The sequence below is a fragment of the Aedes albopictus genome, chromosome 1 (assembly GCF_035046485.1).
Source record: "Aedes albopictus strain Foshan chromosome 1, AalbF5, whole genome shotgun sequence".
In the NCBI taxonomy this organism is placed as follows: domain Eukaryota; kingdom Metazoa; phylum Arthropoda; class Insecta; order Diptera; family Culicidae; genus Aedes; species Aedes albopictus.
In genome coordinates this window covers 79,032,670-79,321,027 of record NC_085136.1, presented here as the reverse complement: position 1 = coordinate 79,321,027, position 288,358 = coordinate 79,032,670, and the positions used below count along the sequence as shown (strand labels likewise).

The window sequence follows — 288,358 nt, the reverse complement described above, 5'->3', positions numbered from 1 at the left end:
GGAGTTGGTACTACATTCATACGTTTTTGGTTCTATCCTTGATCTGTCTTAAGTGATCTAGATCAGTTTTATCTTACTCTAGAGCTCTGGATATGCATCTTCGAGGGTTGCAGTCTTCATAAAAGTGCTTTATATTGGTTGTTACTACATTTTCACGTCTTCGTTGTTGGTAAGAACAACTACTGCTTAGTTTCACGAAGACGTGAAAATGTAGTAACAACCAATATAAAGCACTTTTATGAAGACTGCAACCCTCGAAGATGCATATCCAGAGCTCTAGAGTAAGATAAAACTGATCTAGATCACTTAAGACAGATCAAGGATAGAACCAAAAACGTATGAATGTAGTACCAACTCCCGAAGCACTTTAACAAATAGGGTATTGGTTCCCTTCTTAAGCATGTGGCTCCCATTTTCATCCTACGAAAAACAATGGATTGAAGCGCTGTTTGTTTTGTTTCTTATTTTTGTATTTTTTGTTAGAAGTGAGCATCCATGAAAACAAAAAGAACGGAATCAATCGGTGCCGTAATCGCTTGTTTTCGAATAGGATGAATATGGGAGCGTGAGATTAATGATGGAACACATACCCTACTACCCCGATAACAAGATGCATATCTAGAGCTCTGGATCAGTTACAGCAGATCTATACCAAAACCAATGATGTAAAATGTAGCAACTATCAACCTAAAGCACTTTGTCCAAGACTGTAACCTTCTAGGACGCAAGTTCTAGTGTTGTGGAGTGACATGCAAAAAAAAACAAAATGTCTAGAGCAGCTTCAGCAAATCAAGATCAAAACCAACGACATAAAAGTGTTGCATGTGGTAATGTGCAATGAAAACCAATAAATCCAAGACACTTATTCAAAAACTTCAACCCTTGAATAAGCATATCTAGAACACTACATAATCATATCAAAAAATACCACTGATATAGATCATTCAATGTAGATCTAGAGCAACACCGAAGACGTGAGAATGTAGTCCCAACCAATCCAAAGCACTTTGCCGAAGACTTTAACCCTCTAGGATGCATATCCCTTTCGTGACGGACCATAAAAGAATGATTATCTCAAATTTTCTCTTATAAACTTAACGTCCTCTAGAATAAAACTTTCTTTACTTCGGCTACTTTATCCACCTATGCACTTTTTGAGCATGAGCATGAGCATGATTGACCGCCCGCGGTTGCTCCTCTGTTATTGCAAGGACATCAGCATTTACACAAAGAACCAACAGATGATGCTTGGGACTAGCCTCCTCTTCATTGTGTAAATGCCGACATCCCAATACTTTTCAATGTGCAATACCAGCGCCGACCGCGTCCGAATGCAGGTCAATTGAGGATAGGGAAAGAAGTGATGACGTGATTCTCGCTTAGGCCAATAACCGAGGAATTCTCTGCGTTACTGCGAGAAACCACTAGGAGTTTGGATATGGGAGGGAAACGTTAAGATTTTTGTCTTTGTAAACAAATTGCTACAATCACCTTGTTATGCTATGAACGATGCACTCGCGAAAAGTCACTTTCGAAACTCGACGAAAATCGAATTATTGCATCTTCCGGAAGTATAACAGCTTGACAATCCCAACAGATCGCACAAACTAAAGTTAAAGTACTTAAACATAATTACGCAACAAAATAGTGTGGCCAACACCGTAAGGTGGCAGACTGTACAAAAATATAGCTAAATTGTATCAAAATAAAATAGGAATACTAAAAGTTTGGGCCGACACTAGAAGTGACGAAATTTGCAGATCTTGTTTTGTAAATATATAAAGAAGACCGAACGTCACAGAGTGTAATTTTTCGCCACCTACACGTAATACAAAGTCACAATATTTTCCGGCACTGATTTCGGATTTCACGGTGGTGCCTCGATCAGCCCATTGCGAAATACGAAGCGAACGCGCGACACTTATTCCGGATTTCATACTCCAACAAGAAACAATGTAGTACTAAAAACTAAAATATCCGCGTATCTTTTGTATTCGTTTCCGCGTGAGAACAATGACAAACGCGATTGATTATACTACGATACTCACCTTGCATGAGCGATGTATTTTTTTTTTTGTAGAATGAGAAAATCTGCAACAGATACCCAAGAGGTGGTTCCTCGGGTGATGTGAGGATCGACCCACTAAAAACTCATTCTCTCTCTTCCTTACCTTCGCGGTACGCCCGTTAGGGATGACTTCGAGAAGGGGGGACCGTACATGAGTCCACTCTAATAGTAAGCGTTCCACCAGCTACCGCCTTAAGTTGTTCACTCTCCCCTGGAGGCTCGGGTCCTGGCTAGTACTTAGACTACCCGTTGAACTCAAGCTCCTGGATGGGGAAGGGGGGCCAACTCAACTAGCTGTTGTTCGGCTCGCCATTTACTCTGTAGTTCAAGTACGATTCGAGAAACCGTGGAAGTAACGGAGTCCCACTTGTCCGCCCCCATACACATCCTTTCAACAATGTTGTCAGGCGTGATATCTCTACCGCATACCTCCTGCATACTCGACCTTTACTCCACGAAACGTGGACATTCAAAGAGCACATGCTCCACGGTCTCGTCGCAGTCTGCACACTCTGGACATGCGGGGGAGCCTGCGTGTCCGAATCTGTGCAGATACCACCTAAAGCACCCATGGCCTGACAGAAATTGAGTCAAGTGAAAATTCACCTCGCCATGGGGCCTGCTCGTCCACTTGGACACGCTCGGTATGAGCCTGTGTGTCCATCTACCCTTGCTGGAGGAATCCCATTCGCTCTGCCACTTCAGCATAGACGAGGTTCTGGCGATACGCCTCGCGCCTCTTATGCCGCGTCGCTCGAAGCATTCTTCATCCTCTGCCACCACTAAAGCTATGGGCATCATGCCCGCTAGCACACATACCGCGTCCTTTGAAACCGTGCGGTATGCGCTCACCACCCTAAGGCACATCAGCCTGTGGGTACTCTCAAGTCGCTTCACGTTTCGGTTTACCACTAGCGCCTTCGACCATGCTGCGGCGCCATACCGTAGTATGGAGACCGCTACTGCCGCGAGCAGCTTACGCTTACTCGAGACTATTGCCGAGCTGTTTGACATTATCTTTGACAATGCCATTATCGCCATGCTTGCCCTTTTGCAGGCATATTCTACGTGGCTTCCGAATTTCAGCTTATCGTCGATCATGACCCCCAATTGCTTCAGTGAGCGCTTAGAGTTGATCGTGCATCCACCTGTGGTGACCACTACTGCCTGCTGTTTAGACTTGTGGTTGTTTACCACCACCACCTCCGTTTTGTGGTGCGTGAGTGCCAAATGTCTCGACCTCATCCAATCCTCCACTATGCCAATTGCGTGAGTTGCTGTCAGTTCCACTTCCTCTATCGAATCGCCGTATACCACGAGGGTAATATCATCGGCGAAGCCAACCAGCTTTACGCCCGGTGGAAGTTTGAGCCTCAATACGCCATCATACGCCGCGTTCCATAGTACCGGGCCCAAGATGGACTCCTGCGGTACCCCTGCGGTGATTTTGTAGCTCCTCTCGCCTTCCTCGGTGTCATAGATTAGCACTCTATTCTGGAAGTAGCTCTCCAATATCCGGCATAGGCTAACCGGGACTCCTAGGTGGTGTATTGCGCACTCAATGGCGGTCCAGCTGACGCTGTTGAACGCATTCTTAACGTCCAGCGTGACGACCGCGCAATAGCGGATTCCTGTTCGCTTCTTTTGGAGCGCTATCTCGGCCGTTTTGGTTACAGCCCTAATAGCGTCCACCGTCGATCGACCCTTCCGGAAGCCGAACTGGTTATCCGAGAGACCAGAGTCATCGGGTTTCTCGGTATAGACCATCAGCCTCGACAGAATGATCCGTTCCAACAGTTTTCCGGCGGTGTCCAGCAGGTAGATAGGTCTGTATGCCGACGGGTCGCCAGGTAGAAGATCCCGGGTTTGGGCAGTAGAACCAATCTTTGCCTTTTCCACCTCTCCGGAAATTCGCCTCTGTCTAGGCACATCTGCATAGCCATTCTGAACATGTCAGGCTTAGCCTCGATGGCCGTCTTGATGGCTAATGTCGGGATACTGTCCGGACCCGGAGCCTTGTTCAACTTAAGCGACTTCGCTATTGCAATGAGTTCGTCGTTCGTCACCGGGGCTACCTCGCTATGGCCGGTTTGGCTATAGGGAACGGGGGCCCATGGTCTTGTATCGTGGCGCGGGAACAGCGTTTCCACGATCTTCTGCAGCATCTCTGGGGAGCGTTCTGGGGGTGCTGACGCGCCCTTCGTTTTGGCCATGACTATTCTGTAGGCATCACCCCATGGGGTCGTGTTGGCTGCCTGGCAGAGATTTTCGAAGCACGCCCGCTTACGAGTCTTGAGCGATGTATGCACAGCAAGAAACAACAAATACCTACTCGCTTCGTCTTCAAAGCGCCAGACGAGTTTACAGAGCCCTCGTAAATCTTCAGAAAATGGTCTTCAACGGCTACGCTTCCAAACGGATCCAAAAAGGAATACTCTTACTGGGATGAAGTTCTTGCACGGAGAAGGAGAGGGAGGGCTGGGCGTTCAGCCGAAATTTCCGATTGACTCCAGAGAAAACGTCCACGGCAAAGCTTTCTCCCCCGAACAACGTTTCAAATCACAGCCAAACGATCGACCAGTTTCAACCGCTACACTAGCCCCCAGGAGCGAACCAAACGTAGTTGCAAGTTTTCTTCCGACTTCAAATCCGCAATCCTCGAAAAATTTTCACTCTGAAAGGGGAAAAAAATGTCAGACGCGGACAAAAATCAACCTTTCCAGGTCAAGGCCTGCTACAGACTTCATCAAAAGAAGGAGAAATCTTTGATGAAAAAGTCAGTATATGCTACACCCAATGAAATCATTAAACGTGAAAGAACAACATATTTTTTAAAGACGAAAAATTATCTAAAAAGTCAGCAGCTTCAACATCTAAACATAGTGAAATTGAGAAAGTCGAAAAAGAGAAATCTTCGATTAAAAGTCAGAAGCCCTAACAACGTCAACGAAAACTATAGATACGAAACAAGCTACAAGCCTAAGATCGATCAAATTGCTTTTCGACTAAATGTCACTCGGCCAAACGACATTCAACCAAATGTCCTAAAGTGGTTTTTATTGGAAACTAGCTGTCCCGGCAAACGTTGTACTGCCTGCTTACTGTGTTTTTTTTTTATATGCAGCTTTGTAGAAAAATGTCCTTTGTAGAAAAATGTCCTGAAAATTTGTTCCACAAATTTTGGCTCTGGGGAGTTTTAACCCTCTCCCTTTTCAAAGCGTAATGGTATTTATGAACGTTCCCCTTTCAGAAATACCTCCTTAGCAAAGTAATGCAAGGGTTCTTTCAGGAATTCCTCCTTCACAAATTTTGTAAGGGATTCTTCAATAAATTTCTTCAAGGCTTTCTTCAACCATATCTTTAAGAATATCTTCATATTGTTTATCAAGAATTCCTTTTTCCATGGAATTTATCAACGACTCGGCCAGATATTATACCAGAACATCTTATAGAGGTTTTTCGAAAAACCTCCAGAGATTCATTCAAAAATTTTTCCAGGGATACCTTTTTCAAAATCTCATTTTATTTGTGAATTCTAACTTATTGCCTATTATTCACACTTCCAAGGATATCTTCAGATATATCTCAAGGGGTTTCTTCAGCATTTCCTAGAAACTCTACAGAAATTCTTTTGGAAATTTCTCATTAGAGTTGTCTTGGAATCTTTACAGAAGTTAAAGTGTTTCTCCAGACATTCCCCCAGGAATTCCTCTGAAAATACCCTCACGAATTCCTCCGGGAAGAGTTTCAGAATATCCTCCATGAATTTAAATAAGGGTTTTCTTCAGGAATTTTCCTCAATATTTAATAATAAATTCTTGTAGGAATTCCACTAACGGTTTTTTCAGGTATTCCTCCAGAAAATTCTTCAGTCGTTCTGAAATTTTCCTGGGGTTCGTACAGATATTCCTTGAGAGGGATTTTAAAAATATCCCAAGGGATTACAACACTAATTAGACAGAAGATTTATCAAAATATTCATCTAATGATATTTTCAAAAATTCCTGGATCCTTTCTAAAACTTTCTTCGAAATTCGGAATTTCTTCGGAAATATCTCCTAAGACACTTTCAGTAGTTTATGGATTCCACCATGAATGGCAGCAAGGGATTTCTTCAGAATTTTTTCCATGGTTTTTTTTTCTGGAACTCATCTAGTTTTTTTACAAACCAATTTCAACAATTCTTTCGGAAATTCTTCCAAGAGTTCCTCCAGGAATTCCATGGTAATTGAAATATCTCCTGAGATTCCCTCGATGATTCCTCCAGAATGGATTTAGGTATTTCTTCACGGATTTTTACAGAAGCATTTTATGAAATCACAAAAAAACGATCCTGGAGAAAGGGTTCCTTGAAGGAATATCGAAAAAAAAAACCCTGGAGATACATGTGGAGATTCCGAGAAGAAATTTATGAATTTTCCGAAGGAATCCATAAAAAAGTTTCTACAGCAATTTGAGCAGAAATTACAGTAAAAGCGCAGACAAACAGACGTAACACTTACGAAATTTCCATCGACTACGCTTTTAACGATAAATTTAAATTTCACAACCAAAGGCGCGCGCATCGTTCTTCTTCGCGTTTGACGTTTCACACTAGCGCCTTCATTTGACAATATTGCACAACTCAGTGTATCGTGAAACATTTCCACCAGGAGCTGGGCGATGAAAATTGTTCTAGGTGTTACGTCTGTTTGTCTGCGATTAAAGATTCTGGAGGAATTATCGAGAAAGGCACTGCAGAACTTCTGGGGTACTATCGGAGGAATTTTTGAAAGAATGTCTTGCAAAATGGCTGAAAGGCGCATATAAGTACGGCCAAGTTCCGGATTAAGGATTGTGGGGGCCCGGGGCCGGAGCGAATGTGGAGGCCCCTCGGAGGTACAAATGCGATGGGCAAATAAGTTTTTCTTTCTTTTTTCAACAGTACTTGAGCAAAATGAAAAAAAAGTTAATGTTTAGCAAGCAAAACTGGTTTTTGCGGGAGCCCTAAAATGTGGGTGCCCGGGGCCCAGGCTACCCCCCCCCTTAGATTCGGCCCTGAGTACGGCTAATCTTCATTTAATGACTTGCTGTAAAGTCGCATTTCACCTGCTTATTAGTTAACTGGGTAGTAATCACTTTCTTTGCATTATTCGACCAAAAACCAAATACTGTTCCAAAGGGCACATCCCTGTACTTCTGCAAACTGTATTATTTGTTACCATACTTGACTTGCGTAGCCTAAGCAAAAATCTAGAAATTTACATTTCTAGGCTGCTACGGTCACACTACCGTATTAGGTAGGCCGAGGACCGACCCGTCGAGAGTCCGACGGCATACTAATTGTCATACCGATAAGTCATCGGATAGACAGTGCCGTGCGATTGGGTTATGATGAATCTTTTTTCACCTGTCACTGTAGTTAGAAGTAGTGAATGACGTGAAAGAAATATATTTGCTTCTGATTTTGATGTCCTCCTCTTTTGGTGCTACCGAAACCGATTATCCTTCTTTTATCACATTTCCACTACATGGTCACCCTAGGCTGCGGTGAGGGGGATGATTGTGCTTCGTCCGCGATCCGGACGATGCCACACGATATGATGGTGGTAGAGTAGAGGATAGTGCAAAGCATTCAGAGGCGCGCAGTCGCGTGACGGCGGGCGACAACAGATGAACTCCTATACATATTTATGATTATCAAAAACATAGAGCACGATTTTTATCCACAGCAGATTGGCGACGAAGAAGAGAGCATTCCAAACACCATCCACAGTGCAGTGACGGACAGTCAGTCGTGTGTGAGCTTCCTGAGGTAGTGATAATACAGTGATTTGAGTTTTTTCAGGACCAGGGATAGCAGCTTTGTGATCACAGGTGCTGGAAAATCTGTTTTTGTGAAACTTACGGGCAAAGGTGCAATTGCCTGGAAAAACAGGCAAATCAGTGAATGAAAATGTCTTGAAAATGTGGTTTAGTGAATAAAAACGTGAATCTAACACGTAGCAGCAGTGACGGAGTGACAAAGGAAAGAAAACGGCAAAAAACAGGGGCGACGTTCTGTCTATCCTGTTTAGGAGGAAATCGAATTACCAAAAGGGGGAAGGAAAACCACACCGAACGGGCGCCGCAGTCAATACGGCTCGGTTATAGAGCTGTGGCTGGCTGGCAGGCAGCAGACTGCCAGAATTGGGATAGGCTTCGGCTCAACACAAGCAGAGCGCTCGAGGGAAAACAGCCAACGGTGCAGCAAAACAAAACATGGCTGGTAAGTATAATGAACTTTTATCACCTTCTGCTGCTCACATGAATAGGAACCGAAATTACTTCGAATTGGGTAAGGTGTAAATTGCTCACTGCTGTTCGAGATGTTCTCAACCCAGATACCTTTAATGGGAAAAACAGTTACATAAGTTAAAGTGCTAATTATTCACCAATCAATCACATACTTCAATATGTGCTGGAAACGCCGAAAAAAATGGGGCTCGCGTGAAGATAACCGAGCTACCGAGCCTGTCGGAAGGAAATGCTATACCTAGCTATCTATGGATGAGAAAAACGAACCCCGGTCCCGTTTTAAACCTAACAATATTGAAATGCATTTTACTTAGTGAGGCATACGATCACCTGAAGTATGGTATTCAGGTGTCGGATACCTTCAGTCAGTCTGTATCCATATTTGCATTCCAACAAGGCGAGGCGTATCAATTGACCATGCCTTGTTGCTACAGTGGTGTTCAAATATAAATTGACATAAAAAACACTACTTCATACCACGATCATTTTGTTTATTACTTGGTTTATTATTTTTTGTAGACTCAAATTGGCAAAAAATAAGAAAATGTAACTCAATATTCCTTACGAGTAAGCAATCAACAAGTACTTAGCATTTTCAGTTTCGTTAGTCTGCTAAAATATCAATTTTGTGCTCTTGAAAATTGGAATTAATGGTAAGGAGGCCATTGTGGCGGCCTTATTTGGATTCTAAGAACCGTGAATTTTCGACTAAAATATTGAAGAAACGAATTGGCAATTGTCCTGTGAAATATATTGCAAATGACATATATTTCTTTTTAGATTCACTTAGCTTCAGTTATCAATACATCCACCTACTAGTTCTGCAGTGTCAATGCTCCAAAAATAAAAATTGTCTTACGACCTCATCTGTCAGAGGTGTGTTTCTAAAAATCCCTTCTCCATGGTTTCTAACTTCCTCAAAAAGGGTCTTTAGTAGGGACCAAAAATATTTAATACAAGAGTCATTCATGATGGAGCGAAATTAACAAAAAAAATCATACGGAACTAACCAGGAAGTACATTAAAATACTTCATAGTGTCCTCCATTTAAGGTCAGCTAACATTTTTTTTTTCAAGAATACTGTGAAAAATTAACTAATTAATTTCAGTAAGACTCACTCATCGATTTGCTATACATACATCCCATGCTTTCGACAACCAATAACCAACAACCGCTATAAACAACCAAACAGAATGTGTACTCATCATGACCAGTTATGCTCTTTTCGGAAATTTTTAGTTCGATGGCGCAAAAGTTATTCTCAATCCCATTTTGCCTGTTTCCCAATTCCATCTCTCTTTTGGCTTAGAAAAGGGGAGATTTCGTGGAGTGAGCTCGGAGTCAGTTTGACTTCCTATTACTATTTGTCCAGGAATTCCTTCAGTGATTACTCCAGGAGTTCCTTTTGATCAGGTTCGAATTTAAGGGGAAGCCAGAAGGTCCCTAAAAATGTTTGGGCCTTCAGAAAATTTCACATAAAAACAAATCCAAGGCAAAAACTAATTTTACATAAGAACATATTTTGAATTGGATGTTCGAAATACCATTTTTGCCCAGTTATTGATTTGTCAAGTTCATTGGAAGGCGGTCTGGTATATTCACTAATGCTTGTTGTGGAGTCACGGGTTTTCTTTTCAAAACTAAAAAAAAAGGTAATATTGCGCCGAACCACATGTGCAGTGGCTGCTTTTCCGCTACAACTCAGTCAACAATTGACTTGAATGTTCACAAACCACCAGATACTACAGAAACTCAACGTACAAACCGCGTAGATGCGATTCAAATTCGAATGAAATTTTGTTGAGCTTCTATCTGGAAATGTCTTTTGTGTTATTTCATTTTTTATGCAATATTCTTCATATAGTTTTTGAAAAAAGGGTATACAAAAAAAACTTAATTTAGTAAAAAAAAAAAAGAACAAGATAACATGTTTTTACCTTCATTAACGAGGTTTTTAACGCGAGACTAGTTCATCTCGGAACCCACGGCTTTACTTCCCTTCTGAAGGAAGAACACATCGGTACCGGAAGTGGGATTCTATTCAAGGTCCTCGGCGTGATAGTCATGTTTTCTAATCAACCCACCAGGTTCACTCCAAACTCCAAAACGGTCAGTCTTCGAAAATATTTCAGAATATTTGAAGGACTTATAGATGAAAAAAAAAACACTGAGGGTTATATTCGTCGTGGAACTGTGTTAGATGTCATATTATTTAAATAATGTTTAGCCTTATTTTATTATTTTTGAAAAAAAAAACAAGGAGAATGAAACAATTTTTGATACTTCAAATAGATTCTACATTCAATTGCCAATGAAAACACTATACATAGGGTATCGGGATGCTTCGTTGGCATAGTCTCCTTGTTAGGCCCATCTTAACGTAAACCAAACACTCAAACAAACACGCATAACTGGAGATCGGAAAAGCTATGCGCCAAACAACTGTAACATTTCGTTTCAATTTTAGCACTTTGAAGCAGTCTTGTTAGATATCACAGTCATTTGAACCTTTTCGTCGATATTCGACCTCCTTTGTTTTCGACATTCGCAACACAGGCAATCAAACTACTGTTCGAAACTAAAATGTCAAACGAATGCACTTCACCACGATAGCGCCTTCGGGAGACGGTTCGGCTTTTGTTATTCCTGTCTTCTTCCATAATAAGAGCTATGTTGCCCATCTGTGTGTCGTATTCAATACAACATGCAAGAATAAACTAATATTGACATTCATAATCGGAATAAGCTGAAAATCTATGCATAAAGCTAGAATTAAGCAAATGTCATCGTGTCAGACGACATTTATTTTGCCCTTTCTTATGTTTATTGATCTTCGTTCTACCGCTCGTGTTGTGTGTAAGAGGTAACGGTAGCACACGAATGTAACAAAGCAAGCTGACACCCGACTGCGGCAACGAAATGAAGGTAGTGAAAAGTGTCGAATGTTTACAAGACTGCTTTGGAGCATTTAAATGGAATGAAAATGTCACTTTGTTTAGCTTTTGTAGACGCCATGAGTCTTCGGCTTAGTGGGCAGTCTATACACATGATCATAAATGGCATGATTCTGGAACATTTTGAATTGACTTTTCGATAACTGAACATATAATGCGACGGTCAAAGACACTATTTTGAACTTGCTTATTTGTATTCAACTAATTTGAGAAATTATGTGTGGGCCGTATATTGAGGACATTTTTTCACTATGTACCCAAATCTTGGCCCATCCGTAAAGTGACGTCAACAACACCGATAAAATGACGTCAACAACATTGTTTGTGTATGAACCAAAAAGAACGAATAGGAAGAAATATTTTGTGTGCGATGACACAATAATGTTGTTGCGCTTTTTTGTTGCTAAATTAAGAAAAAACTTAAGTTTAAAAGATTTATTTATAGGTTTGTAAAAATTTGGCTCCAAAACGTAGTTTGAAAGTAAGATTGGTGAATAAACAGTGAAAATACGTCAGCACAAATATTGAATAAAATAGAAAATAAGTGGTTCTAGCGCTTGGAAAGTAATAGGCCAACGTTGTATCCACTAATAGGCCAATTTTGTACCAACGTTGCATACCATCGCATTAAATCTTTTCAACGTAATTAAGTAAGTTCTTGAATATTTACGTTAGTTTACAATTGGTGAAACAAACATTGCCTAGAGTGCGTAATAGGGTCAACATATTATTTCTAGTGCTATTAATTCATGAGTTATGGCTAAAATTGTCAAGGTGGCTTGCATATTATGCCAAGGAATGGTACACATACCCTACCCAAGTAACCACAAGCATTATATCATTACATTAATTCAATCGTATTATAGTTTAGCTAATGCGAGATAACTTTTATTCTACACCTGTCAAGTAATAAAGCGTTTTCTCTACATTATGAAAGCATTGAAGCATTATAGAATTTTGACAGTTCGGTATAGTTCTATAGCGACGTTGTTTAATGCTTCATTGCATTACCATGTTAAAAGCTTTATGGCAATCAATAATGCAAGGATTTATTACTTTATATATGCCTTTACTAATGCTTTCATCGTTGTAAACAGAAAAAACCCTCAGTTCGAAAAAATCTGTAAAACATTTTTAGAAACACAACCATTCAAAAGAAAAGAAAAACAAACCCAAATTTTCATGGATTGCTGTGAAGGACTTGGATTATTATGCTCAGATGTTGCTGTTTGAAAATTTATATTGCGTATGTTTTTTTTTGGTTTCTGCTTGGGACTTGAAGATAATCAGATGCTGAGGGAACAAACATTATGTGGGGTTGATATATTGGTTTCCTTATTTAACATAGTGCCCCGATTTCATAAAAGAAATTATAGAAGTGAGCACGTATGTAAACAATAAGAACAGAATCAACACAAACTAATTTAAATCTTTATATTATCTTCGTTCGTGGAATCAATCGGTTCTGTAGTCGCTTGTTTTCGAATGGATTATGGGAGAGTAAGATAACTGATGGCATTCAGATCCTAGCACAACTTTATAGAGCTGCTGAAAACACAACTCAATAAAACACGAGCTGAGTATACGCTACTTTATGTTGCACATTTTTCCAGGTGCAAAATACATGGTAGTCGTAGCACAGCGTTAGCGCGTTCGAGTTTCATCGCGGTCCAGTTTCAGCAGTCTAGGTTCAATTCCCGAAATAGAATAAAAAACATCAGCGTGAGAGTATCGGAACAGGTATGAGAAGATAAAAATAGACTGAAAAATGAAAAAAATACTTTTTTTCTTTTGTTGACATGATGCCTTAAGTATGCATTCCATACTATTTCATTGCATTAGCTATATGGTACAAGCATTTTATATGCTTTAGCAATCGCCACAGTAAAGCTTGCTTTAAATCAACAATAGTAGCGCCACTTTCGACTTTAAACCTACTTTAATGGTACCTATATGACAAAACAACTTTATATCGCATGTCATATAATATACTATGAAGCGAAATTAATGCTCTATATACAGCGTGATGGTTACTTGGGTATGTTCAACTACACTCAACCGTTCATCAAAAACAGCGAATTCAAAAAAAAAAAAACAAAAATATTAAGAAACTTTATATATTTGCCTTTTTCGTACACAAGGCAATATGTTTGCTCCAAAAATTACTTTTTGATAGAAGGTCCGAAAGAGGTCTAGTCACATATATCAATTAGCTCAACGAATTGAAGTGATGTCTGTGTATTAGACTGGGTCAACAAAGCCGATTTTTTGGAACAAGGCTTTTTCGATTCCATTTAGCGTCCAAAACAACTGTGCGAAATTTGAAAGCGATTGGTTGCGTCCCCGTATTCCGAATTGCGATTGAAATTTGTATGGAATTTAGTATGGAAAAACGTGCTTTTTAGCATTTTTTCCCTAAATTGTTTTTTTTTATCTAAAACGATCTAGCTAATGACGTTGAAGTATAACCTAGGATATGCCAAAAAACTATGCCGAAGGCCGCAAAGTGATCCGACACTTATGAAAAAAGTTATAACGTACAGATTTCCCGGTGGTGTTTAACATTTAACATGTAAAGGAATAACACCAATAATAAAATCTCAATTATTGGCCTAAGTTACCAAGTGAATAACTTTTTTCGCAAGCGTCGAATCACTTTGCAATTTTCGACAAAGTTTTTCGGCATATCCTAGAGAGCATCCATGAAGTACGTCACGCTAAAATCGGTAATATCCGACCTCCCCTCCCCCCTTCGTACGGGTTTTTCCTATACTTAATACATTGCTTGTCACACTTTCACTAACCCCCCCTCCACCCTAGGACCGTGACGTACCTAATGGATGGCCCCCTAGGCTATACTTTAACGTAATTAGTTACATGGTATTAGACAAAAGAATGCAACTTATGAGTAAAATGCAAAAAAGTACGTTTTCCCATACTAACTTCCATACAAATTTCAATTGCAATGCGGAATACGGGGACGCAACCAATCGCTTTCAAATTTTGCACAGTTGTTTTGGACGTTAAGGCTCAAGCATTCGTCATCATTTTTCGGAAAATAAAAAGCAGTTTTCTCGCTGCAAATTAAAACAAGGCTCATGAAAATATATTCACTGCATTATATTCCTCATGTGGAATACAGTGAATATATTTTCATAGCAAAAACTTTTGTTTTGAACGAAAAAACTGCTTTCAAATGTTTGATGATGACGATGATTTCGATGACGAAAAGTTCAACGTTAATATAGATTGAAAAAGCTTTGTTTCGGGTTGATGCGATCAAATTAAAATTTTCTCCATACAACGCTGGCCCACTCTACTGTGTATGTACATGTATATATATATATATGTGTGTATGTATGCGTACAAACAACTCACGTCGCCTTTTGACAGTAAATCTCAACCGATTTTAATGACCGACGGGTTCATTCGACGTGGAATCTGGTCCTATTGTTTCTTATTGAAAATGGTACGGATCGGTCCAGCCGTTCCGGAGTTATTATCATTTAGGTATTCCAGAGCAGTACCGCAAGAAGGGGCCAGATATGAAAATGCAACAAACCCAACAATGCGACACACCAAACTACGGCCTTTTTTATAACCTAATGAACGATAAGCAAGAAAATATTCCCATACCATGTCTGAACCGGTAGTGCTTTGGAATCGGTTCCGGATGCCCGCTGGAAGTGGCCAAATATAAAAGTGAACTCAACCCATGCATGTGACACATCAAATCGCGGCGTTTTAATAACCTGCCGAACAGTTATCAAGAAAATAACCTCAAATCACATTAGAAACTACTGGTAATGATCTGAAACTGTTCCCGGGTGTCTCGCCCATTTGGTCAAATATTAATTCATGTATGTAACACATCAATACGCGGCTTTTTAGGAAACCTGATGAACAGTTAGCAAGAAAATAGTCTCAGACCATATTTGGAACAACCGGTAGTGTCATAGAATCGGCTCCGGGTGTCCCACCTGAAGTGATAAAAAACCAAACTCATAGATGCGACACACCAAATTGTGACTTCTTGATAACCTGATAAAGAGCTTTGGCGCTTTGGGTGTTACGCTGGAATTATGAAAATACACAAAATCAATGCAAGCAATAAACTAAATCGTGGCTTTTTGATAGCCTGATAAACGATGTGTAAGATTAGTAGTGAAGAAGTGGTTGAAGTCTTCATATATCAATCTTGACAAAACCATGGCGATCTCATTAAATCACACCATTTCAGATTACTGAGGTGTAAATATACCGTAGGATGGATCAACGTAATATGAGAAAATTATAATTTGTTCGCATCAACACCGAACAAAGTTTTTTTCATTCCCATAGTATTGCGATTAAAACTTCTGCGTAAAATTTGGGTGCGACTAGCTGCGCCCTCACGCTCTGCAATGCGATCGAAATTCGAATGGGACTTAGTATGTGAAATTTTATTTTTTGTATTTTTCTCACGAGTATTCTCAGGATTCAGGAATATTTCGACTAACGTCGATGGAAAAATCGTGAATACATACATATTCGACGAGAAAGGCACTATCACCACAATCCACCTAACCTTTGGCTTTCTCAAGAAAATTATTAAACTGTGTGTCGTTGTCATCAAGAATATGAAACTACAGCCCTCTTGATTAGACCTGCAAAGATACTCATCAAAACGCATTCGATTGATTGATTTGGCACAACTTTACATAGCCAGAATACAATCATTTTTTTTTCAACCTTCCGGAACTCGCGCGTGAAATTTATGTTCAGGAATGCTAAACTACTGATGCGAAGCATAGAAGTAGTGAGTGAATACGGTACTTATTCCACAAGAGAGTTCTATATAGCAAATAAATTCAATTGATAGTCGAGAGGAAATAACACAATCAATGTGAAACAAACCCAAGAATGTCTCTGGCAGCTAGCTTATACACTAGGCGATAGCTAGATAAAGGAGGAGGACATCTAACTAACAACCCGTCGCTTGCAAATCAATGATCAATTCCCTTGATTGACATCACCGATTCTCAAATCCCCATCATTATGGCACTAATCCAATTCATAATATGCCAAAGTGTCACTCATCCACTCAAATGTCCACCCCATTTTTTTTCTGTCCACTCCATATAATGTCGCCAAAGCGTCAATCAACCATATGATTCCGCTGCGCTGGACTTTGTTTTCCGTAATTTAAGCCGTCGTACCTTCTCGGGCGGCTTTACCTATCCACACCGTATTGGATCATCTATCAGCGTGACTAGAGACTAGACTATACGCACGAACGGTGATGATTTCGCCGGGGTGTGCCGATCTATCCCCCTTAAGCCGGCACCATACTGTCAGCATACTGTTACCCGATCAGCGTCACCATCATCAGGTGGCATGTTTGTAGTACAGTGTCGATCCAAAACTTTGTGAATTTTCTACAAAAGTGGGACGTACTGGAAAGTAGTTGGAAATAATAAAAATAATAGGGTGTCCCAGAAAATATGGGCTTTACAGCACTGCCATGAAGGAATGAATGCATGAATAATAGGTTCATTCATTGATTTAGTTCAGCATCAAACTCATGATAACACTGAATCTAGCATTTGCCTATATAATACTCGATTTGCAGCTGCAGCTCTCCAACGTCGGTTCGCCCATCGTGTTCCGCTTGTACCAACCGGATGGTTAGCAAACACCAACTTTGCAGGGTTGTTGTACAGCATTCTTGCAACATGCCCTTCCCGTCGTATCCTTCCGGCTTTGACCACCTTCTGGATGTTGGGTTCGTCGTAAAGAGCAGCGAGCTCGTGGTTCGAAGATCGTCCTTAACACGCGTCGCTCGAAATCTTCGAGTGCTTGCAGGTCCTCCTCAAGCATGATCCATGTCTAGTGTCCGTAGAGGATTTAGTGCGGGGGTGAATGTTATTTGACCGCAGTTTCTTCTAGAGCTTGTAGTTGGCACGACTACCACCGATGATGCGCCTACATATTTCACGGTTTACGTTATTGTCAGCCGTTATAGCAAGGAACCATAGCTCTGTGCGGTCTATACTTTCGTATGCCACCTTGAAGTCGATAAACAGGTGATGCGTTGGCACCTGGTATTCACGGCGCATTTCTGAAGGATTTGCCGTACGGTGAAGATCTGGTCCATTATCGATCGGCCGTCGATGAAACCAGCTTGATAGCTTCCCACGAACTCATTTACTTTAGTTGAAAGGTCACGGAAGATGATCTGGGATAGCACTTTGTAGGTGGCATTCAAAATGGCGATCGCTCGAAAGTTCTCACACATTATGTCGCCTTTCTTGTAGATGAGACAGATTATCCCTTCCTTCCAGTCCTCCGGTAGCTGTTCGGTTTCCCAGGTTCTGACTATCAACCGTTGCAGAGAGGCCAACTTTTCTGGGCCCATCTTGATGAGTTCAGCTGCGATACCATCCTTACCAGCTGCTTTGTTGGTTTTGAGCTGATGAATGGCACCCTTTAACTTCCCTCAGCGTGGGAGTTTGTTCATTTTCGTCCTCCGTTACACAGGCGTCGTAGTTTCCTCCGTTCCCGTGGTCTCCCGTGACTACGTTCTCTACGCCATTCAGGTGCTGATCGAAGTGCTGCTTCCACCTTTCGATCACCTCACGTCCGTCCATCAAAAGGCCTCCGTCCTCATCCCTGCACATTTCGGCTCGGTGCACAAAGCCGTTGCGGGATGCGTTGAGCTTCTGGAAGAACTTCCGTGTTTCTTGGGAACGGCACAGCAGTTTCATTTCTTCGCACTCCGCTTCTTCCAAGTGGCGCTTTTTCTCCCGAAAGAGGCGGGTCTGCTGTTTTCGCTTCTGTTTGTAACGTTCCACGTTCTGTCGAGTACCTTGCTGCAGCATTACCGCCCTCGTTGCGTTCTTCTCCTCCAAAACCGTTCTGCACTCTTCGTCGAACCATTCGTTCCGTCGATTCCGTTCCACGTACCCGATAGTGCTCTCGGCTGCGTTTTTGATGGCTGCTTTCACTGTACTCCAGCAGTCCTCTAGAGGGGCCTCATCGAGCTCGCCCTCATCTGGTAACGCGGCCTCGAGATTCTGCGCGTATGCTGAGGCGACATCCGGCTGCTTCAGTCGCTCTAGGTTGTACCGTGGCGGTCGTCGGTACCGTACATTGTTGATGACGGAGAGTTTTGGGCGCAGTTTGACCATCACCAGATAGTGGTCGGAGTCGATGTTGGCGCCACGATAGGTCCTGACGTCGATAATGTCGGAGAAATGTCGTCCGTCAATCAGAACGAGTCGATTTGAGATTCCGTCTGCTGTGGTGATCTCCAGGTGTAATGATAAGAGAGGCTGTGTTGGGAAAAGGTGCTACGTATGGCAATATTTTTGGAGGCGGCGAAATCAATGAGTCGTAGGCCGTTTTCGTTCGTCAGCCTACCTGAGCGTTTAAATCTCCTATGATGATCAGGACGTCATGGTTTGGGCAGCGATCGTACTCGCGTTCGAGCTGCGCGTAAAATGCGTTCTTGTCATCATCAGTACTTCCGGAGTGTGGGCTGTGCACGTTTATTATGCTCAAGTTGAAGAATCGGCTCTTGATCCTCTACCTGTACATTCTTTCGTCGATCGGCCACCAACCGATCACGCGCCTCTGCATATCACCCATCACGATGAAAGCTGTTCCCAGCTCGCGTGTGTTGCCGAAGCTCTGGTAGATGGTATGATTACCTCAAACGTTCGCACCATGGATCCTGTCCAACTCACCTCCTGCAGCGCTACGATGCCGAATCCTCGGTCCTTTAGTAGATCGGCGAGTATGCGGGGCGTTCTCCCAATGAAGTTGAGAGATCAGCAGTTCCACGTACCGACTTTCCTATCGTAAGTCCTTTTTGTTTGCTGGGGTCGTTGCCGTTGGTCTCAGTTCGTATTATTCTGTTGCTGATTTTTTCGTTTCAATGTTTTTTGACGGCCGGCTCGTAGGGCCTGGCACCAACTCCCTACTTTCCGGAGGACCATAGTTTGACCATAGTGGACAGTTGAGCTTAGAGTCCTTCCCCGGGACTAGGACGTTGCTCAGCAGCCCCTAACATGGGGATCAGACGCTGTTGTGAGCCACCCCTCCTGGAGAACCAGACCCCCCTCCCTCCCCCTTCCGTGTCGGCCTACAACCCAAGTTCCCACCGGGGTTGGTTACCCGATCTTCACTAAGGTTTCTCGTGGTTCCCAGCCGGTACTACGCGAAGGTAAGGATAGGAGTTGCTGGCAAGAGTCTACCTAAGTAACAATGAATGCTGAACAGTGAGAGTATTAGCTGAACAGTAGCTGGTTAATGGTGTCAGTGGTTGAACACAATAACAGCTGAACATTGGTCTGAAGTATGGCTTGTTCAACCTCTTTAACCGTTATGTGTCCGACAAACTTTTTGCTTTTTTCTACACCGTGCTTTTTAAATGGACGCTGGATACCCGGGTACCCTATCGGCCACATAAGGGTTAATCAGTAATACATAGATGGCTGAATATCAAGTTGAATAGAATATTCTTCATCTGTGTAACCAGCTTTAAAGCATACACCAACATGCAGAATTAATCATCTGTTGTTCAACCTTCAATCAAATATTTTTGACAGCTGACCCAAGCATGTTTTCGTTAAGTTCACATCGCTTGTTCAGTCTTAATACAGGCTTAGTTCAACTTACGTTCTTGATTATTCAAACACAACAAGTAATGCTCATGATTTCGAGCATACGTATACAATTGTGTGTGGTGTTTATGCTAAGGTGAGTGACTATATATCAGGAGGTCCGAGTTCAACTCCCAATAGTCGAGTCAAGTACAAGACACTGAAGACGACCTTTCAAAATACGTATCTGTCAAAGGATGCATATTCTTAGTGGAATTCCAAGGAACAGTACTTACCACGATTTTCTTTTTACTTTCAATTCCCAGTTTTCGCACAGTTTAATTTACACATTCCGAAACTTCTCTTCTGGCAATAGAAGAAGCTAATGGTAAGAATAGGCCCACGAAAGTGTGATTTCTACCCAATTGATAAATTTATTTGAATACTGATTAAGCGCATATTCCGACTAGAAGATTCTAACAAAAAATTAACATAATTATAACAAACCATGATATGTATAACTCATTGTGATATAATCATGTTTAACTTCATTGGTGTTTAAAAATATTATAACTCAATTGTATCATATTATGTTATAAATGTTGTTTAATAACTCATTGTGAAATAATTGAGTTTTGATTCTTTGTCATTCAGAACAACATTTTACACAATTGTATCAAAATATGATAGAAACTAGTTTTCATGAAGCTAAAATTTATATCATATTGTGTTATAATTTTGTTCTGAATATAACAAAATAGGTTGTTATTTTGATTAGACCGGTGTACTTTTTGTTACAGTTTTAGTTATTTTAACATCATCCTGCATCTAGATTTTAACAAAATAAGTTATAGAAAAATATCATATCATCATAACACAATGTGTTATAAACTTGATATATTTTTCTAGTAGGGTTTATCTGGTAGACTTACGTTCAAACAAAAATTAGAAAATTTGTATGGAGCGTAGATTTGGGCCTGGCAAATCCCTCGTTTTAAAACGGCAACTTGTAGGCTCTTGAAGGCCTGCTTCTCAGCTCAGTGTTCTATGAGCACTTCTACATCTATGAATGCTACTTCTATATCGACTATGATTTTCTCCGATTACAGATACATTCTATTTACAACATTCAAATTTTCGAAAAACTTTCCTATTTTTCGTCCCGATGTTATGTTTATATTCAGTTTCAATAATGTGTCCATCTTTCCCTTTATGACTCCTTCCAGCTGAGCGGGACTACATCGGTTTCGCGACCCTAGCCGAACAGGTGCACCGCAAATCGGTCAAGCGTGGTTTCGAGTTCACGCTGATGGTTTGCGGCGAGAGCGGGCTCGGCAAGTCCACGCTGATCAACAGCCTGTTCCTGACGGACCTGTACCAGAACCGGACGGTCTCGCAGGTCGAGGAACGGACGGAGAAAACGACCAAAATCGACAAGAAGACGCTCGATATCGAGGAGAAGGGTGTGAAGCTGCGGTTGACCATCGTGGACACACCCGGGTTCGGCGACTCGATCAACTGCGAAGACAGCTGGCGGGTGTGTACGCAGTACATTGACGAACAGTTCCGGCAGTACTTCACCGACGAAAGCGGCCTGAACCGGCGGAACATTCAGGATAATCGTGTTCATTGTTTGCTCTACTTTGTGCCACCTTGGGGACATGGGTAAGTGCCGTCTGTTGCAGGGCTGGTAGCAAAACCTGATGGTCAAAATAGTTAATTTAGTGACCAATTTCTCGAAAATAGTGATTAAATAGTGACTTAAGGAAAGAAAAAAAGTGACTAAATAGTGACTTTTCGCACAAAAAAATAGTGATTACAATTTTTTGAACGGGCTTGATTTAGAAAGATCTGTAGTACCGCATAATAACCATTTTCAAGACAAGACTCAAGCTTATTCCAAAAATTGTTTAAAATTGCATGTATATTCATTTTTCCAATTTTAGAAACCCTTTGGGACACATTGATGGAATTTCTTGGAAAATTCTTGACGAAGAGGAAAATTCTTGACGAAGAGGAAACGGATGTTCTTGAGTGTTTTTTTTTTTTGGCAAAACCCTAGTTGATAAAGAAATACTTGGCGATTTAATCTGAGGAATCAAAGAAAAAACCTCTGAGTTTCTTATTAAACGAGTTTCTATGAACATAATTGCTGGTAGGGTCTGGGACCATTTGGGCAGGAGCACCTATTTTGGGCACTTGCTGCTATAACTCAGTCAATTTTCAACCGATTGACTTGATTTTTGAGACACGGTCAGCTAGGCACAGTATCTAGCCATGAACAAAAATTCAACTCAATCGATTTGAAATTGACTGAGTTCTAGCAGCAAGTGCCCAAAATAGGTGCTCCTGCCCAAATGGTCCCAGACCCTATTTGCTTCGTCATTGTAGACAGATGTCAGGAGAACATCTTGGAGGGGTTTAAAATATCTGGAGAAAATTCTGTCTAGAATGAAAATAACAATATTGCAATTTTCATATTAACAATAATATTTACGTGATTATGTCCATCACCATTTCATGCTTTGAATGTGGGATTTCTTAAAAAAAAATCAAAAACCTGGTTGGTTGGTTTTGAGTGAAATTCATGTAGAAAACATACAGGGGATAGACAAAATGATCGGGACAGGCAAAATTTTCCCTTCTCAAAAAAATTTCAAATAGCTGTAACTTTTCGATAAGTGCATCAAATATTCTCAAATTTTTACTGTAAGTCGATCAATTATTTGTGTATCAGTGAACAAAATTCGAAAAAGGTTGAACGATTCTGCACGAAGTTATAAAGATTCTAAAAAAAAGGTAAAATTATCCGATAGACAACTTTGAGCTGTTATAACTCCGGATTCTATGAACCGAATGCAATGAAATTTTGACCATTTATGACTTATATAATGAGCTTTGGAAAACTTTTGGCATAACTAAAAATTCTTAACACGGAAGAAAATTATAACGATTAGATTATTTTTCCAATAAAACACCAAATTTTCTTAGATTTCAACATCGTTTAAAAATTCAAGATGCTAATTATAGTTCATTTAAATTCCCTCTGATTCTCTTGAATACAGATATGTTTTGAAAGAAAGTAACAACATAGGCGGCGATTCATTGAAAAAGTAATGGGATGCATATTAAAAATAGACCAATTTACTAAAAATCATAAAATTAATGAAATCGCTATAACTTTTTCTTTCGTTAATAACTTCAAGTTGTGTGAAACGTTTTTCAGAGCTCATTATATAAGTCAAAGATGGACAAAGTTTCATTGCATTCGGTTCATTGAATCCGGAGATATAACAGCTCAAAGTTGACTACCGGATAATTCAACCTTTTTCTAAAATGCTCATAACTTCGTGCAGAATAGCCCGATCTTTTCCAAATTGTGTCCACTAATACACAGCTAGTTGATCAACTTACAGTGAATATTTTAGAATATTTGATGCACTTATCGAAAAGTTACAGCTAATTGGATATTTTTTGAAAAGTGGAAATTTTGCCTGTGCCGATCATTTTGTCTATCCCCTGTATGCATAGAAAATGTGTGAGTAAATTTGAGTCAGAATTTCTCAAGTATGATTTTTTGAATATGTTTGCAGGAATCCTCTCAAAAAATTGATGAAACCAATAACTGAAAGTAGTAACGTAATTTTGATCGGATTCCTGAAGTATTTCTTTCTGGGTGTACCCTCTGAAAATTTCTGAAGAGCTACAGGGGGAAAACCAACTATCATTCTATCATTCTGAATATACAAAGCAATGTTAGATTAACTTGCAGAAGAATTCCATTTTCTTTAAAATATCTCATTTTAGGGAGTCTTTGATGAGATTCCCAAAATATTTACGGGCGTGATGTCTCATTTATTTTCTGGCGTATTCTTCGTGGCATTAAGGGAGAAGTTGCCGAGTTTTCTGTTGACTAGATTATCTGGAATGTTTAGGTTTAGATCTTCTTTAGAGAACTATTGTTACTAGCTTTCGTTTTTAATAAGCTTCATAAATGTACAATCTGTCAGCATGAAATTAAAACATTAATATTAAAAGCTTATGTTTCCTTTTCTCAAATCTGGACGGATGCAAGAGGAAATATATTGGTTCGATTGCATCTGCAACAGCACAGCCGTGTTCTCGACTGATTATTAGGTTTATCCTAGCAAAAACTGTAGAGTAACTTGACTTGACTTTCTCAATTATTCTCTGAGGGAAGCCATGGAGAGCCTTCCAAATAAATGAATAAGTAAAAAAAGCCAGTCAAATAGTATTTTACGGTACCCCTGAAATAACTCTTGCAAAAGCACATATTTTTTCAGATTTTTGGGAGATATCATTCCGGAGGTTTCTCAAGAAATTATGTTATAAATCATTCAAGACTTCTACAAAAGCACACTGAATGACTTTCATCATTTGTTTTCGGAATGTAGAGTACTCTTTTCAAAGTTGTTTTTTGCAGACAATATTTGAGAAGTACTATAAAAAATATTCTAGACATTCTAAAGGATTATACCACATTTTTTCAAGATTGCATTTACCCCAAGTAACCATGGTGCTGAAGCCTTATTGCATGCTGATATAAGGTATATTTAGAGCAATCATTACTTTACATACAAACTAGAAATCAAATTACGATTCTACCGGTATAATCTTGAATCAGTCGCATAATTGCCATTTCCACTTTAAATCGACCTTAAGGTGAAGGTTGCTCGAGATCATAATAATAAGCTTGGCTCCCGCTCTAATAACCCTCTCAACCACCCACTCAAAACAAACAAATCAGACGGCGCACAGTGTAGTGTGACTTGGTCAAATAAACTAACAAAAACGTTCCAAATGAGCTATATTAAAATAGCAGTTGTACCTTTGAATTTTGGCACACATATGATTTATTGCATATGCCCACCAACACAATTTGTTCTTATAAAATATTTTTAAATTTATTTAAATCCTTACTTTGCCCAATATTTCCACCAATTATCCCATTGTGCACCACTTTATTTATGTTTTTGTTGACAACTCTCTCCTCTCTTCTCTCGTACTTTTTCTCTCTGACCGTAGAAAACTACCGTGTTATGGGGTGACATTAATTGATGTAATTTCAACTCATAAACAGCGAACGATTGTTCTGTTATCTATTGAAATCACATTGGAAGTATGATATTCAAAATAGTTAAAAAGATTAACAAAATAACAGCCTTGTTTCGTGATAAACATGAACTGCGGTTTTATCAATTTCACCGTACGTTGAACAATACCACTCAGTTTGACGGTACGCTTTTCCGTTTTAGCGAACCGCGATGTAAATTAATCCGGGTTTTCGGCCACGAAAGTGGGAAACGCGTAAGTTTTTCGCGATAAACGGTAGATCAGGCGAAAGTGCGGACAATTTCACGTAATCGATCAACTTATTACAGTGCTGTGTTGTGTGGAAGACTGTTAAAAAGTGATTTGAAAATAAGGGTGACGCGCTTGTCGAAGAAAAAAAAGTGCAGTGTGTGCTACATTTTGGCACGAAATTGTGCAAATATTGTGAAAATTGCAAAGCAGTACTTCCTGACGGATGAAAAATATAGTTGTCTACCACAAGTAGCAACCTGAGTGCAATTTGAGAAGGTAAGCAAGTATAATTTTGAGAAATTGTTCGCTAACTTCCGCGCTTCTCGATGACTATGGTGAGGGGAGGGAGGTATAAGCGAGAGAGTGGCGGCCATACTCGCTGCCATTTTGTAACCCCTGCAACTATGTCCTTAAGGAGTGATCATGCAAAGTAATGATTGCTCTAAATACACCATATATCTGCATGCAATAAGCAATAAAGCTTCAGCACCGTGGTTATTTGGGACTAGACATTACTTAAAGAATTTTATCAGGTCCTCGAATTTCCTTCTATGAACTGCACCAGAACATCATACTGCACCAGAAATTCACACAGAAATGATTACATATATTACAAAAACACAAGGATTTCAACATGCTCACTGAAAATTTTAACGAAATTCCGCCAAGAGTTTCAGCAAAAGTTCTAAAAATATTCTGTTTTAAATATAGTCACATGAATCATGTGCTAAAACGAACAACATTTTTTGTCTCCAGTAACACAAAATTAGGTTTTCACTATTTTAAATATCAATTCTTGTTTTACTCCTTGACTAGATTTCAGGAGATTGAAAATAGTTGAAAATAGTGACTTTTTAACAGAAAAAGTGACTTTAGTTGAAGTCTTGAAAATAGTGACTTTATAGTGACTTACACGAAAATAGTGACCAAGTCACTAAATAGTGACTCGCTACCAGGCCTGCTGTTGGCTAGTAGATGATCACGTGAGTAATTTTTTTTTCTGTTTCTTCTAGTCTCCGACAGATGGACATCGACTTGATGCGACGGATGCACAAGAAGGTCAACATCGTGATAGTGATCGGCAAGGCGGACACGCTGACGACGACGGAAGTGCAACGGTTGAAGACCCGCGTCCTCGAAGATATCGAATCAAACGGCCTGCAGATCTACCAGTTTCCCGAGTGCGATTCGGACGAAGACGAGGAGTTCAAACAGCAGGACCGTGAACTGAAAGCCAGCATTCCTTTTGCCGTGGTGGGGAGCAATGTCGTGCTCGAGGTGGCCGGCAAGAAGATTCGGGGTCGTCAGTACCCTTGGGGGGTTGTGGATGGTGAGTACGGCAGGGACTTCGAAGTAAGAACAACCCTAACGACCCATTACGAAATTTCAGCGGAAAACCCCCAGCACAGTGACCTCATCAAGCTGCGTACGATGCTCATCTCGACGCACATGCAGGACCTGAAGGACACCACCCGCGACGTACACTACGAGAACTTCCGGGCCCAGTGCATTTCGCAGATTTCTCAGCACGCGCTGCGGGAGCGCAACAAGCTGAAACGGGAATCGATCGCTTCCAGTCACGAATCCAGTAGTTTTAACGACACCGATCGGTTGCTGCAGCAGAAGGAAGAGGAAGTGAGTGTTGTGGCCTGTTTCCTGTCTCAGTTTCCCACGGTTTGGCTTTAGTTGTGTATAGACAGACAGACAGACAGACAGAAAGAAGCGTCAGCGCGATTGTCGCTGAATTATCATTTACGAATTGCAGCATGACAAAATAGTGTAAGGATTTTGGGAGCATTAAGCCCAAGAACAATTTTATGGGTTCCGGATGTTTGCGAGCACCAGTTCAACAAGTAGAATGCACTATTTTCATATTGGTCTCATGGCTATATCCTTGTTTCGGTGCTTGGCAGATCAGTTGTTGGAAGATGGTTTGTGGTCTCGTTGAAATTAAAAAAAAACAAACTTTGGTAGTCAAAAGACTATCACTTCCGTCTTTAATGCAGAACGCCATGAACTCTGTAGTAGGTCATCTTCCTCATGTTTTCTTTAACTATGTAATAATCATCTTCCATCATTTTTTTAGTAGAAGGCTTAACAACAGTTCTTTCAATCACTCGATCTTAAACATATGGTATATATTGCGTAGGTCGTTTGACTATTATATTGATCTTCTCACTAACACGATTTCCGATAATCGATTTATCAATATGGGAGGGTCGAAAATTTTAATGTTTTTAAGGGCTTTAAAGAGTTGTTCCAACAAGATAATTCAATGGGTACCGAGATCTCCATGAGCCCAAGTGTATTTCATGAAGTTTTTCGCTACGGACATAATTTCTTTAAAAATTAAGGTCTTCTATAGCACGTTTATGCTCAATAGAACACCCTGGACAAAGAATCTGTAATAATTGAGTCCCTAAGGAAGGTTCTAAGCGTGACCGAAACGTCAGACAAGCTTAAACAGCCGTATTTTTTTTTTTCAAGGCTGAATAGGCCATTTATATCACAGTCGAAACCGAAAACTGCCAACCCACCATTTTCTCTGCAGTTCAAGCCAAATTCGGTAGACCGTGGAAGATACGGAATTGTACTTGTCCGCCCCGTACCACTTCCGTTTTGTGTAGAGCGAGTGTCAGCTGTCTTGATCTCATCCAGCCCTCCACTATGCCGATCACATGCGTCCTATAGCACAAGTCTAATGTGCCGCGGCACAGCTAACCAGTTTTCCGCGATGGTAGTGTGAGCCTCAGTACCCCGTCATACGCCACGGGATTGACGCCTTAGGTACCTCCGCCGTGATGTTGTAACTGCTGTAACTGTTCTTTCTCGGTGTCGTGGAGAAGCACCCTGTTCTGGAAGTAGCTCTGCAGTATCCGACACAGGCTATCCGAGACTCCATTCCAGGGTAGGGTTCTCCTTGGCATTGCGGAGTTGCATACATGCCTTAGGGCTCTGCCTAGATCGCTGGACAGATTATGAGGAATCGCTCCAGAAATTTCGGCTTTTCGAAGCGCGAGGTCAGCCATCCCCGATGACTTCCAATGACCCTCGGCTACGAGCCCACGCGTTAGTCTAGCGTTTACACCACTGCGTTGAAGTCTCCACCGATGACCAAAGAACTCAATCCCACTAGTGCGTTTGATAGCGAAGCTACCGGTTGGTGTCCGGCCATTTGGCCGAATGCCGTTTGGCCGAATGCCGTTTGGCCGAATGTCGTTTGGCCGAACGCCATTTGGCCGAAAGGGTCGTTTGGCCGAATTATTATCAAAAGGTTTTGGAGGCGTGGGCAAACTCTGGATAACATTCTAGCTGCCAATATGATCATCAGAAATATTTCCTTCTTTTAATCATAGGCTATTCTTTCAAGTTTTACCATCAAGGGATTAGTTGGCGTTGAAACTGGGACTATTTTTGTCAGATTTTTCCTTCTTTGAATCAAAGGCTGTTCTTTCGAGCTGTACTGATATAGGCAACAGTGGCAAGATCACTTAAGTTCATCATCCTTTTTCGGCCAAATGGCATTCGGCCAAATGGCGTTCGGCCAAATGACACTTTCGGCCAAATGGCGTTCGGCCAAACGGCATTCGGCCAAATGGCGTTCGGCCAAATGACCCGGAACCCTACCGGTTGTACAGATCCCCACTAGCCTTATACGCTACCCAGCTCCCGTTGTCGGGAGGGATGCAGTAAAGGTCCTCCACGCGTGGATATTTAGGCCCACCCGTCGTGACCCTGCAGTCGCTTTGTTCACCTCTCCTACAGGGAGTGTGATCGTGTCGATCTGTGTGCCTGTCGGGCCTTTTCGCAGGCATTTGGTGCATCTACCTCATACTGCTGCTTGAGGGTGGCTGCGAACTCCTCTGCGTCGGTAATCTCGTCCGGGTTTTTACACTGGAGGAGTCACCTCCGCCGTCAGGGCTTTCACCTGCACCTTCTCGCCCAGTACCTCTTGGCCTCGTAGGAGGTGCCCTTCTAGGACACCTCCTTTTTCAGTACTAGCATCATCTCTCCGGCTCTGGTGCGCCAAATGCTTTCTACATCCGCGCCCTGCGGTGAGACGATTTAGCCTCCGACACCTCGACGTACGTATCCGCCTCGGTTTTGGCGACCAGCGCATTGCTCCTTTCGCGCTTGCGGGCCGGTTACGCCCTCTCGTTTTCCCCTACCTTAGTTCCCAACTGTGATCCAAGGGTCCTTCCCTTGGTTCTGTTGACCCCTAGTTTTCTTGAAGTTGGCCTCGTGGGGATTGGTTTCCCTGCCCTTTGTGCTTTTTGCTGGTTGCTCGCACTGGCCGATCCCTTTCCCTTCGACGATTCACTCACTTCTGCCGTGCGCTTCTCACCCCTCGGGGGCCACGCCTCTTCGCCTGATTTCGGCCATGCAGCTTGAGCCGTGGCGTGACCGCGCTCCGCTCTTCGGACATAAGGTTGTACTCCTTCTTGACTAGGACCACCATTGGAGATGAACCAGCCGCGGGTTGAAAATCTCCTTAATAAAGCTGATAATAATAACAATAGGGCCACCGACTTGCGAATAAGCTTCAGCAGTCCTTACTTGAGATTCTGGCTGATGTTGCTTCGCCCGCTCGTGTAACCGATCAGCTCATCGAGCTGCTCAGCGACTACTAAAATTTTTGGTAGCCCGTTCCTATTGCGGTTCAGCGCCCTTGTGAGGTCTACGCATCCTCAGGCGACACTGTACCGCCTCGTGTATCTCAAACTTACTCTCTGGGGGTACACCGGCTTCCACTCTCATCCTTCGTAGTGGAGATTTCGCCAGTCCTCCTCTCACAAACAGGCTTACCATCGACCCCACTTCCTAACCGCTTACGCTCTTATTGTTGAATTTATGTCTGTTGGATTCCCCTTAGTGCCACTATATCTCTCTATCAATGAAGTAGTCGCCAATGATCCTGGTGGTTATCTATGCAAGCAGGAGGCCACCCAAGGTTTGGCACAACCCCTTATGTGGAGTGGGCTCATGAGACCTTGCTACGGTTTATGGAATGGAAAACGGCATCGCCGTTTTTGGTCAGTGTCACCCGACCTTACTAAGAGGATATAATACCGTCGCTACCTGGTCCCCTGTGCATGATTACCTAAGCGTATATCCATCGCCACACTTTTCAAAACGGTGCAATGTCACTTGTACATAGTTACTTCCGGATGTGCAGTATTACCGAAGAGGCTCAGCAGGGCCCACTGCTTAGCCTTAGTCATGCCTAGGCCTATTCTGCTTGAGCTACCTGTGCAGTGTGTACCCAGAATTCGGTAACCTCCCAGGGGAAGCACCACAGAACATAAGTCCACACTACCAGTGTGTAAACAAGATTCGTTTTGGGAAAGAATCCTAGGCTCCCACCTAAGATCCCTGTGTTTCGACTGAAGCGTCCGGTAGTGTATGCGCAATGTTCCAGGCAGTCGACAACGAGCTAGGCCGATTGAGACGTGCGAAGATCATCACACCGGTAGATATTTCGGAGCGGCCAGCTCCGATTGGGGAGTTTCGTAAGGTAAATGGGAAATAAGAGTCTGTGGAGACTACTCGACGGGACTGAATAAAGCACTGAAGAGGGCAGTATCCGTTACCTTTGCCACAGGATGTCTTCACCAATCCAGTTAACTACACTGTTTTCAGCCTGACGAATGCGTTTCCTACAAGTGGAGGCGGATGAATGCCCTAGCAACCTCCTGAAGATTAAGACGCGCCGAGAACTATACGTACATCTACAACCATCTTCCACCTTGAACCAAGTCTGCGCCCGGAGCATTTCAAACAGCTGATCAACACGATGTCGGTCGGATTGAAACAAGTGAGCGGCTACCTGGACAACATAGTTGTTGGCGGATTCGACATAAAAGACCACAAAAGGAATCTTCGTGCGGTGCTGTGCAGCACATTCAGAAGTTCGGATTCACCATCCGAGCGGAAAAGTACAGTTTATCTGGGACATCTAAGTGAAATCAATACAGTTAAACCACAGATAAACAGACGTAACACATGCGAAATTTCCATCGACCACGCTTTTAACGATCATTTTAAATTTTCATAGTTGTGGCTTTCACAATCAGAGGCGCGCGCATAGTTTTGCTATGCGTTTGACGTTTCACATTAGCGCCTTCTGTTAACGATATTGCACAACACAGTGATTCGTGCAACTTTTTCACCAGGTGATGGTAGTGTGAACTGGGCGTTGGATTTTCATGAAAATCGTTCAAGGTGTTACGTCTGTTTGTCTGTGGTTGAACCCTGTAAAATTTGAGCTATTCAGAGGATGCCTGCAGCGAAGAATGCCAGAGTCTGTCATTTCGTGAGTGCTTTTAACTATTACGGGAAGTTCGTAATCGAGGGTATTCCAGAAAACACGGCGAACCGTCTACAGGGCTAAGTACTGACGCTCAGGTATCAGTAGGTCGGCTCCAGAGGCATGTCGTCATCAACAAGTACGTTTAGACCAAGAAGTTCGGCAATGCCGATGATCTGCCGAGGTTAGTTAACAATCACGCTGAGCTTGACGAGAACGATGTGATTGCGAGCTCAAGAATCATGCTCGCAATCCATACAACTCATGGAGGATTTGCAATATGTGGCAGACGACGCAGTAAGCTTTCTTTCGCTCAGTTTCAAGTCGGTGGAAAAGGATACCCAATTTGACGAACAGTTGTGTCCAACCAAAGTGTACCGATACCTTTGAAAAGGTTAGTCGAAAGAGACGAAGATTTTCTGTACACTGTTGGAAAGTGTATAATGGTCAGAGAACGCTTGATGATTTCCGAGAAGCATCTATAACAGTTTGTGTGGCAGTTGCACCGGAGACACCACAGGATCCCACGGAAGAAGGTGCTAGCAGGTAACTACGTATATTGGCAGTTGATAGATGAAGATATCGCTCAGTCCGGTCTCATTGACGGAGTTCATTCTTAACTAGCACTCGACGCGCATTGAAAGTAGCTTGAAGTAGTACCAACGTAACGGATAACTTCCATGGCCGCGCAGTCCACGAGCATAATGTTCTAGCAGTTCAGCAGTGACAGTGTGGTATCGATTACGTCACAACAGCACCTTCTTATTCGCATCCGAACGGTTGGGTGGACAGGTTCGTGGAAACGTTCTACAGAGAGCGCTAGAAAATATTCATGAAGAGAAGGTCGGCGTTTGAAGATTTCCTACTAACCTTCTCCACAACTCTGAATGGAGAGGCCCACAAAGGCAGATATCAGTAGATCCGCTCCAGAGGCACGGAACGACGAACGCAAGTCCCCGGGCGGTGCATCAGAAGTCTGGGCCTGCTTTTCGCTCCGCCAGAGAACGGAAGAATAACGACACGGAAGAGAATCAGAGGATCTGCATACGATGCGGTCTATGCAAAGGTGTACGTACAGAAACAAGAAGGGCTGGAACAGTGGGTGAGAAGATCGCCAAGACCTAGATTGACGATCAACGGATGGTCCTAGGGCATGTCAACCAAAAGCGCAGTTGTGGCGGTAACAGGAACCTGCAGACCGCAGTCAACACTACCTCTAGATGTTCTTCTGGATACGAGGAGCATTCCAAGAGCTGCGCCGCAAGGTTCAACTCCATCTTTGTTGCCGACGGACACAGAGGACTCGTCTAGCAAGTTCCCACCGTTGACACCTGGGCCGATCACGTCCACGTCCTCGTCAGTGTATACATCCTTGTTGTCGTCATCATCGTCATCTGTGTCTGCTAACATTCCCAGAGTTCGCAAAGACAGACAGAGAACCAGTGTACTCTAGACTAGTACAGTTTCCAGTAGGTCTTTTATAGCTCGTAGGCTTCAGCATCTATAAAAAATATTCAGCAATTCTTTCCGATATTTCTCCATGAATTCTTCCTACCAAGTTTCATTTTATAATTCATTCTTAGGCGCCTATCCCAGGATTTCTCCTACAACTCCTCCCGGTATTCCACTCAGGATTCTTCCTGGTAAACGTACAGGTAGTCATCTATCGAATTTCTGCTCCAGGGATATTTGTAGGTGATTCTTCCGGTATTCCCAAAGGGATTCCTCTTGAGTATCTTTCAGGGATTGCTCCAGAATTCTTTCAGGGATTCCTTCCAGTATTTAGAGGATTCCTTTCGGGATTTTTCGACGGATTCCACCCAGGATTCTATCATTGATTTCTCACGAGATTTCACAAGGGATGTCTGCAGGGGCCTCTTTAAATATGTTTTCTAGGTTTCCGTCAAGAATTCCTTCAGGGATATCAGCATGGATCTTGATTTCTCCCGGGATTCTTTCAGGGGTTTCTTCCAGCGTTTTTCTCAAGATTCTTTCAGCGATATTTCCCCCGGGACTCCTTTCGGAGTTCTTTCCGGGATTCCTCCATTCATTCTTCTCGAGGGTCCGTTACGGATTTCTCCTGGGATTCTGTGATTCCTCCAGGACTCTGTTAAGGATTCCTCCATTTTTTTTTTTGTTTTCTAGAATTCAGTTAGGAACTCCTCCCAGCATACTTTCATCAATTCCTCTTTGGGTTCCTTTAAGGAATTCTCTCGGGATTCCTTCAGGTGCATTTCCGACATTCCATCAGGGGTTTCTCCCAGGAATCTTTCATGGATTCCTTCAGGGATTCATCCCAGGATGCCTTTCGGGTTCTTCCACAGATTATTCCTGAGATTCCATCAACGGTTCCTCCAGGATTCTTCCAGGGTTTTATCTCGGACTTCTTTCGGGATTCCTTCCAGGATTCCTTCATTAGCAGGGACGTGGAACTATCTCGGCACTTTTCTGCTATAACTCAGCCAGACTTAAGCACAATTTTTGGAACGCGGTGAGATACGTATAGTATCCAGCCGTGTACAAAATTTCAAGTCAATTGATTTGGAATTGACAGAGTTATAGCATAAAGTGCCCAAAATACCGGTCACTGCCCAAGTAGCTCGCCACCCTACCTCTCAGAATTTTTCCATTGAGTTATCACTCACAGGTTCATTTTAGAAAATTCTTCAAGGATGCATTCAGGGATGGTATCAGTGATTCTTCCCAGGATTTGTTTAGAGATTTATTCAGGGATTTCTTCCAACATGCCTTCATTGACGTCTTCCAGGATTTCTTAGGAGATTTCTCCCAGGAGGCCATCCGGCATTCTTTAAGGAATTCATCCTGGATTTTTACAGGAATTTCTTCGGGATTCTTTCGGATCTCATCAGGGATGTTTCCCGGGTTTATCTAGAAATTTTTTTAGAAGATCACTCCAGGGATTTCTCCCTGGATTACTTCAGATTCCTCCCCCGGATTCCTCCATTGGTTTCTCCTGAGATTGTTTTATGGAGCTCTTTTGGTATTTTTCTTGGAACTTCTTTAGTGGTTTCCCTGGTTACGTACAAAAAGCTGAAATCCAACTTTTTTCTAATGGTATTTCTCCTTGTATTCCTCCAGGATTTTGTCAAGGATTCCTTCAAGAATTCATTCTGGTATTTCGTTAGGAGTTCCTCCAGGGATTTCTTCATTGATTTATCTAGGGATTACCTAAAAGATTTCTCTCGGGACCCCTTTCCGGGCGTTTTTCACGGATTATTTCCAAGAGTGCATTAGGGAAACCTCCTGGATTTTTCCTGGGTTTTCTCCTGGAATTCCATCAGGGATTTCTCCCAAGCTTCTTTCAGGGACTCCTTCGGGTATCCTCCGTGAATTCTACCCAAAATTGCTTCATTGAATTCTCAATTTCCTAATTGATTTTTCAGAGGTTTTCTTTAGAGATTTCTCCAGAGATTCTTTTAATAAATGCTTTAAGTAACATTCCAAGGATTATTCCCCGGTTTCAATAAGGGCATTCTTGTGGAATTCCTCCAGAGACCCGTTCCGGGATACTTCTAGGGATTCCTTCGATGATTTCTCTTGGAATTCCTTCAAGGATTGCTCCGGAATCATTTCAGAGATTTCTCCTTCTTCTTCTTCTTGGCGTAACGTCCTCATTGGGACAAAGCCTGCTTCTCAGCTTAGTGTTCTATGAGCACTTCCACAGTTATTAACTGAGAGCTTCCTCTACCAATGACCATTTTGCATGCGTATATCGTGTGGCAGGCACGAAGATACTCTATGCCCAAGGAAGTCAAGGAAATTTCCTTTACGAAAAGATCCTGGACCGACCGGGAATCGAACCCGTCACCCTCAGCATGGTCATGCTCAATATCCGTGCGTTTACCGCCTCGGCTATATGGGCCCTCATTTCTCCTATGATTCTGTTAGAGATTTCTCCAAGGCATTCAAAGGGACTCCTTTTGAGATTCTGTCATGGATTATTTCAAGATTATGGTTTCGTGGATTCCTTCCGGGATTCGATTCTTCATGGAATTCCTTCGGGATATCTTCCAGGGTTTTCTCACGGGATTTCGTGTAGATATGCCTCCCGATATTTATTCAAGGATTTTTTAAAGTTTCCCCGTGAATTAATTTGGAGATTTCTTCCGGTATTCTTCCAGGTATTCCTCCGGAGATTAGAAGTTTTACGAACCGCCATAAAATCTAATACCTTTAATTTTGGTTTTATGAAGGTGTCAAGAAACTCTTCTAGTCTATTTGACTATAAAATGTTACTTAGGTTTGGGGTTTCCTCTGGGGATTCCTTCTGGATCCTTTCAGGGGTTTCTTCAGAAATGTCTCTCGTGGTTCCTTTCTTGATTCTCCCGGGTTTGCTTTTGGCGATTCCTCCCGAGATTCTCTTAAAGATTCCTTCAAGGATTTCTCACCGGTTTTCTTGTTTTCCTTAGGGAATTCTTGTACGAATTCTTCAGAGATTCCTTCCGGGATTTCATCAGGGATTGCTCCAGAATTCTTTCGGAGATCTCTACCATGATTCTTTCAGACATTCCTCTAGGACATTCAGAGGGATTCCTTTTGAGATTCTTTCGGGGATTACTTCACGATTACTTCATTTTATGAATTCTTTCAGGGATTTCTGCCGGAATTCCTTCAGAATTCATCCTGAGTTTTCTCCTGGGATTCCTTTAGGGATTTCTCCAGGGTTTCATTCATGGATTCCTCCAGAAATCATCCCAGGATTTCTCTCTCAAGATTTCTCTAATGATTTCAGAGATTCCTCTAGTAGTTCCTTCCAATATTGTGCTTAGAATTTGCCCAGGATTTTTTCCTGAGAAATTTATCTTATTGATAATTTATAATAAAATCTTATAAGTCAAACCTAAGGGTGTTCATCAGAAGTAGAGATAACCTATAGAAGTTGATAGCTGAAACATTGTAAATACAACTAATTAACAACAACCCTTCTACCCATTTCAGATTCGACGAATGCAGGACATGCTTGCTCAGATGCAGGAGAAGCTGAAATGCACTCAAGTAAACGACACCGTAATCGACGTCTAGATGATGATGATGATGCATCCAAACGCCATCGAATCCCCCACTTTTGATGATAAACACGCGCAATTTTTAGGTGGAATTTTTCGTTATAGATTAGGGCCTGTCTCGCACCCAATGACGATACACCACATACAGATACAACAATCAGGAATTTAAGAAAACGAATGAATTTTGGTTTCGTTCTGGTTTATTTTGACACTTCGATCTGTCAAACGTGACAGATTGAATGTCAAACAGCGCAATAAAAACAAAAAAAATGCAAATTTGAGCCCAATCACAAATAACTCCTCAAAAAATAGGAAACAAAAATTCCTATCAAGTTTGTTAACGGTATAGAAGCTTCATCTCCTTCCCTTAACTTACATACCATCCCTCTTATCATCAACAAACAACCATAACACTTAATCGATGTCTAATTGTAATTGTAGCGAAAATGTACTCAATTTCCACACAACAAATAGAATCTTATATAGACCTAATCAAAATGATAAAAAAACTAGAATAATAATCGAACATGACCAAAGAACACAATCAACCACGAACAATAGGCACAGTCGGAAACCACCAAAAAAAAGAACACGTTGACCTACTGAAACAGATACAAAATAAAGAAAAATCGTGCAATAAGGAAGACAGGAAGCGGACAGAGCGAAATTTAGTCAGTCGCGAGAGTTGACGATCATTGGAGAGAACAAGTGAAAAAAGAAGTTGTTTCAAACAATCGGTTTAAGCTGTTATACTTTTGTAGTACCTAGTGTACGGTAAGTCGAGGAACGTCCGCTCTATTTTCTAACCCAGTAGTGTTTATAGGAAGCGACGGAACCCAACAACCATCAGCAGTGAAATTCAAGAAGCTATATTTATAATTGTTTGCTCTTACAAATGTTTATTTCTACAAACTACCATCTAGGTTTAATTATTCAGAACAAGAATATTTATTTTCCATCAAGTGGATCAAACTCGAATCAGTTCGCGCTAGCTTATGATCTGTAACTACTATTTATTTAATCTGAGAACAAGAAATCGACGACCGAATTTGTTTGCACTACCGCAAGGTTCGAACAAGGACAAACTTATTAATCCGATGGAGTAGTAGTACATAGTGTTCGATATGCGTTCCGCCACACCGTAAGAGTGCGTTATCTCTTACGCGCCGGACATTAGTGAATCCAGTTTGTAAAAGGACAAATTACAGTGCAACCACCTTACAAGTATTGCTAGAATGTCTATAGATATTTCAATAAAGTTTAATTTTAAAACATTGAAGGTACGTGCGTTTGCCAAACGTGTTTCATTAATAGCCTTATTGAATGCATATCACAAACAATAATTGAATAATTTCGGAACGAAGATGCAGAATAGTTGCTTATTTACAGTGACTCAGGATGGACAAATCGTTATTTCGGCAACCGCTGTTACTAGAGACTGATTATACTATTTTATGATTATAAAAGTCATAAAATCATGACGCTTCATGATAACATGACTACATGCATGACTACAACTCTTATTATCATGACGATAATGACGAATATCATAAATATTTTCTCAATTTTTTATTTAAAAAATGTCATGGATGCCAAAGACGTTACGACAAACCTATTCTTGTTGACCGTTATGAAGCATTATGACGCTGAGTTATAGAACCATGCCGCTGAGTCATAAAACTATAAAACAGCGGCATGAAGGAATGCAACAAAACAAACGGGTACGAGTTTTGCACTCGTTACACAAACCTGTGAAGCCATTTGTTTTTTCATCCCAATCCGATTCGCAGGTTTTTGTGGAAGACAAAACATTCCTAAAATTTTGAAAATTGTAATTATCTTATTACTCTAACTAATTATGAAAAATATGCCTGTAGTTTTAAGTTTTTCAGCACAGTAGAGTGAAGTGAGGTTGAGGATTGTCTGCAGCAGGAGGTAAGTGCTTGTTTTGCATACAGAATTTACGCTTCCCAGAAAAGATATTATTTCTTCAGCATATATGGCGGCTAAATCACTAAAATGTGAATAATAATTTCTTTCGCCCCATTCAACATAAATTACCTAGCAGGAACAAATAACTGCCACATAGCTGCAGCATACCAAAGCCAGGTATCATACCAAGACTAGGTATTGGCCTATTATCCTGGTATTGAAAATAACTTACTTTGGTATTTTGAAGGTATTGATAATGGATTATGGAAAAATCGATATTTGTTTGAAAAAATAGCCGATTATTATTTAGGTATTGCCATATTTGATGGCATTGTTCACGTGTTATGCACAGAATACACACCAGTTATTATTTTAGGTATTTTACCTCTTAGGCAGGGCTTCTTAATACTTCATTCAAGGTTGTAGGTATTCAGTTTCCCATACCTGAGTTTGTTATTCTTCAGCTATTTTTTCCTGCTCAGATTGAGTTAAAAGTCACCAAAAAGGGATTAGAATTAGAAGCGATTACGGTACAACATAATTCAAAAATCATAATTGATCACACGGATTGGCGTATCGAAAAAAAATCACTTTGCGTGAAACACAATAATTAAGTTTAACATAAGAAGCTAGTTTCCATTAGATTGAAAGCGGTTTTGATTTGGATCCGACTCTAAGCAAAATGCATAATATAGGCAAGATATAGTAAACATTTTTGCAAGAAATGGAGCAGAAACAATGCAGTAACAGTTAAGCCGTTGCAGAACCCATAACGGAAGAGCGCTTGCCAGCTATCCTCAAAACCAAAATCATAAATGACAAGTACCATTATCATAAAAAAGGCTCATAGATTCATAAATTTTCGTCATGGTTCCGGACTACATGCGTCATGTTATTAGGACACAGTTTAAAACTTTTTGCCGAAGGAACCAAAATCATAAACGATAAGTAATAGTTTTATGAATAAAGCTTATTGATTCATAAATTTACGTCATGATTCTGGACTATATGCGGCAGGTTATTATGACACAGATTACCACTTTTGCCGATAAAACCCAAATTATAAAAGAAAAGCACGAGTTCATGAATAAGGCTTGATTTTATAAATGTTCGTCATGATTTAGAGTATATGGTTTCATGCCGCAACTTTTTTTAGCAATAAATATAGAAAATGTAACGTCGAAGCTACGTTACGGCAAAACTCTTCATGATATCATGCCGATTTTAAAAGGTGTATTTTTATAGCATAAAAACACACATTTATCGCCCAATCACAACGCACATTGCCATTTTTGGGTTTCGGATTTTTACCTGTGTGCATTTCCAATTATTTATTTATTTATTTATTTATTTCTCATATAATGGGGTAGCGTAAGGAATATCCTTTTATAATGCTACAAACGTTAAATTCACGGAATCAAAATTACAAAATTCACCCGAAACTGACGCTATATTGATCGACGGTTTACAAACTAACCTAACTTATTGCTGATGCTGACTGTTGAACAAGGCGACACACAGCTGTCGAAATCAAAATGTAAGTGGGTTACTCTTGAGAATCTATTGAGATTATGAGACCGAAGATGTTACTTCTGTCGGGGTCTCTACAGTCCCGCGAATTGTGCCCCGGTTCAAGACACCTGAAGCAAGCCCCCGGTGAGTCATGTATGTCCAGCCAACATTTTTGTTTTCTTTTATAAAAGTGGCTTTTCGCCCGAGACGAGTTCGACACTATGCTGTTGATATTTATACATTTTTTTTTTTTTAAACTTGTTTCCAATACAATAATGCTTTGCTGAGTTTCGAGCCATTAACCGTGTGAATCGTTTTCTTCCCGTACGAGTTAGAGAAGTTCGGGCTCCTTTTAGATCGCACTGTACAGGCCCGCTTCCCTAAGGAAACTTAGGAGGACCGTTTCGCTGTCTCGTTGATTCTGTAGAGCTGTTCTGATACGGATGATTCCATATTGTTGTCTCAGGTGTTTGGAGGATGGGCAGTTGCAGATAAAGTGTGGTACAGAATTGTGAACTCTACAGATGTCGCACTGCTTTCGGAAGCCGCTACCGCCACCTTTGAAATTGTGCGAGACGGTTCTAACTCTTGAGAGTATGCGTTGGTCCCGCCTGTTCGGCAGGTCCATCCAGCTACTCCAGGGTACTCCGTGTAAATAAGCGGCCGCTACAACCCACATCGGCTAACCGGTCTGCTTCTTCATTACCTGGAATCCCTTTATGACGTGGAATCCACATGAAGGTTATGGGCTCACCTTTGGAGACCAGTTTCTGCGTAGCCTGGATCCAAGGATGGGCGTCACAAGTTCCTTGAAGTGCTGATACTGCGCTGGCCGAGTCCGTTACAATCAGCAACGGAGCCTCGCAAGGTCGAGGTACAGCTAGGGAGATTGCCGCTGCTTCTGCTGAAAACACAGAGCAGATTTCGGGGATACTGCGAGCTTCTTCGTAGGAGGATGAGTAGATTCCGAGTCCCACCCTCGTACTGTTGGATCCAAGTTTCTTTGAGCCATCTTGTACACCGGAGGGAGTACGATGTTGGCTACGGAGTGAAGTATTCGGTTTGCTTGGTTGGAGATAAAATCTGCTGATCCTCGGCTTCTTGTCCGTTCGAGGAAGCTGACGGTTTTCGTACTAATTGCAATGTCCGCCTTGTACTTAGATGGAAGTGCCCCAGCTTCGGCACATGCTGACTTGGCAGGAGTAGAAGGGAGTAAGCCAGAAATTGCGCGAATAGTATTATTGTAAACAGGCCCCAGTTTGAGGGCGAGACGCGACAGGTTATTTCCGCTCCATAAAACAGCCGGCTTCCAATTACTGCATCAGCCACCCGCAGTTGAACTTTCCTGTCACTTCTGGTCCGCTTGTTCGTAATACTCTTCAACAAGTTTATCCGGTTTCTACTATTTTCTTTCACTAAGACGAAGTGCTGTTTAAAGTTTAGGTGTCGGTCGAAGGTCACGCCTAGAACCTTTACTGATTTCTTCGTAGGGATGGCTTTCCCATCAATCATGATTGGCTTTCGAAGCACTGGATGGTGTCCTGAACAGACATGTGTCCTGATGCATTTTTTCAGTCGAAAGTTCAAACGTTTTCGTCCAACGCCCAACGGCATTCATTGCTGTTTGAAGTTTTCTCCTTATGGCAGCAGGATGTTTACCGATCACCACGAGCAGGATGTCGTCTGCATATACAGTCGAGTCTCTTACTAAACGAATTCCTATTAAACGGACTCAAACGGCGCAGTATCATAACGTCCGAGGCCATAAAGTCCCAGGACTTTATGGCGCATTTTTTCGGGGCATAACGTCCGAACTTGCAGATACGCCACGAAGTCCAAGGAAAGAAGGCACATAGGATATAATGACGCATCCAAACTTTTGGACGCTATTTCGCAAAAAAACGCGACTTAATGCCCGGGACTGTATGGCCTCGGACGTTGTGATCCGGCCCCCTACTAAACGGACTTCTACTAGACAGGGGTGAGCGTTATAGGAGACTAGACTCGATCGTATTGATGACGAGCACGTCACCATTTTCATGCTTGGTTTTATATCCTTCAAACAGGCTTGATAATCCTCCTCGAAATCAAAAGAGTTTTGCAACATGCTCTAGAGCGGTGTTTTGCTTTTGCCTCGTCGCGAGGGAGCGAACGAACCCCAAACAGAGAGGCAATAAAAACTGAGCGAGGAAGAGGGGAACAAAAAAAGAGCCGATGATTATTTCGGGTTTTTGAGTGCGATTTTCGCCTCGAGAGTCTTTCTTTGTATGGGAGTGGGACTCGCGAGAGCTTTTTGAGTGTGAGTGGACGTGAGAAACACAACAAGCAATTATGAGTGTTGGACAAACTCCTCGCTGCGCGGCAAGCTCGCGCTCGGTGCTGTTGAGGCAATGAGAGTATAATGGAGGTGTGGTTGAGATGCTTTGTGTGCGTGAGATCCGTGTTTGGTGCAAAACATGTCACTACTACAAGCAAAGCGAGCTCCCATAAGAACGCGTGTCAAATAGTGACGTCACTATTTGTGTTTACATTTTTCTTTGCTTACTAATACATAGCCATCTCTTCTTCTTCCTCACCTGTAATATACTCTCATTGCTGTTGAGGATTTGCGTTGTGATTTCTGAGTTTTATTTTAACTCCTCAGAAAAACGCCAAAATCGCTTCCTCATTTTCTCGCGAGTGAGTTTCTGTCAAGCCTGCCTTCAAATGAAGAATAATCAAGATGTTGAAAAGTCTAACACTTGTGCAGTCTCTGCTGTGTAGTCCAATGATCATCAGTATTTATACTACCTTAGGTAGACATAATGGATCATACCTAGACATTTAGATACTGTCATGAATAGTATTCCATGTAGGTAGATATTCAGGCTTATTCTGCGCGGCGTGTGACGTGAGACGGACGGTTTCGTCTCACGTGACGTGAGACGACTAATGTAAATCAAATGGGGCGAGTCGACTTTTGTCACCTCATTCGACTCGTCTCACCTCACACGCCGCGCAGAATAAGCCTGATTATATGCACACAACCATTAGGTGACACTACACTTGGTACCTACGTTTCTACCTTTTCTTGGCTTGGTGCCCCTGCACTCATGTTTCTCTATCTTTTTTATGTCCTTTTTCTCCCTGTTCACGCGGATCTAGGCGCGTCCTCACTTGAATACTCGAACTTGTGATGGCTGAGGATTTATCAATGTTCACAACCCCCTGCTTCCGTCGATCCGGGACGGGCCAGTCTTTTCAGTCCTACCATAGACTAATTTCAAGACCTCGATGTACCAAAGAAAACCATTAAATTTTCTGTGTCCAGTCCGGTACCCAATAAATATTCATTACCGTGTATTTTTTCCGCGTAAATTTCCTTTTGTGTAAATTGTGTTTAGCGTTACACGGAGAAACGAAACTACCCAAAAGTGAGTTCTTTCCACCCAACTTCGGGGTTGCGTGCGTCAAGCCAATTTTGAGTTGATGGAATCGATGTTTTTGTTAGGTTGTTCCCGCTTGCTTCCATGTTAAAAAAATACCTAATTTTAAGTTTTTTCCACTCAACCGAAATTTTGACTAGGTTGTATTCACTCAAATTTGAGTACTGTGCTAGAAACTCAGTTTTGGCTTGACGCACGGAACTGCAAAAGTTGGGCTGTTTCTCTCTTCATTCTCTGACAACAACAGAAAGAGCGCATGAAAAGGGAGATGAAAAAGAACTCAAAATTGAGTTTAAAAGTACCTAATTTTGAGTTTTTCAGTTTCTCCGTGTACACCGATCTGACAGTAAGGGACTAAACATAAATTACGTAAGTGGGTACCGAGGATTATTCACAATCTGCGAACTTGATCGCGACCATGACGCCGCTGGCCCTACTCTTCCTAGCTTTCCGGGACGCCTGGCCGGGATCAGACTTACCGGTATTGCTGGCCTTCACTTTCGGGGTTAACAATCTACGGACCTTGCGAGCGCCGTCTAATAGTTTCACACCTGACGACTGCCTTGCACGCTTCTACGATTACTTGTCGTAAGCAACAACTACCCTTCAGGCTACCGCGGGTTCTGCAGCTGCCGCAGTTGGGCATGGTCCTGCTTGGCCGCCATTGCTGACTTACGAAGTTTTAACAAGGCCTGCTCCTGTCGTTTTTGCTGATGTTCAACATCGAGGACGCCAATCTGCCTCTGGTCTCCTTAGAGGATACCTGGCTAACCCGCACATCGCGATGGGGCAACTGTATTTGATTGATCCCTTCTAGAAGACTTCTGAGGTACAGTAAAAGCAGCCATCAACGACGCAGCCAGGAGCACCATCGGATACGTGTAAAGAAGTCAACGGAACGAATGGTTCGAACGTGGAAAGATAAAAATTGAAGCGGAAACGGCAGGGAGGAAGCAAGAGAAGTCTCGTCGTAAAAGTGGAAAAGGTAAGGATGGACAGAAAAATCGACAGCGAGAACCAACGAAAGCACAGAAGTCCGCTTGGCAATTCCTGTCCAGAAAGTTGATAACGTTTTTTAGTCGATGTTCATCAGCTACGAGACGACGTCGAAGACATACGGCTTTTCCGACGTGGAAAATCTGGTACGGCAGGAGTGCCTGAAAGGAGATGCCCTAGAGGCGGTGAGGATCAGACTACTTCTACCGAAAACCATCCCTAACATTGTGAAGACACTGCACATGCTGTACACGGATGGCATGCCCGAGCAACTTCTCAACATGCTGATGTCAAACGTTCGAAACGCAGCACTCTCGAAAGCATATCGGCAACCGAATTTTATTAGCTTCGGAGTGCTTATTCAACAGCTGGGCGATCACCTGGAAGCAATCAGGCCAACTGTTTGGAAGTTAGGTAGCGTTGAACGCTCGAACTCGAGCGTCGAACCTTCAGGTACGAGCTTGGAGTATTGTTGGTAGGTAGAATTGTTTGAGCGATGTCGTAGGTATATTGCTATAGAAAAATAATGTTGAATTGTATATACCTGAATGGAATAAAGAGTGTGGCGGTTGCTGATTGAGGTATCAGTCGGCAGCCGTCTAGTTTGATGGAAGGTGTCTAGCGTTTTATTTTCATTGTAATTTAGAAACAGGCATCTCAAGATGACAAGAAGAATCTACTGTGGCAGGACGACAACACCGAGTTTCGCGACAACTACCTTTTGGTGGTGAAGAGGCTGATGTGTCTAAAGAAGCACCGGAGGAGCTGTACGCCAAAGTTCGTTCCATGAGCGCCGACTGTCTCGTCAAAGGCTTCGCACACGAAGCGTCTAAGTCGGACCTGCTATCGAGTGGTATGTTTCATTGAATATCATCTACCAGGGAAAGAAGAAGTTTCGCCTGGTGTGGGACGCCAGAGTGGAATTCAGAGGAGTTTCGAAGTAGCAGAAGGGGTTGCACCATGCCGATGGTAATATGCAAGTTTCGAGAGCGGGAAGCCGGTTTCGGTGCAGATATAGAGGAGATGTACCGCCGGATGCGGATTCAAGAAGACGACAAGCGCAAAGGTTCCTATTTTGGGACGACTTGTCGACGAACAGTTCCAAACCGCGGCGATAGCCATCCTTGAAAACGATTACGTTGATGAGTATATCGATAGTGCTGTAGACACGATCGAGGAAACTATGAAACGGACGAAGGAGGTACGATACGTCCTCTGAAGAGGCAGTTATTTAGCTCCAAAACAGGGTCACGAACTCTGAGGAGTTCCTTGAGGTCATGAGAGAGCGAAAAAATGATCAGTGTGTACTGTTCAGCGAGGACAAGGAATCCGGATCCGAACAAGTACTGGGGATCGTGTGCCCAGCAAGTTACGGATTCTCGTTCCCCACCAACATCATACGATCTGACGCCGTTCCTGTCCAGCAAGAAGCGGACCAAAAGGATCCTGCTGCACTGCGTGATGAGCTTTTTCGATCCGTTAGGACTGTTGTCTGTTTTCACGTTCTATGTTCTATGTGAACAAAGAGAGCCTCTCAAATGCAGATAGGACCTATTGAAATGTTTGGCCTGATTTCAGTTCTTTTCAACGTAAGTGTTGCGACGGTATTTTGGTGAAACTGGCAACTGTATATAGTCCAATAAGAAATAATGAATTAGAAGACTTAGTGTTAAGTTGTGCGTCGAGTGATAGAGTCCGTTAGAGATTAAGAAACTATCATGTAAGTAATTTTAAGTTAAAACACATTGTTAAAGTATTGAAATTAATTATTTTTAATATAGCATTGAAGCTGCCGTGAAATACGCTGCTCTCAGTATGTGGTTCATTAATCTGGAAGAAACTCGCGCCAACAAACTTCAATGATGATAACTCATCAAAACAAAGAGGTCGGCATGGCTACCCGACTGGACACCATCAGAAAGCAACTCGAAGAGTTGGAAGAACGGAAGGCGCTTTGGCGAAAACAGTGCCAGGATGAAGAAAGACGCATGGCACTGGTTTTCGAGCGCGAACTTGCGCAAATGGATAAAAAGTTCTCCGATGCTATGGAGAAAATTGAATTGGAGTACACGGCGAAGAAAGAGGCACTAATGTGCAAATATAGTGGGAAAAGTGTTCCAGTACAATCGGCAGCAGAAAAGTCCGAATCGTGCGACGACCAAGCCCAGTTACAGTTTGCCTGCTCCAATGCTCCAGATCCAACCACAACGACATCCCAAATTAATTTCGTTGCTCCGCGAACGCAACTTCCCCAGCCGCTTTCAGCGGTATCTAATGAAAACAATGGCATCCCGCACACGGTCCCCATCGTATCGACGACAATCCATTCTAATCAGAATCAATCAGCACGCAGTATGCAGCTTGCTTCTGATCCGATAGAGATGGAAGTGAAACAATCGACGGTGAATATGAGAGAAGAATGTGCACTAGTGAAGAAGGCCCCCGTCGTCGTCGTCAGTGTTGAACGCAACGCTGTTTCTAGATGTGTTGTTTTCGACCCGGGTGGAGCTGCTTTGTATAAGATCACCGCACACTCAGCGAAGTGAACTACCGAAATTCATTAAAATACCTTATGAAATTTAGCCATAACTGTAAAGTATGGATGCCATAAGAATACCTTATGAAAATTGAACATGCTTATTATGACCTAATTACATAAGATAAACTTATGAAAAGAGCAGAAAAATCACAAAATGATGCAGACTGGAATCGATCCATGAACGTCGAGATCACTGAGCTAGTGCCCAACCCACGTGGCTATCGACGCTTGAGAATATCGTGTTGCTAAATGTGTATAAAAGCCAAACTGTGAGTCGATTCTGCGTCATAGACCGACCTTATGAAAATCGTTCTAGCCGTTATGAATTGTTTAAAGGCCATTTCATAAGTTAGACCTTATGATAATCTTAGGTTTATTTGCCTGAGTGCACCGATTGTACTGCACGGTGGTACAGGAAGGTGTGATTGAGGAAATTTAATGCAAGAATTAAAATGTATATAGATTCGAAAAGTGATGAAATAGTTAGTTACCAGTCTCACGGGGGGGAGAATGTTGCGACGGTATTTTGGTGAAACTGGCAACTGTATATAGTCCAATAAGAAATAATGAATTAGAAGACTTAGTGTTAAGTTGTGCGTCGAGTGATAGAGTCCGTTAGAGATTAAGAAACTATCATGTAAGTAATTTTAAGTTAAAACACATTGTTAAAGTATTGAAATTAATTATTTTAAATATAGCATTGAAGCTGCCGTGAAATACGCTGCTCTCAGTATGTGGTTCCTTAATCTGGAAGAAACTCGCGCCAACAGTAAGACTTCACAAATAAATAGTAAATCTGTTAAGGAACTATTTTTATTTCAACCCATGAGGATAACTATGCCATTAATTAAGACGTCAAAGTTTGTCATTATTTTTTTGTCGAAAAAACAGCTTTTCGTGAAAACTTTTTTTGACAAAAACATTGAATTTGTATGCGCATACTTAATGTAATGCCTTTAGATAGAGAACAACATGTGAAATCATGATTTACAATCAAAAACATTCAAAAAACTTCAGTTATGATGCTCTACAGACACCATGGGCGGGAAAGGGTTAAGGATGGACGATATTTGACGGTGTGCAGGTGAACAGTGTGTGGCGGCAAAGAATGAACTACGAGCTCGTCGCATTCTACGGCGAACCCAATATCCAGAAGGTCGTGAAAACCTGAAGGATACAGTGAGAAGAGCATGTTACAGGAATGCTGGATAGAAAGTGTGCAAAGATTGTGTTCGCAAGCAATGCGGGTGCTACAAAACGACGTGGAACACAGCGGACAAGGTGGACTGTGACCAGCTCGAGAGTGTTTTGGCGACTATATAGGACGTTCCAGAGGCTGGAGAGAAGCATCAGCGAACCGAAATGTGTAGCATAGAATTGTGGACTCAGTCTTATCTTATTAAATGAATGCAGTGTTTGGACGAAAAAGTGATCAGTGAACCACTCGGCAGTTTTTCTTCCCTTCTGTTGGTTCTGTTTCAATTACCAAGCGGTGTATGTTCTCTCGTCGAGTCGCATGGTTCACGAAGGAACACAAAGAGGATACTCCGATATAAACAAGCTGCGGCGATGAGCGGGCATCGCTAAGTGTAACACTTACCGATGATCGCTCATCGTTGGCTTGGGGCAACTGTGAATAATCGTTATTTTCATCAGTATTTAATGCGTTTTCGCTTTAAAAACGTGAAATACTATTTAATTTAACTGTATTCATGACGTTGCAGGTTGTGTAGTCACAATAAAAAAATAATTATGGCAATAAAATATTCTTACCGAATGCATCGCTTTCATTAGCGTCATCGAGCATCTTCTCTCTTGATTGCGCTCTCGTATCGAACCGGGCAAGAGAATGAACAGCATTTCGGGGAGCGTTCCCGAGCATGTTGGTTCATGAAATGTTACAATCGCGAATGTATCACTTGCTGAGCATGGACCATTCAATGGTTCGCGATAAAAATCCACACACTGAATGAATGCCTTGTTTCAATGTGTGCTTTAAAGTTACAAGTATGGTTCCGACGTGAGTACATTACTCTGATTACGTATAGGTACGATTATGGAATCACAAATCGAATTCGAAGTATACATCAAAGGCTAATCGTTGACAATGCCACTCTATTCTTCCGTTGATTAGCACTTGTACTTTACAAACTACTGCGCTCAAAATGCTCGATTTGATAAGATATTTAGGTACTACCGGGAAAGAACTGATAAGAAAACCTTCACCACCTCAACATCTGGTCAAAGCGACGAGCGCTTCATTGTGGTAAAATTATCTATCGCTTGAGGTGATAAGATAGCGCAAATGATTCATTGTCGTAGGCATGAACTTAGTTTTTTGACTCCTAAAAAATCACCAAATTCTCGCATGATTCACCACATCCCGGAAACCGTTCGGATCCAAATAAACGAAACGTTCGACAGCTTCTTTTTTCCCTACTCTGATTATATCACCTATTAGTAGTCAAATTTAAACTTTATTACCTTTGTCACAACTATTTACCGTGCGCTATTAGCTATTATCCAATATAATAGGTACTCTCTACAATTCGTCCATGCCGAAAGCTTGTTGCTGTTGCTGCTGGGGAGGCGTCGTCTGATCGCTAACATTAGTAACATTAGTGGGAATATTCTCACAAATACTGCTTACCTTTCTAAGGAGATCGGTGACCGTGTGCAAAACCTGCTGCCATTTGATCATTTCCTTGGCGTGTTTGGTTTCCTGCTCGTGCAGCAGGGCCAGCCAGTCGGCGTGCGTCTGCGGCGGGTTCTTCAGAATCTTCTGATCGACGGCGGAGGAAGCCGGGTCCGCCGAACGGAACAGGCTCTCGTTTTCCCCCTCCAGGTTCCAAAGTTTAACGTAGAGTGCAACATTTATCGATAGTAAGATCACAAGTAAAATCACAACGAACCAGGAGAAGAAGGTTTGCGGGGCGGACGTGGCCGACTTGGCGGAAGCACTGGCCGCGGACGCCGCCGCCGGGATGAGGGGAGCGCTGCGCAGCACGGCCGGTTCGTCCGGGGCTTTGGCATGCTGCGCGAGCGCAGGTTTTCGAGATCGACGGCTTTTGCTCTTGGCCGGTGGAATGCAGTACTCGCTCTGGAGGCTCCGCAGCAGCGCATTGTAGAAATCCTCCAGCCCGACCCAGGTGTTCTTCTCGATAAAGCCACGCACGAAGCCGAAAATGTTCTTCTTGTAGTGGATTTGAGCGTGCACGGAGAGAACTGTGTGGTCGTCCTTGGTGCGCGACATGCAGTAGTGCTGGGTCACGTAGAAACTGTCGGCGTACGGGATGCCGCCCTGGACGGCACTGACGTCGATCGAGTACAGCTGGCCGGGTTTGCTGCAGTCGCGCATGACTTGGGTTTCCGTAACCTGCGAAGGAGAGAAAAACGGTTAGTAGTGAATATAATTTACAAATTTCGCTGCGCTTTATCCACAGTTGCGTAAAATCTCCGCATATCGTTTAGGTCAATGCTTTCTTGTCTTTGAACTACACCATCACGCACTCTTTGTGTTGTTTTCAATTATTTCTGATGAATCACGTATCAAAATATGTCTTCAGGTAAACCTGGAGTAATTCTTGGGTGCATTCTTGGAAAACATAATGGGAGAATTTCTGGAATTTCTGCTGGAACCCCTGAATAATTTTATTGAAGTGATCCCGAGCAGAATTCCTGGAGATCACTAGAGGATTTTCTTAAAGTATACCTGACGGAATTTCTGAAAGAATTCATGGAGCAATCCCTGGAAGAACTCCTGAAGGAATTAGTAGAGGAATTCCTGGAGGAATCCCTGAAGAAATTTTGGAAGAAATCTCGTGAGGAATTCCTCGAAGAAATCCTAGAGGAATTTCAGGAGGACTTCCTGGAGGTATTTCTGGAGTAATTCCTGAAAAATTCCTTAAGAAATCCATGGAGGATATAATGGAGGAATTTTGAAGTAATTCCTGGAGGAATCTCTGGAGGAAATCCTGGAGGAATGCCTGGAAGATCTTTTGGACATATACAGCATCCGCTCGATAACTGACTGCTCTTTAACTGGACTGCTTTTTAACTGGGCGCTCGATAACTGGGGCAAAGTCGAGTTAAAAATCAGTTATCTGTCAAAAATAAGCGGAATATAACCTCACATTTCACAAATCGGTAAACAAAACAAAATATAACAATAGCCTCCGGCTCCGGAAGCTCAGTCCAGTTATCGAGCGGCGCTCGCTTACTGGACTGTCGACAAAGCCCAGTTATCGAGCGGAAGCTGTACCTGGAGGAATCCCTGTCAAAATTCATGGTACAATTCCTGAAAGAATTCCTGCAGGAATCCCTGTCAAAATTCCTGGATAAATTACTGGAAAAATTCCTGGAATAATTTCAGGAGGAATTATGGGAGAAATTGCTGGAGGAATTCATATAAGAGTTCTGGAAGGAATCCCAGGATAAATTTCGGAAGAAATTGCTAAAGAAATTCTTGGAGGAATTCTTAGAGAGATTTCTGGTGGAATTGCTGGTGGAATTATTGGAGTAATTTCTAATGGAATTCCTGAAGGAATCCTTGGGGGAAATCCTGAAGAAATCCCTGGATAAATTCATGGGGATGTTCCTGAAAGAACCCCTGGAGCAATTCCTGTTGGAATCTCTGGAGGAATTGCTGGATAAATTCCTGGAAGAATTTCTAGGTGAATTTCTGGAGGCATTCCTGGAGGAATCCCTGAAGCAATTCTGGAAGAATGCCTAGAGGCAACCTTAGAGGAGTCCTTGGAAGAATCGCAGACGAAATCCCAAGGGGAATCCCTAGATCAATACCTGGAGGAATTCTTGGAGTAGAATTTTTTCGATAAATACTTCCAGGAATCTCTGGAAAAGATTGTGGTGGAATTCCTGGATAAATTCTTGGAAAAAAATCCGAAGGAATCCCTGGAGGATTTTTGGAGAAATTCCTGGAGGAATTACGAAATTTCTGGAGTAATTCCTGGAGGAATTTTTGGAAGAATTCTTGGAGGAGTCTATGGAATAATTCCTGGAGAAATGCCTAGACAAATTCCTGGAGGAATTCTTGAAGGAATCCCTGGAGCAATTTCTGGAGATATTTCAGGAGCAATTCCTGTAGGAATTCCTGGAGAAGTCCCTAGAAGATCTCCTGGAGGAATCTCTATTGGAATTCCTAGAAGAAAACTCTAGAGGAATTTCGGTAGGAATCCCTGCAGAAATTCCTGGAAGAATCTCAAAGGAATCCCCAGGGAAATAACTCCCAAGAGAATCTATGGAGGATTCCCTTGATGAATTCCTAGAGGAATCCCTGAATGAAGAATCCCTAGGCATCCCTAGGAAGAATTTCTGGAGAAATCGCAGGAAGAACTGAAGAAATCGCAGAAAGAATTCCTGGGGAAATCCTGAAGGAATCTTAAAACGAGGTCGTGGAGGAACACCTGGAGGAATCCCTGTAGTAGTTCCTGAAGGAATCTCTGGGGAAACCTCAGGAGGAATCCGGGAAGCAATGCCAAGAGGAATTCCTAATGTAATCCCTAAACAATTCTTGGAGAAAGTCTAGGATTAATTCTTGGAGGAGTTTTTGAAAGAATTACTGAAGGAATTCCTGAAGAAATTCCAAGAAGAGTTCCTGAAGGAATCCTTGGAGGAAGTTTTTAAATAACCTCTAGAATAGTTCCTGAAAGTATCTCAGAAGGAATAACAGGAGGAATTCTTGAAGAAACCCCTCCGAGGAATCCCGGAAACAATCCCATGAGGAATTCTTTCGGAAATTCCAGGAGAGCTGTTTTAACGAACTCCTGGATAAATTTCTATAGGGATCCCTGGAAAAAGTCAGAAAAAATCCATGTCTGCAGTAATTTCTGGGCAAATTATTAGAAGAATCCTTGGATGGACTCATAAAGGATTTTAAGTACAAAATTTAAGGAATTCGTGGATTAATTTTTGAATAATTTCTAGTAAAAATTTCTGAAAGAATTCCTTTAAGATATTCCAAAAGAAACACTTCGAATAATTCCAGATCGAATTATTGGAGCAATTTCTAGCAGAGTTTGTGAAGGAATACATAGTGAAATTCCTGAAGAAATCTCTGAAAGAATACATTTGCAAATATCTAAAAGAATTTCTTGTCAAATTTATATTTAAATCCTTTACGAAATTCCTGAAGGAATCGTCGAAGAAAACACCGGAACAATCACTGGAGGAACCTCTAAAGATACACCATGAGAAATTCCCGGAGAAATGTCTAGAGTAATTTTCGAAGGAATCATGAACTGAAATTACAGAAGCATTTGTAAAATTTGCTGAATGAAATTAATTGTGAGAGGAATTCCTGTAGTATTTCATGGAACAAACCCTGAAACAATTACTATCGGAACCCCGCTAACGTCCGTGGGGCAATTTGCAAAGGAGATTATTTTTGAAGAAGTCCCTTGAGGAATTCCTGAAGCTTGTTATTTGATAAAATTCTATGATAAAATTGAAGTGGTGCCCCTAGAGAAATACTTGGCGAAATTTCTGGGAGCGGGACATTTGACATAAAGTCATTTGGCATAAATACATTTGGCATAATGGACATTTGGCATACTCGAAATGCACCCTTCAAGAATTCCTCGAGAATTTCTTCAAGCAGTTCCTCGGAATTCCTCTGGAGCTCCTTTAGAATTCCTCTACAAGTTCCTCCGGAATTCCTTTAAGGGTTCCTCAGTTAATCCTCCAAGAGTTACTCGAAAATTCTCCCAGAAGTTTATCAGGAATTCCACTAGGAGTTCCTCGGGAATTCCTCCAGCAGTTCCTCAGCAATCCATTCTGGAGTTCCAAGGGAAATTCCTCTAAGAGTTTACCGAATTTTGTTTTTTTTTCAGGAGAGCCTCGGGAATTCCTTCAGAAATTGCTCGAGAATTCTTTTAGGAATTCCGCGGGAAATTCTCCAGGAGTTCCTCGGTAATTCTTCCAGGAGTTCCTCAAAAAAATTCCAGGAGTTCCTCGAGAAATCCTACAAAAATTCCTCCAGCAGTTTCTCAGGAATCCATCCAGGAGTTCCCAGAAAATGTATTCATGTATTCCTATATTCCTCGGGAATTTCTCCTGGAGTTTTTTGGGATTTCTCCAGGACTTACTCGGAAATTCTTCCAGAGTTCATCGGGAATTTCTCCACGAGTTCCTCGGGAATACCTCCAGAAGCTCTCCGAAAATTCCTTCAAGGAGTTCTTCGGGAATTCCTCTACAAGTTCCTCGGGAATTCCTTTCCTCCAAGAGTTCCTCCAAATTCTCCCAGGAGTTTCTCAAAGGTGTTTTTTCTTTGGGAATTTCTCTAGGAGCTCCTTGAAAATTCCTCCAGAAGTTTATCGAGAATTCCCCTCTCGGGAATTCTTTCAGAAGATTCAAAGGAAATGTTTCAGGAGTTTATCAGATATTCATCTGGATATACCTATGAATACCTCCAGGAAATCGTCGGGAGTTCCCAGGAAACTCCTGGAGTAGGTTTTCTGGGGACCAAAAGGAATTCCCGAGGAAGTGTCGGAAAAGAACCTCGAGAAACTATGAAGAACTGCTCGTGGAATTCTTGGAGGAATTGCCGAGAAACATATAACTCCTCGGAGAATTTCCGAGGAATCCCAAGAGGTATTCCCGAGGAATCCCAAGAGGAATTTCCAAGAAATTCCTGGAGGTTTTCCCGAGAAACTTTTTAAGGAATTCCTGAAGAAATTCTCGATAAACTTCTGGAGGAATTCCCGAGGAACTCCTGCAAGAATTCCCGAAGAACTCTTGGAAGGAATTTACCCAGGAACAGCTGTAGAAATTCCGGAGGATCTCTTGATGGAATTCCTGAAATTCTTGGATGATTTCTAAGAGAACTCCTGGAGGAATTGTAGAGGATCTTTTGCAGAAATTCTCGTCGATTTCCTGAAGGATCTCCATGGCTCTTCTGAGCGAATTTTCGAGAAACTCCTGGAGGATTTTTCGATGATCATCTGAAGGAGTTCTCGAGGATCTCCTGGAGAAATTTTCGTGGAACTCCTGGAAGAATTACTGAGGAGCTCCGGGAGTAATTTCCGAGGAGCTCCTGGAGTAATTCCCAAGCAACTCCTGGAGGAATTTACGAGAATCTCCTGGAGGAATTCCCGAGGTTCTCCTGCAGGAATTCTCGAAACTCCCTTCAAGAACTTTCTGAGAACTCCTGCAGGAATTTCTGACGATCTGCTAGAGGAATTCCCGATGAAGTGCTAGTGGAATTCCCGAGAAACTCCTGTAGGGATTTCCGAGGAACTCCTAGAAGAATTGCCAAGGAATCCCTGGAGGAATTTCAGGGAAACTTTTGGAAAAAATGTCGAGGAGCTCCTGAAAGAATTCTCGGGGAGCTTCTGAAGGAATTATTGTCAAATTTATAGAGGAAATCCCGAGGAACTCTTGGAGGGACTCCCAAGGATCTTCAGGAGGAATTCTGTAGGAATTCCCGAAGATTGCCTGGAGGGATTTCCGATGAATTCCTGGAGGAGTTCCTGAGGATCTACAGGAGGATTTCCCGACAAACTTTTCAAGGAATTCTTGAAGGGATTCCCGATGAGATTCTGAAGGAATTCCCGATAAACTTCCGGAATAAATCCCAAGGAACTTCTGTAAGAATTGCCGAGGACTTCCTGGAGGATCTCCAAGGTTCTCTTGGATGAGTTCTCGAGAAACTCCTAACGGATTTTTTCAGGAAGTTTTGGAGATAGAATTCTACATGAACTCCTTGAAGAATTTCTTCGGGACATCCAGGAGTTTCACCAGGGGTTCCACCTGGAGTTTATTCATGGACTCCCCTAGAAGCTTCTTCAGAAATTCCTTTTGGGATTCCTCCAGAACTTCCAGCAAAGATTGATTCAGGAGGTCCATCAAAGGTTTCTACTGGAATTCATACAAGCATTTCTCTAGGAGCTCTCGAACTTATGGACTTCTCGGGGAGTTTCTTCCGGGATTCCTTTAAAAACCCCTTGAGGAATTCTCTAGGAATTCCTTTATTGATTTCTAAAGAAATATCTTTAGGGATTCCGCCAGAAATTCTTCCATGGATTTACATATTTAGAAACTATGGGTTCCTTCAGTATTTCCTACATGCGACTACTACAGGGATTCCACCATTAATTTGTACAGGGGTTTCTCCAGCAAATTCAACAATGTTTTCTCCAAGAATTTCTTCCACTAATTCTTCAGCAACTTCTCCAAGAATTTCTTTAGGAATTCCTCCTAGATATCATTCAGGGGTTTCTCTAAAAGTTTCTTCGTGGATTTTACCAGCACTTGCTTCAGAGATTCCTTCAACCATTTATTCAGGAATTCCTCAAGTGATTCCTAAACAAGTTACTTCGCAAATTTCACTAGTAGTTTCTTCTGGAATTCCTCCAGGAAAGTTTTATTGGATCCCTCTTGAAATTCCATCAAGATATTATTTCAAGGATTTCTCAGATTTTTTTTTCAGAAATTCCACAAGGAGCCTTTGCAGATATCTCTCAGGGAATTTCTTCAGGGACTTATTTCAGGGATCCCTCTATTTTTTCGGTGATTGATCAAAAATCTTCTTGAAGGATTTCTCCAAGACTTTCTTCAGATATTTCTGCAGGAATTTCTCCACAACTTCTATCAGCTCAGGGCTACCCCCAGAAGATTCTTCTGAGATTAAATCAAGAGTTCCATCAGGGCTCCTCCTGGAGTGGATTCAAGGAATCCTTTATGGATTATTCAAGGAGTTTTTTTTTAAAGGAATTCTTCAAGAACCTCTTCAGAAACTTCTTGCGGAATTTCTTATGGATTTTTTTCAGGAATTCTTACAATTTCATCAGGGCTTCCTCGTTGAATTTATTAGAATTTGCTCCAGGAATTTCTTCATAGATTCTTTCAGGAAGATCTTCAAGGATCTCTCAAGAAAACTTTTTCAGGTATTACTCCAGGAAATTTTTCGACGATTCCTAAATTAATGGACTTTTTTAGAGATTTTCCCAAGAGTTTGTACAAGAATTCCTCCAAGAGTTTCTTCAGAAATTCATCCAGGAGTTCCTCCTGAAGTTTATCTATGAATTCCTCTGGAAATTCCGTCAGTGATTCATTCAGGATTCCTTTCGGAGTTTATTCTTGGAAGTCCTTCAGTGATTCCTCCAGCAGCTTGTGCATGGATTTTTTTAAGGATCCCTGGAATTACATAAGGGATATCTCAAGTAATTACTGCAAGAATTTGTCCAAGAGTTTTGTCAGAAATTGCCCCAAAAATTGTTCAGGAATTGCTCAAGGAACTTCTGCAGGGATGCTTCAGGGAATTTCTTGATGAGTATCTCACGAAATTTCTTCAAGGATTACTAAATGCAGGGCTGTTACAAAACTGTCGATTTGAAAACCGCAAAATCCGCGTCTAGCCATTTGAAACCGCGCCTAGGTCATCAAATCCGCGCCAGTATAAAACATATGGCTTTGATGACTCAAACTTACTACATAAAACCCAATTTTTTAAAGAGAAAATCAATTCACCAATTAATAAATTGATTTTAAATTACTAATCCATGACTTTGTATAACCACTTCTACTTCAAACAAGACTTTAAACATGTTTTTTTCTAATTGCAATAATATGTTTTGGATCAATAGTTCTTCGATTGCTTATCAATCAGTGCTTACTATTTTACGAGAAAAAGGCAGCAGTTTGACGAAACTTTTGAAATAATTTATAATTAACCTTATGGTAGAAATCCTGAAATCCCAAAAGATCATTTGAGAATTTTCAGAAACTTTTTGAGAAATTCAAGGATTACTTTTTGCAGAAACAAACGGAGTAATACTAGTGAATTTTTTGACTGAATCACCACTAAATTTTATTCCTTAGGGGGATATTTATAAAATGTTCTGAACATTAAGCAAAAAAAGTGAAAAAGTGTAAATTCATTAGATCATTTATGATAAGAGTTTCTGGTCACACCACACCCTTGGAAATTAGGATTGGATGGATATTCTACCAAAATGTACTTATTCTAAGGATTTCAAAAGCTTCAACATTTTTTTCAAGTATTTTGCAAAAAAAAAAATACCAAGAAACCCTTTAATCACTGTGCCCCTCACAACGGGTGCTCTGATCGGAAATCATAGTTGTAGCAAAACAAATTGTTTCACAAGTAGTAATAACTGATTCAGGAATTTCGTCAATTCCGTCATTCTGAAACTCATCCATAATGAATAAAGAAACTCTTGCATGTTTAAAAAATCGCTAGAAATTTCTAATGAATAATATTCTATCCAGAGTTTTTAAAGTGTTTTCCATGGAATTATCTAAGAATGCAATCATTAAAAGCTCCAGGACGTCTTAGCTGTATCTTTTTTATTTTGATTTCTTACGACACACACAGTCTATCAAACCAATGATTTTCTTTACAAGATTCTGTTAAATTTGACTACAAAATTCAACCAAATGTTTCTCTGAAACTTCCGGTAGACATCTCTTTACAAATTCCATAAAAAAGATTTCAGAATCATCAAGAAACAACTATTTCAGAAATCTTGCCATTTTATCCAAAATGTTAGCCGAAAATTGATTTCGGGGATAAGACAGAAATAACTTCAATAGTTTGACTAAGAAATCCGAAAGAGGATCTTCTCAGTTTAACAAATGCGTATAGTGCAGTGTAACTTTAACACTCCAAGGTAGGGAATATTAACATTGATTTTAATTAAGCACAACATTCCATAACACTACTTTAAAAACGTTCTTTTTCTGGTTTCGTTGAGCTACTTGTCTAAATGTTGAATGTAAGTGCATTTGAAAACCATTTCCGCAAAATCCGCGCCGAAATTTTCAAAAACGCGCGAAATCCGCGCGAAACGCAAAAACCGCGAAAAACGCAAAATCCGCGCCATTTGTAACAGCCCTGTAAATGAATCTCTTCAGGGATTTTCCCAGGAGGAATTCTTCTAAATTTTTTGGAGGTTCCTCAAACAACTTCTTTAAGGATTTCTCCAGGAGTTTCTTCAGATACTTCTCCAGGAATTCTTCAGGAATTTCTCCACAACTTCTTTCAGGACTACCTCCAGAATTTCCTTCCAGGAGCTAGTTCATGGACTTTTTTTTAGGAATCCCCGCAGAAATTCCATAAGGAATAAACCAAGCAAGAATTTGTCTAAGAATTTTGATAGGAATTGCCTCAAAAATTTGTTCAAGAATTGCTCAAGGAACTTCTGTAGGGGTGCTCCAGGGAATTTCTTGAAGAGTTCCTCAAGATTTTTTTTCAAGGATTTCTAGATGAATTACTTCAGGGATTCTCCCAGGAAGGACTCATGATTCCTAAATACATTTCTTCAGGGATTCTCCCAGGAGGGATTCCTTTAAATTTTTCGGGGGTTCCTCAAACAACTTCTTTAAGGATTTCTCCAGGAGTTTTTTCAAATACTTCTCCAGGAATTCTTCAGGAATTTCTCCACAACTTTTTCAGGGCTACCTCCGGAAGTTGCTTCTGAGATTAATTCAGAGTTGCGTCAGGGTTTCTCTTGGTGGGGGATTTGAGAATTTCTTTAGAATTTCCTCCATGGATTCTTCAAGCATTCCTTCAAGGATCCCTCCAGAAATTCCTACGGGATTTCTTATGGAATTTGTTCAAGGATTCCTCTGGGAGTTTTTTCATTAATTCCTCCAGAAATTTCTTCGAGGATCCTTGAATGAATTTCTTCAGGGATTTTCTCAGGAGTTTGCACAGAAATTCCTACAAAAGTTTCTTCAGAGATTCTTTCAGGAGTCCCTACAGGGATTCATCCAGAAGTTCCTTCAGAAATTCATCCGGAAGTTCTTCCTGGAGTTCATTTATGAATTCTTCCAGAAGTTCCGTCAGTGATTCATCCAGGATTTCCTTCGGAGTTTGTTGTAGGAAGTCCTACAGTGATTCCTCCAGGAGCTAATTCATGGATTTTTTAAGGATCCCCGCAGAAATTCCATAAGGGATGCCTCAAGCAATTACGTCAAGAATTTCTCCAAGAGTTTTGCCAGGAATTGCTCCATAAATTTGTTCAGCAATTGCTCAAGGAACTTCTGCCTGCAGGGATGCTCCAAGGAATTTCTTGAGGAGTTTCTTAAGAAATTTCATCAAGGATTCTCCCAGGAGGAATTCCTCTAAATTTTTAGGGGGTTCCTCAAACAACTTCTTTAAGGATTTCTCCAAGAGTTTCTTCAAATATTTCTACAGGAATACTTTAGGAATTTCTCCACAACTTCTTTCAGAGCTACCTCCGGAAGTTCCTTCCAGGAGCTAGTTCATGGATTTTTTAGGAATCCCCGCAGAAATTCCATAAGGGATGACCCAAGTAATTACTTCAAGAATTTGCCCAAGAATTTTGACAGGAATTGCCCCAAAAATTTGTTCAGGAATTTCTCAAGGAACTTCTGCAGGGATGCTCCAGGGAATTTCTTGAGGAGTTCCTCAAGAAATTTCTTCAAGGATTCCTAAATGAATTTCTTCAGGGATTCTTCCAGGAAGGATTCCTCTAAATTTTTTGAGGGTTCCTCAGAAAACTTCTTAAAGATTTCTCCAGGAGTTTCTTCAGATATTTCTTAAGGATTTCCTTAGGAATTGCACCATAACTTCTTTCAGGGCTACCTCCGGAAGTTCCTTCTGAGATTAATTGAAGAGTTCCGTCAGGGTTTCTCCTGGTGGGGGATTTGAGAATTTCTCTAGCATTTCCTCCATGGATTCTTCAAGCATTCCTTCAAGGATCCCTCCAGAAATTCTTGCGGGATTTCTTATGGAATTTCTTCAAGGATTCCTCTGGGAGTTTTTTTTCAGGAATTCCTCCGTAATTATTTTAGAATTTCCTCCAGAAATTTCTTCGAGGATTCCTTAAATGAATTTCTTCAGGGATTTTCCCAGGAGTTGGTACAGAAATTCTTCCAAGACTTTCTTCAGAAATTCTTTCAGGAGTTCCTTCAGAAATTCATCCAGAAGTTCCTCCTGGAGTTCATTTATGAATTCTTCTAGAAGTTCCGTCAGTGATTCATCCAGGATTGCCTTCGGGGTTTGTTTTGGGATATCGATAAGTGATTCCTCCAGGAACTAGTTCATAGACTTGTTTTTGGGGATCCCCGCAGAAATTCCATAAGAGATGACCCAAACAATTACTTGAAGAATTTCTCCAAGAGTTTTGTCAGGGATAAGTTAGCACCACACCAGCCAGCACAGCAGTTAGCGCCAACACCAGCCACTACAGCAGCACCCATTCCAGCTAAATTAAACAACAAAAGAAAGACTAAACACACAAATGGAATTCAAAACATGATAAATCAATAAAAGGGCAGAGGCTCGCCCGACACTGATTAGTCAGTGTTAGGTAGTTAATTAATTGAAGAGGTTGGTTGGTTATCCGAACGTCATTAGGTTTTTGTAGTTCTTTTGATGTAGGTTTTTGTAGTTTTTTTTTAAAAACCTATTTTAAGCTAAAAATTTATTAACTGATAGTCCCAAACATTTGTTCAGGAATTCATCAAGGAATTTCTGCAGGGATGCACCAGGGTATTTCTTGAGAGATTCCTCCAGAAATTTCTTCAAGGATTCCTAAATGAATTTCTTCAGGGATTCTCCCAGGAAGGATTCCTCTAAATTTTTCGGGGGGTTCCCCAAACAACTTCTTTAAGGATTTCTCCAGGAGTTTTTTCAGGAATTTCTCCACAACTTCTTTCAGGGCGATCTTCTGAAGTTCCTTCTGACATTAATTCAGAGTTCTATCATGGTTCCCTTTGGAGTGGGTATGAGGATTCCTTTAGAATTTCTTCCATGGCTTCTTCAAGCGTCCCTTCAAGGATCCTTCCAGAAATTCCTTGCAGGATTTCTTGTCGAATTTCTTCAAGGGATTCCTTCGGAAATTTTCTCAGGAATTCCTGCAAGAATTCTTCCAGGGATTCCTTCGAGATTTTTTTTAGAATTTCTTCCAGGAATTTCTTCAAACATTGCTTTAGGAACATGTTGGGGGATTCCTCAAACAAATTTCTCCGGGAATTTCTCCAGAGATATCTTCGAGGATTCCTAAAATGAATTTCCCAAGAGTTTGTACAGGAATTCCTCCAAGAGTTTCTTCAAAAATTCTTCCAGGAGTTCCTTCAGGGATTCCTCCAGAAGTTCCTTCAGGATCATCCAGGAGTTATTGTTGTGGTTCATTTATGAATTCCTCTAGAAGTTCCGTCAGTGATTCATCCAGGTTTTCCTTCTGAGTTTGTTCTAGGAAGTGCTTCAGTGATTCCTCCAGGAGCTAGTTCATGGACTTTTTTAGGGATCCCCGCGGAAATTTCATAGAAGATGACCCAAGCAATTACTTCATGAATTTCCCCAAGACTTTCGTCAAGAATTGCACTAAAATTTGGTTCAGGAATTCCTCAAGGAACTTCTGTAGGGATGCTCCAGGGATTTTTTGAGGAGTTCCTCAAGAAATTTCTTCAAGGATTTCTCCAGGAGATAATTCAGGCATTCCTCCAGGAATTTCTGCAAGGGTTCCAAAATGATTTTTTTGTAGAAATTCTCCCAGCAGTTTGTTCAAGAATTTCTCCACGAGCTTCTTCAAGATCAAGAGCATCAGAGCAATTAACATTGAGAGGATTGTGAACAACCCCAAGCAGAAACTTCTCAATGCCAGACTATTACTACAATTACTAATAAACACAATGAGCAATTGAATGACAATATTAATGCCTTACCTGCGCACTCCTCGGCCCGATGGTCTGCGTGATGGCAATGGTCAAACAAACCACCCGCTCCTTCAGCCCATCCTTGTTCACCTTCCACTCGCCATGAATCATGTCCGTAGTTTTCCGACTATTATGGAACTCGGTCAAAAATTTAGATTTGGAAAACAGCAGCTCAAACAGAATGTCCACATTGATGGGCAAGATGGTGTGCACCAGCTGCCGTCCGGAATGTAGCGAATTGCACTCGACGCCCACTCCGATGAATTCCTCTTCCGGGGCGGAATCGGTCGAGTCGGACATGTCCGTGGGAAGCAGCTCGGAGGGGGTGGAAATGTTGCTCTCTGTGGGGAAGCCGCCGGCTTTGGCGTGGGCCGCCTTCTTGGAAATTTTGCTTTCCTTTGCTACCATGATGATGGTCGTCGGTTCGTCCGATAATTCAACGACGTCCTTGATGAGGGCGAGATCCTCGACGATGGAATCGTCTGCAATGATCACCGGGCAGCGGTCGTCCTCCGTATTCTTATCGTACGGATCGATGTAGTCTTCGTCGTCGCTGGTCAGCCCGAGCTGATCGCCGTAACAGGTGTGTACCCACTGCCAAAGTTCCTGCGGGTTTATCGGTTTTTCCATCAACGCATTCTGCCACACCCGGAAGAGCATAAGATAGGTCTTGTCGCGCGAAGTGAACGAGGTGAGAAAGTGCTTCTCACTGTCCGTGCAGACCGATATCGCATTCGGAATCACGCGTGCGGTTTTTTCTTTGGTAATTGACGTAACGTCCTTCCAGCGGATCGAGAGACGCGTCTCCCACACAATTATGTTCGCGTGAAAGCACAGATAGTTCTGAGTGACGTACAGCCGGCCGTGGACCAGGATGTCCTTCTGGATTGCACACGAATAGTCCACAATCAGCCGCTCGTCGTCGGACACTTCCTTGAACAGTTTCTTGAAATCTTCCGTCCGGGACTTGTACGACGGGTAAATCGCATTATACCAGGGGGTTTTCTTCGCCCGCTCCGTAAGATTCTTCTGAGATTTCGAATTCTTATCGTTTGCTTTTTCTGACGTCGGTTTGCCAGCACCACCGTCTACTGCGGAGGCCAAAGTGCCACTATCGCTCGACTTGCTGCCACCAGTGTCCACATTGTTGTCGTTATCGGACTTATCAGTAATGTTGGACGTGGCGGAGCTACTTCGGAGGACGGCTGGGGGCTCGATGGCAGAGGTGGTGCTAGAGGTGACAACACCCGAAACTCCCCCAGCAGACGAGGAGCTATCGGATGTGCTTGTGGCGGCGGTGAAGAAGGTGGTTGTGCTACCACTGCTGCTGCTTCCAGTACTCGAGGGCACCGAATTATTATTACCTGTCGTCGTCGTCGTCGTAATCGTAGCTGTTGGATTGGTGCTGCTGCTACTATTGGAAGTCATTGCATCCTCCTCCTGATGATGATGGTGGGCATCGTCTCCCATGAATACACATAATTCCACCTGGGGCACCGCGCACTCTACTAATGCACCACTACACCATTCTTTTCCGACGCACTGCACTACAGAGGAGATTCACTTTTTCTACACTAGAGATTCCAAAATTACATTCACTTCCTGGTACCAGCGATTATGATATCGCAAAATTTTCAGTGATAGCCATCGCTCGCTCCAGTCCAACACAACACGCAACGCAATCTGTCAAAACTGAAGTTTTACTTCGTTTTCTGCTGGACACAGTGGACACGGGGCTCCGCGATATGGGACGACGCGACGTTTGTGCCCACGATGCCCATCGATCACGAACGACGTGAAACATTTCATGACGTTTCTCTCATGGCGCAATTTTTGTTGTCCTTCTGTGCGTTGTTGTTTTCATGGTTCGCCGCTGGGTCCCAGGTTCGCCGCGGTGTTTTCGAATCGTGTCGTTTTCTCGCGAGATAAAAACTATTATAAATATTTTATTGCAGTGCTAAATTTAATAAATTACATATATTGCTACAATTTACGGCTGAGAATGTCCCACCAAAAATCGATATTGTAAGTATACCACCTTGTATCTGAAGTAAATGGTTTGATTTTGAATTTTTTTGCAGATCATTTTTCTCCAAAACCAACGTCAAGAAAGCAGATGACGAAGCCGCCACCGGTCAACAGAGCAAGAGCGGTGCGACGAACGGCAAGGAGAAACGCCGATCCGATGAAGCGGACAATAACAATGCGGTTAGGTAAGTCGCTTGTGGCTTTATTATAGATGTGACGAAGTGCGCGTGTGTAATATTGCGGGAATCGACGCCGTCGAACCACCCATAGAAATTATGCTGCGTACGGCTGTGATCTCCGTTATAAATGCCGCGACGCAGTGCCCCGTTCGTGGCCAGCGAATGGTGCATTTGGCGACGCGGGTCTACCCACAGTGTTGGCTAGATAGTAATTGTTATCCGTTGTATTGTTCCGTTCGTTTCTATGCCGGCGGTGCCAAACGTAGCAAGAAAGCGGCAACGACGCCGGTCAAATCCGGAGATGAGGACAGCCCGGTGAAGCGTTCCGGAGGAGCCGGAAGGAAGTCAACCGCCGCAGCATTGTTCGATTCGTCTCCGTCGCCGTCGCCGGAGAAGAAGCCCGTAGGGGATTCGAAGGAAACTTCATTGAGCGTTCCCAAGCGGCGTCGCATAGCTTCATCGTCCAGTGAGGAGGGGGAGAGTTCGCCGAAGAAGGAAAGGTGAGTCACTATTGGAAGAGAGTATATTTAAAACATGTTTGATGAAAGCTCCATGAATTGTGTCACATTTTTGAATAGGTCGTCATACTTTGCAAAACGCTCCCTCCACCTTAAAACGGGGCGTAATTTATGGAGGTTTTCTACGTATCATGTATCAGTCGGCTCCAGAGGCACGTTCTCCTCCATTTGGGAAATTTGTGCCATCGCCATGAACACGAGCCTATTAATCATTTACCTGAGGGAGAAGAGAAGGGAAAAATGATGGGACAGGGGAAAGGACAGGTAAGGGAATAGGATCGTCACACACGCACAAGCGTATCACAATGGGTTCAAACAATGCCCTGAAAAGAACACTGTGATAACGCATTAAGCCTAAAGAGAGCCTATAGCTCTTTACCACAGCGGGTCAAGAAGAACAGAACGTCCTGAAGATTCAGAGATTACCGAGTACGTGGAAACGCAGTTGCGCAAAAACTGGACAGTTACATATCAATCAAATGATACGAAGTTCCATAATCGGATTCACAGCTATCACAGGCAAATGAAACAGCTTGCTGAATATTCGCCATGTGATAACTGAATCGGCAGTGGCCAGTCAATGCTTTGACCAGCATGCTGCAATTCTGCTTTGACAGATTTGTTAGATACTTTGCCACCCCTAGAGATGGCTTGTTTGGCGACATGACTCCAAACTATTCCAGTATTGTCTGGTGCTGAGTGGCAGCCCAGGTGTCAATCTGAAGCTTTACCTAACACTTGGATACCAGAATAGCTGGCTCAGGGCCAATGAAGTCATGTGATGCTTCAGTGCGAGCTAACTCATCAGCCAATTCATTTCCAGCGATGGAAGAATGGCCAGTAGGCCTGTCCACCTTTTTAAAAATGTTCTCTGATTCTCAAGTCCACCCCCATATTTTGATTGGCATCCTAAAAGATGTTAACTGGTCAAAATTTCAGCATCAAATCAATTTTGTGTTTTTCGACTATTTTCGAGCTTCAAAAAATCATTACTACAGTCAGGTCTTTTTTTACGCGGTTTTCATTTACGCGGCCGCGTAAATGAAAACTCCATATAAAAAAAAAATTCATCGTCTTATTTTTGCATGATTCGTCGAGAAATGGTGAGACTTTTTTTACGCGGTTTTTCGAATTTTGAACTGAGTTTTTTTTTACGCGGTACGTATCCCCCGCGTAAAAAAAAACCTGACTACACTGAACTACACTGAAACTACTTACACTGAAACACTACAGTACAGTACACTGAAACTTATTAAAAATTATTTTTTTGCTGCACAAATTGAAAGATATACTTGTTTGCTACAAGTTTTCCAAACATCGTATGCCAATAAAATTAAATGAAACTTATGTAATTATCGCATTTGTAATCAAAAAATCTTAAAAAGTTAATTTTTTGATAGATTTTGTTCTGGAACACCCTAAGGTACGTAACAAGTTGGATGTTTTAAAACGGCATAATATTCTCTAATAATATGTGATTATTTGCTTCTTTGACATCAATGCCGTAGGAGTTAGGCAAAAATTATTAAAATTCGCGAAAGCCAAGTGTGTCCCAAAAACTAGGTTTTCGGGGGCAATTGGGTTGTTTAGTGAATAAAACATTGCTATTTTCTATAGCCTAATCGAAAGAGCTTATTTTTCTGAGTATAACGTGATTTTATTGGATTTCCATACCTTTGTTTTGATGGGTAAATTAACAAAACAGTTTTAATTTTCGTGGATAGAATGACAGTTCAATCGATAAAGTGACAGTTCGACCCGAACAAAAAAATTTCCCCATACAAACTTTAAATGCATTTTAAAAATAGTTCCCGGACTCCAAAAATTATGAAATTTTGGATTTCAGCAAATTTTTGGGCGGAGAATCAGAATATGAAATAATCAGGATACACCTAAAGAACCCAATTACGCATTGGCGCGCAGAAAGTTGAATCGCGTCAACACTGATATTGATGGCCAACACGACCTTGTTTGTTGACATCCGCGATATGGTTAGCCAAGGCAAACTAGGTACAAGAAAACAAAGCTACTACGTTGAGTACAATTTCGCGCAACAGCGCGATTGCCCCCGAAAAGCTAATTTTTTGGACGTTTTTGGCTTTTCCGAATTTTAATATTTTTTGCTTAATTCCTACTGCATTGATGTTGAAGAAGCAAATTACCACAAACCATTCGAGAATGTGATGCCGTTTTAAAATGTTCAGCTTATTACGTGTATTAGTGTTTTTTTTTATTTGATTCAGGATTTAACTATACAGTCATTCATCCTATTACTAAATTAGAGAAAAAGTATCAAATTTTAGATAATAAACCAGAACGTCTAAGAAATTTTACAACTTTGTCTTCTTCTTTTTCAAAGCTAAGGATTTCACATTAATTATCTTTAAGATAGCATTGACTTCTTTGTAATTCATACTTTCTGCAATCCACAAGTATGTGCCGCACTGTCAATACTTCATTACACGTTTCACATATATTTGAGTTTCTACTAAATAGATGTCTCTATGGGTTATGTTCGTGTGCCCTATCCTTAATCTACTTAATGCTCTCTGTTCCGCTGCAGACGACCGATCTATCCATGGTCAAGTGGAGACTTTCACTTGCCGAAGAAAGTTGGAGCATCGGTACCATTCATTTTCCCATTTTTAACGGATAGCTGCTTTACAACTTCGTATGGCATCTTCTCCCGGGATGAGAATTTCCATTATTTCCGCTGCTGTTCCTTGCTTTGCTAGGTTGTCTGCTCTAACGTTTCCTGTAATTCCGACATGTCCTGGTATCCAGCATAGTACAACTCGTTTTGTTAATAGTTCCTTCTCCAACTGTTGAATCCAAGGATGTCTAGATTGTCCCTTTTGAAGCGCTTCCAGTGTGCTTGCTGAGTCCGAAATGATAACCGTTTGTTCGTTTTCATTGACGAGGTTTTGTACAGTGTAGAGCACAGCCATTGCTTCAGCGGAAAAAAAAACTGAGCACTCCTTGGGTAGTCCAATCGAGATATTGATATTATCTGAAGCTCTTCCAAAACCAACGTTTCCAGAGTCTACAGAGCCATCAGTGAAAAATTTTCGGTACTGTTGGTATGAATTGTTGAGCAAATGCCGTTAAATCTGGTTTGCTTTGATTGGTGGTTGCCCAACCTTATAATTATGTTTAACAATCCAATCGATATTAGGTTTCCTATCGTACCAAGATCTTCCAGTTATGCAAGGTAGATGGGCGATACAGGGAATTCGATTGCCAGTAAGGTTTTCATAGGCAAGTCTGGCCCTTCGTATTGAAGGGTAGTTGCGCATGATGTGTGCGGCATCATCATCTTCTTGTTGGTTAGATTCTTGTCTAGGTATCACATAGAAGATTCTCCTTTTCTAGTAGGGGGTTGTGGGGCAAGATGGCCACCCTGTGTTTTAAGCATAAATTCGCAACACAAAAATATTTTCTGCATGGGTTGTGATTATAAACAATGCTTCATGTTTATAATGTGCGAAAAAGTTACTATTTGTTTGAAAAATCTACTATAAAATAGTGTTTGAAGTTTGAGTGTTCAAAAACAGTGTTTTCTTATAGTATCAGATCATCTGATTTTAAGGATTAGTAATGAAATAACATCGTTTTAAAAATTATTTTTAATTTTTAATAGTGTCTATATGTGACTGTTGTTGATCCTGAACAATAAAATTTCAAAGTTTTGAATTGATTATGCCATATAAGAAATGATAAACGTATCGTAATCATTCGGGGCAAGATGGCCACCTGTGGTAAGGCCTATGTCGCCATCCAAAAATCAATCTAAAGCAGCCTCAAAACTGTTATTGATGTTTAAAGATACTGCAAAACCACAGAAAATTGCTTTTTCATATTAGTTGGGGCTGTTAAAATTAACTACGATGTAGATGATACCTAAGAAAAACTTTGAAGTTATTTGCTCTTGAACGGTGATTGGTTTCATTGAATATTTTGGTACAGAGATGGAAAATCGTAGCTAAAACCGCCATAAGAGGGTTCGTTACAAGACGTTGAATTACAGTATAATGCGTGAAAAGAGTAGTAATGTATCTGCAGATAAATCGTTTCGAGAGAAACAAGTTTGAAGAAAAAAATATACCAAATCATAGAACATTTCCAAAGAAATTTCTATCTATTTTATTTCGATCGATCGATCACGATCGATCAATCGATCGATCAATTCTGACTATACATGTCAATGGTTGCTCCTCCGTGATTGATCTGAACTGGTACCAATTGCACTGAGATCCAACTGAATAAGGGGCTGGGACATTCCACTTATTCTCAAAGTGCAATTTTAGCAGCTCATGCATATTTGATCAATAATGGCGCCGGCCAGGTCCTTATAGTCAAGCTGGGAAGGGAAAGGAATGTTAGAGTGTACTGGTTGTTGCTACTAGAGACCGAGAGCACTCTGCGTCCCCACAACCCGCACGGACTGGGGTATTTGTTAGACGGAAAGGATGGGAGATCTGGGAGTCACCGTTGGGTCGGTGATACGATCCATGGATAGGGGTTATTTATAGTGTTCGTGATAGATTGTGTGGTGAATAAGGTGAATAAGGTCAAGCGGCACAGCACGCTTTGGTTGCATAACTTATAGGCGTTATATATACAATGTGCTATGTGTGGAACTTGGAAGGGAGGGAAACGATTTTTTTTTTCAATTCGTTTCTGGTTCTAGCGATGGCTATGAACATATGAATATACATGAGTTGTATATGTAGAGAAGAGAGAGCGAGAGAAAGTAGATAGAAAGATACAAAGTAGGATGAAAAGGACGGGCCAGGGATTGAACCCATGACCTTCTGCATACGAATCAGAAGCGGTAGCCACTAGACCACCAAGCCCGGCGAATTTCTATCAATTTTATTTCAAACATTATCATAAAGATAATGTTGGCAAATACCACACCATCTGTAGGCAAAGCGTTGCGGATGATTCGACCTTGGTTTATTGACCGTTGATTAGGGATTAAAGCACACTAATTGTGAAAATTTAGCTCTGTGGCCGTCTTGCTCCGATGGGGTGGCCATCTTGCCCCATATGGCAAAAATTCTATGTCGAAAGTAACATTTTTCAAATGAATTTATTTTGCATTCGTAGTGCAAAATAAAATGCTTTTTTGTGTTAATAAGATAGAAAAGACATGAAACAAAGGGGGTCAATGTTAAACAGCCATATTTTAATGAAAGTATATGCTTCCAAAGCGCCTAAGCTTAGGGTGGCCATCTTGTCCCTGAACCCCCTAAACGAATAGATTTCGATGCAGTCTGCTGGATTACTAAATAAGAAAAAGGTAATTGTCCAGATTCTGCCATTATAGATTCGATTGGACTTGAGCGAAATACCCCACATGCTTCACGTACTCCGGCGTTATATAGAGGTTGTAGCATTTTCATATTGGTTGAACTGCCCCTATTAACCAATGCTATTCCAAATAGTAGCTTTGGAAGAAGGACAGTGTTGTTGATTTGTAATAGTGTTTTTCTGGTTCCTCCACCCATACGGTTTCCTATTGCTTTAAGAAAATTTATTGATGTTTGTTTCGTACTTCAGCTACATGTCTCTTAAAATTCAAGCGACTGTCGAAAAATACTCCAAGAATTCTAGCATATTTTACTTCAGTGATGGATTCATGATTCATGATCAAATCAGGTGTTTTCGTTTTTTTTTGCAGATATGCATGAATCTGTTTTTTTCGCTGGATATGGTTAAACCGATTCGTGCGCTCCATTTTTCAAGCGCTTTGGCAGCTTTTCGCAGTCTTTTCCTAACTGCTCTAGGTGTATGTCCTTTTACGACTACTATAACACCGTCAGCATATACAAACATTCTTGGAGCAGAAATAAATGGTGACTAGACGAGTCGGAGGTTTCAACAAAACTATATTTAACTCTAACAATATTTGCATGGCATACTTATACTAGTGATCGTACTTGCTTCAATGCTTGCTTCTCGAACACTCCTCCTCAAGTGCGATATATTGTATACCAAGAGATTCCCTCAGCATTCCGTGTTTGATGCGCGCCAAGGGTTTTGTCAGGATATCAGCTTTCATAAATTCGGTTGGGCAGTACTTTACCTTCAATGTTCCATTGTTGCAAATGTCACGAATGAAGTTGAATTTCGTATCAATATGCTTCGTACGTTGGGATTCTCCTTCAGCTTGCAGCAGACTAATATAACTCTGGTTGTCTTCCTTGATCGTAACCGGTTTTTGAATCTTCTCACCCAAGTCCGCCAAAAGTTTCAACAGCCACATCAGCTCCTTGCTCGCTTCAGAAATCGCCACATACTCGGCTTCTGTCGAAGATAGTGTCACGCATTGTTGTTTACGAGCTGTCCACGATATCGATCCTTTCCCAAGTTGAAACACGAAGCCGGTGTTGGATTTACGGTCGGTCTTATCTCCTGCCCAATCCGCGTCAGCGTATCCTATCAGGTCTCCAGCTCCTCCGAGTGTCAACTTCATGTCAGCAGTCGAATACAAATATCGCAACGTACGTTTCGCTTCTGTCCAGTCCGCTTTGGTTGGTTTGCTAACCTTTCGTCCAAGAATTGACGCACTTATAGCGATGTCGGGTCTGCAACTTGTGGTATCCTGATGTGAGTGTGTGAGAGTGACGAGTCAGTCGCCAAATAAAGCAAAGCTCCGATCAAACTCATGTACTTCTCTCTCGTCGGTAGTATCTCCTCCTCGATAATAAATGGTGACTAGACGAGTCGGAGGTTTCAACAAAACTATATTTAACTCTAACAATATTTGCATGGCATACTTAAATACTAGTGATCGTACTTGCTTCAATGCTTGCTTCTCGAACAAACATTTCAATTTCTTTGGGTGCGTCATTGAAAATCGTCTCCATTAATACGAGAAATAGTGTCACTGATAATGTAGATCCCTGCGGCACTCCTGTCTGTTGAACACGCTTGGATGACAAGGTGTCCCCAACCGCAACACGAAAGCACCGGTCAGTCAAAAAGCTTCGTACGAAATTTAGCATTCTTCCTCGGATTCCCTAGCCATCCAATATTGATATAATTTTATCCCTATTAGCTGTATCATACGCCTTTGTGATATCGATCATGAGAATTTCGCAGTGATCCTTACCTTGCTATCCACTACGTTTCGTATCGATTCTTCTAATGCTGCCAAATATAGATCGACCCCTCGACCCTTACGGAAGGCGAATTGGTGTTTATTCAACCGTTGGTGTTTTTCCAGAGCTTCCACGAGTCGTCTATTTACCATGCGCTCGACAGTCTTGCCTAAGCAACCGAGCAAAGTTATTGGACGCTGATTTCTCAGGACTTTTGGGTCCTTGCCTAACTTGGGAATCGGTATGACAATTCTTTCTTTCCAAATCTGTGGTATTTCACCTGTTCTCCAAATACAGTTGATCGTGTCGAGTAGTTGCATTTTAACTCGTATAGGTAGATGACATAGCATTGGATAGCTAATGTTGTCAATTCCTACAGATTTACTACCAGCTTTACTGCCCCCACTCGCATAAAAGTCCCATATGAATAGGAAACCCAGCAAAGATGGGACTGTTATGCGAGTGGGGGCAGTTTATCTAACGCCCATAATAACTCATCAATTGTGAAGTCTTCGTTGAAGCCATTAATCGTTGTTTTGTCACCTGAATGATTCGATTGACTTTCGATTGTTTCCTCGGTTTCCTCGGATAAGCTGGAAACTTGCTGAAAGAAATCGGCTAGTTGGTCTGCAATACTCCCTGGTTCAGTGACTGTTTCATCGCCGATTTTCAAAACGCGGTTGTGGCTTCGTCGTTTACTGCAGAAGGCATTAAAGCGTTGCCACATTTCGTTGCTGGATGTTTGGGGTTAAAACTGGCTGCAAACGATTCCCATGAGGTCTTTTTCGCGCATTCAACTATTTTTCTTGATTCATGTCGGGCTAGTTTGAAGTCTGTTAAAGCTGCTGCTTTTCGTGGATTATCATTCTTCAAGCGTCTTAGCACAGAGTGTCTGTGTTCAAAATTAGCTATCGGAGTTCAAAATTAGCTATCGGATAATTTTGATTTTTTTCCAGAATCTTTCTAATTTCATGTAGAACAGCCCGATCTTTCCCAAAATTGGATCATTGATACACAACTAGTTTATCAACTTACAGTGAAATTTTTAGATTTTTCGATAGACTTTTCAAAAAGTTACAGCTATTTGACCATTTTTTGAAAAGTGAATATTTTACATGTCCCGATCATTTTGTCTATCCCCCGTACATGGGAGTCATAGGGAAATCCGTGGGATCGTTTTGCTCAAAGTTGCTCAACGTCAACCGTTTCGGTGGTGGGCTCCAGATCTGCTGGACACATTCTTTGGATTTCAGGAGCTGTTTGTTTAGAGTTGTTTCCGTGATTCTGCCGTTTGGGATAACCGTTGTGTTTTCCTGTTTCTGTTGTCTGGTCCATCTCAATTGGATCTGTTTGTTTCGGTTGTTTCGTCTTCTGAAGTGATTCGGGTTGGTTGCGAACCTTTTTAGCGAGCATTGCTATGTATGTTTTCATGCTGTCCATCTTCTTCGACATGTTTTGGATCTCTTGTGATTTTTCATTAACGCTGGCAATCAGCTCTTTAATCTGCCTGTTCTCAATGGATTCCATCAATGCGTTATATCTGGATGCACTCATTGAGGGTTGAGCTGCAGCTTCTGCATAACTGTTGCCGTTTTGAAGTCTTCTACGAGCTCACTCAAATGCCCGAATCGATAGCATACATAACATTGTAGTGGGTTTGGGTAGAACGGTTTCGTGGCGACGCAAGTTAGTCCAACTTCCACATGCTCAGGATACGTCGTGCTGTTGAACGACAGGATTAACGCTGGAGTACTCACTTTTATCCTATCAACGATTCGAGTGATGCGATTAACCCCAATTACTCCCTGAGGCGTCAGAGCATCTTGAATATCCTGTTCTGTAATATGCAACAATTCTGTTGTTGATAGATACACATGCTCTAATTCAATTTGGGATGCAGCGCGATGCAGATTGGCCTTCCGTCGGATAGTTCAGTGAGACCAATGAGTTTTTCAGCGTGAACTGGATTACGTACTTCGATCGTGTATTGCGTTCTTTGTACATCGCTGCGTGCTGATTCAACAGACCCTCCAATAACAGCTTCAACAACAAAAGTAACAAAAACAGCTTCAGCTAGGGTAGAAGCTTCAGTTTTGGCCAGTCCGGAGTTTTGGCCATAGTGCGGTATTGAGCCTGTTGCGATCTAAATCGGCGTAAATTAATTTTTACCTAGTAGATCCTAATACAATATGATGATTACAGCTGTGAAAACCACACATTTTGATTAAAAACTGGAAGAAAAAAATATATTTCTTAAAAAAATCAGCTCCTATATATCTATTTTGGCCAGGGTGCTTCTAATTTGGCCACTCCCATAAGAAATACACGTGATTGGCCAAAATAGAAACCAAACTTAAGAATATGGCCAAAACTGCGGCAGAGCTTCTATTTTGGCCAGTGCCACTTTTAATACAAAAATCAAGTATTGATTTCTGCATTTTTCCTTCAAAACATAGATTGAAATCTTTCATTTGACTCATTGGTTGTTTTCATAGGATTATTGGTTATTTTTATAAAAATGATTTCCCTTAGACTGACCAAAACCGGCGCCCACACCCTACTGCTTTTTTACCCGATCTGCAGTCCGATTTGGGATAGGAATCGTCTAGATTCGGCTTCGAGATGGTCAGTGGGTGCAGAAGCAGCTTTCGAATCTATGGAAGACCCGGAAATTTGTAAAAAGTGTGTGCTGGCAAAGGTGCCGAAAAGTAGCACTTTTCGGTACACTTGCATTAGTGGTGAAAAGTAGGCCATTTCAGCACACTTCAGACAATTGAAAAGTGGATCTTTTTATAACGTAATTACAAAAAAGTGATTTCTACGATTATACGATTATCTAACGAAAAATTTAGATATATAGTTGATGTGTCACACATTAACTGAGATTTCAAACTGTATGACCTTTCAATACTCTAATATCACAGCTGACTAGTATATCTGAGAGTCGTGGTAGAAAACAGAGAAATGCGATTTATATTCAGAAAGTTATAGGGACCCATCCTGCCCCCACTTACCATATATTCTTCCCTATCCAAGGCCTAGTATAGAGGTTTCAGCGACCGGCTGGTAACTTCTTAAAAAGAAAAAAAAATGCTTTAATATAGTATTTAAACTTTTTCATACATTTTATTTTATTTCCAGTCCGGCAAAACCGAAAGAGGAAAAACCCGTCAAGCAGGAAAAGACTAGTCCGGAAACCAAAACCAAGCCGGAATCGAAGTCCAAGAAAACGGTAGAGGATAAGAAGTCTCCCAAGACATCGTCCAAAAAAAGTTCTCCTAAAGACAAGAAACCTCCCAAACAGGAAAAATCACCCAGCAGCAAAGATGTTGAAACGACGAAGGAAGTCAAAAAGGAAAGCGAATCACCGAAAAAGGTGGAATCGAAACCGGTCGACGTGAAGGACAAAACTACGAACGTGATGAGTTTCTTCACCAGTGCCAGTGGTAAAAAAGACGCCAGTTCCGGTGGCAGCAGCGGTTCCAAAGTCGATGGCGCCGACTACAATCCGGGCAAGAAGAACTACCACCCGATCAACGACGCCTTCTGGAAGAAGGGAGAAAAGGTGCCGTACTTGGCCCTGGCCAGGACATTCCAGATCATAGAAGAAACCAGCGGTCGGCTGCGGATGATGGAGATCTTGAGCAACTACTTTCGGTCGGTGATTTTGCTCAGCCCGAACGACTTGCTGGCGAGCGTTTATCTAAGTCTGAACCAGCTGGCTCCGGCCTATGAGGGCGTTGAGCTGGGAATTGCCGAGCACACGCTGATGAAGGCCATTGCCCAGAGCACGGGGCGGAGTTTGGCGCAGATAAAGACTGATGCGCAGAATACGGGCGATTTGGGGCTGGTGGCAGAGCAGTCCAAGAGCAGCCAGCGGATGATGTTCCGTCCGGCGCCGCATTCGGTGGATGGGGTATTTGGAAAGCTGAAGGAGATTGCCAAGATGACGGGGACCGCTTCGATGGCCAAGAAGATGGACAAGATCCAGTCGATGTTTGTGGCGTGTCGGCACTCGGAAGCTCGGTTTATCATTCGGTCGCTGGCGGGGAAATTGCGGATAGGTTTGGCGGAGCAATCGTTGCTTCAGGCTTTGGCGCAAGCGTGTGCCATGACTCCGCCGCATCAGGGCGATAGTAAGGAACCGATCGTGAACGCGTTGAGCAAGTGCAGTGAAGCCACGGCCAAGGCCAAAGTGGACGATATTGCCATGATTTTGAAAACGGTCTACTGCCAGTGCCCGAACTACAACCAAATTGTGCCGGTTCTGCTGGAACATGGTATAGATCATCTGCTGGAGAAGTGTCCGATGATGCCGGGAACTCCGCTGAAGCCTATGTTGGCGCATCCCACGAAGGGAGTCCAGGAAGTGCTGGAGCGATTTGACGGAATTGATTTTACCTGCGAGTGGAAGTACGATGGGGAACGAGCTCAAATCCACCTGCTGGAGGATGGCAGTGTTAATATCTACAGCCGGAACCAGGAGAACAACACCAGTAAGTATCCGGATATTATTGCACGGTTAGATCGCACTCGCAAGGAATCAGTGACCAGCGCTATCTTGGATTGTGAAGCTGTTGCTTGGGATCAGGACAAAAAGCAGATCCTACCCTTCCAGATCCTTAGTACCCGAAAGCGGAAGGATGCCAACGAAGCTGATATTAAGGTGCAGGTGTGCGTCTACATGTTTGATCTGCTCTATCTAAACGGAAAGCCTCTCGTGGAGCGGCCATTCATAGAACGGCGAGAACTGATGTACAAGAACTTCAACGAGTTTGAAGGCGAATGGAAGTACGCCACCCGTCTGGATACCGGCGACATCGATGAGCTCCAGCGCTTCCTGGACGAAGCTATTAAAGGCAACTGTGAAGGCCTCATGGTCAAGACCCTCCAGAAGGAAGCCACCTACGAAATCGCCAAACGTTCGCGAAACTGGCTCAAGCTCAAGAAGGATTACCTCTCGGGTGTCGGAGATTCTCTGGACCTAGTCGTGATCGGCGGCTACAAGGGCAGGGGCAAGCGAACCGGAACCTACGGTGGTTTCCTCCTCGCTTGCTACGACGAAGAAAACGAAGAATACCAGAGCATCTGCAAGATCGGAACCGGATTCTCCGACGAGGACCTCCAGACGCACACGGACTTCTTCAAGGACAAAATCATTCCCCGGGCCAAGAACTACTACCGCTACGATTCATCACACGAGCCGGACGACTGGTTCGAACCGGCCCAGGTCTGGGAGGTGCTCTGTGCCGATCTTTCGCTCAGTCCGGTGCACCGGGCGGCCCAGGGTATCATCGACCCGGAGAAGGGCATTTCGTTGCGATTCCCGAGGTTCATCAAGATCCGGGACGATAAGGGAACCACGGACGCCACCTCGGCCAAACAGGTTGCCGATATGTACTCGAATCAGGACCAGATCAAGAACCAGCAGCAGAACAACCAGCGGGACCCCGAGGAGGACTTCTACTAGAAACTCTAAGGTTAGATGTTACGTTTACTATGCATAACTTTTCGTTTGTTTTTGAACCGTTACAATTGAACAATTGTGAAATTATACAATAACTTCTTTGAGACGTAGATTGATACTCTTATACTTATTGGGCTACAGTTTGAAGAATCCTTCGCCATTTGACCCGGTCCTGGTCCAATCGCCTCGACTCTCGAGCACCTTTGGACGTCACGAAGTCGTGTCCCAACTACATCATGAATTCAATAAGACCACCCGAACCAGGGAAAATTTTCTATAAGTTTTCTAAGACAGTAAATTATATAACAACACGATATTCAGGATTATTCCTCTTTTATTTCCTAAATCTACCAAATCTATGCGACTCGTGAATCCACAATTTACAATATTATTTACTTAACCTACAAAAGCCAATCAAAATGGCGCGTACCCTCCATTAGCATTGGTACAAATGGGAAATGTTCGCCCAGATAAAGTTGGAATTATCCTCCTGGCTGGTGTTCTCCGGTCCCCAGCAGTCCGGACGCGGGTACGGATTGCGCCGATCCAGATAGTAGCTGCTCGGTGCGTGCATGACAAACTCCATGCAGCTCAACTTGCGCGGTATGTCCTCCTCCAGTCCGATCAGATACGTCGCAGGATCAAAGCGCTGCTTCGGCGGCGGACTCGACGTCGTCGGAATTAACCAGGTGATATACGCCGACTTCTCGCAGTACGAATCGATCTGCAGTCCGTGGATCTGGGCGTAATACACGTTATCCTTGGCGTCCATCAGCGACACGATGTCCCCGATCTGATAGTAAATGTTATTGTGGAACAACGTCTCCACGGTGCGGGTCGTCACCGTAATCGCCGGGGCCTTCATCGGGTTTTTCTTAAAGATGAACCTTCGCGATCTTCCACCTTTTCCGCCGTTGCCCCCTGAACCACCTCCTCCTCCCTTCCGCGCACTTCGCACATTCTTCCGCAGCTTCCGCGGACTCATCGATGGCAACGGACGCTCCTTCACATCCGCATTGGAATCCTTATCGTCCTTCTCATCCGGTTCCTCCTTGGTCTCATCGACGTCCTTCTTTTCCTCCTTCACCTCTTCCTTCCCCGGTTCCTCACCGGGCGCTTGACCCTGCAAAACCGTTTCCACCCCCTCCGGTTTGATCACCGGCGTTTGCACCGGTGGCGGTACCGGAGGTTTCGCCTGTATCTCCTTCAGTTCCCGCTCGAGTTCGAGCTGTTCCTTTTCCTGGCGTTCGTGGCACGGGATGCACAACGTGACGCCTTTTTCCACCGTGTGCCACTTCTCCGATGTGCCAATTTGGCAGTGGGAACACTTGGGGGCCAATTTGGGACCCATGGCAGCGAGATTACTACGAAGAAGCTTTCCACAAATTGAAAACTGCACTCCGCGACGGAAATTGAACCACCAATCATCAAACGTAAATATAAACATCGCCCAGGTAAAAGGACGCCAAAACAACCCGGTAAACAAAACAGTCAAAAGGCGATACAAGATTTTTATAGCACGAGGAAACACGGAAAATCAATGGCTAGGGTAACGGGCCACTTGGGCAGTGGCCGGTATTTTGGGCACTTTTCGACATTGTGGATTTACCGGCTACTTGTGTTCCACCGGTCACTTAAGTCAGGCCAAATATGTCTAAAGGACCTATCTGCAGAAGAGAGGCTTTCTTTGGTTTCCCTCTCTTTCGTTAATATTCTCAATTTAGTTGAAAATCGGAGTTTTTGACTAGCGAAGTTGGATTTTTCTCCAAATCCATGCGTCGGACCTAACTTCGGAAGTGGTGCGCTGTATGGTAAACCCACCGACGAACCGACGTGCCAGCTAGTGCAAAGGTTCATGAAATTCTCGTCCAAAATTTTAAAATAAAAACCGTTGAAAACCAGCGCCATCTGTTGATTTTGGTTCAGAACTATTTTGGCCGAAATATTTCGAACACTCTTAAATAATGCCACCCATAGGTGTGCTGGAAATAACAGATTTTTCAAACATTGGATAATGCTGTTTATTTCATAATAATTACTAAAATTTCTCATGATAAACTAAGAAAAGATAGGATTCACGAACTATGTTCAAAACAAAACTTTTTAGGAGCGTAAAAGACTCAATAATCTTACAGAATTTCATGTTTTATTTGGTTTAAACGTAGAGTGTTTGTTTGTATTCCGCGGCGTCGCCGTCGTCGGTGGTCATGCCTTCGTCATACCGCAGCCACTCTGCTGATTTTTATCAGAACACAATTTCATATCTTTATTTCCCGAAAGCACAATTTATTATTAGGCCTAATTCATATAAGTATTGACTTTTGTGGGAGATTTTCTTTTTTTTTAATAAAAGTTGAAATAGTAGTCAGCCCAGTCAGCAACACTAAAACGGCAGCAGGAGCAGCATCATCGTCTCGACGCTTACATAAACCGATGGCAATGTAGTGTGCTGATGGTAACAGCCACCAATGTTAAATTCTTAAGTATCCCGTACTTGCCGTAATGCTCCATTCTGAGGCAACGCGAAGCTACTTCTTCTTTTTTCTGGCCAACTAGCACCGTTCGGCGCCAGTTGTGTTTTACGTCGGCTGGGTCTAGGAGCTAAGCCTTAAATTCCGACGCCCAGGGAAACAGCCACCACACCTGAGGACCCTACATATCGAACCCATCAACACATGGGCCGGGACCTACGGCTTTACTTCCTATCCGAGGGAAGGCGTGATCACGGATTTTATGTCTCAGAAAATCCCATCGGCGTCGACGGGAATTGAACCCCGACCGACTGGGGTGAGAGGTAACCACGCTTACCACTACACCACCGACGCCGACAACGCGAAGCTACAGATTGACAATGAGCCATTTTACGAAGTGACAACAATGTTGATGATGATATTGGTTTTCACGGGTTATTGGACACAACCTCCTGTCAAAATTCATTCATAAAATCGGCTCGTAAAATAGACTACTGGCCATCACGTGTTTTTGTTTACACAGCGTTTGATCAAGGCGCCGCGACGCCGGCTGTATAAATGTCATGACGGGCTAAACGTCACTTTCAATTTGACACTAGCGATCACTGCAATTTGAATTTACCGTGTAATGTTTTCGGTCAAGTCTCGGAATCGAGTGGCACGTCGGTTTAGTCGGTGGTAAACCTGCTCCGCTATACAGCGCACCACTTCCAAAGTTAGGTCTGACGCACGGATTTGGAGAAAAATCCAACTTCGCTAGTCGAAAATTCCGGGATTCAACTGCACGGACAATATCTCAGCTGTTTATTTGTATTATGTTTGTCTCCTTGCATTGAACGATGGTCAAAACAATCGTCTTTTGATTTGAAACTGGAAAAATAGTTGAAAAGTGTACCATTAAAATGCAATAATTGAAAGAGAAAGTGAACAAAGATGCAGATAGGGCCTATTGAAATGTTTGGCCTGAAGTAGTCGTTCCATAGCCGTTTTCATATTAAAGTTAACTTAATTGTAAAAAATGAATGTTAGGGTTCGTTCAAATATTACGTAACGCTAAGGGGGGAGGGTGGGGGTCTAGCGGTGTGTTACGCTTCATACAAAATTTAAAAAATTCCCATACAAAAGTTGTTACGTGGGTGAGGGAGGGGGTCTAAATTTGTAAAATTTTGCGTTACGTAATATTTGAATGAACCCTTATTGAGTGGCTATAGTGGCAACGAGGAATAGCGCATTTAAAAATGTTTAAGCTCATTTTTAAGTTACTCTTTTTATAAAACGGCTACTTTGGAGGCCATACTGAAGTGACCGGTAGAATACAAGTAACCGGCAAATCCACAATATAACTCAGTCAATTCCAAGCCAATTAACTTGTAATTTTGTACTCGGCTAGATACTACACGTATCTCATGGCGTTCAAAAATTGTGTCAATTGCCGAGATGGTTCCACTTTCCTATTTTTAATTCCGCAAAGTTTGAAATCAAAATCCAACGAACTTCAAAATTTGTCAAAACTTTCATCAAAACTTTGACAAGAAAATGACACTATCAGATGATTGGGATGATTGTTCTCGACTATACTGTACTCGACTACATCGCTAGCAGTTGAGGACGTCTTCTTTATTAAATCTAGGTAAATCCAGATTACAATTTGCCACAACATTGACCCTAACCTCTTTGTGCTCTTACCGACATGTTCGGGTACGTGTGGCGATGGTCAATTATGTTTGTATTTATTTATACCTACGGCTAGACCCACGGTTGCACTTCCACTCAAAATAGTGTTCTGAGGGTGGAGTGCTAGAGTAGGTATAATAAATACATCATTCACCATCGTCACATGCTTGATCACATGTACCGAACATGTCGGTAAGAGCACAAAGAGATCAGGGCAAGGATCAGGGAGTTCCTTGGGGTATCTAGATTGTTTCATAATCGGAATCTACATCCAAACATTAGTCGAAATCCAAAATTTCATAATGTTTGGTGACCGCGACCGGGAACTATTTTTAAAATGCATACAAAGTTTGCATGGCGAAAACTTTTAGTTGGGGTCAACTGTCATTTTATCGACTGAACTGCCACTCTACCAACGAAAATTAAAACTGTTTTGTTTATTTAACAATCAAAACAAGTAAATTGAAAGGCAATAAAATCACATTAGGTAATATGAATAAAGTTGAGTAAATACTCTTTACTTAATCTATGTGAAGCCGTGGAGCAAATCTCTGTGAATCTTCACAGAGATTTGAGTAAAGCTTAGCTTAGCTTAGCTTAGACTGACTGCACATATCTATGGTTGCTACTCCGTGATTGACCCGAACCAATGACAGTTGCACAATGAATCAACTGAATAATTGACTGGGAGTGGTCAACATTCTCACTGTGCACGCTTCAGAGGCTCTCTTTAACAGTACAATAACGGCGCCTGCCACGTCCTTGCAGTCAGGTTGGAAGAGTGAAGGAATGTTAATAGCATCCTTTGTTATGTGAAAGGCTGCAGGAAGGAGTGATTGTTAGTAGGGCAGGTATCGTTGGGTCAGGATTCACTTTGATAAGTAATATGACCTTTTGAAGTTGCAGTATGTCGTACAGACTGCAGTGATGTTGTTCGCTTCACGCGTAAAGCAAACAACCAACCACCCTCGTCAGGTGGTTGCTCAATATTTACTACAAATGAAGCAACAAAATATGCAGACGGAAGTGCTATTGTTCTCATCACGCGGAAAGCAAACAATCGACCACCCACGTCAGGTGATCGCTTAATATTTACTATTAAAGACGCGACAACATATACAAATTTAAGCGCTATTGATCACTCCGCGCGGAAAGCAAACAGTCACCCGCGTCAGGTGGACACTCAAGATTTACAACAAAAGACGTGACAAAACATGCAATCTGATACGCTATTGCTCGCTTCACGCGGAAAGCAAACAATCGACCACTCACGTAAGGTGATCGCTCAATATTTATTCATAAAAATATTGTTCGTGAAGTTAAAATCGGAATTTTTGACACGCGAAAATCGATGTTTCTCCTAAACCGTGTGTCGGACGTACGTCGGGCACAGTGCGCTGGATAGAGGGCCAGATCCGCTGTCCTGCGCACTACGTCCGACGTTAGGTTTCACGTATGAATTTTGAGAAAATGTGATTGTCGGGTGTGGGGAAACTTCGGGTTTCAACCGCGACGACAATACATACAACAATTATACATGGACAGATACATAGAAAAACAGTATGTCGTTAAGAGATTGCACAAAAAAATGAAATTTAATAAAAAGAAGAGATAATTTGTAAGATGCCATCTCAAACAGTGAATTGTAAAGAGGACATTATAAATATATGGTATAAAATTGAATTAAATAATAATTCATGTAGAATCTATAGAAAGAGAATAACAAGGAACAAACTCACCGGATAATCGCCTGCCATCAATCGAACTAAAAATGCGAAACGAAAAAATAAATCGGAGCACCGAAAGCAACGCCCGCGCGAATCCCGCCTCCAGCTGCCGAGCCGTCACTACACACACTGACTCTCTTCACAGAGATTTGAGTAAAGAGTATTTACTCAGCTTTATTCATATGGCCTATTATACTCAAAAAATAGGCTCTTTCGATTTGGTTATAGAAAATAGCAATACTTTATTTACTAAACAACCCAATTGTATGTACTATGAATTTACCTTGATTAATACAATGTTGTTCGCTAGCGACTTATTAGATGGGCTGTCCCGGTGGTTGGAAGTTTGCTCGTTGGAGCAAAATTTAACTAAAAAATCTCAATCAATACGGATTTCCTACTATGCTACACATCTACCAATGTGACGCTTGCTTCTGTGTGCGAAAAATCAGTAAATAGTGAATTGCCAAAATATTGTATAACGAATAGCTGCTATCCACTTATCCACGAGCGGTGGGCATATCCAACCGGTTCTCATTTTGACGTTTCTTGGGGGAAAGTCAAACAGTTGCATTCTCCTCCTCACCCCTTCACCCACCGTTCGGTGGGGCCAACCGTTTGCCATCTCCAAGAAACGTCAAAATTCGAATCGGTTTTCTGTGCCCGCCGCGGCCATTACCGCTCGTGGATAAGTGGATAGGCGAACTTCTCACAGCGGAACACATCATTCGAAAAGATATTCGGTAGCAGTTGTGCACAATGATGACCGCTTTGGAGCCTACCAAATATTTTTTTTTTCGGGAAAAGCTTTTTATTTCAAGAAATTCGAGTTTAGATGCTTTTCACCATACAAAAAAATGATTTTACTTCTGCTGACAACTGTGAACGCGCTCCATGCAGATAAACCATTCCATTCGAACGAAAAAAAAAACACGGGAATATCGTACCGATAAAAAAACAAAGCTGTATCCACTTATCCGCGAGCGGTAATGGCGGCGGCGGGCATAAATAACCGATTCGAATTTTGACGTTTCTTGGGGATCGCAATCGGTTGGCGCCACCGAACGGTGGGTGAAGGGGTGAGGAGGAGAATGAAACTGTTTTGACTTTCCCCCAAGAAACGTCAAAATCCGAACCGGTTGGTTATGCCCGCCGCTGCCATTGCCGCTCGTGGATAAGTGGATTAGGTGCTGCGCTACGATAAAAATCTGTACGATAGTCTCCTCCTCAACAGTGCTGAAAATTTCATTTCGTCATATCTAAATTCAACCACCTACAGCTCACTTTAGAAGCTGAACCTGAGAATATGGTGTAGTGTGATGAATCGGCAAAGTTAAATAAACGTCCACGCGGATGTTTATATCATAACAATCAAACAGGCTATGCACTTTGTGTGGCCTGCTTAATCGTGCAACTAAGCACAACAGAATAAACCATACGCCACCGAGCGTTGGTCGGTTGCCACGAAAAGCAAATTGAATAAATCATTCTGGTTCCGAGCCCAACAGCTAACGGGTGTACACTTTACTCTGAAGAGAACTCCAAATTAGTACGTGGCTACCTAAGACAGGTTTTGCCTTCTCCGCAGCAAAAGTGTGAAAGTGATACAGTTCGGTAAAGTGTATTCCAATCACATTTGAAAATGGGTTGGTTTTCAAGTGACGAGATCGTCACTACGAATCAAATGGGACCCAGTGAAGAACACCATCAAACCCAAGCGGTGGCGCTTTGCATTTTAACAGTTATCGCGGGTGCGTACGTGCTAATAAAACTACTACTGAAGTTGCACAAATCACACACGGAACGGCTGGCAGAAAGAGCCGCTCGACGAGCCGCTGCCCATCCAATCTAACAGTTATAAGGAAGTGTCGAACTTTACTGTACTGTGTGGAGTAGTTGAAATAAATAATAACATTTTTATTGGAAACATTAAGTGCAAGTGACTAAGTAACTATACAATGACGGAACACAAGATAAACAGTTTAGTGTTCACATTGTGTTACACACAAATCAGCAGCAGCAGCGATCTCCAACGGAATGCAAACGAACACCAGGAGTTCGATTGTGGAACTTCGAGATGACATAGTGGACATACTCATGTGGAAAATCGAACACTACTAGAGGCAGTGCAGACGAAGAAACAACATAACAAACGGGTCATCCGGCAACATGGAGCCGACCCCAACAAGGGCGCAACATGGAGCGACCCCAACGTAGCTTCGTCGTTGCTGCTGAGACTTGCAGATGATATACTAGCGTGAGTGATGATTTAATTTAATAGTTAAAAATAAATAAGTACCGAAACATTTTAGTTAAAATGGTGTATTCAAGTGGTGTTTGACATTGTAATATTCAAAAATGTGTGACTTACTGAAAGATCTTGTTTGAAAGTAAATTACCAAATCTCATAAATCCTGTACGAGAATTAATTATCCGGAAGCCTAACAGTGACCTCATCCGATTTTAAAAAGAAGAGAGTTAAATGGAAAAAAATGTTGTCAAAAATATAGAACAACTTGCACTTACTTTGAGAAATCTGAGGAAGGCACCAAACAGGAAATTTTTGAGGAAAACACTAGTAGACAAGTTAGTAAAGGCTCGTAATCTTTATGAAGCAAATTTATACCTCTTAGACGAATTCGAATGTTCTAATCAAAAAATCCTCTTAAGAAAATCCAGAGATATTTTTAGTGAAATTAAAATTTTTATCGACGTGCGACTTGATAAGGCCAAACATCTCATACGTTTTAAAACAATTGTAAAACTTATCATTATTGTCGAAAAATTATACCGCAATAACAAGATGACAACTCCGAAGGTGGACCTTAAACTTGGAACCGCAGTGGTCCAAGTTTATGATGGAAGCCAAGAAGGCCTGAGTCCATTTATTGACTCAGTTGGCTTATTCGTAGACACGGTCAAAGCGGAATTTGTAACGGCAACAGCAGCTCAAAAAACAGCCGCAGATGTTACCGTTAAAAAATTCGTGATGACCAGACTAATTGGAAAAGCGAGATCGGCCGTAGGCGAGAACCCGGCAGATCTCGATGAAATATTAAACCACTTAAAAAATAGATGCGGTCTGGCAACGTCTTCAGACGTATATGTTTCGAAATTAGGAGCATTGAAACAATCTGGTGATGTCAACAAATTCACCACGGAGGTCGAAAATTTGACCTTCCTTTCACGGAGCAAATTCCGGTTGATGTGGCGAACAAAATGGCAATAAAGCAAGGAGTGAAGGCTCTTAGTACCGGCGTTCGTAACCCCGATACGAGGCTCATTCTAAAAGCCGGACAATTTGCAACATTGTCCGCAGCAATAGAGAAAACACTGAGCAACGAGGCTACAACAGCAACACCTAATACTAACGCGATAATGTTCGCTTCACGCCGCGGACATAACAATCGCGGCAGAAATAATTTCAATATGAATCACTACGGACAACGCCACAACGATTATCGTGGAGGCAGAGGAGGATTCCATAGTGGTCGTGGAAGACGACCCTATGGATCTCCATCTCAGCGTGGAAGAGCATCTCACAGAGGCTTCCACCGCGGAAATATGCAACCACGCATATTTTACGCAGATGTTGGACACATGGTTCCACCTCAACAACAAAACTTGACAAACTCAGGACGCATATGTCCTAACCAGCAGCAAATGCAACCACAGTACCAACCACAGGTACAGCAACCGCAACAGCCGCAGCAACATTTTTTAGGCCAACTACACAACTTTTAACCATCAACGCGTCAGCATCGAATTTCATAAAGGCACATGTCGAAATGACAAATTCGGTGTGTACCTTTATGATAGATTCAGGAGCTGACGTATCGGTGTTCAAAGCTAACAAAATTCTTGGAAGTCACCAAATCGATGTAAATAGAAAATGCAGTATCTCCGGAATTTCCGGTGAAAAAATTGAAACACTGGCAACAACAGTTACGGCATTGACATTTTCAAATACCCTCACATTGCATCACGAATTCCATTTAGTAGGAGACGAATTCCCAATATTCACCGATGGAATATTGGGAAGAGACTTTCTATCCTTGTATAAATGCACAATAAACTACGAATATTGGATTTTAAGTTTTAATTTTAACAATGCAGAAGTAAATGTAATGATTGAAGACAATTTCAATGAAGGTATAATAGTTCCGGAAAGATGCGAAGTAATTCGCAGAATTCCGAATGTACAGGTAGCCGAGGATTCTGTAGTGTGTTCACAGGAAATCCAAAATGGAGTTTTCTGTGGGAACACTTTAGTATCACCTAATGCTACATACGTTAAATTTATTAACACAACGAGTAAACCTGTGTTAATCCATAATTTTAAACCAGTAATTAAACCCCTCAATCAGTTTATAATAGCCAGCATCCAAAAAGGGGAAAACGACACAAATAAACGTATTGATAAGATTAAAAATAAAATTAAAATATCTGAAATTCCTTCATTTGTCAGGACCAAATTTGAAAAGGTCCTGGAGGAATTTAATGACATATTTGCACTAGATACAGACAACCTCACAACTAACAATTTCTACGAACAAAGCATCAACCTAACCGATAACGTGCCTGTGTATACTCCTAACTACAGAAGCATACACGCACAGAACGATGAAATTGAATCACAAGTTAAAAAACTTTTGGAAAACAATATAATCGAAAACTCTGTGTCGGCGTATAACTCACCAATATTATTGGTGCCGAAAAAGTCAAACACATCAGATAAGAAGTGGAGACTTGTAGTGGATTTCAGACAGTTAAACAAAAAGATTCTAGCTGACAGATTTCCATTACCCAGAATAGACACGATTCTAGACCAATTAGGCAGGGCCAAATATTTTAGTACATTGGATTTGATGGCAGGTTTCCATCAAATTCCTTTGAGCCCAGAGTCCCGCAAGTATACAGCGTTCTCTACACCTTCAGGGCACTATGCCTTCACCCGTTTACCATTTGGACTTAATATGAGTCCAAATAGTTTTCAACGGATGATGACAATTGCTATGGCAGGTTTAACACCTGAGTGCGCGTTCGTGTACATAGACGATATTGTCGTAATAGGATGTTCAGCAGAGCATCACATCAAAAATTTGATAAATGTCTTTAAAAGATTGAGGCATTACAATCTAAAATTAAACCCCGAAAAATGTCAATTCTTCAAAACAGAAGTAACATATTTAGGACACAAAATTACAGATCAGGGAATTCTTCCTGATGACACAAAATTCGAAGTAATCAAAAACTACCCAATACCAACAAACGCGGATGAAACTCGCCGCTTCGTCGCGTTTTGTAACTATTACCGTAAGTTCGTACCGGATTTTGCTAGATTAGCCAAACCGTTAAATGACTTACTTAAAAAAAATTCAACTTTTGAATGGACAGATAACTGTCAATCAGCTTTCGAACAACTCCGTAATCACCTACTCTCACCACCTATATTAAGTTACCCTGACTTTTCGAAGAAATTCTATCTAACCACAGACGCCTCAAACGTAGGCTGTGGTGCAATACTATCACAAGTAATTGATGGACAAGACCTACCAATAGCTTACGCAAGTAAAGCTTTTAACTCGGCAGATTCCAAAAAACCTACGATTATGCAGGAAATGATCGCTATCCATTGGGCTATCGATTATTTCAAGCCATATTTGTATGGACGGAAGTTTATAGTACGAACAGATCACAGACCACTGGTGTTCCTTTTTGGTATGAAAGAGCCAACCAAAAAACTAACACAAATGCGTCTGGATCTCGAAGACTATGACTTTGAAATAGAACATATTAAAGGAACAAATAACGTAGGCGCCGATGCATTATCTAGATTAATGTCATCTGACGACCTAAAAAATAGAACAATACTCATGGTTAACACCAGATCCATGACTAAAAAGAAATCAGCTAAAGCCAAGGATGACGTTTCCACATACACGAAGCCTGATCAACTTCTAGTTAGCGAAGCTGTCATTTTAAAGGAAGCTCGAAATTCTTTTAAATTAACAACAAATCTCAGTAACAATATAATGGAATTCCAAATAAAAAGCGAGAATTATAAAAAGACGCATGCAGCAATACAATTCAATTACAAAAATGAAAGTCAGACACTCGAGTCTGCTCTTTCAAAATTGAATGAAGTTATGACAAATTTAAAGATAAAACAAATCGCCTTATCATTGAGCGATCCATTATTCTCGCAAATCACAGTAGAACAATTTAAATCAATTGCTACAAAAATTATAAATAGTTTTGAAATTTTACTCTTCAAACCTCCAAGACAAATAGAGTCAAAAATGGAAGTCGAAAAAATATTGCATGATTTTCATAATAGCTCAACTGGAGGCCACATAGGACAGCATAGATTGTACCTAAAACTACGAGATCTATTCCAATGGAGAGGAATGAAAGGTTCTATCGCAAAATTCATAAAGGCCTGTGAATTTTGCAGAAAGAACAAAGTCAGTAAAAGAACAAAAGAAGCATCTATTATCACATCTACACCTCAGAAACCATTCGATGTGATCTCTATCGATACGGTCGGACCGTTACCCAAAACAAGCAGGAATAATCGTTACTGTATCACTTTACAATGTGACTTATCGAAATTCGTTATAATAATCCCTATACAGAATAAAGAATCTAATACTATTGCTCGTGCATTAGTAGAAGATTTTATCCTTAAATATGGTAACTTCTTGGAGCTAAGATCTGATAGAGGAACCGAATATTGCAACGAAGTTCTTCAGCAGATCAGCAAAATTTTAAATTTCAAACAAACCTTTTCAGCCGCCTATCATCCAGAGACGATCGGTGCATTGGAGAGAAATCACAGATGCCTAAACGAGTATCTGCGATCATTCTCAAATGAACACCATGACGACTGGGATGATTGGGTTGGTTTCTACACTTTTGTATACAATACAACCCCGCATACAGATTCTAATCTTACACCGTTCGAATTAGTCTATGGAAGGAAACCAAATTTACCGCAAGATCTGATGAACAACAGAACTATAGAACCAGTTTATAATATTGAGCAATACATGAATGAATTGAAATTTAAATTACAAAAAAGTCAAACTGTAGCAAGGGAACATATGATCAAAGAGAAAATTCAAAGAACTGCTGACCTAAATATCAATCTAAACCCAATCGACGTCTCATTAGGAGATTTAGTCTACATAACCAAGGAAAACAGGAAAAAATTAGACTCGTTTTATACAGGACCATATAAAGTTATAGAAACTAAAAATAGCAACTGCGTCATAGAAGATCTTGCAAAAACAAAAAAAATAGAAGTTCATAAAAATAGATTAATAAAGATGTAAAAAAAAAAAAAAAAAAAAAAATGGGAAGACAGCCAACTTATATTATAATTGTTTAAATAATTCCAGTACATCAAATATAAAATAACAGAACATTGTCAAACTATAAATTAATCATATTTTGTCAATTCAATTATAGTCATACGAAGAAATTCATTGTAACCAATAATCTAAGCAAGCAACCGAACAACGCTCAAGGTCATGAAAATTCCAAATCCATTTTTTTCCAAATTAATACGAGTGTCTGAATCCTCACGCCACTCTTTTCCAAAAGGGGGAAGGTGTAGTGTGATGAATCGGCAAAGTTAAATAAACGTCCACGCGGATGTTTATATCATAACAATCAAACAGGCTATGCACTTTGTGTGGCCTGCTTAATCGTGCAACTAAGCACAACAGAATAAACCATACGCCACCGAGCGTTGGTCGGTTGCCACGAAAAGCAAATTGAATAAATCATTCTGGTTCCGAGCCCAACAGCTAACGGGTGTACACTTTACTCTGAAGAGAACTCCAAATTAGTACAATGGTATATGAAAAACTTGTGCGGCTAGACCAGTTCTTCAAGAAAGTCACGGAAAAACCGCTATTTTTCGAATATTTAAGGTAAATGTCACGGACTACCTTTGAAAAATGCCAAATGATATTCACCTGGTCTAGCCGCACAAGTTTTTCATATACCATATTCTCAGGTTCAGCTTCTAAAATGAGCTGTAGGTGATTGAATTTAGATATGACGAAATGAATTTTTCAACACTGCTCCTCAAACAAAGCTCTCTTGTATCCTTCCACATGTCTCCTCCCTTCAATGTTAAGTTTAATACACAGACCGGCAAATATTATGCTTCTGGTTGAAATCCAAAGTTACCAGGGGTGCAAAAATTGAGCTTTTACCTTGGCTTTTACCCAGTTTCATGTGTCACAACTCGATTCGGATGAGTGCATATTGTAACTCTTAGGCTCTGTCTCAATTGAGATATTAAAAATAATTTTAATCAAATTTGACAGTTCGAAAATTATTTCAAAGCTCGAAAATCATTGTGCTGTCAAATTTAATTTTTTTCTGGCCCAATTTAAACACGTCAATGTTGATCGATGTTGACAATGTTGCCTTACCAAAAATAATTCCGCTCAGAAATGAAAACTTGTCGGAAAATTTAAAAACAAAATATTATTTTGCCTTGAAATTTCTTCGATGCTTTCCTCATTTATTCCTCCAAGTTGCCTCTCACTAGAAATTCTCACTGATGGTTCTTCCGTAGCACAATTTCTCCAGCATGTGACTCTTTAGGGAGATTCCTGGAGAAACTTCCGGAAGAATATAGAAGAAATTTGTGAGGAATTCCTGACAAAATTTAAGGAATTGTTCCAGGGTGTCTTGAAAATTATGAGGGAACTTCCGGAGGAGTTCCTAACAAAACCCTAGAGAAGTTAATAAAAAACTTCCAGAGAAATTCAGAAACTCCTGGAGCAATTGCGGGAAGAATTTCTGTGTAAGTACTGCAAATGAGAAATTCCTTGAGGAATTGTTCCATTTATTTCTAATCCCTGGAGGAACTTGAGGAGGGATTCCTGAACGAAATATTGGAGAAGTTTTAGGATAAATATTTATAAGAGGTGCGCAGAAGAAAATCCTTTGTTGCACTTCCTTATGTTGACTTCACATACACAAAAAGGGAATCAAGAGGTAGCGTGAATACGTTCGATCGTTTACGACCACTTCACTTCCTATCTTTAAATATAAATCTATATAAAAATTAGTTTGAAGTCCCTTCGAGGCAGCAAAACTCACGAACGGCTAAACCGATCAGCATGACTCTTGCACGGTTCGACCCGTATTCTTGGTGGCAGTGTTTATATGTGGAAAAAGCTATCAAAATTATTAAGAAAAATATGAAAATAGTGAAGTTAATGTTTTTCAATGAGCTGGGAAGAAATTCACCATGATCGAAATAAAACTAATCTAGAGGGCGGTCAACAGTTGTAAAAGTTAGCCGAGGCAGCTAGTAAATATAAAAATGTGTTTGAATCCCCTTTGAGGGAAAATAGCTTAAAATAATACTGATTTTTTATGAGCAGGGAAGAAAATCAACACGATCGAAATATTTATCTAATGCCGACTTCTTGAACAATATTCAACGGAAAACACTTCGCTATCCGTCGCCAATCAAGCTACGGACTTCAGCAGGATAAAGTACAATTAAGCAAAATTTCATCCATACCAAATCCATACACATATTTCTATGATAAAAATGATTACATTATATTTATTACGGACGCATAGACGGGCCCACCTCAAAATCGAAGCAAGAGAGAAACAGAGAGAAAAGCGCAAGCCGATATGTAAACAAACACCAGTGGACAAGCGTGCGCATGCGCGAGCCGGTGAGGACGAAAATTATCGTTCTGTCAAACATAAGTCTGCTCTGGAGCAGAATTATTTTTGACAGTTCGAAAATCAAGGAAAAATAATTTTCGAACTGTCAAATTTAATTAAAATTATTTTCAATATCCCAATTGAGACAGACCCTGAGTGTACTGTTTACAATCTTTTGCTGTCAAAATGGGGTTCAACGCACAATGGGGGTCAGAGATGTTGGCTCGCTTTTTTACCACAGAGAACAGACATCCAGGCAAGAACAAATTTCATTCGGAAAGTTGTGTAAGGATTTGAATCTTCACTTGAGTAAGGTTGCAAACCAATACACGATGACAACACTAACGCCACCAAACACCATATTGCCACAGTCAGTGGTGAATTGAAACATTTCAAGTGGTGAATTAAATTAGTATGGGAAATTAACCGATTGCAGCGCCACGCAATTGCCACTTGTGTTGCCGATTTCAAATGGTCGTTAAATTCCTTACACAGTTTTGGAACTGGACTTGGATGTCTGTTCTCTGTGTTTTTACTGTGGGGTAGTATTCGGATGACAAGTGGCTGCTCATTGGTGACTACGAAGGTTGATGAGCCGGGAAACACTCTTTCTTCCTACGGGGTTTCTTATGGGAGTATGAGTGAAAAAAAAGCAAAAAATCTTCCCTCCTTCACTTTCTCACAGAAAACCGTAAACAAAATCATCACCTTCGTAGTCCCCAATAGCAAAGTGGTGAACAAAATGCGCAAAAAGTTCACCCTTATCACAGAGAACAGACATCCAGGCTAGAACAAATTTCATTCGGAAAGTTGGGTAAGGATTTGATTCTTTACTTGAGTAAGGTTGCAAACCAATACACGATGACAACACTAACGCCACCAAACACCATATTTCCACAGTCAGTGGTGAATTGAAACATTTCAAGTGGTGAATTAAATTAGTATGGGAAATTAACCGATTGCAGCGCCACGCTATTGCCACTTGTGTTGCCGATTTCAAATGACCGTTAAATTCCTTACACAGTTTCGGAACTGCACTTGGATGTCTGTTCTCTGTGCCCTTAGGGCTCATTCACAAATGTCATAACGCCAAAATTGGCCTTTTTTGACACCCACCCACCCCTTCGTAACATTGTTTATATGGGAAGAAATTTTTTTTGTTCGAGCTGTAACACCATGAAGTATACCCACCCACCCCCTCCAGCGTTATGACATTTGTGAACAAGCCCTTATTGTTTTTGTGCATATCAGAGGCATCTGCAGCATGATCCCAAAGGTATGTGCTATAATTTTTGAAAACTCGAAATATTTCACAAGCACCTTTTGCTATAAAAAAGTCGGATTAACGAAAATGCACTGTCGTTTGTTGTGTTTATTTCTTATCTGTCACAACAAAACACCAAACGGCATCTCGTCTCGTTTTCTTCAAAAATCAATTTTACTTCATTAAATTCTATTAAAAATGTCTAAAATTGAGTGTGATATCCTGGAAAAACCGTTAGATAGTAAAAATATGGTAAGTAAATATGGTAAGCTCCATTTCATAGTGATTTGAATTAGACAAACCTCAATATTCCCCCCAGCAGATCGAATATGTTCTCCCGGAGTACACCCCTACACGAAGGCAGACGCTGCTAAAATACTTCCGCATCAATCCGGGTTTCCTCGCGAACCCGGTCAACTACCCGCGCACCCTCAATCTCATCGCCAACGACCTGGCGGAACCGAACTTCCAGCCGTCCTTCCCGGAAATACTCGAAGCCATCGAACGCTGGAAGGCTTGGGTGGCGCTACAGCAGACGGAACCCACTCGGCCACCGGATCGGGAACTGAAACGGCTGCTGGAGGCGCTCGAGTCGCGCCTAACGCATAGTCAAATCACGCTGATGCTGCAACACATGGAAGTGGTGGGGGGCGATGCGGACGGACTGTGGGCCACCATTGCGGTGGAGATGCGCGCTTTGAAGTATCCTCCCCGACCGGAGATTTATTGGCGGCGGGGGTTCGAGGAGTGGTGCCAGGAAGCGCGGGATCGCTTCCGGGAGGATCCGGATGCGCTGACGGCACTGCAGCAGCGGTATATTGACTATGCGAGGGAGCGAGGCGAGCTGGATGAGGAAGTGGCTTGGATAGAGGTGGACGCCTTGGAGCTGGTGCTGAACCACTGCCGGACGTGTTTGGGAATGCTGAGGGCGGCCGACCCGAAGGCGTATCTGTTTGAACCGGGCGGAATGGGCACGACACTGGCCGATAAGATCAATGTTTGCTTCGGGACGGGGATCGATCTGGAGGAACGACTGCCGAAGTACGTTTGCCGGAAGTGTGTGGAGAAGGTGGAGGAAGCTTATGCGTTGAAGATGCAGATCGATCGCACCGATGAGGAGCTGAAGAGTTTGATTGGGGAGTACCAGAAGCGGGAAACGGCGCGTAGTAATGTGAAGAATGAACATCGGGAAGCAGACACGACGGAAACGACCGTCCAGACGCTGCAGGATGCAAGTCCGCTGGAAGTGATACAGGAAAAAGAACAACAGTTAAGTGAACAGTTGGAAGTCCCAGAAGAGGAAGTCGAACATTTGGAAGGAGTCGTTGACGCGGAGCACGATGTTAAATATAGCTGGCAAGTGATAAGTGATTCGGAACAGATGATTGTTGAGCAGGTGGAGGAGCACGAGGAAGAGCATATTGATGTCAGCGAAGCAGTACAAGAAGAAGTGGAGTCTTACGACGACGTGATGGTGGCAACGGAAGCAGATTACCTGGAAGACGACATAGAGGAACAGTACGTTGAAGAGGAAACGGAACAAAAGTAAGTGATGTATAGTTTTAATACCCTTATTGATATTCTGGAGAAATTCTAGGTGTAATTTTAAGAGAGCTTTTTTGAATACCTACCTATAGAGTAGTAGAAGCCAAGGCTAGAGAAGCATAACTACAAGAAAAGACATCAGGTTCAACCTAATGGGTAGTACGCAGATCGCAAGAAATTTTTTGGCCTATCTCGATGCGTAGGAAATTCAGGCAAGAAATCGCTCAAGAAATTAGAAAGCGTCGCTTTATTCCGGAGCTTTCCGGAGCTGAAACGAAACGTCAAATCAAATGGGATTTGCTGTGTTAAATTTCTTGACCATTCCGGTTACGGAAAAATAATGCACTGAACGAAAATTACTTGAGCGATTCCGTTTGAAGTGCATACCTCCCTCGCATAAGATCAAGATGTAATATCCACACATCCGTAAATGTGTAAGGGGAAGAAAGTGATGATTGCAATCATTTGTATCCACCACAGAGAACAGACATCCAAGTCCAATTCCGAAACTGTGTAAGGAATTTAACGGCCATTTGAAATCGGCAACACAAGTGGCAATAGCGTTGCGCTGCAATCGGTTAATTTCTCATACTTATTCAATTCACCACTTGAAATATTTCAATTCACCACTGATTGTGGCAATGGTGTTTGGCGGCGTTAGTGCTTTCATCGTGTATTGGTTTGCAACCTTACTCAAGTGAAGATTCAAATCCTTACACAACTTTCTGAATGAAATTTGTTCTAGCCTGGATGTCTGTTCTCTGTGTATCCACATCAGACCGAATACAGAGAAAATAGGTAGAGAAGCGAAGAGTGAACAGCCGCCAGAACGGCAACACTTTTTCTGTTTTGATTTCATCGCTCGGATGCTGGCAACCGCAGCAAAGTAGATTAATCCACCCATCGAAGGTAGTGCCTATCTCGCATACCGCATTTGAAAACTATTCATACTGTTGTTTTATTTACTAGGCATTATCAAACTGATGTTCCAAAATGGAACAATTTTCATTAATTCAAGGAATCAATGTTATTTATACTGTTATTCATGATATTTAAAAACTTTGGTAAAAATATGTTTCAAATGATTGCAATACTTATCTTCACTTATGCGGTAATCGTCAAGGTTTGTTGATTTTGCTCGATAGGATACCAGTTTGACGGTTCGATAAGGTATTTTTGGCTTCACACTCTTCGCTTCTCTACCTATTTTCTCTGACCGAATATATCTCTGCGTCTGCACAAATTCATGCAGATGTCGGAGTGTTGGTAGGATATGGGTGGCAGAGGGTTCACACATTGGTGCGTTGATGCCAGGCATAAGGTGATAGAATAGGCACAGAGAACAGACATCCAGGCTAGAACAAATTTCATTCAGAAAGTTGTGTAAGGATCTTCACTTGAGTAAGGTTGCAAACCAATACACGATGAAAGCACTAACGCCGCCAAGCACCATATCGCCACAATCAATGGTGAATTGAAATATTTCAAGTGGTGAATTGAATAAGTATGAGAAATTAATCGATTGCAGCGCCACGCTATTGCCACTTGTGTTGCCGATTTCAAATGGCCGTTAAATTCCTTACAGTTTCGGAATTGGACTTGGATGTTTTTTTTTTAATTTTTATTAATGTGTATTTTAACTTAAATGCTAATTCTACACTCGGACTTGGATGTCTGTTCTCTGTGGAATAGGGTAAAAGCTGTTTACTTTTCCATTGAATGCTTCCATTTGGCGCCAGCAGCGAAAAGTGTAGACAAGAACATTTATTCATATCGAGCGAACGTTACTTATTTGATTATTTTCGCGCTTTCATCTCGTATGCTCCTATTGTGTCCAAATGATCTTATTCGAACCGAGTTTCATTCTTTCTTGCCAACTGGATTTTACTTTCTAGGTTTAGAATCTCTGAACAAGTGTCACAGATCGATAGAACCGAAAGCAAAACCGAACAACATTTAACAGATCACAACCACGATCTTTTTGCCTGTCTAGGGCTAGTAGTCATCATCAAACTACTAGTACCTAGCCGTTCAACACGAGGACGTTAGGCAAAGGGGTCGTCGTTGTGGTTGTGTTGTTCAATTATGGCCCTCTTTTAATTTTCAACTTCTATTCAATTTCTCTCGTCACACACTTGCGATTCTATCCACCGTTCTTTCATTACTTTCGTTACTCCCTCTTTCTTTAAGTAGTATTAAGTTCACCGAGAAAAGCCAATAAAATTCAATTATCATCGTGGTTTCTCCAGAAATTTATTTCTGGATTGTTCTAGGAGTTCCTTCTGCGATTCCTTAGGGAGCTTCATCTGAGGTTCTTCTCGGGGCTCCTTCTCCTGCACTTCCGGGAATCCTCCTAGAATTCCTTCAGTTTCCTAATAGTTTCTTTTGGAATGTCTTGTTTCTGTGATTTCCTAAAGGAATTCCTGGAATTTGAAGAATGGATTTATGGAAAGAAAACCATGGGAGGAAAACTAGAAGGAATTCCGGTCGGAATGCCTTGATGCAAGAATTTCTTAAGAAATTGCTTGAAGAATTCCTCAAGCAATTCTGTAGGAACTGCAGTAATTCCAACTTCTGTAGGAACTGCAGTAATTCCATAAGGAATTCCATTAAAACCTCTGTAGAAATTTCCTAAAATACTCCTGGAGGAAATTACCTTAAAAACTTCTGGAGGATTTCCATTAGGAACATCTTGGAGTGTCGCCACGTCGATGGTTTGGTCAAAGTCTCATTTATCTATTGTAAGCACAATATATTCGACGCTCACTCTTCACTTGATTATAGTAATGGCAAGAGAAGTGCCACACAAATATTCCTATTATACTGATTTATAATAATAAGGAACATAAAAATTGTAAAAATAACGTTTGATGAATCGCGTTGGTCACAAATTCATGTAGACCGGTGTAAATTCCAATGTGCAAAAATCAATCTGAATCGATTGGAAACGAGCCAACGTTCCACCAAACGTTATCACCATTATGCTTTGATCGCGTAGCGTTATGGAAGGGACTGTTTTGGATAAACACATGATCCAGCGCGGAACAAATCGCGCGTAGTAAACGATTAGTCCAGAGCACATATTTATAAACAAATCATTTGCTTTCCACTTCCCTGATGCTACTACGGTTATGCTTGGCAATGGAACTCTAGCGCAAGATCAATGTCAATGTCAATTATTAAGCGTATGATACGCAGATCGCATACATTCAGAATATTATAGGGAATGAATGATCAAGTTATATTGAATGAAAACGTTTTCATATTCAGGATCAATCATGATCTTTACTACGCGTTTTCATATTCAGGTTCATTCATGATCCATATGATGCAAGAATTCTAGATGTGTGGTAGTACAGAAATTAGATCGATTCATGTAGGTTTCTCCGGTAATACGCATGCGTGAGATGAATTATGCGATCGAATTTGATATTGCGCACTCAGATAAAGACTTGCCACTTATACATAAGCACTATGATTAAGCAATATTGTGAAACCCTATTAAACCAGGCAAGCACCGCTAGGATTACAATTGTATGCAACTATCCATGCTCACCACTAAGAGTTAATTCAGGAAAACTCTAATCTATTGCAGAGGCTTAATTGCTGAAAAGATTCTCAACTCGGCTAAATTAATTGTAAGCAAGATTTGCTTGGAAGGTTTATAGCAAGATTATATGTATGCAAGTTAGAAACTCGATCGATCATGGCAAATTAATGATGTGAAAAGGATGAGCATACTTTCTGGACGGCACATATACAAATGGAATAGTTTTCCACAGGATCAGGAAAAAACATGTTAAAAAGAGGGTGCGAAAATGTCTGGACAGGTCTGGACGAGGGTATATAAGGGGACCCCGTTTCATGAATAAAGCATTCGCGGTAGATTCTAGTACGAGTCAAGTCAGACTCTTTGTTTTGAAATATCCGAAACCACCTAATTCTCTTCGGGTAACCAGTCCCTTTTGGAGGAGAATTTGTTTTAGAACTAGCCACAGAGTGGATCTCTTCGGGTAACCAGTCCCTTTTGGAAGAGAAGTTCAACCTTAATCCTCTTCGGGTAGCCAGTCCCTTTTGGAGGAGGCCACTGACCTTGATGGTTATTGTCGTGAGAGTTTTTGAGGTACGGAAATTCTGTATCTGCTCGACGGCAATAAAGAGGAAATCCTTCGCTTCCTCTAGGTTGAACACTCCCTCACATGGAGAATGAGAGAATGAACTTCCGGAGGAATTCCAGAAGCAACTTTTGGAGGAATCCAGAAAAAAGTTTCTAGAAGAATTGTGAAAGGAGTTTATGAAGAAATCCTAGAAGCAGTTTCTCATAGAATCCTGGATGGAGTTCTCGGAGGAATTTCGAAAGGACCCCTGAAGCACTCTCGGAAAGAAATTCTGGAGGAATTCCGGAGGAAGATATTGGAGGAAACCTGGAAGGAGTTCCCAGAGGAATTCCGAAAAGAATCCCAATAGAATTCAGAAAGAAATTTATAGGGAAAGGAGCTGAAGAAATCCTGAAAGCAGTTCCTCTAAGAAAACCGGAAGAAGTTCCCGGAGAAATTCCGGAAGGAATTCTCGGGACTCTCGGAAATAGTTTCTGTAGAAACCTCAGTAGAGGTTTTTGTAGGAATCCTGGAAGGAGTTCACGTAAGAATTCCCGCAGAAATCATGGAAAGAGTTATTGAAACCGTCCAGGGAGTATTGATGTGTGCATTCAGGATGAAAATCTTGCTCAAATGCGCTTTAGACGCGGTGAAACAGTGTAACCAAAGACCATTAAGAAACCATTATCAGTATCATCGCCAACTAGTGTCCCTGCATTTGATATTTGCGTTTTTGATGCACACATCTGAAGGAATACCGGGAGAAGTTCTTGAAGAAATCCGGAAGAAGTTCATGAAGAAACACCGGAAAAAGCTCTCTGGGGATTAACTTGATGAATCTCAGAAAGAATTCGTGGAGGAAACTCACATTTAAGGCGAAACTGGAAGCATTTCCTCACTTTTTGGTTTTTGATTTTTTTTATTAAATAACGAAGCAATATTTTCAAAATCGGTTTTCGTACACATGTAGAGTATGGGTCAAGGTATCTACTGAATTTTTTTGTGGTGAAAAAAGCTTATCGTTTTTGCAGAAACCATTTTTGAACAAAAATTCACAAAAAAATGGTTTCTACAAAAATGGAAAACATTTTCCACCACAAAAAAATTCAGAAGATACCTTGATCCATACTCTACATGTGTACGAAAACCGTTCTTGAAAATATTGCTTCGTTATTTAATAAAAAATCAAAAACCAAAAAAATGAGGAAATGCTTCCAGTTTTACCTTAATTGCTGGAGGAATCCGAAAAGAAATCCCTGAAGAAATTTCGGAGGAAGTTCCTGAAGGAATTTGAGGAATCTCAGAATAAAATTTTCGAGGAGTTCCAGAAGGATCTTTGGAAAGAACCTGTAAAAGAGCACCTATAGAAATCCCAGAAGGATTTTTTCTATGGGAATCCCTATTAACATGGGACAACTTGTTGGAGTAGACGAAATAAGAGTAGTGGCAGCTCCTTTGATGAACAGAAGCACCATGAGTTGGGAACCTCTGATTGATGACAGATGACTATGAGTGTTTGAGTATATGAGTGTGTGAGAGACGAAGCATAAGTTGCTGATTATAACTGTGGTATTGTACATTAATTAATAAGCAAAGAACTTAGTATCAAACAATTATCGGATGAATATTTTATTGGATATCAGGAAAGTGACAATACGTATCAGAGCCTGTGCGTGTGTCCACAAGTGAAGTTTCTGTCAGGCTGCCTGCTTCCTTCAACTATCGACTTACTAAGTCTATTCGGAATCACCACAACTCCATTTTTCTATGTCTTGCTGTATATACTTAATGTTGAATATCGAGTTCGGTATTTTTTGACGATATGAGAACTGCTGAATTCACCGTGTATGAGTAGAGTACACCCGATTCTTTTTTTTTGCACGGGGGATGCGTACCGTGCAAAAAAAGTTTTTGGTTCAAAATTCGAAAAACTGTGCAAAAAAAGTAATTGATTTCTCGACGAATTATGCAAAAATAAGAGTTAGATTTTTTTTTGTATGGAATTTTTTCCGTGCAAATTAAGAATCGGGTGTATAAACTTTTAAAGCTGCTCCAAATGTTCATAAAAGAGCTCCATTCGAACTGCTACTAAAAATCTTGCAAATGCTGAATTTGACATCGAATGTCCTGAATTTTTAAATTCAGTTAGAAAATTCTCGTTTACGTATTTCTGTATGCATTCCGCTAGGAAGTCTACTCAACAGTTTTTTTTTGTAAGAAAATCGTCTAGGGCTGTAATTAACAAGGATTTCCTCACTCGGAGTCACCTTCCATCAAACTTCCTATCACAAAAAATCAAATGGGAATAACATAGAATAACAGCGCCCTCTACGCTATCCTTAGAAAATGAATTTAGCCATCCCTAAAATAAATAGTAACGCTTTTCAAAATTCACACCACTTAGCCAAACATTAATGTATAAAACATATTTTTCAGAGCTTTCACCCCTCATCAAAAACTCTCACTGGATGTGAAAGTGAAACGCCAAATTGTCCCCGACCTCAGCCACAATTTCTACCAATGTCCCGAGTGTCGAATAGTACTGCGATCGCACGAGCTCTGGGAGACACACACAGCACGCCATGCTTCGGAAAAACGATACACGTGCGAGGTGTGCTCCAAGCAGTTCCGTTCTTCGTCAACGTTGAGAATTCACCAGCGAACCCATACCAACGAGCGACCCTACGTTTGCGAGGTACGTATGTCTTTCCGGATCTATAGACTTTGCCGTACTCTGTGTCCTTGTGCCGTTGCTTGTAAGCCTGGATATATGTTTGTTTTTCATTTTCTCTACAGATCTGTAACAAAAGCTTTGTTCAAAGTACAAACCTAGTCTATCACATGAATGTCCACCAGAACATTCGAAATTACCCGTGCGATCAGTGTTCGTACAAAGCTCGCAACAAGAACGACCTGAATCTCCACAAGCGCACTCATTCGGGTGCTCGTCCGTACATTTGCGAGTACTGTGAATGTACCTTCACCACCTCTAGCAATCTGAGCAAGCACATCAAGCGACGGCACATAGGCGAGAAAAACTTTAAGGTCAGTACCAATCGCTAATCCATAGTTCTCTGAATAGGTGTGCAGCAAGGCGTTCCGAACGCACAGCCAAATTAAGGCTCACGGTTTCGTGCACGACCGGAACAATCGCCCGATGAAGTGCGAACGGTGTCCCTATCGGACCAGCACCAAGTCGTCACTGTCCATCCATATGAAGTCGCACGTGACCACCCGGCCGTACGTCTGTCCGCACTGCAAGATGGGCTTCCGCACGTCCAGCAATATGCACAAACACGTTCGAAACACACACGAAGGGCAGCGGCCTTTCAAGGTATCTTGGAATTTCTGTGCGGTTTCCCCGAGGGGTACACCGCGATGGGCGTTGTTACCCCGAGGGGTACACACCAAATATGATAATCTGTATTGAGTAATTGTTGATATTTTTTCATATTTCTCCACATCCAACAGTGCCCCGAGTGCAGCAAGACGTTCTCCACCAAGGAAACCGTTCAGAAGCACATGGTGACCCATACAGGATCGAAACCTTATGCCTGCCCGGAATGCACGTCCACCTACAGCTGGTACAACGGTCTGCAGAAGCACATGAAGGTCATGCATCCGGGGGCGCCCATTCCAACGGAGAAAACCATGATGGTGGCATCGTTGGCGGCGGGCATGGGCATGGGCGAGGAGGTTTACAATTAGGACGCGTAGGTAAGTGAATAAATTTGACGAGACTGCTAAGGTAAGATGACATTTTTCCTTGATCTAAAGCTACCGAATTCATTGAGGCGTTCTTGATACCGATACTTACTTCAATATCTAGCGATACTTAGCTTGAATATCTACATTTTACAATTTGTAGGATATTTCTCACAATTTGCTATCGATTTATTTACATTTCCAGAGAAAAACATTGCTCAATTGCTCTGTAAACTAGTCACATCGCTACCTTCTGAGTATAATGTTTTTCACGTACCAATACTCACATTCGCGCAAACGTTACGTAACTTACTGGATTAATCTCTTGTCTGATGTTTCAGCAGATTAAAGTTTAATCACTTGGCTTTGGCCTCCTCCTGTATGCTGGTTTCGCTGTAGAGGACAGCGAGCTCGTGGTTCACCCTTCGTTTCCTCACACCGTCTCATATACACTGCCGAAGATTGTCCTTAGCACGCGTCACTCGAGAACTCCGAGATCCGCCTCGTGCCGCCTCGCCAGAACTAGGGGTCTTGTAAGCATTGTTTGGTATACGATCTAAGAGCAGAATGGTTCTTATCAAAATCGATTCTAGTACCTCGAGCCCATCAGTAGTTCCTCTAGAAAGCAATTTGGTCCCTCTGCTGTACTTCTGTTCTTCAACGATGTGATGCTTAGGGTAGGACGGGGCAAGATGAGCACCCCACTGTTTTACTACTTTTATGATAAATTTTCCCCAAACAACTTCATAATACGTTAGAATAATGTTCATCCTGTTTGTACCTAAACCTAATAAAAAGTACTTGATAATGAACGAATTAAAAAAATAAAAAATGTCGTCAAATTAGTCAATAGCATGGATTTTCAGCATTTTCTTATAAGAAATCATCAGAATAAAATAAGGTTTTTATGTCAGAATCAAATTTTTACCATAATTCTGGTTATCAGCCAACATTACTAGCTTACTGCAAAGCATTTTAATTTACACTAGAAAATATTAAAATGTATTCAATTTTACTTATTTACCTCTAGTGGGGCAAGATGAGCAGTGCTCATTGAGCACCCCTGATGGGAATATAGAAAATATTTTGAAATTATTGTAATCCACTCAATAGTGCCGAACATAGGTTTTCATAACCTCTGCAACTATTTTGTTGCGTAAATTCCTAAAAATAAGCAACTTAATAATTGTTTATTGTTTTTCGGGTCATTTCGTACAAAGTATTATAAAACCGCATTTTTTTTAATAATCGAAAAAAAATGATAATTTTAGAACGTGATACCAAAACTATAAACAAGGTTCACTATATCAATTTCAATTTATTGTTAAAATATTGAGGTTTTAATGAAGTGCTCTTTTTGCCCCGTAGAGGTGCTCTCTTGCGCCGTAGCATGTTCGAACTGACCATAAAACATATTTTTTGTTTAGTCAAATAAATCATCCTTATTGTGAATTTTGAACCCTCCCATGTTTATGGGTGATAGAAAAGAACTACTGAGAGGTACTTTGAAAAATTGTGTTAACTTTCAATAAACTCAACGTGATCCTTAGGGTGCTCATCTTGCCCCGCCCTACCCTATCCTGGGATCCGGCTGTAGGCTTGCAGAGCTGAAGGCTTCTCCTTTGTAACAATCGCTTTTGACATTTTCGTTGACTACACGGGTAGAGCTTAATGGCAAAAGAATGGCAAATTTTACCATTAAAACAGAATGTTTGAATGGCAAAATGTGTTATTTGTTTGTTTGAAATAAGAGTTAAAATAACAAAAATAATAACAAAATTTTGGTAGCAGAAAAACTTAAAAATAACTTATTTTGCCATTGTAATAACAAAGTAATGGTAAAGCATGCGGATTAAATTGAAGAACAAAATAAGTTATTATTGAGATATTGATAACAAAATAAGACCCAAATTAACTGTTATCGGTAAATAACAAAATATGACATTCTTGAGTTATTGATAACAGAATACGAACAAATTTAGCTGTTTATGTGGCAATCAAAATAATGGTAGGTTTAGTTGTTCAAATTCAATTTTAAAATAATGGTAGATTCAGTTATTATTTCAAAGTAGCAGAAGAAAGGTAAAATGAGCTGTTTCTTTTTTTTCTTCAATAAAATTTTAGTTCATCAATCTATGTGAAAACAGTTTTATTTTATGGAAATTAAAAACTCAAAACGAAAAAATCCAGATTTGTTTACTTTTGCGAAATACGTCGAATTGAAAAGTTATGCTTGAAATATATGTACAATATAATAGTTAATGGTATATTAAGAGTAAAGTATGTTATGGTGCCTAATGTTTATAAATAATTTCTCACAATATCAAAATTATGGCAAATTTAGCTAGGAATGTAAATTATGTTATTGTTATGATATTTTATACAATTCATTATAAAAGGTGCTAAATTGCAAGTTTTACCATGATAGTAATTTTTGTTATTGATGTGTTATTTAACATTATTCATGAATAACATATCAATGACAAGATTTCCTATGATTGTATATTTTGCTATTGATTTGCCATTTTAAGTTTTTCATAATAACAGAAGAATGGCAAAACGAGATATGATGTCAAAACCAGTTATTATTTTGTCCTTTGTTTGCCATTAGCCTCTACCCGGGTAGTGACATCGAATATTGTGCCACAGTACAGAACCTCAAGAATCCGAGCGAGTAGTGGCGCTTAAGCCTAGGTATTAGGATCAGGACACGGAGTAAATACCTGTGTTCCATCCCAGGAAGGACCAAGGAGTGGCATTCTTAGCATCGTCACCCCCACCGATTTTCACCGTATTTTGCCTTAAGAAATTTCCATAAACTGAGCGGTTGGTACGAGATATCCCCACTCATTGTCTTAATTGCTGAATTAAAAATGCTGCACAGTAGGCCTGGCCGCTTTAATGCTTGTAATGCATCTATGATGTACTGCAATCAATAATAATGTGTATGTATAGACTAGACTAGACTAGACAGTACAGAACCACAAGAATCCTCAGTTGCGGCGGCTGTTGTCGTGACGCCGGAATTACGGACGCTCACTGCAAGGAGACGGTGAAATTCGCACACGCACCAGCACACAAAAACCCTCTGTGGATGAAACTTTTCGAGAACAGAATTGCCACATTGCGGACCATGGTTGGTCAATTAACACAGTACAAGAAGCGAAATTAGCCGGGGCCCGTGGCGTAGTGGCTACACGTTTGCTTCGTAAGCAGATGGTCATGGGTTCGAACCCAGCCCCGGCACTTTCGTCGGTTGCTCTTTCCCCCTGAGAGCAGCTGACACTGACCCTCTTCTGAGCCTATGGCTCAAATGAACCCGGATATTTGGACATCGGCGAACGGCAACCCATAATGGACCCTCAATCGGACTGGAAACAGGAACAACCAACAGCCACACATCAACATCCTCGTGCTCATCATTCTACCATGATAGGGTAGAGAGTGAAAGTAGCGCAACGCAACCAGTTCGATGTAGTACAATTAGAAATAGAATAAATTTAGGCGCTGTACAAAGTGTATGTACAGCTTCCAATTGGAATCGCTCACGCAGTGCCCAAGTGGACAACAGAGCTGTAAATTAGGTTAAGTGATTGAAGAATAAAAAAGAAGCGAAATCGACCAACGAAGCTAGTTCGTTATGTTGCGAAAATTGTCATGCCCGTAGAACTCCGAGATCTCACAGAAGTTAACATTGCGGGGATCCTCGACCTGACACATATGTACAGTGGGTGAGTGCTCTTGCGAAACATTTGCGGCGTTGTGGAGAATGCTCGAAGCGGAAGGAACAACATCGGATGTTCAACATAAACGAAAGGGATTTTTACAACCGCATTCCAAACGACAAGCCTGATTTTGGAGAAGGTCTTTCGGAGTTTGGCGATGTTACTCAGTTGTTTTGTTGGCCAGTTTATGGGAGAGCCTTGTTCAGCACAGTGACGATGGGATGTGGTTGGCAGGAGAAGAGTGACAGTGTAATGGAGTTGAAGACAGTCCGCGATCGTGATGACCGCTCAGAATTGAACAGCGTTTTGTCGAACCATCCCCGGAATTTTGGATTGGAAAACACCGTGAAGAATCTGAAGAAGCTGTTTGAACGCCAGAAGTCCCTCTTCAACGCTCGCTACCAGTGTACGCTTCATTACGTGAAGAACGAGGCCGATGATTTTTCGTCATATGCCGTGTCAGTCAACAAGCACGATGAAGCGTTCCAGATGGAAAATCTGTCCAGGGACAAATTCAAAACTCAGGTTTGTATGCAGTCTCCAGTCACCTAACGATTCGGACATCCGGACCAAGCTGATGGGAAAGTTGGAATCCTTTGTTGGTTCTGTGAGGATCTAAGTACACTACGTCAAGGAGTGTCTATACCAGTCGCATACCTGTACGAAGTGCAAGGGAAACGACCACAAGGAAGGCTACTGCGCCTCATCCGATAAGAAGTCTTCAAAACAGGTCGACAAGCCGAAACCGAAAGACGTCGTCAAGTCCAAAAGTATCTCCACAGAGAAACAGACGTAACACTTAGAAAAAATTTCAATTAAAAACATCGTCACGAAAACGTAATCGCCCAATGCTAAATGTAGGTACTGTGTTTGGCCGGGCCGCCGCTGGATGGCGGTAGTGAGCAAACGTCAAACAGGAGCAAAAACGATACCAGCGCCGCGAGTGGTCAATCGACCTACTACTGAATATTCGAATCAACCGTTAAAAAGGTGATCGATGGGAAGCGATGAGAGTGTGACGTGCCTCGGGCTGAAAATCTCATTAATAAAGACATAAAAAAAAAAAAGAGTGTGACGTCTGTTTCTCTGTGGTATCTCGGTTAAGTGAGTTGACCTCACGAAAAAGCGAAAGTACGTCAAGATCGAAATCAACGTTCAATCAATGTTGCAGCTCTCAACATTGCGCTACTGGCATTTACATTGCGCACTTGGACATCAGTTAACAAGCCTGTCATCAATCCACCGGAAGTTGACGCTGTAAGTGCCTCCGGTGACAGCATCGGGATCCTAGGTAAGTTCAACGCCGAGACCACCCTTCAAGACGTGACAAAATCTGGCCGCATTTTCGTCACGAGCAATCCGGATCTCAACGTACTCGGAATCGAAACAATCGATCAGTTCGATCTCGGGTCGGTTGGTCAACAACATCCAGCAAAACTCGAACGCAACGATGCAGAAGCTTCAAGCTAAGTTCCCTGAAGTATTCCAGTCCACGCTCGGATGCTGCTGTGTACTGCCCCAAGAGACCGGCAGCCTATACTACCCTCCGGAAGGTTGATGCTGAGTTGCAAAGATTCCAATATAAAGGCATCATTTCGCCAGTCCAGTTCTCCGATTGGGCTGTACCTATAGTCGTGGTTCGCAAATCCGATGTCTCCGTACGTATCTGTGTCTCGGGTCTCAACGACAACCTTGAGTCGGATCACCATCCGCTGTCACATCCGGACGACATTTTTGCTGAACTAGCCGGCTGTCGTTTCTTCTCTTGCATCGACCTATCGGACGCCTATCTCCAGGTCAAAGTAGAGAAATCATCACGAAGAATGCTCGCGATAAACACACATCAGCGAGCTCCATGCTCCAGATGTCCGACAATTCTACTCGCGAAGAGAAGATCTTCAAGTTATCCAGGACTGCATCATGTTCGGCGATCGAGTTGTGGTTCCTGAACGGTTCTGCCAACTCCACCGTGGACACCCCGGGATCGATCGGATGAAATCACTCGCAAGACGTTTCATGTGCTGGCCGAACATCGACGATGACGTTGAATCGTTCGTTTGTGCACCAGTGTCGTTCCAGTGCTGCTATTTCAAAATTGCCCCGCAAGACTACCCTTTCGTGGCTCTACCTGGACTACTATTTGTGGCCGATACCGATGAAACCATGGGAAAGGATCCAAATGATACGACGATCTGGTGTACGCGCAAGTGTATCGCCGTAACAAAACCGAATGGATTTGTGGACAGGTTATCGAACGCAAAGGATCAGTGGACTACACCGTATTGCTCGAAAATGGACGCCTTATTCGAGCACATACGAACCAGCTACGCCACCGGTTCTCGGATGGAAGTGATACCGATTTTACACCCAACAACTAGCTCCTTTTTGTACTTCTGCTCGATGAATTTCAAATGCAAATTCCAACACCAGTGGTTCCACAAAGGCCGCTAGATGAACTGATAACGCGACAATTCCTGCTGATGAAGACGATGAAAATCAGGACACGATGACGGATGATGGGCCCGATGTTTCTAACAGTATTGGTCCGTCAGAACCAGTTCGACAAGGAAGATATCGCAGGCTAGCAGCATGGCTTGAGCCCTACGATCTCTTTTAACCTTCCTATCGCGTTGGCAGCAGCTCGTTGACGTAGTGTACGGTTTGGGTCAAAAATGACCCTTATGCCAAAGAAGGATCGAGAGGTGGTAGCAGCACTACGACGAACACCCGAATGGTGCAGGAAGTGCAGACATGGAGGATAAAGACAGCGGGAGAAATTACTACGTCAGTACAGCAGGGACCAACAACGAGCCAACACCCACGTTGAGGGAAGTTATGGAAGCTATACACCAGCTCAATAAGAATAGGTCAGCTGTTAAGGATGGTATCGGTGCTGAACTCATCTAGATAGGCCCGGAAAAGTTGGCCACCTGTCTGCACTGGTTGATGGTCAGGATCTGGGAAACCGAACAGCTACCGAAACCGAACAGCTATTTCTCATTCACTCTTCTAAACAAGCACGAGAAAGAGTGGGATGCAAGAGGGAGCCTGTGAGAACTTCAGAGTGATCACTATTTTGAACGCTGCCTACAAAGCGCTATCCCAGATCATCTTCCGTCGTCTGTCACCTAAAACGAATGAGTTCATGGGAAGTTATCAAGTCGGCTTCATCGAAAGCCGGTCGACAACGGACCACTTCTTCACTGTACGGCAAATGCTACAGAAATGCCGTGAATACCAAATCATAACGCATTACCAGTTCATCGACTTCAAAGCGGCGTATGACAGTATTGACCGCAGAGAATTGTGGAAAATCATGGACGAGAACGGCTTCTCCGGGAAGCTCATTAGATTGATCAAAACGATCATGGACGGTGCGAGAAACTGCGTAAGGGTTTTGGGCGATCTGTTTAGTTCGTCCGAATCTCGCCGGGGACTACGACAAGGACTCTCATGCCAGCCTGGAAAGTGATATGCGACGAGTCACGATTTTCACGAAATCCGGCCAATTTGGCTGTTTTACGGCACTTTTGAGGTTGGGGAGGACTTCGTCTATCTCGGGTCCTTATTAACGGCAGACAACTACGTTAGCCGCGAAATTCGAAGGCGCATCATCAGTGGAAGTCGGGCCTACTACAGGCTTCACAAGAATTTGCGGTCGAAAATGATACACCATCGCACCAAATGTACCATGTATAAAAGGCTGATAAGACCAGTGGTTCTCTACGGGAACGAGACCTGGACTATGCTCGAGGAGGACATGCAAGCACTCGGAAGTGTTCGAGCAGCGTGTTACCGTGTATTAGGTACGACTTCAATTTCATCGGTCCGGATTTCTTATCTCAGCAACATCCAGACGCCCGTTGTTTTTCCAGCGGATTAGGGTGTAATTTTAAGGTATTTATTCAATTCGCTTTCCCACCCATTTTGCATCATGTACTGCACCATGCACACTTTACTTAGGGCAATGCGCAAAAGTTTATCCCAGTTCAACAAATGAAGCACGCTTCATGTCAAGTGTTTTGATTGGCCTTTGCAAACTACTTCCGAGTTGCTGGCAGGTCGAGGACCCGGGATGAAGTGAAAACAAATAAATCCCATTACCTTCAATGCATCCCGAAGCAGTTCGGTTTTCACACAAATTTCCCAACGTCTAAACTACTAGTAGTGTCGAATGACAAAGCAATGAAAACCTGCTGACAAGAGTCAATTACCCTAACAAAAAAAACCGCTGCCTTTGTCGATTCAGTTTTTTTTTTGTACGTACAGTCGAACCTCTATGAGTCGATGTTCCTTGACTCGATATCGACTCATGGAGGTAAATTTTTCCATACTGAAAAATAATTTCTGGGTTACTGGGATGGTCCCCCCAAAAAGCTTCCCAAAGGATTTTGTTCCACTACTCGATATTTCCTTGAGTCGATGGTCCCTTCAATATCGACTCATGGAGGTTTTACTGTATATGTTATGCGAACAAATCAGTACTCCCCTCTGTTTTAAATTCTTACAGCTTTCACGCGTGAAACCTTCTTTCCAACTACCCAGTACAGCGGAGAGGCAATAGATCCCTCCAGGCGTGGAAACGGTTGCACGTGTCTGACCCACAATTGAACGACGCGGGATTGTATTTAATGAACCTGAAACGAAATGTAGAAAACGGAAGTACTTTTTTGGATTAGGCATTAGATGGAGTTTTATTTTTGGTCAGATTTCATACAGGTTTACTCTACTGGATAGATTTGACATTGGAATTGGATTGATTCCAGTGGAGACGGTGCACGTGGCTCGACGACGTTCCTTGAGGGGGTGCAGAATTAATTGGAGCATTTTGTGCAACATTTGATTGATGCTTGTAAAAAATGCAATTCATCAAACATTTTACATTTCCGACTGTTTACGGGTGTTGACTTTGTACTCTCATGAAAATAACCGTTCCAGGAATACAGTTATAATGATGATGCTTGCGATGCACAATACGTCTAAAAGACCTTCTTCGCAAATAGGTTTAGGCGAGCATAATCTTAAGTGTTTAGAATCACCTTCGACAATATGTGTACTTACTGCTTACTTTCAGTCCTGAGCACCCATGGTGGTGCAAAGGGCCGAATTGAAAGATCTCCATTCTGGGCGATTGCCCGCCATCGCCTTGACCAGTAGGCAGGTCAAGTTTCTGAAGACTTGCTTTTCTTCCGTTGTTGAGGCTGTTCCGCCATGAGCCTCTGGGCCTGCCTCTGTAAGAATTCAAATCTAACGCTTGCTTGTAGATTCCGTTTCTGCGTAGAGTGTGGCCGACCCACCTTCACTTTTACTATCGGATTCCTGTCGCTATCGGCTCTGGATGACATCGACGATAGAGCTCCACGTCGGAGATCCAATTGTGAGGCCACTATGCACGAATTATATACAGCAGACGTCTATTAATGAAGACCTGCATCCGTTGAGTGTTCTGCACTGATACACACCAAGTTTCACTGGTGTACAGCATCACAGATTTAATTCGGATTTTGGTGCGGATTTCCTAAACTCGCAAAAGCAGCCCTCGCCTGCATAATCAGTGCACCTATGTCAATTTTGGAGCCGCCATCGGCCGCCATTTGGCTACCAAGATATTGAAAGCTTTCAACATTCTCCACTGATTACCCGGCTACCGTAATGCTGGAAGGATTGACCGTGTTTACATCCAACGATTTGGTCTTGTTGACGACCTGCCGCTGAGGAGCGATTGGCAAGATCATCGAGCTTGCTCTGCATATCAGAGCACCGTTGAGCAAGGAGAGCAACATCATCAGCCAGTTGGAAGTCATTTAGGTGCTCCATGGTAATGGGCTGCCACAGTAATCCACAATTTAGTTCACGATCAATCGTACCTAGCAGGATCTCGTCGATTACGATGAGGAACAGTAGCGGTGATAGTGCCTGACTCCAGAAACGATCGGTTGGGTTCGGACAAGACACTGTGCGTGTAGTTACTCTACACGAAAATGCCTCGTACTGTGCTTCAATGAGGCCGATGATTTGCCCAAGGACACCTTTGTGCCGCGGCATGGGCGCTCGATAGGGTAGTGGACGTATTTTGGCCCAGGGCATGTATTTTGGCCCAGGGCATGTATTTTGGCCCACTCCAGGATTTTTATTACATTTATCACATAATCTCTACCAAATCTTGGCAAATGATTATCGGAAGTTCCAATAATCATTTGCCAAGATTTTGTAGAGATTACATGATAAATGTAATCAAAATCCCAGGATGGGCCAAAATACATGCCCCGGGCCAAAATACGTCCACTACCCTATGTAAATCTGCAAATCGGCATTGAAATTTTGAGGAATCAAAATGGTTGTTTTAGATTTATTTCTAGTTTCGTAAACTATATGAGTATGAATAATTCCTCCAGGAATTTTTCCATAGCTTGTTGCAGTGATTGCATCATGAATTTCTCCAGAGATTCCTTTTAGAAATCATCTAGAGATTCCACTAGACATTTCTTTATGGATTAGTCCTGGAATATCTTTAGGGGTTCTTCCAGTGATTGTTCAAGTGCTGTTTTCGAGGTTTCTTTCAGGCGTTTCTCCAGAGATCCTCTGTAAGTATTCCTTCAGTGATTTCTTCAGAGATTTCTCCGTATATTCCTTCCAGAATTCGGCTGCAGATTGCTCCAATAATTCCATCTGAACTAATTCGAAGTGTTTCTGCAGGAATGTCTTCCAGAAATTCTTTTAGAAAATTTTAATTGAAATTCTTAAAAAAAAATCTAGGAATTTCTTTAAAAAAAATTGTGCAAAAAATCCTTAGAAGTCCATCCAAGTATTCCTTCAATAAAATTCGCCCAGAAATTACTGCAGGCATGGATTCCTTCAGATTTCTCATCGAGGGATCTCTGCAGAAATTTCTTCCTGAAATTCCCTAAGGAATTGCTCAAAGGATGGCTTCCGGGATTCATCATGGCGTTTCTTTACAAATGCCTCCAGAGATTCACCCTTCTGTGATTCTTTCAGAAACAACTTCCAGAATTATTTTAAAAGTGCCTCCAAGAATTCTTCTTGGGATTCCTTCAAAAGAGCCTCCTGGAGGTTTTTAAAACCTCTTCAAGGCTAATTGGCCATAACAATGTTACTTGGAAGTTTGCTCTAGGAACTGTTTAGAGATTCACTTAAGAATTCCTCTTGAGATTGCTTTTGAGTTTCCTCCTGGGGTTTCTTCAGGAACTCCTCAAGGGATTCCTGCAAGAGTTCCTCAACGTACACCTTTTAGTATTTCTTCAGGATTTCCTCGGGAATTTTAGCGATTTTGTCAGTTCTTCTCCTGGGATTTCTTCACAAACTACCCCTAGAATTCGCTCAGAAATGGATCCTTGGATTTCTTCAGGAATTCTTCCTGGGATTCCTCCTAGAATTCCTCCAGGGATTCTACCAGGATTCCTCCGGGAATTCCTGCATGGATTCGTCCGGAAACTCCTCTAGGAGTTCCTCTTGAGATTCCTCTAGGAATTCCTCTAGAGATTACTACAGGTATTCCTCCTGAAAGTGCTCCTGTGGTTCTTCAAGGAAATTCTCCAGGAAATCTTCCAGGAACTTCCAGGGATTCCTCATGGAATTTATGCAGAGAGTCCTCCAGGAGTTCCTTTCTCAAGGAATTTTTCTAGATATTCCTCCAGAAATTCCTACAGACATGTCTCCAGGAATTCCTCCAGTGGATCCTTCAGGCATACCTCCAGGGGATCCTCCAGTCATTGCTCTAGGGATTGCTCTAGAAATTCCTCCAGGGATTCCTTTAGGAATGCCTCCAGGCATTATTTCAGGACCTCCTCCAGGAATTTCTATAGGGATTCCTTCAGGCATTCCTCCAGGATTTAATTCAGGACTCCTACAGGAATACCTTTAAGAATTCCACCAGGAATTCCTTCAGAAATTCCTCCAGGAATTCTTCCAGGAATAGCTTAAGAAACAATTTCTTCAAAAATTGCTCCAGGAAATCCTCTAGGGATTTTTTTTTTAGAAATTTCCCCAGGAATTCCTCCCGAAGTTTATCTTTGAATTATTTCAAGAATACCTCCAGGAATTCCTTCGAGGAATTTCTTCAGGATTCCTCCAGGGTTTTTTCCGGGGTTTCCTCCGGGAATTATTCCAGGAATTTCTGCTCCGAAGATTCCTTCAGGCATTCCTGTGGGATTCCTCTAAGAAATTTCTCCAGGGATTCCTCAAAGGATTCTTCCAGAGATTCCTCCGGGTATACCGATGATTCCTCCAGAAATTTCTCCAAAAATTCCTCCTAAAATTCCTCTGGGAATTCCTCTAGGAATTTATCTAGGATTTTTTTCAGAAATTTCCCTAGGGATTCCTCTTAGAATTCTTGCTGATGTTCCTCCAGGAATTCCTCGGATGATTCCTCTAGAAATTCATTCAGAAATTACTCTGGGAATTTCTTTAGAAATTTCTTCAGAAATTTCTCTAGGGATTCCTTCCTGAATTACTCTAGAGATTCTTCCGAGAATTCATTCAGGGATTCCACCAGGAATTCTCCAAGGATTTCTCCAAGAATTTCTGTAGGAATATCTCCAGGAGAATTTCTGCAGGAATTTCTCCAGGAATTTGTCCAGAACTTCCTCCAGGCATTCAAAGATTTCTTCAGAAATTGCTTTAGGGAGTCCTCCAGGAATTTATCCTGAAATTTCTCCAGGGATTCCTCTAGGGATTGCTCTGGAAATTCCTCCAGGAATTTCTTTAGGGATGCCTCCAGGCATTACTCCAGGAGCTCCCCAGGGATTTCTATAGGGATTCCTTCAGGCATTCCTCCAGGATTTAATTCATGACTCCTACAGGAATACCTTTAAGAATTCCTTCAGAAATTCCTCCAGGAATTCTACCAGGAATTTCTTAAGAAATTATTACGACAATTTCTCCAGAACTTTCTCCAGGAAATCCATTAGGGATTCTTTCAGACATTTCCCCAGGAACTCCTCCCGAAGTTAATCTTGGAATTATTTCAAGAATTCCTCCAGGGATTCCTGCATGAATTCCTCCCGAGATTCCTCTAGGAATTCCTTCAAGGATTTCTTCGGGAATCCTTCAGGAATTTATCCAGGAAGTATTCCAGGTATTCTTTCAGGCATTCCTCCAGGAATTTCTCCAGGGACTCCTCCAGAAATTCCACCAAGAATTCCTCCAGGAGTTACCTCAGGTATTTTTTCGGAAATTCCTCCAGGAATTCCTTTAGAAATTCCTACAGGAATTCAGGCATTCTTTCTTGGAATTTCTTCAGAATTTCTCTAGGATTTTTTCCAGGGTTCCCTTCGGGAATTCTTCCTCTAAGGATTCTTTCAGAGATTCCTCCAAAAATTCCTCCAGAAATTTTTCCAAGAATTTGTCCTGGAATTCCTCCAAAAATTCTATGGAAATTCTTCTAGGAATTCATCCAGGATTTTCTTCAGAAATTTCACCAGGAGTTCCTCTTAGGATTCTTCCAGATATTCCTCCAAGAATACCTCCGATGATTCCTTCAGAAATTTCTCTGTGAATTCCTCTAGAAATTTCTTCAGAAATTTCTCCAGGAATTCCTCACAGAATTCTTTTAGAGGTTCCTCCAGGAATTCATTCAGGGATACCATCAGCAATTCTTCAAAAGTTCCTGTAGGAATTTGTCCAGGAATTCCCCCTGGGATTTCACCAGGATTTTGTCCGGAAGTTCCTCCAAGCATTCCTCTTGAGATTCCTTCAGAGATTTTTCCAAGAATTCCCCCAGGAATTCTTCCAAGTATTTCACCGAAAATTTCTCTGAGGAGTCCTCCAGGGCTTCCTTAAGAGGTTTCTTCAAAAATTTCTCCAAGGATACCTCCCAGAGTTCCTCTTGGGAATCCTCCAGAAATTCATCCAGTGATTCCTTCTGGATTTCTTCCAGGGTTTAATTATACAGGAATTAATCCTAGAATGTATTCAGGGAGTCCTCCAGAAATTTGTCCTGGATTTTTTCCAGAGATTCTACAAGCATTCGTTCAGTAATTTCTCCGAGGATGCCTCCAGGAAATCTTCAAATTATTCCTTAGGAAATTCCACCAGGGATTCCTCCAAGAATTCCTCTAGTGATTTCTCCAGGAATTCCTCCAGGTATACTTTCCACCAAGAATTTGTCCAGAAGTTCCTCCAGGCATTTCTCCTGAGATTCATACATAAATTTCTCTAAGGATTCCTCCAGACATTCCTCAAGAAGTTTCTACAGATTTTTTCCTGGGATTCCTCCCAGATTTCCTCTACGGAATCCTCCAGGAATTCATTGAGGGATTCCTTCAGGATTTCTTCCAGGGTTTGCTCCATGAATTCATCCAGAAATTTCTCCTTCCTTTAGGAATTCCTCCAGAGGTTTGTAAGAATAATAACGTTTGTAAGAATAATAAGTGTTGTGTCTGTCTCGCGTCGCGTGTTATAAGTGTTGTCAAGGTTCTTACGTTAGCGCAAACCCAAGAAGTGAAGTCCTTCAGGATTTCTTCCAGGGTTTGCTCCATGAATTCATCCAGAAATTTCTTCAGGGAGTCCTCCAAGAATTTCTCCTTCCTTTAGGAATTTCTCCAGAGGTTTCTCTAGGAATTCATCTAGGGATTGCTCCGAAAATTCTACCAGAATTCCTCTAGAGATTTCACCAGGAATTCATCTAGGGGTTGCTCCATACATTCGCCCAAGAATTTCTCCGAGGATGCCTCCAGGAAATCCTCCAATTATTTGTTTAGAAATTCCTCCAGGAAATTCTCCAAGATTTCCTCCAGAAATTCCTCCAGGTATACTTTCCTAGAGAAGTTCCTCCAGGAATTTCTCCAGGGATTCCACCAAGAATTTGTCCAGAAGCTCCTGTAGGATTTCCTCCAGCGATTCCTCTAGGAGTTGCTTCAGGGATTTCTCCAGGAATTCATTTTGGGATTCCGCCAGGAATTTGTCCAGAAATTCCTCCAGGCATTTCTCCTGAGATTCCTACAGAAATTTCTCTAAGGATTCCTCCAGACATTCCTCAAGAGGTTTCTACAGATTTTACAGATTTTTTTTTTCCAGGGATTCCTCCCAGATTTCCTCTAGGGAATCCTCCAGGAATTCATTAAGGGATTCCTTCTGGATTTCTTTCAGGGTTTGCTCCATGCATTCATCCAGAAATTTCTTCAGGGATTCCTCCAAGAATTTCTCCTTCCTTTAGGAATCCCTCCACGAATTTATCCAGGAATTCCTCCAGAGGTTACTCTAGGAATTCATCTAGGAATTGCTCCGGGAATTCTACCAGAGGTCCCTCCCAGAATTCCTCTAGAGATTTCACCAGGAATTCATCTAGAAATTTATCCAGGGACTGCTCTATACGACCAAGACGACAAAGAACTTCTCCGAGGATGCCTCCAGGAAATCCTCAAATTATTCCTTCAAAAATTCCTCCAGGAAGATCTCCAAGACTTCCTCTAGCGATTTCTCCAGGTATACTTTCCTAGAGAAGTTCCTCCAGGATTCCACCAAGATTTTGTCCAGAAGTTCCTCTAGGATTTCCTCCAGCGATTCCTCCAGGAATTCATTCGGAGATAGTTCCACGGAATTTCTCCAAGAATTCCTCTAGGGGTTTCTCCAAAAAATCCTTCTGGGATTCTTCCATTAATTTGTCCAAAAGTTCTTCCGCATTCCTCTTGAGATTCCGCCAGAAATTTCTTCAAAGATTTCTTCAGGAATTCCTCCATAGGTTTCTCCAAGAATTTCTCCAGAAATTTATCTAAGAATTCCTCCAAACATTCCTGAAGAGGTTTCTTCATAAATTTCTCAGGGGATTCCTCCCAGATTTCCTCTAGGAAATCCTCCAGAAATTCATCCAGGGATTCCTTCAGGATTTCTCCCAGGGTTTGCTCCTACAGAAATTCCTTTCGGAATTCCTCCACGAATTTATCCAGAGATTTCTCTAGGAATTCATCTAGGGATTGCTCCGGGAATGCTACTAAAGGTCCCTCCCAGAATTTCTCTAGAGATTCCACCAGGAATTTATCCAGGAGTTGCTCCAGGAATTTCTCCAAGGATGTCTCCAGGATATCCTCAAATTGTTGCTTCAGAAATTCCCCCAGATATACTTCCAGAATTTCCTCCAGTGATACCTCTAGGAGTTGCTTCAGGGATTTCTCCAGGAATTTCTCCAAGAATTCCTCTAGTAATTGCTCCAGGAATTCGTCCAGAAACTCCTCCAACGATTCGTCCAGAAATTTGTCTAGGAGCTCTTTCAGGGATTCCTGAAGCAATTTCTTCTGAAATTTCTCCAGGGATTGCGCCCATAATTGCTCTAAGGATGCATCCAGGAATTAATGCAGAGATTCCTCCATGTATACTTTCAGAAATTTCCAACAAGGTTTACTCCAGACATAAATACTTGCAGGAATTCCTACTGCAAAAAAAAAACAATAATTTATTCAGGGGTTGTGTCTGAAATTTCAGAATTCCGTCCATCCTATTTTTAAAGGATTCACCCATGATTTTTTCCAGGATTACCTGATTTTTTTTTGAATCACTTGAAGGATTTCTAGTAGAGGAATTCTTCCAGTGATTTGTATTGGCATTCTTTAAGATAATTTTAGTGGGATATTAGTAGGGTAGTGGACGTATTTTGGCCCGGGCATGTATTTTGGCCCACCCTGGGATTTTTTATTACATTTATCATATAGTCTCTACAAAATCTTGGCAAATGATTAGGCCGATGCAAATATTTAATTTGTTTTATGTCACCCCCCCCCCCTTCAAAAATCCCAAAATATTGAAGGGGCGAAAAAAAAACATGGCGTCCCATGACTCCATTTTCAATAAAAATTTTTTTTACAAGCAACTATTTTTCAATAGTTGAAAAATATTTTTTCAATAGTTGGTAAAATTTGTAATTTTTCAATAGTTTTTTTTTTTCGTTTGTTCCTTATTTATTTTTGTCCCCCCCCTCGTACCCGAAGAGAGGTCTCGGACTAAAAGAAAAATAATATTTGTTTCGGCCTTATTTCAAATAAATATAAATAATAATAAATAATCATTCACTCACAATCATTCACTCACGCCAGTATATGTAAAGTCTAGCTTTTGGAATAAAGTAAAACTTCCATTCGGCTGGTTAAGCCGCAAAAATCGATAATTAATTAATTTAATTATAAATAATCATTTGCCAAGATTTGGTAGATATTACATGATAAATGCGATAAAAAAAACCCCAGGGTGGGCCAAAATACATACGCTGGGTCAAAATACGTCCACTACCCTACTTACATGTTAGAAGCGCTTTCAGACATTTCTTCACGAAATCTTTCAGGAATTCACCCAGAAAAGACTCTTTCGGAATTCTCCCAGGGTTTACTCCCGGAATTTCTCTAGAAAATGCACCACGGATTCCTCTAGGAATATCTTCTTAAATTCCTCCAGACATTTATTTTTGAATACATTACAGCTATTCGTTCAGAAATTTCTTCAGGTGAATTCCAGGTTTTTTTCCAAGAACTCCATCCTTTGAGAGTTTTCTGGAAATACCTCCAAGAAATTATTCAAGAATTTCGTCAGAGATTCCCTTCAAAAATTCTTACAGGGACACCTCGAGGGTTTCCTCTAGTGATAGTTTCAAGGCTTTTACGAGAATACCTTGAAAAATACTTCCAACGATTCTTCCGGGAATACGTTTGACATTTCTATAAGATTATGTTCTGAGATGAGAAGGCAAGGTTGTACTCAGAATAATACAACTGAAGGTTTATTTTTCGAGGAATTGAGATCCAGGATATTTCAAGATTGCTAATAAGCATAGACAAAAAATCATCATAATAGTTGGTAGTTAAAATAGTTTTTATAAGAACTCCTACAATGTTTAAAAATGTTTTATTTTCTATTATCATTACTTTAGCACATAGGTTCCCAAACTTTCAGGTCGCGTGACCCCCTTTTGCCACCAGACGTAGTTTTCGCGACCCCCCATAGAAATTCCCTCATTTGTTGTCTGTTACAGTAAAATATTTTATTGTCCCTCGCGACAAAAGATATTATAGTACTATAATATCTTTTCTCGCGACCCCCTGGATGAAGACTGGCGACCCCCCTGGGGGGTCGCGACCCACAGTTTGGGAAACCATGCTTTAGCAAAAATTAAGAACCTTCAAGTTTTTCTTTATAAAATTGCTTATCGGTTTGTTCATAAGTCCTGAAATCAAATGAAAGCAAACAAAATTTTCAAATTTCTCTTTTCAAATTATCTATGTTTTGGACTACGTTTGCATATTTTAAAGCCTGAGTAATTCACTAATAAAAGATTTACCCAACCTCAGCTCTCGTATAACATTTTATGACTCAACTTTCAATTTCAATTTTCTAGCACCCTAAATAAATCCTGTTTTGCATAATAATACCGCCAAACAAACACATTCTTCCATTCAATTTATGCACCTAATTCCATCCGCATCATACTTTGGCTTTCGCTAACGATGTTTGTCCAGCGCACCGCCATATTGTTCGGGTACCTTTCCTCCAGTTCACTACCTGACTTATTTTGCCTTCCCATGACAGCCGCTAAAAGAAAAGAACATTGTTACATCCCAGTTAGCGAAAAAAAAAAAGAATCAACAAACTATTGACATTGAATCTTCCCTTCTTAATCGATTCAATATGTCACCGTTAACACCGTTCCATGCCCGAAACCTGACTCACCTGGCGATTGTTGCAATAAGGGTGCTTTGGTGGGTTGCCGTACTGTTTCGGATTGGGATGCATTCGGAAGAGACAGAGAGTTCTCTGGATTCACCCTCTTGTTTTTGGAAAACCGAACCACACCGGTCGCCATTTTTATTCCGAATCTGGTTGATACAGTTGCATACTGTGACACTCACGCAGGTCGAGAATGGCGAGAAAGAGCGAGAGCGCTCGGTTGCGATTGGTCGACGCGATTATAGCAAGCGGTGGTGGAAAGGGCGTGGCCAACGATGTTGTTGCGCTCTATTCATTCGCTCTTGCTTGTGGGTACAGTTTGGTGAGTCGGTTTTATAGCAAACCTTGTTCTTTCCATCTGTTCTTTTATGCTATTCAAGATTGAAGAGTTCAATTACAAGTTTTGAAGGTATGCATGGTTGTTATTGTAATGCAATGCTCATGCAAAGAAGGATATAGTAATTGCCAGTGAAGAGGGTCTTATAGAATATTTACTGTATCTTCTTCACATGTTAAATTAATCAACAATCAACATCCTTCTAATGACAGTGTCACACAGCATTCTTCAGATTTTGTTCGTTGCTTGGCAACTCTTGATATTTTGTAAGTTCACGACATAGTCAGTACAAAATTGTTGCATTTTCATGGAACTTCTGATATGTCATGAACATCCTCAATGCTTCTTGAAAATTGCATCCATTTCCGGTATTTAACATCGTAAATTGAAATATGCAAACCATGATCATTTTGTTTAGATTCTGTGGTTGTTTCCTCTCGGAACTGTTTACGAACTCTCAGATTTTGACAGTGGAAGTGGGGAGCAACAACAACGCCACTCTAGAGTCATAAAAGAGAACGGAACGTGCGCTCCCATAAGCATAATTTTATGATTGTGTGCAGAAATACTGGGATTTTTCTTCCCTGCACAGAATGCACGCTATCATATGATAATTTTACTACACCTCTGAAAAGTCATACGTTTGTGCTGGTGTTCAGCGTTATTGTTATTGCTAGAACCTTAGACATGGGTTTGCGCCGCGTGCTGTTTTGGCAGATGCATGTGACGCTGTCCCTACTATGTATCTCTTTCCGTTTCGGACGAACGCCGGTGCTTCTGTGTGTCGCTGACCGAATACGAAACAACGAAACTCGATCATCCTGAACTGCTTGGTTGCCTGCATGTTGTACGATACAAACTGGTTACAGCACCAGTCCCTGGTACGGTTCACTTCGCTCGTCAACGTCTGTTGCACAGTGGGATTTTTGTCCGATTTTCTGGTAAATGTGATAAATTTTAAGACCCAGATAGCTGCAGAGGTAAATGCTTGGATATTCAGCAAGACCATGCTGAGGGTGACGGGTTCCATTCCCGGGTGGTTCAGGGACTTTTCGTAATTCAAAAATGCATCTCGTATGCTTGTCTAGAATTCGTAGAAGTTTTTGAGTTTGTTCCTGCATATCGTTTTGGTTTCCAAACGTTTCCTATGGACTTGACCCCTCCACTAATAACACCCAAATTCCCGTTGCACCTAGACCTGAGAGAACGTAGAGGTCTCTACATAGCTTTCTGAGGTGTCCAAAACTAATCTTCTTTTCCAATACCTCAGCTGTCGCAAGGACGTGGCCAAGACAGCATATGACCGTTGAAGGATTGCTTCAATCTGGTCTTAGAATCAGTGATTAGGCCCAGATCTCTGTGCTTTGGTAACGGACGGAAAGGAGGCAACCCTCATAACAGCGGTCTAGGAGTGACGAATTTGTGCGACTTGACTCGGCTCGACAGACTTGCTTGATGCCATTGCTATGCTGTGAAGAGGTGAGCTCGTTTTATACTATTATTGTACTCTAAATAACATCTCTGTTTTTGGTAGACTAAAAAAAATACTTGTAAACCGACGTACAACTTGTCTGCAAAGATGAATATTTTAGTTGCTTGAACTGGCAACTAGTACAGAAAATTTCGTTTGCATTTGTTTTCCGTGCATGATTCTACGACAATAGAAAAATGTCCAGTGGACGTGTAGATCCAGCCACTTTTTAAACTTTCCATTGAATTTGAATTCCTTTCTATTCCATTTTCTTGAAGAAAATAGAACATTTGTATCGAAAGACTTGTGGCTTCAAAGGGGTTTAGCGATGTTTCAGAGGAGTTTCAAAACGTAGCCTAACTTTAGGATTTTTCAAGGTGTTTTCTGGGAGGGGATGGGGTTGGTTGGTTTCCAGGGGGACTCCGGAGGTTTTAGTGGACTTTCAAAGAAGCTTCAGGGGATTTTTAGAGAAGTTTCATGGCGTTTAAGGGTTTCAGATAGTATTAGGGAAATAACTCCTGAAATGTTTCTGAAACCGCTTGAAGTCGCATGTAACGCTCCTGAAACCCCTTGAGACATCTCTGGAACGATCTGAAATCCCGTGGAACGCCTCTGAATCCCCCTGAAATCCCTTGAAACACTCCCGGAACACCCAAGAGACCCCCTGAAACACCATAAAATTCTCTAGAGCGCTCTTAACTCCTTGGAACAACCCGCTGAAGCCCCGTAAAATCCCATGAAACTCCCCTAAGACCCCTTGAAACCTCCCTAAGCATCATGAAACTGTTTGAAAATCTCTGGAACGTTCCTGAAACCCCTTGAAACACCCCAGGAACGATCCTGAAACCCCTGAAACGCCATTGAAACCCCTTGAAATCCTGCGAGACCCCCTGGTACGTACATGAAACCTCCTGTTACCTGGTACAGTATTTTTTTAGATCCCGAACTCACTGACTGGAGACTCGCGGACTGACCTTCGATTTTTAGTGGATGGAAAACGGCAGCGGCAGACACTGGGAGACCAACACACGCGGGTTTGAACTGGGTTTTCGGATCACTTGTTTAGAAATACGACGTGCACGATGTTCACTGGGTTACAGGTTGAAGAAGTCTAACTGTATTCATGAAATGGGGGTCCGGTTTTATAGGGTAGCAAACTCTAGTGTTAGTGATTAGGCTTAAGTTAGTGTTAGGCTAGTACATAGAGTTGTATATAAGGTTTTTTTTTGTCTTTATTAAAGAGATTTTCAGCCCTAGGCTGGTTCATCTCTGAATATATAACGTATTTTACAATAGAGTATAGTTTCTCAAAGCCAAAGTGGCTTTCTAATTTCAAAGGCTACATGATTTTACCGTTAGGTGATGAACAATGTCTCCAGTTAGCCTAGTGGTTAAGGCTATGGATCGCCAATCCGGGGACTGCGGATTCGATTCCCGTTCCGGTCGGGAAGATTTTCCCGACTCCCTGGGCCCTTGTGCTTGCCTCACAAGATGCAATTGCACGCAATGGCTGGCAAAGAAAGCCCTCCAATTAATAACTGTGGAAGTGCTCAAAGAACACTAAGTTGGAGAGAGGCAGGCCAAGTTTCAGTGGGAACGTATAGTCATCCAGAAGTAGAAGAAGAAGTGACGAACAATACAATATTTTTATTATGCTACTGTAGAATGGAGTCATTTTGAACTATTTGATATTCAACACCCCCTATAACGCCCCTGTGGCCCACTGAAAGTTTCTTAAAAGTCCTGAAATCCCCTGAAACTACCTGGAACACCCCTAGAAGAAGGCCTTCCCAAAACGCCATGCAATGCCCATGAAATCCTCTAGAACACCCCTGGAACGCCCTTAAAACTCTCAAGAATTCCATTGATCGCCCACGAAGTCCCCTGAGACCCCCTGGAACACCCATGAAACGCTTTTAAAATCCCTTGATAACACCTGGAACGCTTCTGGAACTCTCCGGAACACTCCTAGTATGCCTTTGAAACCTCCTGAAAATCTTTGAAACGTCAATGAAACACCCTGAGATTCCCTGGAACACTGATGGAAACATCTGAAACTCCCTATAACCCCATGGAACGCCTGTAGCGCGTTGTTGCAGCATCATCAATCAAAGACTCTAGTTCGTAGTTGCTACCCAGTGATTGACCGGTATCATCGAAATGGCACAAAGAACCAATATGAATAAAACTGAGTAAGTACTCTTTACTCAGATCTCTGTGAAGATTCACTGAGATTAACTTCGAGGCTCTATAGGCCTATAGGCCTATAGAGCAAGGATGGAAATCTAGTGATCATGATCAGATTTCGAATGTGTCGCGGTCGAACGGCATCGCACGATCATAGCAACAACGATAACATTTTGTCGTCAAGCATCATAACGAACTTCGGTCCGAGAAGAATGATTCGCTCGGCATGTGCGGGCGCGATGCGATCGTTATCATGAAGTCGAAATGATAAATTAGTGATTTCATTCACTTTTTGAGCATTCTTGGTGATTTAACTTCCTGATATGCTTATGAACGTATCATTTCGAATCATGAATGCGGCTTACGGGTGCATAAGTGGCAAACAATGTGATGAATACAATTTATCATGACTTGTAACATGATCCGATAATGGGTCATCACGCGATAAAGCGTGCATCAGATGCTTTAATTGTTCTGTGATACGAGCACGGTGTGAGGCGTCGGCATCATGCTACTGCAAGAACAAGGCTATCTTGGATTATTCGTATCCTGTATCATTTATCGCTTGAAGTGATTTTCTGCCATCCTTGCTATAGAGTATTTACTTAGTTTTATGCATATGGTTTGATTTAATTTAATATGTGGGGTTCGCGAACGTAGGAATGTGTGCTGATTTATGACTTGATAACGGCACTGTTGCACCCCTCCAGGAGGTCCTTCTGGGGTTTCACAGAAGTTCCATCTGGGATTCCCCCAAGAAACCCTTCGCAGTTTCTCCACAAATTTGTTCCAGGACTTCTCCAGGAGTTTTATGTGGGATGATCAGGGAGTTCTTGGTGAATACCTGGGGACCTTCCAGGAGTTTCTTCTGAGATTCCGTCTGTGATTTCGTCAAGACCTTCTGCCAGGATTCCTCCAAGAAGTACTCTCCAGATTCTTCCAGAGGTTGTTTCAGAGATTTCTAAAGGAATACCTTCTGAGAATACTTCAGGAATTCCTAGATTCCTTCATCTTCCAGAAATTCCATCCTAGATTCTCCTAAAAGTTACTTTTGGAATGCCTTCAGACATTTTTTTTTACTACCAGAAGTTATTCGTGGGAATTTTAACAATTTTACCTGTGATTTCTTTCGGGATTCCTCCAAGAGTTCTCTCAAGGATTGCTTCAGAAATTCGTTTCGAGATTCCTTTAAAAAATTCTTCCAAAATTCTGTCGGGGATTCCTTTCCTAAACTTTCCTACAAGAACTTCTTTCAGTATTTCACCAAAAACTGCTTCGGGATTTTTCCTAGAGCTCCTTCCGGGATTCTTTCAGGAACTACTTCTGAGATTGTTTCAAGAATTCCTTCCGTTATTCCTACGATAATTATACCAAGAACTTCTTCCAGGATTCTTTCGGAAACTCCTTCCGGGATTCCTTTGGGAACTTCATCAGGGATTTCCCCGGGAACTTTTCCTAGGCTTCTGTCAGGAATTGCCTCTGGAATTCCTTCGTAGACTTCTTCGGAAACTTCTTCCGGGATTCATTTTGAAACTCGTTTTGGGTTTAATCTTTATTTCGGAGAGATCCTTCTGAAACTGCTTCCAGGATTTCTTCAGAAACTCTTTCCAGGATTCATCCAGGAACTCTTTTCTGGTTCCCTCCAAGAGTTCCGTTTGGAATTTCTGCAGACCCTTCTGGAGTTCCTTTGGAAGTTTATTCTGGAATTCTTTCCGATGTTTTTGATGGAAGTCCTTGAAGAATTTATTAGGGAGTATTTTGAGTAATTCTTCCCGCAGTTTTTGCTTATAGAATTCCTCATGAAGTTCCTACAGGATTTCCTTGAGAAAATACTCCAGCAATTTCCTTCTGGGTTTCCTCTGAAGCTATTTGGAGAATTTCAAATGGAATTCCTAGAGGGTTCCGGGACATGAGAAATCACTTGAAGACCCCGAAGGAATCTCAAAAGTAATCCCGAAAGAAGTTCCTGAGATGGAACCTGTTAGGAATTGCAGATAAAACTCCTGGAAGGACCTCGGAGGGAACTTTAGAAGCAACATCAAAAAGAATCTCAGATTTTTATCTTGCTGAGGAATCACAGAAAGAAATCCTAAAGGTTTCAAAGAAAAAAAATGTGCAGAAACCACAGAAAGAATTTCTGGAAGAATTTCAGGGAAAATTGCTGGGGTAATCTTGGAAAGAGTAATCAGTGAGGTATCTCAGAATTAAAGAGAAAATTTAGAGGTAATTACCAAAAAATACAGAAACTCATAAAATAATCTCAGAAGGTATTCCTAAAGCAAACCAGGAAAGAAACTCTGGAAGAATCCTTTTAGTCCCGGATGAATCCTGGTAAGAGCTCTTGAATGAATCCCAGACAATAATTATTTTAGTAATATGGAACAAACTCACCGATATCCATCCCTGTATAACGCAGCATTTTGCCACTGACTGACATCCCCACCGAAAAATAATCAGATTTCAACCACTGTTGACTCAAAACCCTGAATTTAGAACGCGCATGTAATGCTGAATGGTAATTTAAACTGACAATTAATTATTTGAATAGTGCCACGTAGAGTTGAGAATAACGTGACGTCGCTCAAAATTACAATCCTCGACACTGAAGAAGTCGCTGATGAAATAGGCCTATCTGTCCGTGTGTAAACACTAGCAGTGGATTTTAAAGGAAATTTCTTGTCTTTATTATTTTTTTTAACTCATTATTTTTTTAATTTATATTTTGCAAAAAGTGAAGTGAGTCGAAGTGTTGGTACTTCAATTATGCCTGAGCCATCTCTTTTCTGCTAGAAATCCTCTACATAGAGATGAGCGGGAGTTACATACGTCGATTCGGCAACGCTGTTTGTTTTGTTTACAACAGCTGCCAACACTTGCTACAAAGCTAGATGTTCAAACTTGTGCGTGACTTCGTTGTGGTTCAAGTTGTTTTGTTTACATATTCTAATTATGATAAAAAAATTTTTTCAAAATTTTGTTGAAATAGCGGAGCAATCGAAGAAATCTGAAATTCATTGCAAACGTGTTACGCTAATCATATCGGCAGAAGTAAAGCAAGAAGCAGCAATGGAAGTTTTTTCGATAAGTGCAGCAACAAAAGTGTCGTCATAAGCATGAGCTTTTGAAAGTAGAATTAATTTTTTTTTTTATCTTTTTACTAAACATACATATGCCGCCAATATCTCGATATTAAAAATAAATAATTTTAATTTATTTAGTTCCGATTGCAATACCGCTCAAACGACGCCTTCCTACGAACGATAAGCATGTTCATTTGGCTCACACTTTGACAGTTCTCTTTGCACGATTGGCTCACAATGGCCGCCTCCGCAGATCTCTATAATGTAGGATTACTATTTTCTGCCCAAACCTGGGTCCAAACTCTCAGTTTTTTTAACCCTTTTCAGACTCTATTAGCATAGTTGATTTGGCTTCATGATTCCCCAAATTGACCGCATCAGTTGGCTTGGCTGGTTCAGTATTCTGCCAGAACACCCCGAGTAAAGCGAAACAAATCATTCGTATTTATTTTCGGTTGTAAAACTGACCCATTTCCCATTGTGCCCATCACCATAATAATGGATCGTCATAATTTTCTGGAGCTCCAGCCCCTCCACATCCTGCCTGCTCAACCATTCGTATAATCATAAACCCAACACTCGCTCTTTCTATACTCATAACAATCCATTCGCCCATCCGCAGCTTCGCCCCATGCACAGCATCCAATCCATCCCATCATCTCGTCGTAGCAGCAGCAGCATCATCATCAAACCAGGAAAAGAGAAAGAGAACGCGCGCGCACATCTCTTCGCGCGTCGAGTCGAGAGTGTTGATGGTTCGTTCTTCTGGTTGTGTTTGCTTTTACGAACGTACGTACGTACGGGATGAATGGCGTTGATTTTCGGCTGGCTGCTGGCTGCACATCGCCGTCCTCCTCCTGCTCTGAAAATAGGGGGAATCTGATGAAATGCGCTATTGGGATAAAAGAATATATCTGCATCCCATTAATCCATTTTATTTATTTAATTCAACATCTGTAAATAGTTAAGACAGGATCTCCAGTTAGCCTAGTGGTTAAGGCTAGCGGATCGTCAATCCGGAGACGGCGGGTTCGATTCCCGTTCCGGTTGGGAAGTTTTTTTTTCGACTCCCTGGGCATAGTGTATCAAGATGAAGACATAGATAAGACACTACTTACTTACTTTCAGTCCTGAGCACCCACGGTGGTGCAGAGGGTCGAATTGAAAGAACTCCATCCTGGGCGATTGCCCGCCATCGCATCGCCTTGACCTGTGCCCAAATTTCTGTCGACTTGCTCTATTTCGTTGCTGGGGATGCGCCGCAATGGGCCTCTGGCTCTGCCTCTGCTGGGATGTCCTGCTGGGTTCCAATCTAACGCTTGCTTGCAGATTTCGTTTCCACCTCTGCGTAGATTTTGGCCGACCCACTTCCAGGGATGGGAACACTCACTTGCAACGAGTTACATCCACTTGATGTTTTCTCAGCTCAGAAGCGTGCAATCAAGAAGCGATGTATGGGCGACTTTTGCCTTGTGATTTCGTCTAAAACTTTTCCGAACAGAGTAGGGGTCGCACACGAATCCCAAGGTCGTGACAGAGCTGTGAAAGCGACTCTCCACGAGGTGAGTGTAATTTACATTCACCTCGTGGAGAGTTGCCTTCGCAGCTCCCTCACGACTTCGTTATGCGTGTGCGACCCCTACTCTATTTGGAAAAGTTTTAGACGAATTCACAAGGTAAAAGTCGTCCATACATCGTTTCTCGATTGCACGCTTCTGACTGGAGAAAACTGCAAGTGAGTATAACCCTTTCCACGTGACTGTTCCCATGCTTGCCCACCTCCACTTCCGCTCCGGAATATTTTTCGCTATCGGCTCTTGATTACATCGACGATCTTGCCGCATCACTAGCTTATAGTGAATCCCCAATCCCAAGTATCCTACTCCTTGACACTTATGGGGGTGCTGGTGAGTCGCTGACCTCTTCTAAAGTAGGTGTCATATCATCACATCCTTTCCTATCCTCATAACGGAGAAGATGTGCGTGGCCGGCAATGGAAGTTTTCATGTCTTTTTTACTTCAACCTCTGATTGGATACCTGTTCCTTCCCAAATAGCATTCCAAAAGCAATTAGAATAGGAGTATTAAAGTTTTAACATGACAACTTTCAGCATGCAATCTACGAATTACTCCGTTACCATGCAATGCAACGCGCAACGCAACGCTATCGCACAGACAAACAGACGTAGCACTTGCAAAATTTCCATCGACCACGCTTTTAACGATCATTTTAAATTTTCATAGTTGTGGCTTTCACAACCAGAGGCGCGCATCGTTTTTCTATGCGTTTGACGTTTCACACTAGCGCCTTCTGTTGACGATATGGCACAACACAGTGATTCCAAGGCTGTTACAACGGTCGCGGTTTTCGCGAAAATCGCTATTTTCGCGGATTTGTCGCGGATTTATGTGCCACGACGCGGATTTCGCGGATCCTTGAAATTTGGTCGCGGTTTTCGCGGATGCCTATCTGTATGGCAGTTGTAATTTACTTTAAAACCATTTTTGATTTCTCTTAAACTTATTTCCATCGAAGCTTCTGTCAAACGTTATCTCTTACAGCTTCTAAGTTTCTGTTTTAAGGAACTTTTCAAAACTACAAAATATATTGAAAACTGCAAATTTATGCAAATTTCTCCAACAAGTCAAAAATATTTGTGAAACAAAGATCATGCAATTTTGTAGAACCGATCTTATATCTTCGTAAGAAAAACCATATGCAAAGATTGATGGTGTCTCTAAAATTTCTCTAGATTCTGATGGTATTTCTCAAATTGGATGAAATTCTCTGCTGAGATATCGCAACTTCGATTTTAGTTTTTTTTTCCTGTACCTACAGGCTCATATCAAAGAATTGAGATCTTTCAATTTGGTTCTCTGCTCCACTATGGGTGATCAGAACTAAACATTCCAATTTTGAAAAATAGATTACACCTAAACTTTATTTTACGTCCACTATTGGCTTAGCGAAATAAAACTTTACTGCCAACATAATAATCAAAATAGACATTTTTATATTTTTTTACACTTCTCCTAATCACGGAGATGTTTTAAAAAATATAAAAATGTCGAGTTTGCTTGGCGGTATAATTTTTTTGCTGTCTTGGCGGTATAATTTTTTGTCGCTTAGCCAAGCTGGACGTAAAAAGAGGACGAGGTGTATACCGTATAGCCGTATAGGTGTAGCCCATATAGCCGAGGCGGTAAACGCACGGGTATTCAGCATGACCATGCTGAGGGTGACGGGTTCGATTCCCGGTCGGTCCAGGATCTTTTCGTAAAGGAAATTTCCTTGACTTCCTTGGGCATAGAGTATCTTCGTGCCTGCCACACGATATACACATGCAAAATGGTCATTGGCAGAGGAAGCTCTCAGTTAATAACTGTGGAAGTGCTCATAGAACACTAAGCTGAGAAGCCGGCTTTGTCCCAATGAGGACGTTACGCCAAGAAGAAGAAGAAGAAGAAGTGTATACCGAAAATTTTGTAGAAACAGGGACAAGCAAAGATTTACTTATAAAATGCTTCATTTCAGTTCATGTCAGTTTATAAAATATTCATAGTTGATTCTCGTAAATTGATTAACAGTAGAAGCTTTTGTCATATTTATTTTTAAACTATTCGCATAAATTACTCATTTCCGTGTCTTGATTTTTTCAGCACTCTTCTTATTAATTGTGCTGAAAAAAAAACAGCTTTTTACAACTCGTTACATAAAAATTACTATTCATTCCGGGATTCAGCATTAGATATTTGTTTCCAAAACTGATTGTTGGAAGAATCTTATGAACAAATTATTTCTGAAACTCACCTTTCATTTTGTTTTCACTTCGATAAGCGTACCTAGTAGTTAGTAAATTAGGAAAACTTTGATGGTCTGCTTCGAAGGCTATCACAACTTTACAATTATATTTTCTCCTGTGACTAAAATAGCTCGGCTCAGAATTCATTTTTGTAGGAAATAGTTCTTCTTCCCAAGTAATCACGGTGCTGAAGCCTTATTGCGTGCAGATTTACGGTGTACTTAGAGCAATCATTACTTTACATGCAAACTTAAAGTTGATTTAAAGTGGAAATGGGCAATTATGCGACTGCTTCAAGATTATACCAGTATAATCTTAATTTGATTCTATAATTGTCCACTTCCACTTTCAAGCAACCTTAAGTTTGCATGTAAAGTAATGATTGCACTAAATATACCGTATAACTGCATGCAATAAGACTTCAGCACTGTGGTTACTTGGGTGGTCTTGAGTTCAATCGATACTAAGGTATCAGTAACAAACATGTTACTAAGATACTTCGCAGAAAAATGGTTTATCACAAAATAAGAGATAAAAATAGTTCTTCCTGATGCTTCGGGAATTTCAATACGTTTTCTGTAATAACACAAACAAAGGTTGATTAAAAATGTGGCCCTAATAAAAAAATCGTTGAAAACTTCATTCGTTGAAAACATGTCATTATTCAGTACAAAATCTGGTTCAACATGAAATTTGAATATTTATGTTCGTGTCGCGGATTTGTTTCTCGAGTCGCGGATTTTATTTCCGAAGTCGCGAATATCGCGGATGATATTTTGGAAATTTTGTAACAGCCCTGTGATTCGTGCAACTTTTCCACCAGGTGATGGTAGTGTGAACTGGGCGATGGATATCCATGAAAATCGTTCAATATGTTACGTCTGTTTGTCTGTGGCTATCGGCTCTTGATTACATCGACGATGGAGCTCCACATTGGAGATCCAATTGTTAAGCCACCATGCACGATAAACACAGAGAAAAATTTCTACTCAATGACTGAGTTGGTCTTACCCAGTACTCGAAAAATCTTTTGTATTCTTACTCAGTTTCAGCTAAAACGGAAACTGAGTAAGAATACAAAGGATTTTTTGAGTTCTGAGTAAGACCAACTCAGTCACTGAGTAGAAATTTTTCTCTGTGTATATATGCAGCTGTTGAGTGTTCTCCACTGATACACATCAAGTTTCACTGGCGTACAGCAGTACAGATTTAACGATCGAGCTAAAAAATTCAGATTCTGGTGCGTCGACTATTGTGATTGTTTTTTTCAGATATTTCTTAAATTCGCAAAGGCAGCCCTTACCGTGCCTGATCCGTGCACCTATGTCGATCTTGGTGCCACCTTCGGCCGCCATTTGGCTACCAAGATATTGGAAGCTTTCAACATTTTTACTGCTTGCCCTGCTCTTATGAAACTGGAAGGGTTTGAGCGTGTTTAAATCCAACGATTTGGTCTTGTTGACGTTGATGGTAATACCTGCCGTCGAGGAACGATTGGCAAGATCATCGAGCTTACTATGGATATCAGAGCGCCATTCAGCTAGAAGAGCAACGTCATCAGCCGATTCGAATTCATTTAGGTGCTCCATGGTAATGGGCTGCCACAGCAATCCACGATTTGGTTCACGGTCAATCGCACCTACTAGGATCGTTGTTCTATATGGATCATCACCGTTGCTGATTGTTTTGCGGGTTTGTTCATCGGCTTTTTTCGGTTAAAATAATTAAAATTCAGCATTTACCGGACGTTTCGACCTACTACCATTTTCGGTCATCTTCAGCGGTTCCTCAAATGTGTATTTAATTAGTAATTTATATAAAATAATATCAAAAACTTACATGCTATAGGGCAGAGCTATCACCATTGCCCACTTGTTTACTTCTGTTTCTGTTTTCTGTTCATTCGTTCAGCGTTATATTGGTGTTAGTTTTCAGTTTTTCAATCAGGCCGTTGTATGCGGACCTGAACTTAATAGGGACGACAACACTGTAAATTTGCAAAGGGGCTCTATTAACGCTTTCAATTTCTGCCAAAAGAATTAAGTTTTGACAAACTTTAGTGTAGTTATGATTTTTTGAAGTTCAAAAATAGTCGAAAAACACAAAATTGCTTTGATACACCTCTTAATTTCAATGGATTTGGCTGAAATTTTGACCAGTTACTTCTTTTAGGATGCCAATCAAAATATTTGGGTGGACTTGAGAATCAGAGAACATTTTTGAAAAGGTGGACAGGCCTAATGTTGATACATATAGGAATTTCTAATCAGATTCATCAAGAAACAGTCATAGGATTTCGGAGACATTTTGAATAGTAGTAGATACAAAATACAAGTGAATATTGGAGGAGCAAGTCTCGAAGAAACTCTGACGGCATTGCAAGAAATTTTGGTGAACATTCCGTAAAAACTTAATTATATTCCTGGGAATGCATGCAGTGACTTCCAATAGTTTTTCATGGAACCTTTAGATTCTCGTAAGAATGGGTAACCCTCTAATGCCCATTTTTTTATTTTGATCTTAATATCATATTTCGTCACCTAAAATCGATTTAAACATGTTTTGGAAAGTCGCGACTTTGTGAATTTTGGTTTTTGATTTTTCTAATTTTTATTTTTGAACATCCCTGCACTTTTATATTTCCTGGAAGCCTATTCGGATATCGATTTTTTAAGATGAAAACAGTTTGAGATTTTTTGATTTTTGTTTAAATATTTTATTTGATTTTTTTCATGAAACATTTTATTTTCCGTTTAATTTTAAGGAAAATAATTTGAAAGTGTATTCAACTCCCCTAAACTCTTTTACTGTAATATGTAGAATAATTCAGGAAAAAAATAAAATACGTTAATTGTTCTGAATCAATACAAAAGAAACAATTACATATGAAATAGTCACCAAACATCAATTTTTCAATTATTTTCAAAAAATGTAAATACGGAAGATACCAAAAACTATTTTGAGATATACGGAATAGTTCTGGATATCAGCCAAAAATATAAAAGTTGTCCAGAAACAAAAAAAAAACATATACAAAAATGGTCAAACTATATCCCGTCTAAACTAAAGGAGGGGTTGGGTATTAGAGGGTTAAGAAAAGTGGAAATTATTATTTAATTTGGATGCTTGTGAGATGTCAGGCAAATTTCGGTGGAAAATCTTGAATATTCTATGTAGTATCTTCACTCCTGTTTGGATTTCACAAGGAGCTTATTTTGTAATTCCTCCAGGAGTCTGGAGGAATAGTTTCTTCTGGGATCCTCTAGTTTTCTGAGATTCCTCTTGGAGTGACTTCTGAGGTCCCTCCAGAAGCTTTCCGAGAATTTCCTTAGTTCACCGGGAAGTCCTCCTGGAGTTTCCCGAAAATCATTCCAGGTGCTCTTCGGGCATTTCTTCAGAAGTATTTCGGGAATTGCTTCAGGAGCTTCCAGACAATTTCTAAAGAAGTCCCCGAGAGTTTATCTTTGAGCTCCCAGGGAATTTCTCCAGGAATTTACCGGAAACCCCTCCATGGCTTCCCCACAAATACCACGGGAATTCTTTTAAAAGCTTCCGAAGAATTCATGATGCATTGCTGTTAGAATTCTTCCAGGATTTCCCTGAAAATTTGATATGACTGGAAATAACTAAATAAATTATCTGTGAAAATTCCCTCCAGAGCTTCAGCGAAATTTACCTCAGAAAATCACCAAGGAGCCTTCCAGCAATAATGCATGGTTCTCTTCAAATTATACATGAGATTTTTTCCGGTTTTACCCAAAAAATTCTAACGAAGTTCCTCGGATTTATTTTTCCGGGAGTTCCTCGGAAATTCCTCCAGGAAACCCTTGGGAATAGCTCCAGAAGATCTTCGGGAATTCATCGTGGAGTTCCTCGAGATTTTTTTCAGGAGTTTCTTGAGAATTCCTTTAGAAGATCTTCGAAAAGTCCTCCTGGAGATCACCAGGAATTCCTCCAAAAGATCCTTGGGGATTTCTCCTGGAGATCCTCGGTTATTTCTCCAGTAGTTCATCTGAAATTCCTTGATAGGTTTTCCGAGAATTTATGCAGGAGTTTCCCGAGAATACTTCCAGGAGTTCCTCGGGCATTCCTCCAGAAGTTCCTCGAATTTTTTTCCAGGAGTTGCTCGAAAACTGTACCAGGAATTATTCCAGCAGCTCCTCGAAAATTCCTTCAGGAATAAGAAAATCTTCCAAGAGCTCCTCAAAAATTCCTACAGGGATTCTCAGAAATTCCTCCAGGATTTCATCCGGAATTCCTCCAAGAGTTCCTCGGGTATTTATCCAGGAGTTTCTCGAGAAGTCCTTCAGGAGTACCTCAAAAACTCTCCTGGAGATTCTCAGCAATTGTTCCCGGAGATCATCGAGAGTTCCTCCACGAGTTCTTCGGGAATCCCTCCAGAAGTTCCTAAGGGATTCCTTATCGAAAAAATATACAAGAGCTCCTCGGAAATTCCTAGAGGGGTTTTTCAGGAATTCCTCCAGAACATCATTCCGAATTCCTTCAGGATATCCTCGAAAATTTCTTCAGTTGATCCTCGGGAATTCCTTTAGAAGATCCTCGGGAATTCCTCCGGGAGATCTTCTAGAATTCCTCCAGGAGTTTTTCGGAAATTCTTCAAGGTGTTCCTCTATAAGTTTCCCGAGAATTCTTCCAGGAGTTCCTTGAGATTTTTTCCAGAAGTTTCTCGGAAATTTCGCCAGGAGTTCCTCGGAAATTCTTCCAGGAATTCCACGGAAATTTCTATAGGAGTTTCTCAGGAATTCTCATGGGACGAGTTTTCAAGAGATTCTCGGGAAAACCTCTAGGAGTTCCTTGGAAATTTCTCCGGGAGTTCCTACAAAACTCCTTTATGCATTACTCGGAATTCCTTCAGGAGATCTTAACGAATTCCTTTAGGAGTTACTAACGAATTCCTGCAGGAGTTTCTCACAAATTCCTCCTGGAGTTCTTCGGGAATTCCTCCTGGGGATCCTCGGGATCTCCTCTAGACGAAAATCGAAAGATCTCCAGGAGTTCCTAAAATCCCTTAAGTAATTCCCGAAGAAATTCTCGGTTCCCGAGGAAATCCTTAAAGGAATTCCCGAGACACTTTCCGAAGAACTCCTGGAAGAATATCTGAGAAAATCCAGGAGGAATTCTCGAGGAAACCCCGGAGGATTCGTTAGGAACTCCTGAAGGAATTTCGAGATTACATAAAGGAAATTTTTAGGAACTCCTGGATAAATTTCCGAAGAACTCTGGAAGTATTTCCGAGAAATTCCCTAAGAACTCCTGTAGAAAATCTCGAGGTATTGCAGGAGAATTTTTCAAGCAACTCCTGGAAGATTTCCGAGTAATCCCGAAGGAATTTTCTAAAAACTCCTGGAGGAATTTTAAAAGATCTCCTAGAGGAATTCCAACGGAATTCCTGAAATTCCCAAAGAACTCCTGGAGGAATTTCCTATAATGCCATGCAGTATTTACCGAGGAACTCTTGAAAAAATCCCAAAGAACTCCTAAGGAAATTCCCGGAGGAATTTCCGAGCAACTCCCGGAAGAATTCCGTAGACTATATGAAGGCATTTTATAGGAACTCCTGGAGGAATACTAAAAGACCTCCTAGAGGAATTCCGGAAGAAATTCCTGAGGAACTCCTGATGAAATTTTTGGCAAACTCCTGGACTTTTTTTCGAGAAACTCATGGAGCATTTTTCAAAAAACTCCTAGAGGAATTCCCAAAGAACTCCTGCAGGAATTCTCGAGAAACTACTGTAGTAATTCCCGAGGAACTCCTGGGGAAATTCTGAAGATCTGCTGAAACTAAGGAACATCGAGATATTTCCTAGGAATTCCTGGAGAAAATTCTGAGGAACTACTGGAGGAATTTCCGAGGAACTACATACTGGAGAAATCTTAACAGGCTGGGACAAATCTGCGGAAAATTCTGGATGTTCTCTGTTTGAAATTCAAACGAAGTACTGATGAGAATTCGCAAAAAAAGATTTGGTAATACTTTTAGGAAGAAATATGTATTCACAAAAAAAATATCTTCACAGTACATAGAAGTATGTCTTTGCCGAAGTACGCATTTCACCCATCTCTCCCTTTGATACATTTTATGCGGGGTTTGGTGCGCTTGCTGATGCTCTTCCTGGTCGCTGCCGCCGCCACCATCGGCAGCAGCAGCCACAGCACCAGCGGTCGTTAGCTCGTTTGGGGTCTCCTCCGGTTCGGATGCGCGGATTGCCGTCAGTCCTCGTCATTCTACGCGCCAGAGCGGAAACACAATTTGCTCCCTATAGAGTCGCCGTGATCGTCAACGGTGGTAACGCTACACCAAGTCCTTGTCGGGTGCTGGGCTGCATATGCATTACAGCAGGATGCCTCCACAGTCGGTCGCGTTGTTCGTATACTAGCTGCACGCGTGCTTGTTATTCGCGTAACGTGGGTGTGACATGGGTTTTACGACTGTGTGCTGCTGCCAAGGGGAAGTGGAGTGATAACACGGAAAGAGTACCTGTGCGGCGGCCATGCCTTCGTGTGTGGTTTTGGTGCGATAAACCCCCGGCCAGTGTGTTTGACCAGTTAAAGTGATGTGACAAGTGAATTAAAGTGTGATTATCCCAGAGAAATTAGTGAAAATGATCTCATTCTGCTTTTGAAATTATTGTGCTCCGGAGCTGTGATTTTGTGATGTGACACTACCTTATCGAGAGGATAACTTTTCTACACACCGATCGCTCGAAGGATTATACTGCATTTCGGAATTTTTATAGCACAACTCCAGTTCAGCAAGATAAATCATCAAACAAGTTTTAAGGTATTGTTCAACCAGAAATGATAAAATAACAATTCACACTTAAACACATTTTATGAGTTTCTGTTGCATCATGTGATTTCGCCAAAAATAAAGAATTAAAAACCGATTAAGCACATTCTATGGCACCCGTAGCAGGCTGTGCCATAAATCCTAGTAACAGCAGCAAGTTCAAAGTTGCCGTCGCCGCCGGTGAGTGAGTGTGGATACTGTGTGAGATTGATTTCCGTGTGTCCTCTTGGAATTTGTAGCTATAGGAAGTAGATCAAGTAGATCACATGTAACAACACTAGTAGGCTTTGCTTCTTTAGGATTTGTTTACACTGAGATCACTGGATAGGGATCGGCATCGGGGTCGTTTGTAATCCGAGTAGGCTATCCTTCCCAATCGTAGATCAGGAAGGATCTACACGACAGTATGATCGCACAGAGGAGAGGATATGTTTTGGCTAGCAAAAGAAGATCAATGGGAAACGGAACGACAATCGCATAAATTTTGTTTTTGTAAAATAAAATGGCTCATTGATTTTTGACGGTTTTAAATGTTTTCGTTGGAGGTCGATCGTGAAGAGCTCGAACATACAGCTGGCACAGATGGGAAACGGTGTCGCGTGAGCTATTCGGGGTGATATGAAAAACTTATTCCAGAGAAGGGAAGGGTATTGCGGATTTTTTGAAAAATTTCCACTCTGCGGTAGCCGCCGAGTCCAACCGCAGCTGTCAAAGTCCTACCGCAGCCATGAACATCATCAAATCATTGAAACAGATGGCCTAATCAAAGTATGCTTGCAATGTGAATTGCTCTGAAAAGCAACAACAAACAATGATCATCGGCGTCGTATCCAAGGCATCCTTGACCCGATTGATGATAACTCGGTGAAAATCAGTAGTTTGACAGCTGCGGTAGCTTTTTCAATCTTCCGTAAAACGGAAATTTTTCTCTAAATTAGCAATATCTCCGCAATCAGAAATTGTTAAGAATTTCTTGCTTTAGGACATACAGCGAAAAAAGCTACACTTTTACACCGAAAATTTCAACCGTGTTATCAGGAAACTTCAAGAATTCAACTCTGTTATGGTTTAATGCCTAAAGTTGAACATAAAGAGGTTTTGTGGTTTTGTAGGAAAAATAAAATTTTGTTGTTCCAAACATTTTAGTGTAACATAAACAATAAAACTATCAATACTGACATTAATGAGCTGCACCAACTACACATTACAAATTGTTGTTTGCAACTGAAGAGCTGTAGTTCGGGAAATTGTATAAGGAAACATCCATTTATTACATAACGCTAAAATTTACAATTTTTTTTTTCAAAATTGACATTTCTGCTTTTTTTATTGACGTATAAAAAAGTTATGATCATTTGAATGAAAAATTATTTTGACGAAAAAAATGCTGTACGGACAATTGTTTGTTACGCTGTGTCTCTGGAGCCTGTCTACTGATACTGTATACGTAATTCAATTGGCTTCTTTAGCGGTGTTGAGATAATGCCATATTCGGAATCTGCATGCCAGAGCCGAAATTCAAATTTTCATGAATTTTAATGCCCGGGCACCTATTTAAAAATCAATTTGAAGTTTGTATGGGAGCGATTTGTCGAATCACCCCTCGTCGCATTTTGTACTGGGCGAAGCTGTCAAACAGTTGCCCAGCTGTCAAATGGTGATTTCAGAAAATCTCTTTGAAATTGATTTTAGGCATTAAAATAAAGTTCTGAAAATCTGAAAAAAATCATAATGGCTCAGAAAAAGATGCTCTTTCGTATGAAATTGAGAAAATAAGACATTTTTCAAAATTTAAAACCCCAATTGTGAATGTCACAACAGCTTGAACTCATGCTTGAACTTGCCAACAAAAAACTAAAGTTACATGGTGCTGTCCATATGCTACGTAGGGTCATTTTCGGCCATTTCAGACACCGCCTCTCCCGGACCTTTGTCCGTACAAAATTTTCGTAATTTGTGTGTACCGTTGACTTTGGCATAAAACGCACCCTCCCCCTATGAGTTTACGTAGTTTATGGAGGCGCCCTATATGAATTCATGGTGTCATGCATTTTTTACAGAAATATCAGAAATACAGCAAAGGTTTTGAAAAGTTTAATCATATTCCGGTCATGACGGAGCGAAACAGGTTCGACAAATCACTCAGCTGTCAAAGGATGGCATTCAAAAATCTCTTTAAAATGATTTTAAATATCAAATCAGGATCTGAAAAACAACTGCCTCCAAATGTCAAAATTTAAAAACCTTAACATCAAGAAATGTTTTGAAACATAATATACCTTGGAATTTGTGGAGTAGATATTTTAAGTTACAGGGATGGGAAATGTCATAAAAATGTCATTTTATTATTTGCTAATTTATCTGTCCCTAGTGAGACATATTTAACGGTGACATCAATAATTGTCCATAACTAATCATCATTATGGAATGGTGATGTAAACTGACAGAAATTTACACCGAAAGTGGTGGAAATTGTAAAATGTCATGACATTTTTTATGCGATTTCGTGGCATTTCCCATCCTAGATTGTAACCTCTTTAGCCCGGCGGCTTTTAAGTTTTGCGTGGCCATAATGATTAGGAAAGGTGGAAGATTGATTTGGTGTATTGAGCTGTGAACGGATGCGTTGGTTATTTCTAACATACAGTGTCAGACAAAGCATTAAAACCAGCAGTTACAATTTCATACGAAACAATTTTCAGTGAACCGATTTGATGAGCTGTTGTTGTGCTTCTTGTTCTTGTTTCTTCAATACTAGGGAGCTGGGTAATAATGATAACTAAACAGACAAACTAAAAGGGAAAATTGTGTTCAACTTCTTTCTTGCAAATAAAAATAAAATATAAAATATATAAAAACCAACAAAATTAAACTGCACCACTTCGATGTCCGATCGCTAAAAGCACAGACAAATAGACATCTCACTCGGCTGACTTCCCAGCGTTTCCCTTTTGAACGGATAATTCAAATATTCCGTAGTTCGCAAATCGCTCGTAAAGGCGCTCGCATCGTTTTTGCTCCTGTTTGACGTTTGCTCACTACCGCCATCTACTCAGTAGATTTGCGTACCACATCGTAATTAGCATTGGGCGATTATGTTTGCGTGACGATGATTTTTATCGCATTTTGTTCCAAGTGATACACTCCCGATCAAAAGTTTGGGGTCACCCCCTCAAAAACATGTCATTTTTTTAGGCCTATATCTTCGCCAATTTGCATCAGATTTCAAAACCCTAGGTCTCATTCAAAAGATAATAACTCAAAGAAACCTTGAACATGATTTAAAAGAAACTTTTTTAAACAATTTTGTATGTAAACTTAACCCAAAGTTGCCAAATTTTCTAAAAAATGAATATAAACTTACGGCAGTGTCGCTGGAAGTTGGGTCGACCAAATTTTAAAATGAGAGCGGTAATATGACCCATTTTCTATTAGCTTTCAACTGCTTTTTACAGAACTTAGCTAAAAAATCTAGAAAAAAGTTATTAAGTAAATCAATCCTTGATGTCATCGACCAAAAGTTTGGGGTCACCCCTCAAAATGATGTATCGGCCAAAAGTTTGGGGTCACTATCGTAAAACATGGAAAAGTGATTTGGTGGTATTTTCGTCATCTATATGTAGTTCAATTTCAATTCTTCTTGGCTTATTTGAAACAAAATGAATGATACTTAGTGCATAGACATTGAACCACACATATTTGTTGAAATTTACATACTAAAACAACTTAATGTAAAGATGCCTCATTTTTTGAAGTGTGGTGAAATGTGTTAACTTTGCATAACATTTTTATATTCAAAAATCATTAAATACGTTAAGTTAAAGACATCACACGTAAATTTAGTTAATTATCTTTGAGATGAGCCAAAAAGAATTAAAATTGAACTATAGATGACGAAAATATCACCAAATCACTTTTCCATGTTTTACGAAAGTGACCCCAAACTTTTGGCTGATACATCGTATTGAGGGGTGACCCCAAACTTTTGGTCGATGACATGAAGAGTTAATTTACTTAATAACTTTTTTTATAGATTTTTTAGCTAAGTTCTGTAAAAAGCAGTTGAAAGCTTATAGAAAATGGGTTATATTACCGCTCTCATCTTAAAATTTGGTCGACCCAATTTCCAGCGACACTGCAGTAAGTTTTTTTTTTTAGAAAATTTGGCAACATTGAGTTAAGTTCACATACAATTTTTTTTTTAAGTTTCTTTTAAATCATGTTCAAAGTTTCTTTGACTTATTGAATGAAACCTAGGGTTTTGAAATCGAACGCCAATTGGCGGAGATATGGGTCTAAAAAAATGACATGTTCTTGAGGGGGTGACCCCAAACTTTTGATCGGGAGTGTACGTCTGTTTGTTTGTGCCAAAAGTATCGGTTCTTGGTGGCACTACTAGTATGCATCTTTCTCTGTAAAGTTTACGCAAGGCAGTTCTAAAAATCTGAAGTTAGTTCTAATTGCTTTCCACGCTTTCAGCTTTTTTCTGAATTTAATCGAGCTGAAGTTTTCAGAAAAATGGAAAACTGAGCTTTCGGCAAAACAAAAATTCAAAATTGAGCTTCTTAAATTTTTAAAAACTTTCATTTTTACGCTACATGATAGCGTAAAGCATTCTGAGAACAACCATAAAGTCGATATGTCAGTTAAATGCAGACATACAGGGGATAGACAAAATGATCGGGACAGGCAAAAATTTCGCTTTTCAAAAAATGGTCAACTAGCTGTAACTTTTCGGAAAATGCATCAAATATTCTCAAATTTTTACTGAAAGTTGGTCAACCAGTTGGGCAGCGTACATTTATTACGTAACGCTAAAATCGACATTTTTCGACTCCCCCTCCCCCCTCCGTAACGCTTTTTTGTATGAAAACCCGAAAATTTTTGTATGGGCCGTAACGCTTGGCCATACTCCCCCCCTCTCCCTAGAGCGTTACGTAATTTGTGGACGGCGCCTTGTTTATCAATGGTCCAAATTTGAAAAGATCGTGCTATTCTACATGAAGTTATAAATATTCTTGAAAAAGGCATAATTTTCCGATAGCCAACTTTGAGTTGTTATATTCCCGGATTCAATGAACCGATTGCATTTCTTTCGTTATTTCAAGAAAAAAAATCGCGAAAAACATTAGCAAACTTTAGTATGCAAAAATGGACAAAATATCTGTTTTTTTATGATTTTCACAATGTTGGACCACAACGACCACACCTTTTTATATTTTTAACGAAAGTTTGACTATTTTTATAGAACATATCAAAATATTGGAAATGTTCTTCAAGTCTTCAAATCTCCAAGTTTCTGAGCAGCATTTTTGAAAATTTCAAGTTTTGTACTCATATCCACTTATCCGCGAGTGGTAATGGCGGCAGCGGGCAAAATTAACCGATTCGAATTTTGACGTTTCTTGGGGATCACAATCGGTTGGCGCCACTAAACGGTGCACAATGGGAAAAATAGGTATAAAACGCGGATAAATTCAATATCTCTGCTCGGAGTGGATAGATTCGAATGAATTTTTGACACAAACTGTAAAAATCTCTACAGTTTCAGATAAGGAGGTTGTCATTTGCTGCACGATGCTGGAAATCAGTTATCTGGTCCGTTTTACCCCACTATCTTTCGCTTTTTTTTAACTTTTTGTTAAAATCCTGAAGTGCAAAATAAATGATTTATTGAATTCGTATTGGAGTAAAAACTTGCTTAGTATCGAATGGAGCTGATTTGGATCACCGCACGACCCTAAAATTTTAAATATCCTTAAATAACCCCGATATTCCTTATTTCTTTAAACTTTCACATGCATCTCTGCCCGGATTGGAACGCAATCAATAAGAGTAGGACCAACCTTATGTCAAATTACCGATACTATGGAAGTTTTTACGCAAATACGAGTTAAATAAGTCATTTATTTTGCACGCCAGTCGGGAATAGATGAGGATTTTCTCAAAAAAGTCAGGAAAAGAGAGAGCGGGGTAAAACGAGCTCATAACACTGACTTCCAGCATCGTGCGACGAATGACGTCTTCCTTATCTGAAACTATAGAGATTTTTTGCAGTTTGTGTCAAAAATTCATTCGAATCCATCCACTCCGAGCAGAGATATTAAATTTATTCGCGTTTTATACATATTTTTCCCACTGTGCGGTGGGTGAAGGGGTGAGGAGGAGAATGAAACTGTTTTGACTTGCCCCCATGAAACGCCAAAATCTGAACCGGTAGGATATGCCCGCCGCCGCCGTTACCGCTCGCGGATAAGTGGATTCGTATGGAATGACCACTCGTCTCCATCACTTTAAATATGCCGTTTATTTTACTTATTTTCATTATTTTTATATAAACACAGCCGTGGGTGAACTTCAGTTAGTAAAAAAAAAAAATGCCAGCAAATTTGCCTGCTGCAGAGTGATAATCCTCCATGAATAGCTTCAGGCATTCCTTTTCAATTCCTCCCTTTCGATTTTTTTTACGGAAGTTTCTTCTCAGATTCCTCCTAGAGTTCTTTCTAAGATTCATTCAGGAACTCCTTCTGGAATTCCTCCATTAGTGCCTTCAGAGATTGATCTAAGAGTTCTTTCTAATATTTCTGTCTGCAGAGGTTCCTTCGAGGGACCTCCAGGAGTTCCTACCAAAATTACTCCAACAGTTTCTTCTGGTGTTCCTCCAGGAATTATATCTGGGAATCCAAAAGAAGTTTCTTCTTGAATTTGTCAAGAAATTCCTCAGGATTTCCTTTCTTGAGAATTCCTCCAGCAGTTATTTCTGGGAATTCCTCAGGATTTCTTTTCTTGAGAATTCCTCCAGCAGTTATTTCTGGGAATTCTTCAAAAGTTTCTTCGTCGATTTTTCATAGTGTTCTTTCTGAGATTCTTCAAGGAGTTTCTTAGAGTATTTCTTGGATTCCTCCAGGAACTGCTTCGAGGATTCCCTCAGGAGTTCCTTGACCAGAAGTTGCTCCTGAGATTTATCCAAGATTTCCTTCAGAGATTCTTCTTTCTGGGAATTTCAATTGTAATTTCTTCCGGAACTCACTCTTTCCTTTTGGGATTTCTTCAAAAGTCTTTTGTGATTTTTCAAGGATTTTCTGTTCTGTTATCTCTGGTTACCCTCCTCAGCTCTTTTCTATTCTATTCTATTCTATTCTATTCTATTCTATTCTAGTGCTTGCACAGCCAGTATTGAAAAGCATCCTGGAAATATCAAAATTTATTTTGATATTTTCTTGTCAGCATTAATGTTTGCAGCATGTCAGAGACATGACACAAATATTAAAATAGCCAGGCCCACTGTGCAGACTAATGGGTTGGAAGATAATTAAAAAAAAATAAGGCAATCAGATTATTCACTTATGAATAACATGATTGACAAACCTTTTTGAATTGAATGAAGGAAGAAACGGGGACAACCGTACCAACCGTTTCGTTTTAGGGGAATGGGGTTTGAACATAAAATCGTTGGGAGTGATGTTGCTAAGAAGGTTAATTCACACTCCTTTATAGTTGGCGTCTCTTCCTGGGATGGGGCACAGGCATTTCTCCATGTGTCCTGGCTTCAAAGCCTAGGCTTAAGCGCCATTACTCGCTCTCTGAAACGAGAAGAAAAGTATAATGATCCCTTCCCCGAATGTACAATAAAACCATATAGTAAGTACAAACTATAGCGTGGAAATTACTACGAATTTGCCATTCTATCAGAAAAATTGGAAATGATAGTTTAAATCAGTGATTCCCAAAGTGGGCGAAATCGCCCCCTTGGGGGCGAAAATCAGGCCCAGGGGGGCGAAAATTTAAGAAATCAAAATTAGGGGGCGAAAATACTAAAAAGGGGGGCGACTTTTTCAATGATTGGAAAACATCAAAAGTATTGAATTACAAGTCGAGAATGTGAACTGAATCATTAAAACTCCATGACATTCAAGCTTACAGTTCAAGTTTTGTCTAGGATAATAAAAAATGCTGTAAATATTAAACATAAGCATCGACTTAATTATACAGAACTATTGGTATTTATGTGGACTCTTTGGAAAAATGCTAAACAAGACTGCTACACGTATGTGATACGTTTGTGGGATTCTGGAAATCTAAATAAAAATATATCTGGAAACTCCTATAATGAACATTCGTGAATCGTGATTAGTTTTTGACAAAATTATGTAAAGAACATAGTTTTTTTTCGCGAATTGATGAGAAAAATTGCGTTTCAACTCGTAGGCGGACTTATTCATGGAATTTCCAAGCAAAAACATTAATATCATACGAATTTCAGAACACTTTTCTGATGAAATTCGTATCACAGTGCTTACAAACAACTGTGTTTGAAAATATTTCAGAGAAGCTTCTCGGAGGAATTCCAATCTTTACTGAAATTAATTTGAAAACATTCCAAAAATTCTGCGTAAAATTTCATATAAATATTCCATTTAAATCTAGTCATGAATGCTGCATATTTACTTATTTGATAATTTATTTAAAACACAGAAAGCATTCAAATTTATACGTTGATTTGGATCTGAATGTGGATTTGGAAACGTCACTACATTTGAAAATACCCCGATATTTATTATTTTTCTTTATTATCGAGATTTTCAGCCTTCGGCAACACACCGATATTTTTCTGAGTTGCACTTTTTTCACATAACATATGTTTGTAATTGTTTTTCAATTCTCCACCAGTCTTATTTGACTACTTGTGACAAACATTGACTCTTAATCGTTGAAAAAGTCCTTTTAAGAACAATGATTAAACATCTGGTTGAGAATTTATTGAGAATTTATTCGTTTTATTTTGATTAATAAATGTTCAATGAACAACGCTTTGAGAAGTAGGCATAAACACGATTTCAATATTTTTGTAAGTACGATTAAAATTCACTATATTTTTTTTTCAAATGCGGAAAATCAACACATTTACAAAACAATTTAATGAAAATGAGAGCGACACAGATTTAGATACACTGAATGGCACTGCCAAATTTGCCACAGTAGCGCTTTTAAAGGCTTTAGCTAAGCACAGTTTCAGCCTTCTACTATAGAAAAAATAAAATCTCACTTAGGGGGGCGAAAATATTTGTTTGAAGCTTTAAGGGGGCGATACCCCCTAAAAGTTTGGGAAACATTGGTTTAAATAAAGTCTTATCAAGTTTGCTTGAATGAATTTCATCTACAACCTATGAGGGATCTGATGATTATCGCAACGATTGCAACATAAACCCGATTTTTCGAATCAAACAATTATTATTGAATAAATATATAAAACTAGCTGTCCCGCCGAACATCGGTAAGCAATCGATGTTGTAAATATATAAAAAAATATTGATCCAAACTCAAATTTATATTTAGAGGATCATATTTATCAAACAATTATATGCAAAAAAAAACAGCCTGTCCTCGTTTTGTTTTGTGATGACCAATGCGCTCGCCAAGAAATCCCCTTCGAAACTGTTCGCAATGCCGAATGCGATCAATTGTGCTGTGAATCTCATCCAGCATAGCGATGCATTCACGGCAAGAAACAACATTATTTGAGTATTGGAGAGAACAGCGAATTGCAAATGTGTCAAAATCGGAGAACTAAAAAAACATCATCCAAACTTATATCCAATTATTTTAACGTGGAACAATTCGTCATTGAAATCATCGTCATCATCAAACATTTGAAAGCAGTTTTTTCGTTCAAAACAAAAGTCTTTGCTATGAAAATATATTCACTGTACTCCACATGAGGAATAGAATGCAGTGAATAAATTTTCATGGTCGATGTTTTCATTTGCAGCGAGAAAACTGCTTTTTATTTTTCGAAAAATGATGACGAATGCTTGAGCCTTAAACTCGCATCACAGTACAGTATAAAAGCGCTTGCTGTATGCAGCAAAGCAATGCGCTATAGACTGAATTGCGTTACCTGCGGATAGAATAGCGAGATAGCCACCTCACCCACACATTCACACACTACTACTACTACTGACTACTTATCTGACTCCTAGGAAGTTGCTCCAGGGGGCACCGCACGACGGTGAAAAGCATCTAAGGATCCAGTGGTTATCAGCCAGCCCATGGACGTTGGATAATTGGTTCCGCACTGCACTCAGGAAATTCAACTCGTAGGCTCCATACAGGGAATTCAGAAGGATCCCTTGCGTAATTGTATTTTCTGGACGACGCGACCGATATACGGGAAATAAAAATTGTTCTAATTTTCCAAAATTTGAGAAAAAAAAACCCACAGGAAAGAACCTTGACAGCGCACAGTGGCTGATTTCGTCATTTTAGCGCGCTTAATTAATAACTTTTTTACTATGAAGTTTAGCGTCATGGTGTCTTCGAGAAAGTTTTTCACTATAATAAGGAGCTTCTTTTGAGCTTCTGTGAAAAATGATCAATCCCCCTAAAAGTGAGATAGAAAATTTATTTTTTGAATTTTTCAAGATACGAGGTTGGTGTCTTCACAAAAGTTGTAGAAAATGCAGTTTGGAGCAACTTTGCCGAAGACACCAAGTTTGTAACTCCGTTACTTTTCAAGATACGTTACGTTTTCTTTCATCAGCCCCTTGAAAAAGGTTTTTGCGCAATAACGTTCTAAAAATTGATTCTACAATTTTCTCATGTTCTACAAAGTTATAGATAATGGAAAAACACACAACTTTGCCGAACATTACATCCCGCTAATTCCAAAATTAAAATAGTTATAACGGTTTTCATAGTTTTTTGGGCCATATTTCAAGCATATATAACTTAGCTATAGGCAATTATATGCAAATTTCCTTTTACGCATGTGAAAGTACATGTAATTGCCTCTATTAGAAAGCCAAAATCATAAAACTGTAAGAAACTGTTAGATGGTTTTTGTATAGAAACTTACATTCATTTATGTTACTCTTGTATGGGATTTATATATATTTTCAACATATTTATTTGACATTTCATGTCAGCTTGCATTTTTATTATTATTGTAAGTGTGTCTTAACATAAAGAAAGGTTTGTAGTGCATTTTGGATCATTCGTGAAGTACGTTACATAAAAACTTACCATCTAACTCTTTTGTCTTACTAACTCAAGTGCTCCACGTAGTCCACGAAAAAAGCGAAAGAAGCGCCATTTCTTAAAAAATTCCAAACATGCGCGTGACATATTCTGTCAACGCTCTCACTAGCACATATCTATGTCTACATTGGTTATAGTAAATTATTAATCTTATTGCACTTCAAAGTAAGGCTGCTGTTAAATCGTGATCCGACGAAAGAAGTTTCACTTTATGCGTTTTTTTCGTGGACTACGTGGAGCATTGCGAGTTAGTAAGAAAAAAGAAGTAGTTGATGAGTTTTTGTGTAACGTATTTCATGAATGATCCAGAATACACAACAAAGCTTTCTTTATATTTACACACACTTACAATAACAATAAAAATGCAAGCTGACATGAAATGTCAACTAAATATGTTGAAAATATATATAAATCCCATAAGAGTAACATAAATGGATGTAAGTTTCTATACAAAAACCATCTTACAGTTTCTTACAGTTTGATGATTTTGGCTTTCTAATAGAGGCAATTACATGTACTTTCATATGCGTAAAAGGAAATTTGCATATAATTGCCTATAGCTAAGTTATATATGCTTGAAATATGGCCCAAAAAACTATAAAAACCGTTATAACTATTTTGATTTTGGAATTAGCGAGATGTCATATTCGGAAAAGTTGTGTGTTTTTCCATTATCTATAGCTTTGTAGAACATGAGATAAATGTAGAATCAATTTTTAGAAAGTTATTGCGCAAAAACCTTTTTCAAGGGGCTGATGAAAGAAAACGTAACGTATCTTGAAAAGTAACGGAGTTACAAACTTGGTGTCTTCGGCAAAGTTGCTCCAAACTGCATTTTCTACAACTTTTCTGAAAACGCCAACCTCGTATCTTGAAAAATTCAAAAAATAAATTTTCTAGCTCACTTTTAGAGGGATTGATCATTTTTCACAGAAGCTCAAAACAAGCTCCTTATTATAGTGAAAAACTTTCCCGAAGACACCATGACGCTAAACTTCATAGTAAAAAAGTTATTAATTAAGCGCGCTAAAATGGCGAAATCAGCCACTGTGCAGCGGTGAAAATTTGCGACCGTTCTCAATCACAGGCCACTACGATCTCCTTACCCTCCTCAGCTCTTTTCATTCAGAAATTATGAAAATTATGATTTTTGGTTTATTGTTTGATTTGATTATGGTAGAGCGACCATGATGTGTTAACACGCTACATCCCTCGTTATGTTGTCCTGATTTAGCATATTTATATATAAAAAAAACAATTCCCGTGGATGAAAAATAACAAAAAATAGAATTTTGAATTAGTTTTAAATACAGATTTACAAAATGGAATTATCTCAACTCCATTACAAAAGTTAATTTCGAAAAAAACCTGTGTGATGATCAGCAAATTTTACAAAACGATGATCGATTTATTTATTTTTTTGCTGATTTTTTTTTAGCTCAACATAAAAAGAATGTACTGAACTGAAATTACTGCAGCTATAGTTCTGGTACCTGGAACTGACCCTCAAATAGTACCAAACGTATTCTCAGTAAAACTGAGGCCTTTGTTCTCAATCACTTAGTTCAAATGAGTTGTATTAATTTGATTTCGCCGCTTCTAAGCTAACACAGTGCAAGAACCTACTCTGGACCTACATGGCCAATAGCATGGCCAATGTGATACTCACCGGAAAATCCCGAACATCCGTAAAAGTGAACATCATGCAAATTGTGCATCATAAACCTTGTGCGTTTATTTCGTGCGATGTAGTGTAGTAAAACTGATATCTGAGAAAGAATGATCGATTATAAATCACTAGCTGTCCCCGGCAAACTTTGTCTTGCCTACTGCGTTTTTTTATATTTCAAGTCCCTAACCAAGTCCAAGTCCCCGATCAAAGTGTATGAAATCCAAATTTTCAAAAACTTTCATTTTGCCATGTTTTTTGCCTCATAAACCTTCCTTGGGCTATATTAAGGGCCCATATAGCCGAGGCGGTAAACGCACGGGTATTCAGCATGACCATGCTGAGGGTGACGGGTTCGATTCCCGGTCGGTCCAGGATCTTTTCGTAAAGGAAATTTCCTTGACTTCCTTGGGCATAGAGTATCTTCGTGACCATGCAAAATGGTCATTGGCAGAGGAAGCTCTCAGTTAATAACTGTGGAAGTGCTCATAGAACACTAAGCTGAGAAGCAGGCTTTGTCCCAATGAGGACGTTACGCCAAGAAGAGAGAGAGAGAGAAACCTTCCTTGGGAGAAAACAAACAGATAAAAATTCAGACGATCAAAATCGGACCTTCCATTCGCAAGTTATGCGCGGTCCCACGTATGCAACTGCATTTTTATATACATAGATAGATTAATAAATTACTTCGACACCAACATTTCAAAAGGGCGTAACTGCTTTTGGAATCATCACCTTCTTTTAAAGCTGTGGATCATGTGTTATGATTTCCATGTTTTTCACAACAAGTACCAGATGGGAAAAACTCTCCTCCTTCCGACAACCACGGTGGTTTGAGTGTAAGGGAGGCAGTATGACCTACAGCTTTGAAAGAAGGTATTACTTCCAAATGCAGTTACGCCCTTTTGAAATGTCGGTGCCGACTTGTTTTCCCTATTTAATTCTTTAATTCTTAACCTCAATAAATATATTTGAACAGCATTTTATGGAAAAACTAAACGTCTCATCACTGTTGATTCCCATTGCTGATCACCATTTGCCAAATACCAACAATACGCTCTGGCATCTATCGAAAACCCCACATACCTATGGATAAAGATCTATCAGAAGTAGATTTCTCTGTCGACCACGTCTCGTGTGTGCGAATCCATTGAGAGAAGTCAAACCCTTTGTATCGTCTCGTTTTGTTCTGTTTTGTATTCTTATAAAAATAAAACAACAATAACATGAGCCATTGTCGCCAAAACCCTGGTGTACAACAGAAGACACGCAAGAAAAAAAACTGCTGACAAACGAAACACAAGTTGGCTGCAGCAGAACCGTTCGAGACAAAGTAATTTAACTGCCACTCAGTGCACGGCATGAAGTGCAATGTCGATGGAAGAGACGATGAACAAGAGCTTGTCCAATAAGGCACTGAGCCCTCTTCTGCTTGTGTTGCCGTGCCAGCTCAGCCAAGGCTTACGACAAGAGTGGGTGAATGCACTACCAGCAGCCCAGTTCAGTAGCCAGCCGATTGTTCTTCGTATATTGCATTCGCTAATTAAGATGTTCTTCGATCGTTTGCGCGACGACGAGATTGATGTTGAACTGTGGAAACTTGATACCCACGCCCATTCGGTCCTCCCGCCTGCACCATCATCGTCGATGTGCGATGCGGATACACAATCAGTATGGTGTTATATTCTTTTCTTTGTTGTGCGGGATTGAAAATCGATCCTCATACAATATTGTTTGATAAATAAACCTTATAATGTGGTATCATGATACGGAAAGCAAGAAGCTTTTTGTGATAATTTATTAAGCATGATGGTAAACACTTTCACCATTTAAGTGTTTTACGATGTAGGGGACCTGAAAAAAAAAAATAGATAGTCTTATGCTAGTGCTAAGTGCTATCCAAACATTTCATCCTAAAATTCTTCCTCGATTATTTTGAAGCATTTCTCCAGACATCGGGAGATATGGCATTTTGCACAAATTTAAAATCGGAAATTGACCATGGTTTGCAACAGTAAAAAATTTACTGATTAACGATCCATACTTCGGAAACCATTACCGAAACCCTAGCTTACCTTTGCAATGGTTGCTCCTCCGTGATTGCTCCAAACTGGTATAACTTGCACTATTAGATTCAAAGAAAAAAAGGAATGAGGGGCACTCCAATTACTCTCGAAATGCAATTTACCAGTTCATACAATTAGGCATGATCATGATCAATAATGGCGTCGCCCAAATCCTAGAGATCGTAGCAGGCTGTGCACGCGAGTAGCTGCATTTTCAAACCCGTCTGATTTACGTTGTTTTACATATGGCTGTCCGAAAAGGTGAACCAGCCAAGGGCTGAAAGTTTCTATAATAAAGATAAATCAATCAAATCAATATGGCTGTCCGAGGTGTTTGCGACACCTTCAAAAGTTTTGGCTCAACCTCAGAAATTTATCTTTTTATGTGATTTGAATCTAGACGAGCACACGAGTACATCAACCGTTTAAAGGCATTTATAAACGTTTCAGGGATCCAGGGGGCTTTACTGGTTACTTGGCGAGCTACATGGAATTTTAAATGGGTTTAGGCCGTTGCAATGCGTTTCAAGGGGCACCAGAGAAATTTCCGAGCATTTTAAAGGGCTTCACTGATTTTCAGGCGAGCTTCAAATGGATTTCAGAGGTATCAGGTATCAGTAGGTCGGCTGCAGAGGTACGTTCTCCTCCATTTGGGAAATTTGTGCCATTGCCATGATCACAAGCCTATTCATCATTTACCTGACGGAGAAGGGAAGGAAAAAGGATAGGACAGGGGAAAGGATAGGTAAGGGAATCGGATCGTCATACACGCAAAAGTGTACCACAATGGGTTCACATAGCGTCCTGAAAAGGACACTGTAATAACGCATAAGCGTATCACAATGGGTTCGAGCAGCGCTCTGAGAAGGGCACTGCCATAACGCATAAAGCGTAAAGAAAGCCTATAGCTCTTTAACACAGCGGGTCAAGAACAGCAGAACGTCCTGAAGATTCAGGTTTCTTAAGTCAGTTTCACTTAATAAGTGTTTTCCGAGTACTCGGAAATGCAGTTGCGCAAAAATTGGACAGTTACATATTAAATGATACGAAGTTCCATAATCGGATTCACAGCTATCATAGGCAAATGAATCAGCTTGCTGAATATTCGCCATGTGATAGCTGAGTCGGCAGTGGCCATTCAACGCTTTGACCAGCATGCTAAAGGTCGAACACCATTACGGTTTCGCTTTTCCGTGAAAAGAACAATAGATGTTTTACTCGGATTTACCGAAAGGCTATATTGGCGACACCAACCCTCAACTACCTGAAGAGCGTTTCGCATCAGGTCGAAAAGGGTGCTGATGCACATACCGACTAGGAAAACCGCTATTATTGAGTTGCCTCAATAGCGTATCTGCTACGAGATTCCACAAAAGTGGTGATAAGACTCCCCATTGGGGGCATCCACAAACACTCAATTTCCTAATCGCCGCTTGACGCAATGTCGAGAAGAGATGTCGGTTTTTGAGCATTTGGTGAATCCAATTGGAAATCATTGGAGATATACCATGACACCGTGCGGCTTCCAATATGGCATCGAAAGGCATGTTGTCAAAGGCACCCTCGATATCTAAGAAAACACCCAAGCAGGATTGCTTTTCAGCGAATGCCTTCTCGATATCGTAAACAACTTTGTGTAAAAGAGTCACAGTGGACTTTTCAGATTGGTAAGCATGTTGGTTCACATGAAGAGGCACATTGGCCAGATGAACATCACGGATGTGATGATCCACAATGCGTTCTAAGCATTTCAAAAGAAAAGAGCTCAAACTGATAGGTCTGAAGCTCTTTGCTTCTTCATACGCGGCACGACCCACTTTCGGAATAAACTTCACAGTAATATCCCGGCAGGATTTGGGAATATACTTTGTAGCAAAACTGCAAACAAGTAGTTGTTTCAAAACATGTTTGAAATGATCAAATCCCTTCTGAAGCAAAATAGGATAAATCCCATCTGCTCCAGGAGATTTGAAAGGAGCAAAGCTATTAAGTGCCCATTCAATCGATTCTAAAGTTGTGATACTCCGAGCCGAAGCTAAAGAATCATAACTACAAGAAAATATATCAGGTTCATCCGAAGATGTAATATCCACACAACCGGGGGAGTGTGTAGTAAATAAACATTCCAAAACTTCCTCATCAGTGAAAGTGAAATCATTATTTGGCAAACGAAGTTCGTTCACTTGAAAATCCTTAGATTTTTCAAGGATTTTGTTCAACCGACTGGCTTCACTCAGACTGGAAACATTTGTGCAAGGTTTTTCCGATCCGGCTGGTCAGCAGACCGAAGAGCTTTTTGGTAGGTCTTGCGAGCCGCCCTGAAAGCCTCCGATTCAGCAGAGCGTCGTCTGTTCCAACTCTTTCTACATTGTTTCCCGAGCTTCGCCAGATCAGAGTTCCACCAAGGGGTTCCTCTTTTGGTCTTCACAGACCGCAGAGAGCAAGCTTCTTCAAAAGCTTCCATGATGAAGGCCGTTGTAGTATCAACGGCATCATCTAAATCACTTGGATTGCCAATGGATGGTGAGTATCCATGAAATTTGGCTGCAACCAAATCGGTAAAGAGATCCCAGTTGGTTGACCGGGGGTTCCTGAAACGCAAAGTTTGCGAAGAAACATTCACATGGTCAAACAAGATGTAGCGATGGTTGGATAAAGATTCTTCATCTGACACATGCCAATTGGTCAGCTCGTGACTTACTCTGCTAGAGCAAAGCGTTATGTCCAACACTTCCTCTCTAGCAGATACCATGAAGGTTGGGCGGTTGCCTAGGTTAAGTAATCCAAGATCTGTACTACTTAAGTATTCCATCAAACTGAAGCCTCTCAAATTGATGTCTGAGCTGCCCCAGATTATATGGTGAGCATTAGCATCACTACCAACAATTAGCGGAAGGCTTTTTGAAGTGCAGTATGCAATGACTTGCTTAAAAGCATCCGTAGGTAGGGGTTGGTTCATCATGCGGTAAATAATTCGAACAATAAACGTATTGCCTGTTGAGGTTTCCAACAGATACATCGATGCATCGATTGTGATAGCACATACATCTCTAGTAGTTAGTTCAGAGATGAATGTAGCAACGATTGCGTTCTTGACAAGCACACATGCTCGAGGCATGACACGTGAGTTTGCCATTTCATTTTTACTGAAAGTAGCAAACACCGGATTCACTAGGTTTCCTATATAGAAATTCCCCTTACGAAAATAAGGTTCTTGGACTAACGCCACTTGGGCTGTACCATTTTGCATAAGTCCACAAAGATTGATTGTTGCTGTTCTTTTATGCTGAAGATTGATCTGAGCTATCCTAACCGTAGCCACTATCCAAACTAGGAAAGATTAAACTCTTAAAAAATCACAGCACAAAAAAGAACAGCAACAATAAAGCCAGATCGGTATCGATTTGAGTGCGCCAAAGGCGAGGATGCACAGAATACACTGCACAGCAAAAAAAAATCTTGTGATATCACATCATTTTCGCTGCACATCAGTTGCGTCGTAAAAGTGATGTAATCAATTACATCATTTTCATGCAACAAATTAGCCGCCGTAGCTTGAAAGTGGGTCTAGCAATCGCTAGAACCGGATCTATAGTTGAATCATATATAAGTAAAATATTGGCATGGATTAGTACACTGTGCAAAGTGATACACTATGAGGCATATCCCTTACCTCTCGGCTATTTCACCGAGTTAGAAGGATGGTGATGAATATGATACTGCTTCTAGGTAACTGCTGGAATGGGTTTGTTGATACTTTCCGGTGCCAACCAGGGTGTGCATGGTGAGTGTGATAATTGTTGGAAAACGATGTCCTGCTCTTCCTCTTCTTGGCGTAACGTCCTCACTGGGACAAAGCCTGCTTCTCAGCTTAGTGTTCTATGAGCACTTCCACAGTTATTAACTGAGAGCTTCCTCTGCCAATGACCATTTTGCATGTGTATATCGTGTGGCAGGCACGAAGATACTCTATGCCCAAGGAAGTCAAGGAAATTTCCTTTACGAAAAGATCCTGGACCGACCGGGAATCGAACCCGTCACCCTCAGCATGGTCATGCTGAATACCCGTGCGTTTACCGCCTCGGCTATATGGGCTATATGGGAAAACGATGTAACCGAGTGAAATTACGTTCGAAAATGAATACATCACCAGTAATTACGCGCCCGGATATTACAAAACTATTTGCTGTGTGTGTAAAACGCATAATGCGAAACCATAGGAAATTACCTATTCTCGGCCGTGTTGTTCTCTTCGTCTTAGGGTTTTTTTTTTTGAAACCTATTGAACTTAGAGTTGGTCTCAAATCCTTCCCAACTAAGCTGAATCATATGGACAAGTTTCAGGAAATTTGGTTGACAAAAACCCCCCATGACGAAGAGAACAAACCTGCCGATAATACCCATTGTCACCCTAGGTGAAAATTTAAACTAATTAATAACATCTTCATAATCCAATCCTTTTTCAGCCTCAAGTATGAGATTGAAGATGGGCAGCTGACTGTCTCGGAGAAACACAAGGTCCACCGCGCCATTGCTCCGGCTAGCACAGTAAAGGCAAATATGTGGAGAGTGCCCTGGTACTCCACAGGCTCCGTTTGCGATTAAGCTTTTATAAGACCCCCCTAACCATTCATTCTTAGGCACGGTAAGCGTAAAGCCGCATAACACCTTGAATTAGGGGTCACCTGATTAATGGACTCCTACCACTGGAACAGGCAGTCCGTAGTGCTATTCTTAGCCAGATGAACCAACCGCTACCGACACTACACAGCTATCTAGGCTGATCGGGAAAAGAAGTTAATATTGGTGATCAACTTCATCTCTTCTTCTTCTTTTTGACTCTACGTCCCCATCGGGACTTGGCCTGCCTCTCTTCAACCTATTGTTCTTTGAGCACTTCCACAGTTATCAATTGAAGCGCTTCCTTTGCCTGCCATTGCACGAATTTGTATATTGTGAGGCAAATACAATGATACACTATGCTCAGGGAGTCGAGAAAATTTCTCGACCGGAACGGGAATCGAACCCGCCGTCTCCGGATTGGCGATGCATAGCCTGGTCAACTTCATACTGGCCCGAAAAGCCGTCGCTTCAAATGGATTTCAGGGGGTTTAGAGGTGTTACAAAGCATTTTAAGGCAATCCGAGGATTTTCAGAGCTGCTGGGGGCTTCAGAAGCTTTCACGTAAGCTTCGCGATTATTAAGGATGTTCAAAGGGTTTTAGAGGGATTTAGAGTGATCTTAGGGAGGTGTGCTTCAGGTGATCTTAGGGTTTTTTTGAAATGTGTTACAAGGTGTTTCATAAGGGCTTAAAAACTTATTAAATTGTATCGGTTGTAAATTCGATGACCTTTGCTCAAGGGAGTTCTTGGAGGCTAGTTACATTTGTAGATTCAATGACTTTTTTCATGGAAGATCTTGGAGACCCTCGAATAGACATTGCACTCACCACTTGACAGTACATAGTTGCATGAGGCTGTATGCATTGAATTTCATTCATAATGCTTCAAAAAATTCCTCATTGCTCTTGTAATTTCGATGGCCTATACTCCAGGTAGTGCTTGGACAGTGTCTAACGGACACCCTTAGATAGTCATTGAACTCATAATTGGATAAAACATAGGTGTATGGGAGCATAAACCTTATCCACAATACAGCGAGAGGTCACAACCCAAGTAACACACTTGTCACAAAAGAGTCACAGTGGCTTCTGCTTAACCAAAACCTATGCTGCCTTGACTCTTCTGTGACAAGTGTGTGTTACTTGGGAAGTTATGCATGCCGATTCTATGACATATGCCTAAGAAAGATGTTTAGGACCCTCAAATATTAAATATATTTACTACAGTTGTATACTCTGAATTTGGGGCCAACAGCTCATTTGTCGTTGAAGATCAGGTTGGTGTTCGTGAGGATCGATACGAACACCAACCTTGTATTGACCGTCCAGTTCCAAACTGTTCACGACCGTTCGAAACAGTCGGCGTTTCAAACGGTCGGTGAAACAGTCGGTGACGGATTTGACAGCAGAAATGAGCGAGAAAGATTTCGCGCGCAAACGCGTTTTCAAAAACATTCAAGTGGTGGAACAAGGACAGCTAACCGGTCGTCCTGATCAGCTGTTGCCGGCAGCCAAGCCGCCAGCTTTTTGGCGCGGAAGTTGGGGGGTGTTCAGATGCAATGTTTATCACTCAACAAACTTTTGAAAATATTTTTTTCGCAATAAACGTTTTAAATGTTTTAAAGTGAGGTTTAATAAATGCAATAATATATTATTTCCAGGATAATTGCCCATGTTTGTTATTCTGAAGACCTATACGTTTGAAATAATGATGTGCTTGAGCAAAGTTGCTGATTAATTGGTTTCTGTTGAATACATCGAGAATCCCCTCGATATTCGACGACTGTTCTGAACAGTTTCACAAACAGTCGAGATAATCCAACCTTGAACTGAATACACAATATTCACAGACAAAAAACTCCTCAAATGGCATCTGTTTGTTGAATAAGACATGCGACAGTACCTGTGCCCTTTCGTGTCGCTTTGACATTGACAGGTTGGCATAATTCTTTTATCCTACCATTTATTTATACAAATCTGGTGGATTGATTGATTATTGATTGTGTAAATCCTGCGCATATTGTTCCGATTCATACTTGTATGCACTTTGGTAATCACACTCTCTTCGCGTTGCCGTTTCTTGCAGTGATGGAATCATTTATCTCTTGCATTTGCCATTCTGTATACCGCTCTCTGTTAAGGAGCGTGTCTAAGAGCCACAAATTAGTTCCAAAATTTTGTGCATTGATAACGGACGAGAAGGTGACAACTCTCACAAAATTATCTCGGATTGTACCGCCTACGAATTTGTACGACTAACTTAATGCTAATTAAAAAGCAAGTCCTCCATTAGGATACCATATGGTCATCACACACTGCTGCGACATGCAACATAGTATTGTCACAGCAATGCCATTTACTTCGGAATGCCACACCTGCTTTCACTTTTCAGCATTTTACGACATTTTACGGCCTAGCTCAGTTGCCAAACGATGGCCGGGAACGCAGCTTCCGGTCAACTGCGCCCTATGTTCACAAATCATCGCACTAATAGCAACGTCCATCGTCGCACTGAATGGCCAAAAGGGCGGGACCACTCTCACTCGTTGCTGCGAAAATAGCTAATTAAGCTCCCTCCACATTGACTGTCCCCCTAAATCGTAGCGGCGACGACGACGACGCGACGGGACACTTATGCGGCGCACATCACGCTTAAAATGTCAAACTCCCGCATCTTTTGTGTCAACATCAAGAGGGCCATAAAGCTTCGACGACGACGACGATGACCGACGCGCAAGTGTTGCTCGTAAAATTATGATTAGTCTCGGACGGTAAAGCATTTATTCCCACTTTTTTTTTTCTTCTGAGAAAGAAACTCGTTTCAGGAGAAGAGAAAAAGGTTAGCTTACAAAACTTCTATGAGCTCGCTGGTACTAACTTTACGCAAATCGGTTTTATTATCACCAAGCGAGAAAGTATGTCCCGTCCGCACTACCCTATGAACAACAGCAACACTTTTTGGCGACGCGCAACATGATCGGTTTTAAATGGCGAAAGTGAGCTGGAAGAGGGAAATTAAATAAATAATAAAATTTGACACAAAGCGGAGCATTATTGTTAGCAATGCTGCGGATGTGGAATACCGAGATGTTGGGATCGTAAATCCGATGGCCAAATAATGAAACATTATCTTCGCGTGGTGCCCTTGGGGTCGTGTGTAATTTGACAGTTGTGTAAACAATGTCATGTCACGCATCGAAAGAGGCTGGGGCCGAGCCGACGAAACGAGCAACGACGAAAAACCCTAAAACCGTGCAAATAAGTGCTGGACGCTGACACTGCTGGGCCCAAGCCCATATGATATCTTCATCGTTTAAAGAACTGAACCAATTTCCCCATTTGGTTTTGTGAACGACGCGATGAGAATTGAAACGAATGTTTATCCAATGTTACAATGCCGTTCGACTCATAATTGTCCCATGTACATATGAATTTACAGAAAACATGGGTCAATTATGCTTCAAACGTCATTGTTGTTATTTGGTAGTTTTTTTTTTTTCATTCATCGTAGAGGTGATTTGGGCACGATTCAGGCGAGAACACAAACCTGCCACCCCTGATAAAAATTTCCAATAAAATCACCATAAACTACCATTGAATAATGATAAATTTGACTATTCAACAACAAATTATATTGTGTACGTATTTTCCTGCTGAAAATGGTGTATTGGAACTACAATACGTGTACAATAAAATCAATGGCACTAAATATTTCAATAATAAAAACACCATAAGTTGAATGGTAATTGACTTGATTTTTTTCCAGAAAATTTGAATTTTTTTATGGTAAAGATACATAACAACCCCCATTTTCTATTGTAAAAGTGACATTTACAATACATGCTATGGTGGAAAACCATAAGATCTGTTGTTACTTTATCGTTTTAAACAATTGAATTAATGGTAAATACCATTCAATTCAGCGTGATGTAACAATCCATTCTGTTGTATCTCTATGATCTTTTTTATCAGGGACAACCGTTGCAAATAGGTACAGGGGTTAGACAAAATGATCGGGACAGGCAAAATTTTCACTTTTCAAAAAATGTTCAACTCTGGAGCTCGATTTCAATGGGTCGTATGTGATTTCGTCGATATAAAATTCGATCAGTTTATTTTAGCAATAGTTGAAATATGTATGATATTTCGGTGGCTTTTAATGATAAAATTGAAAGCCTGTTTTGTAAGGAATCGCTTGTATGTATTAATTTTGATAAATTTCAACAGTTTCCGCCATAAGAAGCGAATCCAACTGATCGAATTTTATATCGACGAAAGCACATACGACCTATTCAAATCGAGCTCCAGAACTAGCTGTACCTTTTCAAAAAGTGCATCAAATATTCTCAAATTTTTACACTAAGTTCATCAACTAGTTGTGTATCGGTGGTCCAAATTTGGAAAAGATCGGGCCATTATCCACGAAGTTATGAAGATTCTTGAAAAAGGTAAAATTATTCGATAGCCAACGTTGAGCTGTTATATCTCCGGATTCAATGAACCGATTGCAATGAAATTTTAATCATTAATTACCGTCTACCCCCGTTGGTTTGAACGACACCTCATGCAAACCAACGGGGTTCATTTTTAATTTGAACGTCTAGCAACTCTGTTAGCATCGAAAAACACACTACTGGCAACCTGATTTGGTGTTTTGTTTTGGTTTTGCGTTCCGTTTCACACCGTTCCATTAGCAGAATGACGTTTGAACCATTTTTAGTTTGAACTATGTGCAGATTAGAGGGGTTCAAACTTAAAAGTGTTCAGATTACATGCGGTCAAACCAACGAGGGTAGACGGTACTTATATAATGAACTCAGGAAAACATTTGACTTAAGTTGAAATTTTTAGAAAGAGAAAAAGTTATAGCGATTTTATTTTTTCACGATTTTTTAGTAAATTGGTCTTTATTAATATGCATTCCATTACTTTTTCAATTTATTGGCGCCTATGTGGTTACTTTCCTTCAAAACACATTTTATATAAGTATTTTAGAGGGAAATTAAATGCACTATAATTTGCATCTTGAATTTTGAAATTTTGGATAATTTGGTGTTTTATTAGAAAAATAATCTAATCGTTACAGTTTTCTTCCATGTTAAAAATTTTAAGTTAAGTCAAAGGTTTTTCATAGCTCATTATATAAGTCATAAATGGTCAAAATTTCATTGCATTCGGTTCATTGAATCCAGAGATATAACAGCTCAAAGTTGGCTATCGGATAATTTTACCTTTTTCAAGAATCTTTATAACTTCGTGGAGAATGGCCCGATCTTTTTCAAATTTGGACCACTGACACACAACTTGTTGATGAACTTACAGTAAAAATTTGAGAATATTTGATGCACTTTTTGAAAAGTTACAGCTAGTTGAACATTTTTTGAAAAGTGAAAATTTTGCCTGTCCCGATCTTTTTGTCTATCCCCTGTATCTTGCCGATAGTGTCCATGTCATGCGCGAAGCAAACAAATTGATCGGCTCCATAGCTTGGCTGAATTCCTGTCCTCTGCTCCAATAACATTTCTTCCGCTATGCTGCCCTGGTATCCTACGTGTAATTACTTAAACTCTTTAACAAGTTAACAAAATCCAAGCTGCTATTCCTCATTTAGGTTTGAAGAATTCAAATTGACTCTATGACTTCATCCTTGTATAAATGCTCTACAGTATCTTGAATCTTTTTTGGATATTCTCCATAGTAATTTCCATATAAACTAATTTTGTTTTTGGGCCACCGTTAAATCATTACCGAAATGGAAAATATTGACTAGATTTAGTTTAGCACTTATGATTGTAACGAAAGTATAGGAGATTGGATTCAAACATGTTTAAAATCTGAACTAGCCAATATGCATGTGAAAAGATGTCTGCAGGGATTTTCTGACATTGAAAATTGATTATTTGTTTTGATGAAGTGGTGGTCTTTGTTACCATTTCTGATTCGCATGCAGTAGGTTCTTGGTTCGATCACTGGTCCGACATTTTTTTCTACTTTCTTTCCATCTACTTTCTCGTTCTTCTATACTTGTAAAACGCATGTATCATAGCTATTGTTACTCGCTAGAACCAGATACGCTCCCCATGCCTCGTAGACTTTTGAGATCCCCTTCTCCCCCTTGAGAGTCTATATAGTTGGTTTTCGTTTTTCATTCATGTAAATAAGAATTCCATCTTGAAAATTGTGTAAAACATGTTAGTAATAAAGCGAAGAAATCAAAAATAACATGGTCTACCATATCACCTTAATACATGGCTTGCAGATGTAAATCAATAAAAACGCATATTTTGTCATATAAGTAGAGCTATCCCAAATTTTGGGACGTGCTATAGCAAATCTGAACTGGGATTCGGATTCAGCGGCCCAAAATCAAGGAATTACTTTCATGAAGGCGTTAGGAATATTTTAGTAAAAGCCTTCAAGGCTTTTTAGGGGATTCCAGGGGTGTTTCAGGGTAATTCTGAAGGGTGCCATGGGACTTCAGGATGTTACAGGAGGATTCGAGAGGCTATTAGGAGCATTTTAGGGGAAGATAGGGTGCTTCAGAATAGCTCAAAAGGGTTCCAAGAAGGTTTTAAACATGAGGGCCCCAGATGCAAGGGGATGTATGTAAGTTACCATTTTGCCGATTTTGAGCTGAGCATACAAAAAAATTCTTTAGATTCCAAGCCTTCAGGAACTTTTTAAAGATTGTTTTTAGATGATTAGAAAAATAACAATAAATCGGAGAAAGTTTGGTCGATCTTGAGACTCCATGCATTTTGTATGAGATGAAAAATTGGTGAAAAACTTTAAACCTCATTTACCCGGAAGTGGGTTTTTGACACTTTCACGCCTTTGCTTCTAACTCCCTCAAATGGGATCATTCCAGAGCGTTTTAGGCTGTTTTATGAATTTTCAGGGGCGGTTAAATGTGGTTCATGGGGGATACAGGAGGATTTCAGAAGGCTTCAGGGGGTTTGAAAAGCGTTTCTGAGACTTCTCGGCAGTTTCAGGCAGGGATAGGGAGCGGTTCGAAACTCTTCGCGTGTCGTACTCGCTGCTACCAGACAGCACAAACAATTCAAACGAGGCGAGTACCTGCAATCGGTTGTGTGCTGCAGATCTTTTGTGTCCGGAAATCGTCCGTGTTCACTTTAGGGCTTGGTTCATGTTTGATTGTCCCAGGAGCATTTTTAAGTTGAAGAGTGCTTCAAGAGCGTCGCAGGGGGTTTCAGGTACGATTCAGGGCATGTCAAGGGGGTTCAGATTCAGGAGGAGATTTTCAAGAAGGTATCGAGGGGTTTTCAACGCGTCTTTAGTGGTTCGAGGGATGGTTCAAGGGTTCGAAGGTTCTTCAGTGACATTTCAAGGGGTTTGAGGGGGATTTCAGGAGCGTTTAAATTGGTTTCAATGAGCGTTTTAAAGGGTTTCAAGGATGGTTTGAGGGCTTTCAAGGGGTTTCGGGATTCAGGGGGTCTCTGTAGCATTTTATGGGGTTTCTAGGGGTTTTAAAAGCGTTTAAGAAAGTTCTCAGAGGGTTTCAGTGGATGGTAGAGGCGTTTCAGATCGTTTCAAGGGATTTCGAAGGATTCTGAGTAGTTGGGGAGTGTTTTAGGAAATTGCAGTCAAGTTTAGGAAACTCTTTGTGCTTGACTCTGTGTTTGACCCTAAGCAAGATCTGAGGTGCGTTTTAAAGCAGATTAATGGAGTCTTACACATCTTCATTTAGAATGCCGAATCTCGGTTTACGAATGCCGAGATTTGCTCAGCTGAGTAGCCAGTTAAATGTTTTGATGAGATCTCAGCTTATAAATGCCGAGAATCAGTAGAACACGTCATGTTGCCAAGCAAACTACCGTCTTGTTAGCTGAGTCTCGGTTAAAATTCAGAAACCAAGATTTGCACAGCTGAGCTCAGGATATTAAACTGAGTGTGTAGGGGGTACCAGGGGGTTGAAGAGGGATTTCAGAAGAGTTTTGGTGGTGTTTCCGAGGAGTTCATGCGCGTTACAAACCATTCTAGTAGCATTTCAGGGTACTTCATAAACCCTTTTCAAGACTTTTAGGAGATTTCGAAAGCGTTTTAGGGGTTTCTAGGGTGTTTCAAGGTGTTTAATGAGCTTTTTAATGTGTTATGTGTTTAAGGAGTGCTCCAGGAGCCCAAAGCAGCACGTATGTAACAAAAAAGTCACGCAGTGATTGCAGCTATAGTTATGCTATTCTAACCCCAGAATTACATGACTTCGACTCGTATGCAAACCAAAAAAACTGCGCTGCGTGACCCTTTGAAACATGTGTTGGGGCGTAGCAAGGGGGTTTTGGTGTGCATTCAGAGAATCTCAAGGGTTTTTCAAGGGGGTATCACGAGCCTTTCAGTGGTTTAAGAAGCGTCATAGGGGGTTTCGAAGGTGCTTCACAATCATTTTAGGAAGCTTCAAGGGCGTTCACGGGATTTCAGGGCGCTTTTAGGGAGCTCAGTGACGTTTCATAGGATTAAGAGGTTTCGGAAGTGTTTAACCCCTGCAACCCCTGTTGGAACCTCCTTGGAATTCCCTTGTCCTTGAAACTTCATAAAACGTCCCTGATATATCCTGAAACGTTCCTAAAATCCTGTTTAAATCCCCAGAAACCTCTTGACCTCCTGAAACGATCTTGAAACATCCTGAGACGCCAAGAAATGTCCCGAAAACGCTCTAAAACTACCCTAAAGCCCCCGGGCAAAGGCCATTTTCATCGGAAAGGCAACAGTGTAGTTCAAAGTCCTTCCACTTGGTGTAGCTTCCAGTGTCTAAAAAAATCAGCCCAATGATATTCAATCAGTGTGATAACGAACACAAATAAACGAGTTCAGTCTACCACCAACTTGACGCCGAGAATGAACATGACAAAGAGGAAGCAAGACAAGGGTCCGTACACAAATTATGTCACGCTCTTAGGGGGGAGGGGGGTTATGAAGAACGTGACGACCCTTGCAAAAAATATTGAGGTCCCATACAAAAAGTGTGACATAGGGGGGAGGGGGGGGGGGGGTTGAAAAAGGTCGATTTTAGCGTGACATCATTTGTGTATCACCCCCAATGAGTGCGACGCGTCGTAGTGTAATCAACGGTAGCTGAAGTTCTGTTTTGATCTTCAGCCCGAGCTCGGTGGATATGAATATGAATTTTTTAATTTGGAAATGACTTTTTGTGATTTTTGGCTATATAAAGCTCGCAAATGTTGATATATTGCCCTTATTCTATTTATTATGTTTGCTTTAGGTGAATGGTATGCACCAGCAGTACTTTTTGCTTTAAAATCGTGCTTAAACCAAAAATATCAATTGAATATGATTATGCTGACTTTGAATATCAGCGGGCGGTTGAAATTCATCGGACAGCGAGGTAATGAATTTTTCATTGCTTGAACTTCAGAGAGTGGCACACAAGTTGTCAAGACGATAATCAAAACAAAAACAAATCTACGACGCAGGAGCCACTGGGCGTCGGTGCGGATGACTAATTTGACAAATTAAGACACTGGTAGCTTCTGAACAACTTTGCTGAAGACTGTATCTTTTCAGGTTAGCAGGGTTTCGAGATATAGAAGCATAAATTTACTAGTTTTCAGTATGCAGTAATGTTACGCACGCTAACCTGAAACTACCCATCGACTGGGTCGATTCGACCCGGATTTTCATGTTGTTAGCAGTTGTCAAAATCCGGGTAACCCGAAAACCCACATTCATTGGATTTGGGTAAAGATCTGGGTAATCGGCACTTTGTCACTTTTCGGCTTGAGAATATGGCAGCGGTCAGGAGAACGCAGGAAACTATGAATGTTTTCGCGAAAAATATGCCGATAAATGACGGGAAAACAGTGGAATTATTCCGGGGAACTGTTTTCCAGCATCAGGTAAGTGAACAGCACATGAAAATTAAGAGCTTTTTATTTAAAATCTAAATTGGAAATAAATTAGCAAAATCAAGGCCCTGGAGGAGCTGGGTATCGTTTACTCAGATTTTGCCACCAACATCGGTAACCCAGATTAGAGTAAAGGTGCCTTTACTCAGTTTAGAGTAACTGCAGTTTTGCTCAGTCTGGGTCGCTTGGACACCAATCTGGGTAACTGAGGGTTAGCGTGCGATTAACCATTGCCGCTGCAAGACAAACTTTAATTTTTAATTAGTTTTCCTGTGCGATATACACTGTGGTGCATAATTGATCGGACAAACGCCGATTTTCATACAAAATGGTCAAGTTTAAGATGCTGTAACTATGGTTTGCTTCGATGGATTGAGCTCAATTTTTTACACCGAACTACAAATGTGCGCCATCACCGCTAGGTGGATTAAGGTTTTGAATAAAATTTCTGAAAAATGGTTTCTGGAAAACTGACAAACTCAAACTTATCGTAACTTATCTTGAAATTCTACCAAAAATTGTTTTGGGAGCTGCTCCATTTCTTCCAAAAGTTGAACCAGAAATATGTAGCTCTGGTAATGTAGCTACAAATTTTCCCAACAATTTCTTCGAATAAAGTTCAGTAAGTTCTTGTCTACCTTGTTTATGGCTAATTACGAAATCCATTTGATTTACTGGTATTATTATTATGTGTAGGGGGATTAGGGACATAATGGACACCCTAAGCAAATGAGCACGTTAGGCCTGTATAACAGAGTAAAACTTAACATATTATCAGTTGACTTTCAACTTTGACTTGTTTCCTACGTCTTTCAATCATTTACAGCAGGTAGAATGTCTTTATTGTGAAGAAATAATGAATTGTAAACCGTGTGTTTCTCAGGGCTGGCTGGAAAGGTACGGGGCGAAATGGACACCCCTGCATATGTTATGCTAATTCTTTGGTTACATCGACCAGTTAAGTAGTTTGCCTACGGAGATCAATACCACAGATACAATACTCCCTCTTAGACGAGTTTACATAACATCAAAGCTAATTAAATAAACTTTAGGCTAAAATAATTTGATTGATTTTTTTTCAAACTCTATAAAACGCCTAACAGTATGCAATGTGCGTACATTCATTTGTATTTCCAGTGTTCATTTCGCCCCGAATCGACTACAACATTAAAATAGCTATTTTAAGTGAATTCTGATCAAAAATAAAATACTTCAGACATTGCTAAATCTTCGTACACATGTAGATAAGGTAGCAATTCACTTACTTTTATGGTGGACACACTCCAACACTCGTAATACCTTATTTGATGCTGCTTCAAAATTAGAAGAAACTTCACCATATGAAAAATATATTTTAATTTTAATGATATTTCGGTTATTTCGGAGCAATTTAAATGGACTTTTTGCAAAATAGAACCATGACTTGTTCCTTTACACTTATGCATTAAAAGTTTTACATAAAAGTCAACGGTTTCGGCAAAAACAGGGGTGTCCATTTCGCCCCGGGTGTCCATTATGCCCCTAATCCCCCTATCTGGAATTGTTTTCTAAAATCAGGAAAAACCTGGAAAAATCGGGTAATTTTATTTTCGTTGAAGATTAGGTACCCTTTTTATTAATCAAAGCATAATAAAATGATCACATATTTCACACGGTTAAGAAAATTCCAACAGCATCATTTGTAACCCTCACCATGTATCGTAATCGATGCCACAATGCGGGCGTCTTGTTTATCTGCGTACCCCTTTTTATTGCGTAAAATCTTTTGAATAATCACACATCTTGATCAGTCTGAGCCTGACTGACAAACATAACCAATCAATCAACCAAAGCGAGCAAAAGATCGGAAGTGCGTGATACCTATGGGCAAAGAAAACAGCAGAATGTGCGAAAACCGCTGCTGTTTCAGCTACTGACTGTTGACATACAGTCTGTTCTGGGTCTGCTAGCCGGCCAAGCCCATATGAAGACGAACGTGAGCAAAGAAAATAGAGACCTCAATTTGTTGGGACTAGGTCTCACCTCCGTCCGGTCCATCCGATCCGTAGCCTATGTAGTGTTGTAGACGCTTAGCCGGCGAACTTCGTGAGTATGAATAAATTTTCCCACACAATGATGTGTGAGCGGACACGGACGTGAACCTAACAATGACGATTCGATCGAATTTTTCATATCGATCGGCGTCAGAGATGAACCACTTTTAGTTTTTATTGGGGTGTAAGTAAATGGGACGTGATTTGTTTGGTGTGAATCAATCTGATTGCCCCCAGTGGAATTGGTGCGGGTTGACAAATCGATAAAGCTTCTGACATTATGGCAGAATATTCACTTCACTGGAAGGAAAAAAATACCGAGGTTGGAAACGTGACTTTGTGCGCGGATGATTACCCCCAGTAGTCATCCATCTCACCTTCAAGTTCATTCATTCGTCATTTCAAAAGCATGCCCAAAGCCGGGATAAGCTTATTAAGTCTCGTAACCAACGATAAAAATAGGTTACAGATAGAGGCCCCACCAACAACAGCAACAACAACAGCATCGACCAGCTGCAACAGTAAGCGGCAGAGGGTAGATAGATCTCCAGCCCAAATACTGCCATAAAGTCACGGATTGTTTTGCAAAATAGTTTTCACTTTGATACAGCAAATATGCAACAACGTTGTAGCTAGTGGCTTCGGCCGTTCTGGCTCTGGTTGCTGTTTCCATCCCGGCAGCGACGAACCCGGGGCATCGTTGCTTACCCCTTCCGTATGTATGAGTCTTTACTGGAAATTACGTGTCCATCATGGTAGACCAGTTGCAGTCTACGAGTTTCAGTACTCCATGTGTAGCACATCACTTTGATCACTGTTACAATAGTAACGAAGTCATGCAAATTTTGAACATTTACCACACAACAATGGTGTTACTGGTGGCCATAAATTTTCAAGATTTCCTGCTTTGATTGTTTTCTTATCGATCGTTATATAGTGAACATCATGTAAGCTATAAATCGAACGCTTTACGCTCCCGGAATAGGGCACGATCGGTGAAGTATTAGATTTGTAGTAATGTGCTGAATTTTTGTATGGGATCATTATAGTCAAGCTTTTTGTAACATTTAATTGCAAAAACGGAGAACTAACCTTCTCACCATAAAAAATCAGCTCATTACTAACAAATCTAGTACTTCACCAATCGTGCCCTATGAGATGGCCAAAATTTGGTCTACGTGGTTTATGAACAACCCCTAACTACGCTAACGCTAACGGGAACATATTTCCTTTTGTTTTGCCTTGCGAGTATCACTGCGAGCGTACGATCACCGCCGGACTCTGACTCTAATACATAAAAGATAAGCGCGACAATAAGGCCAAAAGTTTTCAGATCCTGCACCGCAGTACTTTTGGTGTTCCTAAGGTATAGAGGAATTTAACCCTCTAATACCCAACCCCGCCTTTAGACGGGGTATAGTTTGAGCATTTTTGTAATTTTTGTTTCGTAGAAAATATTTTTTTTTATATTTTTGGCTGATATTTAGGACTGTTTTGTATACCTCAAAATGGTTTTTGGTGTATTTTAAAGCGTATTTATTTTTTTTAAATCATTGAAAAATTGATGTTTTAGTCACCTTTTAGAAGTCATTGTTTATTTTGTATTGAATCGCTACAATTAACATGTTTTAAATTTTTCCCAAATCATTCTATCCTAGTTTTATAGTTTAAGGGAATTGAATGCACTCTAAAATTATTTTCTTTAAAATTACACGGAAAATAAAATTTTCTATGGAAAAAATTGAAAATAAAAATATTTCAACAATTATCATAAAATCTCAAAAATTTTTCATCTCAAAAAATCCGTACCCCAAATAGGCTTCTAGGAAAAATATAAAACTGTAGGGATGTTTAGAAATAAAAAATAGAAAAATCAAAAACTGAAATTCACGAAACCGAGAATTAAAAAGAATCATCTTCCAAAACATGTTTAAATCGATTTTAGATAACGAAAAATGATATTTATATCAAAATCAAAAATTTGGGTATTAGAGGGTTAATAAGGATTCCGTCAGAAATATGAAAAAGCAAGGAATTTATAAGGAACCAAAAAATCGTCCCTCTGTTATTGGCTATTTCCGGTCAAAATTGGTTTCAGGCGGAATTACTTAATAGCTTCCAACGATTTGACCCTGGAAATTCTTTTTTTTTAGTTATTCTTTTCGGCATTCCTTCAAAGAATCTTTCAGGTATTCCTGCTGTGACCCCTCAAGGGATTCCTCCCGATAAGGAATATGAAAGAATATAAGTTTCTGCCGAATTTTTTGTTTCAGGTAACACTGGTCGACAGTGGATCACGCACTTTGACCACTTATTCCATTTCTGATGAATTTTGGCCCGCTGATTCCGAATCTGACTTCGGAATTGCTGTAACTCGTACAGTTTTTGAGAAAAATAGGTTTTTTTTCACAAAACTTCATATTTTCATAAAAAAATAAACTATTGTCTTTATATTATTATTTTTTTATCTGCTCATCTCAACCAATATTTAAAGCCTGTCCACGTTAAATTTCGGACACCAAGTCGTTGGTATCACAAGCAGTCCAGTGGCAAAATATGCAAATGTTGGTGCTTCCTGATTAATTTAATCCTTAATCTAGAAGAAAAACTTTAGTTCATTCAAATCGGTTGATGTGCGGTAAAATTATGACGTTTTGAAAAAAAAAGTGATGAAAATGGATTTTGTAAAAATGCGATAAATATATAAGAAAGTGTGGTCCTGTATCATCAAAAATAAATTGTATTGTACCACCAACGATTCCTGAAATGTGTTTATTTTGAAGTACTAGTCCTGTCGAATTTCTTACGAGTTAAAGGATGTTTGTTTTTACAACCAGAATCAAGATTGTTATTAGTGTCTGTACGTTAAGGATGATAAAGAAATCGATTTTTCGTATGCCTCTTAAACCAGAGATGGTATGGCAAGAATATACATTTCTAGGACCAAAAATTGCCACCTTGAAGAAGCACTAGCCTTCCTGTACCGAACCATTTTCATGTTTTGATTTATCGCTGTAAGTTTTCAAAAAATCATCGAATCACGTCAATCTATTGTATTGTATAATAAGTGAAAAAGTTCAAATTTCATAAAATTTGTATTGTTCATAATTATACTGAATTGATGATTGTTATTATCAAAAACAATAATCATCAAAAAACATATTATAACATGAAAATATGAAATATGGTGAATAAATCCTTATTTTCTCAAAATTTTACGTGTTATTGAAACTCTTAGGTTAGATTCTGAATCAGTGGATCAAAATTTATTGAGTATAACTATTGAGTATATGATGAGCAGATGAAAAATTCAAAATTATAAAGACAAGATTTTGTTTTGTATGAAAATATAAAATTTTGTGAATAAACCCCTATTTTTCTCAAAAAAATTACATGTTACTGAAATTCTTAAGTCAGATTCCGAGTCAGTATATGAAAATCTAATAAATATAAAAAAAAAATAAAATTATAAAGACGCGTGTAAATCAATAAAGGGGTGACGCTGTCCGATCACTTTTGCACATTTTGAACGCCTTGCCACGCCAAAACCTGTGAATGAAAACATTGCCGATTCGCTCGTTGGGGGCTCGTTAGATGGGCTGTCTCGTTGGTTGAATGTTCACTGTTTGGGGCAAAACCCAACTAAAAAGCACTGTCAGTGTCAAAATCGATGTCAAAACGAGTTTGACATCTGACCGCCGCTGCATCGCAGCTCCTATATACAGAACGTTTGTGCAAGTGTGTAAGCGTTTCGTGACGTATTTCTCGTCACTTGCGGGTGTCTAGAGCATTCTGATCAGTTGTCAGTTGCCCCAACGAACGAACACGGTTCGCTAATCGGGGCGCAGTCGTGACCCAACCAGTGAATCCAGGCTGTATATACTTTGTATACGTAAAATTCAGCATATTGGTAGTTCCGTGTAAAAAATTGAGCTCAATCCATCAACGCAAACCTTAGTTACAGCATCTCAAACTTGGCCATTTTGTATGAAAAACGTCGTTTGTCCGATCAATTTTGCACCACAGTGTATGTTTCACATGAAGAATGTTTGCCTTAAAAATAAAAATAGATAAAATTATAGCCGTAGGTCTCACTTGCCCCGGATTCTCACTTGCCACGGTGTACCTTATAGCATGAACATAGACGAATTTCGCACCAACTCGTCTTCGGGGTTGGCAGCACCCCCTCAGAATGGTCTGAAATTTTGTAGGTTTCAAGACTTTACCTTTTCAAGCAACTTTGCATATTTTGTTTTTTTCAAAATTAATTTAGACTAACATTTAAAAAGAGTCAAAGTTTTTTAACCGTTTTTTTTTACAAAAAAATAACTCGAATATGATAAGATGTACAAAAAAGTGATGTATGGGGGACATTTAGAGAATTGTCCAAGCTTTCATGAAAAAATATTTTAAAAATTCTAAATTCATTTTTACACGTTAAAAAATATATTTTTAAAATTAAAAGTCAATTTACAGAAAATGCCCACTTTTTTATGTTTTGAAATTTTTTTCCAAGAAAGTCAATATTGTTGCCTAACTTTCCTCCATACATCACAAGATGGGCACTTTTAAGGAAAAAAAGTTTTTCTAACAAAAACTTTTTCATATTAGTTTTTTTAGCGTGTTGCGCATTAGCCGTTTTTTTCACAAAAAATATAACTCGAATATGATAAGTTGTACAAAAAAGTGATGTATGGGGGACTTTTAGGGAATTGTCCAAGCTTTCAAGAAAACATATTTAAAAAATATAAAAAAATGTTTTACACGCTAAAAAATATCTTTTCAAAATTAAAAGTCAATTTACAGAAAAAGCAAACTTTTTTATGTTTTGAATTTTTTTTCCCAAGAAAGACAATATAGTTGCCTTATTTTCCTCCATACATCACAAGATGGGCACTTTTAAAGAAAAAAAAATTTTCTAAAAAAAACTTTTTCATTTTATTTATTTTTTTTTTTGCGTGTTGTGCATTAACTCGTACAGTAATGTATCCAGAATCCTAATGACAATCCATTAAAACTTAATGGGCTCAACTACTTTTTTAATATCTTAACGTGCTTGACATTGAAAACGTGCTTGATATTGGAAAGGGCTCAAGACAAATTTGCTTTTAGGGTTTTATATCAATGAAAACGCTTGTGTATTGATGAAATATGTACATATGTATATGTGTATTCAATTATTTTCTTTTCTACAATGTATACATCCTTCTTTTATACATTCTATTGTAACGTTTTTTGAATATTAGATCTTAAGTCTATCTGAAACAAAGTAAACTTTTTTGGATTATCTTTTGAATTCGAAAACTTCTTCGCTTCAATTTGATTTTCAGAAATTGGCACAAATGAATGAAATTTTTGTGTACCAGGTATTGTTTTTACGTGACTGTATGTGTATAGTTCTTCAAGTTCATCCGTCATTTTTGCATATTGTTCATTTGAAATAAAGCAGGAATTCAATTTTGTTATATGTATATCTGACTGCTTAACTGCCCAGTCATACAGTTCTCGGGGAGTTGTGATTGTGTTTCCATAATCTCGAGCAAGACTTGCTCGTTTTGTCATTCGCTTGAGAGTACCTCCAACAGCGTCACATGGACCTTTGCCATGTGAAGTTGCGAAGAAGTGCCATTCTGCTTCCAATCCATAATTGAACCGAAAACTGCATAAACTGGCAATTTTTTTTGTTCTTATAATGAGCTGCTGCTCCATCTGACATGAAAGTAATTTTTGAGAAATCAATCGATTGTTTAATGAAATCCAGCAGTTTTGATATAAATAACTGAACTGCTGTTGTATCGTGTGTAAGTACTTCAGATATTATTATAAAGCTCAAGTTTTCCAACTTATTTTCTTTTCTGTAGTACACTTCAAAGGGGTGAATGGTAGCTTGAGAATTATTCCAATGGTAACCTTGAGCTGAATTTTGAATGATAAATGAATAATTTTCTGAAAAGTCACAAATTGTTAATACTTCACCCTGTTTAGGAGATTCTTTTTTATCCCGCAAAAATGAGGATTGTTCTTTATAAATGAAATCATGAGTTATAAGCTTATCAACTTTTTCTACAAAATACGGAACAAACTCGTCTATAGTCTTAGTAATAGTTTCCAAATTGCATCGATCAGTGGTTAGCCATTGTTGGAATAAAACCGATTCTTCATCATTCGCTTCTAATAATGATGTTAGTTCACTGGTTCTAGGCACACAATAATACAATTTCAGCAAACAGAATGCTGTTTTAAGCATTCAGATATTAAAACAAGCTGAGAAACAGGTTCTATTCCAGTTGGGATGTAACGCCAAGAAAAAGAAGGCACCCAATCAAACAAAGTTGTAATGCCCATTGAGTGTTATTAAATAGGTATAAGGATTCTTGATACATCCTGTACGAGTTAATGCGCAACACGCTAAAAAAATAACATGAAAAAGTTTTTGTTAGAAAAACTTTTTTTCCTTAAAAGTGCCCATCTTGTGATGTATGGAGGAAAGTTAGGCAACAATATTGACTTTCTTGGAAAAAAAATTCAAAACATAAAAATGTGGGCATTTTCTGTAAATTGACTTTTAATTTTAAAATTATATTTTTTAGCGTGTAAAAATGTATTTAGAATTTTTAAAATATTTTTTCATGAAAGCTTGGACAATTCTCTAAAAGTCCCCCATACAACACTTTTCTATAGGTCTTGTCATTTTTGAGTTACATCGATTTTAAAAAATTTTTCGAAAAAAAGTTAGGCCCTCTTCAAATGTTACTCTTGAAAATTTTCGAAAATTTAAGTATGCAAAGTTGCTTATAAAAACCTAGTCTTTATGCCCACCAAGTTTCATTCGATTCTGAGAGGGTGTTGCCAACCACTGGTCGAGTTGGCGCGAAATTCGTCCATAGTAGGTTGGGCTAGTCTTGAGATTGATTTTTATTTAAGCGTCTTTTGCAATTGGTAGATCGAATAAAATTGATTTTTTGGTTGGATTATCATTTTTCATGATTTTCCATATTTTCTTTTTGATGTTATTGTTACGAATAAAAAATCATGGAATAGTACAAACAAAAGTACAGCATATCTGCTTGACATTTTATATCAGAACATGATTTTTTTTATTTACGTATGATGAGTACGTAAAGAGAGTTTGCGGGGTACTGAGTGAAAAATTCAGTTAATTTATCAGAAATTATTATCTGTGTAAAAGTCTAACTTCTACAGTATGTATTTCAACATCTGGTTATGCTACGCATAGTGAGCACTCTTTATTTGATTTATTTTTAAATTTTAAATTTGAGAAATGTTGAACACTGCAGCTGAAACTACATGAAATTACGAGAACCACGCTTACTTTTAGGCGTTTATTGGGTTAGATGTCTGTCCCAATTTACAAGTGCTTTTTCCACTCATTTTGAGTGGTTAACCCGCATAGAAATATATCGTTCAAGCTATCGTTCGTATCATAAGAATTTAATTTATGGAATGATTATTACAACAGCAACGATGGGTTTATGATTCGATGATTAAAGTTTCTGAATTGACATTATTCAATACTTTACGGGTATTATTACACTTATGATAACGATACCATTAACGATATATGAATAATTGTTTATCTTTCCTTTTTGCAAGTTCGACGATTAATATTAGCTTTTGTGAGTTTTCACAATGTTTAAACATTACAATGGCCATAGTAAGCATGAAATGCACATGTTGTTTCCATATTGTGTGTAATAGTGACAAGATTCGATACTTCTGAGCAGACAAAATAAACTGCACAACAGTGATGGCTCCAATTTGCTCTACCAGAGAACGCGTTGTCACTAAGAGCTGCTTCGCTTGACGGTTGCTGTTTCCATGCCAGCAGCTTGTTTCGGCTAATTACTGCAAACTTACCGGATCATATGCAAAACCGGAATCTCTAAAGGATCCCTTTTCAGGGGATTTTTCCACTGGAGCTACTATCTTCATAGCAAAGACTACACGGTAAAAAATCGGTACTGTGATATGAACTGATTGGCACTTGAATTAGCACTACTGTTCAATCAGTTTGTTATCAATTACATAGCATTTGACAAAGAACATCCAATGCCTCTTCAATTTTAATGGAACATCACATCAATTCGTTGTTGACAATGTTTTGATTTAAAAACTAGAATTTAAAAAAAATGTGATCAGCCACAGCCAGATTCGATACCTGGACCTTCAGAGTCCTGATCAACTGTTTTACCACTACACTACTTCACGTCTGTTGAAGAGGTGTGAATCGAAGCGAAGCACTTTCTACCAACTGTCATCTATATTTACTTTTATGCCCAAAACAGTCATTACCATATCTACAGCTTTTCACTTTGGATCGTATTGCTTTTTACAGTAGTGAAAATCGAAGAGATTTTCAGTTGATTTCTCCGGTGGATTTGTTTTGGTCCTCAAATCAACACTGACAGCATTGCGATCTCAAAGGAAAAGCATTTCTGATCATGTTGATTAGGACATTGAATAGTTAAGGGATTTTTCCCTTACATCGAGCGTGCAGAATTTTTACCGTGTATAGATCTTCCCCTCGGTTCTCCTCGTTAACTGCTTAGTCACCTTCACAACACCATCGAATCTCAGTCAACCGCGAGCACAGGTTCCACATGGTGTAGTGGATAAACACAGTGAACTTTCAGAAACAACTTTGGCCACGGCAATCTGTTCGATTCCCGTTCCAGTGAATAAAAAATACGACGAAAGTAAACAATGATTCAGTAATTCGTCAGCAAATTTGACAGTGCCCGACAAATGCCCGCAGGGGTGTACATTTTTTCGGGTCGGTAAAACAGATGTGGTGAAATATTTTCGTTTTGTTTGTATTATTCGTTGTATCATAAAGTTAATGATAAAGTGATTATAACATCTATGATTCCGCAAAATTTGTGTTCGAGAAAAATAGCGTTTTTGAATGGTAACGATACTTAACAACCTATTCGGTCTATCATTCAAACTCCCAAAATGATAAGTACTATCATTAATATCATATGTCGTATCAGCGATAAATAATCCAGTTTATGATAAAATGAATAAAAAGAAAATGATGAGTTCGGTGGAAAGGGAAACAGGTGACGAAGAACATCTAGAAAAACGTGAAGGAAAGAAAATGGGATGAAAAGGCAAGACGATTGTTGAGTAACTGGTAATATTGATCTAGTGCGTGGGAATGTATGAAGAATTATATTGGCAGAGGGGGTGTATATGGATGGTTGGAGACCAAGAAACATTAATGTAGTAAAGTGGACAGCTGGAAAGGAAGATCCAGATGCTGATGGATGTAAATATTACCTGTAACTTATTCCCATAAAGTAAGTAGATCTATTGAGACAGCGCGTGAATGGAGGAATCTTATATTTGGAACATTGATTTTGACGCATTATGGCTGTAGGAATTTCGATTCAGAATGTTTTGAACAATAAGTTGTTTATTTCGGGTTCCGAGAATTTTATCGTTTGATGCTAGTAGGTTTTACGTCAATAATAGCGATTCGTTTCAGCGGTGTTCAGGTGAAATAAGGTAATTGATCAATTAAATTCTATTTTAAATTATATGACACTTGGGATTTTAGGGGGGGTAGCCTATAAGGAAGTTAAATGAACTGGTTTCCAGGCAAATGTTCGTGGGGTGGCCAGACTTTGTCACGAGAAAGCAACCATTGTGTTGTTTTCCGAAGGTCTCCAGTGAATTTAGCTTACCCTGCTACAACAAACTATCAGGTAGATCATTCCCTCAGGTTTGACTCTGCAGCCATAGGTAATCCTTGCGCTGATGGTGGGTACACAATCATCATCATCATCATCATCATCAAATGAATAATAAGAAACACTGATACACTGTAAAACTGTTGTATGATACCGTTTTATTCGGGATCATCTCTCTCACTCGTTATAGCTGTATTGTATCCATACTGGCGAAGAAGTTGTGCTGAAATAGAACTTGAGAAAATTATCAGATATTGAGGACCTACATACATTGAAGAATTGTTTTGGATCTACATACACCATAGATTTTCATTTTTTCGTCAAATCATGCTTATTTTATTGGAACTTGATCTGACCTGATAACAAATTTATTTAAAGGTTTAAATTGTGAGATACCTTTGGAGTTTACGAGTTAATCGATTCAAGATATTTTGACAGTTAACAAAGGATACAATAATTCAGAATATGCACGGAACTGCAAATCATCCCAAATTTAAGTTATTTTCATCCAGCGGAGGCCTTATTTGACGCAAATTTTGGTTTAGTCAAATTTGGATTCTTCCACGGAGCCGCACGGATGTGTCGATTCTTCTCTCTTCGTTTTTGACAACATTCGTGTAGGGCGAGGGAGAAAACAACCCAATGCTGAGTAAAAACTTAAAGCTGTTTAGCCAAATTTGAGTTTTTAAAACTTATTCGCTGGGTTTAAAAATTTTTCTGTGTGTAAGCCATAGGTTCCCAAACTTTCAAGTGCGCGACCCCCTTCGGCCAGCAGACGTAATTTTCGCGACCCATCATAGAAATTCTCTTATTTGTTGTCTGTTACAGTTAAATATTCGACTGTCCCTCGCGACCCCCTGGATGAAGGCCGGCGATTCTCCTTGGGGATCGTGACCTACAGTTTGGGAAACCATGATGTACGCTATTGTTTAAGCATTCCATACCAGATTCTAGAAGGTGCCAATCATATCTGGTAGTTAAGCCCACGGTAAATGATGCTATTTTGGAAACCAATTCATCAGATGCCAAATCCACAATATTTTCTCGAATGATCAAAATGCACAATTACACAAAATAAAAATGATTAATATTAATAATATGTAGGTAAAACAATAATTTTAATAAGTGTGAGAAAGGTTCTGTTCACCATAGGTGAATTAAATCAGATTTTGCTCTAACATCAATTTCACCCTTTGCTCCACCCCCACATATCAACCGAAATCGCCCAGGTGTTAGGCTTTTAGGTTTTCCAACAAAGTTCCATATTAGCCATTTCTTATGATTCATTTAAAAAAATTTATTGTTTTATGTCTGAGATTTTAAATCAAATTTATATTGGGGAATATTTATAGGTAATATGTATTGTAATCAAATCTGTGCAATACCTTTTCACTTATGTTACATTTATCGGAAGGATTGCTTAACGACTGGATATTGTAGCTAGAGAAACGTTATGTTTTCCGGCCTTGGCAGTCTTTCAGAGCAGCAAGAACAATATTGCTTCAATTTCCGACGGAAATTGAAGCAATATTGTTCTTGCTGCTCTGAAAGACTGCCAAGGCCGGAAAACATAACGTTTCTCTAGTTACATTTATCACTCTATAGAATTCCGTTGTCAATTTTAGTTTGACAAATTGATAAAAACGTTTGTGCAAATGTCATTTTTTTGCAACTTTTACTTTTGCGCCCTTACTATACGTGAAGCGACCACAGTGCACATACTACAGTTAACTAGTTGAAGTTTTTTTTCTTCTGCTCCTCGACTTAGTAGACAGTCTCACTTAGTATGAAAGAAAAAAAAGTTATACAAAACCTTTTGCAAAACACCAAACATGGCAATGACATTGCCACCGTTTGAAGGAAAGAGGCGCCCGCGCGCCGTTTGTCGCGTGTGGTGTACCCACAACAACAGTGTTGCTGTTGTGCTGTCCAGCAATAGTAGCCAGCCAACCATTCATCATACCCAGCTAATGGAAGAAAGCTTCCAGCAGACGGCGGCGCTCCGCGGGGTGGTAGTTGTTGTAATTTGTTTGTTAGTTGCGCTATCAGTTTGTTCTGCTACTACTAGCTGCACGGTGCTAGAACGCTCCTCTAGAGGAGGTGGTCAGTTTAGTGCAGAACTCGCGACTAATTAGATTGTGTTTGTTTTACGGGACGGACGCGGTATTTTGGATGATCGTTTTCGGTTTCGAGTGTAGTGGAAAGGTGGAACGGTGATAATGGTGCCGTTGGTTTGAGAAAATTCAGTGGCCACAAAGATTGGGGTTATTGTGAAGTGAAAAGAAGATTTATTTTGTACTTCACAAGTAGTGTTCTTGGTGATAAAGGATAAAGTGAAAACGATGTCGTATAAAAGTGAGTCAACAAATATCCTAATAGTAGGTGCTAGGCTTATTTAGGCAGGCGGACATATCTTGGGCACTGGCTGTTATATTTCAGTCAATTTTAACCAATTTATTTCAATTTCTGAACATGATTAGATACTGTATGTAACTTACCGTGTCCCAAAAATCAAGTCAATGATTAAAAATTGACTGATTTATAGCATCAAGTACCCAAATGGTCCCAAATCATATGTTCTAATATTTCAAAGCATTTATCTGCAAAGCTACAGATTCTACCTGAATATTTTAAAAAGGCAGTTGAAAGCAGTACACATCTTACTGGTATGAATAAATGTTATCGATGATGTTCAGGGGATTTGGTTCTAAACACGTCAACTTTTTTTTGTTTTGTGTTATGTTGGGAAGGAGAAATTAGAACCTCCAATATTTTTCTACCAAAAAAACCCACACTTCGATTATAATCACATTATAACCATTTTTTTGAAAGGTTTCGAAACACCATGGGAGCTTCTTTCAACTAACATTCGTACGGAGTCCCAACGGTTTTTAAAACCATCATAAAATCAAAACAAAAAAGTTTAGGTTTTATCACGGCTTTTAGAACCCTTTCAATAAATGTTGAGCTTGAAAATGTTGCCTTTCGAGTTACTTTAATCAGTTAGCTTTGGTAATTAGATTCGGGAAAATCTTAAGAAACGTTCAGAGTGTTCCGGTAAGATTTTTTTTTATTATTTGGAGATTAGTGAAGCATTGTGGTTAGAAACATCTGCAGGATACTTAGTATCCAGTTTGGCAAATCATGAAGTTTCACACAGAGTTGCTCTCTGGTGGTAAACCTTTGAATGGTAGGCAAACCGCCGATTTTGAAAGGCTGACTGCGATCCAAGTCAGCGTGTGCTCTGATAGGCCATCTTTAAAATTTGTTTAAAAATCAAAATAAACTCTTAAAGTGATAAAATTCTAATTATGTGGTACAGAATAACAAGTTTTGTATGTTGGCCATTAAACATTTTGAGTTTTGGCTAAAATCACCAAAATATCAGTTCAGTTGCTATGATAGTGCTCTGGAGTGCGGGCTAGTATCAAGTCGTTGCCGGTTACTATCGTTTTGATATTGATTGGTCTACAGTGATAGTGACGGTGGTACAAAATCAGTAGTCAACTGACATGATTGATATTTTGCAGCTCTGTTTTCACATGTCACTGATAAGTGAGGTAAGTCGGAACATAAGGAACAGTAATTCGGTGATCTTATTTGGAGAAACAATGCACTTCTAGACAAAAAGAGGTTTACCCAGAAGACGTTCTCCATATTATCTGATTATGTACATCGAATACATAATGATTAGCCTGGGAAACAATTATCCCTCAGAGGATGTGGACAACTTGTTGGCATACTTTTACTCATACCTTTTGAGCCAGTGGATGGATTTTCAAAATTAAAATAGTTTTATCAAGGGAATTAGTTGTGCTACCATATGCATATATCAAGCCTAACTTTACCAAACGCCGTATGTAAGATATGTAAACAAAAAAGAGATTTTCACATGAGGCGCTGAATTTCGTTAAGGACTGCTTGAATCACTCACTTTTGGGTATGATTTGTAAAAAAAATACACGGATTTTTCACGTTTATGAAATGCTCAATGTATGAGTTGCTATGTGAACAGCGAACTTCCCCTTCGATTTTCTCCGTTCATGGATTTTGTTTGATACGGTGTTTGGTTAAGTTAGGCTTGATATGGAGATTATGTTTTGATAGGGCATTTTGGAGACATACTGCCAGTGTTGGGTATACTCACTTGCGAAGAGTTAGACTCACTTGCTTCTACACACCTAGAAATTATCATGTAATTTTAAGTGTCCTGAACCTGACATATACGAGCATCTTCAAAAACACAAATTTAGAGGTTAAACATTTACGTCTGTCAAGACACCCTATAATAAAACTCATTTTTTCTTAGCGACTAGTAATCGCTAGAACCGATTTGATAGTTAATACATAGAAAAGTAAAATAATGCCATGCATGGATTCGAATACAGGATCTCCTGATCGTGAGCCACATCTCTTACCGCTCGGCTATTTCACCGAGTTAGAAGGTGGCTGATGAACGTGATACTGATTCTACGTTTCTGGTGAAACGAATTTGTTGACATATAACGCAACAATCGGTACTTACATGATGCGCGTAAAATTGAGTCCAACTTATGATTCAGTCTTGAAAACGTTTACGTTCTTTGGTGATTCTGTTTCGTGCAAATTTCAGAATTTCCAAGTGTGTATCTCAGTCCAGAAGTATGCTATCAAAAAATGATGTTTGAATAATTTTAAATTGTAGTTTAATCTAAAAGTTTGCCGAATGAAGTAAAGGTTGCAAAACGCATACCAAAACCATGAGAGAGCTGTGAGCACAAGGTGAGTATGAATTACACGAATTTTACTCACCTCGTACTCACAGCTCTCTCACAACTATGGTATGCGTCTGCGATCTTTATTCGGCAAACTTTTAGATTAAACTACAACCTAAAAGCTCTTCAAACATCAGTTTTTGATAGCATGCTTCTGGACTGAGATAGAAGCAAGTGAGTATCACTCTTGCAAGTGAGTATTCTCAACACGACATACTGCAAATTTACTGTACACCTCTTGTTTTTCGATGGAAATTGCACAAAACTCTTTGTTTAGATTGTGGCAGTTAGTTAGTATAACGTCCTTTTACAGCTGTACATAGACCTCCAGGTTATCCAAAACGTCCAAAAGTTTTGAACTTAGTCTATTAAATATGGTTGGATTTATTTACTTTTGAAATCCCGTGAACTTGATTAATTACATTCAAAGATATATTTTAAATCATGAAATGATGGTAGTCATGATCTGGTGATGTTCTAGGCAACATAAAATGCGCTGGAGTTCTGATTGTCAGGCCTTTACCTGTAATAGGATATTCAATCAACGGAAGCATGTCAGAACTAAATTCATTAGATACATACATGTAAATTAGAGTGTGATACTTCTAGAGCAGGGGTTCCCAACCTTTTTGAAGTGGCGACCCCATTTAAGAATTGTCAAAACATCTGGGGCCCAATGAAAATTTTTAGTAAAAAATATGAATTAATTTAACGAATCCGAGCCAGAAATTTACTGTGGGAGGAATTTTCGACGATCAATGATACTTTTTTTTATTTGATGCACATCGTGAACAGTGATGTCATGTACATTCAATTTGAGTCGTAGTTGAAAAATAGCGGCGTAGCCGTAAAATTTTTTCTTCTGCATTTTATACTTAAAATGTGTTGCTCAAATTGTGGCTTTTGGGGAGTACAGAATAGAATAAAAATTTAACATTATTTTCGGTAACATCGTGGCTCCCCTGGACTGGCTTCACAGCTCCCCAGGGGTCCGCGGACCACCGGTTGGGAAACCGTGTTCTATAGAGTGTATCTACACTCGTAACATCGGGTACATTTCAAACTTAGTACATATAATGCGTTCTGGTAGTCATAGATATCAGTTGAATCATTTGATTCTAGTATACACAAAGAGTTTTGCACATTGAAACATTTCATACATACATAGAAATAAAACGCAGAATGGAGTACATATGCAGCTATATTTCCTAAATGTTCTATTATAACAATCTCTATATATGCAAATGATAGCAGATAGCACAAGCCTCTGATAATACGATTTTGATTTTGAAAATCCACCCATTTGGGTCAAAGGTGTGAGTAAAAGTATGCAAAAAAGTTTCTGTCCCAGCCCCAGGCTAGTAACTATGTCATTACAGGGGGTTAACAAAATCTTTGGGATTTAGAAAATTTCCAGCAAGCTTTCAATTTTTGTTAGGCGCATCAAAAATTCTCAAATTTTGAATAGTTTAATCTAATATAGTCATGTCTGCAAATGCGGCCCATCGGAGATGTATTACAGGCATTATAGAGGCCAAGCCTACTGTGCAGCATTGTAATGAAGTCTGTAGACAACAATGAACAGCTTGAGTCTACTTGGAAGCCATAGAACGTAGGCATTTCGTATCAACCGTTCAGTTTTATATAAATCAAAACACGTTAAAATCGGTGGGAGAGACATTGCTAAGAAGGTTAATGTCACTCCTTGCTCCATATGTTCTGGGATTTTTTTTATTTATTTATGTGTATTTTAACATAACACTAATTCTACACATATTTTTCGGGATTGGACACAGGTATTTCCTCCATGTCTCCAGCGCCGTTACGCCGTTAGCGACAAGAAAATACTTTTCTCTTCCACTAGTACAGAAATACATGTTGCCAAATTTTTCAACATTTCCACAAATGAATCAGGGTGCCAAATGGAACGAACTCACGCAAATTCAACCATTCTCGCACAAAAAATCAGGTGATATTTTTTGCTGCTATCACGATCAAACGCAGCATTCAGATTATCGGGGCCTCGTTGCGTTCAACCAGTCATTTATTTTCCGTTTCAGTATTTATGTATTTGTAAACGCTCACAAAATCACAATTCTTCCTAATTCCAGCAAAATGTGTTTGAAGCAAATTAAAAACAATTCTATGCCAAAAGTTAAAATTTAAAAATAAATTAAATTGAAAAAAAATGAATCTAAAAGTTAATGACAGCAAAAGTTTTCATGGAATTTAAGTTGAATAACTAGTTGTCTATGTCTATAAATAGTGCGAACTTGTTGTACTCGGTAAACTTTGTCTTGCATTACGTTTTTTTCGAGATTCAATAAAAAAATGTCTATTTCTCCACAGGCCTCATAAACTATTCTTTGGGGCATAGCTAACAGAACAGAACAAAGACGATCCAAAGCGATCGTTTCGTTCGTAAGTTTTTATGGGGTAACTTTAGAATTCCTGAAACTTGGTCTTGGTTGCTGAAACTCAGTTTGGTTGCAAAAGTTTTGAACCGAACGTTGAGTTCAACAGGATTTAGAAAACACCCCAGGACAAAACTGCCATAAATACGAATACATGGAAAAGAGCAATGTTAGTGAAAAGCTTATTTTTTGAAACTGTCATATCTCCGCAATCAAAGAACCGGTTGAAATTAAATTTTGTACAATTGTTTGACATATTAATCTCTGATTTATTTTCTTTAGAACCTGCATTGTAATAGTTTTTTCTTCAGACGTATTTTTTTAGCATATAGTTTTTAAAATAAAATAAACAGTATCTTTTGATATGAGAATATTTACCTTTCTCCCTTTTCCATGTAAAAGTATTACCCTGTAGAAGCTAAGGGGCTTCATCTTCTATTTCGAAAACCTCGAAACCTATCGTCAGCTGTCATCGAACTTTAGGTTAAAACCATAAAACCCCTTTCATCCACCCGGAATGATTGATTTAATGTTCCTACTCAACAGCACCAGAACTTCGTCGAAGCACACTTGCGTTGCGGTGAAGTTGTTTATCCAGTCCTGCACAAGATGCACATCTATCATTTGCTCCGCTGCTTCTGCTCCTGCCCATCTGATTTTCTGTGTGTCTGTCTGTCTGGTGCGCAGCAGCATCCATCCACCATTTAGCTCCGTCACGCCCATCAATTTCCGAACTCCGGGCTTTTTATATCGTTTGCGCTGTCGATGTCGTTGCTGTTGTTGTTGTTACTGTTATCTCTTCCATTATTGCCTTTGCTTCTGCTGCCCAATAACGACTGTTTGCGCCTGCTTTCCTGCTGTTTCCTTCTGTTTATTTATAGTCTTCTGGAGTAGTCGAAACCCCCTACGCATTCACCTCTGTCGATATTTGTGTAGGTTTGGATGGCTTGCCCAAAAGAGCACTTTTACAGAAGTCTTCACTTTTCACGCTTGTCGTTCATAATAGCAACCCCATTTTTGGAGGCGGAAAGTATTGTTCGTAAGTCGTTTTCAAATATTTTCATTACCATTCTAGTGATGATGGTTTCGATTTCATCTCTCTGCTGCCTACGCTCGTAGGTATACAGAGCCGAAAAAAATTAAAAACCTTTTTAACCTACTCCATAGTTCTATAACTTCTTAATATTATACAAAATATAATTATTACTTGGATGAATGATTTTGGTGGGACTTCTAATGGTTTTGGCTTGCAGTCACAGAAAGAAGCGTTGGTTCCCGGGCAGAGGTCAAGTACTGACGATCAAAATGTGATATTGGTTTGATTGAGATAAGAGGTTAAAGTACTGAAAATAATAGCAAAAATTAGTTCTTGAACCGTCTAACCCATAGCAAAATTTAATATTTGAAGATCAATCAAATAGCTCACTGCTCTTGGTTAGATCTTACCAAGAGCTAAACATGTTATGATGATGATGTTCCAGGAGTAAAATAGAGATATTATTTTCAGTACTTTTACCTCTTATCTCAAACAAACAAATATCACTTTTTGATATCCATATCAAAATATGCAATTATTGAGCTTTTTTTCTCTGCTCGGGTTCTTTTATTTCATCGCCCTGAAATACAGACGCTGAAGAAGATCCAAACCCGAGGGTCGAAACGTCGGGATGAAATAAAAGAACCAGCGCTTAATTCTGTCACTGCACAGATCGAAAAAAGAGTGTGAAATTCTGTGACATATGATGCATATGTTGGAGCGTGGGATATCACACAAGTTTGCATGACATATCATGTAAAAGTCACAAAATATCATGTAAATTTCCATTATATGTCATGTAATTCAGCATGAGTCTGTGTTCACATGACATATAATACAAATTTACATGATATATCATGTAAACCATCATAACACTAAGTTTACATGACTCAACTGAAGTTTACATGACGTGTAAATCTAATTATTTTTGTCTGTGTGCAGGCCAAAACCATTAGAATTAAAATTGAGGGGCCCAGAATCAAAGGGGTGTAAGTGACCATTTTGTCGATTTTGAGCTGAGCATATCATAAAATTCTTCAGATTTCAAGCTTTCAGGATTTTTTAAAGATTGTTTCTATGATAATTGGGAAAAATTACAATAAATCGGAGAAAATTGGGTTGATTTTGAAATTCCATACATGTTGTATGGGAAGAAAAAATTGGTCAAAAACTTCAAACCTCATTTACTCGAAAGTGGGTTTTTGTCACTTACACCCCTTTGCTTCTAACCCCCTCAATTATTACGTACTATTGAAAACGAGATTTTCACATGATAGGGTATAAGTACCATTAAGAATCTCACGCTCTTATATTCATCCTATTCGAAAACAAGCGATTACTGCACCGATTGGTTTCGTTCTTTTTGTTTTCATGCAGTGAGCACAACAGAAACAACACAAAACAACAAAAATGAGAAACAAAACAAACAGCGTTTCAATCTTTTGTTTTTCGAAGGATGATAATGGGAGCAACATGCTTAATAAGTGAATTAATAGCCAATGATACAATGAATGTAACGTAAATGCACGGATTTTCGCCGTTTTTTTTATTTTATTTTCAAATGCTCATATTTGAAGTGAATGAAAAACAGATTAAGTTTATCATTTTCATCAGTACAAGATTAAAATACAGATTGGTAAGCTCATTTCATTTTTCTCCTAATTAAATACTGAGTAAAACATACAGGGAGAGAAAAAATCGAGAATCGGGAGATTGAGAAAAGAGGAATTCCACGGAGTCATGTCAGTCGATCCTGAGCGACCATTTCAAAAATATCTGAAACTTTGCACAGTTTTTCAATTTCATATAAATCGCCATTTTTTGATATTAAACCTTCATATTCACTCACGACTAACTTTTCAAAAGGGTGTATGCGAAAATAGTTCTAAAATATTCTAAAAGCTGTACAGCAAAAACGGATTGTTCGATTGTTATAAATTTTTCAGCAAAGTTAGATAACTAAATGATGATTCCTTAGAAAATATACACTGTAAAAAATTTCTTTTTCTACTTTGAAAAAATATGATATTTGTCACAAAAACTCAAATATCTCAAAACCCTATCTTTTTACCAACTTCAATTTTTTAGGGGAAATGGCCCATTATATCAGCTATCTACCATAAAATTTTGGTGATGGTAAACTGATAAACAAAAAAGTTATGACATTTCAAACATTTCACAATTTTTACATTTAGTAGCAAAAAAAAATTTTTTTCTGTGTAAATTATTTCGAGAATTATATTTTGATGCTGATTTTATTGTAAAGGCTACCGCCCGAATTAAACAAGTTGTTTTCATGATACTTTAGTTTGATTATTCGTAATTACTATAGTATCTATTTGAAACTTAGACGCGATCCAGTGTTGTGATCAAAAATATTGAGATTGTCATACTTTTTATTGTACGTGACTGGTGAAAAAATCCCTTGATAGTGTTGAAAAGCTGTTGATTATAAGAAAAATGGAATTGAATTTATTTTTAAGACAAAAGCTGTATAATAAAAGTTTTTTTATACACGTATACGTCTAGTTTATCCGCAAAAAAAATCCCTCTTACCAGCGGTCGGAATTTTCGCTCATTCTCACGAAAATAGATTTCTCCCTCACGCCAATTTTCAGCGAAAATCTGGCTTGAGAAATCTCCCGCACAAAGAGCAGAGCGAAAACATTTTTTCACTCACTCCCAAAGGTGCGAGAATTTCGTTTGCCCTTTTTCGGCCGATTATGTTGTCTTTCCTTGACTCATATGACGCCGACGATGATTGGTTTTATGCATTATATTTTCTACAACCTTTGTGTGGTTGGCGTGGTGGTGTGGATAGAGTGCGCGTGTCGCGTATGTTTTTAGTAATGTTCCAGGTTCGAATCCCGTCGCGGGCACAATTTTTGTTAATCTGCTTTGAAAAGATTTTCGTGAAAATTTGGTGAGAGAAAATTTAACAGAACGAAAAGAAATTATCTGCAGGTTGAAGCGATTTTCAGTTATCATGAATCGCTACTCTAGAAAGATGTGCTGGAGGGGAAAAGTGTTCCTCAAGCAAAATAGTGAAAATCTAGGTGGTGCGAATAGAAACGGTTTTATTTTTCAAGCTAGCTAACACACACCTACACACTCCCGGCACACAGCTTGTGAACACGCACGGGCGTTCAATTTTCTTGCAACCACCTCTCTCAGCGCGGTTGTCAAACACGCCGTCGCGACGCTGTTCGGAAATGGTAAACATGATCAATCCACCATCATTCCGATTTTTCTCTCGTGTTCAAAGTTTATTATTTTGCATTCGCGATGGAAATTTTGATGGATAATTGTGACAAAATTAGCTAAAATAGGCTCAAAACAATGTTTATCCTTCTCCTCGCTTTCCAACGGCTTGGCAGCGGCAAATGAGGATAACGTGACAACAGTTTTGATTATATCCGCAGCACCTAGATAACAATACTCTTCAATCAATCACACTGGTTCAGCAAGTTTTAACATAACCTCCATCTTCAATGTTTGGCTCCCAATGTTTGGCTCCCGCTGAGAGAGCATATTGAGTCAGTCCGCGACACTCAGGTGAAAATAAGCTCTCCCGCCGCCGTGAGAATAGCCATATTTCGTATCGCTGAAACGAAAATTACGAACCCTGCCTCTTACACACTTATTTCTGAATTGCCTGTTCGGTACTTTTTTGACGAGATTATAACAGCAGTACGATCTCGGTAGTTTCGGTAATCGATTTTACTGAGGCTCAGTAAAACAACTGTCAAAATCGTATGGAAAAGGTAAACAATGCATTTTTGCTGAACGAGTTCGGTGCTCAGCAGTTTTAATCTCGTCAAAAAATTACCGAACTCGGTAATCAAAATTAAGTGTGTAGAGAACAGACTTTATGATCGGAAGAATGCGAGTAACTTCAACAACAACAAATGCATAAGAGGTACATACCACAGACAAACAGACGAAACGCCTAGAACAATTTTAGTGAAAATTCATCGCCCAGTTCACACTATCACCAGCTGGTGGAAATGTTTCACGAAACACTGCGTTGTGCAATATCGTCATCAGAAGGCGCTAGTGTGAAACGTCAAACGCAAAGAAAAACGATGGGCGCTCTTCTTGTTATGAAAGCCACAACCAAGATTCAAAATGATCGTTGAAGGCGTGGTCAATGAAAATTTCGCCAGTGTTACGTTTGTTTGCCTGTATACATACCTGACAATGCTCACGAAAAAAACAAAAAAATACTACCGCTATGAATATTAAAAATTGTATAGTATTTTTTTTCTTCAGCCACCAACACCAAACAAGTAAGTTAAAATTAATAAGTGATTTTGTTTATTATAATCTAACGAACAAGATGAACAGTCGCTTTCTCAAAGGTCTTCAACTCAACGCTCTCTTGTAGACCGTTTGATGAAAAAAAATGTTCAAAAGAGTTACGAAATCTCACCGAAAGCACCATAGATAAACTGAAAGAGACTGGTTATGCCCAAATGTCCACATTGTGTACAAAATTACGCATTTGCACGTCCTGCCGTCTAGAATTTGACAAACGAGCCATCTGTATATCATCGGTAAAGCAGGGCGCAGGAAGTTCGAAAACGACAACAACTGAGAAATTGCCATCAGCGACATCTGTTTAAACAATTTAATTACGCCCCTTTTCAAAAATGCCCTGTAATATTCTTCAACATCTATACCCATTTCAATATTTTTAACGTTGCAAAACACGCTTTCAACATTCATCTTGAAGAAGAGGGAAAACACTTGTCCTCAAATGTAACAGCAAATTAATGAATAAACGACTAATGCGCGGAGGGCGTGATAAAATCGGAACATTACTGTACATAGTATATTATATGTATATATAATATATAATAAAAACAACTTGTTTTACTCACGCAAGGCCATTAACAATAAAATCAGCATCAAACTTCAATTTCCGGCCGAAATAATTTACACTAAAAAAAATTATTACTAAATGTGAAAATTGTGAAATGTTTGAATTGTCATAACTTTTTTGTTTATTTTCATGGTAGATTGCTAATACAATGGACCGTTTTCTCTAAAAAATTACGTTGGTAAAAAGATAGGGTTTTGAGATATTTGAGTTTTTGTGACAAAAATGATATTTTTTAATGTTAAAAAAGATTTTTTTCACAGTGTATATTTTCTTAGGAATCGCCATTTAGTTATCTAACTTTGCTGAACAATAAAATCAGCATCAAATCGCGATTCCCGGCCGAAATAATTTACACAGAAAAATTTTTTTTACTAAATGTAAAAATTGTGAAATTTTTGAAATGTTATAACTTTTTTGTTTATTAGTTTACCATCACCAAATTTTTATGGTAGATTGCTAATACAATGGACCGTTTTCCCTAAAAAATTCAAGTTGGTAAAAAGATAGGGTTTTGAGATATTTGAGTTTTTGTGACAAAAATGATGTTTTTCAATGATAAAATAGATTTTTTTTCACAGTGTATATTTTCTTAGAAATCACCATTTAGCTATCTAACTTTGCTGAAAAATTCATAACAATCGAACAATCCGTTTTTGCTGTGCATATTTTTGAATATTTTTGAACCATTTTCACATACACCCTTTTGAAAAGTTAGTCGTGGCTCTAAATAAAAATTTGATATCGAAAAATGGCGATTTAGATGGAACTGAAAAACTGTGCAAAGTTTCAGTTCAATAGAAAATCATGAATTAAAAATTTTCCTTAATTTTGATGCTGTTGCTTGGAATCGCTCAAAAGGTAAATTGTCATTAAAAAAAATAAAGCTATTTCTGAAAAGCACCGAAAATTCTCATTTTTTGACTCTCAGTTGAATTATCATACATATAAAATAATGCACTTTTATCACAATGAATATTCCAAATAAATTCGTTATAGTTATTACGGTCTCCCTCAAGTATAATTTATGCAATTATTCAATTTTAATCAAATTCGCTGCTGATAAGGTCATTACCGTAAGTGTAAAAAGTAGAGAAGTTATTCGTTATTTCATGCAGGTTAGTTTCATTCGGAATACTCTGCTGAAATAAAAAAAATCGATATCTTCTTGGCAAATTGATTGGGATTCTAATAATGAAGGTCGTTTATGTCATTCCATTTGTCCTGGTGTCCATTTGCTGGTGAAATTCATTGAAATTTGCGTCCCTGCTGATCACTATTTTCAGTATTTCCGTATCCATGAACCAGAGCGTTAATGATTAATCATAAATTTAATCATGATTAATGATTAATGATTAGATTAATCAAAAAACATTAATCATAATCACAAAAAATATCGTTTAATCATTAATCTTAATCACACTACTTTCGCAATTTAATCATTAATCATAAGAAAAAATATTTAATCAATCATTAATCATTCATAATAAAAATGATTCACCATATAAAATATATGATCCAATTTGAATTATTTTTAATGCTGTGTTCAATAGTAGACCTTCTTTTAATGCAGATTATTTTTTTGTGCATGAGCTACTCAGAACCAATATAGTGCAAAAGAAATTGTTAAAATGACGGTAACTATGACATTGGCGGCTAGGGGATGCTAGGGACGAACAAAGGAAGATTGCAGCGGGTCAAAAAGGGGGTTCAGCGGGGTACCAGGATATTGCGTGGGAGTTTCAAGGAGTAAGTTTTGGTTGTATAGAATTTTAGTTGACGTAATTCTAACACAATGCTAGAATTACGTCAAACTAACTTTTATACAACCAAAACTTGCGCTGCCGTTACTCTTATATGACATGTGTGTTGTTTGGGAGTGGATCTCAAGAGCATTTAAGGGGCTTTCAGGGTCCTCTCAGGGAGCTTCAGGGATTCTAGGAGTTTTAAGGAGTGCTTTAGTGGGTATCAGGGGCGTTTCAGGGAGTCTCAAGGGAATTCCAGGGGGCTCAAAGAATTTCAGAGAGTTTTTGGAGCAGGTTTTAGGTGCGCTTTCGGGAGAATTTTAGGAAGTTTCAGAGGATCTTTGACGGGTTTAGAAGGCGTTACGGTGGTGCTTTCGATGATTTCGGAGGGTCTCAGGTGCGTTACACAATTTCGGAGGCATTACAGGAAGCTCAGAGGATTTTTTGAAGGATTTAAAGGCGTTACATGGTCGATTTCAGTGCTTTAAGAGGGTCTCAGGTGCGTGATGGCACAAATTTCCCTAATAGAGGAAAACGTGCCTCTGGAGCCGACAACTGATACCAGGTGCGTTACATAGAATCCGAGAGGATTTTAGGGGATTTCGGAGGCATTTTAGGAAGCTCCTGACAATTTATAGTGGGATTTAGAGCGGGATTAAGACATATGCGTTTTCGGTGCTTTCGCAAGGGTCTCAAGTAAATTACATGAGGTCCGTGGGGGTTCTGAGGAGATTTCAGAGGCATATCAAGAAGTTTTCGAAAGCCTTGAAACGCCCCAAAAAAGCTTTGAAACGCCCCAGAAACCTTCATAATCTCATTGAAATGCCTTTGAAATCCCCTGAAACTCCAAAATGTTCCTTAAACCCTCTTGATAGTAACCTACCTGAAATCATGATAATTAATATGAAAAAAACCTTCATTCCCTCGGAACGTCCCTAAAACTATCTGAAATGCCTCTGGAATGCCCCTGAAACCTTTTTTATACTATTGAAACGGCCGTGAAACTCTTGTAATCCCATGAAAGCGAAAATGAAAACTGACGGAACGTCCTTAAAATGCTCCAGAAATCCCATGAAACGCCCTTGATACCCTTTCATTGGGCTTTCTGGGAACTTCCTGGAAATCCCTTTGACCTAATCTCAAATGCCAAGCATGAATGACTTAATTAACCGTTATGTGTCCGACAAATTTTTTGCTTTTTTCTACACCGTGCTTTTTAAATGGGCGCTGGGTACCCTGTCGGCCACATAAGGGTTAATGTACAAATGTTCCTCTTTTCATGCCAGTCCAATTAATGCACCCCAGCCAATGACAATAAGAGAAGTTTCAATGTTATATAATTCATGATTCATGATATTTTTCAAAAATCAAAGATCAGATCTAGTTAATAATTAATCATTCCCAGTTTTTTTGTGATTGATTAATCGTGATTAATCATGATTATTAATCAATAAGCCATTCTAATCATTAATCATAATAATTAATCACAGATAAAACCAAATTTAATCAATAATCATAATCATTAATCATCCTAAAAATCAAATTAATCATTAATCTTAATCATTAATCATAGAAATTGAAATTTTAATCACCAATGATTAATCATGATTGATATTTTTGTTAATCATAAAGGCTCTGCCATGAACCGCCACTCTTTGTGATCACCGGAGTATCCAACGAAAGTCATTGTTCTTGATACTGGACTAAGCTTCTTCATCAGTTGTTTAGGTATATGGAAGAACGCCTGACATCCGGAATTTAACGGTAAAACGTTCTGTAGGCATACAGATACACAGATAAAAATAATGAGGTTTACACGTCATGTAAACATCATTTTTGTCATGTAAACTTCATGCTACGATGGTTTACATGATATATCATGTAAATTTGTGTCATATGCCATGTAAACACTTTGAGTCATGCTGAATTACTTGGCTTATGATGGAAGTTTGCATGGCATTTCATGATATTTACATGATTTGTCATGTAAACTTCTGTGATAACCCACGCTCCAATCATGTGCATTATATGTCACAGAATTCTACACTCTTTTTTCGATCTGTGTATATTCAGGTCTTCGCCCCAGAATCGGTCGTCCTTTGCCAACATGCATCTCGCCATCTCGATTTAGTAACCGTTACGCCTCTCTGCAACTTCATTCGATTGACGTGTACTGCGCCAATCGATAGTGACCTAAGCGCTTGACGGCTCCTACAGCACAGTGACTTCCTTGCCAGCCATAATCTGACAGCCTTGTTTACCGAAACGTACACCCGCTCCCTTTTCGATCAGCTTGCTTATGGTTCATCCCTAGTCCTGGAACAAACAGAACTTCCGATAGCGTAACAGCCAAGGATGTTTTCGATCACCTGGCATTCATTTTACTCATTTGCCCATAATTCAGTTCAGAAGCCTAATATTAAAATGTGGTGTTCGGCAAACTTATAGATTAGTGTTTTTCCTACAATTATCACCAAGGACGCCATATTCTAACTCTCATATATACGGCGTGAGAGTGCTAGTATAACCTAATCATACTAGACGATCGAAAAATCCGATCCGAATGCGACAATTGCATTTTTAACAAGCACACATGCTCGAGGCATGACACGCGAGTTTGCCATTTTGAAAATAGCAAAGGTTTCCTAGACAGAAATTTTTGGACTAAAGCCACTTCGGTGGTATCATTTTGCATAAGCCTTCAAAGAGTGATCGTTGCTTTTCTTTACTGAGCTATCCTAACGGTTGCGCCTACCCAAACTAGGCAATATTAAACTCTTTACAGTCACAGCACAAAGAACAGCAGCAATAAAACCAGATCAGACAGAATACACTATGTTAACCGCATAAACCAAAATTTAAACTCATTAATGACATCTTCATAACCCCGCCCTTATATAGCCTCAAGTTTGAGACTAGAAGGAAGACGGCTGTTTGTCTCAGAGAAACACAAGATCCACTGCGCCATTGCACTGGTTAGCTCAGTAAGGGCAAATACTTTGATGGCACAAATTTCCCAAATGGAGGAGAACGTGCCTCTGGAGCCGACCTACTGATACCTGGGTTAATGTTAGACAACCCCCCATCCCCCCCTAGGCATGGTAGGCATAAAACCGCATAAATCCATAAATTAGGGGGTCGCCTGACTAATAGACTCTTAGCACTAGTAAATGTGGTCCGTAGTACTATTCCTAGTCAGTTGAACTAACCATCATCGACACTACACAACTTTCTAGGCTGATCGGCTGAAAAAAAAGTTGTGATTCCGGAATAATTTGCATGAAAAGACCTTCTATTGAACCCTGGCACCTCTATTGAAAGTAAACAGTATCAAAAGTATGAGTAAAGAGAGCTACAGTGGGTTGTATTAGCATCGACTAAAACACAACGATTTCAAACCTCGCCGCGGAAAATCGATAGCACGTGACGTCGGCTGGAGCCTTAACCTACCGAATTCAGGTTGAGTGCCACAAAGTTTCCAACCCCATTGAAGATGTGATGTTGGTGGTGGGCGCGCACTTCAACATCTCTCTGGGCTAGCAATCCCAATCACACAGTTCCGACGCTGAAAGTTTTATCGCCGCGCCGCGTCGTCATCGTTCCCGCCACCTCTTGCTCGCATAGATAAAATGTTTACTAATTGATTTAGGACGTGATGTCAGATGGTACGTGATTTTGAAGAAATTTCTTATTTATGTGTGCCATACATACCTTCTCGGTTTCCGATGGCTGCCGTTTATATATGTATACCGTCGGCTCCAGATCCATTGTTGCCCGTTTTACCTTCTGCCGACGGCAAGCAGCTACCGAAAGCGGATAATGGTTCCAATGGCGACGACGGGATTCGTTCTGTCGGCAGAAGGGTTCTAAAGGCGTGAAAAAGGGTTACACAAGTACATATGGAACGTGACGTTTGTCGAGAATTGAATTTTTAAAGAGATAAAACGATACAACCATAAATCGGACGATCAAAAGCAAGTTTGGTTATGATTTTCGAGTGCAGGCTCTAAAGTTTTGTAAATATTTCTTTAACACCTACCGACAGTTTTCAAGTTCTACAAAAGATATCTGGAATTTTGTTTTTGAACTAGATTGATCGTCCGTAGATGCTAATAAAGGTATCGCCAGATCAGCTGCCCTTGTTGCACAAGGAATCCATAATATGATCGCTTGGTACTGAAAGACATCTTCAGTGTATAAATTATGCAAATGGGGTGGAAGTGATGCTGCAATCGCTCGCCCACGGCAAACCGTAAATACCTGTAAATACCACTGCACACAGAAGTTAACATTGCTGCGTTGATTGCAGATCGGGAGGCGTAAAGTAAGAGATCTTGTATGGGGTCGTCCATTAATTACGTAAGGGTTTATGGGGGGAGGGGGGGTTTAAGAAATCTTACGCGCCATACAAAAATATTTGGGTTCTCATACAAAAAATCTTACAAGGGGGGGTGGGGGTGTCGAAAAATCGTAAAATTTCCCTTACGTAATTAATGGACAGCCCCTATGTACATTACCATGACTGTGATTAACCTGTTTTACCTAAAAAGGTTGGCAAACTACCCTCAAGCTACACTGTGCCAACAGATGGTTCCCATGTGTTCGGTTCCTTCTTCGCCATAAACCCCGAAGAAAGCAAATTACCAGGTAATTCCCTCCGAAGAAAAATAAACATCATCTCGAATGAATCAGGAAAAGTGCATCATGCCTAGTGCCAAGTCCGAGTCTACTTTGCATAAAATTCCCAAACTGAGACCCGAAAAAGGAAAATCCAACAACCAAAAAGTTGTTAGAACTTTCCCACGTTCGGTTCGATGGATGATGGTTTGGCTCGGAAGAAGCGTCCGTGGCGTCCCGGCGGGGAAACAAAAATTCTTCCGGTACCTGATTTTTATGGCACTTACTGGCAAAAATATGATAATTTTCCCGGCCTCCCACTGTTGTTGGGCTTTGTTTTTGCAGGTGATTGCTACAGGGAATGGGTATAGGTGTCGGTTTCTCTGCCAAAAAGTGACAGAATGTTCCCACGCTTCGACGATGATGAAGTTCCGGGAACGGATCGTAGATGATGTCAAGGAAAGCTAGTTGGAAAATTTGCATTTATCGGGTAAGTGTAGGAAATGGCCTTAAACTGATAATCTAACTAATTGACTAAAATCAGACAGAAACCTGAAAATGATTGAATAAGGCTGTGGAATTGGATTCAAACGAAAAAGAATCAGTTACTCTAATCTCTTAGATGCATGCAAAGCAACGCCCAGCTTTTGCCCTAGTTCACGCAAAGGTCAATCGAACAATATATTCTCCGAATGATCCTTGAAAAAGAGTGTGGCAGACATATCTACTTTTGTTTTTTTTTATAGAAGTCTGGATTATTGCTCGTTCACTTATGGTAACAAACATATTCCCCTACAGCAGATGGTTTTCTCTCCCTTCCTGGCATCATATGTTCTGATACCGTCTGTGCTTTCATAAAAAAGGAAACACCCAATCTTGTTAAGATGAGAAGAAACATCACATAATGTTTTTGATAGCTCCCTTTTGGATTATTTTTACTTAATCTTCGGGCTTTGGGTCTGGTACATAACACAGGGGAAATGCTTATCAGTCACCACAGATATACAGGGGATAGACAAAATGTTCGGGTCAGGAAAATTTTCACTTTTCAAAAAAACGGTCATCTATCTGTAACTTTTCGAAATGGGCATCAAAAAATCTAAAATTTTCACTGTAAGCTCGCCCCCTTAATGCAAGAACTAGGTAACTCGTTTTGGAAAATGCGGATAAATATGGCTGGTAAAACTTATCCTGGTATAAAACATACTCTTTGTTGGTCTTAAAAGTTGAATTAATATGTGTTTTCGAGTTTTCAATTGACAAACTTGTGTTTATTGTGGTGTACGTTCAGATATAAACAAATTTCTTGCGATTTCGCAAAACTAGTTACCTAGTTCTAGCATTAAGGAGACGAGCTGATCTACTAGTTATCTGTCAATAGTCCAAATGCTTCCGGGTCATGTGGCCGAATGCCGTTTGGCCGAATAAAGAATGATGAAGGTACTCATGTGGGCATGCTACTGTTCTCCATGTCGAAACTACTCGAAAAAAACAGCATATGATTCAAGGAAGGAAAAATCTCTGACAAAAAATCACTGTTTCAACAACAATTGATTCCCTCAATGGTAAAACCAGGCTTGACAGAAACTCTCTCGCGAGAAAATGAGGAAGCGATTTCGGTGATTTTCTGAGGAGTGAAAATAAAACTCAGAAATCACAACGCAAATCCTCAACAACACCGAGCGCGAACGCCGCGAACTTTCCGCGCAGCGAGGAGTTCGTCTAACACTCACAATTGCTTGTTGTGTTTCTCACGTCCACTCACACTCAAAAAGCTCTCGCGAGTTCCACTCCCATACAAAGAAAGACTCTCGAGGCGAAAATCGCACTCGAAAACCCGAAATAATCATCGGCTCTTTTTTCGTTCCCCTCTTCCTCGTTCAGTTTTTATTGCCTCTTTGTTTGGGGTTCGTTGGCTCCCTCGCGACGAGGCAAAATCAAAACACCGCTCTAGAGCATGTTGCAAAACTCTTTTGATTTCGAGGAGGAATATCAAGCCTGGGTAAAACTAGAAAGAATTGGCTATGATTGAAAAAAGGGAATACTCTGATGATCACATTGCCAGCTAGAACTTTACCCGGCATTTGTCCTCACCTCTGAATTCCTTCGATCATAATTCGGCCAAATGGTATTCGGTCAAAGCACCCTTTCGGCAAAATGGCGTTTGGCCAAACGGCATTCGGCCAAATGACCCGGACACCGTCCGAATTTGGGAAAGATTTGGTTATTCTACAATAAGGCAAAAAAAATCTTGTTAAAGTCAAACATCGGATAACCAACTTTACACTGTTATAGGGGAACTTACATATTTACGGCAGTTTTGTTCTCTTCGTCATGGGAGTTTTTTTGAAACCTGTTGGTCCCAGAGTTGGCCTCAAATCCTTCCCAGCCAAGCTGAGTTATATGCCCAAATTTCAGACAATTCGGCCCACAAAAACCCCCCTTGACGAAGAGAACAAACCTGCCGATAATACCCTTCGTCACCCTATTTCCGGATTCAATAAATAAAAAAAAAACCGAATGTGGTGGAATTTCTTCTAGTATGATTAATATAATGTGCTTTGAGAAACTTTTGAATTAACGCAAAAAAATTAATTTGGAAAAACTGTAACTGTTATACACATATAACAATATAATATAACTTCAAATAAGCCAAAACACTCACTGTTTCAAAATTTAAGATAATCATAATCTTTTCAAAATTTGGACCAACTACAAAATTTGTAGACAACTACACAGATAAAAATAATGAGATTTGCACGTCATGTAACCACACGTCTCCACTAGATAGAAATGTCTTGCCATTTTGCTGCCAGAAAGAGAAAACGTAACAGAAATGATCGACATCGCTGCTTTCCATGCAAACAGCGAGAGAACATTTCTGTCATGACACATCTGTCCAGCAAAATGGCAAGACATTTCTATCTAGTGGTGACGTCGGGTTAACTTAGAGTTATGATGGTTTACATATCATGTAAATTTGTGTTATATGTCATGTAAACTTCTGTGATATTCCATGCTCCAATTATGTGCATCGTATGTCACAGAATTTTACACTTTTTTTAATCTTTGTTCCTAATTGATCAACTTACACTGAAAATTTGCAATTCTTATGCTCTTTTCGAAAAGTTACAGCTAATGCCTGTCCCGAACATTTTCTCTATCCCTTGCAGTACCGCAAACTTCAATAACCTTGTCAATTTTTCAGCGGGTTTCCTCAATATACTTCCGTGTCTTCTTCAATACTAGTTTTAAGTTCAGTAATAGTATCACAGTCATTGCAATTGAAAGATCGGATATATTTGGATATTTGGGTAAACCATAATTAATCATTTCAGCGATAGTCACAATTCCATCGTATAAGGCATTGTCCAGTTAGAATCCGGACGCAGATAATTACTTATATCTCAGAGGTGGAACAACAAATAGAAAAGGTTAAGCCCTCAAAACAAAGACAATTTACTGTAGTTTGATGCAAAAATATCATTGAAATTATTTAATTAAATTTTTAATACATTTTCTCATTTTTTCCGTTATAACTTCCTTAAAAATCTGCACAATGGTAGTAAATTTTAGCATCAACCCCTTTGGCGTATTTGTTTCACAATCGGGTCATCTCTGTAGTGTCCTGAGACCCTCTACCAGTCTGATTAGGATTCCAACGAAACTTTGCCAAATAGTTCTCTTCTTGCGAAATTAAGGGCTATTCAGTGAATTCCAAAGTAGCGAAATTTGAGTGTTTTTTCGTTAATAAACACTATCCAACAGTGAAGACACCACTGCACATCTCAGGCTGTCGTGAGAGCTCACCAATGTAGCTCAAACCTCTGCAGATCCCTTGTGTGCATTTACAAAAAGCAGCACGCGATTCTTGAGGCTATCATATTTGTACACATTTGGTGTCAAAATCGTGATGTGAGAAAACGATGCCCAGAGCTCGAACTTCCTGCCAAATCTTGAAATTTCAAGCAGATTTATCCATGAACATAAACTTCAATCTTCCTGGGACACTTCCTCATAGCATGGTTAACAACATCTGATCACATAACACATAATGGTTTTGGAGATATTAACATTTTTCACGACTGTCGTACCTGACCACGCTAAATTTTCAGCGTGTTTGTGCAAGATTTTTATCCTTCGCTTGTCTTCAATCTGAAATAACTTTTCACTCGTTGCAAGAAAATCGATGAAATTTTCACCATCAATAGAGGACTAGTTTATGATCAGACTACTGTAAAAAAATATGGTTATGATCATTTAGAGCGTCACAATAAATTATCCTTTGCGTCCGGATTCTAACTGGACAATGCTTTAATAACTTTGAAAGTTATTAGTAGGACTTTCTGAAGGAATCCTGGATTAAATTTCAAGAGGAATCACAGGAAAAAAATACTCCCGGAAGGATCCCATTTGGAACCTTTCCAGGAATTCAACAGAAAACCCTGGTAGAATCCCAGAGGAAACTCTGAAGAATATTGAATCCGAAATAAATAAGAATCTCTGAAGGAGCTTCGTTAGAATCCCATAATAAAATTTTTCAGAATTAAAATTGTGATTTTGTTGAAAAACTCTGGAATTATTTTCTGGGAAAACTACGATAGAAATTTTTGAAGGAATCCCGAGAAGAATTCCAGGTAGAATCTCAATGGAATTCCTGGAGGAATCTCGAAGGAACTTCTGGAGGAATTTCACAACTAATTCATAGGGAAACCTAGGAAGAAACTACTGGAGAAATCCGGCAACTATTGTATAGCGCATTCAGTTCACCACTGGACTATCGCACTAGTTTTCACGAGTGCGAAAACGCTAATAAAAGTGCGCGATTGCATCAAATCAACTCGGTGTCTTCAGAGCACTTGTTCACCATAGATTGAAGAATTAGTGCGCCGAAGACATAATCCTGATTTGATGCAATCGCGCACTTTTATTTACGTTTTCGCACTATAGAAGTCGCAGTTCGCAGTCCAGTGGTGAACTAAATGCGGTATAAAAATCTCAGATGATTTTCTCAAGAAACTCTCTATCTTAATTAATCTCGGAAGAAGTATTTAGATTAATCGTGAAGGAAGCTCCGGGAATTCCCAGATGATTTTTTTAGGAATCACAGAAGAAAACAAATCCAGAGAGAGTTTCTGAAGAAATCCCAAAAACACTCCTGGAAGAACCTCGTAAGGAACTCCCTGAGGAATTCCAGAACAAACTCCTAGAGATATCTTAAAACATTGTTTTGTAGTTCTTTCCGGGATTCCTCCAGAAATTTCTCATGAAATTCTCCCAGGGATTGTTTCAGTAAGAACTCTTTCCGAGAAATCTCCAATAATTTATTTCAGAACTCCTCTGGGAGTTTTTTTTTCTGAAATTCATCAGGAAAAATCATTGGGTTGTTCTTCCAGGAGTTTATCTAGGATTCCTTTAGAAGTTCTTTTCGAAATTATTTTATCAGCTTTTTCACGGATTCCTTAAGAGGTTTCATCTGGGATTCCTCAAAAGTTTTTCCCAGTATTGATCCCAGGAACTTTTTCTGGAGTTTATCTTATTCATCTGAGCTTCCTTCTGAAATTCTTCGCCGATTTCTTCCTGGAATTCCATCCGAATTCCTGAAGGAACTCTTTTCGAAATGTATATAAAATATACATATAAAACCAAATTTTAAATTAAATCGAAGCAATTTATTTTATTTTATTTTTTAAATTGTATACCAAAATGTAGCAAATCATATTAAAATTGCGTGAAAACTGGCTTTTCGATTGAAGGCTCGGAGTTTTTGGCATACATAAGTGATTCTTGCTTAACAACGAATAATCCGCTATCTCGCTAGCTTGTTACGATCGAAATCATTTGTCTCTAAAATATGTATGGTTGATTCAAATGCCAATATTTTGATCAATGGACATACACAACAACGTTATTTGCATAAATGTCCCTAAAAATAAAAAAGTTCAGAACTTCATTCAGGGATTCCTTTGAAAATGTCTCCGAGGATTTACCTTGGAGTTCCTTTACAACTTGCTTCAATTTTTTTTTCTTGACGAATTGCTTCAGAGGGATCCTTTCTGAAATTCCTCAGGAATTCCTTCAGGAAATTTAAGAGATTCATGACAAACACTTGATAGAACGTGGTTACTGGTTGTACTGTATTTGCCGAACGATCTTTCTGAACGAGTAGTATAGGTTTGTACCGCTATCTGCTCGGTTGCCTTGTGTTGCAATTCTGCGGCGAAATATCTAAATGTATGTGAAACCAGAATTTTCAACTTTATTACGACGGTCTCCGAAGTAAACTTCCCAAAAAAAATCATCATGTTACAGATTATTTCAGAAAATCTTCCATGTGTTCTTCCAGAGGTGTTACAAACAATTATTTTACGGCTTAACCATTTCCTCCTTGTTTTTGTATAAATCATTTCAGAGATTGTTTGAGAAACTCGCCTAGCGAGAAATTCCCCTGGATATTTCAGAAGTTTCTCTAGGTATTCGTTTGGAGAATCTATTGGAGATTCCTTTAGAAAATGTACCACAAATTTCTTCAGAAATTCTTCTAACAAATCTTTGAAAAAAAAATCGTTCGGAAATTTGTCCGAGTATTCGGCCAAAAATTCTCGGATTTTTTCTAAAAAAATTCATACGAAATTTTTTCTTCATGGATTTGTTTCGAAATTCCTCCCATTCTACAAATTCCACAAAGAATTCTATCAAGGCATCTTGCATGCTTTACTTCTAAAGCTCCTCCATTCTCTCCACAAAATTATTCATGAATTTGATCAGAAAATCCTCGAGGCATTCTTTCAAAAAATCGTTTAGAGATTCCTTCAGAAATTTCTTCAGATATTTATTCAGAAATTTCTCCACAGATTTCTTTTTTATCAGAAATTCCCACAGCAGAAGAAAGCTGTGTATGAGTTTCTGCAGAAATTCTTTCAGAAATTTCTTTAGAAAATCTTCTAGAGATTTACCCTATTTTTTCGGGATTTTCAAGATTTTTTTCTAAAAAAGCCTTTGGATATTAATTTAAGCATTCTGTACCAATTAACAAACATTCTTCAATATTTAGAATTTTCAGTTAATTGTGAGTACGGAGTTTTAAAGAAATTTCAAATGAAGCTAACTTTTTCTTGAAAAAAAAACCTGCACTGTTTTCATGCAAATTAATCCTTTAACTGTAAAATTATATAAAATAGTCCATGGTTATAGTAAAGAAACATTTCTGATTTTTGTTAGAATAAGTTAGCCAAAAATGTCATTACAATAAATCTAGAAAGAATAGCTCATGCTCAAATGAAGAAAAATCTCCGTTGAAAATGTGTGCTATCAATTTTTGCTAACCTGAGTTTGGTAGCCGCATCTCTGAGTTCTAATCATTAGTAAAGTTGGTGTCCAGACTTTCAATTATGATTCGATCAGGTTGCATACGACCTAATGGCATTCCTGGTATACTGTTGGTAATCAGGGAAATTTCGTCGACGGGATATTTCATTTAAACATGTTTGAGATATTTGTGTTTTTTGTATCGATCGAAATATACCAATGACAACATTGACAGTAATAAACATTACCATTGCACAGATGCCCAGATTACTTTGAAGATGATTTTCTGACTGAATCCATGGAGAAATTAGTGATATAATTTTTAAAATAATTCCTATATTTATTAGTGAACGACTTCCTGAAATTATTGCTTTGAAAAAAAAAATGGTTCTGCAGAGAGTTCATAGAGAGGAGCTCTGTATTCTTCAAAGCCAGCGTAACAAGAATTTCAGATAACGGCATTTTATATTACATTTTTGAAAAACTAATATAGGAAACTAAGAACTGATAATTCAGTCGGAAGAGATTGAAAAGGTTTTTTTGTTATAATATTTGTGTACGCATTTGTAGCAGCTCTTGAAATTTATGAGCATGAGCATAGATTTGTACAGTTCTTAGAATTTATGATGAAGGAGGAACCCTCAAAGTGTTTTCTGCAGAACATTCAGTAAAATTACTATGTACATAAATCAATAAATTGATGAATGAAGACTATTCTTGTTATTCCCAACACGAAATAAAAGCAAAATTGCACGAGGAAAACCTAAATACATGATTTTCCCCTTTTTATGAATTCTTTAAAAGTGTTGCCTGCAAAATTTCAAGAAAAACTTCTGCAGCAATTCTTAGTATAATTAAAGAAAAACATGAAAAACGTTCATACAAAAAGATACAAAGATCGAATAAAAAAATCCATTTAAGGAACTCACCTGGCTAGGTTTTTGGAAGCAGTACAAAAGCCAACCAGCACCATATAGTAGAACAGAATACATACGCTGTACAAACTGTGAATGCAGCTGGGGATTTTTTTTTATTACCGTACGGGTTTGGACCGAAGAGTCTCAGATTTTAATGTTTTTTTTCCACAGGAAGCGCTCATGGATATGTGAACAAAAAAAAATTGAAAAAAAAATCAAAGTCACCTATTTTCCCGGAAAATTCAGATGGATTTTTTTTGTTTTCCCCTTGACATTACTAACCTTGAAAAATCATAACTCAAGAACGAAACATCGTAGAAACAAAGTTTTTTTTAGAAATTAAAAGGAAATTTTCACAGAAATAAAAAAATAACTGGAAAGGTTTTCCACAGTTAAGAAAATTTGTAAAGAAAAGCCGAAAATGCTATGCCCGAACATGTGGAAAATTTTCAAAAAATATTATTCATATTTTTTCATAAGCTTTAATCGCTGAAATTTTTTGAATGCACTTTTTTTTCGTTTTTGAGTTCTGACCAATTTTGTTGAAAAATGTCCAAATGTGCCATAAAAGGCTTTTCTTTGAAAAATCATAACACAAGAACGAAGCATCGTAGAAACAAAGTTTTTTTTTAGAAAATGAAAGCAAATTTTCTCAGAAATTAAAAAAAAATGAAGTGGAAAAAGTTTTTCACAAAATTTTCCACCGTTGAGAAAATTCATAAAGAAAAGCCGGAAAACTATGACTGAACTCGCGGAAAATTTTCAAAAAATATTTTTGGAAGGTGATTTTATAAGCTTTAGACGCTGAAATTTTTTTTACGTATGTGCCTGAGTTATGACCAATTTTGTGAAAAATGACCATATTATATAGACTGAAAGACGGCTTGCGATTGAAATTATTATTCTGAGGGTAAATTTAAACACACAACGCCACTAAATTTGTAAAGACTGAGTTTTGTTTCAATTTAACAGATTAATGTTTTCAATTTTACCATGGACCCGATTTAGCATAGCATAGCATAGCATAGGCGATTGTACACATCATGGGTGGCTATACAATGCTCAACTTCATATGTTTTGAAAAATCTAACACGTAGTGTCGCTAAAATAACGTTTGGGATTAACGCCTTTTTCAACGTGTTAGAGTTGATCGAAACAAGCGTCACATTGTTTACCTGGCCACGTCCTTACAATCGCTAGGAAAGGGTAGGAATGTTAGTTTAACGTCTACTTGAAGATACAGGGTACCCAAACTATCTCCATAGACGTTAAGAAAAAGGAATTTGTGTTAGTAGGTTGGTATTGTAATGAGATGCTCTATTCGACAATCTAGAGCGCAGTTGACATTTGATGAATGGTTTACAGATCTGTCAAATAAACTTACCTTAATATTTCTGAAACCAAAAATATAAATAACATACACATCTGCATATCAATACTGAAGATTTTGAAGAGCCGAAGGATTAAGGTAGCCAATCAATGTTTGACAAACACAAGATTGAAGTCAAAACATTAAAAAACAGAAACATTACAAAAACACATCAAGTTTCAATCCATGCTCCCGCTTTAGGCAGAAAAATAGCTAAATTGAAACTTGATGTGGTAGATCTTAAGCCGTAACGCATCATTCCAAGGTGATCTACCCACGTTACGGGAGTCAATTTTACCATAGACCCGATTTACAATTAAAAAGAAAAGTTTCTGTTGGCAACCGGATTCGAACCAAGAACCTTAAGATCACCAGGTTCGCATGCTACCACTAGGCTATTGAACCGGTTGATACAAGAGGAAGCAAAACGCACACAAGAAGCGTTTGTGGGTCGATGATCACGATTTGTCATGGTAAATTTGAAAACATTTTTATGCTGATCATTACCGCAAGCCGTCTGTCAGTGTAGGCTTACATGGTAATTTTTCACAAAATTGGCCATAACTCAGGAAAGCAAAAAAAGTGCATTCCAAAAGTTTCAGCGATTCGGGCATAGTTTTTCCAGCTTTTTTTATGAATTTTCTCAACGGTGGAAAATTTTGTGGAAAACTTTTTCCACTTCATATTTTTTTTAGGATTTCTGAGAAAATTTGCTTTCATTTTCAAAATAAAACTTTGTTTCTACGATTCGTTCTTGAGTTATGATTTTTCAAAGAAAAGGTTTAGATGGCACATTTGGACATTTTTCAACAAAATTGGTCATAACTCAAAAACGAAAAAAGGGCATTCCAAAAATTTCAGCGATTAAAGCTTATAAAATAACCTTCTCAAAAATATTTTTTTGAAAATTTTCCTCGAGTTTGGGCATATTTTTTCCGGCTTTTCTTTACAAATTTTCTCAACTGTGAAAAATTTTGAAATTATAGTTCAAGGATTTGACAGAAATTAGTTCTCTATGGAATGAAAATGGTGAGTTCGTTCCATTTTTTTTTGCAAGAGAAAATATATGAATAGTTCCAAACTCAGGTATGCAAAATCAAATACCTGCAATCTGATTAAGTCATTACATAGGGAGCCCTCATTGCAGTACCTCAATATTTGCTGACAATATTTCCATACAAACAGTGATTTTAAAATAATTGAATAATACCTCAGGCAGACCACAACACCAAACCAATATCTCCTTGAGACATTTTAGTTGATGACTCATTAACTGCACAGTGCACAATACCAAAATCAGCTATATTACCATGATACCAGATATTAGTATGGTGCAGTTATGTATCAATTATTCATTCATGCTCGGGATGGAATAGATATGTATGAACACACCATTTGCAGTATCCTTTGGCTCGGTAATAGTATGCAAATAAGTTTCTGCATCGGCAAGCAAATAAGAAGTAACATAATTAGCAATAGTCAATAGTTTTTCGACGTAATGTTCATCCTCACTCTCAGAAGCATAAAAAAAATAACTCATGGAATATGGCCTATAACACATCCCTTACACTTCGTAATCTACAATGACCTACAAATCATGATCTTTGCTTAGAGCATTCGAAACAGAAAAAAACTAGAACTCATCGTCTGGCTAGCTCTGAAAAACTCGCCCTCCCCGTCTGCCGAAGCAAGGCAGTAGAATGGCACAAACCATTTCAAAAACAAATCATCGTACGTGACGTGGAATACCAAATTCTCGAAAAAGTCACGACCAGCAAATCTCTTGACCGTGCATTTGGCACATACCCACCAACAACCACCTAAAGCAGACTCCATAGAGACTTGCACGTACCTCTGCGACTACGATGGCTTGTAGCTGCTGCTTCTGCAGACGCGTCGTCGTCGACCATCATTCAGCGGGACCATGCCGGGGGAATTTCATTGATAAAATTCTTTCAATGAAATGGATGGATTTTCCTCCCTCCCGTCGAGCCGTTGTAGTCCTCGGCGGCGGCGAGTTTTTGGTTCAATTTCCGATTCGGATCTTGTCCGGCACGTACCTCGTGCCTGCTGGGTAGGTGTTCTATGCCAAGGATACCCCGATCGTCATTATCGCCCTTCCGCACTTGCGTGCAATAAATTATGTAAATAGCCGTGGGAACGAACTGTCGGGAGTCTGGCTCTCTCCTCAGGAGTCTCTTCCATTGCTGCTGCGCCCTTAGGCCGCTATGCGTGTTTTCTATTTTCTTTCACCCATTGCACCGCCCTAATCTCGTTCGTTCCCTACTAGTTTCGTGGCACCTTTGAAGAACTATATGGACAACTGGCACCTGGTTTAGAGGGTTCCGAACCAATCAGAGATCCCGTTACGCACACCAAAACACAGAGACGATTACGGCTGTGATTTGGGAACCTGATCCTCGGGATCCGAACAGGTACCGGATGAGCCATCCAGTACTGATCGACAAGTCCTAGTGACAAGTGCTTTTCGGTGATCCAACTCGGTACCTGAGAGGACTCACTTGACTTAAGCATAGATTTTAGATGTAGAAACACGTTTCAGTGATTGCAGTGATAACGAAGCTTTAATTTGCATAGTTTATAAGGTGTTTAAGTAGTTTGTTTAGGAGTAGAATACCAGTGAAAGTGCACACGAGTACTAGTGATATCATGAAGCTCCTAATGGAAACAATGATGGATTGTAACATGGGAGGGGGCAATGGGTTTGGAAAATCCAAACGACGAATTGGGCTCAAATCAGGATGTCGCCGGGAGCCACTTCGAGTCCACAATGCAAGCTGCACGCAGAATATATTGGGTAATTGTAGTTCTATAAGTTATGCATCATCAATCAAATTAGTCTTTGTTGCCTTATGTGTACTAGTTTTTAGCAGATGGTTATATGTATATGGTTTACTTTTGCAATGCATTTATTGAACCCAAATAAGCAGATAAGTGTTAATTTTGTGATTGAATAAGTCAAACAGAATGGAATAGTCGAACATAGTCGGAACATAGGTATTGCTTGTATTACATGCTAGTAAAGATAGCGTGTTTTCTGATTTAAATTATGGTTCAGATCACCGAAATTTGGCATCATTCTATCACAGTTAACCTTTTCTGAAGTTCGGTCAAATTTACAGTACAGATAAATATATGAAGATTACTTAAGTTTCGGTAGTTTTTCGTGGAAATGAACTCATGTTTTTAAGAACACATGAACATTTTTAAATTTTATCAAAATCTTGTACCTTTTGATAGTAAACTCACAGTTTGTGAACAAATTTCAGAACCCAGATAATAGCTTCAATACAATCCAAACTAAGATTAAAAATTTAAAATTTTAATTTAATTTTTTTTGATTTTTTTCGATTATTTAATTTTCGGAAGCTTTAATTTTAAAATAAAAAAAATGTTGTTAGTACTTTGTTGATATAAGTAAAGGAAGATTTTTATTACAGTATCAGCTAAATCTTCGCGATCCGCAAAATATCAGTCCGTGATCAACCAGTGAGTTGCGACGACTTATAATTTGAGAAACGCTGCGCTAGGTATTTGTTTCTTAATTCTGGTAGTATTTTTGTCGAATTTTCAATAATATTCACGGCAAAATCTCCTCGAGATGCGTACTCCCAACATTTGAGGTCGAATTTCAGCATGATTTATTTATTTATATTCAATGAATTCTGGCAATATTGGTTGATTGGTTTTTAAAAAACTTTTTATCAGCTTCTTGATGGATCTTTGGTTAAGTTCATAAAGAATATTTTACAAGATGCCAGACGAATTGATAGCGGGTTTCTTGATGAATTTCATAAAATATTCAACAAACTCTTTGCTAAACCTTCAGTAGACTTCTTGGTTCTAATTGAAATATTTTAAATGTATTTTTTATGGCAATCAAATACTATTTTCTAGGAAGTTTTCTATCAGATAATGCTCAATTAAAGTTCTGAAGGAATGTCTGACAGATTCATAACAAAATGTTAAGAAAAGTCTTTCCCGGACAGCTTCAGGATAGAACTAAACTCGCAAAGAAATACTTGACGAAAATTCTTAAAATGTCGACAAAACCCAGATGAAAATTCACTTGATTTAGTATGAAATTGCTGATCTTGAGAATTTCTGCCAGGAAATTCAAAGATATTTGGGTCATTAGGGAAATTTACTAAACAGCGCGATCCGTTGCATATTCATTATCCTGCGTAAACATCGCGATCACCAAGACAATCTTTGAATATTTTATTCGAAATTTCATGAAAAAATTCTATAAATAGATAATTAGGCCTACGCAGTTATTCACGCTATTCAGTGAAATCCCTTATTATTTTTATTACCTTTACTAAAATAATATTTATTGATCACATCTCATCTTTGAATATAATAATAATTCAACTTAATTAGAAGCATCTGAATATGATTTGATTTATTGGGTGGTATGAATGAAGACTAGTAAACTTGAGTTACCTACATTTTTGTTAGTAAATACTACTTTTGGAACATATTCGTATGAATAAAAGCGAGTTTACTAAACTACAATACAATTATGAATATTGCGTAACTCACCGGAACAATCCGTTCACAGCCATCTTAGCAAACTACAGTTTACTAACTATAGAAGTATTGTTCGTGCAGTTGAAAATCGGAATTTTTGACAAGCGAAAATCGAATTTTCTCCTAAACCGTGCATCGGACGTACGTCGGGCAAAATGCGCTGGATAGAGGGCCAGATCCGCTGCCCAGCGCACTACGTCCGACGTTAGGTTTCACGTATGGATTTGGAGAAAAATCGAATGTCGCATGTGGGAAAACTTCGGGTTTCAACCGCGACGACAATAATTCTTTAGAATCACTTGGCATGATACGGGGCTTCGCGATGTAGACGACTTGCTCCGCCAAAGCTCCACTCCTCAATGAGATTGCATCACACTGCCCACCTCTTCTTCATGCTTGCTGTCATCGACGCTTACTGGGTGGAGGACATTCAAGGGGAATGTCACTAATCTTTGTTCACGTCCCACAACAACTTTCAAACATACTACAATCCAAAGAAGCGTTCAGTATGTATAAAAGTAGTATTTATTACAAGTTTAGAAGTTGCTACTGGTAGTGTTGTAATGATGGGACTCCGATGAAAATTTTAAGGAAATTTGAAAATTACGATTGAATATTTACAAATTTCTTGATCGGGGGACTCCAGGGACAAAAATGTACTCGGTGGTTTAACAGTGAACAAAAGGGAACTATATTTAAAACGTCTATATTACACGGGGTCTAGTTGAGGAATGAGCCGGGCTTTTGACCAGGCTTGTTAATTTTCACTAACATGGGTGGAGCCCCTAGCCTAACAACGTGATCCAGGGGGAAGATGACGCTCGATTGCCTACTACGCCAACAAAATACGTATAAAAACGGGTGGTACCCCAATAATCCTGGCTATTCCGATGTATGCTAGTAAACTCTGAATAAAACTTGTGACCTCAAGCACTCTGACTGTAATTAGGGTTTCCTTCAGTTATTTTTTTAGGTATATGCTTGGAATTTCTTCCGATATACTATCCAGGATTTTTCCATGAATTCCTTACGGAATTTTTCCTTGGTAGAAAAACCAAAATTCCTTCTTCGAATTCTTATGCAGTTTTTTACTGAAGTCTTTCCACGATTTCTCTCGGAGTTCTTCTTTGAATTCCTGGAGGTTTATTGGAGTTTCTTTCTTGATTTGCACAGGAATTTCTCCCAAGATTCCATCCAAGGGTTTTTCCCGGATTTTCTCCCAGAGTTCTTTCCGGGATTTTTTCGATGCGCCTTCCGGGACTTCTGAGAGTTATTCCTTGGATTTCTACCAGAATTTCTTCTAGGATTTATGCATGAGTTTTACGCGAGGTTTCCAGAGCCTTTTCCTACGTTCCTCTCGTTTGTCTACAATAGTTCGTCTCAGAGTTTGGGTGTTTATAGAAGAGAGCAAAAAGTGGTCTCGGAATATCTAAGGAGGTAGGCATTGGCGCTCACTTAACTAAACAAAGACGAGAAAAAGAAGGATGCAAGAGAGGGCATATTTCATCCAGCTCTTTCTTGTGTTTGGTTAGGAGAGTGAGTGAGAAAAAAGAAAAGGCTAGCTACGCCAATGGAGGTAGGGCCAAAAGGACGATCTTAGGGGGTTTTACGAAGGAGCAATAAGGATCGCAGAGAGGATATTACCAGGGTTTCCGGGGGATTTCGAGGGGGTTTCAAGGAATTTCAGGAGCGTTTCTGGGAATCTACTCTCAAGGTGTCTCGGAAGCGTCTCATGAGGGTTTCAGGGGCATTCAGGGGCGTTTATCGAGTCTCAGGAAGATTCAAGGGGTTCTAAAGAGATTTCATAAGGTTTTCTAGGGTGTTTCAGGGACGTTTCAGGAAGTTTCAGAGAGTCTTAGGGGTGCCTCAAGGGGTCTCGGACGTTTCAGGGGAACTCAAAGGGGCTTATGAGAATTTCAGGGATGTCTGAAGGTTTCATAGCTTTTTAATGTAGTTTCGGAGTGTTTCAGGGGGTCCTCAGGGGCGTTTCAGGGAGTCTCAGGGGATTTCAGAAGATTGCAGGGCTGTTTTAGCGTTTCAGGGGGTTTCAGATACGGCCTTCGAGGCACCTTAATCCCTCTGAAACGCCCCTTAAAGCTCTTGAAACGCCTCTGAAAGGGCTTTCAACGCTACACCTGAAGCCCTCTTCAAATTCCTCAGTATTCTAGTGTATTACGAGAAAACTCGTGGAAAATCCAGGAAATAACTGTCGTTGTATTTGTTGGAGAAATCCTAGGACACCCAGAAGAATTCCAAGATAACTATCGGTAGGAGTTGTAGAAAGAACAGTTGAAGTAATCCTGGGAAAAATCTCTGAGAGAACGGTCACAGCAAGAAGTCTAGGGAATAATTACAAAGAAAAGCCAGGACAAATCACAGATAGAAATCACGGGTAGAACTACATGAGAAATTATTAGCAAAAACTCCTATAAAGCCCCAAACGGACATACCGAGGAAATCTAAGGGGAACTTCAAATGAATTCCCGCGAGAACCTTTAAGAAGTATCCCGAGAGATACAATAGGCGCAAGCTCACGACAGCAGGAACTTTAATAGATATCCCGTAACGGATATTGGTAGGAAAGTCCAGGATAGGGGAACAAAGTCCAAAATGCCAAGATGGGGTAAAATCGCCCAACTCATAAAATCATTCCTGAATGGGACTTCATCTTTAATAATGAATGATGTCATGATATGTTTGCCTTAAACATTCTTCTAGAAGCTAGACTGCAAAACACACGGAAAATCCTTTGATTTCCAAATGAAATTTGACAACTTCCGGTTTTTCGTGCTGGCAATTAAAGTTTCCGGGTGATTTTATTTTATTACCAGCCATGTGTTTCCAAGGAGATTGAGGCACACATGGAGGCACACGGTTGTTGATTTCTACGCTATCCATATTAGGGGTCATTCAAATATGACGACCATCGTTTAGCGGAGAGAGAGGTGACACTCCATGCATTGAGTATACGAAAAAAGCAGGACAGAGGGGGAAAAGGGAGTCGAAAATGCCCGAAAACTGATGAACGTAATTTTTTAATGTTTTCATGAAGTGGCATCTTACCCCATGGCAGATCGCCTTTTTGCACCCCTTCCCTTTTACGAAATAGTTTTTGAAATCGCTGAAAATCGATGAAAATGCAGAAGTTTAGAGAATATTTTTGCTGAAGTATCGAGCAAATATTGTCTAGTTGCTGTTACCATTTTGAAAGTCTAACAAATTTATCATTGAAAACGATGAAAGTTTGAAAAATGACATCTTGCCCCACTTTCCTCTTAACTCCAGCACCCGCTGTTGGTGATCAATCGATCAACTTTTTAGCGAAAACTGATATTCGGTTCTTCAAATTTGTGCTCTTGATAATTGGCTTCGTCATATCTTCCGAAGTACGTGAGTTCTTCTCATAATTCAAATCTCAATTTGTTCATCGAGCCCATGTTTCTGTTGTGTACATGGATGTCAAAGCATTTTCAACATCATTTTAATATTTTTAAAATACATTCAAAGTTTGTAGGGTGAAAGTTTTTTGTTCGGGGTGAACTGTCATTTTATCGACTGAGTTCAGTCATTGTTGGGGAGGACATTCACTTTCGGCATGATAAACCAACCATCCAGAGCAGCTTCCGTTATAGCAGCTACAAAGCTGAAATATAGTTTATTTTATTCAAATTCATTCTTGCTTACATCTATAATTAATTAACATACAGTTTGGTATCTCACTAATTGCACTGTGAACTGTCTACCTCTTCAACCAACACTAAACTTATCACTAGAGTTTCAGGGTAGAGACACCAGTGTTGCCAGTTTCACAAACATTGTAATATCACCACAACATACCCCGCCCGTGAAACTGGTAACGAGGTCGAATAATTTTGTTTGCCCCATTCCCATGGAATGACCTTTGTTGTGGAGAGTAGTCATCTATGGTGCGATAAAAATAGAGTTAATAAACTATATAGGACGAATGTCGCTGCTGTTCCTTTTGTTCTCGTTCGCAAACATGTCGGGTACCTATCTGTCAAACTGCATACTTTTTCGCTTTGACACTTATAGCCTGGCCTATCTCCGCCAGCAAGAGATGTTTCGGCAGCGACGCCAGCGACATTCTTCCTCTATAGTTTATTACCTCTATTGCGATAAACCAATAATTGATATCAGCTTTCATCTTAGCAGCTTCAATGCTGAAATCAATTTATTATTTTATATAAGCTGTACATTCTTACAACTATATTTACATACGTTTTGGTATTTGACTTCGCACTTTCCACAGAACTACGTCCTCAACTAACAATGCTCTATTCACTTCTAATTTATTTTTTCTATCAAGGCAGTGTTGCCAGTTTCACGCAAAATCACCACAACAGACATTCTATTCTAATAATTATCTATCAAAACAAAGGTATTGAATCGCAATAAAATCACATTATACTTTGAAAAAAATGAGCTCTTTCTGTTAGGCTATAGAAAGTAGCATTTTTTTTAAATCACTAATCAACCCAATTTTGATTTTTTATGATAAGTAAAGCTTAAAATATGTATTTAAAACAATGTATTGGCAAACATTTTTTGCCAAAATCGGTACCGTCAACGGGGTGTAGTTGATCAGTGGGGTGAACCTGATCACTACATTACCCACGTATACCGACTTTCAAGGAAGTTACCATTCCATTTTTATGTTACGTCATTGGATAGCGAATGGTTAAAATAAAAATTTTGCTTCCTTGAAAGTCGATATCCGCGGATAAATGAGTGATCAGGTTCACCCCACTGATCAACTACATCCCAGTTTACAAAAAAAATGTTGCCAAATACGGGTCCAAAATCGCTAAGAAACTGTATCTGTTTGGCAGAGGTTCACGTTGGTGCGTGGATTGCCGTCTTGGTAGACGTGAGTTGAATAATTGTGGTTAGGATCAACTGTGAAGATGACGCAGCTCCTCTCGTACCTCATATGAGGCCTTGAATAAATGATAGAAAAAAATATTATTTACATCGGTCTTACGAGGGCTTCAAATTTAGCAGTTGCTGATACATAAGAGATTGTTCATAATTTGCGCAACACAGTAAGAGGACGCACCGTAATGATATGTACAATACAAAAAAAAATCTGTTTATTTGGTTATGTAGGAGATTTAAAACACTGGACATCCTTTCATATAAAAAAACGGGATAATACGGTAATGTAATGATTTAACAATTACTATACAATCTCTAGTGTAAATACAATTCACTGCATAGGAAACTTCCAAAAATGTACTTAGATCACTTAGAACTGCACTACTTGTGTATGTTCTTTGAGATTTTCTTTATTTCTTTCGGGAAGGACTACAAGAAAAACGTGAGCATGGCCTTAAAAATTACTAAACTTTGTCTCTCCAGGATTGTTAGACTTGGTATAAAGCAAACCATTTTTTTCATCATTTGGAAGAACTACACATTAGACCATATAAATAAATCTGAGTATAAATAGAATTACCAAAGTGCATTATAAATTAAAAATTAATTAATTTAGTCTTTATTATTAACATTTCAATCTTCTTTGTCACGAGAAAAAAACCAACTATACAACTAACACATTGCCATAAGTTCGATACTTTAACATCAATCAAAAGTGCCATTTAGAAAGTTTATCTTGCAATTGATTCCCTAAGTTATAAGCTAAACTTCTCATCTTACCCATAATTGCCTGAACCAATTTGCTAAGCAAACACACATTAGTTCCCCATAAAAACCATTGGCCAACAATGCAACGCTGTTCAAAGGCAGCTTCTGTTTGAATCACTCCCTTCCCAACAGGATGGAAATAATCGACCGGAGTTTTGTTTGGTAATCTTATTAATTTGTGGCTCATGATGCCCGTTTATTGCCTTTCGGATTCTTTTCTACTCAAATCTATGCCATTTGTTCTAATTATTTCGCACCATCCCTCCGTCGTCATCGTCGTCATCGTCTGCGGATTAAACTAAATGCCGGTTTTTCTTCGTTCCTTTCGTTCAGGTCTTGCCACGCGCTGCGCCATGAAGGAGAAGAGCAAGAATGCGGCCCGGTCCCGTCGCGAGAAGGAAAATGCCGAGTTCCTCGAGCTGGCCAAATTGCTGCCGCTGCCGAGTGCCATCACGTCGCAGCTCGATAAGGCTTCCATCATTAGACTAACTACCTCGTACCTGAAGATGCGCCAGGTGTTCCCCGAAGGTAAGGATTTTTTCATTGTTCCACGTGTTATATTATTGTCAGCATGGTTATCCCTCCATTGGCAAACTGGAAACAGCGTGCTCGATTCCTAATCCATTCGAAGATAATTTTCGAGAGGGGAGTTTTTACGGCTTTATTGCTATTCATCAATAATTCGACAATGATTTTTCATAAGGGACTAACTGACTTGATCGATTTCTATTCGTCGACTCTCTCTTTCGCTAATAACTTGATCAAAACAAACAGTCATTATTCTTTTTGTTTCTATAGCAACATGTAGGGTATACACTCCCGTTCAAAAGTTTGGGGTCACCCCCTCAAAAACATGTCATTTTTTTAGGCCCATATCTCCGCTAATTTGCGTCCGATTTCAAAACCCTAGGTTTCATTCAAAAGATAATAAGTCAAAGAAACTTTGAACATGATTTAAAAGAAACTTTTTCATAAAATTTTGTATGTAAACTTAACCCAAAGTTGTCAAATTTTCTAAAAAATGAATATAAACTTACGGCAGTGTCGCTGGAAGTTGGGTCGACCAAATTTTAAGATGAGAGCGGTAATATGACCCATTTTCTATTAGCTTTCAACTGCTTTTTACAGAACTTAGCTAAAAAATCTAGAAAAAAAGTTATTAAGTAAATTAATCCTTGATGTCATCGACCAAAAGTTTGTGGTCACCCCTCAAAATGATGTATCGATCAAAAGTTTGGGGTCACTATCGTAAAACATGGAAAAGTGATTTGTTGATATCTTTGTCATCTTTCATTCAATTTTAATTCTTCTTGGCTTATTTGAAACAAAATGAATGATACTTACTGCATAGACATTGAACCACACATGTTTGTTGGAATTTGCATACTAAAACTTAACGTAAAGTTTCCTCATTCTTTGAAGCGTGGTAAAATGTGCTAACTTTACATAACATTTTTATATACAAAAATCGTTAAATACGTTAAGTTGAAGACATCAAACGTAAATTTAGTTAATTATCTTTGAAATGAGCCAAAAATAATAAAAATTGAACTATAGATGACGAAGATATCACCAAATCACTGTTCTGTGTTTTACGAAAGTGATCCCAAACTTTTGGCCGATACATCATATTGAGGGGTGACCCCAAACTTTTGGTCGACGACATCAAGGATTAATTTATTTAATAACTTTTTTTCTAGATTTTTTAGCTAAGTTCTGTAAAAAGCAGTTGAAAGCTAATAGAAAATGGGTCATATTACCGCTCTCATCTTGAAATTTGGTCGACCCAACTTCCAGCGACACTGCCGTAAGTTTATATTCATTTTTTAGAAAATTTGGCAACTTTGAGTTAAGTTTACACACAAATTTTTTTGAAAAAGTTTCTTTTAAATCATGTTCAAAGTTTCTTTGACTTATTATCTTTTGAATGAAACCTAGGGTTTTGAAATCGGACGCAAATTGGCGGAGATATGGGCCTAAAAAAATGACATGTTTTTGAGGGGGTGACCCCAAACTTTTGAACGGGAGTGTATGTACCATTCCTTGGCCTAATTTGCAAGCCGCCTTGACAATTTTGACCATAACTCATGAATTAATAGCACTAGAAATAATATGTCGACCCAAGTGTCGACCCTATTGCACACTCTAGGCAATGCATGTTTCACCAATTGAAAGTAAACTAACGTAAATATTCAAGAATTTGCTTAATTAAGTTCAAAAGATTCGATGCGATGGTATGCAACGTTGGTCTATGGTACAAAAATTGGCCTATTAGTGGATACAACGTTGGCCTATTGCTTTCCATGCACTAGAACCACTAATTATCTCATTTTTTCAATATTTCTGCTGAAGTATTATCTCTGTTTGTTCACCGATCTTACTTTTAAATTATATTTTCTGAGCCAAATTTTCAAAAAAACTATAAATAAATCATTTTAACTAAAGTTCTTTCTAAATTTAGTAACAATTTAGCGATAACAACGCAACCCTATTATTGTGTTATATTTTTACAGTCACTGCACACAAAATCTTTCTTCCTGTTCGTTCTTTCTGGATCTTACGCAAGAAATGTTGTAGACGTCTTTTTATCGCTGTTTTTGACGTCACTTTACTGATGGGCCAAGATTTGGGTACATAGTGAAAAAAAATGTACTCAATATTCGGCCCACATTCAATTTGTAAAACAGTTATTATTCGTTGAAAACAAATACACAAGTTCAAAATAGCATCTTTGACCGTCGCATCAAATGTTCAGTTATTGAAAACTAACTTCGAAATGTTCCAGAATCACGCCATTTATGATCATGTTTATAGACTACCCACTAAGCCGAAGAATCATGGCGTCTACAAAAGCTAAACAAAGTGACATTTTCATTCAATTTTAATGTTCCAAAGTGCTAAAATTGAAACGAAATGTTAGTTGTTTGGCGCATAGCTTTTCCGATATCCAGTTATGCGTGTTTGTTTGAGTTTTTGGTTTACATTGAGATAGGCCGAACGAGGGGACTATGCCAACGAAGCATCCCGATACCCTAGTCGTCTTCTTCGCTTTTCAACCAAAAAATCTTTGGAAACCTCAATACACATTCTGTGATAACACAAAGAGAGGATCGATGAAGAGAATGTCAGTTAGGCCCAAATGAAAAATCAGTGTCGAATTATGGAAATATTCAAAACAATTCAAGACCAACAATTGAAAAGGCCGCAACAACATTGCGTAAACAAACACGTTTCTGTCGACTTGGGGCCTTCTGCGATCTACCCACGCATCTCACCACCACTAACAGAAAGCTTGATGTTTGTGCTTTCTGATATTGGTGGTGCGGTGTGAGTGTGTTACATGGGCGGGTTTTAGGGGGACTTCGGAGTCATTGAGTTGTCCAAAAAATGTCTCACGAAACCCAATGCAAGCCTATCCATATACGTGAGAACAAAAGATGTTTACAAAGTTCTTACAGATAGATTAACACGGGAAATCTGAACACAAACCACTACCACACGGGAATTTGGATTGGTCAATTTGGAAGTTTCAGAGCATGTTCAACGGATTCAGAGGTGGTACAGAGTAGAAATCCTCTATATCGAGATTAGCGGAAGTTACATATGTCGGCAAGGCTGTTTGTTTTGTTTACAACAGCTTCCAATACTTGTCACAAAGCTAGATGTTCAAACTTTGCGCGTGACTTTGTTGTGGTGCAAGTTGATTTGTTTACGTTTGCTAATTACGGTCGAGCTTTTTTTCCAAAATTTCTACAAAATAGCAGCGCTATCGAAGAAATCTAAAATGCATTGCAAAGCGTAACGGTAATCATATCGGCAGAAGTGAATCAAGCAGGAGCAATGAAAGTTTTTTCAAGAAGAGCAGCTACAAAAGCTTCTTCATTAGCATGAGTTTTTGAAAGCAGAATCAAAAAATATTATCTTTTTACTACATTTGCATATGCCAACAATTTTTCAATATTGAAAATTAATAATTATAAATTATTTAGTTCTGATTACAATACCGTTCAAACAGCGCGTTCCTACAAACGATAAACATGCTCGTTTGGCTCACACTTTGACAGTTCTCTCTGCACGATTGGCTCACAATGGCCGCTTCCGCAGATCTCTATAATGTAGGATTACCAGTACAGAGTCGTTTTCCGGAGTTTCAGAAAGACACGAACACCGCCTTCAGCCAGCGGCTGTACAGACTGAAAGAAACTTAACATTAGACAACACTAGACACTAGCGTTGGGCAATTTTGAATCGATGTTCGCAACATCGATGTTTTTGTTCCGATTAATCGATTTTTTGAATGGATGTTGAAGCCCCACGAAATCGACCGAATCGATTTTTTAATTCGATTTTTCTTTCGATTCAAAAATATTAAATTACTTTTTTTTTCAGAATGCACTGTAAAATAAAATTATTAAAAAATAACATAAAATAGAGGTAAAATGTACATAAAATTTAGGGTCCACTAAATCGAGGTATACCTGTATACCTCAGGTTTGTTGGGCAATCCCTCCCAGGAGTTTAGGTGAATCTTTCTCAGGATTCTGGAGGAATGCTTTTAGTTGTCTAGAGAGTCCCTTTCAGGGTTCTAGCGCATCCTTCTCAGGATTCTAGGTCAGTCCATCTCTGGATTCCGGACATTTTTTTTAGAATCTCTCTCAGGATTCCAAATGAATTTCTCTAAATAATGTGGACGATCCCTCTCAGGGTTCCTGGACATTCTTTTCCAGGATTCTAATGAGATGTCTTTCAATACTGCAGGAGAATTTCTATCAAGATTCTAGGAGAATCCCTCTCAGGATTCTGGAAGAATTTCTCCAAAGATTCTGAGAGAATCCATCTCAGAAAACTGGAGTAATCTCTCCCATGATTTTAGGAAAATCCTTAATAGACCTCAGGGAGAATTACTTTTGTAAAAGTCTATCTCTCTTTTCTGGGATAAGGTCTCTCAGAATGCTGGTGTGATAATTTTCATCATTTTTAAGGAATCTCTCACATAATTTGGAATGGAAATTATGGAAATTTAAAAATTGTGGAGGAATATTATAGGGAATATTATAGGGAAATGCCTATCAGAATTCTTAGGAATCTCTGAATTCTCTCAAATATTTCTTAGGATTCTGGGGAAATATCACATAGGATTCTATTGGTATGTATGCTTCTCAGGATTCTGCGTTAGATCCTTTTAAGATACTGAGGAAATATCGCAGAATACGGGTACTCTTCCTAAGATTCTCTGAAAATTCGGCTTCCTGTGGTAATCCACGTCAGGGTTCTAAGGAAATTTCTCTCAAGGTTCTGGGGAATTTGTCTCATGACTCTGGAGAAACCCTTGGGATTCTGGGGCTATATTTTTAAAGATTCCTGGGCACTTTCTTTCAGAATTATTAATTATTGAAGAATCTCACGAGGTTCAGGGCAGAATTCTTTAAAAAAATGGATTTTGGAGTATCTCTCGCATAGATTTTGTGATTCCTCTTTGGGTTAGGAAGAAATCCTTCTCAGCATTCTACGAGAATCCCAGTAGAATTCGGTTTTCTGTATTCTGGAGCAGATGCTCCCAGAAATCCCTTTCAGGATTCTGGGAGAGTCCCTATTAGTAATCTGGGAAAATCCCTGGCAAGGTTATATGAAGATTCTCTTGACATTCTGGTGTAATAATACAAAGTGGTTCCTCTCTCAGAGTTCTGGGACAATCCCTCTCAGGAGTTAACGGGAGTCCTTTCAAAGATTCTGGGGGAATATCTTCCAGGAATATGCGGTAATTTTTCTGTTTTATGTGGGAATACCTCTCAGAATTCCAGAGAAATCTTCTCAAGATGCTGGGGAAGTCTATTCTACAAGTTTTTATAATCCCTTCCAGAAAGAATCAGATCATATTTTCGGAAAAATACTTCTTACGTTTCTAGATATATTTCTCTTAAGAATCTGGAAGAACCCCTCATATGATCCCTCTCAGGAGTCTGGGGGAATTACTCGTAGAATTCTGGGGACTTCTTTCAGGATTGTGGCAGAATTTTTTTCACCTAAAGGATTCTATCTAGGATTTTAGGGGAATTCTGGGAGAATACTTAAAAGGATTCTGGAGGAATTCTTATCAGGATTTTGGGGGAATCCTATCTCCCAGAATTCTGCGAGAGTACATCTCAGGTTTCTTTAGCAATCCCGTCCAGTATTTTGAAGGAATCATTCTCAGAATTCTGTAGTAATCCTTCTTGGGGTTCTAAGCTACCCTTTTTAGAATTTTGAGTCATGTCTTTTAAGTTTCTTGGGGAATTCGTCTTAAAATTCCGAAAATCTTTTTTTTTTGTGAGAATCTTTCTCAGTATACTAGATGAATTTATCTCAAGAATATGGAAGAAGAACCACTCTTTGAATTCTTCTCAGGATTCTAGGAGTATTCATCTTAGGATTCTGGGACAATCCTATTCAAGATTGTGGGATAATCCATCTTTGGATTCTGGTACATTTTGGGAGAATTCCAAGGTGAAGCTTCTCATAGGGTTCTGAGACAATCTATCACATGATTCTGGGAGAATTTCTGTCGGAACTTTGAGACAATCCGTCGCACAGATGTGAAGTAATCTCTCTCAGGATTGTTGGAAAATCCTTGATAGAATTCAGAGAGAATTCCCACGAAGAACCGGACGACTCTTGCTTTCTTTTAGATAATGTCGCTCTGGTTTCTGGTGCAATCATTTCCAGCATTCTGAAGAAATCTCTCTCATAATTCTAGAGGAACTCCTTTCAGGATTCTGGAGGAGTCTCTCTATAGGTTCTGGGGGAATTTCTATCATCAGTCAGCGGGAATTTGAACACTTCTCAGAGTTCTGGGGAATATCAGGATCTCAGGATTTTTCTGTCGTTTCAAAAATATTACATTTAATTTTTTTTTTAATACACTGTCTCAATATCCATTTTCGAGTCAGAATCGCGAAATGTTCGATGCGGAATCTCAAATTTTGATATTGAATTTATTTAAACTAATAAAACATACCATGAACTTGAACTAAATACAGCAAACGAATCATTTTAAAGTTTTGTAATATTTTATAATATCGAATCGATGTGGAAACATCGACTCAAAGCATTCGATGATAACGGTGAATCGATTCTGCTGATCCGATTCGAATCGATGTTTCAGTCAGATTTGCCCAATGCTACTCTACAAGGTCTCAGGTGCGTTACATGAGGTTCGAGAGGGTTTAAGGAGGAAATTCAAGAGTTTTAGATCATTTACGGTGGAATTCAAAGGCGTTACGGAGGTGTTTTTGGGTGTTCCGTAGGGTCTCAAGTGCGTTACATGGAGTCCGAGGGGGTCTAAGGGGGATTTTGGATGTATTACAGGTAGATTCGAGCATTATCAACGGGAATCAGAAGCGTTACGGTGGCGTTTTCGTGGATTTCGGAGGGTCACAAGTGTGTTACATGTGGTCCGAGGGGATGCATTTCAGAAAGCTTCAGATGATTTACGGTGGGTTTTGGAGGCGTTACACAGAAATATCGGGGGTTTCGGAGGGTCTCAGGTGCGTTATATGGGGTCCGAGAGGGTGTAAGGGACACTTCGAAGTAATTTCAAGACGTTTCAGAGCATTTTCGGCGGAATTCAGAGGTGTTACGGAAGCGTTACTGGGGCGCTTTCGAGGGTTTCTGAGAGTCTCAGGTGTGCTACATGAGGGTCGAGTTTCAAATGATTTTCAGAGACCTCATCACAATGATTTTTGAAACGCCCCTGAAATGGCTTTTGATTTAGAGGTGTTCTTGAAACCCCCTGATACGATCCTGACATGGAATGCATCGAAACGCCCCTAAAACCACCGTAATCCCATTGAAACGCCCTTGAAATCACCATAATCAATTTAAAATGCCTTTGAAATCCCTTGGCATGCATTAAAAAGGCTCCAGAAACCCCTGCAACTCACCTGAAAACCCCTTAAAACGCCCCTGAAATGCTATCAAACGCTCCTACAACCTTTAAGAACGCCCTTAAAATGTTCCTGAAACCCCGTGAAACTCTCTAAAATGATGGTACAAGATAAATTCCCGAACCCTCTAAATAGAATATCCTCTTCGAATGAGTATAATCAGTTCTGTACCTTTTAATTCCACTCTGTTATGCTCATCTTATGACAGATACGCGTATTTCGACTACCACTTGTAATTTTCCTCGGTGTCAGTTATACACTACTGGATGCCTTGAAATGCCTTAAAACGCCCCCTGAAACCCCTTATAACGCCCTTTTAAGGCTCCTGTGATCCCCTGAATTGCTCCTAAAGCACTTCCCAAGTAACAATAACAGCTGAATAAGAGCTTATACAGCCAAAATTTTAAAAATCCAGCTTAAGAGCGGCTTATTCATCTGTTGTTCAGCAATAATTTTGTGGGTTTAAAATGTCCATGAAACCCCCTTAATGCTATTAAAATGTCCCAGAATTCCCCGTAATACCAATAAAACCTGACAGAACGCCCTTGAAACGCTCATGAAATGCCCCTGAAGCCAGCATAGATCGTGAAAAATGATCAAATTGACAAAGATATCAACAAATCACTTTTCCATGTTTTACGATAGTGACCCCAAACTTTTGGTCGATGACATGAAGAGTTAATTTTCCTAATAACTTTTTTTCTAGATTTTTTAGCTAAGTTCTGTAAAATGCAGTTGAAAGCTAATAGAAAAAGGGTTATATTACCGCTCTCATCTTAAAATTTTGTCGACCCAATTTCCAGCGACACTTCCGTAAGTTTATAATCATTTTTTAGGAAATTTGGCAACTTTGGGTTAAGTTTACATACAAAATTTTTTGAAAAAGTTTCTTTTGAATCATGTTCAAAGTTTCTTTGACTTATTATCTTTTGAATGAAACCTAGGGTTTTGAAATCGGACGCAAATTGGCGAAGATATGGGTCTAAAAAATGACATGTTTTTGAGGGGGTGACCCCAAACTTTTGATCGGGTGTGTATATAGACAAATTCTCAAAATAATGTGCCCAGCCTTGCAGATCTAAAACATGTGATTATCTCACAGTGCCTACAAACATACTACAATGCTATTTAACTCACGAAAACCCTATTTTATCGCGTTTCCATTCATAACTGACATCGTAAAGCATGAATGAAAGACCGCATAAAACACTACGATTCTTATCGTCCGTAAATTCCTTTCACTTTTTATAACCTTCTGTCCTGCTGGAACTAGATCCTCTTCCAAAGGAATCTAAATTGGCTCTAAACACCTTGTCGGATCGTGATTTCGTTCCTGTCCTGTCCTGGGGCTGTGAGTGAGCTTCCTCCGGTCGTCATTCAAAGGGGACCATGAGATTGAATGGAAATTATCATAAAAATTCATCCGATATGATCGGATTTCAATTTGTCGCTCGTTTCTCCTCGTTTGCTCGAGAAGGGAGAAACGAGAGCAAGTGGAGGTCGATGTTGGCGGCATCGGGAGCAATCATCACGTGACGATCGCTCAGCCAGGGCAGCTCGAAACAAATGATTATTATTTTTATTATAATTTTTTCCCTGACACCCTCGACAAACTCAATTATGTTGGTGACAAGCGAAAGCAGCAAACGGTGGGCCACCAACTTACTGTGCTCGATGCTGCAAGCTCGCTGACGAAGGAGGATGAGCTATTTGCATAAAACACTCGATGCTGTCCGCGTTGTTGGTATGTAGATGCTCTTTGGTATACTGTCATGAAAATTTGAATGCCTGAGTGTTCTTTTTTCCTGCGTTTGGCCGCCTGTGTCTGCCCTGGATTGTCATAATAATGAAAGAGAGCAGCAAAAAAAGGTAAACACCATCTCCAGCATCCGGAAAGTGGACCGTATACCATTAGGTGCCAGGGTTTGGAATAATGCCTTGCGAGCTGGAAAAAAATGTGCAATCATTATTTTTTCGCGGAAAGCTCATTAAACTGTTGAGAGGTGTTTTAAATTGCAAATGTACCTGCTAGCTCTGCATAGGAAATCGTAAAAAAGAGGAAAATTTACTAGGTATATCAGAATTCATACGATAACAAGGTTTGTTCAGAAAGATTTACTCACTGTTTTCAATTTTTACTGAATATTCAGAACCCAGGTAATGAGCATTTAAACAAGCCGTATTTCAGCATTATATCTACACTCCTCCTGCTTACTACTCTACAATACCGTATTACCCCGCTTATACGACACCACTGGTCACCCTACACCACCATGTTCATCGAAGTTTGGCAACTCTATTTTTGTTTTTGTTTTGATTTCCAGATTTGTTATGAAACATAAAATGCTCGGTCTTTCTATGATTGTTGCCATTCTCAGTTCATTCCGGTTGATCTTCAGGCGGTTTAGGTGTCGAATAGCACCTGCTCAGAACTTCCGGAATTAGCGACTGCAAAAGGAGCTGCTGCAGGTGCGAGTATAAGCACAATATCAAACTGTTTTGCATTTACAGTGTACATCGCTGTAACATTTGAACACTTTTTAATTCAACATATGTCGAATAAGCGGGGTACGAATTAAAAAGTGTCGTAGGAGCCGAGAAAAGAGCTATCACTTGGTGGCATGAAAGCTGCTCGCACAGCATATACATGGGGATTAAGTTCGCCAGATTCATTGGTGTAGGGCTTGCATAGAAGCCGTATTGAGGATGCTTTGTTGACGTTTACATTCACAATAAATGTTAGTTGGGTTACCTGACAAGTGGACTTTCACCACTGTAACAGGCAGTCCGTAGTGTTATTCTTAGCCAATTGTGACAACCCGAATAGATTGTGCACAGGCAAACAGACGTAACACGTGCGAAATTCCATCGACCACTCTTTTAACGATAATTTTGAATCTTCATAGTTGTAGCTTTCACAACCAGAGCACGCGCATCGCTTTTCTTTGCGTTTGACGTTTCACACTAGCGCCTTCTCTTGACGATATTGCACAGCTCACTATATCGTGGAACATTTCCACCAGGTGATGGTAGTGTGAGCTGTGCGATGGATTTTCACAAAAAATATTTTAGGTGTTACGTCTGTTTGTCTGTGGATTGTGTGTTTATTACTTTGAAGATGATGCAGCACAGTTCGCTGGTTGCATAACTTGTAGGCGTGATATATAGATTGTGCACACACTGTGCTGTTAAAGTAAAAGGAAGAGAAACGGCTTTTCAGCCGCTTTTTGGTCCTAGCAATGGCTATAAACGTATTTATTTACAAAATTCTATAGGTTGAGAAGAGTGAGGAATTAGTTATACGCTGTCCATAAACTATGTAGACTCATTTTTAACCATCTCAGATCCCCCTCCCCCATAGACTTTTGTTCATACAAAATTTTCAGATATTTGCATGAATCGTAGACTGTGACCAGATCCCCTTTCTTCCTAAGCACCTATGTAGTTTACGAAAGATACAAAGTAGGAAGAAAGTGACGAACCAAGGATTAAAGCTTTAACCTTTTGCTTACGAATCAGAAACCATAGTCACTAGAACACCAAACCCGTCTTTCAAAAAAAAAAAATAAAAAATAAAAATAAAAAAAAAACTTGCAAAGCAGATTGTAGCTCAAAAAGATTTGAATAAGTTTCTGTATAACGTAACACAATCTCGTAATTAGTATTTGTTTCATATAAAAATTTATATAAATTCGACTTTTCCTCACTTAAAACAATGTACATAACTGAATTTAATAGCCAGGATTTCCTTTCATAATCCTTGAAGTGATGAATTGCGTCAATACCGAAGCAACCACGACTGGCGGAAAATGCCTCGAGGGTAAAATTCATTCTTCCCTTCCCAACTCGTCCACTCCATCCAGTGTTCAACAATCCCTCAAATCCACCCCAAAAACAACCGGATTCATGGTGGCCTACGCTTCTTGTTATTTCAAGCTCACTGGAAGCACCACTAAACGTATGCTTTCCTTCTTCCGACGAGGCTCACACGCTTATCCCACGCTTCATCGCCGCACTTCCTTCCTGCTGAGCTCGCTAATAGGGTCCTGCCGGGTTTTCCTCTGATGCAGTAATAACAAAAGGGGGAAATAATAGGCGAACAAAGTGATAAAAATTATGCTGACAAATAAAAACACATTCTGAAGTGGATCACAGTAGTCGTCTGCCTTTCCTATTATTACAGAGGGCTCCCTTTAATGACGAAGCAAGCCATGGATGACAATGCTGTGATGGAAACCACTTAGCGCGCTGCGCTGCTGCCGTCGTCCGCCGGTTGCTGAGATTGTTTTCCTTTCTAATTATTTCCTCTCGTTTTTTGCAGGCCTGGGGGAAGCCTGGGGCTCACAGCACATACCGACCAACCCCCGTGACATGGCCATCAAAGAGCTGGGCTCTCATCTGCTGCAGACGCTGGATGGGTTCATCTTCGTGGTGGCCCCCGACGGCAAGATAATGTACATCTCCGAGACGGCGTCGGTTCACCTGGGCCTCAGCCAGGTGGAGCTGACGGGTAACTCCATCTACGAGTACATCCACAACTACGACCAGGACGAGATGACATCGGTCCTGTCGCTGCAACCGAACATTTTTGGACCGCCGGGACCTCCCCCACCTCCGCCTCCACCTCCCCCTACATTCGCCAATGCAACCCTGGCCATCATAACTCCCCTCCTACCGAATGTTGAGCCGACCATCGTCGTCAGTCAAGGACCAACATCAGACTCACCTCCACAAACCATGAGTTGTCCCCCCTCGATATCTCCCAGCCTTAGTATACCTCCCACATCCGTACCGCCGCACCTGGGTCCACCTCCCCAGGTGCCACCTGGGCATTCGCCCTCGGTCGGTCAAATTCCCCCACCTCACCTCACCCCAAACATCCCATCGACCACGCCGAACCACCTCCAACAGCAGCACCACCACCCGCCTCCTCCGCAGCACCATCATCATCCTCCCCATCATCATCATCACCATCACCATCACCACCATCATCATCCCTTCAACCAGCAGTCGCAAACAATCGAGATCGAGCGGACGTTCTTCCTACGGATGAAGTGCGTGCTGGCGAAGCGGAACGCCGGTCTCACTACTTCCGGATACAAGGTGAGTGCTCTCTGTCTCTGTATTATTATTCTGTTACAAGATGGGCTCGAGTGTTTTGATTCGATTATGTCCTTTTACAGTGCGCATTTTGCGCTGGTGGGATTTATCGATCGCATTTGGTTTCGCACTATTGTGCTAAGATTTCTGTTTCCGATAATGTAAAGGTGAAATGGTGTTCGAAAGTCAGTATTGTTTTCTTCCATGCAGTTTTCTATTTCAAGCAAAAAATAATAACTGACAAACCTCAATACAATTACTCTAAGGTGAACTATTGAAATGTATATGAAGAACTAGAGAAAAGAAGTTGAGCAAAAGTACGGAATACTTCCCAAGGAACAATTCAAGTCATAAATAAGCATGCATGTCGAATTATTGCCGGTTTATAACATTCTCAGCTGAACAAAACCAAATGCTGAATAAAAAGCTCAAATGATGCTATTTACATTGTTAATAAGCCAAAACGCAACATTTGGTACGTACACTCCCGTTCAAAAGTTTGGGGTCACCCCCTCAAAAACATGTCATTTTTTTAGGCCCATATCTCCGCCAATTTGCATCCGATTTCAAAATCCTAGGTTTCATTCAAAAGATAATAATTCAAAGAAACTTTGAACATGATTTAAAAGAAACTTTTTCAAAAAATTTTGTATGTAAACTTAACCCAAAATTACCAAATTTTCTAAAAAGTGAATATAAACTTACGGCAGTGTCGCTGGAAGTTGGGTAGACCAAATTTTAAGATGAGAGCGGAAATATGACCCATTTTCTATTAGCTTTCAACTGCTTTTTACAGAACTCTGCTAAAAAATCTAGAAAAAAAGTTATTAAGTAAATTAATCCTTGATGTCATCGACCAAAAATTTGGGGTCACCCCTCAATATGATGTATCGGTCAAAAGTTTGGGGTCACTTTCGTAAAACATGGAAAATTGATTTGGTAATTTCTTCGTCATCTATAGTTCAATTTTAATTAATTTTGGCTTATTTCAAAGATAATTAACTAAATTTACGTTTGATGTCTTCAACTTAACGTATTGAACGATTTTTGTATATAAAAATGTTATGTAAAGTTAGCACATTTTACCACGCTTCAAAAAATGAGGCAACTTTACGTTAAGTTTTAGTATGTAAATTTCAACAAATATGTGTGGTTCAATGTCTATGCAGTAGGTATCATTCATTTTGTTTCAAATAAGCCAAGAAGAATTTAAAATTGAATGAAAGATGACAAAGATATCAACAAATTATTTTTCCATGTTTTACGATAGTGACCCCAAACTTTTGACCGATACATCATATTGAGGGGTGACCCCAAACTTTTGGTCGATGACATCAAGGATTAATTTACTTAATAACTTTTTTCTAGATTTTTTAGCTAAGTTCTGTAAAAAGCAGTTGGAAGCTAATAGAAAATGGGTCATATTACCGCTCTCATCTTAAAATTTGGTCTACCCAACTTCCAGCGACACTGCCGTAAGTTTATATTCATTTTTTAGAAAATTTGGCAACTTTGGGTTAAGTTTACATACAAAGTTTTTTGAAAAAGTTTTTTTTTAATCATGTTCAAAGTTTCTTTGACTTATTATCTTTTGAATGGAACCTAGGGTTTTGAAATCGGACGCAAATTGGCGGAGATATGGGCCTAAAAAAATGACATGTTTTTGAGGGGGTGACCCCAAACTTTTGAACGGGAGTGTATGTGAACAGCAATTTAATTGCAAGCTTAACCAACGTCAGCAGTTTTTGTTTGTTCGATTTGCCCTTACTAGCTTTAATATAAGCTGAAGAAGAACTTTTTTCTAGGCGTTAAAAAATCTTATGTTCTACAGTTTCGGTAAGCTAATTATTGCGGTTTACATAAGTTGAACAAATGCTTTTGATGTTCAATACTTCAACTATTTTAGATACGTTCAATAATGGTTTAACAGTAAGCTAGATAAACAGATTTATCATTTGTTCGATTATTACTTTTCGATTGAACAACAGGTCAATGTGATGATAATAGACCAGTTTCTCGTTGTTAACATGTATTGATGTTTGTTGCACACCAATGCAAAATATTTGAAACATTTGCTAGTTTTCGTAGCAATTTCAAAGTTGTAGTCAACTTTTTTTTTGATAAATATTTTCCCAACTTCCCAATTCCAGGATGGCGTAGACGGCAAGGCATGCAACGGGTGATTGGGAGATCACGAGTTCAAATCCCAAGTTGAATTTTTTTTTTTAGAAGAGCTTGTGTGTTATAAATGCCTTTAGATGAGACAAATAAACATGATTGGGCTATAATTGCACCTCGCACTTCAATTTGTTTTTGTTTTCAGCAGGTTAACATAGCTGAATACAAGTTGAATATGAGGCTGATATAACACAGATTACTTCCGACTGTAAAGCCTGCATCGCGCTTGGAGAAAAGATTGCTGAATAACTTCTCCACGTTTGTTTGAACAACGCCTGATTACAAGCTGTGATGAAATAATGTTAAACTGTAGTTCAATCGAATGTGGAATAAAAATGTCATTGCAATGTTGGTTAAATGAGTGATTGTTCATTGGGTTAGATATTTTCGTGATGAGGCACCGTTCATCTAACTTGATACTTGATACTCCCCAACTAACAATCACTCATTTAACAAGCAGGTTTATGACGAATCAATTCAGCATGATGCTTATATAACAATTGTTGTTTATAATAGTAATGATAGCTGAATCAAAATAATGCTGCGCAGAGCAGATTACTGTACAAATGGTTTTTCAATAGAAAAAGTAGCCAATGTTCAACCTTTCGTATCGGTATTAACAATAATATTTGAAAAGAATTTTCAAGAGTTTAATAAGATTTCTGTTCTACTTGTAGTAATTTCTTTACAAAATAGTTTAACAAGACCTTTTACTGCTTCTTGTTAAGCTTATGTACAAATTAGCACATGTATCTGAATAATGTGTTTTTCACAAGTCGAATAAGCGCTTTCGTTTCATCATACTTCGACTCAGAGACTTCAGATATGGGTTTATGTTTTTATTGCCGATTTAGATCGCGAAGGTTGGCCAAAATAAACAACTGCCCGAATTAATGCTTTTGACCTATGTGTTAAAACGCATGTTACGTTTGTAATGTAGTTTTAGAAATTCTCAAAATTCTTCGATTGTTACATTGAGTGTTTAACGTTTGATATTAGTCGTGAAAAAATATTAGTTCGCATTATAATGTTATACTCTGATTTGCAAATCTATCTCTGATCTTTAATCAGCATTTGTAGTGCCCAGACCATTTCGGGAAACGATCAAGTACAAGGCACGCAAACCGTCCCCTAGCATGGGTATCAAAATGTAGACGGTCTTGTATTGTAACCCGAATCAGGCTGCCCTTCTTAGGCTTAGAAGTCCGAGACCAAACTCAAGCTATGTAAGCAACCAACAACGGTTGTGAACAAAAGCCAACCTGCTTGAAAAAATACGATCACAAGATTGGCAGAAGGGCCAAACCACGTCATCCTGAGATTGGACTTCGCTATCCTTTTGGGAAACAAGGCACAATTTATACTATGTCTTGTATGCAACGTTGCCAACCTTTCAGATCGTATTCTTTTTATAACTTAATCATTTTATGGTTTTATCAGTCTTTTTCTACTCAGAGTATAAGGGAGTAGAGATTAAAGTGGATAATGATATGATAGATATGATAGTATTCGCTAGGTTGCGAACAAGTGTAAAAATTTTATAGAAGGTGAAAATAGGCAAGTAGGCCATGTATTGAACGCAACTTAGTATTCTATCATATCTATCATTTCAATATCCACTTTAATCTCTACTCCCTTATACTCTGAGTAGAAAAAGATCGATAAAGCTACAAAATGATTAAGTTATAAATAGAATACGATCGATAAATCAGAATGTTGATATAAAAAGTTTGGCTTAAAAAGAAAGGTTGAATAGAACATAAGATCGAATAAAGCTAATTGGAAGAACACGCCGCGATATAGGCATTAGCGTGGTACAAAAATTCGTTTTTGCTCCACACCGCTTATTCGATTCATAACCAGATTATATGCCTTCTCCCAAAATTTGAGCTCAATTGGTTAAAAATTGAGACGGCACAAGCCCTTCAAAGTTTGTATGGGAATTACTATGGGAAAACGAAGTTTTTCATTTAATCGACTGTAGCATTTCCCCAAGTGCCCTAAAGGGTTAGTTGACCCTTGGCACTCCTAGGCTACAACTTTGCCGAAGACCGCATTCAAATCGGACGCCTCATTAATTAGTTATCGATTTTTATTCAGAACTAGCTGTCCCGGCAAACGTCGTTCTGCCTGCCTACTATGTTTTTTGACATGCAGCTCCATTGGGACGTCCCCGGCGAAGTCATCTGTATGGGAGCCCCCCGTTCCACAGACCGGAGAGGTCCCGCACCAAGCTAAGAACCTTCCCCGGCCCCCAAAATACCCACATAGAAAATTTCACACCGATCGGTCCAGTAGTTTTCGAATCCATAGCGGTCAGACAGACAGACAGACAGACAGACAGACAGACAGACAGACAGAAATTCATTTTTATATATATAGATATATAGATTGAAATCTTTACTCATGATGGTTAAACTATTCGGTGGGCATCACTGTATTTTGCAGTGAAACATAGTAGCCATGATTTATGTGTGCTATCTTTGGCGCCATATGCAGCAATGTTGCCTGCTGGGAAGCTGGAGGATCACTGTTAAAGTTTGTCCAGTTGGATACAAATCGATAACTAATTAATGAAGCATCCGATTTGAATGTGGTCTTCGGCAAAGTTGTAACTGATAGAGTAGCCTAGGAGTACCAAGGGTCAACTAACCCTCTAGGGCAGTTGGGAAGATGCTAAGGCCGATTGAATGAAAAACATCGTTTTCCCATAGTAATTCCCATACAAACTTTGAAGGGCTTGTGCAGTCTCAATTTTCAACCAAATGAGCTCAAATTTTGGGAGAAGGCATAGAATCTGGTTACGAATCGAATAAGCGGTGTGGAGCAAAAACGATTTTTTGAACCACGCTAATAGGTATATACCTATGAACGGAAGTGTGAATTCCGCAAAAGCTACCGATCGATAGAACTTGCGATGAAAACAGAACAATGCATAGGCAGTCGGCTGCCTAAAACTTTTGCCAGTCTTGGTAAGGTGGTATGAACTACCAACCAAGCCGATCTGTTTAAAAGCACAGGTCGTACGGCAGAAGTTTCACGCATTCGATGTATTCGTACAATACATGGCCTACTTGCCTAATTTCATCTTCTATAAAATTTTCACACTTGTTGGCAACCCTAGCGAATACTATCATATCTATCATTTCATTATCCACTTTAATCTCTGCTCCCTTATACTCTGAGTAGAAAAAGACCGATAAATTTATTGATTGATTTGCCTATATTTAAGAGACTTTCAGCCCAAAGACCGATAAAGCCATAACATGATTAAACTTTCAGATTTATCTAGATTGTCCAGATTCTTTAGGTCTCATTTTCCAAAATTTGGAAAATCCTGACATTTTTTTTCGGAATTTGTTATGATTTGCCTGGAATTTGTAAGGTGGTTACCACGATCCAGACTTTCCCAGATAAAACTTTTCAAATTATCCAGATTTTTCGAAAATTTACCTGGTGCCCCTGTTAGATGTTTTTGTGTGTGCATTCATGGGGTTCTTTTTTATTTTCGTATCTAAGCGCCCAACGTGGAGTATTTTATAGCCATTTGTAGTGTTCTGCAAAACTTTATTTATAAACGCATTTGTTTGACATGAAGCAGTTTTTTTGTGAATGCATCAGTGCTTTTGTCACATCCTTTTAACCCTAGTAGGATGTTGGGGTCAGTATGACATAAACAGGCTCGCAGAACATTATGCCGTCCCTATTTTTCCAAAAGTTGGAAACGTTAAAAGTTCTATATTGCAAAAAGATCGTTTTTGCTAAAAAAAAAACCATCATGCTAAAATTTGAAGTCTGTACCACAGGGCCCAAAAGTTCTCAAAAATTGGATTTTTTTTTTCGACGCTTTTTTGAGATCTCTGAGGAAATCTGCCATATTTTATCCGATAACTCAAAAACGAAAAGAGATATTGCAATTCTGAGCATATTTTTGAGCCTTTAGGGTCCTGAAACCGCCGATTTTAGTAGATTAAGGTATTTTTTTTCATTGAAAAAAATCATGTTTTTTGTAATCCCATACAATTTTTGAGAACTTTAGGCCCCGTGGGGGGGCATTTAGCTTTGAGATACGGACTTCAAATTTTGGAATGATGGCTTTTTAGCTAAAACGATCGTTTTGGAATATTGAACTTTTAGCATTTCCAACTTTTGAAAAAATAGGGACGGCCTACTGAACATGCACTACGCTATAGCGGTGCAACTAGTTTAACACATTTTAGGAGGGTTAAAAGTGGAGAATAAAAGAAAAAAATACGATAATCTGCGTAAACGTTGATAGATATATTTGAAATCTAGAGTGAAGAATTGCTTTTGACTATCAATTCTCCAAAGAGCTGTTACTCAAAAAGCGTATGTTCTAGTATCTAACTCAGTAACATGTTGATGCTCAATTAGTCTTGAAGAGGTTTTGAGAACCGTCATAAAACCTAATACCTTTTATTTTGGTTTTATGATGGTTCTCAGAACCTTTTCTAGTACATACATACACACTTAGACCAGATCACCGACTTCGGTAAATTATTTACCGAAATCTCAACAGCTGACTGGTCGGTAATCTGTTCGGTAATGAAATAAATTACCGAACGATCAGTAAACTTTGCCATCGACCAAAACTGTCAAATTTAACGATTGGTCGGTAACGTTTACCGAATGAACTGTAAACGGCCTCATTCACCCTCGTACTCTTCTTCCTCTTTTTGTTTGCTTTATTTTCTTTGTTTTTGTTGAAAAAACATATTCTAAACAGCTTTATTTTTGCTTCATATTGTATTCCATCATCATTAAATAAATTCATATTGAATAAGCTGCATTCTGAAATCAAACTGACTTGTGAAATCCTAGAGGGTTTCCGGGCCGCGCTGCTGCTGACTGCACTTGAAGCTGAAATGACATGGAAACTGAAAGTTTGACACGGTGATTCTTTTTGGTTTACCTACCTGTTTTCTTTTAGAACTCGAATACACCATCCATATCGCCATTCACATGCTTGAATACAATGATACAATGCACGTTCGCACAGAAATTAAATAGACTGGGAAGGTATTTAAATCCTCTGTTGTATTGAAGAGGAGTTCTAATTTCACTAACTCGATACTCACTTATTTTGACGTTTACAACAAGTTAACGAAGCGTCAGTAATTCAAAGCACAAACTACTGAACGTTCGGTAGTTTTTTACCGAATTCGGTGTTGGGGCACCTTCACAGATGATTTCGGTAAAAAATATCACCGATTTCGGTAAATCAAGTCTCAATCACCGAAACTTGTTTACACTTTTCGGTAAATCTGCAGAAATTTACCGAACATTCAGCTATTTTCTGAATTACCGATCATATCCGGTAAATTTCATTACCGATCTCCGAGCGTCTGTTAAACTGTGTACATTTATTTGTTCAACATCATTAAGACAAGACATAATCAACAATAGTACGCCACAATACTCGGTTTGTGGCTGCCGCTCTCCATCCTCGGTCGCGCCCAATGCTCGCCAAGTCACGCTCCACCTGGTCCGCCCATCGTGCTCTCTGCGCTCCACGCCTTCTTGTGCCAACCGGATCAGTTGCAAACACCAGCTTTGCAGGGTTGTTGTCCGGCATTCTTGCAACATGCCCTGCCCACCGTATCCTTCCGGCTTTGGCCACCTTCTGGATGCTGGGTTCGCCGTAAAGTGCAGCGAGCTCGTGGTTCATCCTTCTCCGCCACACACCGTTCTCCTGCACACCGCCGAAGATCGTTCTTAGCACGCGTCGCTCGAAAACTCCGAGTGCTTGTAGATCCTCCTCGAGCATGGTCCATGTCTCGTGCCCGTAGAGGATCACCGGTCTTATTAGCGTTTTGTACATGGTGCATTTGGTGCGTGGGTGAATCTTTTTCGACCGCAGTTTCTTCTGGAGCCCGTAGTAGGCCCGACTTCCGCTAATGATGCACCTCCGAATTTCACGGCTCACGTTGTTGTCTAGGATAGGATGTGCCACCTGCAACTTCTCTGTCTAATTTCACAGCTTGCTGTCTTGTTTTTCCGCGTTGCTAAGATTATTGGTCCCCAAATTGGTCTCTTTTGGGCTGACTAGTTGTCGTATCCTATCCTAGGTTGTTGTCAGCCGTCAGTAAGGATCCGAGGTAGACGAATTCCTCCACCACCTCGAAAGCAACCCCGTCTATCGTAACATTACTACCCAGACGGATCCGGTCGTGTTCGGTTCCGCCTACCAGCATGTACTTTGTTTTTGAGGCATTCACCACCAGTCCGCCTTTTGCTGCTTCGCGTTTCAGGTGGGTGTAAAGCTCTGCCACCGTTCCAAATGTTCTAGCGATAATGTCCATGTCGTCCGCAAAACACACAAATTGACCGGATTTCGTGAAAATCGTTCCCCGGCTGTTGAGCCCGGCTCGTCGCATCACACCTTCCAGAGCGATGTTGAAGAGTAGGCATGAGAGACTGTCACCTTGTCGCAGTCCCCGGCGAGATTCGAATGAACTAGATAGTTCACCCGAAACCCTTACGCAGTTTTACACCGTCCATCGTTTAATCAGTCTAGTCAGCTTCCCAGGAAAGCCGTTTTCGTCCATGATTCTCCATAGCTCTGCGCGGTCGATACTGTCGTATGCCGCATTGAAGTCGATGAACAGGTGATGCGTTGGGACCTGGTATTCACGGCATTTCTGGAGCATTTGCCGTACGGTAAAGATCTGGTCGGTTGTCGACCGGCCCACACTGGGGCAGAACTGAAAATACTTGGAAAAAACCTCTAGCTCGTCGAGATATCGAGATACTCAATTGGTGTCTTCAGAGAAAATATTTCTATGGACATGGTCGTATTCTGAGCGGTAGGCAATTTTTCTTACGTTGTTCGCATAAAAGTCCTATAAGTCATTTTGGCCAAATTGCATTTTAGCGATACGGTGTCTTCGGCAAAGTTGTTCGGCTATTTATGCTGAAAAAGTTTGCTGAAGACGTCAAATTTCCAAAGCCTACTATTCTTGAGATATTGACCGATTTATAAAATACCTACCTAAAAACGATTTTTTTCATTAAAATACGTTTTTAAACAAATTTAATGTCCGTTTTCGAGTTATTAATTTTGCTTAGTACGCAAAATATTTAAATATTTAGTACGTACGACTAGGTTGAAATAATTGAAAAGCTTTTCTGCATTTTTTTACTCACATGCTTTTGAGTTTTTAGATCATTGAGTACATTTATTTATGCTTATAACTCTCCACATTTTTTTCAATATCTGTATTAAATAAGATAATAATCATACAATCCAAAAATATTCATGATGTGTGACTGTATAACGCATTGACGAATGATAAAACCAATGCATACTTTCATTGGCGTTTGGGACATTTTTGTATTTTACAATTTGTTTGGAGATTAGAAACAACTAAACCTGTGACTGAATTGCATCTATACTTTTCATAGTTCACTTGGCATCTTAAAACGTAGCATTTTATGAACATAAATTTTGTACTAATTTACCCAAAACAGTAAACTTTAAACTCAATTTAGAAAAAATCATTAAATATCATGTCTGTGAAAAATTTTTACATGAAAGCAAGTGTATTTTTTAGGTGATTGCCTATGAAAAAACTTGCCCGAACTTGCCCGACTGCAAGAACGTCCTATATACATTTTGCGTGATTTTCGGGAACTTTCTATATAAAATCAATGTATATTTTATTTTTTACAACTAATTTCCTCGATATATGTTTTATTTCAGTATTTTTCATTATTATAACTCGAAAACGGACATTAAATTTGTTAAAAAACGTATTTTAATGAAAAAAAGCGATTTTAGGTAGGTATTTTATAAATAGGTCAATATCTCAAGAATAGTAGGCTTTGGAAATTTGACGTCTTCAGCAAACTTTTCAGCATAAATAGCCGAACAACTTTGCCGAAGACACCATATCGCTAAAATGCAATTTGGCCAAAATGACTTATAGGACTTTTATGCGAATAACGTAAGAAAAATTACATACCGCTCAGAATATCGACCATGTCCATAGAAATATTTTCTCTGAAGACACCAAATGAGTATCTCGACATCTCGACGAGCTAGAGGTTTTTTCCAAGTATTTTCAGTTCTGCCCCAGTGTGCGGCCGTCGATGAAGCCAGCCTGATAACTTCCCACGAACTCATTCGTTTTAGGTGACAGACGACGGAAGATGATCTGGGATAGCAATTTGTAGGCAGCATTCAAAATAGTGATCGCTCTGAAGTTCTCACATTCCAAATGGTCGCCTTTCTTGTGAATGGGGCAGATTACCCCTTCCATCCACTCCTCCGGTAGATGTTCGGTTTCCCAGATCCTGACTATCAGCCGATGTTGACAGGTGGCCAACTTTTCTGGGCCTATCTTGATGAGTTCAGCTGCGATACCTTCCTTACCAGCTGCTTTGTTGGTTTTGAGCTGGTGAATGGCATCCTTAACATCCCTCAGCGTGGGAGTTGGTTCATTTCCGTCCTCCGCTGCACTGGCGTCGTCGTTTCTTCCGTTGCCGTGGGCTCCCGTGCCTACGTTCTCCACGCCGTTCAGGTGCTGATCGATGTGCTGCTTCCACCTTTCGATCCCCTCACGTCCGTCCGTCAAGAGGCCTCCGTCTTTATCCCTGCATATTTCGGCTCGCGGCATGAAGCCGTTGCGGGATGCGTTGAGCTTCTGATAGAACTTTCGTGTTTCTTGGGAACGGCACAGCAGTTCCATTTCTTCACACTCCGCTTCTTCCAGGCAGCGCTTTTTCTCCCGTCTACTGTTTCCGCTTCTGTTTGTAACGTTCCACGTTCTGTCGAGTCCCTTGCTGCAGCATTACCGCCCTCGCTGCGTTCTTCTCCTCCAAAACCGTTCTGCACTCTTCGTCGAACCATTCGTTCCGTCGATTCCGTTCCACGTACCCGATGGTGCTCTCGGCTGCGTCGTTGATGGCTGCTTTCACTGTACTCCAGCAGTCCTCTAGAGGGGCCTCATCGAGCTCGCCCTCGTCTGGCAACACGGCTTCGAGATTCTGCGCGTATGCTGAGGCGACTTCCGATTGCTTCAGTCGCTCTAGGTTGTACCTTGGCGGTCGCCGGTACCGTACATTGTTGATGACGGAGAGTTTTGGGCGCAGTTTGACCATCACCAGATAGTGGTCGGAGTCGATGTTGGCGCCACGATAGGTCCTGACGTCGATAATGTCGGAGAAGTGCCGTCCGTCAATCAGAACGTGGTCGATTTGAGATTCCGTCTGCTGTGGTGATCTCCAGGTGTAACGATAAGGGAGGCTGTGTTGGAAAAAGGTGCTACGTATGGCCATATTTTTGGAGGCGGCGAAATCAATGAGTCGTAGGCCGTTTTCGTTCTTTTGCTGGTGGGCGCTAAACTTACCAATCGTCGGTCTGAATTCCTCCTCCTGGCCTACCTGAGCGTTCAAATCTCCTATGATGATCTTGACGTCGTGGCTTGGGCAGCGGTCGTACTCGCGTTCGAGCTGCGCGTAAAATGCGTCCTTGTCATCATCAGTACTTCCGGAGTGTGGGCTGTGCACGTTTATTATGCTGAAGTTGAAGAATCGGCCCTTGATCCTCAACCTGCACATTCTTTCGTCGATCGGCCACCAATCGATCACGCGCCTCTGCATATCACCTATCACGATGAAAGCTGTTCCCAGCTCGCGTGTGTTGCCGCAGCTCTGGTAGATGGTATGATTACCTCTAAACGTTCGCACCATGGATCCTGTCCAACACACCTCCTGCAGCGCTACGATGCCGAACCCGTGGTCCTTCAGTAGATCGGCGAGTATGCGGGTGCTCCCAATGAAGTTGAGAGATCGGCAGTTCCACGTACCGAGTTTCCAATCGCAAGTCCTTTTTGTTCGCTGGGGTCGTTGCCGTTGGTCTCGGTTCGTATTATTCTGCTGCTGATTTTCCGTTACAATGGTTTTTTACGGCTGGCTCGTAGGGCCTGACACCAACCCCCTACTTTCCGGAGGACCATAGTGCACAGTTGAGCTTAGAGTCCTTCCCTGGCACTCGGACGTAGATCAGCCGCCCCTAACATGGGGATCAGACGCTGTTGTGAGCCGCTCCTCCTGGAGAACAGACGCTCAGGTTTGCCGAAGCAAACCCACCCCCTCCCCCTTCCCTGTCAGCCTACGACCAAAGTTCCCACCGGGGTTGGTTACCCGATCTTCCCTAAGGTTGCTCATAGTTTCCGGCCGGTACCGCGTGGAGGTAGGGATAGGAGTTGCTGGGCAGAGGCTAGTGGATCACAATGGGATCTGAATTGCGCAGCATACCCAGCTTTTACCTTTTCTAGTATATTTTACTAAAAAAATGTCAGTTGGGGGTCATCTATAAACCACGAGGTCATGCTTGGGGGGGGGTTTCGGTGGTTGTTACAAATTTATTTTTTGTATGAACAAAAAAACAATCTCCCAAGAAAATGACCACGCAGTTTATGGATAGCCCCCAACTAACATTTGTTTAGTAAAATATTGTAGAAAACGTTCTTAGAACCATCATAAAACCAAAATAAAAGGTATTAGGTTATATGACGGCTCTCAAAACCTCTTTAAGGCTAATTGAGCATCAAAATGTTACTGAGTTAGATACTAGAACATACGCTTTTTGAGTAACAGCTCTTTGGAGAATTGATAATCAAATGCAATTCTTTGCTCTAGATATTCTTCAAAAAAGGAGTAAACGGTAACACATTTTTCATAAGAAAATGTTCACTGAGTTTGGAATGCAACCGAAATTTTAAAACATAAACAACGTCAATAATTGATGCACACCGTTTGCGTACTTGTTAAACCCTAGGCTAAACCCGTTGTTGGCGAATGAAAATACGAGGAAAAACAGTTTCACTGTGGGAATTGTTATGCCGTTCTCAATACGAAAACAAGCAATTATACGTGACTCCAGAGCCAAAACATATTTATACGCGGCCGTACGATTGCAGCCCTATATCTGACATCGTTTGGTTGGAAGTTTGAGACAACTTCAGGTTCTCTGGTACACATATTACGCAGGCAATGGCAATGCATACAAAGTAAAGTAAAGCAGATTGATATTTCATCCTCTTGACGACGTCGTTCCTCTTTCTGGAATGTTTTGTTTTACACTTAAGTAACTCAGTTAGTACCGGGACGAAGAGCGCGTGAAATCGCTGAAGCATTAAAGGGGTGAACAGAAGTATTTTTTCGCCTGGTTGAACCCACCACCAGCACTCGTCCAATTAATCAATTATTCAATCGCGCGCGGTCTTGACTCGTTAGGGGCCTGCAAAGATCAAAGGCGATATATGCAGACTTGGGAGTGGTTGCTGCCGGATGGTTGAGCTTGGTTGGGTTGAAGAGCGTTCACATATTCCACTTTTTGATGATTAACTTTTATGGCTAGAGAGATTTCTATCTTCTTGAAAAATGGTGGTGCAGTTGCAATCAAAAGCTGCATGATGAAGGGATTTAATTAGTATGCGTAGGCATGTCTGAGGATGTTCTGAATCCTGTATGTTTCGCTGAAGGAAGTGTAACTATTTAATATGTGAATCTTTTTTCAAGAGTTGTTCATTACAGTCCTTGTAGAAAAATGTAAATTACAAAAATGGAATATAAATGACCTCAGGTTCCGAAAGTTTCCGAAAGGAGTCAAAATTTATTTTTACGGATTTTTTCAACACACTACATCGTCTTCAACCAGAGGTTGCACAGACTAAACGAGCACTAACATGAGACAACGGACGACACACGAAACTCCCAGTGTAGAATTTTCCGTTTGTCGAAAACTTTTCACCGATTAGAGGAATCGAACCCACACTTCGAGGCTTACGAAACGGCCAGACAAAAATTATTTTCTCCAAAAAAAATAAAATAAAATAAAAACGCCCCTAAGAATCTTCAGTAGGGTCTTGTACCTATTTTGGGCACTTGCCGCTATAACTTAGTCACTTTCATAATTGAATTGAATTTTTGTATAGGGTTTGGTACTATACGTATCTCACTGTGTGCCAAAAATTAAATTAATAGGTACAAAATTTCACAAAAATATCCTCAAAAATTAAGCAAAAATTTCAAGAGAAAATACGCATGATTATTATTATCTAAGAAATTCCACCAAATCATTAAATTCTTCCAAAAACCTTATTTGTACAAAACTCTTTCTAAAATATAGCATAAATCGGTTGTCTGTAATCTGTAGTGGTAGTGTAGTTATGTTATGTTGGGATTTGGATGAAAATCCTACGGATAACTAGAAAGTACGATATTGTATCAACAATTTTGATAAAACCCGATGGTTGGTACCGATTATCTAAGCTATTCCGATGAAAACTTCTCAAGAATTCTTTCAAAGATTAGGAATTTCATTATAGATGAGATTAGAAATTTGATTGCCAATCTATCCAAACTTCAATTTGAAAATATTTCCACAATTCCTGCTTGGATTTCTACCACAATTCCCCCTTTAAATTCTTTCACAGTCGCAGAATTCTTCCCGCAAGTTTTCCTTGAATTTATGAACGGTTTTTTTCACTGACTTTCTCTTATATTCTCTAATTTTCATCCAGATGTTTTTAATGTATTTCCTCCCATGATTAGTTCCTTCCGAGTTTTTCAGTGCTTTTTTGGGGATTTTTGTTTCCTAGGATTTCTACCAGAGTTTCTTCCAGGGTTCCGGCAGGAGTTTTTCACAGAGTCTCTGCAGGAGTACCTCTCGGGCTTTCTACCAGAGGTTTTTCCGGCGTGCTTCCAGAAGATTTTTACGTAATTTATCCAAAGTTCCTCTTGGATTTTTTCTTAGTGGGTTTTCTCTCCTAAATGGAAAGCTATCCCTTCCACTAGTTTCTCTCGGGATTTTTTGAGAGATTCTTTGCAGAAGAAGTTCTTATAGAGAGTATGGCAAAAGTGTTCTAGCGGGATTACGTCCATGGTTCCTTTCGGTGCTTCTCTTAGAAGTTTTTAGCGTTCCTCCTTGAATTTCTCTGATATTTCCTCAAGGGATTAGGCTTAGAACTTTTTTCCAAAATGTACCATTTTTTCTCAAGATTCTTCCGAAGTTTTTCTCCTCGAGGTTTTTCCAACAAGGTTATGCGGATTTTCTGGCAATATTTTACCTGGATTCCTTCAGATGGTTTTCCGGGAATTTCTAACAACGAATTTCGTTAATTATCCCAGGAGACATCTGAGTAAAACTTCTCGAAAACCCATGCACGAACTTAGGGAGTAATTATTGAAGCAATCTCAAAAGAAGCACCCAGAATCTCCGGACAGTTTTATGGCAAATATTCCGGGAAAAGCTCTGGAAACAATCCCGAGGAAATCTGTAACAACAGTCTCAGGAAGATCACTGCAAGAATTGCTGTATACTACTAAGAGGAAAAGTCTGGAAGAAATTACGAAACTACGAAAAATTACGAAACCCTGGAAAAAAATCTTAAGAAAAAGTCCAGGATAGATTTATAAAAAAAAAAAACTCTGAGACATCTCAAGACCAACATCGGAAGGAATCTTCTAAGAGAAGTCCCGGGAAAACTCCAAGAAAAATCCTATAGCTGTAGCTTCAAAATAAATTCCGCGAGAATATTTAGGAGATATTCCGGCTGCAAATCCTGTAGAATTCCACGGAAAACAAAATCTAGAAGAAAGCCCACGTCAATTTTATAAATAAATTACAGGAAAATTCTCGGGTGAAATCCTTAGCGAAATCCCTATACAAATCTCTAGTTGAATCCCATAGGGGTTCCTAGTGGAATCTCTTTAGAAATCTGTGGCAAAATTCTCAGATGAATCCCTGTAGTTCCGTAAGTAATCTCAGGGATTTCTGGAGCAAGCCCAGCAGGGATATTACTTGAGGAAACCTTCTGGAGTTCCTGATTCCTCCAGGAATTCATCCCGGGATTCATCCAGACATTCGTTCTCTACTAATTCCTTCTAGCATTCCTCCAGAAGCTCCTCCAGGTGTTCTGTTGCAGGTTCCTTCCATAGTTCCTTCCAGCAATTTAACCCGGGATTCCTCCAAAAATTCTTTCCAGGATTGACTCTGGAATTCCTTTAGGGATTCCTTCAGGACCTCCCTCTGAAATTCCTACAGAGATTTTCCCGGGAATCCACCAGGACTCCTCTAGGAAGGTGGAGGTTCCTCCAGCACTTATCTGGGCTTTCTGAGGTAAATATTGGAAGCTGTCCAGGAATCCTTCAAGAAATTCTTCCAGAAACTCCTTCTGGTACTCTTCCAGGAATTCCGGGGGGGGGGGGGGTTTCTTTCAAGAACTGCTTCCAGGATTCATTCGGGAACTTCTCTCTTAATCGCTCCGGGAACTCGTTTCGGGATTCTTCCAGAATCTTCTTCTGGGAGTCTTTCATGATTTCCTCAAGAATTCCTTCCTGGATTCTTCTAGGAATTTCTCTCAGAACTCCATTGGGAACTCCTTCAGGGATTTCTTCCTGAACTTCTTCCGGGATTTCTTCGGAAGTTCTATCCGGGGTTGCTTCAGAGATCCTTTCAGGGTTTTTCCGAGAACTCCTTCCGGGATAACTCCCGGATAGTCTCCCGGGATTCTTTTACAAACTACTCGACTTTGCATCAAGAACTCCTTTCAGGATTCCTCTAGGGATTCTTTTCTGGATTCCTTCAGAAGTTACTTTTATAATTTTTCTAAAAGTTTATTGTGGAATTTTCCTAGATGTTTCTCCAGATGCATATCCTCCAGGGAAATTCCTCCTGAAGAGTTTTTGAGGAATTCCTCCTGGAGTTTTTATATGCGATCCCGTATGGAACTCCTCTAGGAAACTCTCATGAAGATGCCAAAGGAGTTCCTTGAGGAATTCCTCCATTTTCTCAAGGAACTCTTCCAGCAGCTTCACAAGGAATTCCCCCAGGAGTTTTTCTGGTTTTCATCGTGTGGTTCCTTCCGGAAATCCATTTTTTTAGGAATTTCTTCTGGAAATCTCAGACAAAACTTCTGAAGACATTCTTAAAGAAACTATTAGAAGAATCTCGTGAAGAAATTCTCCAGGAAGCAATCCCTTGAAATCTAGAAAGGAATCCCTTAAAATTTGAGGAACCTTATTAGAAATCATGGAAGGAAATCCTGGAGGAATGCCAGCATTGGCGTATCTAGGATTTTTTCCTAGGGGGTGCCTCGGGGGTGCCAGTTTCAGTGGCGTCCAGGTTGTTTTGTTGTTTTTTTTTGTAAAGGGAAATAGCAATCCACCCTCAATTTCCTAGTATTACGATATACTGCGTCGCAGCAAAAATAAGCCAGTAAGTTTAAACGCGCTATATTTTTAAGAAGTTTTTTTTTTTGAAAATCCGAACCGTTGTACTGATTTAACACATTCTCCGCCACGTGAAAACTTCATAATTTGATTGCATTTGATTTTGACTGGATTGATAATGGTGAACGGAATGGTGTATAAAACTGAAATTTTGACTTACGTAAAACCAACATTGTAGTAATCAGTCAACATTTCAGCTTCGTACATTCGGATATTCGATTCTGGTTTATACGTATAATACAAGAAATTTGTGTTCTCGGCAAAACATACTTTTGGTAATTTCTCAGGAAATATTCCAGGCAATTTATTTGGAAATTGTTTTGCAATTTATTTCAATTGAGACTTCTTTTGGAAATTTCTCAGTAATGTCTTTGGATTTGGCAATTTTTTCCGGTAATATCTTCGGATCTCCTTCGGCATTTTATATTTTATTATTTATTTGGTAATATGTTTGGAATTTCACGCATCTTTTGAAAATTGTATTGGCAATTTTTTTTTTTAATTTCTTTGGCAATTCCGTTAGGATTTTATGTGGCTTTTTTATTTCATTGGAAATGTTTTCTCGGGAGTTCCCTCACCAAATTTTTAGTAGTGTTTCAAGCATTGTATAGTTAATGTCAGCAATTCTATTGATATTTGCTTTTTGAAATTCTCCAATTACTCTTCAGTCAATTCCTTTGGGAATTCTTTGAGTGAAGCCTTTGGTAATTCATTCGACAATGACTCTGGGAACTTTCTCACCATTTTTTTTTAATGTCTTCGGCAACTCATTTTACTTTTTTTTGGGATTTTCGTCGATTTTTTGGACTTGTATTATCTATACAATTCAGTATTCCTTCGCCAATTCCTTCAAAAACTCCTTCTTTCATAAATCGCTTCTATAATTTGAATGACAATTCTTTAGACAGTAATTATGTAAGGAATTCCTGCAGCGGAAGATTTCGGAATATCTTCGGAAATTCCGATGTTACTTACATTGAATTTTTTTTTTGGGAATTTCATCAGCAATTCCTTTGGAGATTTTGCAAACTTTGATTATTACTTTGGGAACTTCTTAGGTTAATCATTTGGAAATCAATTCACCAAATTTCTTAAAGATTTCCTTTGGAATTTATTGAAAAAAAATCTTTGGCGGTTCTTTAAAAATTCTGTCACGGTGATTCTACGGCAATTACTTTTGGAATTCTTCTAAATTTTCTTCAGAAATTCCTTTGATGATTTTTTGTGAATGTTTGTGGAAATTTTTATAGACTATATTTCGGCAATTTATTTTGAGATTGTATATGGCCATTTTTAAAAAAAAAGCCCTATTATTCTCTTCCGGAATTCCTCTGGTAATTCTTATATGAATTCTCTTGGCAACTACTTTAAAAGTTCTAAGGTAGTTTTGATGATTTTTTTTCCTGCAATTGGTTTGGAAATTTGCCAGGAAGGTTTTCGTGAATTTCATAGGATTTTATTTGAGCAAGCCCACTTGAGAATTTCTAAATTTCCAGTACAGCAATTTTCGAAAGCAATATATATATAAATTCAATCGTAGAGAATAACAGAAGCAATCACGATAAAATTGCCTGAGAAAATTGCAAAATAACTAAACAAGAAATTGCTGAAATAATTTCAGAGGAATAGCCATTGAAGTTATGGAAAAAAAAATCCAAAGTAATTGCTGAATTAAAAAAAAAACAACTTTCGACAAGGAACCCTCAAAGAAATGGCTACACTGTGGTCTAGCGAATACGGAGTCGTGAGTTCGAATCCCACCAGAACGCGATTTTTTCACAAAACCATCTCTCAATTTTCCAATTAGCAGCATTCGGTGCTTTATAATCAATTATTTTTTCCCTTTCATTCCTATAGGATTTCACTATAGATTTACCTAGTAACACCTCCTAGGATTTCTCGGGAAATTTTGTTAAGGAATTCCTACAGAGATTTCTATTGGGATTCCATCAGCTGGAATTCGTTGAAGAAGGCCAAGAGGAGTTCCAGTTGTAATACCATGACTAATTTCTAGAGTAATCCAGAATTAAAAACTCTAGAAGAATTATTGGATGAGTCTTTAGAAAAATCCCTGAAAAAAGGCGTTTCCGGAAGTATCCTAGGAAAACTTCCTAGAAGAATCCCAGCAAGAATGCCTGGAGAAATCCCCAGAATTTCTGGATGAGACCTAGGAGGCATGCCTGAAACATTTGAAGCAGCAGAAATCGCTTAAGGAATCCAAGGAGGAGTTCCTGGATGAAAGTCAAGAGGAGTTTCTGGAGGAATCCAATGAGAAATCCCAGGAAAAGCCCCCTTTAGAATTTCCAGGAAGAAACACCGAAGGCACTGCTGCAAGGCTCCTTGGAAGATTTCCTTGAATAATCCCAGCTAGTTTTTGAAGGAATCCCTGGAGAAATTTTAAGAAGAATCCGTGGAAGAATTCCGGGATGTATTATAGTAAGAATGTCTGGAGGAGTCCCAGGAAGAATTGCTGGAAAATTAAAGACACTACACTGTCTTCAACCAGAGGTTGCACAGTAGGTCGTCCCTTATTTTGCAAAAATTGGAAATGTTATTAGTTCGTTGTTGGAAAATGATCATTTTAGATCAGAATTTGAAGTCCGTATCTCAACGCATAGAGGGATCTTATGTTGTCAAAAATTGTATGGGACTAGAAAAACATGAATTTTTTTTCGACGAAAAAAATACGCTATTCTACTAAAACCGGCGATTTTAGAACCCTAGAAGGACCAAAAATGTGCTCAGAATTGCGATATCTTTACTCGTTTTCAAGTTATTAAGCAAAATAGGGTATGTTTCCTCAGGGATATGAAAAAATGGTCAAAATGCTGATTTTTCAGACATTTTTTGTCAATAACTTAGAAACCAGTAAAGATATCGTAATTCTAAGCACATTTTTAGCTCTTTAGGGTCCTAAAATCACCGGGTTTGGTAGAATAACGTATTTTTTTCCTCGAAAAAAAAATCATGTTTTTTTAGTCCTATACAATTTTTGACAAGTTTAGATCCTTTGAGGGACCACTTTGCGTTGGGATACGGACTTCAAATTTTGACACGATCAATTCTGATCTAAAATGATCATTTTCCAACAAGAACTTATAACATTTCCAGTTTTTGCAAAATAAGGGACGGCCTATTGCACAGACTGAACAATCACTAACATTAGGCAACGGACAACACGGAACACCCAGTGGACCAGTGGAAAATTTTTCGTTTGACGGAAAGTTTCCTCCGACTGGAACGGGAATCGAACCCTCACTTCGTGGCACTCACAATACGCCTAAATGACTGACGCCGCTAACCGCACGGCCACGAAACCCACCATTACTGCAGAAATAGTTTGAGAAATCCAGCTGAAATCTCTGGAGGAAGGCCTAAAGGAGTTCCTGGAGAAAATCCATGAGAAAATTAAGAAAGAATCCTTGGATGAAATATCTTGGATAAAAATTCCTGGAAGAATCACCGGAGAGCTGCTGAAGAAATCACAGAAAAATCTCAGGAGGTATTCTTAGAAGGATTCTGGGATGTATCATTGTAGAAATCTCAGCGGTAATCCTAGGAGGAATTGATGGACTAAACTATACAGGAATTTCTAGAAAAAAAAAACCCATCAGGAATGCCTGGGGGAATCTAAAGAAAAAATCCTTCGAATGCCTATAGAGAAGTCCCTGCAAGAACCGGTAGAGTATTCAGGAAGAAAATGTAAAGAAGGCCGTGAAGGAATCGCAGGAGGAATTTCTGAAGGAATCTCAGGAAGATTTCCCAGAAGAATTCCAGCCATTATGTTAGGATAAATTCATATAGGAATTACTAGAAGAGTTTCTGGACATATCATAGTAAAAACTTCTGGAGGAATTGCTGGAAGAACTGCCGGAGGAGTTGTTTGAGGTATTCTTGGAGGAAGGTCAAAAGGAGTTTCTGAAGGATTTTCATGAGGAGTTTCTGGAGGATTCATTGGATAACATCTTTAAAGGAATTCCTGGATGAGTCCTTGGAGAAATCCCTGGTAGAACATTAAAAAAAATCTGCAAGAATACCAGGAAGATTACCTGGTAAGATCCCAGCAAAAAAGCCAGGAGAATGATCTAGAAGAATCCGTAGCATAATTTCTGAAGTGCCACAGTTAAAATTTCTGGAGGGAGAATAGCTGGAAGAACCGCAGGAATTGCTTGAGAAATCCCAGCTGGAATATCTGGAGCAATTACTGGAATCCCGGGAGGTAGCATAGAAGTAAGAGAAATCCTTGAATCAGGAATGTTGGGGGTATCCTAAGAGAAGTTCCTCTAACAAATGCCTGGAGGAATACCTACAGTACTCCTTGAAATAAGGGTAGAAGTATACTGGAGGAATCCCTAATGGAATCGCAGGAGGAATTTCTGGATGAAGCACAGGAGGAATCCCTAGAAGTATTTCTGAAGGAGTTTTAAAGGGAATTGCTTGAAGAAATCCAGGTGGAATTTAAGGAGGAAGGTCAATAGAAGTGTTTGGAGAAATCCCCTGTGAAATTTCTAGAGGATGAATTCTTGAAGAAATCTGTGGAAGAATCACCGGTGTTATTTTTAGATAAATCCCAGGGAGATTTTCCGAAAAAAAATTCAGAAGAACATCCCTAGTAGAATTCCTGAAGGTACCAGATTGGCATTTTTTGGAGGAGTTCTAAGAGAAATTGCTGGAAGAATCTCAGCAGGAGTTCTTTGAGGAATCCTAGCCACAATTCTTAGAGGAAGGCCAATATAACCTCTTCCTGGAGGAATTCCATGATAACATTCTGGAAGAATCTCTGAATAAAATCTCTGAAGGAATTCCTTGAAGAATCACCGGAAAAATTGCTGAATCAATTTCTGCAGAAATTTCTTGTGTGTACAACCTCATCAGGAAGCAAAATCCTAAAGGAAGTTTATTGAAGAAATATCGGGAGGAATCCATAAGGAAGGCCTAGAGAAATCACGATATTTCTTGTGGAATCCATGGAGAAGTCTGTTAATTATTCTCAAGTAATTTCAGGTGTGCTCAAGTTTTGTTCAAATGTGTCATTAATAAATATTGGAATTATTGTGTGAAGTTTCAAGTTTTAGGTACCTGTCATGGAAAAATTCTAGGGGGTGCCAAATTTGTTCTAGGGGGTGCCAGGCACCCCTGGAACCCCCCCTAGCTACGCCAATGAATGCCAGCTTGAATCTTTTCAGGAATCTCCGAAGAAACTCCAGGAAAAGTCCTAGAGAAAACTTCGGAAGGTACCCCAAGAAGAATCTCAGATGGAGATCCCTGATGAACACCTAGACTTACTTACCGATCAGGCTAAGGCCGGGGTGGCCTCTGCTGTACATAGTATCCGTCTCCATTCCACTCGGTCCATGGCTGTTTGTCTCCAGTTCCACACTCTGCGTAGAGTAAGGTGGGGCAAAAGTTCGACCTTAGTTGAAAATTCAACTTTTTTCAAGAAATCGAAGCAGATAAAAATAAATGAATACCGTGTGATGATTCCACCATCCATGAGCTAAAAATTTGCTGAACAAAGCTACGCCAAATGTCTTTTCAATTTTGAGTTACAACACTTTCTGTATGTGTGTGTCTAATTCGAACTCTTGCCCCACTACTGGGGCAAAAGTTCGAATCTAGTGTTTGTGGAATTTCGCTAACCGTAGCACACTATTTCGACACTTTCGTAATCTGAATACCTAAAACCAATTAATATTTGATGGTGGAACTGAAATACACTTTAAAGTTCGATCTGGATTTTACCCAAATCAGGGTCAAATTCACTACACCAAAAATTAGTAGTTTTCCGCCAAATTCAGATGAAACAATTTTTTTTCAACTTTGATCGAATTTTCTTACTAATTCCATCATTTTCAGAGATAATATGTATATTTAGCAGAATTTTAGGTTTTTACCTAAAGTTGCTACATGACTCGAACTCTTGCCCCACAATTCGAACTTTTTCCCCACTATGTGTAAAATATGATTTCCAAATCGTTTTTGCAAAAAGTTATACATGCTAAAGTATCTTCAAAATATACCTAGTTACGCCCCAAAAAAAAATATCGAATTCGATTTCATTACAATTCCATTCCATGCGTTGGAAGGACCATCGCATATTACAATTTTTTGATCAAAAACCAACATTTTGTCATAACTTTTCGAAATATTGATCAATTTTCATAATTTTTGGAGTGAAAGACTCTTTTTCAAAAAGACTTTGAACAACCTTGACACCCGAAAGAAATAATTTGAATTGAGCTCAAAAACTTCAAAAGAAACTCTTGCCCCACTCGAACTTTTGCCCCACTTTACTCTACACTGCAAATTTTGTTTGCAGCAAACTTTGCTGATTTTTTTTTGTGCTGATTTCATTCAGCAATACGAATTTACTGAATATCAGCAATTATTTTTCAGCTTGCTGAATCTTCCAGCAATTTTGACAGTTGATCAGCAACGTTGTGCTGAAATACAGCAAAAATTTTGCTGAAATTCAGCAATTTATTTTGCTGTTTTTTTTTGTGTTGGAAGCGTTTCAAAAAATTTGGTGTGTAGGGTAGATAGTTTACTTCGTTTTGTAGATAGTTAACTTCGCGTTACGGCGAACTTTATTCGATCGTAGAGTTCTGCGAGCACCTAGAAGAAACATTGTAAAACTTTCTAGAGAAACCACGAGATTTCGAAAAAAATAGAAAGAAATTTCTCAAGAAATTTAGGAACTCCTGGAGCAATTTCAGAAACTATTCCTTAAGTCATCTGGAAAGAATCTGTGGTGGTAGCCCTGTAGTACTTTCTGGTGACAACCAGGCTGAGCTCCCGGAGGAATTCCAGATGAAACAGTTTTAGGAATCTCAGAAGAAACTCGAGAAAAAAAATCCCAGCCGAAGTTTCTGTAGGAATCCTAAATAAACCCACGAAAAAAAAAACTTACACAGAACTACCGAAGAATCCCAGAAGAATCTCCTAGAGCAGTCCTGCGAGTAATTGTGTGTAGAATCCGCGGAAGAATACATGTGATCTTGTGAGCTCGTTTTATGCTACTTTGTTAATAAATTTAAATATGAGCATTTTTTGTCAACATGTTTATGTTTGTTGGAAAATACAAACATAGTGCTGTCCGTAGCAATAAGTGTTGGTTTAGGTACAGTAAATCAAAATTCAACCATCGCGCAACAATAACGACAATGTTGCAACCTGAATTTGTTGCGACATTCTACCCAATGCGACATAAGTTTGTCCCAACTTGAACAGAATATAACAAAGATCGTACACCACGAGTTTAGAAATTTTTAAGGCTTGCATTGTGATTTTTGAACGGTAACTTTGCGTCGGTAAGCGCTGCAACGCTACTGAAGATGTATAATCAAAAAAGTTCGATTTTGGATTGATAATAGTCCTGTTCAACGACGCAAGTTGAACTTGCTCGAAGTTGCTGCATCTTGCTCTTACCCATTTGTCATCAAACGGGTAAGAGCGGGATGCAGCAACTTCGAGCAAGTTCAACCTACGTCGTTGAACAGGACTAATAATTGATTATTCACGAGTTGAAAAGTACACAACAAATTCAGCTTCCGTTTTGTCTGCAACAAAAATTTTCGAGATCATGTCACTATCTGTTAAATACCAGTAGGAATGAAGAGTAATCGTCGCGCCTTCTTTGTTGCTTGTTTTGTGCCTCTTTTGTCTGACAATTCTCTTCACTGTGCTGGAGTATTTTCTCAAAGAAATTCTGTAGGAACTTCATGAGGAAATCCACAAACAAAAATGCAGGTGGAACTTCTCAAAGTACTCCCTAATAAACTCCTCGAGGATTTCCATTAGAAACATCTGAAAGTATTCTAGAATGAACTTCCAGAGGAATTCCAGAAGGATCTGCAGGAATTCCAAACGAAGCTTGTAGGAATCCAGAAATGAGTTTCTGAAGAAATCCTGGAAGCAGTTTCTGTAACAATTCCAGAAGAATTTCCCAGAATGAGTTCCAAGAGGAATCCCAGAAAGAATTCCAAAAGGAATCCCGGAAATGTTTCCGAAGAAATCCACGAAGGAGTTCCTAAAGAAATTCCAGAAGCAGTTCCTGGCAAAAGCCTAGAAAAAAAAAACTCTGATGGAGCTCCCGAAAGAACCCTGCAAGAGGTTCTTGGAGGAATTTCGGAAGAAGTTCCCGGTGAAAAAACCGTAGAAATCCCTGAAGGAATTCTTGAAGCAATCCCAGAAGTAGTTTCTGAAAGAATCCCGGAAGGAGATCCTGAAGAAATCCCGAAGAAGTTTTTGAAGGAATATATAAATCCCTGGGAATCCCAGGGAGGAGCCCTGGGACAAATTTGTGGAGAAATCGCGAAAGATTCCTTGGAGAAATCGCGGATGGAATTCCTGTGGAAGCACAGCTGTTTCTGTTTGGGAGGCCTTAGCTTTCCTATTGTACAAGTTATAGCCTATAGCTTAATCAGACTTGGCCATACCCTAACTGTTAGGGTACATAAAATAAGCATAGATGCTAGTATGTGGTCTCTGCTACATGAGTACCTCTGCATTACTATAATGATCATAGAAAGTAGATTTTGTTAGAAAGGTATTATGCACTTTTGGTCAGGATTTTAGATTTTGAAATAAACTATGAACTAGTGATTTTTTTCCCACGATACTATCGAATCGTTTAGAGAAATTGAAAAAGTGTTTTGAATGGACACTACAGTTATTTTCATCCACTTTTCCTTTTTCATCTACAGGTCATCCACTGCTCGGGGTACCTGAAGGCCCGCATCTATCCCGGTGATTCGACGTACGGCGACGGGCACAGTTGCATCCAGAACCTGGGCCTGGTGGCGGTCGGCCACTCGCTACCCCCATCTGCCATCACCGAAATCAAGCTGCACCAGAACATGTTTATGTTTCGCGCCAGCATGGACCTGAAACTGATCTTCCTCGACGCCAAGTGAGTTAGCAATAGCTGTTGTACATTCAACATTATTCTTTGGGTATAAACAAATTCAGCGGTGTTGCTTATTTATCCATGAAGTGCGCTCTCAATTTTCGTGGAAACCTTGGATCTGAAGACGAGAAAGAAAAAAAGAAGCGCACGAGATGAAAATAGTAATTTGATAGCAAAACCCATTATAAAGCTTGAATAAACTTGCTTCGTTGAAGTTGAAAGCCTGGCGTGCTGTAGATGAGCCAGTGAGCAAACACTGACTGGAATCTGAAGGCATCACCACCGTGGGGCGAGTGGCGGCGGCAAACGTAGGTATATTTATCGTACACAGACGTCCATCCGGCGCCGTCGTCGATTGTTTGCCGAATCAAATCCGCGGGACGTGTCAAATCTTGTTTGTTTGAAATGCTACCTTTCCGGTTCCTGCCGCCGCGCCGCCACCATCGGAGTTGAACCGGATTCCCGTTATATTTGCTCGTTCCGTTTACTAACTACAACAATGTACCTTTGTTTAACCCCTCTTCGAATAGGGTTGCCATTCGTAGTATGTTTAGAGAGAATGTAATATTACTATAGTTTTTAATAGTATGGAACGAGCTCACCCAATCTCCAAGTCACTGTTCATTTCAGCGATCATTTTCGCACATTTACAGTCGGCTTGGTTTCAGAACTCATCAGTGTTTCAATTTCATGTTCTGAATCAATGGTTACCCTATTCTCCTCAACTAAACAGCCTCCCCTTTTCTGTGATTTCGCAGGGTAGCACAGCTGACTGGATACGAGCCGCAGGATCTGATTGAGAAAACACTGTACCAGTATATTCATGCGTCCGATATCCTGCACATGCGATATTCCCACCAAATACGTAAGTAGCTTCTTCTTTCTATTTGCCATAAACAAGCGCACTAAAGCTTCTGTCTGCTTCTCTTCTCAAAAGAGATAGACATAGAGAGAGCGCGGGCTAATGAGCGATGAAATAAGGGGCGGATCGAATTACATTTGAATTGAGTGTGTATTTTTCTCTTGTCTCTTTTGTTCTCTTCCTCGTGTCGTGCGCGCAAACATGCCAACAATCCACACGAATACATATACACGTGCACCCGTAACCCGCGTAAAGTGATGTACAAAGGACAAGTAACGACAAAGTACTATCGATTTCTGACGAAGGGAGGCGGTTGGACGTGGGTGCAGTCGTATGCCACCGTGGTGCACAACACGAGATCGTCCCGGCCGCACTGCATCGTTAGCGTTAATTACGTACTAAGGTGAGTTTATAATTCTTGTTGTTAATTATTTGGAAATAAGTGATATTGTGAGACGCTAGGTATTGGATTCATTCTTGCATCACATTGAAACGTGCTTCACGAAGTTCATGTTTCTTCTTCAGGTATTCAAAATCCTCCCATTCATCCTGCAGCTTGCCTTAAAAGATCAGCTGAAATTAAAACTGTTTTGTTTTTGAATTATTTAAATTAAATTACCCATTATTAAAATTAGGGTATGAGTGCCATCAGTAATCTCACGCTCCCATATTCATCCTATTCGGAAACAAGCGATTGCGGCACCCATTGATTCCGTTCTTTCTGTTTTCATACGTGCTCACTTTCAATAAAAAAAATACAGAAATGAATAAATAAAGGATGAAAATGGGAGCCACATGCTTAATGATGGAACCAATAACCTATTTACCAATTGGTCAGGATTCTGCCAAAACGAATTGAGCACCATATTTTTAAAATTTAGTTTTTTTTTATCAGCAGTTAATGCAAAAGCCACAGACAAACAGACGTCTCACTCTACTCGCTTCCCATCGTTTCCCTTTTTAACGGATTATTCAAATATTCCGTAGTTCGCAAATCGCTCGCTCATGGCGCTCGCATCGCTTTTGCTCCTGTTTGACGTTTGCTCACTACCGCCATCTACTCAGTGGGTTTGCGTACTACAGCATAATTAGCATTGGGCGATTATGTTTGCGTGACGATGATTTTTATCGCATTTTGTTCCAAATGATACGTCTGTTTGTCTGTGCAAAAGCCATAACCCCCTAAGTAACCATTAAACCGTAAAAATGGCATTAAGTCGGCTCTTTAGTCGACTCTAGAACATGGCTTACAAAATTTTCGACCCACATCATAAAATTCATAAACATTTGGACGCATTAAGACTTTTGCAAACCTCAAAGTCGAGTTTCAGTTGTAAAACAATGCAAAAATCATGATGTGAATGGAACGAGACAAAATTTTCTACCATTTTTGTTGTGAACAAACTCGGGAGCGATCTTTGTCATTATCTGCTAACGATAAAACAAAGCGTTTCTGCGGTTGTTGCCGAGCCTTCTTTATGTTTATTTTTCGCTTGCGGTGTCATTCTGCATACACTGGGTGCAAAGCAATCTATGAAACTTTCAAGAGAATCGAAACATTCTTCAAATTATGACGATTTTTCAACATGGAATCGCGTTGTCAAACTGTTTTCTCAATTCCTACTTTTTTTACAAATGGGACTGTTATGCAAGTGGGGGCAGCGTATGCAGAATCGAAGTCTTTTACGTTGTTTTTTTTTTCAGCTTGATCCAGACTCGAACTGACATCCTCGGGGTTGTTCTTCTAACATCGTTTGGGCCAAGTTTCCGTCCTTCAATCTGCTCCATCGATGCACCTTCAGATTGGCTTGCTCAGTACCGCCTTCTTCTTCTTTTTCTTTGTGGCTCTACGTCCCCACTGGGATTTGGCCTGCCTCGCTTCAACTTAGTGTTCTTTGAGCATTTCCACAGTTATTAATTGAAGGGCTTTCTTTGCCTGCCATTGCATGAATTTGTATATTGTGAGGCAAGTACAATGATACGCTATGCCCAGGGAGTCGAGAAAATCTTCCCGACTGGAACGGGAATCGAACCCGCCGTCTCCGGATTTGCGATCCATAGCCTTAACCACTAGGCTAACTGGAGGGGGAGGTGTACATCAAACTTCTACAGATGATCAATCGATGCGCGATTCTACACAAATCGAAAGAGTGTAAAATTCTGTGAAGTTTACATGACATATCATGTAAAAGTCATAAAGTATCATGTAAATTTCCATTATATGTCATGTAATTGAGCATGACTCTGAGTATTTACATGCAGTGCTGATAATGTCATTTCAAAATATCTAAATTCAACCACATCCAGCACATTTTAGAAGCTCAACCTGAGAATATGGTGTATGAAAAACTTATGCGATTGGATCAGTTCTACAAGAAAGTCACGGAAAAACCGCTCTTTTTTTAAATATTTAAGGTAAATGTCACGGACTACCTTCCAAAAATGCCAATTGATATTCACCATGTCATTGGCACTTTTCGAAGGTAGCCGTGACATTTCTATTGAATATTTGAAAAAGATCGATTTTTCCGTGACATTCTTGTAGAGCTGGTCTAGCCGCACAAGTTTATCATATACCATATTCTCAGGTTGAGCTTCTACAATGAGCTGGATCTGGTTGAATTTTGACATGTCGAAATGACATTTTCAGGACTGTTTACATGACATATAAACCAAATTTACATGATTTATCATTTGTATATCATGTAAACCATCATATCACTAAATTTACATGATTAAAATAAATTTTACATGACGTGTAAACTTCATTATTATTATCTGTGAATGAATCAAAAACCGTAATCACAGACAAACAGACGTATCACTTGGAACAAAGTACGATTAAAATCATCGTTACAAAAATTGGTCAATGCTAAATACACTGTGTTTCACAAACCCACTGAGTAGATGGCGGTAGTGAGCAAACGTCAAATAGGAGCAAAAACGATGTGAGCGCCATAAGCGAGACATTTGCGAACTACGGAATATTTGAATAGTCTGTTAAAAAGGGAAACGATGGGAAGTGGGTAGAGTGAAACGTCTGTTTGTGTCGTAATCGAGGAGGCACTTATTGTTTCCATCGCGATTTAACGCTGCTTATGACTGTTCTGCATTTTTCGACTTCCCTGTCGTTCTCGGACGTTCCTGTGGAATTTTCTTGTCATTCGTCGGTTCAGTTTTGTTTTGGTGGAAAGCAACATTGATTGATGTAAACGTCATATTCATCAAGTCTTTCATCAGAACTGATAGCCTTCCTTCACGGCTTAGAGGCACATGATTTACTAGCACTATCACATAGCGTTATATGGTAATATACGGCTTATTTCAGTGCTCACGGTTTATAATACGTAAAAGCATTTAAAAATCCTCCATAGAGCCTGTTAGGTATTAGGAAAATTGTGTCACCCCAATGGGCACTCATTACCATACATCAGTTCAGTAACAAATTTTGAAAACGACGTTTAATCAATGGTGTAGCATTGATTATACGTCGTTTTCAAAATTTGTTACTGAGTTGATCTTGTTTCTCCTGTACAGTTTGTTACCTTTTTATCTCTCCTTTCTATCAGAAGAGTAGATTAACCGCGATCGGCCCAAAAGGCCTATCGTATTCGGCAATATTCGTTATCTATCTAGATTCTATACTCATCATATACTACATGACAGCCAGAAATCCAGTTCAGGGTGCGGCAGGAAAAAATGCGAAAACTTCAAGACACTATTACACGCTTAATATGGGATATATATGACTATTTTTTCATGATAGTGTATCAGTCAATGTCTATATTCTGGCACTGCAAAATAAAAATGAACATATTTGATGTTAAACATGTGATAATGTAAGCCTGAGTGTCGCGGACTGACTCAATATGCTCTCTCAGCGGGAGCCAAACATTGGGAGCCAAACATTGAAGATGGAGGTTATGTTAAAACTTGCTGAACCAGTGTGATTGATTGAAGAGTATTGTTATCTAGGTGCTGCGGATATAATCAAAACTGTTGTCACGTTATCCTCATTTGCCGCTGCCAAGCCGTTGGAAAGCGAGGAGAAGGATAAACATTGTTTTGAGCCTATTTTAGCTAATTTTGTCACAATTATCCATCAAAATTTCCATCGCGAATGCAAAATAATAAACTTTGAACACGAGAGAAAAATCGGAATGATGGTGGATTGATCATGTTTACCATTTCCGAACAGCGTCGCGACGGCGTGTTTGACAACCGCGCTGAGAGAGGTGGTTGCAAGAAAATTGAACGCCCGTGCGTGTTCACAAGCTGTGTGCCGGGAGTGTGTAGGTGTGTGTTAGCTAGCTTGAAAAATAAAACCGTTTCTATTCGCACCACCTAGATGTAAGCCTAATAAGCGGGTATCAATAAACTGCGCGCCCAATGGTCATTAAACAAAATGACTATAACAGTAAAAAAATAGCTTGAATTCGATGAACAACCAGACCACGCTGAACCAGAGCCATGTAGTTTCACATACTAGATAAGTACCGTAAAACGGGGTATCTTTGATAATGCGGGTAACTTTGATAGTGCGGCAGGCATTGTATAGTTTATCTTATAACTATGATTCCTTCAACCAGTTAAGAAAAAGGCAAACGTAGATCAATTTTATACATATAAAAGTTCATCTTAGACGTATTTTTATTAAAACCTAGTTTAAATACAACTTTTTGGACAAAAAATAAAAATTGTTGATATTTTTGTCATTTGTCAACCCCTTCAAACAATCTTCCATACGTCTTCGTTACAACTATTTTTTGAAAGAATGGACTGTCATTCACGATAGATTCATCATAGTAGATTCCAAATCTGGCCTTGAATCTCTTAACGAAGTGTGTTTTTGCGAAATGAAAGCAATTTTGTAAATTGGGACAGAAATCTCCATACATCGATAAAAGCCTAAAAGTATGCAATGCCCTTGTAATATCATGTAGATAAATCATTGTTATTGGAAAATGATACCATGTAATCATATGTTGATGCACCGGTAAACACATATTTTTACAAAGATAATGATTTTTTATAGCTAAATTCACTGCGTTTTTCACTCAGTACTCCACAAACACATTTTTATATGTAGAATTTAGTAAAAAAAATCAATGTTTTGATATAAAAATTCTATTTGATATATTCCACAAGGCTTCTCTCATCATGTTCATGCTCCTAAGATTTCAATCTGTGATTATTTTTCAAGATTTGATATGTTTTTCAGGGCATTATCAAAGTTACCCCAAAATGAAAATCTGATTCTCGCTCATACGGAAAACTAAAAGTCACCCAAAATATTTCAGATTATCGATTCTTTTAATTCCAATTGATAACTTATTCCCCATTTCTTGTTTTAAAAATATAAAACTCGGGAAAATACTGTTACATGTAAAAATATTAAGAAAATTCGCTGAAAAACTATCAAAGTTACCCTATTTTACGGTACATATATTTGATGATATTGTAGAGAGAATTAAAAATTTTGTTTTATCAGATACGAAGTTTTGCAACCTGTGTACTTTTCTGCGGTTTGTAAATTCTGATTTTCTTCAGCTTCAGGTACTGCCCTCTAAAGGTTAGTAACCAAAATGGGAAAATTTGTAATTAACTTTACACAAAACCAGCCTATTAGAGATCATGGAACGTTAAAACATAGATTGGTTAGCGTCAAATGAACAAAAATGAGGTTTAAAGTTGAAAAACACTTTCGCATTTTTTCCTGCTGCATACTGTAGAATTAGTGGAATACAACTTTCCAACCAAGTAGCATCTACCGACCGTGTTATTCTTTCCAAATAAATCAGTGAGCTAATAAATCGCGATCTTTTTCGTTCGAACCAAGTTCACCGCGTAAGTGTTTGTCGCGAATCCGAACAGAGCCAATTTGCACTGTAAAGCCGTTAAATGACCTTTTGTGCTTAGTGGTTACCTGGGCCTCCTGCTCATGCATCAATCGAGTAAATCAGACAATTTTTCGTTTTTACTCTCAATATTTCTATTTAGCCGAATATGTAAGTGAAATTGGCTTCTTTAGCGGTGTTGAGATAATTTCTTTTTCTGAATCTGCATGCCAAACTGAGACGAAATCCAAATTTTCATGAATTTTGGTGCCCGGGAACCTATTTCAAAATTGATTTGAAGTTTGTATGAGAGCGATTTGATGAATCACCCCTCGTCGGATTTTGTACTGGGCGGAGCTGTCAAGCAGTATCCCAGCTGTCAAAATGTGATTTGAAAAAATCTCTTTAAAATTTATTTCTGATATCAAAATAAAGTTCTTAAAATCTGAAAAAAATCATAGTGACTCAGAAAAAGGTGTTCTTTCGTTTAAAAATAAAAAATAATTGATTTTTTTCTAAATTTAAAAACCCAATTGTAAAACTGCATCCAAACAAAATGAAATTATTCCTCAGTGGGAAAACTCGACCCAAAAAGGCACCTAATTCATGCGGTTGATTATGATCTTTAAAGCCCATCATTTCTGAAAGGAAAAAAATGTCAAGGAATCGCATGGTGAGGTTTCATTCATTGCGTGTACATGTCCATTTTGCCCCAATTATCATAGCATTGCATAGCACGAATACTTGCACAAATTGTGGATGAAGTTGCAAAAATGAGTTTATCCAATAGAGTTAATAAACTTAGAGAACGAATGTTGCTGCTGTTCCCTTTGTTCTCGTTCGTAAACATGTCGGGTATCTATCTGTCAAACTGCATACTTTTTCGCTTTGACACTTATAGCCCGGCCTATCTCCGCCAGCAAGAGATGTTTCGGCAGCGACATTCGTCTTCCATAGTTTATTACCTCTATTGTTTGCTATTGTACACTCAGCGAAGTAAACTACCGAAATTTATCAAATTACCTTATGAAATTTAGCCATAACTGTACCTTATACCTTATGAAAACTGAACATGCTTATTATGACCTAATTACATAAGATAAACTTATGAAAAGAGCAGAAAAATCGTAAAATGATGCAGACTGGAATCGATCCATGAACGTCGAGATCACTGAGCTCGTGCCCAACCCACACGGCTACCGACGCTTGAGAATATGCTCTTGCTAAATGTGTGTAAAAGCCAAACAGTGAGTCGATTCTGCGTCATAAACCGACCTTATAAAATTCAATCTAGTCGTTATGAATAATTGTTTAAAGGCCATTTCATAAGTTAGACCTTATGATAATCAATAGCATGGACCCGCTTGTCTCCACATATCAAGACCTTGCAAGCATTTTATATTTTTTTTTCTTCTTTATGGCTCTACGTCCCCACTGGGACTTAGCCTGCCTCGCTTCAACTTAGTGTTCTTTGACCATTTCCACAGTTATTAATTGAAGGGCGTCCTTTACCTGCCATTGCATGAATTTGTATATTGTGAGGCAAGTACAATGATACTATGCCCAGGGAGTCTTGAAAATTTTCCCGACTGGAACGGGAATCGAGCACTTTTTTCACCTTTCGTGTACGTATTTGTATGTACACGCAAACAACCATGTTGCGGAGCGGACCTAGTGAGATGATTAAAGTACGTGACTATCACGCCGAGGACCTGGGACCGAATCCCACTCTCGACAAACTCGCCAAATGTGAGTTCTTCCTTCGGGCCCCGAGATGCATTATCCTAGGGCTAAAAAACTTGTTAATACAGATAATAATAATAACAATCATGTTTTGATGTTCCTGAGAAGCGTTGAAGGCGTTTCGGTCTAAGAACTCGTGAATATATATATCCATTAATGGGGTTGACTGAATTTTAAAGTGAGAAGGGGCTCCCACATTTTTTTTTGTTACGTAAAATGCTGGCAGGGTAAATTGAAATGGTCATATCTCCGTCAATTTTTCATCGGTTTTGAAATTTTCTAGCTCATTTAACTAAGAAACTCATCTATATATATAAAAATGCAGTGACATACGTGGGACCGCGTATAACACAAAAATGGAACGTCGGATTTGGGTTGTCTTTGTTTTGTTCTGTTAGTTTTCACCCAAGAAAGGTTTATGAAGTAAAAAACATGGAATAATTTCGAGTTTTTGAAAATCGATCTTCCATACATTTTGACCGGGGACTTGGTCTTGGCTAGAAACTTGAAATGTCAAAAAACGCAGTAGGCAAGACAAAGTTTGCCGGGTACAGCTAGTTATCTATAGGGCACTGCATTGTTTTGATTTTGTATGGGATTTTGACGTTTCTTAGCCTTGTTGTTTACAAAATTTCTATAAGAGTGAAAGAGAAGGAGTGAATTTCATGCAGTGCCCTATAAAAAAATCGGTTTAGGTTAGGATACCTCAAAATGTGTAATGGTCTCACGGGTAGTGTGTTCCTGAAACATAGCTTCAAAGTCAACACGTTTCATGATTCCAGACCGGTCAAATACTATATGAAGCAATTTTAGGATATTGATATTTATCTACCGAAAATCCCGTACTATTGCACAATGCTCCGAATCCACGTTATAGCATGAAAAACCTCCTAAGTATCTCTGTTATCGTTAATTTTAGACGCTTTGTGTCTTCAGAGAAGTTGTTTGCTGCATCTTTTCTCAACATTTTTGGTTAGGGTGACCCACGTCTTAGCTCAAATCTGGAATCAGTTATCAATTTTAAGCTTCTGATACATATTTTACAAAAAAAATCGTGTATGGGGAATTTGTAGGTATGGTAGAACTCTACAATTTTGCAGAAGATAGTATGATCCTCTCTTTAAATTGAATGAATTACATGAACTGCTTTTATTTTTAAAGTCGATTCCATTAAAAAATCTAATTTTTGCTCCAAATTTGGCCTTGTATGTATGTGGCCTTTCCATTGCCAACTCTTTATCGTACCTACTCTATCAGATATAGGCATGTTTAGACATCGTTGTTCTTTAGTAAAAGTTGTCCATAACATGTGAATAACACGACCTACCGCCATACAATGTTCAAATTCAAAACAAGTATGCGTTATTTTGGCTCTTCAAATGTTCCGAAGATCACATCCTCGAAAAAAAATCAAACAAATTAGTTATTGTGAAAAAAAAATCACCTTAAGTCAAAATTTATAATTGACCTAGGGTACTGGTTCCCTTATTAAGCATGTGGCTCCCATTTTCATCCTACGAAAAACAAAGGATTGAAGCGCTGTTTGTTTTGTTTCTTATTTTTGTATTTTTTGTTAGAAGTGAGCACCCATGAAAACGAAAAGAACGGAATCAATCGGTGTCGTAATCGCTTGTTTTCGAATAGGATGATTATGGGAGCGTGAGATTACTGATGGCACACATACCCTACTACGTGCAAAATTGGAGTTAGGTAAATACATAAAATGTGTCTTCGTCAAAGTTGTTCAAAATATCATTACCTACAACTTTGCCGAAGAACTGGTTCGCATATGACATCAAATTAAAAAGTTGAATTCCAGATTTTAGCTAAGACGTGGGTCTCCCTAATCAAAATGTTTGGGAAAAGATGCAGCAAACAATTGGGTTCTTTAGGGGCATCCAGATTATTTAGAATCGGAATCTCCGTCCAAAAACTAGTCAAAATCCAAAATTTCTTCATTTTTGGTGCCCGGGAACTATTTTTAAAATGCACTCAAAGTTTGTATGGGGATTTTTTTTGTTCCAGGTGAACTGCCATTTTATTGATTGAACTGTCATCCTATCCATGGAAATTAAAACAGTTTTGTTTTTTTAACCATCAAAACAAAGGAATTGGAACATAAAAAATGACATTATGCTAAAAAATGTGAGCTCTTTCGATTAGGCTACCTTTAAATTGAGTTTCAGGAACGTTTTAAGGGTGTTCGGAGTGGTTTTAGGGGCATTTTATGGCATTTCAGGGGCGCTTCGAGGGGGTTTCAGGAGCGTTTCAATAGTTAGAAGCGCCCCAGAGCCCCTCTTAAACCCCTCTGAAGTCCTATGAGGTCCCCTGAATCCTGAGACTCCTGAAATGCATCTAAGACCTCCATGAACCCCCTGAGACCTGAAAGGAAATTCTCCAGAGACCTGCAGGCACCCCTTTGAATCCATTGGGATCCCCTAAATCGCCCCAGAGATCCCCTGAATCCCCTTAGGCGAACGTGAGATCCCCCTTTAGTGGTGTTATCGAGGTTATGTACTCGAAGTTACTCACTGAGTAATCAGCTCTTGGGATCAAACAAAAAATAATAACTACCAGTATGAGCGCTCTTCGCAAATTTAAGACAAAAACAATTCAGAAATTCTTCCAGGTATTATTTTAGAAATTTCCTTCGAGATTCCTTTGAAAATTACTTATGAGATTCCTCCATAAACTGGTTCAAGAAATTTTTTAAGCCCGTGGAAATCTTTTATGGATTTCTTCCAAAATTAATCCATGGATTCCTTCAGAAATCACTCTAGAAATTCGATCTTAGAATTTACCAAGATTTCTTTCAGAAACTCCTCCGGCGATTTTTTTTTTCCAGAAAAATGTCCATAGATTCTTTGAGTAATTTCTGAAGGGGTGCCTATAAATATAGCCTCATAAATTTCGCCAACAATTGTTTTAGGTATATTTCTATGAGTTTCTTCAGAAACTCCAGAGAAATTACTTTAACAAATCTTCTAGGGATTCGTTTAAAGAATTCAATGGAAAATTATCCAGAAATTTCTTCCGATTGTTTTACAGAGATGCCTTTAAAAATTCTTTTAGAGGTTTTTAAATATTTTTTCCAGTGGTTTCTTCAGAAATATTTCCAGATTTTCCTTCAGAATTTCGTTCAGGTATTTCTTTAAAAAGTATACAAGTTTTTTTAATTATTTTAGGGCTTCCATCAAAAATTCTCACATTCATGTGTCCTGAAATTTCTTCAGGGATTCATCTCGGAAATCCTGCAGAGATTGTTGCATTAAGCTGATCCAAATATTGTTTTTCCTTTATGTCTTAGACTACCGTGTGCAGCATACATAGTTGTCATATATGGAAATGCCTATTAACATGGAAGAACAATGCTGCATATGCTGCTTATTGATAGATCTCTCATCGGGTACGAGGTAGGGGGATATAAATAAGGAACAAAAAATAAAAACTAAAAGATAAGCTATTGAAAAAAATGTTACATGAAAAAAAAATCTTTTGAAAATGGTATTTTAAAAAGAAGTGGGGGTGACATAACACAAATTAAATATTTGCATCGGCCTTAATACTTTCAGTGATTCAAGCAGAAATTCTTCCAGATATTTCAGTAGGATTTCCTTCATGTAGAAATATATTCGGCATATCGTCTAAGGATATCTTCATTAATTTCTCAACAGATTTTTTAAGAAATATATTTAAAAGTATTTCCTAGGAATTTCGACGGAAAATGCTTCAAAAACATCACAAGAGTTTTTTTTCTTTACAGCTACTTATCTATGCATTTCTCTAGGTATTCAGCATTTTTTTTCCACAAATTCGTCCATAAAGATTTTTTCAATACTTTCAGAAAATCCTCCATTAATTTTATTACAGAATTTCTCCAGGAACTTTCCTGTAAATCCCTTCTTCTAGCAATTGCACCAAGGGTTTTCCAAGAAGTTTCTCAAGATATTTCTCCAGAAAGTTCTTAAGAAATGCTTTCCGAGATTCCTTCAAGAATTTATCTGGAGTTTCTTCGGATATTTCTTCAGAGATTCATACAACCAGAGTTGATGTACACGTGCTGTAGTCCCATGTACGGGAGCCTCATTGCAAGCAAGCTCCCAGGAGCACAGTACATATTGAGACTGAAAGTTGTGTGCCTCATTTTTCTCAAGATGTGTCTCATGAGCTTCGTCTCATGCGCTGATTAAATTAGAAAATTTCACGACAAAAACTTCCTAAACGAACGAGAATTGAAAGCTTAACCTTTGCATTGAGAGTCCCTAGTCGTATCGCATAGACCAACTAGACACTTGAGTTGTGTACGGAAAAAAGTTATTGATGTTCTTCGTTACCAAGAAGTTGTTTTTCACCTTAGATACCAACAGCTCACGCAGCGCATGAGACGAGCTCCCCGGGAGCTAGGTGCCTAGCTCGCACCCACCAGATTTTCGTGAGCCTCTTAGCAGCGCAGCACACTGCGATTTTGAAGTGCTGGGAGACAATTTGGTGGGAGGCTCGCTGTCACATTTATGTACACATGAGCAATGGGAAACTCTGCATACAACAATACTTCCCAAGATTTCTACAGTAATTCTACAGTAATTCTACGGAAGACTTCTTCAGAATTGCTTTGAGGAGATGTTTTTTTTAATTTCCAGTGGCTTTTTCAGAATTTTAGGGATTGCTTCTGGAATTTTAGAAAGGGGTTTCTTCAAAAGTTCTTCCATGTAATTTTCCAGAAATTCTTCTATTTTTTGCAAATCCTAATTGCTCCGGAAATGCTTCCCAAAGTTTCTCCAAGTATTCTGTGAGATTTTTTTTTTCTACAAGACCTTTTAAGATATTGTTCTTGTAGTTCCTTCAGAAATATCCCCTGGGATTTCTTCAGAGATTCCTGCGGATTTTGTTCAAATATTCCTTCAAGGATTTTTCAGAAGTTCTTCCAGAAATTGACAAAAGCTGCTTAAAATTTTTTCAAGGGAATCCTGAAGGAATTTCTGAGAAATTCCTGGAGGATTGTCACAATACATCCCTCAAAAACTCCCGAAGATATCTACCTTTGGAAATTGCTAAAAGATTTTATTGAAATTTTATTTTGGAGATCCTGGACAAAAATTGTTGAAGCAATTTCTGAATCTATCTCTTAAGCAATTCCTGAAAGAATGTCTAGAATAATACCTAGGAAAATACCTGAAGAAACATCTTAAGATATCCCCTTAATTTTAGAAAAACAAAACAATCCACTACGATTCCATATTTTTAACGGAGTATTGTGAAGTCTGAAGTATTTCTGTTGGGGCGTGTGGTACTTTCGGAACTAGAATACCATTTTGAAAGCAGCTTCTATTTTAAGCAGCTTCAAAAACTGCAAATTTATTGAAGTATAATTAATTTAACAGTTAATAATTACCATATAAACTATCTTACGTTGTAGTATTAGTTCACGCACAAATCTCCCAACAGTGCACAATCCATCGTTGTTCTGCCTTCCACGAACTAAAACGCATTGCTCTTTATACGCTACTTCCAATAGACATTTGCTCTATCGAACGTCGCTCTCGCTTCAGGGTTGCCAGTTCCACAAGACCCTAACGTATAGGAACTATTCGCAACAATTTCCTTAAGCTGTTTGGAAATTCCAGGCAGGAGTTCGCTCTTTCTATCAGCCTTATTGTTCTTCAGGTCCTTGATAGCCTTTTGTTATCTCATCTAGCGTCGGGGTTCCACAGCTCCTCCAATGTTACTGGTGCTTTCTGTTCGTCAACGCGCTTAGGTTTTCTCTATTCAACAATATTCTGTCAGTAAGTTGCCTTCACGGTCATTGCACATGACAGGAGGCGAAATCGTTTTTCTCTGCACGTCATTGACAATTCCGTGAAATTTTCACATATTATTTTGTTCCATACTTTTTTGCGCCTCTATATTATGCTTCATAATATTGGGTTTCTTGTTGATGTTTAGACTACTGTGATAATTTGAGAATAAACTTAATCATCATTTCCCAGCGACATTTCACAACAATCAAACTGATTTTGTTTACCTGTTGTGCATCCGACATCCCTGTGATGAACTCAACAAAACTTGTATATGCCAGCCGCTGCGAAGTCGTGTGCGAAATTCGACTGTGATGATAATGAATTTCGGCAGAGTCTAAATGGGTGCAAATGTCGCAATATTATTACATTCCTTTTCTAATTCAATTCAATTCAATTCCTTTCTGTCTTTTTTACAGCAAACAAGAAGCACACGACTTGCTTCTAAACGAAATCCAAGGACCAATGATTCCCAAACCGGAAATTAAAACCCCATTGGCCACCCCGGCAAGCGTCTCCACTCCGATCTCACCTCCTCAGCACGTCCCGATGCAACAAATACATCAATCGACGCAACAATCACCCTCTCAACACCATCAGCAGCAGCAACAGTCAGCGGCACCCATTCTCCAACCCCACAATCCACTGCTGGTGAAGGAGATGAGCAACTACCTTCAGCTGCATCAATTTGATGATGATAACAGCCTCCACCAGATGGTGCAAGGGAATAGCGTTCTACATCCAAATCCTCATGGAAACCATCCAAACAGTCAGGAGTTTGAGCACCAGTACAACAGCCAGGGCAGCTTCATGATGGATTCCAACCAATCCATGTCTCAGGGAGGAACGCCCAGCGAATATCTGGATTCGTACTATGACCCGACGTTCTATCAAGCGGCATTCGACCCTCAAGCGGACGGTTCGAACGTGCTGCGACCGTTCTCTGCCAGCTCCAACAGCTGCAGTAGTTCCGATGGCGAAGCCCATCTCAATGCGACCTACATCCCCAATACGACCCTGATCCAACATCAGCAGCCATCGTACGACGAAATCAATCAGCATTTCGGACTCAACTGTTTCAACAACAATGGCAGCAGCAGTAATGGCATTGCGTCTGCCAATGGTCATCTAAACGGTGGTCTCAGCAGTCACACCCTACATCACCAGCACAATGCTGCCAACAACAATGGAAGCAACAGTGCTGCCACTACCACCACCGCCGCCATCAACAGTAGTCATAACAACAACAACAACAACAATGGCCATCACGACAATGGCTTCATGGATGAGTACAAAGTAAGCCAACAGCAGCAGCAGCAACAGCATCACCATGGCAACGGTCACCACCCCAACATCGCTCAACATCACCAACAGCAACAGCATGTCGTCCCCCAGCAGCATCCCCACCACGGTCACAACGGGGTGACGACGGGCGGTCCGCAGTACACCAGCGTGATTGTGGAACCGCAAAACTATCATCTGCCGGTCACGCAAAACGAATTTGTGCACTAGAAGCTGGGGTTTGGGCTTTGTGGATGGAGTGCTGGGGGAATTGAAACACAGGAAGAAGCATAAGACTGCAGGCAGTTGATATTGTCTCCCTAGTTGTCTCTCACTCTCTCTATTTGTCTAATTTTTATTTTTCCAATAAATAGGAAGTAAGTTTAGTGAAAGTTTTGTTCTAGGGCGATTGTATCTTTGAAAACTGATATTAGTGTAGAAGGGTTAAGATTTTATCTGTTATCGCAGGATCCATTTGTTAGGTAAGGCCAATTGCGCGTAAGTGTATAGTATTTATTTAGTGTAATCCCTGGTGTACATATTTGCTACGAACATTGTATAAAACCCGGAAAAGAGTGGAATATTATTGAATGAAATATACTTGAATAAATAAATATACACAGAAGATGCTTTAATTTTGAAAGAATTCACAGATCATTGGGTAATTATATACTACCGCTAGTACCTGTCGATGGAGTCCTGTTGCCTGTGAGTTTTCTCAATGGGGCACGTTCGGTGTAGTACTAGATTTGTAGTAATGAGCTGAATTTTAGTATGGTGAGAAGGTCAATTCTCCGTTTCTGCAATGACATGGTGCAAACAGCGTGGGTATTATGATTCCTTGCCTAATTTTATGCTGTTTGAGCAAAACTTTGGTCAACAGTGTTGTTGTTTTCTCCATTTCTTGCAACATAAACAACATAGTTATCCAAAGTTTTGCTCAAATAGCATCAAATTAGACAAGGAATCATTATACCCACGCTTTTTGCACCATTTCTTTGCAGAAACGGAGAATTGACCTTCTCACCATACTAAAATTCAGCTCATTACTACAAATCTAGTACTTCACCGATCTGTCCTATTGATATACACCAGGTTGAGCTCGTAAAAGCAGTCCTAATCTTCTTGACCCGTGTACCCAAGACAATCTTAATACTGCCATCGGTCGCCATGCGGCACCACAACAATACGGAGCGTGACGATATAAACCATGCACGATCATCCGGCAATGTGTCGTACGCTCGTACCTGCACTTCCGTCGGATTGTTGTATCAAATTCCATCTGTATTCTGTTCAGGAAGGACTTACAAGGAAGAAGTACAACGCACAGTGTTATGTTCTAGGAAAATCATGACTTGCTTGACTCCCCAGCATCTCCCCCTTAATAAATCTCATAATATTCGAAGTGAGATGGGAGTCTTCGTTTCCTGCTGGATGGATCACGGAACGGAATGCTCCTTTTCTTCGCCAGTCGCTGCGTTGATGGTTGGTCACGATCGTACAATCTCGAAGGCCCAGGAACATCCAAAAACGGTTGTAGCTGAACCCCAACTGGCTGGGATAGCGGGTTGTCGTTTGCTTCTGGTATAACCTCTCGTTGACCTCCATTGTCTTCTTGAACTGGAATAGGTTCTGTGACTGAAAACTCGTCCAGCAGTATTTGCAACGGAATCGTATTATCTTCAATCGCTGCAGGTTCCGATAGTGTTTGTCGTCGTAGTTGATTTGCATGGGATCGGATCAAACCTCGACGTCGCTAGTCTTCCAAAAGAACGTTGTACACCACATTTCCTTTTTGTTCGATGATCACTCCTTCGGCCCAGTATTTCTCATTTCGTATGTGAATTTCAGCATATATGTACTTTCTCACCTATCACGAAACTGCGATGCTTGGCTCCATGTTTCTTGTTGAATTGAGCATTTTGTTTCTCATTGCTGTGTACCACCTGCTGTTCCGGTCGTTTCATTAGATCGAAGACTGTCCGAACTTTTCTTCCGAGCAATGCCTCAGCCGGTGATTTACTGTCCGGTAGAGAAGGATTGGATATGCTTGAAGGAATGTTTGCAGTGCATCTTCCACATTTTTCTCCCACATCTTCGATAGAGCGCGCTTCAAGGTATCCACAAATCTCTCAGCCTGGCCGTTGGATTGTGGATGAAACGGTGGAGTTCGCACGTGCTCGATGCCAAAACTTTTGCAAAATTGCTTGAAAATTTCCGAATCGAATTGAGTGCCGTTGTCGGTAACTACTATTTCAGTAACAAATTTTGAAAACGACGTATAATCAATGTTACACCATTGACTATACGTCGTTTTCAAAATTTGTTACTGATTTGAGGACAACCAAAACGTGCGATGCATTCGTGAAGTTTCCTAGTGGTCGTTGTTGCCATTGAACTGGTAGTAGCGAATATTTCAGGCCATTTTGAATGAGCATCCACTATTACCAGAAAATACCGTCCTTGAATTGGTCCAGCGTAGTCCAAATGTAGCCTGGTCCACGGTTGAGAAGGTATAGGCCACGATGATAGAGTAGTCTTCACTGGAGCTTTTGAACTACACTTGCGTACGTAGTCCTCAATGTGAGCGTCAATATTAGGCCAGTAGATGAAGCTTCTTGCTATGGATTTCATTCTCTGCATTTCGGGGTGCCCTGCGTGCAACTGCTTGAGAACTGCATTCTGCAAAGACAGTGGTACTACCATACAATCCAGGAACATGAGGCATCCGTCTGCTTCACATAACGATTCGCGCCGTTTGAAGAAACACTGAAGTTCATTGGCTTCTGGTGGTGTTGTCCAGTTGTTCCGAAGATGTCGCATGACGGATTGGAGAGTCTCATCCTGCTTCGTTTCTTGCTGAATCATCTGGTAGGTTACTGGAAGTACTGCTGCAGATTCGGCTTGCATACTTTTGATGTCTGCTTCTAGCTGAACACTAGCGATGATGTAGTCCTCATCCGGCTTGGAATGTTCACCGATCAATCGTGACAGGAGATCAGCATACCCAATACTGTCAGTAGACTTGAATTCCAGCTTGAAATCGTACTGCAAGAGAGTTAACGCCCACCTTTGCCGTCTGTTTGCTGTATGAACTGGTATGCCTTTTGTGATCCGTGTGTAGTGTGAATCGCCGTCCGAAAATCATGCGATGGAACATGGTGCAGGCAAACACAAGAGCGAGTCCTTCTTTTTCACCTTGTGCGTAGTTCTTCTCAGCATTGGTCAACGTCCGGGAAGCGTGGCAAACTGCTTTAACGGTGCCGTCAGGAAAGCGATGAAGAAGAACAGCACTCAGGCCATTCTGTGACGCGTCCGCTGCTACTATCATCTCCAGTTTCGGATTATAGTGGGTCAGCAACAGGTCTGATTGAAGAATCTGCTTGAACTTGTTGAATGATTCCTGGCACGCTTGACTCCAGTTCCATTTGACATCTTTCTTCAGTAGAGCATCAAGTGGTTGGCGTAGCTCATGCATGGACTTTACAAACTTGCCGTAGTAGTTTATTGCTCCCAGGAATGAACGTAATGTTTGAACATCATGAGGCGCCGGCATCTTGACAATTGCCTTGACTTTTTCTGGATCAGGTCGAAGTCCTTCTTCATCAGCGATTAGTCCAAGGTACTTGATTTGCTTCATGAAAAAGTTGCTCTTCTCAATTTTCAGATGGAAACAGTACTCTTCAATTCGTGCGAACAACCTGTCTAGTTGCTCTATGTGCTTCTCTTAAGTGTCACTTGCTACCATGATGTCATCGAGATATCCGCTAACGTCCTCCAAATCCGCAATCATATTGTCCACGATATGCTGGAACTCGCCGGGGCCGTCTTGACACCAGGGGAAAGTCGATTGAATTGGAATAAGCCTTTGTGAGTGTTGATTGACAGCATCTTCCTGGATTCTTCCGTGACTTCTACTTGTAGATAAGCATCGGATAAATCGATTTGAGTGAAGTACTTCTTGCCCGCCAGCTTCGCAAACAGGTCCTGTGGTAACGGTAACGGATGTTGATTCGGTTCCAAAGCTTCATTTAGTCCGGTGGAATAGTCCGCGCAAATTCTCACTTTGCCGTTCGGTTTTCGTACAGCAACAATGGGAGCCGCCCACTCGGAGTATGGAATTGGCGAAATGATTCCCAAACCTTGTAGACGATCCAGCTCGGCTTCAATCTTCTCTGTTGACTGATAGTGATACCTTCTTCTTAGTGCACAATCCAAAGTCTTCACTGAACACGTTCTTGAACTTCGATCGTAGACGGTTGACAAGTTCTTCCGATTTTGGATGTGATTTTGAGGAGACTTGATTGCAGACTGCGTTGAACGGAATGTCCCACAATCCAAACAGCTCGATCCACTCGGTGCCGAACAAGTTGAGATTGTCCACGTTTGTGACGTAAAATCTTCCTTGCTTCACGACGTCGTTCAAAGTAACGGTACATTCAAATTCAGCTATGAGACCCATGTCGTCACCTGATGCGTTAACAACGTTGATGGATGCTGAACTTCCAACGGGGCTGCCTATTTGTTTGTTCACGTCCGATGAAATCACGGTAATGTCTGCTGCGCTGTCTACTTGTAGTCGTACTGGATGTCCGTTGATCTCTAGGTTCACGAACTTACGTCTGGCTGCGATACTGACCTGATTGATGGTGTACAGACCTTGTGCTTTAGCCACAGCGTTATTCTTGAATGGACGCTTCTTCTTCCTATCCTTTTGCTTGAAACAGGAGCAATAACCTTCCTTGTGTCCAGTTTTCTTGCAGGACTTACACTCATGCTGGAGGTAGGGACAATTCTTCGAATAATGCATGTCGCCACATCTCCAACATGGTGTGTTCGGAATTTCGGATTGCGGTTTGCTGTTGTGCGGCGGTTTTGATGAATTCTTCACTGCACAAACGGTTTGTTTTCCTCCGGTCTTCTCGATCATGGTGGTGTCTCGTTTCAGATTCAGGAGTCTCTGGCATTCTTCTGCTAGCGAGCGTAGGGTCATCGGCGTAGCGGGATTGGAACTCTCGATCCGTGATAGAAGGGTTGTCCGAACATCCGAGTCCTTGCTTGAATTCAGGCCGGAAACAAACATCAAACACTTGAACTGGTCCGCGTTGATCTCCGAGAACTTGAATTCTTCGCACTTTTCATTCACAACTCCAGCGTAGGTGAAGTAGTCGTCGGTCGGATCCTTCTTGAGTTGCAGACACTGGTAACGTTGATTGAAGAGCGATGTTTGACGAGCGAAGATGGACTTCAATGTCTTGATTGTTTCATCGAAAGTCACTTCCTTCGGCTTCTTCGGGAGGATGTAGCTCACATACTTCTTATGCGCTACAGTGCTGAGGTTTCGAAGCAGCAATCGAACCTTGGCCGGTCCGTCCAGAGCTCGAGCGTCTTCTTCGAACAGATCTTCATATTTGGCAAACCAGGCTTCGAACGTTATTCCTGCTTCCGGGTCGTAGTTGAACTCGTTGATTGCGCTTGACAACGATTCGATCAGAAACTCGCTTTGATTCCGCAGACGTGGTTCTTCCGGATGCTGCTGACTGCGTTGCAGATTACCGTCCCCTTGTCCTGCTTGACTAGCTTGAGCTTCTTCCGCCCAGGAAGCTGACAACTCTGCAAGAATGCGGCCTTGATTTTCCAAGATCGTCAAAAGATTCGCTTCGAATTCTGGAGACATTTTGCTTCGTGTGGTTTCGTAAATTCTCGTCGCCAAAAACTGTTATGTTCTACAGTTAAGAGTTATGACTGCTTTGGTTGAATGGTAGAACAAGAATGAATGTATTTCTGAATGACATTATAACAAAGGAAAATCATGGCTTGCTTGACTCCCCAACACACAGAAACATGATGTCCCACCAAATTTGAAAAGTGTACTATTTTGAGAAATGTGACTCTAGATCTATATGTATCCTGTCACGGTCGCCATGTAATTTGCGACGCATTCCCACTTACAATTTCATTTCTCGCCTGTAATACTTTGACTTGCACCTCGTACTAATTGAAACAGACTCAATGTTTTATACAAGTCTTGACCTAACCTTGCTTCTATTTACTAAATGTAACTGAAGATATAAGGAGCATTCAATAAACAGCGTAAATCGCTACAAAAATGTGTATTATTCTGCGTAAACATCCCAACACCATAAATAGATTGAAAACCTCTGAATGTGATCTTGTACCGACTTTTCGAACCCTCTAAGCAGAATACCCTCTTCGAATAAGTGTAATCCGTTGTGTACCTTTTAATTCCGCCTTTTTACGCTTATCCTTTGACAGATACGCGTATTTCGACTACCACTTGTAATCTTCCTCTGTGGATAACTGGCACTGAGGAAAATTACAAGTGGTAGTCGAAATACGCGTATCTCTCAAAGGATAAGCATAAAAAGGCGGAATCAAAAGGTACAAAACTGATTCTCTGAATATAGTTTATAATTTTTTCCAGATTTGTCAAAAATACCTGCATGAAACCATATAGTCGAGGCGGTAAACGCACGGGTATTCAGCATGACCATGCTGAGGGTGACGGGTTCGATTCCCGGTCGGTCCAGGATCTTTTCGTAAAGGAAATTTCCTTGACTTCCTTGGGCATAGAGTATCTTCGTGCCTGCCACACGATATACACATGCAAAATGGTCATTGGCAGAGGAAGCTCTCAGTTAAAAACTGTGGAAGTGCTCATTGAACACTAAGCTGAGAAGCAGGCTTTGTCCCAGTGAGGACGTTACGCCAAGAAGAGAGAGAGAGAGAGAGACCTGCATGAAACCACTTAGAACTCTTTTGGAATTTTTCTCGAAATTTCATCAGATTGTTGTTCTAGAAATTATTTTTCAACAATACTTTTGAAAACGCCATCAAACTCTATCGAAAACTCATACGGTTTTTGTTGCTAACTACTTGATTTTTCATCTCTAGCTTTGAATGAAAATCTGTGGAATCCCAAAATATAGAATTATAAGATGACAGTCCTGCCTGTCTTACATACGTTATCGTCTGCAAATTATATACCTACTTTACCCAAATTTATTCGAGTATTCAAGAAATTCTCTGAGTATTGCAGGTTTTGTCTGACGAATGGAATTCTCTGAGGTTTTTCCAGGGAGTAGACACCCTGTAAGCACTTGAGAAAGCTGAGAAACCAGTTTCTTTGAAGTGTAACATGGTCTAAGAAAAAGAGAATGTCTCGCGCTTAGTATCATACGGGCGTATCTAAAATGATCGATTTCTCTTCATCGATTTTCTTTTTGGTTAATAACTTAGCCGGTAAATCATTTTCGGTTATGAAATTTCAAATAACTCAACGTACATATGTACAGATGGGTAAATTATTGGTAAAATTGGGAAAAAATCCACAGCTCAGGTGAGATTTGAACTCACGACCCTTATTCGCTAGACAAGTGCTTTACCAACTAACGGATTGGTATTACCGAAAATTTGCACTTTGAGTAAGTCGTTTTCGAGCATCTACCTCTACGTAGTTACCCGTCGTATCAAACAGAATGCGAACGACGCGTTTGATCGCCTTCCAAGTAGCATTGTTCTTCCCGTTCTTCCTCTACAAGTGGTTGAGAAAGCGTTGCCTGTACGATAGGCAAACAGTTTCAAACAATAAACAAATCGCTTTCGCTCTTCGTACATATAGGCACCAACATTTCAAAAGGGCGTAACTGCATTTACAACCAATGCCTTCTCACAAAGCAGTGGGGCGTATCCCATCCCTCTCGAGCCATCCACTAGCACAAATAGAAAGATAAAATCCTCCTCTTTCGATTAATGGATGTGAATTGCGTGAGATGAATGAAATACGACCCACAGCTCTGTGAGAAGGCATTGGTTGCAAAAGCAGTTACGCCCTTTTGAAATGTTGGTGCCTGTGATAGTTTAGTATTCATCTAGTAGGCTAAACATAGAATGAAAATTAATAATAGTTCAGCTGTCAAGTAGTGAACATCCAACCCACCACAAATGGCTGACGAGGACCGGATCTTGGAGAAGTTTCCTAATGTCAATGAAGAAAAAGATGAACAAAACGAAGAATAAATCAAAGAGGATTCAAACGAAAACCCTCAGCCCACCTCGACTACAATTGCAACCAATTTGGAAAATTCGTCAGAACGTACTCGGCTCGCAAGTTCAACAAGTTGGCACTCGATTGAACCCCAAATTCACTCTCTTGTTGCCGTATTCGGAAGGACACCGTGGCGAACCAATGAATTGGACAAATATCAGCACCTTGGAAGATGACAATTCAAAATGGAAGTTGAACGAAGTGATCAAAACTACAGTGCCAGGCTACCTCAAGATGAACAAGGAACCAAATTAAAGTCCCTCACGGACAACCTCAGGTTGGTCCGGTGAGGGCACGACCAATAAAGTCCCTCACGGACAACCTCAGGTTGGTCCGGTGAGGGCACGACTAAATAAAGTCCCTCACGGACAACCTCAGGTTGGTCCGGTGAGGGCACGACCATTAAAGTCCCTCACGGACAACCTCAGGTTGGTCCGGTGAGGGCACGACTAAATAAAGTCCCTCACGGACAACCTCAGGTTGGTCCGGTGAGGGCACGACCAATAAAGTCCCTCACGGACAACCTCAGGTTGGTCCGGTGAGGGCACGACTAAATAAAGTCCCTCACGGACAATCTCGGGTTGGTCCGGTGAGGGCACGACGAAATAAAGACCCTAACAGACAACCATCGGGTGGGTCCTGTGAGGGTACAACAAAATCTAAGTTCCTTAATGGAGGACTGGAACTAACAAATGTGGTCATTCTATGTACATAAAGCTTACTCAATTTATAAAGAAAAGGAGATGTGATAGTTTAGTATTCATCTAGTAGGCTAAACATAGAATGAAAATTAATAATAGTTCAGCTGTCAAGTAGTGAACATCCAACCCACCACAGTGCCGATATGTACAACAGAGATGGTTATATTTGCGGTTTAGGGGAAGATGATATAGATCGATGAGATAAGAATTGAACCTTATGACAACTAGGTTGCCGGGTCATTAATTGGCTCGGTAGCTTAGTTGGTAACGCACTTGTCTAGCGAATAAGGGTCGTGAGTTCAAATCTCACCTGAGCTGTGGATTTTTTCCCAAATTAACCAATAATTTACACATCTGTACATATATACGTTGAGTTATTTGAAATTTCATAATCGACCACACGGATTGGTATTACCGAAAATTTGCACTTGGAGTGAGTAATTTTTGGTTGTTTTAGATGCTAGTCCTAGTCGTCCTTCACCGAAGCACACCGAGAGATCATCTGAATACAGTAGACGTTTGCTCGGTGCAAACGCTTCAACTACAATGCTTTTTTGCAGTTAAAAAGCATTGCAGTTAAAGCGTTTGCACCGAGCAGTTGTCCGGTAAGTGCAACAATTTTGCAGTTATCACCGAGGTTATCACACCGCAATCCGTCAAAATGAAATGCTAACAACGATGCAATGTTTTTCTAATGCAGTTTTGCTGCAATGTGATGTTTTTCAAATGCATATTGGCTGCATTCTTCAACAACTGCCAGTTCTTTGACGTCTGTCAATTGTTGCAGTTATCGAACGTCTACTGTATTGGTTGTGTTTCCCGAAATATTCCGAAGAGAAAATCGATGAATAGAAATCTATCATTGTAGATACGCCCGTATGATACTAAGCGCGAGACGTCCTTTCCTACACGGGCGTAGTTTTTGAGTGCATTTTGGCTGAGTCCAACAGCAATTGTCAACCTTTTGACGTCTGTCAGTCATTGCAGTTAGCGAATTTTATTCGGTAACTGAAACGTAAACATGTTGCACTTATCGAACGTCTACTGTACTTCTGCACTTCTGCAAGGATGCATTGATGAATTTCTACAAGAATTTTCCCACAGCTTTCTTCAATGATTCCAGCATGGATTCCTCCAGAGATTCCTTCAAGAGCCCTTCTAGGGATTCCACGACCAGACAATAATCCAGGAATTTCTCCAGAGATATCTTTAAAGATTCCTTTTTTATTCGTGAATTTTAACTTATGCTAATTCTTCACACTTTTAGAGGTTCAGTGATTGTTCCAGTGCTTTTTCGAGGATTGATTTCAGGAATTTCTCCAAGGATTCCCATAGGAATTTTACCAGAGATCCTTTAAGGTATTTCAGGAATTTCTTCCAGAATTTATTGCAGAAAATTTTACATTTTCTAGGGATCGCTTCCGGGATTTCTCATGGGGGTTCATCAGGGATTTCTCCAGGTATTCCTACAAGAATTTCTTCTATGATTCTATCAGAAACAACTCCAGGGATTATTTTAAAAATCCTCCAAGGATTCCTCCAGGAACTCTTGTTGTGTCATCCTGGAAATCTTTCAGGAACACCTTCAGGAAAGGACCTCCTCCTGGAATTTGTTAAGGTTTTTTTTAGGTATTCCTCCTGGGGTTTCTCCACTAATTCCTGCAGGAATTCTTTCTTCAGGTATTGTGACAGCGACTCCTCCAGGAGTTCTTCCACGTACTCTTCTTCAGCATTGCTCAAGAATTTCTGATTCCGCCAGGAGTTCTTCTAGAAATTCTTCTAAGAATCCCTCCAGAAATTCCTCCAGGAATGTCTCCAGGAGTTCCTTCGGAGATTCCCTGGAATTGCTACAGTGATTTTTCAAGAAATTCCTCCAATGATTCAGGATTTCCTTTGGAATATAATCATGGATTTCTCTAGGAATTCCTCTAGAGATTCATCCAGGCATTCATCTATGGAATCCTCTAGGGATTCCTCCAGGAATATGTTCAGGCATTCCTCCAGGAATATGTTCAGGCATTCCTCCAAGGTCCCAAGTATTCCTCCAGGAATTCCTCCAGGGATTTCAATAGGGATTCCTCTAGGCATTCCTTCAGGCATTCCCTCCAGGAATTTCTCAAGGCATTCCTGCAGGATTTCATCCAGGGACTCCTCCAGGAATTCCTTCTAGAATTCCTCCAAATGTAAAATAAAAAATCAAGGTAACAAATGGTTTCGGCTCAGTTATGCCCATGTGGCACCCTGAAAGGCTGAAATCAAAAGAAAAAATAAAAAAATCTTCTCGGTATTTCTCCAGGAATTGATCCAAGAACTCTTCCATAAATTTGTAGAGCAACGTCTCCAGGAAATCCACGTGGGATTCCTTCAGCAATTCTCCTCGGAATTTATCCAGGAATTTGTGCAGGAATTTCTTACAGAAATCCTTTCAAAAATTCCTACAGGAATTCCTCCAGGCTTTTTTCCAGGCATTCCTCCAGAGGTTGCTCAATGCATTCCTCCAGCAATACCTCCAGACATTCATCCAGGCATTCTTTCGGGAATTCCTCCAAGAGTTGCTTCCAGGGAGTAAAATTATCAGCAAATTGAGACGAAAAACGGCGTTTTTCGAGCACCCGATCATATCTGTTATTGCTTTTCCTGTGAGCAATGTTTATCGGTCGTTGCTGGGTTCCACGATCAACTTTATCACCTGCAAAGTTACCGCGATAATTACCAGAAGCCAAATAACAAAAAAATGCCGCCAACGGGATTCGTACCTAGACCCTCTACAAAAACATGTTTTACCGTGCACCATAACCACGCGACTACACAAGTAGCTCGAGAGGGGGATGAAATTTGATACATAAAAGCTACAGTTGGTGACGACGACAATACGGAAAGGCGAAAACGGAAGTGTTGGTGATCTTCTATTTTAGGCGACAGTGACGCCTGCCACGTCAGTTTGCAGATCAATGTGGTGAAGGATAAGGAAGAGATGATTGCAATCATGTGTATCCACATCAGACCGAATATATCTTTGGCAGAGGGCTCACACATTGGTGCGTGGATGCCAGGCATAAGGTGATAGATGACGATGACGAATCTTGGTGACATCAAGCATTTTCTGAGTCTTGAAATCAGGAAGGAGCCAGAAGCTCGTTATACGTTGTGCCAACGTCATTACATCCAGAAGCTAGCTGACCGATTCAACTTGGACCATGCGAAACCGTCGAAAATTCCAATAGATCCACCATATCTACAGCAGGAGGAGGAGGATTGCCAACTACCGAACAACAATCAATTCCTAAGTTTGATGGGAGGTATGCTGTACGTCGCTGTGAATTCCCGCCCAGATGTGTCAGCAATCGTGTCAATTTTGGCACAGAAGTGCACTCCTGTCCTACACAACGTGGCTCGCAAGAGGCAAAACGGGTTTTGCGGTATCTCCATAGCACTAGCCAGCATAGATTGCACCATGGATCGTCATCAACCGAACTGGAGCAACCATAGAGACAGAAAATCAAATTCTGAGTCAGGGGATTGTTCTTGTGTGTTCTGTTTTTAAAAAGCATAGTTTAAAACTAACACAGTTTATTCCACTACACAGTATTACAGAGAAAGAGGTAGAGCTCAACGTGCTCTACCGTTTTATAGGATTTTATTGCTTACATTTCAAAAAGTTGTTCCCTAGCTCCTATTAGTGCATAACGTGGCGTGATGCGCCGCGTTTTCGCGCCAAGCTACGCGTCCTTCGCTGATTGGCCAACTCACCTATCAGTGTTTTCCTAACGCTGAATTCATAGTACGTTTCGGAGGATTGATCAGCTGGGTGTCAAGAAAACAAATTGGCATTTCGTTGTCATCGACTGAAGCCGAATTTGTAGCATTGACGGAAGGATGCCAAGAACTTAGCTTGATCAACAATTTGCTAAAAGATTTCGGTGAAGATGTTTCTAGTCCAGTGCCTAGGTATGAAGACAACCAAGGTTGTATCAAGTTGGTAGAAGGAGACAAAATTGAAAAACGAACAAAGCACATCGATACGAAATATTTTTATGTGCGCGACTTGAATGACAAGACGGAGATTATGTACTTTGAAGTATTGCCCCACTGTAGTCATGTTAGCAGACATCCTGACAAAACCCTTACAAAACGTTAGGATCAAGACACTACGGGTGAAGATTGGAGTTTTACCAGATCTTGTCGAGGAGGAGTATTGGAGTGTGAAGCGTCAAGTCTAGCAATCACAGTAGTCTG

The 288,358-nt window shown here is 40.0% G+C and overlaps 6 protein-coding genes across 12 annotated transcripts in view; 4 read left to right on the top strand and 2 right to left on the bottom strand.

The window, feature by feature from the left end:
• Positions 1-37,822, top strand: part of LOC115253965 (septin-4) — an 85,616-nt gene extending 47,794 nt beyond the window's left edge. For 3 of the 4 annotated variants that reach the window (XM_029854835.2, XM_029854836.2, XM_029854834.2), the window contains exons 2-6: positions 7,896-8,315; positions 21,111-21,549; positions 26,223-26,539; positions 26,600-26,844; positions 36,476-37,822. In XM_029854835.2, the coding sequence (XP_029710695.1) occupies positions 8,309-8,315; positions 21,111-21,549; positions 26,223-26,539; positions 26,600-26,844; positions 36,476-36,559 (1,092 nt within the window). In that variant the 5' untranslated portion in view covers positions 7,896-8,308 and the 3' untranslated portion in view covers positions 36,560-37,822. Of the gene's footprint in view, positions 1-7,886; positions 8,316-21,110; positions 21,550-26,222; positions 26,540-26,599; positions 26,845-36,475 lie in introns of all 4 variants that reach the window. The other variant, XM_029854837.2, reaches the window with a different exon arrangement.
• An 11,550-nt stretch (positions 37,823-49,372) lies between these two features.
• Positions 49,373-64,309, bottom strand: LOC115256372 (protein Aster-B). Of its 2 annotated transcripts, XM_029854737.2 has the most exons (3): positions 62,620-64,309; positions 49,598-50,323; positions 49,373-49,543 (listed from the first exon to the last, which is right to left on the bottom strand). In XM_029854737.2, exons 1-3 carry the CDS (start codon positions 64,078-64,080, stop codon positions 49,490-49,492), a joined length of 2,241 nt encoding a protein of 746 aa, XP_029710597.1. In that variant the 5' UTR covers positions 64,081-64,309; the 3' UTR covers positions 49,373-49,489. The 2 variants fall into 2 exon arrangements, with proteins under 2 accessions (XP_029710597.1, XP_029710596.1); XM_029854736.2 differs by having other exon boundaries at positions 49,373-50,323; positions 62,620-64,308.
• A 158-nt stretch (positions 64,310-64,467) lies between these two features.
• On the top strand, positions 64,468-78,021 carry LOC115256368 (DNA ligase 1). Of its 2 annotated transcripts, XM_029854732.2 has the most exons (4): positions 64,468-64,635; positions 64,692-64,823; positions 65,084-65,317; positions 75,586-78,021. In XM_029854732.2, the coding sequence occupies exons 1-4, from the start codon at positions 64,613-64,615 to the stop codon at positions 77,912-77,914; spliced, it is 2,718 nt and encodes a 905-aa protein (XP_029710592.1). In that variant the 5' UTR covers positions 64,468-64,612; the 3' UTR covers positions 77,915-78,021. The 2 variants fall into 2 exon arrangements, with proteins under 2 accessions (XP_029710592.1, XP_029710593.1); XM_029854733.2 differs by lacking the exons at positions 64,468-64,635; positions 64,692-64,823 and having other exon boundaries at positions 64,830-65,317.
• A 206-nt stretch (positions 78,022-78,227) lies between these two features.
• Positions 78,228-79,339, bottom strand: LOC115256369 (uncharacterized). Its single transcript, XM_029854734.2, has one exon. It carries the CDS (start codon positions 79,260-79,262, stop codon positions 78,348-78,350), a length of 915 nt encoding a protein of 304 aa, XP_029710594.1. The 5' UTR covers positions 79,263-79,339; the 3' UTR covers positions 78,228-78,347.
• Positions 79,340-94,956: 15,617 nt separating this feature from the next.
• On the top strand, positions 94,957-103,830 carry LOC115253645 (zinc finger protein 239). Its single transcript, XM_062854157.1, has 5 exons — positions 94,957-95,010; positions 95,081-96,303; positions 102,837-103,095; positions 103,197-103,445; positions 103,483-103,830. The coding sequence occupies exons 1-5, from the start codon at positions 94,957-94,959 to the stop codon at positions 103,828-103,830; spliced, it is 2,133 nt and encodes a 710-aa protein (XP_062710141.1).
• LOC109422004 (protein single-minded) lies at positions 103,602-275,745 on the top strand. Of its 2 annotated transcripts, XM_062844893.1 has the most exons (8): positions 103,602-103,734; positions 103,872-104,117; positions 220,800-220,994; positions 232,710-233,491; positions 259,633-259,838; positions 260,594-260,700; positions 260,953-261,100; positions 274,492-275,745. In XM_062844893.1, the coding sequence occupies exons 2-8, from the start codon at positions 103,964-103,966 to the stop codon at positions 275,582-275,584; spliced, it is 2,685 nt and encodes an 894-aa protein (XP_062700877.1). In that variant the 5' UTR covers positions 103,602-103,734; positions 103,872-103,963; the 3' UTR covers positions 275,585-275,745. The 2 variants fall into 2 exon arrangements, with proteins under 2 accessions (XP_062700877.1, XP_062700878.1); XM_062844894.1 differs by lacking the exons at positions 103,602-103,734; positions 103,872-104,117 and adding an exon at positions 139,507-140,174.
• The last annotated feature ends 12,613 nt before the right edge of the window (positions 275,746-288,358 follow it).

Coding starts and splice junctions, on each gene's coding strand:
- LOC115256372 (XM_029854736.2), bottom strand. CDS start 64,080: ATGGGAGACGATGCCCACCATCATCATCAGGAGGAGGATGCAATGACT. Junction 50,324..62,619: donor TCGGGCCGAGGAGTGCGCAG/GTAAGGCATTAA, acceptor TCTCCTTCGCAG/GTTACGGAAACCCAAGTCAT.
- LOC115256368 (XM_029854733.2), top strand. CDS start 64,914: ATGCTGCGTACGGCTGTGATCTCCGTTATAAATGCCGCGACGCAGTGC. Junction 65,318..75,585: donor AGTTCGCCGAAGAAGGAAAG/GTGAGTCACTAT, acceptor TTTTATTTCCAG/TCCGGCAAAACCGAAAGAGG.
- LOC115256369 (XM_029854734.2), bottom strand. CDS start 79,262: ATGGGTCCCAAATTGGCCCCCAAGTGTTCCCACTGCCAAATTGGCACA.
- LOC115253645 (XM_062854157.1), top strand. CDS start 94,957: ATGTCTAAAATTGAGTGTGATATCCTGGAAAAACCGTTAGATAGTAAA. Junction 96,304..102,836: donor GAAGAGGAAACGGAACAAAA/GTAAGTGATGTA, acceptor CATATTTTTCAG/AGCTTTCACCCCTCATCAAA. Junction 103,446..103,482: donor TAGGCGAGAAAAACTTTAAG/GTCAGTACCAAT, acceptor TTCTCTGAATAG/GTGTGCAGCAAGGCGTTCCG.
- LOC109422004 (XM_062844893.1), top strand. CDS start 103,964: ATGCACGTCCACCTACAGCTGGTACAACGGTCTGCAGAAGCACATGAA. Junction 220,995..232,709: donor GCGCCAGGTGTTCCCCGAAG/GTAAGGATTTTT, acceptor CGTTTTTTGCAG/GCCTGGGGGAAGCCTGGGGC. Junction 261,101..274,491: donor AGCGTTAATTACGTACTAAG/GTGAGTTTATAA, acceptor TCTTTTTTACAG/CAAACAAGAAGCACACGACT.